Genomic DNA, 288,358 nt, shown 5'->3' on the forward strand with positions numbered 1-288,358 from the left:
CAGAGCAGGGGGGGCGCAGAACTTTGAATTTTTTTTTTTATTATTAGTAGGAAACAAAACTTCTGGATACAAATATCGTGGTTGAGGGGCTGTTTGTTACAGGATGACCAGAGTTAAAGCAAAAGACCACATTACCATCTTGTGTGAATGAAGAAGAAACTGGTACCTACAGACTGGAAAATTGCGCAGGTCGCACCAGTGTTTAAGAAGGGTAGTAGGAGTAATCCATCGAACTACAGACCTATATCATTGACGTCGGTTTGCAGCAGGGTTTTGGAGCATATACGGTATTCAAACATTATGAATCACCTTGAAGGGAACGATCTATTGATACGTAATCAGCATGGTTTCAGAAAACATCGTTATTGTGCAACGCAGCTAGCTCTTTATTCGCACGAAGTAATGGCCGCTATCGACAAGGGATTTCAGGTTGATTCCGTATTTCTGGATTTCCGGAAACCTTTTGACACCGTTCCTCACAAGCGACTTCTAATCAAGCTGCGGGCCTATGGGGTATCGTCTCAGTTGTGCGACTGGATTCGTGATTTCCTGTCAGGAAGGTCGCAGTTCGTAGTAATAGACGGCAAATCATCGAGTAAAACTGAAGTGATATCAGGTGTTCCCCAGGGAAGCGTCCAGGGACCTCTGCTGTTCCTGATCTATATAAATGACCTGGGTGACAATCTGAGCAGTTCTCTTAGGTTGTTCGCAAGTGTGAGGTGATCCACATGAGTTCCAAAAGAAATCCGTTGGAATTCGATTACTCGATAAATAGTACAATTCTCAAGGCTGTCAATTCAATTAAGTACCTGGGTGTTAAAATTACGAACAACTTCAGTTGGAAAGACCACATAGATAATATTGTGGGGAAGGCGAGCCAAAGGTTGCGTTTCATTGGCAGGACACTTAGAAGATGCAACAAGTCCACTAAAGAGACAGCTTTCACTACACTCGTTCGTCCTCTGTTTGAATATTGCTGCGCGGTGTGGGATCCTTACCAGGTGGGATTGACGGAGGACATCGAAAATGGGCAGCTCTTTTTGTATTATCACGTAATAGGGGAGAGAGTGTGGCAGATATGATACGGGAGTTGGGATGGAAGTCATTAAAGCAAAGACGTTTTTCGTCGCGGCGAGATCTATTTACGAAATTTCAGTCACCAACTTTCTTTTCCGAATGCGAAAATATTTTGTTGAGCCCAACCTACATAGGTAGGAATGATCATCAAAATAAAATAAGAGAAATCAGAGCTCGAACAGAAAGGTTTGGGTGTTCGTTTCTCCCGCGCGCTGTTCGGGAGTGGAATGGTTGAGAGATAGTATGATTGTGGTTCGATGAACCCTCTGCCAAGCACTTAAATGTGACTTGCAGAGTAGTCATGTAGATGTAGATGTAGGTATATTTCTCTCTATGGAGAACTAAGCCAAAGCAAACTGCATAGTAACGACAAAACGTCACTACCTTTGCATACGACGGGAATTCATGAGGCACGTAGAATCATCCGACAATGTCACCGTTTCAAAGAAGAGAACGTTCTACAGCCGCCCTCAGTCTGGCCCACTGCCTCAGGCGTCGCACGTTGTAGTCTAACAACTATTTATGGTACATAAATTTCAGAACTTAAATATGCATCTCCCAATGTAGTTCCATGCAGTTCTCAATAATGCTCGAGAGAATCGACTATGAAGTTTTCCGACCACTTTGAACATGCTAACCGGGGGAGTATTCTTCCGACAAGCAGCGTAGCTGTGTAGGGTTAGGTTCTTGGCAGAATCAAACTTTGAAACAAAGTTGCATGTACTATGAGCATTTACGTGAAGCGTAAAATATAAAAGATAGAAAAATTAAATTTTTTAACCAGACAATCTCGATTAATAATATTTTTATAAAAGATAGGTAATTAAGAATTTTTGTAATGAACTCTGGATTTTTATGTGCAGTATATAATAACTAATCAAAAGACGTGCATTTTGCATAAAAATAACAACTATATGTGATAATTAGCATATATCTGTTGTTGTTGTTGTTGTCTTCAGTCCTGAGACTGGTTTGATGCAGCTCTCCATGCTACTCTATCCTGCGCGAACTTCTTCATCTCCCAGTACCTACTGCAACCTACATCCTTCTGAATCTGCTTAGTGTATTCATCTCTTGGTCTCCCCCTACGATTTTTACCCTCCACGCTGCCTTCCAATATTAAATTGGTGATCCCTTGATGCCTCAGAACATGTCCTACCAACCGATCCCGTCTTCTGGTCAAGTTGTGCCATAAACTTCTCTTCTCCCCAATCCTATTCAATACTTCCTCATTAGTTATGTGATCTACCCATCTAATCTTCAGCATTCTTCTGTAGCACCACATTTCAAAAGCTTCTATTCCCTTCTTGTCCAAACTATTTACCGTCCATGTTTCACTTCCATACATGGCTACACTCCATACAAATACTTTCAGAAATGACTTCCTGACACTTAAATCAATACTCGATGTTAACAAATTTCTCTTCTTCAGAAACGCTTTCCTTGCCATTGCCAGTCTACATTTTATATCCTCTCTACTTCGACCATCATCAGTTATTTTGCTCCCCAAATAGCAAAACTCCTTTACTACTTTAAGTGTCTCATTTCCTAATCTAATACCCTCAGCATCACCCGACTTAATTCGACTACATTCCATTATCCTCGTTTTGCTTTTGTTGATGTTCATCTAATATCCTCCATTCAAGACACCATCCATTCCGTTCAACTGCTCTTCCAAGTCCTTTGCTGTCTCTGGCAGAATTACAATGTCATAGGCGAACCTCAAAGTTTTTATTTCTTCTCCATGGATTTTAATACCTACTCCAAATTTTTCTTTTGTTTCCTTTACTGCTTGCTGAATATACAGATTGAATAACATTGGGAAGAGGCTACAACCCTGTCTCACTCCCTTCCCAACCGCTGCTTCCCTCTCATGCCCCTCGACTCTTATAACTGCCATCTGGTTTCTGTACAAATTGTAAATAGACTTTCGCTCCCTGTATTTTACCCCTGCCACCTTTAGAATTTGAAAGAGAGTATTCCAGTTAACATTGTCAAAAGCTTTCTCTAAGTCTACAAATGCTAGAAACGTAGGTTTGCCTTTCCTTAATCTTTCTTCTAAGATAAGTCGTAAGGTCAGTATTGCCTCACGTGTTCCAGTATTTCTACGGAATCCAAACTGATCTTCCCCGAGGTCGGCTTCTACTAGTTTTTCCATTCGTCTGTAAAGAATTCGTGTTAGTATTTTGCAGCTGTGGCTTATTAAACTGATTGTTCGGTAATTTTCACATCTGTCAACACCTGCTTTTTTTAGGATTGGAATTATTACATTCTTCTTGAAGTCTGAGGGTATTTCGCCTGTTTCATACATCTTGCTCACCAGATGGTAGAGTTTTGTCAGGACTGGCTCTCCCAAGGCCGTCAGTAGTTCTACTGGAATGTTGTCTACTCCGGGGGCCTTGTTTCGACTCAGGTCTTTCAGTGCTCTGTCAAACTCTTCACGCAGTATTGTATCTCCCATTTCATCTTCATCTACATCCTCTTCCATTTCCATAATATTGTCCTCAAGTACATCGCCCTTGTATAGACCCTCTATATACTCCTTCCACCTTTCTGCTTTCCCTTCTTTGCTTAGAACTGGGTTTCCATCTGAGCTCTTGATGTTCATACAAGTGGTTCTCTTATCTCCAAAGGTCTTTATTATTTTATATCTGATGAATCTTATATTTAAATAAAGAAGGTATTCGATGTGATCGGGCCGCGGTGGTCTCGCGGTTCTAGACGCCCAGTCCGGAACTGCGCGACTGCTACGGTCGCAGGTTCGAATCCTGCCTCGGGCATGGATGTGTGTGATGTCCTTAGGTTAGTTAGGTTTAAGTAATTCTAAGTTCTAGGGGACTGATGACCACAGATGTTAAGTCCCATAGTGCTCAGAGCCATTTGAACCATTTTTTTGATGTGATCGGGAAAAAACTGAAAATAATAACGGCCAAAACGAGGCTTGATCTGGCGATTATCAGTCTCGTGCGCTTTATGTATTCTACGCTTCACGGGAATGCTTGCAGAACATGCCCCTCTGTTTAAAAATTTGATTCAAACTGGAATCTAACAGAGTAACTGCAGACAGTGAGCGAGATAGGTAGTCTGCCTTATTTTTGCATATTAAACATGTTTGGAAAACTTCAAAATCGATTTTCTCGAGAACTTGTAAGAGTTACATCGAACTACTTTGGGAGAGGTATATTTGAGTTTTGAACTTCACTTGTCATAAATACAAAAAGGTACAAAAATCCGATTGTTTTGTTGCCCCCTTGAAAGTAATAACGATGCGCCCGCAGTCGTCATGCGTAAGTCGTCCCTAGTTTGCTGCTGAGCCAGAGGAACTGTAAGTACAAGAAGTGTTTGAAGTGCCTGCTTCCTGCGTTACAAAACGGCTCTTCCCTGAGCGTTGTTGGTAGAACCCTTACTGCAATCTATTTGGCACAGTGCGGATATCAGCATGTGCTGTACTGAGCAGTCGCCTGAAACAACTGAACTAACGTCAGTCACGATGTGTCGGTGTTTCCAGGGAAAGAGGTGCAACTGTTTTAAGACCAGTCACTGACCCCGTATTTTAGATCCACTATAGCGGCTTCCTATAAAGTTTCCAGATATGGGTTCACGTTTCGTACTTAACAACTTATATTCAAGTCCTACGTCTGCATAAAGATGGTAAACAGGAACATTGTGCGAATATATTTTTATTATAATTCAAATGTTTCTTGGAAGAAACAGACCAAGTTGTTAAACGGTGGGTGTGAAGACTCTAACAACGACATTCTTCCCTTTATTCCTCCATACTTTCAGGAACAATACTGTAACAATGATGATAACAACTAAAATTCGTTAATTCTGTGTGATTGTCTAGTAATTTTCTTGCAAACAATATGCTTAAACCAGATTTACTCTCCTAAACTTAGTACGTGCCAAAGAAGACATAGTGAATTCAGAAAAACCATATATTTGCAGTACTTCCAAATAGGGAAGACTATTCAGTTTCAGGATTGCTTAGGCTTCTATTTCTTATTTTATTGCAATGTCTTACACTTATTTCTTTGCCTCAACAGAAAATTCCATTACTTTCTTCGTACATTTTGTAGTGAATTTTCCGCTAAAATGAAACCAGAAATGGCTTTAAGAGACTTTAATCGTCGACTAAAATGATGATAATGATATGTGTTTAAATTCTGAAATTCTTTGACTATGTCGCAAATAGCGAGATGTCAGTTAACGATACGAAGGAAACGTCTCGGTTACGATGGACAACGTACGTGCTCGTAAACCTTGGCATTCATCCTAGCAATGGCAGTGCCATCACAAAAAGCCCTTTATCGGACATTTGCAGGGCAATTTCAACCGATTCTTCTATCAGCTGATGTACAATGAATGCACAAACAATGTTGCCGTCCCATTAGAGACCAGTTGTGGTGTAGTTCAAGCTGGCCGTGTACATCCAAGATGAAAGCTGCATTATTGGAATTTCCTTCCATGGTCTGTTGTCGCAGAAATTAAAATTAAATCCCGGTAACTGATATGTTGTATTCTACACAGGAACAGGAATTATGGAAAAAACAATTTGTGTAACAATACTTCTGAAATGTTCTCTTTCAAGTCTGTAAATACCTTTCGACCAACAATTTACATCACTGGAGTGCCGTTCGACAAAACAAAATATCTGAAAAGTAATATTAGTCGAATAGAATTTGATTCATGGAATAATGTGTTGTAAAGGGCAAATGCAACTAGAGGAAAAAAATCATATTCCATATAATCTCTCCTTGGTAACTATAAAGGTCCTTTTGCAGAAGCTTAGATGTGGTAGGCACTAGATGGCATATTCCTTTTAACATCAGATTCTGCTAATGAATTAACAGCTTAATCTCAGAGGATCCTAACTTACGTTGATTTTGTAATGAAGTAAATGGAAAGTTTGTTCCTTGCATTCATGCAGCAGGTGCATATTAAATATCCAACGACTAGTAGAGTCAAGGATAACAGCACAGGTCTTTAAAAAATTGGTTTTTCTATATTGCTCCTGAGAAATGTTTTATGCTTCAGTCAGATACTTCAGTGGGCTAGTAATTATCTAATTTAGACAGAGTTTCCGCTTTCGATCGTTCTCTGACCGCGTCCGGTCTGTCACAGAAGCTGTAATAAGTGTTACGTATACGGCAGCTGACCGAGGTTAGCCAGTAGACGTCAAAACAATGGTGGATTCCCAGGGGAAGCCGGTAAACAGCTGGCGACTAGCCCTATATAAGGGCTCCAGCTGCCGGGAAGGACCACAGTCGATCCTCAGCTCGCTGAAGAACCGCCACAGAAAAGACATGAAGGCTGCAGTGGTGAGTATGGAGGCCCTGTCTTGTTTCTTTTCGATTTGTCAAGGTGTCTCTCCTTTCTGTTATTTTAACTTCGGTAGTGCCTTTGTAGATGTTCTTGTGTTCTCTGCTGTGAATATCGGTAATATATTTATTTAGAAATTTTAAATTTGTTCGCTGTGTAAGTCTGAGCCGTCACCAAATGGTAAAACTGTCTACATATCTGCAGTTTCATTACTGTAGGTAGCTGCATTAGTATAGCCGTATAAAAGGTATTTAGAATCTGTACCATATGACGAGGCCAGTCTCGAACAATAGTTAAAACTAGCAGCGGCCGGTAAACGCTGACGGTTCCTAGTACTCTCAGCCAGCATGATTTTTCTTTAGTCGTCACATACCAGCGGTAGTAGCACAACTTCCATAATGTAACTCTTATTTAAAAATAAAATTTAACATCTATTTCAATTTAAAACTAGCATCCTGACTCTATCCCTATAGATTCTAAGTTTATTTTCAGTGCCAAAAGTTTATAGCAATCTACTCATTCTGCTTTCTAATTTTGCGACAGCCATGTGTCTACAGGCACTGTTTAAACACGTTTGCCTAGTAATTTTCAGGAGCCATTATACACTACCATTTGTTGCAAATCCTGACCTATAAGACTCACTATTTACTTCAAGCAAAGGGCGCCCATGCCCGGAGGAAGGGGGACTTCCTCTCTGGCCCACAGGCAAGGGAAAAAATGTAATGTAGCCAGGTGTTTTTCTTTCAAGAAAATGATTTGAAAGTCGGTATTAGGCAGGTTCTTAACTGGGCCTTTTACAAGTTGCCATTCGTCTTTCAAAATTCACTCTGAGAAAAAGAGAGAAAAACCGACGCACCACGAAACAATTGTTCAAATGGGACGGAAATCGGTAGATGTGATGTAAATGTACAGATAAATAAATGATTACAGTTTCAAAAAAATTTGATGATTTATTCAAGGGGAAGAGCTTCACAAACTGAGCAAGTCACGGCCGGGGTGGCCGAGCGGTTCTAGGCGCTACAGTCTGGAACCGCGCGACCGCTACGGTCGCAGGTTCGAATCAAATCCTGCCACGGGCATGGACGTGTGTGATGTCCTTAGGTTAGTTAGGTTTAAGTAGTTCTAAGTTCTAGAGGACTGATGACCTCAGAAGTTAAGTCCCTTAGTGCTCAGTGCCATTTGAATTTGAGCAAGTCAATAACGCTTTGGTCTACCTCTGACCATTATGCAAGCTGTTACTCGGCTTAGCATTGATTGATCGAGTTGTTGGCGGTTCCCCTTAGGGATATCGTGCCAAATTCTGTCCAATTGGCTCGTTAGATCGTCAAAATCCCGAGCTGGTTGGAGGGCCCTGCCCATAATGCTCCACGCTTTCTAAGCTGGGGAGAGATCCGGCGACCTTGCTGGCCAGGGTAGGGTTTTGCAAGCACGTAAACAAGCAGTAGCATCTCTCGCTGTATGCCCAGGATGGCTTGTTATGAAGAGCAACAAAACTTTACCGTAATGTTTCCGCAGATGACAACCAAAGTGGTCCAGATATGAAATGACACCCCAGGCAATCGCTGGTGGTTGTCTGGTCGTATGGTGCGATACAGAGAGGCTAGTATCCCACCGCTGTCTGGGGAATCTCCATATTCGTCTTCGCTGATCATCGCTGGTCAGTCAGAAGAGGGATCATCACTGAAAACAATTCTACTGCAGTCAATGACATTCCAGGCCGAAAACGTGTCTGGAGACGCCCCGTACAGTGGCAGGATACTAGCCGCACTGTCACCCGCCTTATGACTCGACAGCTGGGAGTGATGGTGCCATATCTTTTTACAGCAGGATCCTTCTGGTTGTCATTCGCGGCACCCTTGCAGTACGGTACGGTTCTACACCCCGTTTCATTGCCCTTCACGGCAGACTATCCTTGACTTACGTTTCAGCAAGATAATGGCCGCCCGCAAACAGCAAGAGTTTCTATTGCTTGTCTTTGTGCTTCCCAAACCTTACATTGGCCAACAAGGTCACCAGATCGCTAGCCAGTTGAGATTGTTTGGAGCATTATGGGCAGGGACATTCAACTAGCTCGGGATATACATTCAACTAGCTCGGGATATTAACGATGCATCGTGCCAGTTGCGCATAATTTGGCATGATATCCTCCAGGAGGACATCCAACCGTCCTATCAATAAATGCCAAGCAGAATAACTGTTTGCATAAGGGACAGAGACAAAACAAAGCGTCATTGAATTGCTCAATTTGTGAAGCTATTTCTCTCGAATAAATCGTCCAATTTTTGTGGAATTGTAATCATTTGTACATCACGTACCAATTTCCGTCCAGTTCGGATAATTCCTTCGTGATGTGTCTTCTTTTTTGGCTTAGCTTGTTTTAAAAACACTCTATACCTCTAGCCCAGTCCCCTGTATAGACTACTGTAAGGGCGCCCTTCGTTCAAGTGTTGACTACTAATTATACAAGTGGAGTCAACAAAAGTATCACAATGCAACACTTATTCCGTTAATGTGATGACATAGAATGTATGTGTAAATGTTCCCCACGGAAATTAATGTAGACAACTCTCGGATCTACTAACAAGATGGTGACCTCGACTTTAATTCGCCACTGTTCGCACTGGTACAGGAAACTTCATGAACGTGTCTTTGTCATATGATCTTCAAAATGTTCAAATGTGTGTGAAATCTTATGGGACTTAGCTGCTAAGGTCATCAGTCCCTAAGGTTACACACTTCTTAACCTAAATTACCCTAAGGACAAACACACACACCCATTCCCGAGGGAGGACTCGAACCTCCGCCGGGACTAGCCGCACAGTCCATGACTGCTGCGCCTAGGCCTCTCGGCTAGTCCCGCGCGGCTGTCTTATGATAATGTGTATTAGGAAGTGCACAAAATTTAATCTGAAAATATTCTTGACTGTTTAAAACTGACGCGTTGCATGTTGAAGCCAGTCTAAAGACCTTCGACCGACGCTCGTTTAGTGGTCTAACGTTTCGCCAGCACGAGTGACAAGCATTGTCAAAGTGGACCCGCCATCAGAAATGCTAGCCTCTCAAGCAGACGAAACGTCAGAAAAACCATAAATCGATAATCAGTTGAAGATCCCGAGATGAGTGTCAACAGCGACACACCAAGAAGCGACTGCGAAAGCTTCAGTAATTTTATAGTTTAAAATTGTTGACTTTTCCGTGGCTCGACCTGGTGCCACGTCTTTCATGGGCAATCCTCATAATTACTGAGGCACTCAGTCACACCTCACAGTTCAGCCTACCAGTACTTCTCTCTCCTTTTTTCATAGCCCTCAGATCATCTCCTGCATATTTAGCTCGTATATTAATTGCGGTCTAGAACGAAAAATGAGCCATATGAAGACAAATCAGAAGTGATCTGGCGCGACTTTCAACCGACGTATGCTTTTCGTGCGCTTTCTCCCTCATATTTACGTCGGTTCTGTGCTTTGTTTTTTATTCCTTTTTCACTTTGGATACACATTCCGTCAACTACAAATATTGGAAAAAACATACAGAACATTGATCCGCAAACACAAATTTGGCACACTTGCATTTCTATCTCCTCTTAAGCGTAGGTATTTTGTTCTAGAATTGCTATTCCCAAATTTAAACATCTATTCTTCTCATAAGCTGGTAGTATGTAGAGAAAGAACTCCCTAGTTGCTAGTGCAGTTTGTATGAATACACATTCCACGTGGAAGAAGACTGTGCGTTACGTGTGTAAACTCCGACTAACAGATTAAGCATGCCGATGTTGGCCATCCTGTTGCAGGCTCTCCTTGTGCTGGTCGCCGCCGTGATGGTGTCCTGTGACGTCATCCCCATAGTTTCGCGCATCGAAGAACGCGATGCCGCCGGGCAGTACTCCCTGTCGTAAGTACCGCACCCATCACACGCAGAGCGTGAGGGCTGCCTGCGCGTAAGGCGTATCCTCAGACAGTCGCTATGTATTCACGAAAGTTAGCAGATGTAATTATTAGTTCTACAGACATGAGCTGAAGGCGGCGATGGTGTTATTTAAACAGCCTATCTACCAACTGGTCATTCAAAACTGATCACAGAAATTAATATATATATATATATATACAGAAGCTCTAATTTTGTTAATGAGTCCATAATGGTTTCATGTTGGACACTGGGACAGTGAAAGGATATGTTTTATGAATTCCGTCGATTTCGGTATTTCGTCTTTTAGGTTTTTATTTCCAAAACTTATTTCGGACCAAAGACTCCATCGTCAGAGTTTCGAAGACATGTCGCAAGTGACTCCTGAAAGCATATCAGGAGTAAAAACCTACGAAAATTATAAAAGCAGATAGTCGCCCAACTTTTTCATAAGATATTTATAGATAGAGTCTTCACATGGAAACATTTTGTCTTTTTACATCCGACACAAATGTACAAAGTTGTCGTCTCCAAGACAAAACTCTGTTTCTTCTTACATTATGGATCACTGTTCCTATGTAAATGTTTTAGTAATGCTAATGACATGTTTCCAGTGGCCCTTCCTTAACACCCTTCTCGAAAAAACAAAATCTGAGACAGCCGTTGTATGTATCCATTTACGCAGCAGAGGTACTTTTGACGCACACGAGAACAAGGACACGGAACTTACAGAGTAGTCAGTCACATTCCTATTGCGTACATCCAATAGTAGGAGACTGTAAATGTACAGAAGTTGTACTACACTGTTCCCCACAAATGTGAGGTACACGAACAGTCAAACGGCCATTACTACATATAGTTCAATCGTGAAGTTTAAAATCATACTGTGCCACAAAAGTAAATTGTCCAACAAAATAGTAACTAATTTATAGCGTAAGTACATGCCGAGGAACTGAAGCTCTCATTTCCCATGGACAAAGGCGAAATGGTGCGTAACACACTTTGAGATATTCCTAAATGCGATATATTGCTGTAGAAACAGTGGGTAGACGTGGTGTCATCCGAAGTCTAATGGTTTGTTCGGCTGTAGTTCTCGGTAGTGTTGACGTGGAGGTGTTTGGTTTCCATAGGAACGTTGATTCTCATTTGGACATCATTCTCTTGCATCCCGTCTCGTTGTTTACTGATCAATACACTTCGTTTTGGATATAGTCTCTTAATGCCTTTCAGTGGGCTGGCATTACGATATTTTATAGGGGATTGCACACCGCAACTCAAGTAACAATGAGGTGCGTGGATTACACGTCAATACAGCGAATTGTCTGAGACTTTAATTTCGTCAGATATAAACTTGTCGCTTTATGATGGCAAAACTCTTTCTTTTGACTACAGTTATGGCATAAGCGGTGCTCTTCAGTACGCAGCTGCTATAATTTCTTAGAGACAAAAGCGACGGAAGTTATTCGTAAAAAGATATAACAAGAAGTATCTGCTGTAGTGCAAATCAGATAAGAGAAACTTCTACGTCTTGGTACAAGTGACCACGCGACTGAGAATTTTTATTCAGTTCGATGATGGTGCTTAAAGAGAGGATAGCTTTCTCACTTCCTTCGCGTGTATGTAACAATTTAATACCTTGACAACGGAATCACACATAAAATTGAGGGCGTAAACATTAAAGCTGAAAGGTTAACGTAGAAAAAGCTAGAAAGTTAATACATGCAAATTAAAGTTGGAGTGTACATTGCCCTCGATAATTTTCATTTAGAGGATCAAGACCCCTTAAGCAACGAGGTTATTGTAAAGAAAATAGAGTATTAGCTGGTTAGGGATGGAAAGAGGTGCCAGTTGTTATCCTGTTCAATAAACCATGACTGAGCATGCGAAATGAGTACAGACACCGACACGTTCCCAGTACTGACCCTTGTCTCAGCAACTGTGGTATCTCGAATTTATATGTCACTGAATTCACCCTCTCGAAGTCGCAACAAGAGACTGAAATGACAAATTAAGAATAAGACAAAACAACAGACAAACAAAACGTCAATTGCGATTATTATTGCGTTACATTACATTATCTGATTGCATGGATCTTATGGAGAGGGGAATCTAGGACGTGGGGAGAGATCAAAATGTACATTGTACTTCACTACAATATAATGAAATGACTTAATATTTTGAAATTTTATTGTAATACGCTGCTAATGTTAATTATAAAATAGCCTCAAGAGTTAACTTTAAGACTTTGCGTACAGCTTCTCCTCTATGAAGTAGATGTAGTTGCGTAAGTTCATTTACTCAGTTTTAAATTCTACCTCATTACGTACAAGATAATTAATGTGCAATGGCAGGTTGATGAATACCTGCGCACCCATACATCCTGGCGTTTTATTCATGCTTTTCACTACTTTGCGAGCAAAGAGAAATTTCGTGTAGTGTCATAGACATATTTTCCAGGATATGGTCGCCGGCCGAAGTGGCCGTGCGGTTAAAGGCGCTGCAGTCTGGAACCGCGCGACCGCTACGGTCGCAGGTTCGAATCCTGCCTCGGGCATGGATGTTTGTGATGTCCTTAGGTTAGTTAGGTTTAACTAGTTCTAAGTTCTAGGGGACTAATGACCTCAGCAGTTGAGTCCCATAGTGCTCAGAGCCATTTTTGAACCAGGATATGGTCGAGAGCAAAGGTTTGTTTACCTAGAATATCATTTTTTTTTAAATGTTCAAATGTGTGTGAAATCTTATGGGACTTAATTGCTAAGGTCATCAGTCCCTAAGCTTACACACTATTTAGCATAAATTATCCTAAGGACAAACACACACACCAATGCCCGAGGGAGGACTCGAACCTCCGCCGGGACCAGCCGCGCAGTCCAGGACTGCAGCGCTTAAGGCCGCTCGGCTAATCCCGCGCGGCAACATTTCAATCATAAGAAAAATAGCCGTTCAAGAGAATAACGATAACAAATTGTGAAGAGAGTTGACTATCCGGAAATCTAAAACAAACCTACAGTGCAGGCCAAAGCTTAATTTTCTTGACGGACAGTAACGAAAAAGTGATACATTAACATATTGCTGCGATTAACAAGGTAAATGACTATTATACGTTTGCCTTTCTTCACCATTTGGCGTCGTATGGATGTTACTCAAAGAAGAATGAGACTATTACTGTTCACAACATGTATACGATTGACATAGTGAGTGCTGTTGGAAGCACCATGAGGCTTTTCGCTGAGTATGCTGCTGTATAAAGAGAACCTTAACGCTAAAAGCTGCAGCTAAATGCAGGAAGGTCCGCAGAGGATCGACGCATGATGCAGGGACTGGTGAAAACATCCAGTGTATGATTGTAGGATTGTCGAACAATCAGTGGAGCCAGTCGTATCCATTAAAAGTCTGCGTGGCGAGCGATTTAAAATGTAGCGACCACATAAATTGGTAATCATAGAAAAAGCATATTCAATGGCAGGATCTCCAACAAGTATAGTCCACCCGCGAAGGAGACGGCTTACAAAATCTTCGTTCTGTCGGTGCATTATTACTGATTGTCACTCTGGGACTCTTTACGGGGTGGGAAATAGGGAAGATCCAAAGAAAGGTAGCTCATTTCATCAAAGAAGGGTAGCACATTTCTCGATAGATTCATGTAGTAATCGCGAATGTGCAACGGAAACCGTCATCCATTTCCAGAGGCCCAAGCTAAAAGATAGGTTTACTGTTTGAATTTCAACAGTATACTTTCCTAGAAGAGTCAACCATTATATTGTTTCCTCTCGCGTATGTCTTGCGAAAAGGCCGTGAAGGAAACATTACACAGAGGCACACTATCAGTCGATCTTCCCGAACTCCATTCGTGACTGGAACAGGTTAAGTGGGAAGAAACAATGGCCCACAAAATACCATCCACCAAGAACCATTCGAAGACATGCAGAGTGGGTGTAGGTATAGATGTAGAGAAAAAAGAAAAAAAAAAACAATATAGCGTCGTATTCCGGAGCCCAGTAGTTTTTGCTGTCGTTACATGTGATACATTGGTGTTAAAAGGTTATAGTACTGAATAGATATTCTCATCACGACACTGCTATTGCAGAGGATCTCCCTTGTGGACACTGAGATGATGGTGCTAGTAGTAGAGACACTGGCAACTCACACAACCGCCTTCTTCTCCTCGCAGGTACCAGACAGGCAACGGCATCACGGTGGTGGAGCACGGCGAGCTGAAACCCACCCCTGACGGCAAGGACCACGTTCTGATCAAGAGCGGAGGATACCAGTACACCAGCCCCGAAGGCAAGCCTGTCGACATCAGGTACAAGGCTGACGAGTTCGGCTACGTCGCCACCGGAGACGCCATCCCAGTTGCACCTGTCGCCTAAGAACACAGAACTGGATGTGTTGCTGCTGATTGCTCTCCTCTGTACAAAAAAAAAAAAAAAAAAAATATCATGACGTGAACGAATAAAATCGTTTTACTACACGTGAGCTGTTCTTCTTAAACATTACCACACATCTGCAGCATTGAAGTTCACTTATATTGTTCCTGGTAATCTAAAATGGATCTTATACTTTCAATGTCCCATTGAAGACTTGAGACATAACTTATTGTGTAACTTCACACATAAATAATTTTCGTTCAAAATGGTTCAAATGGCTCAGAGCACTATGGGACTTAACTTCTAAGGTCATCAGTCCCCTAGAACTTAGAACTACTTAAACCTAACTAACCAAGGACATCACACACATCCATGCCCGAGGCCGATTCGAACCTGCGACCGTAGCGGTCGCGCGGTTCCAGACTGTAGCGCCTAGAACCGCTCGGCCACCCCGACCGGCCATAAATAATTTTCAAATGCATAAAGAAAGAAACCCAAAAACCTCACCTAATATCTAGCAACAATGAAAAATTAAAGGAAAGAAAAACATGAGCAGTAAACTGTAACAAACTAACACGAAGAGTGTTAAAAAATGTTTAGTGCGAGCGTGTATAGGCTTGGACTAAAGGGAAAAGAGAATGAAAGGATAAACTTCATGACTCTAAAACAAAAATTTTACTGCAAAATAAAAACTAAAAACTCACTAAAGCCAGCCTGTTCCAATACGCATATCTCTGCACATCCCTGAAATCAACGTCTGTTATTGGGGTAACATTTACACCGTTTTGCTTCATCCTGTTCATGAAGTAGTACTCCTAACGTGCTTGTATCCGCAAAGTAGTCGACGCCTTGAGATTCAGGCCATCCCACTCGTCGACGGCTGTCCTCCTAAGAAGATTCAATTCCTGCCAGAAAGAGCTGAACACGTCGCTCTTGACGAAATAAAATCGATGGATGTAAAGGTAACTTCCAGAGTATCCCAAGGAAGTGTGTGATATGACCGTCACTCTTTACAGTGTACGCTGCTGGAAAAAGATTTGTGCACCATTTTAGAGGTTTGCAAATCACTCAAGATTTATCGTTGCAACAGTGCATATGCAGTACATGAAATAATTACATTTACAGATCAATAGCACAAGCGGTTCTGAGCTACCAGATATCAACCCACGCCGAAACAACTATATTAGTAGACGGTGTAGTCTCCAGGGGTGGCAATGCAGGCGTTATCTCTGGCGTCCAGTTAATGGTGCAGATGGGGAAGACTGTCCTGGGATACCTTAGGTCACATCCGCTCTATCAGTTTACTCAGTTCTCTAATAGTTGTTGGTTGACGAGTAGCACCATTCACTTCTCGTCCTATCAAGTGCCACAGGTGCTCGAGTGGGGACAAGTCCACAGATAGTGACGGCCAGGGAAGTTGCTGCACGTCTTGGTAAGTACGTTGAGTTTCATTGGTACTGTGTGGGTGAGCATTATCCTGTTGGAACAATACAGCACCATTCTGCTGCAATAACTGCAAAAGGACTCGTCTAACAACATTCTGCAGGCACCGAACGTGGTTAGGGTCTCTTCTCGAAACATTAAAGATGAACGAGAGCTGTAACTTAACGCATCGCAGACCATAAGCATGGAGTGGGGCCAGTGTGTCCCGGATGAATGCACTCTATGAGACAGCGCTCACCAGGTCTACTGTGCAAATTTTTTTTAGTGTTAATAAAAATACCTAAATAAGGAAGTTAATTTTTTTGTAATCAGAAGTCAATTATTTTGTTTTACAATTAATGGCTAAATTCTGTAACTTTATATCTTCTCTCCTTTGAGTCCGCATTAAGTTGAACTTACTTCCATGTTGTCGAGATCTACACACTTCTGTTAGGCGCCTCTTCTTCCGACGCGGCAAGACTTTTCATTCTTGACCGTATAGGTAATGTAATTTTCGTTTATCGGACGTCTTCCTCATATACAGGCAGCAGGTGTGACATGACCTTTTCGTGGTGCGCGGAATAAAATAAAAAGGTTTCATATTTTTGCACTGAGAGAAATTATTATCCAGATACCGTGAAAGCTACTACACGCATCTCATATCTAAACGTGTCCTCTCTCCACGAGAAGTCAAGACATAAGGTGACAAAAATTGAATGACGTCTTTATCATTTGTTCTAGCCTTCCGGCGTAGCAAAATACATCTTTTGCGGGCGCTTACAGCTGTTATCCTCGGCTTTTCCTACCAATACGCTAGTAGTACGCACGAATGACCATCACTTGCTTGCAGGCAGAATCTGCTTCCATCGCTGAAGACCACGGCATGCCATTCCATCTTCCATGTGATCCTCTGACGGCAACAGTCGAGCCGTGCACGTCGATGTTGTGGCGTGAGTGGAAGACGGGCTAGGCCCTAGGGGGTGTGTGTGCCCGCAGTCCCACTGCTAATAGCTGCTTCTCAGGAGTTCGTGTTGACATTTGTGGGCTCACGAGCCCTGTTATCTGTGCTGCGGTACCTGTACGATCTGCCACAACTGGCCTTACAATAAGACCCACCCTGAGGAGCGTCTGTGCTGCCAGGACGTCCAGAACCTCGTATACGGGCGTGAGAACGTTCACATGACCACTGACACCAGCATCTCTTGCACAACTGACGCAGCATGTTCAACTTGTGGGGCAGTTCTCCGAAACGGTCATCCTGCCACAGTTTGACCTCTTTCAAACTTGCACAGTTGGCTAAAGGAAGTACGAGTGCATCTTCGTGGCGTGGTTGCCCGCTTGCTTCACACGTTCGCACCACGCTGAGCCTTCTGGCTGTGTGCATTCCCTATCTGGAAGCTATACCGCTACGCTATCTGTTGGCGGACAGCGTTAAAACCATTAAACCATTATCAGCACATCTACTATCCGTACAGGTGGCACATTCCGTCATCGGGTCGAAATCGACATTCTCTTTCCATATGCAGTAATTTTTTCCGGCAGTGTACGTAAATGATCTAGTAGAAAGTGTCGGAAGCTCTTTAGGACTGTTCGTAGGAGCAGCGCCAGAAGACAGTGTCGATTTGCAGAATGACCTACAGAGGATTGATGGATGGCGCAGAATCTGGCAGCTGACCCTGAAAGTAAATCAATGTAGCTCTTTGCGCATGCATAGGAAGAGAAAGCCAACTACACTATTGATGAAAAAGTGCTGGAAACAGTATCTACCGTCATATATCTAGGAGCAACTGTCCAGACCGACCTTGAGTGGAATGACCACATAGAACAAATAGTAGGAAAAGTAGATACCAAACTGAGAATCATAGGAAGCACGAAAGAGATGGCTTACAAGGCGCTTGTTCGACCAGTTCTTGAATATTGCTCATCAATCTGGGATCCTTACCAGGTAGGACTGATAGAAGTGAGAGAGAGAGAGAGAGAGAGAGAGAGAGAGAGAGAGAGAGAGAGAGAGAGGATTCAACAAAGAGCGGCGCGTTTCGTCACGGGATCGTTTAGTCGCCGCGAAAGCGTTACAGAGCAGGTCAACAAACTCCAGTGGCAGACACTATAAAAGAGGCGCTGTGCATCAAGGTAAGGTTCACTTACGAAATTTTGAGAGAGTATTTTCCGGGAGTATTCGGAATCTTTCTTCCCACGCGCCATTCGCGAGTGGAACAGGGAAAGGAGGGCATCAGTTAGTGGTACCAGAGGTGCCCTCTGTCACATACCGGCAGGTGGCTTGCGCAATATTGATGCAGATGTAGCTGTAAGAGCATTTAGTGTGAGAAAATGTCTCCTGTAGACAACGCAAGCCGTTTTATTCGCACTATTCCTACCTTCTGGAGGAGGATGAACCTCTTTTTCAAAATTTCAAATTCTTGATATTAACATTTGAGAACCTATAAAATGATTCCTATCCCTTATTCCTTATTTATAATTAACTGCTGAACCATTCAACGTTAGGCTTGCCTATGCTATAGCGTTCCACTACCACCTTCTAGGGAGTCTCTTCTTTCACCGTGTTAAATGGATTTGGTATCGAATGGCGAGACAGCTCTGACAATCGTAACAAGGTATCTGACTTCTCCCTGTTCTCACTGAAGTGTAAACGTCACCCATTGTATGTGAAAAGGTCGTATTGAATTGTTGTAAAATAAAACATTAAGTTCTAGTATATTTGATCTTCATGACAAATACGTGCGACGGAAACGCATGTGGTCTAGAAAGACCATATGGCGTCGAACGATTCTATTGGGATTCATTTCACGTATCTGATTTCATGTGTCTCTCAGCGGGTTTTACAATGGGAGTGTCTCTGAGGGGGTGACTCAAACTAATTATTAATTCCCAAAGAAATCAGTTATATATTACAAAAAATTTCAGCTCAGCATAAAAGAACGATCTGAACATCAGGGATAAACCTTACATTACAATGGTCCCTTGTGCACACGAAAAGATACTGTCTAAATTAGCTAAATGGATCAACAGGAACACCTCTCGAAATGAAGTGGGATAGGATGCCTTCCACTGCGGGGATAGAAAGCCCAAAGGCAAGCATGCTGGTTAAGAATTTAAGCATTCCGATCACACCTGTTCAGGGAAAGTATCACCATGCATGTGAGGGGTCATTTTACTCAGGGCAACTAGTGTCATGCGGTTAAGTTAGAGGCTACAAATGGATAAAGGAAACAGGACCAACTTGTTAATTAAACCCAGTAAAACTCACTAAAAGAGTGTAATATTTTTGATATGGTTACTCATTATGCACAGAGTATCGAGTCTCTTTGGTAATAGGGACCATTTATCGTAAAATACAGGTTTGTTGCCAAGTGGTTGTACGCAGAGTTTTGTTTCGAGAAAGAAATTAACAGTCTGCGAAGACGATGTGAAGAAGAAATAATAAACGAACTCAAGATTACAAAGAAACACACTGGGGCCACCATTAATGAAAGACACCTAGTCCACTCAACTACTAGAATTTCGTCACCGTTTAAAATGGCACTCACTTCACACTCCGCCAAACTTACAGTATTGGATGAAAAGGAGGCAAACGCGGAACTGGATACTTATGAACAGACAGCGCGAAACGACCACACTGATAGATACTATGGAAGAACAAATCGTGAACACAATATCTTAAGCTGCACGCGAATCTATTGGTATCCACATGCGAATTTGGTTGAAAAGGATTGATCAGTAACGGAACGTGAAAGTGCTGATACATTCAAATCAATACCGCCTTAACTCACACAACGCAACTCGGCTTACTGTATACTAAAACCCTGTTCCAAATGAACAACCTTCCTCACACAACGGACTCTGCAGGAAAAATGTCCCCAAAATACCAGCCTCTGCTCATTCGTTAAGGACAGCACCTCATTTTTTTCTTTCTCTCTCTCTCTCTTAATAAGAGGAGGGGTGACATTTCTCGGCTAGCGAATTGAGTAAAACAGAAAAAAAGGCAAAGCTCACAGTTAGCGGCATGCTGTTTTAATGGGCAATAAGAACGACTGGAAAGGCACAGGATTTGCTATATGCTATTTTAGTGGGCATCTCCTGGAGCTGAAACTAAGATGAAAGGGGCATAAATTGGAAGGATGGTATGGCTACTTCTGAGGGAAATAAACTCTTCTGATCTACTCTGAACATTCGAAAATAGTCATCCATGATTCTATATGATGCAGACAAAGAAAACAGAACCTGGTAATGGAAAAGGCACAGACTGCTGGTCTAGACTGTGTTTAAGATACGATATTTATTTATTTATGCTTCATAATTACAGACGATTATCCGGAAAACTAAAATAGGCCATACAAATCGCATTTCATTGGATAGTTATAAGTTATGTATTAATTATTACTCCAAACCGACTACACTAGTGCCGCATTGCAACTCCCTGAGTGGCAGGTCCGGACTGCGCAGCAGACATGTTCCAACTGACTGGCAGACCCGAACTCGCGACCCGAACTGGCTTACGACAAACAACGACCGGGAAGTAACAGCAGTCGAGAAAAGATTCTACGAGAGGGGATATATCGATACGCGCTGCTAGCGCCGGTTATGGTCAGGCAAAGCAGCAACTCAGTGACAGTAGTAATTTAAATAACCTAGTGCGGTTACTGGAACACGTGAGGCAATACTGACCTTACGACTTATCTTAGAAGAAAGATTAAGGAAAGGCAAACCTACGGTTCTAGCATTTGTAGACTTAGAGAAAGCTTTTGACAATGTTGACTGGAATACTCTCTTTCAAATTCTAAAGGTGGCAGGGGTAAAATACAGGGAGCGAAAGGCTATTTACAATTTGAACAGAAACCAGATGGCAGTTATAAGAGTCGAGGGACACGAAAGGGAAGCAGTGGTTGGGAAGGGAGTAAGACAGGGTTGTAGCCTGTCCCCGATGTTATTCAATCTGTATATTGAGCAAGCAGTAAAGGAAACAAAAGAAAAATTCGGAGTAGGTATTAAAATCCATGGAGAAGAAATAAAAACTTTGAGGTTCACCGATGACATTGTAATTCTGTCAGAGACAGCAAAGGACTTGGAAGAGCATTTGAACGGAATGGATGGTGTCTTGAAGGGAGAATATAAGATGAACATCAACAAAAGCAAAACGAGGATAATGGAATGTAGTCGAATTAAGTCGGGTGATGTTGAGGGTATTAGATTAGGAAATGAGACACTTAAAGTAGTAAAGGAGTTTTGCTATTTGGGGAGCAAAATAACTAATGATGGACGAAGCAGAGAGGATATAAAATGTAGACTGGCAATGGCAAGGAAAGCGTTTCTGAAGAAGAGAAATTTTTTAACATCGACTATAGATTTAAGTGTCAGGAAGTCATTTCTGAAAGTATTTGTATGGAGTGTAGCCATGTATGGAAGTGAAACATGGACGGTAAATAGTTTGGACAGGAAGAGAATAGAAGCTTTCGAAATGTGGTGCTACAGAAGAATGCTGAAGATTAGATGGGTAAATCACATAACTAATGAAGAAGTATTGAATAGGATTGGGGAGAAGAGAAGTTTGTGGCACAACTTGACCAGAAGAAGGGATCGGTTGGTAGGACATGTTCTGAGGCATCAAGGGATCACCAATTTAGTATTGGAGGGCAGCGTGGAGGGTAAAAATCGTAGAGGGAGACCAAGAGATGAATACACTAAGCAGATTCAGAAGGATGTAGGTTGCAGTAGGTACTGGGAGATGAAGAAGCTTGCACAGGATAGAGCAGCATGGAGAGCTGCATCAAACCAGTCTCAGGACTGAAGACCACAACAACAACAACAACAGTGCGGTGGAAGTACGTTAAAAACAGGGTGTAAAATACATGATGGCGGAAACACGAGCCACGCACGGCTCACATAAAATCAGTGTTCTTTCTTTCTTTGCGGTAGCTGGAGAGTTTATAAGATGTTTGTACCTATTCTAGTTCTCTCTCTCTCTCTCTCTCTCTCTCTCTCTCTCTCTCTCTCTCTACAGCTACTCCTTTACAATACTATGCTGTGGAACGATTGTAAGGAGCAGTGAAGGCTTTGCCAAAACGTGGTCCGATCCGACAAGCCTCACTCACTAGAATGAGACTTGTGGCTGCATGGGCCACTGCCTCAGCCGCCTCTGCCACTCTCATCCCCACTGCCCTACCCTCACCCCCACTACGGTATCTGTCTGGAGGGTGAGGGCTGGGAGCTGCTAGTGCTCCTGTCTGGGAGCCATGACCACAGTCAGGCTGCTCCCACTGACCGGGTTCAGCTCATCCTGCCGCCACCACCTGAGACATCCACGGAAAAACAGTGCAATTTGTTGGTTGTCGCCTCCCTCCTTGCCACAGTCAGCATCACTGACAAGCTGGATGCAGTTTAGTCATAGTGATAGTTTTAGTGATCCTGTGACTGACAGTGTTTTTCTCTCCCATCCTCCCAGCAGGAGAGCAGAGAGACCCATTCGGATTTCTGAAAGAGTGTCTTCCTACCCTAGAGAGAGAGTTACTCAAGGTTGTCAGTGATCCACAGTAACCCGCCATAAAGTGCTGCTTGGTGCTGTGTTGTGATCTCATGCATCCCCCCAAACAAGACCCCAATGTTGAGGAGATGAGTATAGTCTATATTTGGGGGAAAATGGCGTGATATCACAGAGCACCACAGTCGCTAACGTTGTCCAGGGTATGAAATATATGGGACTGGTATCTTGACACTGATAGTTTAGCTGAAATTTTGTTTGGAGCCCTCCGAACATTCCAAAAGTGTTAACTTATTTCTTGGATTGAACTCTTTTTGACAAAAATTGTTTTGTATCACGTGCAGATTTACAAAAAAAAAAAATGGCTCTGAGCACTATGGGACTTAACATCTGTGGTCATCAGTCCCCTAGAACTTAGAACTACTTTAACCTAACTAACCTAAGGACATCACACACATCCATGCCCGAGGCAGGATTCGAACCTGCGACCGTAGCAGTCGCGCAGTTCCGGACTGAGCGCCTAGAACCGCTAGACCACCGCGGCCGGCGCAGATTTACAACTTCAGAAGTTTTGCACTGTAGGCTACTCTCTGCAATTTCATATAGTACTTAAGGTTTCTGAACCCTCAGCCTAAGTGATGTAAGTTGCAGGCGTTTCTTCTTCGCAACTCTCATTTTCGGTGCCTCCTGAGGGTTAAAAACACTTTTAATATTAATTCGACAGTCAGCTTTTCTTCGATAGTATGCAAGATTATTGGATCTGCTTGATTGTCAAGTGCCAGATTATTGTGGTCGTAATGTTCATACAACCAGATATGTTTCTGCATATGGTATGCGGTTTTCTGTAAAGGTACTGTGAGAGATACTTTCTGTGAGTTAGTATGGGCAGGGGTCATTGTTGGCAACCGGAATAAAATAATAATAGGATCCTTCTACCGACCTCCTAATTCAGATGATACAGTTGCTGAAAGGTTCAAAGAAAACCTGAGTTTGATTTCAAACACGTACCCGACTCATACGATAATAGTTGGTGGTGACTTTAATTTACCCTCGATATGTTGGCGAAAATACATGTTTAATTCCGGAGGTACGCATAAAATATCATCCGAAATTGTGCTAAACGCATTCTCTGAAAATTATTTCGAGCAGTTAGTTCATGAGCCCACGTGAATAGTAAACGGTTGTGAAAACACAGTTGACCTCTTAGCAACAAATAATCCTGAGTTAATAACGAGCATCAAAATCGATACAGGGATCAGTGAACACAGAGTTGTCGTAGCGAGATTGAATATTGTAATCCCCAAACCCTCCAAAAATAAGCGAAAAATATACCTATTCAAAAAAACAGATAAAAATTCACTTAATTTCTTCCTGAGAGACAATATCCACTCATTCCAAATTAATAACATAAGTGTAGACCAGATGTGGCTTGAATTCAAAGAAATAGTATCGGCAGCAATTGAGAGATTTATACAAAATAAATTAACAAACGACGGAGCTGATCCTCCTTGGTACACAAAACGGGTTAGAACACTGTTGCAGAAACAACGAAACAAACATGCCAAATTTAAACAGACGCAAAATCCGCAAGATTGCCAATCATTTACAGAAGCTCGAAATTTAGCGCAGACTTGAATGCGAGATGCTTATAACAGTTTCCACAACGAAACTTTGTCTCGAAACCTGGCAGAAAATCCAATGAGATTCTGGTTGTATGTGAAGTATGTTAGCGGCAAGAAACAATCAATGCCTTCTCTGCGCGATAGCAATGGAGATACTATCGAAGACAGTGCTGCCAACGCAGAGATACTAAGCAAGCCTTCCGAAATGCCTTCACAAAAGAAGTAAATATTTCAGAATTCGCATCGAGAACAGCTGTCAACATGAGTAACGTAGAAGTGAATATCCTCGGAGTACTGAAGCAGCTTAAATCACTTCATAAAGGCAAGTCTTCTGGTCCAGACTGTATACTAGTTAGGTTCCTTTCAGAGTATACTGATGCATTAGCTCCGTACTTAACAATCATATACAACCGTTCGCTTGACAAAAGATCCATACCCAAAGACTGGAAAGTTGCACAGGTCACACCAATATTCGAGAAAGGTAGTAGGAGTAATCCAGTAAATTAAATCCCCATATGGTTAACGTCGATATGCGGCAGGATTTAGAAACATATATTGTGTTCTAACATTATGAATTACCTCGAAGAAAACTGTCTATTGACACACAGTCTACATATACATCTACATCTATATCCATACTCCGCAAGCCACCTGACGGTGTGTGGCGGAGGGTACCCTGAGCACCTCTATCGGTTCTCCCTTCTATTCTAGTCTCGTATTGTTTGTGGAAAGAAGGATTGTCGGTATGCTTCTGTGTGGGCTCTAATCTCTCTGATTTTATCCTCATGGTCTCTTCGTGAGATATACGTAGGAGGGAGCAATATACTGCTTGACTCTTCGGTGAAGGTATGCTCTCTAAACTTTAACAAAAGCCCTTACCGAGCTACTGAGCGTCTCTCCTGCAGAGTCTTCCACTGGAGTTTATCTATCATCTCCGTAACGCTTTCGCGATTACTAAATGATCCTGTAACGAAGCGCGCTGCTCTCCGTTGGATCTTCTCTATCTCTTCTATCAACCCTATCTGGTACGGGTCCCACACTATTGAGCAGTATTCAAGCAGTGGGCGAACAAGCGTACTGTAACCTACTTCCTTTGTTTTCGTATTGCATTTCCTTATGATTCTTCCAATGAATCTCAGTCTGGCATCTGCTTTACTGACGATCAACTTTATATGATCATTCCATTTTAAATCACTCCTAATGCGTATTCCCAGATAATTTATGGAATTAACTGCTTCCAGTTGCTGACCTGCTATTTTGTAGTTAAATGATAAGGGAACTATCTTTCTATGTATTCGCAGCACATTACACTTGTCTACATTGAGATTCAATTGCCATTCCCTGCACCATGCGTCAGTTCGCTGCAGATCCTCCTGCATTTCAGTACAATTTTCCATTGTTACAACCTCTCGATATACCACAGCATCATCTTCAAAAAGCCTCAGTGAACTTCCAATGTCATCCACCAGGTCATTTACGTATATTGTGAATACCAACGGTCCTATGACACTCCCCTGCGGCACACCTGAAATCACTCTTACTTTGGAAGACTTCTCTCCATTGAGAATGACATGCTGCGTTCTGTTATCCAGGAACTCTTCAATCCAATCACACAATTGGTCTGATAGTCCATATGCTCTTACTTTGTTCATTAAACGACTGTGGGGAACTGTATCGAATGCCTTGCGGAAGTCAAGAGACACGGCATCTACCTGGGAACCCGTGTCTATGGCCCTCTGAGTCTCGTGGACGAATAGCGCGAGCTGGGTTTCACACGACCGTCTTTTTGGAAACCCATGCTGATTCCTACAGAGTAGATTTCTAGTCTCCAGAAAAGTCATTATACTCGAACACAATACGTGTTCCAAAATTCTAAAACTGATCGATGTTAGAGATATAGGTCTATAGTTCTGCACATCTGTTCGACGTGCCTTCTTGAAAACGGGGATGACCTGTGCCCTTTTCCAATCCTTTGGAACGCTACGCTCCTCTAGAGACCTACGGTACACCGCTGCAAGAAGAGGGGCAAGTTCCTTCGCGTACTCTGTGTAAAATCGAACTGGTATCCCATCAGGTCCAGCGGCCTTTCCTCTTTTGAGCGATTTTAATTGTTTCTCTATCCCTCTGTCGTCTATTTCGATATCTACCATTTTTTCATCTGTGCGACAATCTAGAGAAGGAACTACAGTGCAATCTTCCTCTGTGAAACAACTTTGGAAAAAGACATTTAGTATTTCGGCCTTTAGTCTGTCATCCTCTGTTTCAGTACCATTTTGGTCACAGAGTGTCTGGACATTTTGTTTTGAGCCACCTACCGCTTTGACATAAGACCAAAATTTCTTAGGATTTTCTGCCAATTCAGTACATAGAACTTTACTTTCGAATTCATTGAACGCCTCTCACGTAGCCCTTCTCACACTACATTTTGCTTCGCGTAATTTTTGTTTGTCTGCAAGACTTTGGCTATGTTTATGTTTGCTGTGAAGTTCCCTTTGCTTCCGCAGCAGTCCTCTAACTCGGTTGTTGTACCACGGTGGCTCTTTTCCATCTCTTACGATCTTGCTTGGCACATACTCATCTAACGCATATTGTACGATGGTTTTGAACTTTGTCCACTGATCCTTAACACTATCTGTACTTGAGACAAAACTTCTGTGTTGAGCCGTCAGGTACTCTGTAATCTGCCTTTTGTCACTTTTGCTAAACAGAAAAATCTTCCTACCTTTATTAATATTTCTATTTACGGATAAAATCATCGATGCAGTAACCACTTTATGAACGCTGATTCCCTATTCTGCGTTAACTGTTTCAAATAGTTCGGGTCTGTTTGTCACCAGAAGGTCTAATATGTTATCGCCACGAGTCGGTTCTCTGTTTAACTCCTCAAGGTAGTTTTCAGATAAAGCACTTAAAAAAATTTCACTGGGTTCTTTGTCCCTGCCACCCGTTATGAACGTTTGAGTCTCCCAGTCTATATCTGGCAAATTAAAATCTCCACCCAGAACTATAACATGGTGGGGGAATCTACTCGAAATATTATCCAAATTATCCTTCAGGTGCTCAGCCACAACAGCTGCTGAGCCAGGGGGCCTATAGAGACATCCAATTACCATGTCTGAGCCTGCTTTAACCGTGACCTTCACCCAAATTATTTCACATTTCGGATCTCCGTCAATTTCCTTCGATACTATTGCACTTCTCATCGCTATAAACACGCCTCCCCCTTCACTGTCCAGCCTGTCTCTGCGGTATACATTCTAATCTGAGTTTAGCATTTCATTACTGTTTACGTCTGGTTTCAGCCAACTTTCTGTCCCTAGTACTATATGGGCGTTGTGACCGTTTAGTAATGAGATCAGTTCTGGAGACCTTTCTATAGACGCTCCTGCAGTTTACTATTTGCACATTAATATAGTTATTCCCTGTTGCATTTTGCCTACTCCTACCTTGTCGCGCCTCAGGAGGCGTCTTGTCGGGCCTAGGGAGGGAATTCTCTAACCTAATAAACCCCCATGTGCACTCCACACGTACTCCGCTACCCTTGTAGCCACTTCCGGCGTGTAGTGCACGCCTGACCTATTCAGGGGGACCCTACATTTCTTCACCCGATAGCGGAGGTCGAGAAATTTGATCCCCGCAGAATCGTCTGCGCCTCTGGTTTAAGCCTTCCACTCGGCTCCAAACCAGAGGACCGCGATCGGTTCTGCGAACGATACTACAAATAGTTAGCTCTGATTCCACCCCGCGAGCGAGGCTTTCCGCCCTCACCAATTCCGCCAACCGCCTGTACGAACTGAGGATGACCTCTGAACCCAGACGGCAGGAGTCATTGGTGCCGACATGAGCAACAATTTGCAGTCGGGTGCACCCAGTGCTCTCTATCGTCGCCGGCAGGGCCTCCTCCACATCTCGGATGAGACCCCCCCGGCAAGCAGACAGAGTGAACACTGGCCTTTTTCCCCGACCTTTCCGCTATTTCACTAAGGGGCTCCATCACCTGCCTAACGTTGGAGCTCCCAATAACTATTAAACCCCTCCCCCCGTGTGCCTGCTCGGACCTTGCTGAAGGAGCGGCCACATGTCCACTCACCGGCAGAGAGGGCGATGCCACACGGCCAGCCTCCACATTGACCCTCCGCCTCGTGCGCCGTGAACGCCGCTGAACCCGCCACTCCCTTTGGGGAGAGGGTGGCCCAACCGCACCCGGTACCTGCGAAGATGTCTCGACAGCAGGGACAGTGGGTGAAGCATGTAACACCTGGGGTGTACCATGCGACGCACCAGATTCCCCACTGCCGCTACACTCCGAGGCAGCAGCCTGAAGACGGCTGACCGCGGCCGTCAACACGTTCAGCTGTTCGCGAACAGTGGTCAGCTCCTCCTGCGTCCGTACACAGCAGTCACACATTCTATCCATCCTAAGGAATCAATTTACTGTAGAGAGTTAATCAACTTTTAACTAGACTGCTAATTCACTAAAGGCGGCTGACTAAACTGACTAAACTGTGGTTGCTAGCCACTTCTTGTAGAAAACAATGAAAATAGCACTACATGTCTCTGGACTGTATTGAAAACAAACACTAGCACTACTGTCACTATGGTTGACTAAAGGGACTCTCTCTGACTGTATTCAAAACAAACACGAAATCTATGAACACTTATACTAGCACTCGACAATTAAAGCTTCCTAAAAGCAAAAACACACGGAAGAAGAAGTGTCAAGTAAGAAAAATGCAGTTAATACTTAAATTAAGGTAGCTCGCTGCACAGCAGACGTGAAGCGGACGGCAGTTACGGGTTATGGGTTTAGAAAACATCGTTCATGTGAAACACAACTAGCTCTTTATTCACATGAAGTTTGAGTGCTATTGACAAGGGATTTCAGATCAATTCCGTATTTATGGATTTCCTGGAGGCTTTTGACACTGTACCACACAAGCGGCTTGTAGTGAAATTGCGTTCTTATGGAATATCGTCTCAGTTATGTGAGTGGGTTTGTGATTTTCTGTCAGAGAGGTCACAGTTCATAATGACTGACGGAAAGTCATCGAGTAAAACAGAAGTGATTTCTGGCGTTCCCCAAGGTAGTGTTATAGGCCCTTTGCTGTTTCTTATCTATATAAACGATATGGGGGACAATCTGAGCAGCCGTCTCAGGTTGTTTGCAGATGACGCAATCGTTTATCTACTAATAAATTCATCAGAAGATCAAAACAAATTGCAAAACGATTTAGAACAGATGTCTGAATGGTGCGGAAATTGGCAGTTGACCCTAAATAACGAAAAGTGTGAGGTCATCCACATGAGTGCTAAAAGGAACTCGTTAAACTTCGGTTACACGATAAATCAGTCTACTTTAAAAGCCTTAAATTCAACTAAATGGCCGGCCGTGGTGGCCGTGCGGTTCTAGGCGCTACAGTCTGGAACCTCAGGACCGCTACGGTCGCAGGTTAGAATCCTGTCTCGGGCATGGATGTGTGCGATGTCCTTAGGTTAGTTAGGTTTAAGTAGTTCTAAGTTCTAGGGGACTGATGACCTTAGAAGTTAAGTCCCATAGTGCTCAGAGCCATTTGAACCATTTTTCAACTAAATACCTCGGTATTACAATTACGAAAAACTTAAATTGGAAGGAACACACAGAGGGGAGGGCTAACCGAAGACTGCGTTTTGTTGGCACGACACTTAGAAACTACTAAGGAGACTGCCAACACTACGCTAATCCGTCCTCTTTTAGACTACTGCTGCGCAGTGTGGGATCCTTACCAGATAGGACTGACGGAGTACATCGAAAAAGTTCAAATAAGAACAGCACGTTTTGTATTATTGCGAAATAGGCGAGAGAGTTTCACTGAAATGATACAGGATTTGGGCTGGACATCATTAAGAGAAAGGCGTTTTTCGTTGCGAAGGAATCTTCCCACGAAATTCCAATCTCAACTTTCTCCTCCGAATGCGAAAATATTTTGTTGACACCGACCTACATAGGGAGAAACGATCACCACGATAAAATAAGGGAAATCAGAGTTCATACGGAAAGATATAGGTGTTCGTCCTTTCCGCGCTCAATACGAGATTGGACAAAAAAAATTGTGAAGGTGGTTTGATGACTCCTCTGCCAGGCACTTAAATGTGATTTGCAGGGTATCCATGTAGATGTAGATGAGGCTGTAGGGTCTCCTTCACAGGGTATCACAGGGGTGAAGGGGCACTCAGAGTCATCACACACTGCAAAAGGGCATTACTCGTGATGGTAGGCATTCTTAAACTTTAAGATTTCGTTTTCCTCAGTGGACTTTACAACATGTACCAGTTTGTTGGTAGAGCAATCCACAATAAACTTTGCTAATAACTCGCTTGTGGAAAGGGAACTGTGGCACCTGGAAGATCAGCAGGGTCTGACAACTTTGTCTGTAACTGTACCATCTTTATCTTGCTTCTTCTCATCCAGGCCATAATCATGCTGCTATATCGGTAGTATGACCCTCAAATTTAGGAATATCGTGGAGTTTGAAGGGGATCTTGATACCATCAAAGTTATAAAATCCACAAACATCAACATCTCTGCTATATTGAGATTGGCAATGTGGACGATCATTATAACTGTAATTTCTTCCCCAAGCGAGGATTAACGACACAAAAAATCCATATTTTTTGTTTTGGACATCAATACATATTTACTTAGCTGCTATATCATTAGGAAGCTCGATATAGCTGGAACACCAGTTTACTGGACCATAGACATATGCAGAAATGTCGAGGTATAATACTCAGCTGAGTGTTTTTCTCGAGCCCTTAATTTTCAGCTCAAGAAACTTAGCCTGCATAGCACTCAACATGGAATGGTGAAACCACTTAGTGATTGTGGTGCTCTGTGATATCACGCCATTTTCCCCCAAATATAGATTTTATTCATCTCCTCAACACTGGGATCTTGTTTGGGGGGATGCATGAGTTCACAACACAGCACTAAGCAGCATTTTATGGCGAGTTACTGTGGATCACTAACAACCTTGAGGAGCTCTCTCTCCAGGGTAGGAAGACACTATTTCAGAAATCCGAATGGGTCTCTCTGCTCTCCTGCTGGGAGGATGGGAGAGAAAAACATTGTCAGTCACAGGATCACTGAAACTATCACTATGACTAAACTGCATCCAGCTTGTCAGTTATGTTGACTGTGGCAAGAAGGGAGGTGACACTCAACAACGTGCACTGTTTTTACATGGATGTCTCAGGTGGTGGCGGCAGGATGACGCTGGACCCAGCCAGTGGGAGCAGCCTGACTGTGGTCATGGCTCCCAGACAGGAGCACTAGCAGCTCCCAGCCCTCACCCTCCAGACAGATACCGCAGTGGGGGTGAGGGTAGGGCAGTGTGGATGAGAGTGGCAGAGTCGGCTGAGGCAGTGGCCCATGCAGCCACAAGCCTCATTCTAGTGAGTGGGGCTTGTCGGATGGGACCACGTTTTGGCAAAGCCTTCACTGCTCCTTACAATCTTTCCACAGCACAGAGTTGTAAAGGAGTAGCTGTAGAGAGAGAGAGAGAGAGAGAGAGAGAGAGAGAGAGAGAACTAGAATAGGTACAAACATCTTATAAACTCTCCCGCTACAGCAAAGAAAGAAGGAACACTGATTTTATGTGAGCCGTGCGTGGCTCGTTTTCCCGCCATCATGTATTTTACACCCTGTTTTTAACATACTTCCACCTCACTACGTTATTTAAATTACTACTGTCACTGAGTTGCTGCTCTGCCTGACCGTAACCGGCGCTAGCAGCGCGTATCGATATATCCTCTCTCGTAGTATCTTTTCTCGGCTGCTGTTACTTCCCGGTCGTTGTCTGTCGCAAGCCAGTTCGGGTCGAAAGTTCGGGTCTGCCAGTCAGTCGGAACGCGTCTGGAGCACAGTCCGGACCTGCCATTCGGGGAGTTGCAATGCGGCACTAGTGCAGTCGGGTTGGAGCAGTGAGGTCTGTGTCGACATGGCTCGCCTGACCATTGCCGCCACGCATCACTTGAGCTTGGCCACGGTGGATCGTGGGTCGGTCGTCCTACCGGACGACGCGTTTTGCCTCGCCGATCGTCCTTTAGTTTGCTGTGTGAGTGTGCATCGACTCCTGATTTGTCTTGGTGTGTGCTTAATTACTGTTGGGTATCGTTCAGGCCTTCGTGCAGTGTTTGTCAGGTTGTGTGTGTAGTTGGTGTTCTTTTCACTGACGCCTATTTTAGATGTTGTCGGCATTCTGAGGGTAGTCGGTCGGTTGCTGCGGAACAAGGAAGTTATCTCCGCACGCTGCAGTCGGCTGGGTCTGCTGGCGGCCCTTGCACAGTGTTGGAGCATGTATGGAGCTGTCCGATCGCTATGAGCTTCGTGGTTCACCGATCCAGGACGTAAAGGTTGAATAATGGTTTCAACTACCCAAGCCACGCCCATTCATATTGTGTGGTTCGTTTTGGTGGATCGCTGTTGGGGAGGTTTTCCTGTGAGCAACATCGAGTGTTTCTATTGCTGAAATTTAGCCGCCGTGTGGTGCAATTAACTATGTTGGTTGACTACAATTCTAGTGCACCAGCGGAATTTCCTGCCTTGTGGCCGTTAGTGTTTTGGTTACCTGCTCTGGCCACTGACGTAAATTCAGGCAGCATCCTTTCCTCACCTGTTGTCATTGTCCAACATGGTGTGTAGTTTTGACAACTAATACATATTTCGTTGTGGATAATCACGTTAGTAATTTGTGTTTGAGTTCTCATGTACCGATTGGTGGCAAGCAAGTCGTTTTTTCGGTCGGTCCGTGGCTGTCCCCTGGTTGGGTTCCGGCGTATCAAGTGTAGCTGGGCTCACTACCTGTCTCACCTAAGTGAACGAGGGCAGACCGACCTCTCTGGAGACTTCTGAGTGTCGTTTTCCTTATTGTCCTGCTCACCGGTGTTTGATTGTTTATACTCTATCGTAGCCAATGATTTAAAAAATGCTTGCTTTTATTGGATTTTATGTATTTTTGAATTTTGGAAAATGAATTGCGAGCCTTCAGCCACTTAAATTCGTATTCTAAAAAAAAGAACAAAAAAACATTGCGGCCTTCTGCCTTTGAAAGGTTATGGTAATTTAACTTAAAATCTTGAAAATTTTGCTGTGGGCCTTCAGCCGTTGGTATTGCATCTTGTTTTCTTGTTTATGTTTGTCTATTCACCCTTGCCTTGATGCTCTCAGCCTCGCTGTATATGTATATGTTAATTATTTTATTTGCAATTTTAACTGCATGTTTCTACCACTTGAGATTTATCTTGTTGTTTTAAGATTTCTTGTTTGGAGGCCTTCAGCCGTGAAATAATTGCCATTTGAAACTCGTAGTTCTAAAGGTTCAGCTATGTGCTGTTTTGGTTTAAAGGTGTTATTAAATTACAATAAATTTCAATTTTGAAGTGAAACTGACCCCAACCTTATTTGGCCCTTTCCACAATCCTAATCACCTGTTCTGCCCAGCGGGTTTAGCGGGCGTTTCAATGTGAATTACAAAATAACAATAAAGGTGGGTGTCTGAATTACTGAAATCTTCCTGCCTCCACAACGATTTCTTTTCTAAAGCTCTGCATCGGCAACCACCTTCAACCATTCAGGCACTGGTGATTCACTATCACATGACTGCAACTCCCGCTCCATCTCTTCCACCCATTTCGGCAAAACAGTGTCGGAGTTGGCATAGATCCAATTTTCAAGCTGTTCACAGTCATCTATTAATGCAGAAACTACAGACTGACTTAGAAAAAAGTCTATACAACAGAGGGAAACACATACAAATTGCAAAGAAAAAAATTTAAACAAGAAAATGTAGTTACATGACTCCAGCTGCGCTGGCTTAACCTGCTGCTGCTGCTCTCTCTCAGCCTCCAGTTGCTGGTCGAGCTCAGCCATCATATGGAGTATGTATGCTACAGCAAGAAGAAGAAGAAGAGTTGCCTCCTGCTGCAAAATCTGGACAAAACTGCGAAAATATACGACAAAATCTGAACACAAACTACAATAATATATTACTAAATCTGATTACAAACACAAATTACGAGAAGATAATATCAAAACTGATCACACACATATACATACAGAGTATGAAAGGATAGAGAAGCCGACTACCACTAGAGTGTAGGAAGAATCGCCTCCTATCGATCTACAAGTGAATAGATGCTGAGGAAAGGTATGAAAGGATAGGACAGCGAACTATCACTGAATTGTAGAAAGAGTTGCCTTATACCAGGCTACAAGTGAAATACACTGAAGAGCCAAAGAAACTGGTGCACCTGCTAATATCGTGTGGGGCCCCCACGAGCACGCGGAGCTGCGGCAACATGACGTGGTATGGACTCGACTAATGTCTGAAGTACTGCTGGGAAGAACTGACACCATGAAACCTGCAGGGCTGTCCATAAATCTCTAAATGTACAACGGGGTGGATATCTCTTCTGAGCAGCACGTTGCAAGGCATCCCAGATATGCTCAATATTGTTCATGTTTTGGGATTTTAGTGGCCAGGGAAAGTATTTAAACTCAGAAGAGTGTTCCTGGAGCCACTCTTTAGTAATTCTGGACTTGTGGGGTGTCGCATTGTCCAACTTGGATTGCCCAAGTCCGTCAGAATGCACAATGCACGTTAATGGATGCAGATGATCAGACAGTATGCTTATGTAGGTGTCATCTGTCAGAGTCATATCTAGACGTATCAGGGGTCCCGTGTCACTCCAACTGCACACACCCCACACCATTACAGAGCCTCCACCAGTTTGAACAGTCCCCTGCAGACAGGCAGGGTCCACGGATTCATGAGCTTGTCTCCATACCCGTAATTATATATGCGTTGCCGACCGTAGCGCCGTCTTCTGTCTGTTTACATATCTCTGTATTTGAATACGCATCTCTATACCAGTTTCTTTGACGCTTCAGTGTATTTCAAAGTGTACTACTTATATGAATATTGGCCCAGTCTGGCAGTGGAAGTTGCACACACACACACACACACACACACACACACACACACACACGCTTATACACACATACACACACACACCATTCAGGACACATGGTATGAAAATTTGTACGCTATGTGATCAAAAGGATCCAGACGCCTGGCTGAAAATGACTTACAAGCGAGGTGTCGTATGGCTTTTACCAGTGTGATGCGTGGCTTACGAGCAGACGCTTGACCATGAAATCGAAGTTTTTTAATCTCCCGCCAAACTTTCATAGTACTTGCAGTGGCTCCTGATGCACTTTGGAATTCCTTTGTGATAGTCTGGGTAGGTGTCTGCCTATTACACATTACGACCCTCTTCAGCTGTCGGCGGTCTCTGTCAATCAACAAACGAGGTCGTGTCCCTTTGCATTTCCACTTCACTGACACATCGGAAACAGTGGACCTAGGGATGTTTAGGAGTGTGAAAATCTCACATACAGACTTATGACAGAAGTGACACCGAATCACCTGACCACACTGGAAATCCGGGAGTTCCATGGAGCGTCCCATTCTGCTCTCTCACGATGTCTAAAGACTACTGAGGTCGCTGATATGGAGTACCTGGCAGTAGGTGGCAGCACAATGCAGCTAATATGAAAAAAAAAACGTATGTTTTTGGAGTGTCTGGATACTTTTGATCACATAGTGTGCCTACATAACAACCTCCAAGTACTGCTTCGGAGCCGGCCGTAGTGGCCGTGCGGTTCTAGGCGCTACAGTCTGGAACCGCCTGACTGCTATGGTCGCAGGTTCGAATCCTGCCTCGGGCATGGATGTGTGTGATGTCCTTAGGTTGGTTAGGTTTAAGTAGTTCTAGGGGACTGATGACCACAGCAGTTAAGTCCCATAATGCTCAGAGCCATTTGAATCATTTTTACTGCTTCGTATGTTTGTCACTGCCACTGGTGCTGCTGTTACTACTGCTCTTTGCTTCTAGCTTCATTGTACTGGATAAGATCACTAACAATGATGGGGACACAACCACAGGGAAAATCCAGGTCTGACTGCTACGGTCGCAGGTTCGAATCCTGCCTCGGGCATGGGCGTGTGTGATGTCCTTAGGTTAGTTAGGTTTAAGTAGTTCTAAGTTCTAGGGGACTTATGACCTAAGATGTTGAGTCCCATAGTGCTCAGAGCCATTTGAACCATTTTTTGAATCCAGGTCTGCATTTGGAGGGGTGGGGAGAGTTAAGGGGTGGGGAGAGGTGGGGGATTTTTCTAGAGGGGAGGGATGGGAATTTCTTCAGTGAGGACACCCTCTGATAGCTATATTGAGAACTAGTTTCTCACCAATACCCAAATGGGGGAAAATCCATGACATCACAGTTTCTACCTCCCTTTGGTTACAGTTTTGTGAACTAGTCTCCTACCAATTTCCAGGTGAGGGAAAATCCTGGTCAGCAAGTTCAGACATGTCCGCCATTTTTCACATCCTTTAGGGCCACTCACGTACAGAATATACGTGGAAAGACAAGGAATGCCTTTGTCTGTCTGCCCAGAAAAAACTGGTTGTTGAGTGTTTGAGAGAGCAGAAGCATTCCTGCTTTGTCGGTAGCATTTAAGAATAACCAGGCTGTTGAAGTGGTTCTGCAGTGGGTTGTTTATGTGGGTAGCCGCAGGCAGTGAGTGAAGACAATAACAGTGCTAGGAAGTGGCTGCAACCACCGCTAGGAGAAAGGCAAAGCCGCACACTAGTGTTTACACACTCCATAGCGTGTCTCGTTAGCAGACGCCAGCGGCAGTGGCTCTGGGCGACCGCGTTGTATCTTAAAAGCCATCAGGTGCGCTCACGTGCAGTCTGCTGCCGACCGCCACACCAGTCAGACGCACCGGCTCAGTAGGTTTGCGTGTTGTCATTGAGCATATTACATACACTGTAATGCTCCATTGGAGCTGAAGGCCAGTGCTCGAAGTCTTTTGCGCAAATCTACACAAACTTTTGTCGTCTGTACTGCAGGAAGACAATATCTAGCAGACTATCAATCACATGAGAGGGTTCCTGTATTGTTCCTTCATAAGCAGCGTAAAAAAGATCTCTCTTCCCCTTACGACTATCGCAGTTTTCCACATCAAATCCATACCTTCTCTTATGACAGGACATAGTTATTTTCTTTGCACATGTCGCAACACACACATACTTTATAAGCCTGCTGCTCAAGGCGAATCTATCACGCATCCCCTACTACTAAGTATAATACTTGACTAATAACTGAATGCTGGCGATTGGAAACAACACTGAGCGAATATCAGTGATGGGTAGACATGTCTCATATGTTTCTTTCTTGCGCATGGTGTCTTAGAAAGAGAGGCGTAATCGTCTTACAAGCAGTCAGATGTTAAAAACACGATTGCAACGGCTATCTTACTGTCACAAATGGTCTTGTTTCTACATGTGTTCATATGTATCGCTAACGATATCCATGTTAAAAACTATATGTGGCTTATGAATCGAGGTATGGCATTATTTCTGAATGAAGCGGTTTTTCCATGCCAGATTACCTCTCCCTCTCACGTTCGGAAGATTCCTCAAATTCATTATCTTTGTGAACTAAAATTCCCTATAAAACATCCGTTATAATAATCTCCAATCTTAAAAGTTACACGCCAAAGCATGTCACACGTATACTCACTCATTCTCATTTACTGTCAACTTACGATCTATCTGCTTATCTATTTCTATATCAACTAAATTTCAAACAAACAGTTGATCTGAAATAGACATGCTACTGTTCTATTAATCGTTGTCTAAACTATCGCATAGACACAAATTAGGGTGAGGGTGTATGGTCTATGCACGAATGTTCCTCCTGAACCTTTCGGATAGAAATAACGCAACATGAATATCACCACAATATATAACCGATAATTAATTACATCAGACTTGGCCCAGTAGCCAGATTTACACCCGATAAATAATTACAAACACTAAACTTGTCTGGCCATCTTGTTGTCTTAAGGTGTATGGACGTGTTCCAACAATCTCAGGTACACTCTGTATCACTGGCTTATTTCTATTTTTCTTCCCTTTGGCAGAAGCTGCCCTCAATTGAAGCAGTGCTTCTGGTTCACCTTGAAGCGTGCAGATTCTACTCATATGGCCAACTGTGGTTATGGTGGGGAGTTGTGTTTTAGCATAACTAGAAATGTCGTTTAGGTTACCTAATAGAGTCCTTTGTACTGCGGAATGAACATGTTTGTCTCCCCCTTTGGAATGTGAGAGTTAGATCACATAACCCACTGCCTGACGTGATGCTTGTAAATTCGCTTTTTATTGCGAGTGTTTTCCTATTTTTCTAGAGCCTTTGTATTCATTTTTTTTTCAGCTGATACCATATCCCTTTTAGCCTTTCAGTGAAGTCCCAAACGGAGGACACTCCCTCCACTGAAGTAGACTGACATAATTCAAAAGGTGAGGGCATTTTTCTATCAAAAACACTCTCATAGGATGAAAGACTGTGTTTTCACGGATTTTTGAATTGTATGCCCTCACGACATATTTAACAGCGTGTCCCAATTACTATGACTGCTATTCGCATAACTTAGCATTTTTCTCAATATCCTATGCACTCTCTCTGTTCTACCGTTTGATTGTGGCTGAAGGACACTAATTTGTAATTTCTTCACACGCAGTAGTCGACATAGCTGTTTAAACAATTGAGACATAAAGTTCATGCTTTAATCTGTTATTATTGCTTCTGGAGTGCCGAATTTCAACAGCCAACGGTTAACAAAAGTATGAGTCACTGTGTTTGCTTGTTTGTTTGTAATGGCGATCATGGCCAAGTAGTGCGAAAAATGATCAGTCATGGTTAGTACATGTCGGGTTCCTGCTGGGGTTTGTGCAGAAAGATCAAGGACGTTGAGGTCAATTTATTAGAAAGGTTCTCTGCCTCAGGCAGTCCTTGCAGTGATATTCGCTGACGACTCAACTTGGCTCTTTGAGCAGAAAGGATGCAGTTCCTTACGTAGGGCTCAACATATTGTTGCCTTTGACGCCACCATTCCGTAGTACAGTGGTCCATGGCTCGTCATCTGTTGTGCTCAGCTAAGATGGAGTCATGGACTTGCTTCAACATTTCGTCCCATAAACAGTTTGGCACAAAGATACGTCGGCGTTATCGTGTTTCCTTGAAAAACACTTCGTCGTCAGAGCGGAACTGGGAATGTTATGCTTATTACTGACAATCAGGGTCAGTGGCCTGAGCTCTTCACCATACTTCTGTGCTTCTAGCGGATTCTATGGCATGTACTTTTGATGCAGCCAAGGGACGGTATGTACCCCATCCTGGCCAATAATGTGAACTAGATAGCGAACCTCCTGTAATACAAAATGACACTTTTCTAAGCTGAGGGTCAGCGGTGCTGCACACAACCGTTCAAATACTTCCTGCAAATGCGCCATATGCTAGTGGATGTCCTTGGAGTGCACTATTTTGTCATCTAGATATACTAGGCTTTGTTTTGGTTTCAGGCCTCATAGAACTCCGTATAATAACTGTTGGAAAGTCTACGGCGCGTTTTTCAGATTGAAAATCATCCGACAATACTGGAAGTTTCCAAATGGAACTGAAAATGCTGTCTTAGGCCGATCCTCTGGTGCAACTTCTAATTAGTGATAGCGACTATGTAAATCTAAGCTGGTGAAGTAATGGCATTGCTCCAGACTGTCTAATCTCTCTATAAATAGGCATGAGGTATGTATCAGTGACCATTAGCTGATTTAGAAGTCTGTAACTGCAGTAGAACCTATAAGGGTTTTTGTTATCTGATGACTTCTTGGGCACAGTTACTACTGGCGTTGACCAGGGGCTACTACTCTCTTCTATGATTCCATCCTGAAGCTGTTGGTCTGTAAAATCCTCCATTACTGGTTGCAAGTAGTGGAGGACAAAGTATTGTTTCTTATATATTGGGGGCTTGTTTCCTGTGGGAATTCTGTGTTGTACCAGAAGTGTAACTGGTAGTGGTTAAACAGTACTGCATATTCTTTTAATAGCTTCTCCATGTTTACTCTCTCACATCCTTTCAGATGCAATAACTATTCCTCTCAGTGCAGTTATATAGACAGACTGTCCAGACTTTCGATAGTCAGCATTGAAATCCCTTCCAAATTCATCCCCTAAAGGAGCTCCTCAAATTCTGTTACTTGCATGTGTAATTTCTCTTTTTGTATTTATGGAGGAATGTCTTTAAGGAAGTCAACCATGATCTAAAGTATTTGCAGATCCTTCAAGCTGTTTTGGGATGTGTATAATGAAGATGTTCAGTTTAAAACTCTTTTTGAAAGAAAAGAGAAATGATCTTGTCCATGAAGAATTTAAATTTGCAAAGGAAGAGATGGACATTTTTGTGGAAAACGTAGAACTACCAGGAAGAAGAAAATGTTGCCTAGAGAGAAGGCTGCAAATGAGGTGCTGCGTTCATATCAAGAACTAAGAATGTCGATGTTGGAGGGCATCAGTAAGTTTCTACAAGAAACTGAGACATGTCGCAAAACCAAAAAATATGTATCAAATTGTTTTGCTTTCTAGAGCGCAGTAATCCAACCAAAACATCAGAAACGGAACTTCCCACGATTGTAAAAATTTTGGTTGACAATTACGAGATTTCTGAAGAAGGTACTCTACCGCGCCTAAGAAGATTTCTACAATCTGCCGAGCTCTAAATGAATTGTCTCTTTGTTGGACATATGTACCATTCCTACAGTTCGTGGATGAATATAAATTTTCCAAATCTGTTCCCAACTTCATTATGGCGTTATTTTTTTAAAAAATTTTGTGTGTTTCGATAGCATCATATGAAAGATGTATGTCAGCACTCGCGCTAATAAAGAATTATTTATGAGTCAAGCATGACTCTCCAGTTTTTCAATTTTGTTGGTGGAAATTAATGTAGCTAATGATATATTGATGTCACAATTACAAAATTTTCAGCAGAAAAAGTTGGAAAGAAGATATCCTATGCTACATGTTAAAGTCACCTATCAGTAAGAAGACTTTCGGTTCTTTGTATTGCTTTATTAATAATTAATTATAGTATATTATTTAGAAAAATATGTCACACTTATTTTGTTTCGAATTATGTAAACAGTTCAGAATATAGTAACGTTATACTTTACTTATTTAACCATTTGCAACAAAAATTTCTTCCCTGAAACAAAAATTAACATTTTTGTTGGGTTGGTGAGCTCGGGACAACGAGTTAAAACTCCACTTCAGGTCCATAGTACCTAGCTACATCACAACACGCTACTCAGGATAGGTTGGTGTTATTTCAGGGACATGTCAGGCAGCTCGTCAGAGACAGATAACATGAAATGGCTGCACATTTGTACTCATAAAACGTAACATAAGACCTACATTTGGTTGGTCTGAAACAAAATTCTAATCATTTCATACACAACTTCATGTAAGACATAAACAAATTGTTAGTTACTTTAATACATTAAATAGATCCATGATTTTTATTAGGGACCCGATTTTCTTTTCAGTTTGCAAGTCTGTTAAATGTTCATAGAACTGTATAATTTGTATATTGGTTCATTTACTGTCTATTATTCATAAGTCTCTGTGTTTACTGCACCTACATCAAAATATGGGAAGTAGATTCCAATAAACAGGAAAAGAAAAAGAAACCCAGAGTTCAGGAATAAGAATTTCCTAGCTACTAAATAGTGTCAGTATCACAGTATATTGTTGAAAGCCCCTACAGTTATAATACTACTGTGTTATGGTTCATGGACATCTATGCATATAAACTTGAAAATTGTTCTTACATTACAGCATTAAGTTACTATACACATTACATGTAATACACAACCATGAAGAGTCTTGAAGTAGGTGGTTATCCTACATTACTTTTCTTTATATTTTCTTTCATATCAGTTATGATACTAAAAGGTATCAGATAGATTATATAATGGTAAGACAGAGATTTAGGAACCAGGTTTTATATTGTAAGACATTTCCAGGGGCAGATGTGGACTCTGACCACAATCTATTGCTTATGACCTGTAGATTAAAACTGAAGAAACTGCAAAAAGGTGGGAATTTAAGGAGATGGGACCTGGATAAACTGAAAGAACCAGAGGTTGTACAGAGTTTCAGGGAGAGCATAAGGGAACAATTGACAGGAATGGGGGAAAGAAATACAGTAGAAGAAGAATGGGTAGCTTTGAGGGATGAAGTAGTGAAGGCAGCAGAGGATCAAGTAGGTAAAAAGACCAGGGCTCTTAGAAATCCTTGGGTAACAGAAGAAATATTGAATTTAATTGATGAAAGGAGAAAATATAAAAATGCAGTAAATGAAGCAGGCAAAAAGGAATACAAACGTCTCAAAAATGAGATCGACAGGAAGTGCAAAATGGCTAAGGAGGGATGGCTAGAGGACAAATGTAAGGATGTAGAGGCTTATCTCACTAGGGGTAAGATAGATACTGCCTACAGGAAAATTAAAGAGACCTTTGGAGATAAGAGAACCACTTGTATGAACATCAAGAGCTCAGATGGAAACCCAGTTCTAAACAAAGAAGGGAAAGCAGAAAGGTGGAAGGAGTATATAGAGGGTCTATACAAGGGCGATGTACTTGAGGACAATATTATGGAAATGGAAGAGGATGTAGATGAAGACGAATTGGGAGATACGATACTGCGTGAAGAGTTTGACAGAGCACTGAAAGACCTGAGTCGAAACAAGGCCCCCAGAGTAGACAACATTCCATTGGAACTACTGACGGCCTTGGGAGAGCCAGTCCTGACAAAACTCTACCATCTGGTGAGCAAGATGTATGAAACAGGCGAAATACCCTCAGACTTCAAGAAGAATATAATAATTGCAATCCCAAAGAAAGTAGGTGTTGACAGATGTGAAAATTACCGAACAATCAGTTTAATAAGCCACAGCTGCAAAATACTAACACGAATTCTTTACAGACGAATGGAAAAACTAGTAGAAGCCGACCTCGGGGAAGATCAGTTTGGATTCCGTAGAAATACTGGAACACGTGAGGCAATACTGACCTTACGACTTATCTTAGAAGAAAGATTAAGGAAAGGCAAACATACGTTTCTAGCATTTGTAGACTTAGAGAAAGCTTTTGACAATGTTGACTGGAATACTCTCTTTCAAATTCTAAAGGTGGCAGGGGTAAAATACAGGGAGCGAAAGGCTATTTACAATTTGTACAGAAACCAGATGGCAGTTATAAGAGTCGAGGGACATGAAAGGGAAGCAGTGGTTGGGAAGGGAGTGAGACAGGGTTGTAGCCTCTCCCCGATGTTATTCAATCTGTATATTGAGCAAGCAGTAAAGGAAACAAAAGAAAAATTCGGAGTAGGTATTAAAATCCATGGAGAAGAAATAAAAACCTTGAGGTTTGTCGATGACATTGTAATTCTGTCAGAGACAGCAAAGGACCTGGAAGAGCAGTTGAACGGAATGGACAGTGTCTTGAAAGGAGGATATAAGATGAACATCAACAAAAGCAAAACGAGGATAATGGAATGTAGTCGAATTAAGTCGGGTGATGCTGAGGGAATTAGATTAGGAAATGAGACATTTAAAGTAGTAAAGGAGTTTTGCTATTTGGGGAGCAAAATAACTGATGATGGTCGAAGTAGAGAGGATATAAAATGTAGACTGGCAATGGCAAGGAAAGCGTTTCTGAAGAAGAGAAATTTGTTAACATCGAGTATAGATTTAAGTGTCAGGAAGTCATTTCTGAAAGTATTTGTATGGAGTGTAGCCATGTATGGAAGTGAAACATGGACGGTAAATAGTTTGGACAAGAAGAGAATAGAAGCTTTCGAAATGTGGTACTACAGAAGAATGCTGAAGAGTAGATGGGTAGATCACATAACTATTGAGGAAGTATTGAATAGGATTGGGGAGAAGAGAAGTTTGTGGCACAACTTGACCAGAAGAAGGGATCGGTTGGTAGGACATGTTCTGAGGCATCAAGGGATCACCAATTTAATATTGGAGGGCAGTGTGGAGGGTAAAAATCGTAGGGGGAGACCAAGAGATGAATACACGAAGCAGATTCAGAAGGATGTAGGTTGCAGTAGGTACTGGGAGATGAAGAAGCTTGCACAGGATAGAGTAGCATGGAGAGCTGCATCGAACCAGTCTCAGGACTGAAGACCACAACAACATGTCTATGATGACAATAGAAATATTTTTTTACTGGGTGCTAATGGTTATTCGCAAAGCACAACTATTATACTATATTCACTATAACTAACCACTCTCTTGTTTTTATTACATTGACATATGAGTTAGTGCTACCACTATCTTGGTAAAAATATGTATGTTTCTAAAAGCCTTATGAAAATTTATGTAGTGAAACATAGTGAACTTTGTCTCAGCATTTATTTGTGCTTTTCCTACAGTGGGTACACGTTATAAAATTGTTGAGGTATCTAGCTATCCATATGACCTCCTACTAAACCACTCTCCTGCTCACTGTGAATGACAGCCTCCAAGAGGTTGCCTAAAAAAGAGAAGTCTTTTTCCTATGACATTTACTCCAAAATGATGGGTTGGAGGTTATAACTGGGACAAAGGAAAAACTGGACTTGCCTGAACAAGGCAGGATAAAATAACTTGTACGTGCTAGTAGATCTAGCAATGTTTCTTCTTGGTCCTGGCTCTTTGGAACATATCTATGATACATTGCCAATCCCGGGGCGTGAAGTTCGGATGAGAATTAATCAGAGATAGGTCTTTTTTAGAGATGGACGGTAAAGGTATGGATATGTACCATCTCGCAGCGACTCTGCTAGCATGTCCATTACCAGCTTAGCCACTCGCGGGTTGTGTGGCAGCGGCAGGTGGTCATGTTTGCCGTATCTGGCAGCCTGCTTTTGCGCCTCTTCTTTGCGAGTCGCAAAGGTCGAGGCCTCCATCAGTTGCCACACGTGACGGCGCGCCTCTTCCAATTCCGCCCTCAGGCCCGCCCTTTCCTCCGCCATGGCGGATTTGAGCGCGGCAACTACTTCGTCTGTGGCTTTCTGTAGCAATTTGCGGAAACTATCGTCGTCGTCTTCTTTGCGGCGGCGAGGCCAGCTTCCCCTTCTTGCGGAGCGGCCGCCTTGTCTTGTTGGACCACTTCTCCAGGTTTAGCGGCCACGGTCTTCTTATTCAGCTTCTGCTTGCTCCAGTTATTTATGTAGGTGCAACGACGATGGTTTGCAGCGTGTGCGCCGCCACAGTTAACGCACTTCGGAGCAGCATCTCGCGGCTTATTACGGTCATGTGTATCATGTGCCTTTGCACGCTTCTTTCACGCAACCATATTGCTGCAGGACTTTGCTACATGGCAGAGCTGTTGGCATTTGTAGCATTGCTGCATCTTCATCTTCTTCTCGCTCTTCTTTCCGCTTCGCACTTCATCGGCCAGGTGGTCCAGTAGGACGGCGAGAAGGCGAGATCTTGACTTCCCCTTGGTTTCGCTTCCCTTGCCATGTCCAGCCATGTCTTCGACGTACAACAGCAACAGCGACAGTGACGACGTTAACTGCAGCGAGTCCAGCAGTGGGAGATTAAACCAACTTGAGCTGAATATTATAGGTCATTGTGGTAACAACGTTTGATACCACACTTGCTAGCGGTTGCACATATCGACCACGGTCCGTAATTTGTATCGCTGGACCCACGAGTCGCGACTAGCGCCGTTAGCGCCGCTCCGCGGCTTGTGACAAGTATGTAGCGAGCTCTCGTCCACTCTTGCTCAGGGCGTCACCTAGAAATGCAGCATAGCCTTCAGCTGATAGGAAGCAACCTCTAACAAGGCGCTTAGTCAAGTATGGCATAAGTAATGCCTCTCTAGATATGTTTGTAATTATATGTATGCAGCATATGAAGAAACCTGTAACACAAGTCAAGTATAATGTATATTATTTTTTACCAACGACTACTAATTATTTCAGTCGTTGCAGATACAGACTATGCAGCCAGCTCCTTATCGACTTCACTGCCAAACCTGCAATATATGTTTCTATTTAGCATTGGCCACCTGTCATCATAACAACTGACAACAAGAATCATAAGTCATAATGGCAATCTCGTCTATTTTCATGGTAAGGACATTGTAGTAAGACTACACTTGAAGCAACATACAAAAACGATGCACACATATGTCACAAGAAGCAAAACATGATAATACATGAGAATTACGACTTTCTTAAATTGATAGGACTGAAACCTTGTGACCACATCACTCGATGTATCAGCTCCAGTTGAAATATGGTGATTGGGTCATTGATCAACAACATTTCTCCATTTAATAATAATGGTTAACCCTTCTAATACCGAGTATTTTTTGTTACACTGAGTACCATTAGGGTCTTTAGTGACCCCAACGGAATTTATTTTTTACTAAGGATAGTTTTAATAATGTTAGAATAAAATCACAGTCCTTATTTTTTCCACAATCTAAAACATGATGTCAGTGATATTACATTAAATTAAAATGCATATTTTTTAAATTCTTTATTTCCATAAAATCTACAAACGATTCTCATGAAACTACAAACATTTTAATTAAATTCCGAATTGACATTTATGACGCATTACACTTACAGCAATAAATTGCAGAGTGGTTTTTACACACAGAACATCCACATTTTGAACATTTATCAGTGAATTTTCTATCCTCAGACCTTTTACAAAACGGACACCTTCCCTTTTTTTTGTCTGTACTGTTGATGGAAGTACTGGGGAAATAATTTTGTCTGGCTTTCTTCTGACGAGCTGCTTTCCTAATTCTATAAGAAATGCCCGTCTATTGTAGTTGGTCCTTTCTGCCCAGTCTGGTGTAAGATGTAGCCGTATGATAAATGCATTCAGTCACTGATATCGATCATGTTGTAAAATAATACCATTGGTCACCTTCTGCTCATCTTCTTTGTAGTGTACTTTCTAACCAGCTTGTCCATGGTATCTACTCCTGATTTTGTTTTATTATAATGCAGAATCATTACTGGCTTGCATTCTTCACGATCCTCCATTTCCTTCCTTGAATGCATTGTACTGGGAAAAGTTACAACTTTTCCCTTTTTCGGACAATATGAAACATTTGGAATCCAAAAACAGATTAATATTAGACTCGACCTTTGGTCTGAGTGAAGGCATGTGGTAGTTCTCCTTTATTTTTTCTCATTGTTCCTAAGAGTGTGAGATTGATAGAGGTTCTCTCGCCAAACTACGGCTAGTGAAAAAATTGTCAGTTGTTACATTTCTGCCACTGTTGTCTAAGCCTTTCACCATATCTAAAGCAATTCTCTTGCCTTGACCAACTTCACGAGATTCGTTTTCTTGTTGACCAGTGTAAACTTGGACATTGAGAACGTAAGACGTTGCACTATCACATACAGCCCATAATATCAACCCATATTTTCCTGGTTTTGAAGGAATATATTGCCGAAATGGACATCTACCATGAAATGCCACAAGTCAGAAATATGTTACTTCCTGTTCAGGCTGGACAACTGCGCTGTCCAAAGCTTCTTCTGAACTTCCGTCTGATTGAGGAATATTCTCTTCTAAGACGACAATTTCTCCATCGCTGCATGAGACATCAGAAACTATATCGCTGATATCACTATTTCATTCTCCATTCTTCGTCTTCGGATAGGTGACGAGACATTTTCCACTAAATGCAACACACACAATAGTAGTATCCACTTGTATGGAACAAATAACTGTCGGCTTATAAAGTATTGGCAACAATCACACGTTACAACAAAATTTACAAGAATAAAACAAAGAAATACAGCAACACTTACGGGTTCAATGCAGCATTATTGGGTAATAATACAGCAAGAGAGCATTGGGGTCGTATTTGACCCCAATGGTATTCAGTGGTTCTTTCTTGACTTTCTGCAATACTAAATATTTTCAAAAAGTTATATTAATATATTATGAACCCATTAATTAATTCAGGAAAAGTTCGAATTTTTCATATTTTTTAGGAATAGGAAAAAAGGTATATTTTACAGAAAATTATGGCCTGGGGTCATTACAGACCCCACGGTATTAGAAGGGTTAAATACCATATGCATTCAACATCAAGGTTACTTAATACTTCTCAGCAATGGATTCCTATATTTGGAAGGAAAATTAGTGACCAGGAAGAACAGGAGCTCTCCAACAACGTCATGACTTACATGCTTTCTGTTTTCTGTTTCAGAAAATGAGATACAAAGTCAGTGGTACTGAGCTCGACTGTACAAGGAATGTTGGAAACACATCGACCCTCAAAACACACATCTCAGCATCAACTTTGAACCTGAATGCATTGCAAATTGAAGGAGAGTTTGTAGATGGATTGCTAAGTGATCACTTTAGTGTGTATCCTATCCTTCCAGAGACATCCAACAAATGTGGATGATTAAGACATTAGGTCAACTAGAAATGCCTCAATTTAGTATTCTGGAACTGCAAACAGACAAGAAGGGAAATCTAAAAAAGGAGTCAAGTGTATTTGACAGCTGTAAACTAATCATTGCTAGAGTGTACTTAAATTTGGAGCTTTTCCCCTTACAATAACTTACAGCTTGACCGGAGCAAAAACAACATCAATCTGGCATATACTGTATACACAAGGTTTCAGTCTTCTTGTTATGAAGGTGATGACTTTGGGTGCATGTGCAGTCCACATACGTTTAATGAATTAGCACTAACAGTGGTAACAGACCGTTCAAAATAAAATGAGGAAGTGAAAACTGGGACTGCACACATTTGTACTGAATTCGAATCATCATAAAACTTCCCTCCAAGTACCATAGCATATTCGTTACTGCTACATGAGTATCTCATAAACTACACCCCCCCCCCCCCACAAGAATTGTACAACGTTTAGTATAAATATAGAGGTATTGCACCACATTGCGGTATTTCACTATAATGCCTCACAGTGTAAACATTATTGTGGATATATAGGAGTTTTATGACAATTTGTGTTTAAGGATGTTGCATTCATTGCGATCTCTAATTGAGTATTAACAAAGTACTCATCAATCGTTGCTTCACCCAAATGCTTTAGTACGACATAGTATGCAAAGACTTCATGAATTGCAGCATGGTTGACTTGCTGGGATGCTGAGGGAATTTTGCATGAAAATATGGTGGCATCACTCCAGAAGACCATGAAAAGGTGTTGTGGCTGTGTGACATCTTCCCAAGAGCGCATCATTTAGAAATTTCAAAGAGTAAAACTGCCCACCAAATCAAAGACTCGAACAAACGTATGGTAAAGACAACAGCAGTTATATAGGTGCTTCAGATAATGTAAAATACTCTTCAGTTCGATTATCAATAAATTATACTATCTTTTAAAACTTTGTATTTATTTATTCATCTCATCTTATACCAATATTTATCATCAAACATTGTTTATGCAAATCATGAAGAACACTATTTATAATTTTAGATACGTTGTCTATATGATACTGAAGTGGCAGCTGTCAGGAACCACCTGTAGCCAAGGTCCCATGCACACCTCTCTGTATACAGAAAAATTCCAGTTATTAAAATGTGGTCTGATGTGGATTCCTCATTTCGAAAATGAACTTTCTTCTTCTCCTCCATGTCCTGTTTTAACGTTACCAATAAATAATATCATGTGTGTAATTCTCTCCTCCTGCTGTACATCATTCTATGGCAATGAATTGATACTAGGCTGTGCAGTAACCCTGCATCATAATTGTTGAAATTTGACAGTACGCTTTTTTCTGCTTTACTTGAATGCCTTACTATGTACAAACTTCGAGCCTATAACCTGTAGCTCATTGAGGTATCTGTGTAAGGAATTTAATTGACTGAGCATTTAAAGAGTTAAACGAAACAATGTTTGTTCGAAACAGAACGTTAGGTGAATAACAGCGTTCACGGTAAGGTATTTGCAATAATGTAAAGATAGTTTAGTTTGTGTACATAGATAGGCTTAGGTAAATAAATTGTGAAAATCTAAAGAATGAGATTGAATGTCTGTGACTACGTCTGGTGTAATTTTAACTGTGAAGACTATAATAACGAGAATAGTGCAGCGAAATCATCACAGCTTATCCTACTAATCGTTGTAGTTTCATAGAGAAGTGATTTGTTTGGTTCGTTCACTTTGGACAAATGACTACTCTACCATCCATAGCCCACTTGACTCCGCTGTTGTTTTAATAACTTTGTACGCAAGTGCAAGTTTAGTTTTATCTCTTTGCTTCTGTCGATCTTTGCGTTTGTTAAATGTTAACTGCAGTGATTACTTGAAAGTTGAATATCTTTGATACTGTGGTGTTTGAGAGTCAGGAGACGGAACAGTAGCCGAAGTTGACGTTTGGAAGATAAGGGAGGGAGTACGCGCAGTGTAAGAACCGCATGGGTTTGGCGCGTGGCAGAGGTAGAGGAAAAGGCAGAGGCGGTGTTGTGAAACCGAAAAGTCGTGGGATTGCTGTGAAACCACCACCGTTGCTTGGGCGTCCTGCTCCTCCCCCGCCGATGGCTTTGCGTCCGCGAGGTTTGCCGGTTCCACCGTTGCTCCCACGAATGAGACCTCCCCCTCCCGGATTGAGGCCTTCCCGGGGTATGCCAACTGCACCACTACCAATGTTAGGTCCTGGGAGACCAATCCATCCCCCCTTCCATCCAATACCTCCGCCCCATGTTTCACCGCTCATGCCATTACGGCCTCCCATGCCACCACCATCGCTTATAAGATCAAGAGGACCCTTACCTATGCATAGTGGTACTTATCCTGCACCAATGTCATCACGTGGGAAATTCGGCGGACAAAGAGGAGGAGTACGAGTAAATATTCCAAAAGGAGGCAAACTTAAAGGAAAAGGCAAGAAGAACGAGTTTGAGGTTTGTGCAAGATGTTATTTACTATTTGTTCATCATTTGCCTGGAGCTACAATATTTAACAAATAAAATATATAAAGTTTTGATAGCGTAATGCAGTTCTTTTTTTATTTGTGTTTATCAAATGTAAAAGCCTTGTGTTGCTACACAGCGCTCTACGGACGACTAGTACCTTCAGGAGACGTTTGTAAGACGTTGTTGTAGCTTAGGGTTTTTTTATTCTTAAAACAGAATATCATCTGTAGCATTGCACTTTTATAATATACTTATTGTTGTACTTTCGCGTGGCTTCTTTGAAATTAGCTTGATACTCAAATTTCGTTGTGGAATAAGTGCAATTTATTCAAGTCGCCTTATTTGTATATAATATTTCCAAATATGTAATGAATTATGTTCTCAAGATTACACAGTTACGTTGCATAAGGCTACAGTATTCCCTCATATTAATCCTCATAATTGACGCCATGTCTTGGGAGCCTTAATCTCCCTGTGATGATAAACAAGCACCATCTGAATCATAACTTGTTATTAGCGACTGGCAGTTTCAATCAGCGCCCCAGTAGTGGTGTGAAACTAACAGTACCTAAGATCATCTGCGGCTCATATTGAAGCTGGTAGTTGGTAGTAAAAAGATGAAACAGGCACTGTTATTTTTCAGCTACCGATACCACAGTATATTATGAATTCACTTTCTTTGGCTCTGTTGCTATGACTCCTGATCTTCACTGCAGCATCTAATAGTTATTTTGCATATTTTTTTCTTCATTTCCTTGAGTGCTGTCCTACTCCTGTACTAGTAATTTACTGGTGCCGAGCACCCAGTTGTCTTTCTGAATCAATGGAAATTGAAAGATAAAATAACAGATCCACTGATTGCAGTATCTCTGTCACAGTCTTTGGATACTGAATTGACCTGTCTTTCTTTGCTGTGAAATGAGTGATGATAAAGTTCCAGGTGAAATCACAGGTGCTGACCACTACTACTGTACTTTTTCATAAAAGAAATGTTACTCTCATTACTTTTGTGGATAATTACTTCATTAGATAGTAGATGTGAACACCACTCGGACTTCTGTCAACTCTAAAGTGAACTCATAGTCAAAGTTTTCCATTTGTTCGTGTATCTTATATTTGGTTTCTTTCCAATACATTCTGATTTTGCTGTCTGTTGCACTTAGCTAACTTTAAGATGTTTCAATACTTTGCATTACTTGGCTAATAGTTGTACTTGGAAAAGTCTAGATCACACAAATCAAATTTATTGGTGACTGGTTTCAGTCCAAAGGTGGACTATCTTCAGATCATACTCGAAAGTTTGTGTGCGGAGATGGATCCGTGTGTCATGAACTGCAGAAGCCTCCAGATGCTGTCAACTGGCCAATACCAATAAATGTGATCTGTATGATCTAGACCAGGGCTTCCCAATGTGTGGTCCACGGACCCCTTAGGGGTCCGCCGGCCCTTTCTACTTCAGGTCGTATTCCCAAGCAGCCTTTGTGGTTCATAAGTGAGAACGCATACACAGTTTAGTGCCAGAGAATGTGGCTTCTCTTATCGACTGTTTCGCAACAATACGGGGGTCGTTTGTGCGCTGGCTCACGGCGGGAGATGCACTGAAACCTTTTACGCATGTGTGGAGCGAGCTTTGTCGACCAATCACAGCACTCGCTGGCACGTATGCGGCCCCAGGCATCATTAAATCTTAAACTTGCTTTGTCAGTGCACTACCTATTTCATAAATCGATTTTTGACCTCCAAGTTGTTTTCATTCATCTCTAAACCAAAGACTATTGATACTTCGGGGGAGGGGGGTCACTGGGAACAGACTAGGGGTCCGCCATGTATTTTCGGCTGAAGAAGGGGTCCACCAGCTGAAAAGGTTGGGAAGCCCTGATCTAGACTTTTCGCTAATTACAAATCTGTTGCTGTTTATTCCCAAAATGTTTTGAAAAATATGATTTGGCCATCAGCTCATATAATGCCAATCAACATACTATCATAAAATAGCTGTTAATCATTTGTTAAATGTAGAAATCAATAATTTGTGAAACTGAGTCCATAAGGCTGTTGGCCGTTTGGAATTGCTTACGCACAGTTGTGCTGGAGGTTTTCTTAGGTAACTGCCAAGTGTCATCAGTTCACTAATAAATCAATAAGATACCAAATGCAGCTTTCAGACCTGAAGTATCATAATTATTGCTACACTAATAGTTGGTGGAATGTGCATTTGATTCCTTCATTTATTTAAAAGTAACATTTCCCAGTTTGACATATATCCTTTTTGTTGCCATAGTAGTTTACTATTTGGCCCCGCACTATTGTCCACAGAACATGACTAAAATTAAGGAAATAACTCATAGATATGAGAGTGTTTTATAAGTAAATAGAGACAATAGAAAACCAAGCACATTTGAGTGGAGACTGCTGTGCAATGCTTATGTATGTTCACTAAGTTCTTTTATATAAAAGCATTTTATTTCCCCCATGTTCCTCATTTTAGGTTTGTCTTCAGTGGTTGGCTCATTTACCAGGGATGTTGGTTTACTCATACCCAAATTACATTGTGATTGAAGAAATATGTGTATCAAAAACTTACATAAAGATCATTTATGACTCCAAATTAGTTGAATAGTTACACATGTAAACGTAAAGTAAATACATATCTATGTGTATATACTGCAAACCACCGTGAGGTGCATGGCAGAGGGTGCGTCCCATTGTACCAGTTATTGGGGTCTCTTCTCACTCAATTCACAAATGGAAGAATGATTCTTTGAATACCTCTGTGCATTCAGTAATTATTCTGATCTTATCCTCACAGGCGCTATGTGAGTGATACTTAGTGGGTTTTAGTATATTTCTAGGACAAACATTTAAAGCTGGTTCTTGAAACTTGGTCCCGAGTTTCTCGGGGTAGTTTTTCAATTTTCAAAAGTCCTCCAGTTCAGTATCTCTGTGATGCTCTCCCACAGATTAAACAAGCCTGTGACCGTTTGTACTGCCCTTCTCTGTATACATTCAGTACCCATTTTTAGTCCTATTTTATGCGGGTCTCATACGCTTGAGCAGGGTCGACCGAAGCATCCGATCCCACCCGTCAGCTTTGACCCGTGACGTAATGCTTTTGTGGTGTGTGACGTCACGATGGTGCGGAATTTACTTTGTGAGAGTGACGTGTTTGTAGGTGTCGTTTTGATGCGATCGGTGGTGCTCTCTGGTGGTGTGTTTATGGGTAGCGTGTTACGTGGTGTATGGGGTTCATTTGCGCGATAGCATTGCACGTGTGTGGTATCGGGATTGTGCCTTCAGCGGAATATTTTTCAGTGAGTTAACAATTTTAGTTTTGTTATTTTGACATTTTTGTAGTTTTTTTCTGTTCGTCGTGTGTGAATTTTGGTAAATTGCTTTTTTTATGTCTTTGGTAGGTATGGATATGACTGAAAAGGTCAACAGTTTTCAGTTGTCGGCGATGATGGGGGACAGTGTGTTGCCTCTAATAAAATTTCTTCAACTATTCAGATTTTTCGATGAAGTCGTGAAGTGTTCAGTATGTCGTGAAGAAATGAGGCTCATTAAAGTTCCGGTGTCTCGGACCAGGGACGGCTGTATGTGGAGATGTCGTAAGGATAAAAGGTCAACGGAAGTGTTTGATTCCAATTATGTTGGTTTGTTGTGTTTTTTGAGTTAGTGATGATTGTGGACATGGTTGTAGTTTTGGGTTTTATGATTTGGTATCGGTAGTTTCTGTTGACCTATATAGGTCTAGAGAAGTGTTCGAATCCTATGTGTGGTTGTTCCAGTATCGGGAGCTGCTGTTGACCTATATAGGTCAAGGGAAGTGTTAGATTCCAGTTTGTGGGATCAGGAGCTGCTATTGAGCTATATAGGTCAAGGGAAGTGTCCAATTCCAGAGGATAATGTGTTTAGTGGAATTTGGGGAGTTTTGTGATGTTGGTTTTTTTTTTTTCGGTGTTTTGTGTGGTTTGGCATGATGGTGTGTGTCTAAATTTGTTTATATTTACTTTGTTCCCACCCAAAAACCCCCAATTTCCCACACTTGTCTCGTTAGTTTCATTAGGTTTTTTGTGGAACATGTGTGTGTTGGTTTTTCAGTGTATTTTCGTGTTTGTGGTTATGTTTATGTAATGACGCCGTAGGCACCATATTGGAGTCGTGGTGTATGGTCGTTTCCGCCATATTTGTGACATCATGGGTGAAAGCAGACGGGTGGAATCGGATGCTTCGGTATTTCTTGGCTGGGAGGATGCAGCATGTTATCTTGGATGGCGAGTCATCATCAGATATGCTTACAGAAGCAGTCGCATAAGTCATATGTAAGCAACCTCATTTGTAGAACTGATTGCACTTCCACAGTACTCTACCATTAAACAAAGGTCTACCACTTGCTTTACTCATGACTGAACCTATATGATCACTCCATTTCATGTGCCTACTAAGTGTTACGCCCAGATATTTGTACCAGTTGGCAGACTGCAGCTGTGATTCATTATAGTCATAGGAAAATGTTTTGTTTTGTGAAGTGCATAATTTTACTTTTGTGAACATTTAAAGCAAATTGTATGCCTCTGCACCATTTTGAAATCTTATCAAGATCTGACTAAATATTTATGCAGCTTCGTTCAGTTAGAAAAATGCATCATCTGCAAAAAGCCTGATTTTATTATTAATATTGTTCTGGAGGTCATTTACAACATGAACAGCAAGGGTCGCAACACACTTCACTGGGGCACAACCCAAGTTACTTAACTACATCTGACGATGACTTGCCAGCCAAGAAGTCCTCAACCCAGTCACAAATTTCACTTTATGCCGCATATGATTGCGCTTTTGACAATAAGCGTAGGTGTGGTACTAAGTCAAATGCCCTTTGGAAATCAAGAAATACAGCACAATTCATACTTGTCTAGAGATGAGTTTATATGCTAATTTAAATTTCACAAGAATGATGAAGTGACCTTTAGTTTAACAGTAATGGAAAATTTGAGAGTTTGTTAAAATGTTACTTCAACTGCTGAGGACAATACTTCTTCACAAAGGTATGGTAGAATGTATCATAGCAGAAGAGAATACTAAATTGTATTTGTTCCTTGTAGGTTTCTGTTTCCTTTTGGATATTGTACCACTCACAACATTCAGTTAGCATACAAGTGTGCAGTAACATTTTTTGATTCTTCAGAATGGTTATATAATTCTTGATGGCCGAAACTAACTGTATTTCTTGTATTCCTGAGCTAAAGAATATTAAAAGTGTAATGCTTCTTAAATGCAACATTTTTTAGGAAGGACTGACCACGAGTTTTTGCGAGCACTTAAGTATTTCTTGAGGGAAGTCATTTTCCTGTTTTGGCTGCTTTTTGAAATACACTTTATTTCATGCATTAGCCATTAGCTAATTTCATCCCCTTGAGAATATTCAAGCTATCTCTGTGTCATTCCATGTCAAGTCAACTAGAGGTCCATAATGAACCATCTCCAGTTTTGTTAAAACTTTTACCACAGCTGCAGGCATATCTCAAAGGAAGTTCTGTAAAATTTTAGCTCAGCGTGTGTGGCACTTTGGACTCCAGAGCCATCAGCTCGGAAGTCATCCAGTCAGTCTGTATATCATCACAAATAAATCATGATGTTTCACAGCACTGTATAAGCTGACTGTATTCAAGGATAATTCTGCAAATTGATATTTAGTTTCACCTTTTGACACTACATTCAAATACAACATGGACAAGGTCAACACAGTAGCTCATTTACTAAAAGTGTGTGTGTGTGGGGGGGGGGGGGGGGGGTTCGACTTACTACACGTGTGCCACCTGTTTCAAACCATTTGTGTCTTAAGCATAAAACATTTTTTTTCATAAATTATGGCGCTGAAATAAAACCATGTGATAAAAATTTAGAAAAATGGGTAAACATTTTTAAAAGTATTGTTAACCCCATTGCCAGGGGGCAACATAGTTTGGAAATACGGAAGCGTCCGATGCCGTCCATCTGCATTGACCCATGACGTCACAGATATGGTGGAAACGACCATAAACCACTATTCATATATGGCGCATATAAAGTCGTTACGTACACATTATGGGGACGAAAATAGGGGGTTTTTGGGTGGGGACAAACTAAATATAAACAAATTTAGACACCCACCCTCATACAAAACCATGCAAAACAACGAAAAAAAACAGACATCACAAAACTCCTCAAATACCACTAAACACATCATCTGGAATCGGACACTTCCCTTGACCTATATACCTCAACAGCAGCTCCCGATCTCATAAATTGGGATCGAACACTTCCTTTGACCTATTTAGCTCAAAACCATCTCCCGATACTAATACCAACATTCACTGCCACACATTGGGATCGAACACTTCCCTTGACCTGTTATCCTTAATACATCTACACGTACAGCCGTCCCTGGTTTGAGGCGCCGGAACTTGAAGTAAGCTTCATTTCTTCACGACATACTGAACACTTCAAGACTTCATCCAAAAATCCAAATAGTTGAAGAAAATTAATGAGAGACAATGCACTGTCCCCCATCATAGCTGACAACCGAAAACTGTTGACCCTGTCAGTCGTATCCATACCTACCAGAGACATAGAAAAAGCAATTTACCAAAATTCACACATGACGCCACACTCGCAAACTAAACCAAAAACATCACCTAACACACCACCAGAGAGCGCCATCGATTTGAATCAAAACGACACCTACAAACACGCCACTCTCACAAACTAAATTCCGCGCTGTCGTGACGTCACACACAACAACAGCCTTATGTCATGGGTCAAAGCCGATGGGTGGGATCGGACGCTTCGGTCGACCCCATAGTTCATATTCCCAGAAAGTTGGAAAAAGAATATGAAATTCTTGCACTGTTTGGAAGGGAGCAAGGAAACAAGATTTTGGACCAACTAAAATCAAAAGTTTGACAATTTTATGAAGATGATGACTATAGCACGCTGTGTCATGGAGTTAGATTGTGTTTCTGTTAGAACTGAAGTGTGTTTCTGTTAGAGCTGAAGGACAGAAGAGAAAGGAGCAGGAATAACTCATTTTGCTTCCTGAAAGACCTATTTATAATCTATCGAGCTCACAATGGAGCTAAATTGAATTATCTAAATTCTGTGAATTATGTCCAAATTGTGTGTCTGTCATGTCTTCTGGAACTCATTAAATGTGTGTATGTACAATACAACATAATGTTAAGCTAATGATAGAAGTCCAGAACATGAATATTAATTGCCATGCTTTAAAAACTGTGTCTAGCTTAGAATCAAGAGTCTGCATGCTCCATCATTGTGAAAAATGCCCTGGGGAAGAAGTATTAGAACTATTTTTTGACAGATTCTTTCAAAGATAGTGATGCTGAAGGTACTGAATGCAAGCAGTGGGTCCACACTGACAAAGAAACATTGCACACAAAGCAGCTGACAACTGAAGATTTTATTTCTGAATCGACAGAAAAAATACTGAACCTTTCATGCTACCACTACACTGTGAAGCATCAGCACCACCATTGGAAGATGATAAAAAAAAAATTTGAAAATGGGACAAATTGTTTTTTCAATGGATCTTCCAGAAAGCTATTCATTTGTGGTGCAAGATGCTGTGCAATCCTTCCACCGGTAAAATAGCCAGGCCACTTTACATCCATTCATAGTTCATTACACAGGTGCTGAGGACATATAAAATTTTAACATTTGTATAATTGGTGATTCCCTCAGGCGTGACACTGTTGCTGTGCATGTTTCTTTGACAAGGCTGATTGAGCACCTAAAGAATAAAACAATGAAAATCAACTACATCTATTACTTCAATGATTGTTTTGGTGCTCAATACAAAAATTTCAAGAACTTCATAGACTTACGTATTTATGAACATGATTTTGGAAGCAAGACTGATTGGAACTTCTTTGGGACAAGCCATGGCAAATCACCATGTAAATGGTGGAAATAATTTTTGTGATGAGATGAGAATGTGAATGGTGGAATTAACTTCTTTTTCATTGGAAGGTTGAAGCTGAAATTGTAAGATTGCCTCAAGAAAAAAGATTTGAAAATGCTAAAACCAGGTCTGGGACAAGAGGCAGTCACCAATTTGTGTCGTGTGAAGAAAAAGGAATTCATATTAGCAAAGTTTCAAATGATACAGCATCTTTTATGATTAACATTGGCCAGTCTGTCACAAGCTGCTTCGGGGAAAAGGTTTTGAATCTCCAACCTGGACAATAGAGTATAGCCTGTATTTGTGACAGTAAATGGTGGATCGGAAATATCAGTGACATATCACTTGAACAAGATGTGTTAATAGACTTCGTGCATTATGAAGGTCCTGCACATTTGTTCTATTGGCCAGATAGAAAAGACTATTGCTAAGTTCCAGAGCAGCATATTGTAACCAACATTTCTGCCCCATCTGCAGCACTGATGGGATGGCAGTACAAGCTTCCTGGCTGAAATTTATTCAATACTGAAGAAAAATATATGTCTAGGCTATGGTAAGGAGCAACTCAATCTTGGGAACCTGATTAAGAACCCTGTAACATACTTGGGAATATGGCAGAGCAACCAGATTCAGGCTTGGCAACCTGTATGAGGAGACCCACCTGTTGCTGTTCTTGTGTGGCTATCAGATATGGCCCCATGGTGACTCTCGCTGATTTCATTAAACTGCTAATAGCAGAGCTGCTACCATTTTTGTTTTGTTTTTTTGTTTCTTCCTAAATTGATTACTTGACTACCACCATGGACCAGTGAAAGTACACATTTATATGGTCTTAAAAATGATTTCTCATGCATCCATTTACATCAAATACATGTTTACCACTCGAAAGTTGTTTACGTGTTATTCCTCATACAAAATATACATACTGGTACCTGATAGATAAAAATTTGCTCTTTCTAATTGAACTAGTCAGAAAAAATTGACTGACTGCCATTTTGAGGTACTTGACCCAGAACATTGGTCAAAGTTGATGGCAATATTTAAAACACCCGGTCTGGGTCCATATGTCTCATATACTAAACAAACTTTAAAGTTAATATTTATCATGTTATCTTATGTCAGCTGTCTTAATAAAAAGGAACAAATATGGTGAAATATAAATGATTTAAGCTGGAGATATCAATGGTTGAAACTGGGGTGGCAAGCTTACGATAATTTTCTTGCCCACTTTGCCACTTTGAGCAGCAGCTCTAGAAAATTTACTACCTCACTGACGTTGTCCATATTATATTTGAACTTGACACCAAAAGGCAAGTAGAAATACCAATTTTCAGATTTCTCACTACAATTGTCAGCTTATAAAGTGTTATTAAACAAGATTACTTATTCGTGATAATATGAACATTGACTGAGGGACCTCCAAATTCAGCACATGTTTATCTAAAACTTTACAGAACTTCCTTTGAGCTGAGCTGTGCCTGCAACAATGGTAAGAGTTTGAACAAAATTGGAGATAGTCAGGTGGGAATAATTTTTAAAATTGGCTGATTTGACATGCCTGTGTTACTTATATCACCATGGAACGCTGTAACTGTACATCATCTTATATTCCACATATCTGAGTGAAGTAAGCAACGTATCATGGCATCCGTAATAAAGATGTATCACAGTTGTAGTAGTTATAGCCCCAACTGTATTTTGTCATGTCTCTCATGCGTGTGAGCTGTGATGTTTGTACAGGTTGTGCCCATAATGATCACAATTGTAAGATATCTTTATTGACGATGCTGTCAGATGTTGCTTTCTCCACACAGATGCATGGAATATAAAATGTCATACAATTACAGTTTTTTTTTCATTGTGACACAAGCAACAGAGGCAGCTTGAAAACATGCGAAGGAATGATAGTAGCTAACAGCTAAAGCATGAAATAAAGTGATTATTAAAAACGATAAAAATAAAGAAAAGCAGCTTATGCAGGAAACTGACTTCCTCAACAAATTAACAGTGGCTGTGGACCCACCTATACAAAAGACTATTGATGCACTTTAAAAAGGTCCTAATCCAACTTTAATATAGAATTTCTTACAAAATTAAATGTTTACATAATTATCTCACACATGTTCTCTAGGCCTACTTTAAATGCTTCAGACAGGAAAAAACATGCTTGGGTGCAGATGAATATGGATCACTGAAGCAAGGAGTGTGGAAAGATGGAGTAATTGCTTGTATAAAAGTGAGAGCAGTTCCCACATCACTTAAACTCATCAGGTTCAGGGAACACACAATGCTAAGAAGTCAATTTATCAAAATATTGTTCCATAAACACAACACTCTGGCATGTACCCACGAGAGCATGAGGGGCCTTTATATCAACACTGGTAAAATGTAAGACCTAACATTCTTTTGCAAAATAATTGGGATATTTGGGCATCCTTACCATTTCATTTTTCTGTGTCAGACAAGCTGTTATCATACTCACTCTGCGCTTTTAGGCAGACTTCAGATAGTTCCCTTAGTCACATGACATCGCAGTTTATGTTGTATAAATGTTTGATAAATAACTGCTTAAACATGCACTCTCCTGTTTCCTGGGGCCTAATATTTGAGTGAAGCATTCAACATGCACTATCCATGACTGAACTTGTGTGACACTACTTATCTTAGTGATTTCTTTGTCGTGCACTGAAAAACTGCTGTAATTTGTGAAGTGAACAGATTTACTGGAGTAAATCCAAAATTACACTTTTGTCTGGGTGTTGCTTTCACTCGTGGATAACATCAAAATTTTCTTAAAAAGTGGGAAGCAATGCAGTTTAAATACATCTACCCTTACTGTTAGACTAATCTTGTCTTTGTGGACCTCACAAGAGTGGTAAATAGGGGCTGTAAAATATTCCTAGTTTTCTCACTTAAGATGAGTGTCTGCCAATTCAGTATTTTCATTACTTCCTTGATGCTCTCTCATGATTGAAATAAATGTGTGACTGTATGGGCTGCCATTCTTTGTGCATCTTAAATATCCCCTATCAGTCCTATTTGTTATGGGTTCTACAGTCTTCAGCTGTATTCAACAATGGATTGTGAGAGTGTTTCGAAAGCAATCTCTTTTGTAGACTGACTGTAGTATCCTACCAGTGAACAGAAGTGTACCACCTTCTTTACTTACGATTTAACTGGACTGATGTCACCATTCAATTTTATGTCCTCACAAATTGTTACATGCATGCATTTGTAGAAGTTGACTAATTGCTGTAGTGACTCATTGATATGGTACTATGGTTTCACATTTTCTCAGGTGCACTATTTTACATTTCTAAACATTTAAAACAAGTTACTCATCTTTGCATCACTTTGAAAAGTTATTAAGATCTGATAGGTTGGTGTGCAGGATTTTTCTCCCCCAGAAAATATTTAATTATAAGTAACTGAATCATTTACAGAGTGTTTGGACTTAACTGCAATTTCACACTTGTTAATAATCTCATTTCTGTAGTAAATCTGATTATACACAGTATTGCCATAAAGAAATTGACTGATGTGACAAGTATGTTGTTTTGGTAAGTGAATGGTTATCAGAAACTAAGGTGAATTATAGATATGACTCATGAAAGTTCCAATGTTATATCAGTTGGTTTGCTGGTTGCTGTGTTCACTATTTACAATTATCATTGTTGTATAACTGAAATGAAGTACCAGATGATACTGACAAAATTGGCATCTTGCATTAAATGTAGGTAAATGCAAGGTATGCTCGCTCATGTGATTCTTCTAAAGGAAGAGATTGGTCAAATGGAGAAACCTGTGTGTAAATTTCATTTTCAGTCAGTATTTTGCTATGGTGATTCGGTAACTTACATGGAAAACTTAAGGAAGAAAAAATAAAAATTAAGAAAATGAAAATTTGTAATGGACTTCCGAAACCTTCATCCTATATTTTGGTGTAGGGACCTGAAGAGCTGGATAGAAATTGCAGGGGAGCAACATACGACTGATGTGGAAGCATTTTTAGTCTTTAGGGGGAATTTTGAGATAATATGTATGAAGATAGACATTTCTATCATAGTATGCATGATGAATTTCATGGATGATATATAATTTGAGCTAGATTTCTGCTGGGCAAGGTAAGAAACTCCTTTCACTCCATTTCAGTTGTCTACTGGGATAAATTGTTGAATTGAAGATGATTGTGAGACACAGGGTGAAGATCAGTTTACAATAAGACTGAAACTCAAATGATGTTAAAATGATAGTCACTGGCTGAGATTACATTTAAATACTTTAAGGCAGGGATTCCAGCTGAAGGGGCAGAAACTGTATTGTCAATGTTGGCATATAAAGTTATATACATGAATATACATTAACAAAGTGAGTATAAAGGTTCAAATATTTGTTGGAGGCTTGTCTGTTGTATAATGTAGGCATTTTGAATTCACCTTGCAGTTTTTTATAACAAAAAGTTTGTTTTGTTATGAAAAGTTGTTAAATATGTCGACAATGTAGACATCAGGCTACGTGACAGGTCATTATATTACCACAGCCTTTATTTCCCATTCGCGTTCACGTTGTTTGGCTTTACCAACCAATAAGTAATCAGGTTTCAACCTAACCTAGACATTAGGCTACAGTACAGGTCAGTCTGTCACCACCACAAGATAGTGTGTGTGTGTGTGGGGGGGGGGGGGGGGGCTGTCAGCTATCATACTTCAGCCCTTACTCTTAATGTTCAGTCAGAAAGAGCCTACTGGGAGGATGGGGGGTTAGTATGAGTGTGACTATTACTTACGCAAAGTGTCCTCTGCTCAAAAGCATGTGGAGTCTGTGAACTTCCACAAATCCCATCATGTTATATGGAGCCAGTCAAATTATACATCAGTTAGCAGAAGCACCCAATTCAGGCCACATTTGTAAAGTATTAAAAAACTAAACTCCTCCCAAACAGGCGCTGAAGGCCCAATGGCACTGACCTGCTGCTGTGTCATCCTCAGCTCATAGGTGTCACTGGATGTGGATATGGAGGGACATGTGTTCAGTACACAATTCCTGTGGCCGTATGTCAGTTTCCAAGACCGGAACCGCTAATTCTCAATCAAGTAGCTCCTCAGCTTGCCTCACAAGGACTGATTGCACCTTGCTTGCCGACAGCGCTTGGCAGACCGTACGGTCACCCATCCCAGTGTTAGGCCAGCCCGACAGCTTTTAACTTAGATGATGTGATGGGAACTGCTGTTACCACGATGGCAAGGCTGTTGGCCTCAGTAAAGTATTACTACCAAAAAAGTGTGACTGATGCTAACATACCGACATGGATATTTATTGGAATTGCTTTGGCATTAGTTTATTGTTTACTAGCAATCTACTCCAGATTCGCACAAGTATCACTAAGTGTCAAGGCTAAATGACTTGTATGGTGTAATGGTTTCCTTGTGAATCAGTCTGTTAAAGAAAACTATGGATCATTCCATATCAAATCAACAAATGAAAATATGATTTTCAGCCTGATCGCATTAGATTTATTTTAAATTAAGTATGCATGCAATATTCATAAATAGTAACACAAAACAATTTTTTTCCTTTTTCTGATGAAAGTTTACTGAGTAATGTGATGATGAACAACAACAACAACAACAATAATAATAATAATAATAATAATAATAATAATAAATTTTTTACTTGTGCAACAACACTGATTTGCTCACAACTTATGTTCTAATGAGTTCATTTGAAAGCTCTTTTATAATTACCTGAAAACATGTATTCATTTTGTATTAAAACATCATTATCAAATTTATTGGATTTGGGAAAACTGCTTTTTAAAATTGTAAGAAAAAGAACAAAAGATAGTTTTTCTTTATATGTTTTGGAAGTTTCAAGTTGGGATGAGTGTGGGATAACTATCAAATGTAATTTTATGTTTAACATGTTGCTCCAAAACACCTTCAAAATTAATATATCTTAATTGTTAGGACTACTTCCCATTAGCTGTATGTTATTGCATAGTTAAATGTGGGCATCAAAATAAAGTAGAAATTATAGTAAAAGAAACCCCCATCAGTGTCAAATTAAAAAGTACTAGTCACAAACCATCACAAAATCAATGCAGCTGAATACCAGTGTTATGCCTAAAATTAGTCATTTATTAGATCTTATTATTTATTGAGATATGTTCACCCTGTGGCAGTTTGAGGGTTAAAAATTACCTTTAGTATCCTGCTACTAATGAAAAGAATGTCTTTGAGTGGGCAATGTGAAAGATTTGGATAGTCCATGTGGATGTATGGAGCTATCTGTAATTTAATCATTTTCCTGATTTTTTCCCAATTTCACAGGCTAACCACCATTGTTAATTATATTCACAAACAGTGACCTTTGAAATCATCAAATGGTACTTGATCACCATCAACAACTGTCACCAATTCAATTTTGCTTTCAGTAGAATCCAGATACTTTTGTTGTTGCTTCGTTCTTGCTTAAGTGAATAAAGGCATGGAGTTATTGTGTCCCTACAGTTGCGAACATTTCTCAAATATATCCATAAGTTTCATTCTTCATTTCCGTGATCTTCCATAATAGCATACTTGAAACTGACCTCTTCCTCACTATTGTTAGCAAATGCATAAAGTTGCTTAGGTATTAGGATTTGATCTGTGTATGGGTGCTGCAGACTTTCTTGGTTAGTCAGTTACGTGACTGTTCCACCAACACTATCGCTAGCTTTTGTACCATGAGAAGAGCAGGCTGAAAAATATCACTGGGTTTCGATATAGAAATGTATTTCATGATTGCACAAGTTGATGAAGTGATTTTTACATTTGTACTGGGCTATACTGTACTGGGCATCAGAGACATAATATAATTTTATTGGCTTTTTTATTAAATTTTTGGCCAGAAAGTCAATAAAGTAGGATTGGAACAGATACACAGCAACAGAGTAGTGTGTGAGGCACTCAAATATAATGACAAGACTTGTGTGCTCAAGTTTGTCATATCCTCTTAATGAGCTATAAAGGGATGAACTTTTGCTTGTATGGTGGTCCAGTGGTGACCTTGAACTTCATCCTATACAGCAAAGTTACAGTTCTCAGTAAAATCACCAAAAACTTGCCTTCTTTAAGCTCGGTTTTCAGTCTTTTTTGGAATGCCAATTGCTGACTTGTCCTCAAAGAAATGTCAAGTAAATCATTTTAATTTGTCAGAAAAGAATCAATAAATTCATTGGAGGATTTTGTGACAGTTTATAGAGGTGTTGCTTGTGAATATAATGGACACTAGTGGTGGTCAGCATGTGTAGTTGGAAAAAAATTAGGAAAAGGATGAAATAGCAGTTAGTGTCTTACAGCCATGTGGACCATTCACATCTTTCACATTCTTCAGCCATTCACACTCCTTCCATAAGCAACAGCAATCTAAAGACAATCTTGAACCTTCAAACTGCTATAGGGCAAACATATACATTATTCTGTGTAGAAATAGTTGCAACAAACCTATTGACAAGAAGCATGATGAGTTGGACTGATGTGGCTCATCTCAATAGGTAACAAGAACTAATAACAGATTTTAGGTCTATCTATGATATTAAGGTAGGTTTGCAGCTTATTTTTCTTAATTCAACACTGATGAGACAAATATTTTTTCCGGCTACCTGTTCTAAGCTATTGTATCTTAATGTCAGCATTTATTACACAATAACACACAGTTAATGAGAAGTAGGCCTAATATTTAAAATAAATTAGTTTTTGAAGGCGTTCCCCGGCACCATCTTAAATGTACAATTACTTTTGATAGTTTTGGATGCTCATCCCCTTCCAGAATATGTAGAAGAAAATAGTATTTTTCGCACTTTTTTTTTTTTTTTTTTTTTTTTTTTTTTTTTTTTTTTTGAGAATTTTAAAAATAAAGTATTTCAGAGCTCAGTGAATTCAATAATCATGATTTTATAAGAAATAAATATATATTTTCAGCTAATTATGTTTTGTCATATTAAAGCCCTGTAAGGTAGCTTTCAAGTGAGCTCAAATAGAACACAAGTTGTGAACAAATCAATATTGTTTTGCAAGTAAAAAATTTGATATTTTTTTCACATGTTTGAGCACTTATTACCCGATAGCCATTTATCAGAAAAATGTGAAATTATTTTGTGTTACTATTTATGTATACTATGTGCATACTTAACTTCAAATGAATCAAAGAGGGTCAAGTTGTAGCACTTACAGATTTGACACGGAATAACACCAGTATCAAAATCACTGCAAGAGCTTCAGAGAGAAAGAAGAATGCAAGAGAGGACTTTAATTTATTAATACATATAAATTCAGAGGTATTACGTATTTTTTAGTAGAAATCTACAGTGTTTAAGAAGCTTTTCAGTACCACTGTTATCACTGATTACATAATTTACCACAGCAGTGGTACACTAATTGACTGGGTGTGGGAGAAGATGACACACTTACTTTCATTTTGAAGGAATATTTGGAAGTAGTTTATTTTTATTCATCCAAGGATAATATCACAATGATATAGAGATTATAATGGCAACACAATAAAATCAGCAGCTTGGAATAAGCACACATGCATGTGTGCCGTGCGCTCCCCACCCCTCCACACACACACACACACACACACACACACACACACACACACACACACACACACACACATGCAGAGAGAGAGAGAGAGAGAGAGAGAGAGAGAGAGAGAGAGAGAGAGAGAATAGATAAGTATGGTCTATAAGGATAGGTCAAGTGGTGGATTGTGACCTGGATGAAGGAACTGTACCCACAGTTACCTGAAGTGATTAAGGAAAACCTAGATCAGGATGGCCAGACAGAGTGAACCCCATTGTCCCAAATATGAGATCAGTATCTTAGCAACAGCATTACCCAGTGTTCCCACCTGTCCAGTTTTCATCTGGATTGTCCTGGAATTCACACTTCCACATACTGGGTAATGGGACTCGGGAGACACTTTTATCTCGCCTTCTGCTGAATTTGAGGAATCGTGCAAGTGAAGGCAGGAATTAAGTATGAATTTTCTCCACCAATCACTGTTCACAATTCAAAATACACATTTGTCCATTAAATTAGGTATTACTGGGTATTTAGGTTGCCAGCATGTTTCACATACAGTTTGAGCATTTTAAAATTGGGAAGGTTCAGCATTCAGAAAAGGTGTTTCATTCTTCCTCCAATGATGCCTATTTGTCAAATTCATGTGTTCTAAACAAGAAAGTTAAAGTATACTGCTTTCGACAAAGACTGATGAGAAAACCAAGCTTTTTTTTCACCTGGCTGATTAAAGAAAAAACTTCACAGCAAAGTTTGTTACTCCCCTTGCCATGTTTTTTGATAAAATTTGAAGAAAGAAAAGCTGTAGGCCTAGTGTCTCTGTCTCTCTCTCTCTCTCTCTCTCTCTCTCTCTCTCTCTCTCTCTCTCTTTCTCTCTTTGCCACAACACTAGCACTACAAAAATAAAACAATTTCAACTTCATTTGTAAAGAAACATATATCTGAAGAATGTGCATCTCTTTATTACAGTGTAAAACATGGCCATGACAAAAAGTCATTGGATTGTCAAATGAAATTGCATCATTCCTTGTTTCCAGACATTAGTATTGCATTGAAGATTTTGTGTGGAAGAACTAAGGCAATGACTATCTTGGAAACTATTCTTGACACATAGTGTAAAGATGTAGTCATAAGTTAGCTTCATAAACATTTTTATTTTCCTGTGGCCTTGGATACTTCAAACTGACAAAATATGAAAACTTTTCCCGGTGTAGGTAAGTACTTTGATGTTAACCATGGGGTACATCAGAGAGGGCTAGATTTTTATGAAGACTCCGAAGAAATAGACATTTTCTGTGTAATAAAGAACATTACAGAATCTGAATCAAGTAACTGCATACAGTGCTGATAATGCTCCGGTCAGCTATTGCAAAAAAAGTCAGTTTTTATTTAACAGAAAAACAAGAATCTGTCAATTTGGAGAGCTAACTGCAACTGCCATGTCATAAGTAATACTGTAAAACATGTTGTTAAAACAATTTCTTCATGGTGTAGAGGCCTCAAACTCTACGCTGGATTTAGTTTCTCTGCATGAAATGTTTATTCACTAAGGGAATTTTCAGAGTTTGTGGAGACAGTTTCAAAAAATATTATGACATGTCTGTACAAGATGGCTCTCACTACTTCCTGCAGTTGACATAATTGTAAACTGCTGGCCTGCCATAAAGTTGGATTTTATTTCAGAGGGCAAGGAAGATCATTAAAGATTGATTTTGCAGTTTGTGACTTCAAATTATGCTGAAGAAACTGAATGTTCAGTCCTGAATACTATCCATTGGTATATTTTCTCTAGTTTATTTTTCCCTGCTTGAAACTGCTTGCTAGAAAACACTTCAGTTATCTTCTGTTGAGTTGGACAGAATAATAAGTGACCTTAAGAGCAAGCTAGGGAGCAGCAAACAAGATAAATTCTTAGGACAGGAAGTTCATGAAATACCAAAATCACAGAGATTGTGTTTTGAAAATGACAATCTTTGTCACATTGCATTGACTTTTTGGCCCAAAACTGAATTTTTCTGAAAACAGCACGTCTAATCTGCAAAAAAGTTTTTTGCTTAAACAACAAAATGATTTCTTTTTACAATGGCAGTATGTTAGGTTACTAACAAAATGAATCTCGACCTGGATGAAGATGAGTTATACAATGAAATATGTGATTTCTGTAATGTGTATGCAAGACATTGATAAAAGTAAAGCAGAAGACCAAATTTTGGTAGGTTGCTTAAAATAGCAGACCACAGTTGACATCTGGTATTTCTAGCATCTGAGTTTAAGGTCATACATATTTTCAGTTCCTACCAGCAACTCATTTGCCGAAAAAATCTGTAGTATGCTGAAGAAAGAAATAGAATTTCCATGATCTTAGTGAAAAGAAAACTTCAAAAAAAGTGAAAATATGTAAAAGTTGGTCAAATTATTGAATTGTCTGAAAGAGGTGGACAGTGGAGGACTACAGAAAGCAGCAAACAGCAACGCAAAATATGCATTCAGAAATTTGACACAGCCATCATGTTACTGTTGGATATTGTCTTCAAGATTTTTCACTATTTTTTATCTGAACTTCAAATGGAACATTTATATTGCCTGTAAATGTTCATTTGAAAGTTCATTGTACATTTAAGTTGCAAACATATACAGCAGGAAAGCACTTCATTTTTTATTTTTGTGTGAACGTAATATTAAAAATAATGCTGATGTATTTAGAAATTATAGGTGCAACAAATTGGTTATAAAACTTATGATATTTGTAGAAACTGTTGGAATGTTCTTCATACTTATGACTGAGATGTTGTACGACCCAAGAATTCTTAAAAGGTAGCGTCTCCAAGCACCTCCTCATTTGGTTGGTCCCTATTATATAATTTGCTTCTGGTAACTTATAATATAAAACATAGTTCTGCTCTTTATTGCCGTACACACACTGAGTATACCGACTGATGACTTCTGGGCCAAGTCTCTTTGGAAAACTGATTCCATGGTCATCAACATTTAATTACACAGTGGGATGTTGAAGTCGGGAGAAGGGCAAGACATTACCATCCAGCTCTTTAGATCCTGATACATGGTTTTCTTGTAAAAGCAGTACTGTGATCAGTTATTTAAATGTGACAAAGAGTTAATCCCTTTCGTTATTACCCAGTACTTTGAGTTCTTCTTTAATTGTGTTGTGTGCATTACTTATAAAGAATGTTTTTGGCTCCATTTTGAACAGATGTATTTGAGTAATCTTTTATCCTTGGGGAAATTTATTATACAGTTTTGTTCCCTTATAGAAGTCTGCCTCCACAACTGAGTGGTCAGTGTGGACGACTGCCATGTGGGGAGGCTCAGGTTCATTTCCCAGCCAGGTGGAGATTTTATCTGCTTTTTTGGCAACTAAGTATTGTGTTTTTCTAATCATCTTTTCATCATCCCCCCCCCCCCCCCCCCCCCTCAAGGGGCTTGCCACTCTTCAGTGGGTTCGTGCTTGGCTACCAGGGGGCCCCGGCCTTTGCAGCATTTTTTCCCTTCCGTGCTGCATGTCTATCCTCTTGATACTCTTTTTTCCCCTCCCTTGGGGAGCATGTCTGGGGTATTATTGGGAATGTTGTGCATTCTGTCACTGACGTGCGAACTGTCTCACCTGTTTTTGTCACTCCCTTTTCCTTTCTTTGTTTCCCTTCTCCTCTCGTTCCTCTGCTTCACTGTTAAATCATCCTCTTTCTCCATCTTCCTCCCTGTGTACTACTGAAGACTGGCCCACACATCTGATGCGGAACAGGTGACTGGGTAACACGTAATTACCAGCCCCGGGTCTACAGGTAGGGTTTGCACGTAACCCCTGATACAGGCCAGGCCCAGAGTGGGGCGATTGCCTGAGCTATAACTTTCCCAAATTGCCGATTGGTCCCTCCATCAGTTGTTCAGGAGGTGTGAATGATCACCTAAGGTGAGTGTGCCCCCTTGTGCAAGGGGGCCACCAGTTGGAAGGAGCGCGCCATCGAAGACGCTGACAATCATGGGGGTCAGTCCTTCACCACAGTAAATCCGTTTATTATTCAGAAATATGTAGATGCAATTGCTGGCCCTGTGACATCCTGCTCTCATTTAAGGAATTGCACTTTGCTTTTGGAGACCACTTCTGATTCTCAAGCACAACTACTGCTTGCTGCCTTGCTTCTCCGCAGCTACCCTATTCGTGTAGAGGCCCATAGAACTTCGAAGTGTTCCCATGGTGTAATTTGCATCATGCTGCTCGACGGTCTAACAGAGGCCGAAATACAATCTTACCTCTCTGATCAGGGTGTCATTACCATTCATCATGTAATGAAAAAGGTAGATTCCTCCTTAGTGCCCTCAAAGGTAGATTCCTCCTTAGTGCCCTCCTGCACTCTTTCTCACCTATGATAGAGTGGTGCTTTCGTCCATGATCAAAGCAGGCTATGAAATTATCGCCATCCGGCCATACATTCCAAACCCGATGTGCTGCAACCAGTGTCATCGTTTTAACCACACTAGAACGTCTTGTCGACACCTAGCCAAATATGTCACCTGTGGTAGGGATGCACATGAGGGCAATTGTCCACCTCCTTCTCCCTACTGTATCGACTGCAATGGTGGCCATGCTGCCTCCTCTCAGGAGTGTCCCACGTAGCTTGATGAGCAGGCTGTTAAAGATATCCGCGTAAAGAAAATGGTGCCTTATCCAATTGCTCGCAAGTTACTGGCTAGTCGCAAACCCTGTGTTCTTCCGACTGGTACCTATAGTTCTGTTCTTGTTACCCCTCGCTCCATGAAGGACATGGCCACGTAGACATGCTGACCTCCAATTCAGCTCTGAGGTTATGAAATCGCCCAGTGTCAAGGTAGCATCACCATGTCGCCATCCAGTTTTGCAACAAGCCATCAAACTCTCTTCTCAAGGGGTGAAACCACCAGCTACACAACTGGTCAGCCAGAAGGGACAGAAGGAGTAGTCCTGTGAAGACTTCCTTTGTCCCTCTAGCCAAACACCCGGGTCTTCACCTAACTGGAAAGGCTTGAAGTCCATCAAAGCTATACGATCTTCTCCTCTGCCACCTCGAAGATCCTCTTCAATGGTGTCCGCACATGATACCATAGCCCGCCCAGCTTCCATGTCGCCAGTGTGCGCCACCAACCATTTTTTGGCATGGGACTCCACAGACTGACCGTATAAGCAAACTGATGCTTCTGTGGACCCCATGGAGCAGGATCCTCCTGCTTCTGTGGCGTCATGCTGATCATACGGGATGACGTTCATAGTCAACCCATCTCCCTGACTACCAATCTTCAACCTGTTGCAGTTTGCCTTTTCCTTCCCCACCTGACTTTTTCCCTCCATACTGTGTGTCCCTCCATCATTTGCTGTCACCAGTTCTGTGTATGTCCCTCCATCATTCGCTGTCACCAGTTTAGACTTCCCTCAACTTATCGGGCAGCTACCTCGCCCATTTTTGCTACTCGGTGACTTTACTTTAATGCACACCATCCTCTCTGAGGTTCTCCCAGGACCTGTCAGAGAGGTGGCCTTTTCACTGACCTTCTTAACCAAGTTAACCTCTTCTGCCTTAACACCAGAGCACGTACTTTCCTTTCCGATTCCTCGCACGCCTATTCCCATTTGGACCTATCCTTCTGCACTGCCCAGCTTGCCTATCATCTTCAGTGGTTCGTTCTGTCACCTACTTGAGCGACCATTTCCTGCATGCTATCCATTTGCTGACTCCTACCCCATCTGCTTGCATGCCTAAATGGCAGCCTCCTATGGCTGACAGGCAGCTTTACTCCTCCCTGACGACCTTCAAAGAACACGATTTCCTCAGTTGTGATGAAATGGTCATCTGACAAATGTTATACTTACTGCTGCAGAATGTTCCATCCCCCTCACTTGTAGGACACCTTTATCCAGGAAAATGGTGTGCCTCTGTGTTCCATTCTGAGTGTCGTCCTCTTTGCTGTCGTCCTCTTTGCTGTCGTCCTCTTTGCTGTCGTCCTCTTTGCTGTCGTCCTCTTTGCTGTCGTCCTCTTTGCTGTCGTCCTCTTTGCTGTCGTCCTCTTTGCTGTCGTCCTCTTTGCTGTCGTCCTCTTTGCTGTCGCCATTACCCTATAATGGCCTGTCTCTTGCCGGGCTTCTTCAGCTCTTTTTTTTGTCGACGATTTTGCCATCTATTGCAGTTCTCCATGGACCTGTCTAATGGAGCGGTGTCTTCAGTGGTGTCTTGATCGCCTTTATTCCTGGAGCATCGTCAATGGCTTCAGATTTTCCCCTGACAAAACCGTCTGTATGAATTTCTGGCGTCACAAATGGTTTCTCCCACCACCTCTACATCTTGAGCCTGTTGCCCTTCCATTCATTGAAACTGAGATTTCTGGGGCCCATGCTTGATAGGAAGCTCTGTTGGTCCTCCCACGTGTCTTACATGGCAGCCTGCTGTACGCGGTTCCTCAATCTCCTACGTGTCCTCAATGGTACTTCCTGGGGTGCCAATCGATCCACCCTCCTCCCTTTGTATCGGTCCCTTGTCCATTTGAAACTCAACTATGGATGCTTTGTTTGTGAATCTACATGCCCATCTCTCCCATCCGTCTCGACACTATCCACCATCATGGCATCCGTTCGGCCATGGGTGCCTTTTTGATAGTCTGCATGCTGAAGCTGCTTAATTACCACTGTCCTACCACCTTGAATTTCTCGTCAGCAGGTATGCATACCATTTGTCTGCCATGTGTGGCCACCCCTCTTATGACTCCTTTGATGATTCTTTTGATTGTCAGTATGGGGCTTGCTCCACTTCTGTGTTACCTCCTGGAGTCCGCTTTCACCACTTGCTACAGCAGCTTAACATCACACTACCTGCAACTTTCCCAGTTGGTGTGTACCCTTCACCACCTTGGCTTCGTGAAGTGCACCATGTTAACCTTGGCCTTAATTCACTTCCTAAGGACACTACTCCAACCTCGGTCTGTCGCCTCCATTTCACAACCTATGCATGGACCTTCACAATAGTACCTTTGTATACGCTGATGGCTCTCGGACTGACCATGGTGTCGGGTGTGCCTTTGTCATCGGTGCCCGTGTCTTTCAGTATTGGCTTCCAGCACACTCCTCAGTATTTACAGCTGAGCTCTTCGCCTTGTATCAGGCCATGGAGTACATCTGGTGACACAGCCTTTCCAATTGTGTCCTCTGCTGAGACTCACTCAATGCCCTCCAAATTCTACGTGGGCTGTACACTGCCTATCCCTTAGTGCAACAGGTCAAGGAAACCTGTCACTTGCTCACTCTTGGTGGAGCCAGTGTCATGTTTCTGTGGGTCCCTGGTCACATCGGTCTGCCAGGAAACGAGGTTGCTGACACTGCTGCCAAGGCTGCAGTCCTCGTACCTCAGCCTGTGAGTACTTATATTCCCTCTGATGATCTCTGCATTGGCATCTGTCGGGAGGTAGTGTCACTTTGGCATCACCAATGGTCCTCCCTTCACAGGAATAAGCTTCCGCTTATTAAGCCTCTCCCAGCACCTTGGACAACCTCCTGTCGGCTCTCCCGCCGGAAGGAGATTATTTTATCTTGGCTGTGTATTGGTCACTGTGTTTTTAGCCATCATCATTTGCTAAGTGGTGCTACCCCATCACTTTCTACACATTGCGTCTAGATTTTAACTGTCCACCACTTCTTGCTGGAATGACCTTTTTTAACCATTTATGTTCCAGCTTGGGTTTGTCTTCTGATTTATCAGCCGTTTTATCGAACGACGTGCGGGCTGTCGACCACGTTTTATCTTTTATCCACCGAAGCAATGTGGCGAAGGCCATTTAATTTTTAGTTCTGGACCTCCATTGCTGTACGTTGTTTTTTAGCCCTTTTCCCACATGCCTGTTTTTAGCTGTCTTCTATTCTGTCCATTGAGACTGACGTATAGTTGTTTAACTCCTCTCTGTGTTCGTGTTCTATAGTTTTGACTTGGGTGTGTATGACCCCAGTTGTTTTTTGTGCTCTAAAACAAAGCAAAACAAAACAATCCTCATCATCGATGTGCAAGTCTCTGAAGTGGCATCAAATAAAGACTTGCACTAGGCAGCTGAACAATCCCAGGTAGGGTCTCCTTGCCAAAATGTACCATACAGTCCATTTTTTTCCCCAAATAGAAAATGCTATTTTGGTTTGTTTCTTTAGCACTTCAAATTTTGATTTACTGTTTTCAGTTTCTGTCTTTGTGGCATTGAGTGTCCCAACGTTAATTTGTGAACTGTTGATGGATATAACATAGAGCAGATTTTCCTAAGGTTTTGGGATAAGTAGCTGCAGTATGACTATTGTACTGTAGTTTTTGTCCTCCTGTAAATGAAATTGTAAATTTTGCGGTTAAAGTAAAAATTATCCTCCCACTATTAATTAGGACTACAATATATTAGGAAACTTATCTATCCTCTGGATAGGTAATTAATTGCAGTATTAGCCAGCACAGGTGTTTTCCAGCCATGCATGTAACTTGTTACAAGAGGTACAGCATCACTCAAGACCCTACCCCCACCTCCACCTCCACCCCCAAAGTTCCAGGGAGCAGAATACTGAGACAACGAAACATGATGTCTCTACAACAGTGAAATATCATCGCACCAATAAGTGTTACAAAATTTAATATGGCTAACTTGTGGAACACGCATTCTTAGTAATTTATAAAACTTTTTATTATAACACACAGATTGGTACACTTTTTGTATGTAAGCAACCAGTTTCAGCTACACATTGTCATCCTCTTCAGTTCTAATGATAAACAGAGTAATAATAAGTAAAGGTAACTGGATTAAAATACTATATAGAATAAAATAAACTCATCATATCATACAGTCATTACAGCAATTCACTAAATTGCAACTTTCCATATTGAATGCTGACTGAACCTCACACATTATTGTAGGACTGTGCTTCCACGTGATGGTGTGCAGGTTTGAGCAGCTTACAACCACAGTCTGAAAAGGTTTGTACAACATTCAGTGTGCAAATTGTGATGTAATGGATTGAGAAGAAACTATGGTAATGAATATATCATGTGATACGTGAAAAATATTGTATTTTATGTATTATTTTAACCCGCTGGGCTTTCACAATTTTGTTTTTATTGTTATGCCTGAAGATGACCTCAAATTACAGTTGAAACTGGTTGCTGTGTATAAAGTAAGTGTAGTGATGTAGAGATTATAAAAAAGTGTTCTACCTGTGCACTGTCAGCAAAAGGAATAGAGATGGGTTTAATGTTAATTGGACTATCTGTGCTGGAGGGTCTGTAATGAATGATGGCGTGTGGACAGATGTCAAAAGAAATGTAGCTTAATGTTGTATTCACTTTTGGTTGCGGTCACATGAAAAAATGCTTATAACTGAAAGTTTTAATTTGCACTTGAGATACAAACTTGGCTGTGCATTTGTCAGCAGATTAAATATCTATTGAGTGATTGTGAGCATTTTGTCCACTGCAGATATGCCATCTCCAATTTTAATTACCCAGTTGTTCTGGTATGATTTTATGTTGAAGAACAAGTTCTGTTCCAAGTATTGTATGCTAATCATTTTTCACGAGTTTTCGTAAAAGCAGGATTTTGTTAAACTAATGTTTACTAGTTAATAGTGGATATGTTAATTATAGTGGTACTTCTATAGGTCTGATAAGTGTTTTGATGCATTGTGTTTAGTTCACATGTGGTCATGTAGAAGGTGTACAGTCATATCCTTGATCTTATGGTGGTATGCGAGCTGCCACAACTTTGGTTATCACTCTATAGCCAATGTGTCTGAACCTGAGCCTCCTCACTGCTTGAAACCAAAGACACGGATAGTTCTAACAGCGTGGAAACACTTTTTCTCTGAAATGCCGTATATAAGGCTTGTAATGTTCATCTTCTGAACCACTTACTACAAATACTAATGTGGATGTAACCCTTAACCAACTTTGAAGGTGTTGGGTCTTCAGCATCCTAAATGAGAACCTCAGCTGGGTATCCCAAGCACACATTTCTATTAGCTGTATTATGTAGCTGGTGAAATGATTCTCTACGAAAGTTTTATTTTTGAGTTTGATACGATTTAAAATAATTCATAATGGTAACATAATGACTGCTAATTCAATGCATGGAATTCCTCTAGGTCTGCATGTGCTCCATCTTATGGAAAAACTTTATCCTTTCTGCCGCTGTTTGATTCTATGCGAAGCACTTTTTTTTTTTTTTTAATTAAAGAAAATTTGCAACTTGCTGTTCTTTTTTAAACTGTGTGATGCCCTTCATAAAACTCCACTGTGAGCTCTAGACCTACATATGCCCTTGCTGAACCTCTGGTGACCGACAATAGTGTATTTTGCACTTACCTGAACTTCGTAATTTGGTCTTGCCGTGTTTGATGAGGAACGAGCAACCTTTCTTTAGAGAACTGGTGACTCCTCCTTGTCATTAAACTGATATATTGCCTGTTAAATAAGTCTGGAATATGGTTGGTTACAAACTCTTTCATCATGATCCTCAAACAACCACTTCTGTTGTTGTGTACATTTGCGTACAGGCTGTATGGCAGGAGACCTCTCAGGAACATAGTCATATTCTCAGTAACAATGATTAGGGGCTGTGATTGCAGCACATGGAGGCTTTCACCATAATGAATTTTCAGTCAAGAGATTAGTAATATTTGTATACTGTGCTGTATCTAATTGAAGGTATAAATTCCATTTTGCTCACATGTATACTCCTTGGAGTTGCACTTTTTCACACATATAATGACTGCCACATTTAGGCTGACTATCATACTTAATCTCAACTGGTATGCTAGGTAATCAATTTTGACTATATACACTAGAACTCTTCATTCTTATATAACTGTAGCTTTGTAGCTGAGGGGAAGTAAACTAACTTAACAAAGTGTTTATCAGCAAAAATGCAAAAATGTCCATTAGCATACTGAGACTAAGCATTGTCAGATATGTGCACAATAATTTAGGGGCTCATTAGTATAATGTACTACATCAGTTGCCTGTAAACTTATTTTCAGAGGTAAAGTTACAGGATAATTTCAAGCTGTGTAAAATAAAGATGCATTGGATTATCAGCATTTATCTATGCATCATAGTTCGTAGTAATCAAAGATATGTTAATGGTGGTGTGTTGTTTTTCCAATCATTACTGCATGTGAATAACCCAGAGATATTTGCAGCACAGAGGAAAAGGCACAACTCTGAAATTAATTAGTAGATACTGTACCTCCCTTCTTGCACAACAATATTTATCATTTTAGACCAACAGTTTTTGAATCGAAAGATAATTAAAATAATGCTTATTACTATTTTGAAATTGTGATGAGAGAACTACATAAATTGTGTGGCCCAGTATAGTAAATTAATTATAATGCCTTTACTTTTGCTTGCATAAGTACTCTTGTACTGTTGACAGAACTGTATAAACTAGAATTTTGCAGTGAGACTAGTACTCCTTCGAGCTACACATTTGTTGCAACAGCCGAGAAGTCATACTTTATCAGAACTTGTGAGAAATAAATAACATTATGGATTGTACCCATAAAGAGTAAATTTCATACCTCTAGAGTTCTTTCTTATTTAGGATTCTGAAATCAACAAACCTTGGGTAACAGAAGCTATGAAAGCTGAAATACAGAAGAAACACACATTATTTCAGAAGGCAAAAAAAAGTAATGCCCAGAATGACTGGGATGAATTCAAAGAACAAAGAAACCGTGTAACAACAATGATCAGGGAGGCAAAACTTGAATACATTGGCAGTCACCCTGAGGAGGTATGACAAAAGCTTACTCTAGACTATCAAAATGCATCCCATAGTAACTTTGTGATTTATTTTGAAACAAAGCAAAGTCTACTTTTGGAATATAATTAAATGTCAATTATTTCTAAATAGATCTGCAAGTCCTCAAGTATTTCATGCCATGTCATTCTTTCTTCAAAGTATTGGATATCCATTAAGTATGAGATTGACACTGTTCCATTTGATTCATATTTTTTAAAGATTGTTTTAGATACAACACCCTTCACAGAAATTAGTTTGCATACTCTAAATTGTCACATTTCACCAAACATATTGTCTGTAGCTTTCACAAAACAGCAATAAAACAGTTCTCTTGTTGAAATAAATGGATTTGAGGGTGACAACTGATTTCACAGTGCAAATTATCTCTGTAAGGTTTGCTAGCTAATTGAGAAGTGGCATTACAGAATAAGCTTCAATTTCCAATAGGATATGGCACTAACTTTAAAATGCTAAGGGTGTCAGTTTATTTTCATGGTGGAAAGAATAGTTAGCTCACTACTTTTACGTCTGTGTTATAATCATATTGAAAGGGAGAGAAATTGATCTTCATCCTGCCCTCCCCTTAGTTAATTCAGTTTTGTTTGCATTTTTGTATGACTGATCATTACTGTGTCGCATGAAGTTTGACTTGTACCATGCTACCATGTAAAGGAGCTCTTTATAGTTCTTGTGATTTTGACACATTGTTGCAAATGCAGAAGTAATATATTTTCTTGAAGTGCATTAATTTTGGTGACATTGTTTGTGAATGGTATAAAAAGTATTGTTTTGCATGCTAATGTAGTAGTTGCTTATTTATAATTTATACGCCAATAAAGGGATTCTGTAAAACCATCGCACTTTTCACAATAAGATATCTCGTAAATGACTCTCACTAGACTCCTGCAACAAACACCTCTGACATTCTAATTTACTGTACATTAGTTTGTTAATAGACATTGTTCCACTTAAAAAGATGTATGTTTGCACAAAAACCACACCTAAGGATCATTACAATCTGTTGATTGGCTAAGAGTACGAGCCCCTGACTACCAACCCGTTCTGTGAAAACTATGCATCAATAGCACTTCCCATTTTTGCAATATTTGTGGTGCAAGTTGTAGGTGATTAACCCTTTGGTGGGTTCGTGCTTGGCTACCACGGAGCCCCAGCCTTCACATCACCTTTCCCCCTTTCCATGCTGCAAGTCTGTCCTTCTGGTATTCTTTTTCCCCTCCCTTGGGGAAAATGTCTGGATGTTTTTGGTAATATTTCGCATTTTCTGTAGCTGACTTGAACAGTTTTGCCATTGATTTTTGTTTATTTTTTTACTTCCTTCATTCACCTTTTCCTACCCTTCCTCCACTTCAATGTTTGAGGCTCCTCTTTTTCTTCTTCCTCCCTGTGTGCTCCTGAATGCTGGTCTGTGCATGTGACGCGTATCACGTTTCTCTTGTGGGCAAGCACTTTCTGCTTCGTACATACCACCATATCTGGGCAGAGGGCACGTTTTCCTGATGTTGACGTGAAGCCACTCTCACTGTACCTAAGCCTGGTAAGGACAAATACCTTCATTCTAGCAACCACCCCATTTCTCTCACGAGCTGTGTTTGCAAGGTGGTGGAATGTTTGATTCAGTGTACACTGTTCAGTATTTACAGCAGAGATCTTCGCCCTGTATCAGGCCATGCAGTACATCCGGCAACAAGTGTCATCTGCTCACTCTCTTTCAGTGCCTTTCAAAGCATCTGTGTGCTGTACACTGTCCAACCCATAGTGCAACAGGTTCAGGAAAGCTGTCTCTTGCTCACTCTTGATGGAGCCACTGTGATGTTTATGTGGGTTTCTGGTCATGTCGATCTGACAGGAAATGAGGCCACTGACGCTGCTGCAAAGGCTGCAGTCCTCTTACCTCAGCCTGCTAGTTCTTAAATTTCCTTTGATCTCTGTGTTGCTGTCTGTCAGCTGGTGGTGTCACTTTGGTATGGGAGCAAGCTCTTGATTATAAGCGGCTTGGATGACCTCCTCTCAGCCCTCTCACTGTGAGGAGATCATTCTAACTTGGTTGTGTATTGGGCACTGTCTTTTCAGCCATTGCATTTGTTAAGTGATGCTCCTCCACCACTTTGTGCAAATTGCGCACAACTTTTGACCGTTTGCCATTTCCTGACAGAATACCCGTTTTTAACCACTTACACTCCTGTTTCTGTTTGCCGTCTGAGTTACCCACCATTTTAGCAAACTACACACAGACTGTCGACTGCATTTTACTTTTTATCTGTCGTAGCAGTATGGCCATTTAATTTTTAGTTGTGGACCTGTGTTTCTCCATGGCATATTTTACAGGTCTTTCTCCATGTCCATGTTTTAAGCCATCTTCTCTTCTGTCGATTGGGATTGACATGTAGTTGTTTTTAACTCCTCTTTGTCTTCGTGTTCTACGGTTTTGATATGGGCACATATAACCCTACTTGTTTCTGCGCCTTAAAACAAAACAAAACAAAACAACCTTCCATTGTTTGGGATTAAGGTGTAATCATTTTTAACTCCTCTTTGTTTTCGTGTTCTACGGTTCTGACATGTACACATATGACTCTACTTGTTTTTGTGTCCTAAAAAAAATGAAACAAAACAAACCCTGTCCAGTTTCTTTTGTATTGAGTATTAAAATAAGTTTCCCCATTGAGATAAGGGATAAAAAAGTCCATAAAGTATAGGTAGGGTCATTTGAGAGCAATATAAAATAAACAGAACCAAACGACAGTTGATTTAAAATTACTGCACAATGTAAAAGAGAATACAATCCACAGTACATGGATTATTGACAGAGAATTCTTCGGGATGTAGCAATAAAATATGTGTAGACAACACTGAGAGATAAGACATAAAAAAAACCACTCACAGAGGAACAAAGAGGGAATAAAGAATTTAGTAAAGAACTTACTGTAACTGAAAAATTGTAACATTTAATACATGTTACAATGTGAAGTGACCAGCACACATTATGTATGTTCCTAAGTTGCCATGTAAATAAAGTGTGAGGGAAGGTAACATAAGAGAAATCTTAACATTATTGGGGTAGTTCGTGATGTATGATTTCACTTATACATACATACAACTGACCCATTAAAAAAATCCTGTCAATTATGCAGTGCCTCCTGACACAGTTAGTTTAAAAGGTGATAAAAGTTAGATATGCCAAGAGAACAGTTGCCTGAAAGGACTCATGATTCACCAGTATTCCACTTAATTTTGTCTGCTGTCTTATATTACCAAATGGTGTAAAAGGATAAATGACTAGTCATTTCTGCTTTGTGTATGTAAAACACGTGAAAGGCAAAATTCAGTACTTATGTGACTATCATTCTTTCTCAAAGTAACATCTTTGATGTGCATCAGAAGTGACTACTGACAGTTTGTGGGAGTACCAAAACTTAAATGTGACTTTTGTGAACCTTAGGTTATTTATTTTTTTGTACTTTGATTTTTTGAAAATTTTTATTTTCTTCTGCTTGTATAAACATTATACTGTTCTTCTCATTGTTATGTACTCCAGTTTTTGTTGTTTATTAAGTTCATAGGTCTATTCCTGGTTTGAAAATAGCAATGACTTCAACATGGTCTGCATCTAAAACAGGACATAATATAAATTAGTTGACACCAGTGTCTGCCAAACTGCTTAATTTGGTAATAATAGCAGTTTTTTGAAACTGCCTGCAGTGTAGTTAGTAGATTGTGGCATGTACTAATCTTGTATAAGTTTACCCATCATTGTAACTGTTTGTAATTACCCTACATCCCATAAAGTAATTTTCCTTACATTGAAATTGTTAATTTGAAATAAAATATGGTGAGCCCTGAAACTGTTTTTGTTGTGGATACCTGAAATGATCCAGTGGAAGTAAGTCATTTGCGAACGATAGGTAGTGTAACTTCCCATAACTGTGGTCCAGTTTCCATTTCGTCTGGAGAGCATGTATATGACAGTCAAATTACTCTATTAATGGAACTAACTATTATTCTATTTTTTCATTTCAAGTATTAACAAAGAAGTTATTAATAATTAAAAGTTGGACCATAGTTAGAGGCTGATTTCCTAACTGTGGTGTACTTAACATAAGTCAAAGGAAATTAATTTTTGAAAGTATACTGTAATAGATAAAAAGAAGCCACCAAGTGGTGACAAACACACATATAAAAGTATTTAAATTTGCAAACTTCTGGAGCCAGTGGCTCCTCCTTTTGGCAGAACAGTTGAAGTGGAAGGAAGAGGGGTGAAGAAAAAGGACTGGTGGTGTAGGAAATGGTGATAGTTTAAAAAGGTTGCTCAGAAACCTGTGTCAGGGAAGACTTAGCAGATGGGATGAGATAGAAAAACTTGACTGTTGGGGATAGCACCAGACGAGATTTGAAAACCTGAGAGTAACATCTGTATTTGTATTAGAGGGTTAGAGCCCTTAGTTTGATTGCAGGTATTAAAGTACTATACCAGTAATGTAAAATAATTTAACATGAACTCCATGTAGATAGAAATTTTAGTCTCAGATGTAAGTTTTATGTAAAATAACATGCAATGGAAATTTGTTAAAAATATCCATGACAGAGCATTGCTAAATAATGAGAAGTAAGAATATTATACAGCATTATTTAAAATTAGTTACCTTTGTCTAGCCACACACAAAAGTTTGGAACAAAATCAAAATTACACTCCCTTCTCTAGAAAGCAGTTGATACTGATGCTTTCCAGATCTGCTGATATAATAGTTTGGTGGTTTCACTGAGAACATCACCTATCGAACTTCCAAATGCGGTGGAAAAGAAAGGCAGACAGCAATCGTGTGTGTTGACACAATAATATGAGTCGAGACTGGAAGCATTGACCAGTCACATATCGAACCATAGTTATGGGAAATTATGGTAATAAAGATATAGTTTAAAAACAAATTTACAAAAAAAGTAATGTGACATGTAATGATGTTAATGATGGATCAGTAATTCCCATGTTAAAGACAGTCCTTTCCTTAAAGGGGCTGCCGGTGTGCATGTGTGTGCTTCTGCCCCCCCCCCCCTTCCCCAAACCAAACCCTTGCGTGTGCACATGCACGCATGAATTCCACAAATTTGTGGTCTAGTTTCACCTTGACCACAGACAGGCAGCAGTCATTCATCTGGATTTCTAGTTTATTTTTGATTGTATTTATGTAAATCTGTGTGAATAGGTGTTGAAACTGGCAAATGATACAGCAGCTTTTATATGTAGCCCTCATCTGATGTAGGAAATACCAGGATCTCCATCAGGGATAGTTTCTTAGTAACGTTTGCTGCTACACTCATTTAGATAGTGTGCATGAAGAATGGAAATGTGCTAGATGTTTTTGTTTGCCCTTATCAGATCTCTTTACTGAAATTGCATGTTTGTCAGATGTGTGTTAAGCCCAGTTATGTTTTGATTAAAACCTCCATTGTACTTTGCTCAGTTTGTGATTTGTTGCTATTTGATTTCAATGTGGTAATTATTTGTCTGACACTAAGGAAACACCTGTCTAACATGTTCAGTTGTGATTAATATGAAGGTGAATTTTCTTTTTCTTTTCCTCCTGATCAAAATGATGGCTTGCTTAGTAGTGAAGTAGCAGCTCATATGTCATATTCAAACAAGTGTAAAATTGTGTCCGATGTATGAAGTGAAAGAAGGCACTCTCTAATTACCGCTGTTAAGTTGGTATCTGTTTCAGTTATGGTGATATGTTAATGATAACCAGTTATATATATGTACTAAATATATTTGTTTGAGAGACTGTAGAGGCATTAAGCACAACTCAGCTATTGTATCAGCCATATACATTTTAAAAATCTTATATTAGAACATATTGGATTAGATGAATTCTTCAATCCATGGATCTGTAGTGAATTTTTCATGGATGTGGAACATGTGTTCATAAAGTAAAGTCATCAACACAGGGTTAGAGTTGACAACCACAAGGTGATACTAGAATGACAGTGACATCTATGCAAGTTATTGATCTGAAGTACGGTAACTCAGAGATATATTTTACATGACCATTCTGCATTTCTTTTATGTTTAAATGTTGACTTTATTATCCCAGCTAGTGAAAGTGGCATTTGGCAAAATGCTTGAGGACTGCAGTTATGATGTCTGTGGCTCTTTTGTATAGAAAATCAAAACAATTACTTTCAGTTAATCCAAAGAGACATTCTAATGCTTAGGAATCATATTTGTCAAAACTCTGTAATAATCAGTAACCCAGATTAAAAGCAAAAAAATAAAATATATATGCCCCATTGTTTCATTGCTAATTGTAGAGTTCATCATAACATTTTCTTGATTAATACTGCATAGTCAAATTAATTTGTCACTCCCATACATTTTTTCCGTTTACCCAGTGATAATGACTGAAAAAAAACAGACTTTTTCAATTATCAATTTCATAATATTAGAGAGAAATGATTGATAACATTATTCCTGGGATTTAATTACAGGATGTTGATAAAATCATGGCTGAGGTCAACAGTAAAGAAAAGAAGTGAGAGGGCAGCTGATGTAATTTCTCCTGAGTCCGGCAATACACCCTCTTTGATATTCATCTATCGTATTTCAGTGGTTAACTGTGATTTTGTATGTGAATGTCTGTGATTTTGCAGAATAATTGGTGTGCATTGTATACTAGTTCAGATCCCACTGATTTATTTAACTGTGCCACTAAATAATAGTTTGTAAAGTAGGCAGACATTACCTGAAATACTTAGAAAGTATTTAGACATCATCCATGTATTTATTTACTTATAAATGTATAGAGAGAGCTCTTTTGTACGTATTCAGAGATCAGTTCTCTTGCTTATTAGTTGTCTGATGTTGTTAATGTTTGAATGAAACGCTATTGTATCAAAGGTGTAGTGAAACTGTTAACACATAGGGTCAAGTAATTCATATAAAGGTAATACCTGTCAGTATTTGTAGTACATAAGCTCTTTTGCTTGATGATTATTTCATTAAGAAATCACAAAGAAAAATTAATTTTAGTTTGTGTGGATTTTGGTCAAACCAAAAATCACTCCAATGAAACTTTCCCATTTATCTGTAGTTCCAGATTTTTCATTGTGTTGTAGAGATATTGGTTTCAGTACCGGTATTTTGTATTTAATCAACAATTCATCTTTTTGCTTTTGATATATGATGTTGGCTAAAAGTGAGTAAGATTGTTGGTTTCTAAGAGTGAGGATGTATTCATTGACTGAGTTGAGTAAGATTAAATATGTTTGAAGGAAAAGATGTCCTGATCATATACAAATAAGGTGAATTTAAATTCCTCCATCTACTTTGTGTTCTTACTAAATTTGTTGTGAAGCAGCACACAAGGTTTTATGGAAAAGTCAGCCATCTAATGGCAGTTCCATAATTTTGTACTGGTTACAAAATTTGTGATTGTGAAAGGGGAAGAAAGTACATACAATTAAACAGATGGAGCCCATGTACAGATTCAATAACTGTGCAAAAATTTTTGCGTCATTCACTATGCAAGCAAAATTCTTTTTAAAAGATGAAATTGTCATTGCTAAGTGCAACATACCATACCAGATATGATAAAAGTTATATGCTCAAGAATATACATTTTCTGGTACCTGTGCCTAAATTCAGAACTATTTTTATGTTACACCCAGACCTAAGAGGAAATTTTGTTTCCTAAAGACAAGAAATTAAAATATTGGTGAATAGCTTTTTCTTTACAGTGTCTCAGTTAAAACAGCCAGTTGTATGATGAAGCTGCAACTCCATTTGTGCTTATGTTATGAAAAGTCCCACATAACTGAATGTAAGCAGTTAACTCTCAGCTTTCCTGCAGGTTATGCAAATTTGACATAAATTTTCAGCGTATTTATATTGAAATAACTTTAGTACAACATCTTTGTATTGATTGAGTTTTATATTCACTTATGAAACTACAAAAATTTTCAGCTGGAAAGCACTTACAGACATAATTTAAAGTCATTTCCTTTGCTGAGATACAGAATTTACAATTCTTAATAAATAATCTCAACCAGTTACATAAAAATTTGTGTTTGGTTGCTGTGTTGCATACCTTACAATGAGAGTGCATACTCGATCATGTTTGTAAATATTTTTAGTTTTTCTGGCAGCTGAGAAATGGAAAATTTTTAAAGAAGTACCTGAAAAAGTAGTCAATTACATTACTATGTATGTATTTTAGTAAATAAATTTATTAATGTTTTCTAAATTAATCTGTAAAATGATTTTATGCTTGTCATTTTTAAAAACTGCAATTATGTCAATAAATAAAACAGATAGTGAAACTTTTTCTTCCTTGTTTGACTCACCCTAGTTTGGTTTCCAGCTGATTCTAATTAATGTGCTTCATAATTTTTGTTTCTTTTTCTAATTAATGTTATGCATTTGTGCAAAAAAACTATATAGAATTGGCTAATTGTTACTATTGAAGAAGGGCTACTTTAACCATTAATTACTGTAAAAACGATATGAAGTAAATAGCTGCATGAAATGCATAGCTGGATGTTATATCTCCATTGTTCATTTCTGATTATTGCTTAGGGAAAGCTGATATTTTGCCAAAGTTGGCATTTGTGGGAACAAGTTTTGTTGCAGCACAAACGATTAAATTAGGTCTGTGTGTGAACAAGTCCCCAACTACTATTGATAAAAAAAGTTTTAACTTGTTGGTTGTTTGAATGTGCACTCTCATTTATTCCAAGATTCTTCCACCATAGTTCATGTACAAGTAAAGTGCAAAAATTAGCTCACAGAAATGGTGGCCTTAATTTAATGCAACACATCAGTTTTTCAGTCCATGTCACAAATAAGAAAATATTTCTGAACAGTCGAATCAGTATCAAGGCCCAGTCCAAGAAGAGACAATCTTCTCTATGAATATAATATGCTGCTATTCTCAAAATACACTGCATAGTAACTGAGTAGGGGCGCACACACAATACTCTACTCTTATTGAATTGTCAACAACAAAATTTTATGCAGAGAGTATCTAAAATACAACACCAGATAGTTTATATATTTGTTTATTTATATACTAATTTTTTGGGCTTAACAAGTATGTATCTAGGATGTATCTGTGACACATGAAATAAATATCTAGAGTGTGATAATATGCAGTTAATTTTCTACAGTAGAAGTGATAGCCATAAAACGTAAGACATTTTCAGTGGCAGGTATGATTAAATATGCAACTTGAAATTCAATAGCAGCAACTTCTGAGTTAGTATAAGCACAATAGCTTGACCTGGGTAAGAAATATTATTAATAATATCTTAATGAAAAGATGTCATCTTTAAAAGAATTTGATGATTATCAAATGCTGAAAAATCAATATATACAATTATAGCAGGATGGACACAATAATTTTGAAACTGATTAGAGCTTTTTGAAGCTATTTTGACTATTTTTCGACTGAGACTATCTCAAGAAATATGTAAAGGTTTTTTTTTAAGTTACCGCTACCAGTCACAAACTTTGTCAACTATTGTATTACTTATTTATTTAGCAACATGTTTAGAGGGTTAAACCTAATCTTCAGGTTAAATGGCATTACAAAAACAACTTTACAATAAGGGCATACTGATATTACGTAGTCTTTTCATAAATGCTGTGGTCATCTTTGTTCTTTTGGTGTGGCACTCTCATTGTGATGTGTTGCGGTGTAACCATTTCCATGGCTCTCTTAGCAGTAACTGCTATGTTAGTGACGATTTGTGAACAGTGACTAAGAGAGCCATGGACATGGTTACACTGCAACACATCACAATGAGACTGCCACACCAGAAGAACAAAGATGACCACAGCATTTATGAAAAGACTATGTAATATCAGTATGACCTTATTCTAAAGTTGTTTTTGTAATGCCATTTAATCTGAAGATGAGGTTTAACCCTCAAAACATGTTGCTAAATAAATAATACAATAGTTGACAAAGTTTGTGACTGGTAGCCTTAATTTAAAAAAAAAAAAATCTTTAAAGTATGATTTTAGCCGTTGTAGCTGTATCAGAGAAAGGGAGAGGAGGTGGTCTTACAAAAAGCTGTTTTTCAATGAGATTTCAACAGATTCACAGTAACTCTTGCCAGAGGATGACATGGTATTGCAAAGCTATTGGAAAAGCTTCATCCTGTCACATTCTCGCACAGCATGAGCTTTCAGGAGCTCAACAGTTTAGGTAACTTAAGATGACAAGGGAACACCATAGTTAACTTAGCTAGATAACTCTGTGTGACACTTTAAGTAGGCAGTTGCAGTTACTTAACATTTTTGATGTTCTGAAGTCTCTTTAACTACAGTTAGAGCAGAATGAATGCATCATATAGTTGGTATGTCTCTTGGGCTAAACATCTAATGTTCTTGGGCTCTCTCTGTTCGTGGGTCTTGAGAGAAATGGTGGTGCCAATGTCGAATTTAATGAGGACTGTAATATCAGGGTAATGTAATACGTAGTTTTGTTAGTTTTATTTTTATTTTTTAAGTCTAGCTAAGAGGTTAAACTGAAGCTGTGATTAATATTCTGATTCATTGATGGTGTTCTATATATAAAAAATTAACAGGTCCTATGCACAGTACCATGCAGTTAATCCAGTTTGCTCTTAGTGTAGCTTGTATGAGAACTATTCAGTTGATAAGTAGGTAAGTAGGGTACAGAGAGTGAATCTGTCTCTTAATGAGTGTCGGCAGTGTTAATAAAACTCCAGTCTTTTACAACATACTGAATATACAGTTTTATGAGCCAGGAGCATGTCATATTGCATGACACATTAAACTACAAAGTTGTGAGTGTACATTAGGCACATAGTACAGGAAGACACTCAGTGCAGTGACTGATTGAAGTAGAATTGTCAAGTTGCTAGATGATGAGGGACTTGAGATAAATATTCACTTGTTGTGGGACACTGCCTTGCTTACCCAGCATACAATGAAGTGTACACTGGCGTTATTGTTACCATTCAGTGTTGTCTTCACTGTACTGTTTTCTTCCATGTACTGTTAACAAAGCTTTCATTACAAAAGCAGATGACTTGTAACCTCAGTACTGGTTTCTAACAGTGTAATGCAAGGTTAGCAATTAAGGAAAGGTGCCAGTGCCTGTATAGTACATGCAGTTTGTAACCATTCAGCTGAGTCCTATCAGCCACTGTTATGTTTTACTCTGCAGCAGGGAGAGATGTATTAAATGCTCATTGGAAAACATATTTACTTACAAATGGCTTTAAAGGTTGATAGTTTATAGATTCTTTTTCTGTATTTTGTTGGAGTCTGTTCTTACTTTCTGTGATAGTTTCTCATTTCTTCTCAAAATGATGACATTTCATCTTCAGATATTTGAGTTACATTGTAACACAGGTTTTAATTGTTGCAGCAGGACTGTGAACAGGGGCATAGTTTATGGGTTCTAGTAGACTATGAAAAGACCACCAACTATTTTTCCTTTTACATACTGAATCTGCTCCAATGTCCCTCTGTTACATAAACATGCCATTCAATACTGTTAATTCTTCTTCTTCTTCTTCTTCTTCTACTACTACTTCTTCTTCTTCTTCTTCTACTACTGCTACTACTTCTTCCTTTTTTAAGGCAATGCTTTAATGCATTTATCAACTCAAAAGTAATTTTTGAAGTATTTTCTTAACATAATGTGCAGGGGACAAAAAATAATTGAAAAGCACATTATTTTTATTTGCCATTGAAACATGTGTTTTCTTACTTTTTTAAAAACAACAAAAAATCTTTATTAGTCAGAAATGTGACACTGTGAAGTTGGTTATAGGTGCAATGTCTTAAAAAGGACATCCAGATGTTAAGCTGAAAATGGGTAGTAGTAAATCCCAAATTTCCACTGTAACAGACAGAAGACAGGTGCTGTACAAAAAAAGTTGACAAGGCATAGAGCTATCATGAAGCAGCAGTTAAGTACCTATCAGAAGGTAAAGTGGCGTTTGGGGAAAATATATACACTTTGATAAGAGCAAATCTTATTTTGTTGCTCATAGCCAACCCACCCACCTCTAAGATGGTTGAAGATATTAAATAATAAATGCATAAAAATGAATAAATGACGCATTCCTTTCCCACAATGTTGTTTAATTATTTGTCCAAAGATTATGAATGTCAATCAGTCTACATGGTAATTGATTAATAACATGTGCCCATTTATTTTCTATTTGGTTGGGTTTTGGTGATTTTGTCACAAAAGAAGTATGTTAGTCGGCCCTAGAGTTATTTCCGGGTAGCTTTTCTCTGATGTACAGTGCTAGGGGCCTGTAAATACATTAAACCGTTTTTGATGGAAATAATTTATATTTCCTATCTCTGTGTTCACCCTCATCATTACACTGTAGTCAAAGCTTCATTAAATGACCAAATTAGAAAGGTTGCTACTCAGTTCAGTGCTTCATTGATAGACAACCTAAAAGTGTGCTTTGTCAGACAGAAGTGAGTATAAACCATCTGGAATGGAATAGAGATGGATTTCACCTTTCTTCCCTCCAAAGGTGGACTTGAAACATACTCCCTGTAGGTGATATACCTAGTAACTCTGAAACCATTTACTCAATAATAGAGTTGCTTACAATTTCAGTAGTTCCATTTATAAAACAATGGAAGGTTGGATGATGATGATGATGATGATGATGATGATGATGATACAATAAGAAAAATATTTAACTACTTGTAAATGGTATTTTGTCCCTCCCTTCCCTTCCCTCCCATTCAGTCCTGCAGAGTATTAATTAGAAAAAGGCGATATTTAATTTGTTTGTCTAAATGGAAGAGATACTAACCAAATCAAATGCATTTGTGAACAATAGAACAAGAAACAACTGCTGTGCTGGTGAGATCACTCTTGTTGCTGTGACCATTGCAATAGAAATATAATTTGAGATCTTACCTTAGTGAGAAGTCACCAGAACTTTTACTACCCATTAGTATAAAGACATACAATCATTGGGATATCATAATGCCACTGTGCCAAAGGTGTATGTGAATTGTTATATTCAGGAAGACAGCCACTACTAGATTCAAATGCTATGAGTAACAATTTGTTAATGATAAATCATCATAGACTGTCTCAGATTGTAACAGTGGATAGGTGAGCCACAGTACAGCATATAACTCAACAATTAAATACTAAACTAAAAGAACCAGTGAGTAGACCCATCAACAGAACCAACATGTAGCAGCAGGTTACTAAAGGCACGTCCTCTAAAGCGTATTTCTTATTACTGCCCATTACATGGTGCAGAGATCAGTGTGGAAAGAGGAACATCACCATTGAATACTTGTACCATGCAAAAGTGGCCTTTACTTATGAGCTGCAGTAAACACAGTTAAACACAAATGCGAGGGTATAAGGTCATCTAATTTTATTAGTCACATCTGCAACTCAGTTGAGCAATTTTATGCCAAGGCCACAAGACTTAATTGTTGTCATCAGGGTGAAGAGTGGTGCTACACATTGCTAGATATGTGCCTCTGTTCAGCTGCTAATAAGACAGATCCATGGGATTCATCATCTGATAGGCATCCAAATGCTACTTTATGGAAGCTTGCCAACTCAAGCCTTTAAACTCTATTTGCATCTCACAGTTGCTGTGGTAAGCAAGAAATTTGCGTATGATTTTTGTGCAACCAGCTGTTATAATGGGAGTCCCCTGTAAAGAGGACATTTGTATTTTGTAGACACCTGATTAGCAGTTTTCCTCACTTAATAAAAGGTATATGATACACATTGGTGACACATTCTTGGGTACAATACATGTTTGGGGCTTTTGAGGCAGTATAACAATTTCAATTAAAAAAAACCTGCACCATTGGCATTTTTGGGTTCTGAGTTGGCATAACACGAACAAGAAAAAAGGTTCCAGTGGGTTCAACCTTAAGTGATATCTCCTTTGCAGTTTTCATAAATGGAATTGGCACCATTCTGGGTGCTAAATGTATTGTAGGCCATGTATGTTGACAATGTCAGTCTGCAGTATAGTTCTACATCACTATTCTTGAGAACGTTGTATTCAAATGGCCATTGCAAAGACCCAGAGATGGGCTCAGAGTTATGGGTACAGTTTCTTGCCTATCAAATCATGGGTCATATACTTCTACAGGTTTCTATTTGTCTCCCCACACTCTGAATTATCTGGATAGCCATCTACTGGAAGTGTTTGACGACATTCACTTTTTAGGTCTGCTGCTGTTTGGCCACAAAGTGACATGCTTAATGCACACAAAGCAGCTGGAGGCAACTTGTATGTGGAAATTAAATAACCTACCCTTCATGGGGAGATGATTTACAGGATCTAGAAAAAAATTCATTAGTCACTTATTTTAACTTTGTGAGACTCTGGTGTGTAACGTAAAGCCTAGTGAAACCTATGCACCTCAGTGGAATCCACCTTGCATCTAGAGCTTCCTGCATGAACTCTGTCAATGGTTTCCATGTGGAACCAGGTATTCAATCTCTGAACACACACCACTAATAACTCATAATTATGCCTGAACGTCCATTTTGCAAGTTACTTTTAAAGGAATCCATCAGTCTCCTTGTGAATCGCTTGAAACAAGGAGAACAATGTTTAGACTAAGACATGCTTTAAGTGCTCTTTATCCTCAAGACAGCTTGCCTTTCTACCCCACAGAGTAATTTACTCTGCAGTGTACGCTCTGATCTGCTGTAGGAACAGAGCTCTAGTGTGGCTTTAATGATCATACAGACCCTGATATTGGGTTATTCCATGTGAAGTGTCCTATGGCTCCCAGCTCAATCACCTTCAATTTTGATGAATTTTGTACAATATGTACCTGAGGGCCCTACAGGAACTTACGCAAAGTTTCAGGCTCACCTGTAACTCAGTTGAGGTGCTAGAGCTACTTTTGTGAAGACCACTTTTACTGAGACCAAAAAGTTGCAAGGAAATCTTCAAATTTGCCATTCCACTGTCCCTAATTTAAAAGAGCTAGACTCTTGCGTTTGGGAATAGTGGTACAACTTTTTGTGCTCAACACACAAATGATTGAAGTAGAGTTCAGAAAGCAATGCATTTGGCATGATCTTAGCTCAAAGTGGGCAACGAATCATGTCGCGAGAAATTTGTCCCCTGCTTTATCAAGGCAAAAGTAATGGAGAAATTGGACTATGGACTTGGTCTTTTGGCAAACTACTGTCTGCCTGGATGTTTAGTATGTCACAAATGTGGGCCTGGCTTGTGTGTTTAATTACTGTGATACTATCCTGCAAATTTGCTAAAAAATGTGAATGTATCAAAATACACCCATATTCAGTCACATGTCTCAAAATGGACACTTACCACATTACATTCATTAACACCATTCAACAGATTACATATCATTCTATTAGAAAAAGCTTATTTTCATTTTGGTGTATGTTGGGTAAGGTACAAAGATTGTGCTTAAACTATTGAATTTTTTTGTAATTAGAGAAAAATCCATGCATTGGTCCATGGTGACTATGCCACTACCAATCTCAGTGACTGGTAGCCCCATTGCCAATGGGCCACACCTGATAGCCATGCAAGGTCAGCCATGGGTGGGTTTCTTTACTGCAGGTTCCCAAGCCAGAATGTGGGTATCTAGCAGGTTCCCAAGCCAGAATGTGGGTATCTAGCAGGTTCCCAAGCCAGAATGTGGGTATCTAGCAGGTTCCCAAGCCAGAATGTGGGTCTCTTTGTGGTTCCCAAGCCATGTTTGGGTCTCTTTGTGGTTCCCAAGCCATGTTTGGGTCTCTTTGTGGTTCCCAAGCCATAATGCAGAATTCTTCAGTTGTTAAATGCTTTAAATTTGTTGCTGAGATCCAAAACTATTGCTTCTGGGAAACTGTATTGCCATCCCATCATTGAAGCAGCTGGAACTGGTATGACTGCAATTATCCATTGTTCTGGAAGCCAGCATATGTCTCTTCTAGCTGGCCAGTGAAATGATTGAGCAGCTCCATGAGGATGCATGAAAGTTCACAGATATTTCCTATCCACCATTTTCCATCATAAATGCAAGTGACATACGGGCCAGGATGTAGTTTAGTGATGGCGAAATGTATAGTAGCAACTGTAGCATATCTGTTAACATTTGCTATAAAGGACGAAGTATCACTTGATACTCGATGAATGTAAAGTTGCTTTTCACCAATTGGCACAAAATGGTGATGCTCTCTTGTACCAGACACTGTACATCCATCCTCAAAACATTTTTATTGATCAATTTTTGCACCTTCAATAATTTCTTTTTTAATGTAGATAAAATCAATGCCATGCACATTTTTATGGCAATATTCAAAAATATCCGTTGACATTAAGATTTGGTTGGCAATTTGGTGCTGAAAGCTGCTAAAAGCTTAACTGTGCCCCCAATTCTGTCACATGGTGATTTCCCATGGTTTGTTCTGAAAAAAATTCCATTCTGTGGTAATGCCAAAATATTTGATGGCAAAGATTTAGGAAGCTCTTAAAATTTGTGTACTATGCAACAGAACCATCACTGAAATAATGAATATGCTTAATTTATTTAAAAATGCACTTCAGGGATTTGATCAAGTACGTTAAAAACACATGCACTGCAACTGTGTCACTTCAGAGGCAATCACTGTTTATGCAGTAGCTGATGCTTTTTAGGTCTTCATTATCTTTGTACTAAATGACAAATGGATGTATTGTAGAATGACTATTTTCCCAATGGAATCCTTGAACTGTGTATTGGACAGTAAAGGAGTAATTTTCAACAAAATCCATTAACATAATCAATTCTCGTGGTTTGAGACCTTCTTTAGTGAACTGCAAATGCTTGCTCTGGTGTTTTGCAATGTAGTGGTGAGTAGAAAGTGCCAAAAGTTTTGTAACTAATAGTTCAATGAATTCAACTGTCATTTCTCTGGTTTTGAGTGTATCTCTGCCAATGTGAGTCCATTGTTTGAACTGTATTGTATCCTCAGGATCAATATCTACAAAAACGCTTTCCAAATGTTCCTTTGGAGCTTCTGTTCCTGGGCATACTTCACTGTGATGAAGCTTGCAATTCTTTGTTTCCAAATTACAATTTTGCTCAGTAATATTTTGCGATCTTCTTTTATTGGGCTACGTGCCAACATTAGTTTCACTTTCTGATGTATTGTGCAGAGACACAAACTGAATGTTAACCAGCTGTGTCTACAGTCACACTTTGGCCTTAATTCACAAAATTTGGAAAATCCAATTTCCAATCCATTTTTATTGCGGTACACAACAAACATTTCTTGTAAGTTGCTCGGTAATAAGTATTTTTGTTTTTGAACATTTTCTCCATTGATCCAAACAGTAAGACAGTCCTTTTTTTCCCAGACAAATCCAACTAAACTCGTCATCATAAAAATGTTCTATGACTCTTGCCTTCACAGCCTCAGAAAGCTTTTCCCCACATTTACCTTCAGGCTGTACCAATATTCCCTGTTCAGCTTTCAGCTGATGCCTTCATTATCATTTTTTCTGAAACACACAATTGTTCTATAAACTTTTTTATAGACCATCTTTGGGGAACTAAGGTCAAAATTTGAATTTTCTCATTATGATTTGATATATGTAATTTGTCTTTCAATTCTTGGATCAGCTTACTGTAATTTGAACAAGCCAAGCATTGCTTGCTCTTTTGGATGGTTGCTCCAGTTCACTGGAATCAACTCCTCCCACTTCTGCAATTTTCTTAATAATTGCACCTTCCACTTAGATGTATTATGCACTTTGCATATCATTTTGTATCCCGTGCACCAATTTGTTGAATTTTTAATGGTGATATTCCAACAGCTGTTAAGCTTGTATTCAAATTGTGAGCAACATTGGTCTCATCATCTTCATCTGACTGAGATGAAACTTCCATTTGTGAATATTTCACTGTATCAAATTCTTTCCTACAGGAAGGGCACATTTTTTGGCCTGGTTTGATATCAGACAAGGTTATCCTTTTTAGTAGGTTAGCTGTTTATGTTGATTGAGTGCAAACTTTTTCATGCAGTATGATTTTTCTTGAAAGTCTCTTCGGGTTTGCTGCCGGATCCTAAAATCAACTTGACTCGATAGTTCGGCGATCCGACTGGTCGCCATCTTCAGTTCTCAGCGCGACTCATCAGCAGAAGCAGCATTTTCCTGAAGATAGCAACCAGTTGGATCACCAAAATATCAAGTCAAGTTGGTTTTAGGATCCGGCAGCAAACCCGAAGAGACTTTCATGACTTATTAGGCCGGGAAAGCCTATGTAATCACATGATTTTTCTTACCAAATGGGTTGCAGCATGTTCTTTGGAAAAATTCAAATCTTTGTAGAAGTAAAGCTTAATGGTGGAAGCATAGTTGAGCATTTTCAGTAGAGTGTAAACCACTCCGTCTAGTAAGTAATACAGTTGTTTTATCCTGGACAAGTTCCTTTACAGCTTTTAGTCCTTTTAAAGCACTGTATGTCATTAAATGGTAAGGGGAATCAGTATTTCCAAAAATGCATACATGAACTTGATCTTGCTTTTCCATGTTAGAAACAACTTGATATGCTTCAGGCACCAAAGTGAAATTGTAAAGTTGAAAATAAAGAAAAGAAGCAAAATTAATAAGCATCCAACTTCACAAAAATTATGTAGCGGTCTATAGCACAGTTAAATGGTTAAATTTAGCAATGAACCTGTCACAAACAGGTTTAAAATCACCAAATAAACAGCAAAATGAATATTTAAACACTGCAGACATAATCAACAAAATTTCAAATTTAAGGCACAATTTTTGCACCTTATCGAAAGACACACCAAAATGAAAATAAGTTTTTCTAATAGAAAGAAATGTGCTCTGTTGAACGGTGTTAATGACTGCAATGTGGTAGGTGTCCATTTTGAGACACATGACATTGAACAGGGGTATATTTTAATACATTCATATTTTTTATCAAATTTACAGAATGGTACCACAGTAACTAAACACACAAGCCAGGCCCAAATTTTTGATACACTAAAAACCCAGACAGATATAGTTTGACAAAAGACCAGGTCCATTGCGCACTTTCCTCACTACTTATGCCTCGTTAAAGTATGGAACAAATTTCTCGTGGCATGATTTGTTGCCCACTTTGAACTGAGATTATGCCAAAAGCATTGCTTTCTGAACTCTACTCCCATCATTTGTGTGTACAGCACAAAAAGTTGTACCACTATACCCAGAAGCAAGGGTCTAGCTCTTACATTAGCAACAGTGGAATGCCAAATTTGAAGATTTCCTTGCAACTTTTATGTTATGTTCTCCATGGCTGTACAATCTTTGTTTTGATCTATACTTTATGGCAAAAAGGATGATGAGAGAGTTCTTTGTGCATTTACGAATAAAAAATTTTATGAACACCAGTCAATCACAGTGAGTGCAGAGTAAGTACACAGAACTCTCACAAACTTATAACACCCCCACCCCCCCCACAAAAAAAAATCATTTGCAGTGATTTCCTCAATAGTTAAAAGGTGATTGACAATTACTCTGACTCATCCATTAGTTTCCTCATTATGAACTTTTATACAACTTCCATAATACAGCAGCTTTAATGATATTCCTCTGGATGCTGAGTTACATAGGCATTACAGGCAATGATGATGCTGAACATTAGCTAAAGTAGTCTCAACAATTGAACTGTTGGCAATAAAAATCCCAGAAACTGTCTTACGGGCACATCTCAGATACCATATCTTACAAGAGTGGCAAGAAGAGGAAATGAAAAAGTCCAACTCAGTGAACTCTCAATGATAAAAGCCCCCAGTGAATTGTGGGGAATATCGCATTGCCCCTCTTGAAGAGAAGGTGTAGTGTCACATCCGTATTGGTCTATCAACCTTACCCATGACACCAAAATAAGACAAGACAAACCTTCACAATGTATCATTGCAGTTCTTACCAGCGATCTTAGTTGATGATGCAATGAAAGCAGCCCATGTTTTAATCTTCCAGTGGGAATTTGATATTACCACCTGATTTAAAACATTCATTTTAGTAATTTACTTAAGACATGGGACAGGCACACAAATTCTGTGCAAGAGGGTTCCTCACATGGTTCCACCCCTGCTCAGTCATAATTGCCAGATTTTCCCTCCCTAAACTTCAAATCCATCATTACATTATTTATCTTCAGCCCCCATAATATAGTCAATGACTTATTCTTTTTTATGGTATCCTCTTCTGGTGTTGGTGCATGTACATCATTCTTTACCAGTATCAACAGTTCACTGTACTATGCAAGTCATTTTCTCTGATAGAATCACAGGTCTTGATCCAAACTGGTCTTTTACTGTGTGAATATATTTTTAACTGATTATGAGGATTAAGGGACTAATCATGATGTCGAGTAATGTAGAAACCCAATCATCATTCCTCCTGAGTACAGCAGAAAAAAATTGATGTGTATGCTGTTATTTATTATACTTAACACATGGGGTCAGTCACTGTCTCTTCCCTACATGTTAAGGCTACTTTCCGAATAATCAGTACACTAGTGTCTAGTCAACATCGTTGGCATCTTTCACTTCTCTCTGGTTTTAAGCAAACAGTATCTTGTATCTTGGAAAGAAGAATGGGAATAATTCATCGTGGACAGTAGTAATTACATGAAGCACATGCTGAGACTTAATAAGGTCACAAAGTGAACATGGGTGTTGCCTTTACAAAGAATCCCATTCTTGATCAGTGAGAACACACTATTATTTTTTGCTGATTCCACTGTAACTGTATTAAAATTGTTGCCTTGTAATGTAACGTGTCATTTGTATAGGCCATTACAAAATGATTACATTTACAGATAAATAGCACAAGTGATTTTGAGGTACTAGGTATCAACCTATGCTGAAACACCCATGTTAGGATGGAGTGTAGTCTCCACGAGTGGCAATGCAGTCACTGACTCTGGCATCAAGTTGATTGCACAGATGGAAAATACTGTCCTGGTATGCTATGCCACACCTATCCAACCTGTCCACATCGTTCTGTAAGAAGTTTTGGTTGAGGAGTCTCACAAGTCACTTCTCATCCCATCATGTCCCATATGTGCTCATTTGGAGACAAGTCCGATGATCATGCTGGCCGGGCAAGTTGCTGCATGTCTTGCAACACATGTTGAGTTTCATGGACAGTGTGTGGCTGAGCATTATCCTTTTGCAACAACACATCACCTTCCTGTTGCAAGAATGGCCAAATAACTGGTCTAACAGTGAGTGCAGGTTAGCATCCCCTCCAAAAACAGCAAAGGTAGCTTATCGCATCCCAGACCCTAAGGCCTGGGATGGGAACAGTGCGTCTCGGATGAATGCATGCTACGAGACAGTGCTCACTACATCTACATTGTACATGCAAATCTCTTGCATGCAGGTAGAATCTACTTTCATCACGGAAGACCACACTTTACCATTCCATCATCTAAGTGATCCTCTGAGAGCTTGAGCTGAACGATACACATTGATGCTGTGGTGTGAGTGGAAGATGGGATTGAGGTGTTCATTTTCATAGTCCCACTGCCAGTAATTGGTTTACAACAGTTTATGTTGACACGTCTGGGTTATAAGCTCTCTTGCCTGTGCTATGGTAGCTGTACGATATGCCATTGCTGTTCTTACAATACTGTTGGGGACCTGTGCTGAGTCTCGATGGCATCATTGCCTGTTTGCTTCACACATTTTTGCCCCACAGAGACTTCTGGCTGTGAGCATTTGCTATTGAAGGATAGACACAAATGGTGTTCTGGTAGCTATGGCCCTCCCCTACCTGTTGGTGGAGGACACTGAAATGATTATCAGTATATCTACTATATCCTGGTGGTGTATGTTGTCATTCTATCAAAATCGACTTCTTTCCAGGTGTACTAATTTTTTTTCTGCCTGGCAGTGTAGAATGTACTTAAAAATCTCCATGCCTTTTAAAAGATACTTTAATTTTGTGTTTAAAATTATGTGGATTCTCGTATTAAAAGGAAGGATCAAGATACGAAGCTGAAGAAAGTGGAGAGGGGTGCTTTGAATAATTGCATGAAGTCCCCCGAATGAGATTTTCACTCTGCAGCGGAGTGTGCGCTGATATGAAACTTCCTGGCAGATTAAAACTGTGTGCCCGACCGAGACTCGAACTCAGGACCTTCGCAGGAGAGCTTCTGTAAAGTTTGGAAGGTAGGAGACGAGATACTGGCAGAAGTAAAGCTGTGAGTACCGGGCGTGAGTCGTGCTTCGGTAGCTCAGATGGTAGAGCACTTGCCCGCGAGAGGCAAAGGTCCCAAGTTCGAGTCTCGGTCAGGCACACAGTTTTAATCTGCCAGGAAGTTTCATTGCATGAAGTGTTTTAATCAGGCTAGAAATTCTCAAATTATTCACACACCCCTATCTCATGCCTATTACTTTAACAGAATATTTTATGTTTTTGTTGAGCAGTACAGTGAAATATCCTTTATAGAAACACTAAATAATACTCCTGGAATTTGTTCTAATGAGAGGAAAGAGAAATGATAGGAAAGGGGCAGTTCACCTGGGCCCTGCCTACATGCTTGCAAACTTTCCCTCTTCACATTAAAATCCCACATATTTTCCCCTCCTAGCTTGAAAGGAGGTATTATTCTTTCACAGTAACAAGGGTTGGTCCTTCTCAACCTAACAGTGTACACCCCCTTAACTCCCTTCCAACCAAATTGCTCTTGACTCCCTGAAGAATGAAGCAGCAGCACATAGATTAAAAAAGGTAGGAGTAACTTGTTTCTTCTTTTTGTTGGCAATGCTGGGAACTACATATTCTGAAGGTAACTGGTGTCCAGCACCCCCCCCCCCCTCTCCCCCCCAGGCAGTTTCCACTCAACAAGAAACATAATGATTAGAGCGGAAACCCACCATGGTGCTTTTATGTAGGCTTATTAAGGAATGCCAGGATATTAGGTGCATCATAAGTTGTCATTACCTTTGCAGATCTCAGAAATCTTATCTAAAAAAAGTGTCATAAACTTGACACAAATTAAACTTTGTTTTTTTCTGTAGGTTACAACAGATGTTATGTTATGTTTTATGTTGTGAACTTCTTGCCTTTACTGTAACTCTCACTACTGTTGTGGTAAAACATTAGACTCTTTCAGTAAAAGCTGCTCTTTTTAAAATATTTGTGAGGTAAGATACATTTCAATCACTCCCTTCAATTCATAGCCATAACAAAATATAAATTCCTGTATTCACTGCTACAGACAGCTACAAATGCGTGCTTGACTAATTGTGATTGGTTTACTTTTGCATTTAGTATTTTAAGACCATGGTTGATGCCTTTGTAATGAGCTATGCAAACAATAAAATTCATCTCTCTCCCACTAGCTTTTGGTTATTAAAGGTTTATCAACTCAGAGTTTCTCTTGTGACCTTCAATTTTGAATATGATTTAAAAGCCTCCTGGTAGCATCACTGCTTTAGGTATGTCCAGCTACTTCACTAAACAGTCCCAAATGGTTAGGATCTGGTCATCATTTAGAAGAATAGTTTTGCATTTTAGACATCCAGTATGTGGTGGCTCTATTCTGACATGTTACGTGTGACATTTGTCTGCAAGTGTATTGTTTGTCCTATGGTAACCAATGACAACATAAAACTAAATACCACACACTTGCACCTCTATGCTTGGAATCTAGTCACCTTTTCCTGGGCCATAACTATTTGTCATAAAGCCATTTGTGATTACATATCAAATGAATTTGCAGTTGCAAACAGGGACTACCATCATCTGTAGAATTTGATATGTTTTGTTATGGCTGTGGTCGCTGTAGTGCCCAGGAACTGCGCATTGTCATCAGATTAACATAGGCATTGAAATATTGTATTTGTGATGACAGTGTAGCTCATGTGATTGAAGGGAACTTTTTGCCATTAGTGGCCTGAGTGTGATATATTCCTGAGAGGCCTGTGTGATGGTGGATAAAACAGTATCAGGAAATTAGATAATACAGTGGTTGTATGTAAGGTAAAGAATTTCATGTTATAACAGTAGCTCAAGATACTAGTAATCGGTAGAAAAATCTAGTTTAAAATGCAATGCAATGAGAGACAGTACAAAATTTCTCAGATCAGCAGACAAAGTGTGGCACTGTCTTCGGGAGACAAGATAAGGAATGTAATGAGAATTCAATTATAGGCTTCATGATTGACATTTGCTAGCATTTGTGTATGAAAATGTCACTTGCAAATGGTGAAATGCTGTATTTTCTTGCAAAATGAAACTTCTGTCAGTGGAATATGTTCAGACATGGGTTTATTGGCTATAAGGTATCTGTTCCAGAACAAATATTCCACCATTGCATTGACACTGTATTTATGGCAATATAAGGCTGGATCTTTCTCCATGGACTGGCAAACTTCACAGGTAGATAATCAGCTTGATGGAGCTACCCAGTATGTCCATGTTACGAGTAATACCATGATATAGGCTGTATGACTACTGTATCTTGAGGGTGTAATGTTTCCAACACGAATATGCTGGAACAGTTTGCTGGACAGAACTAGATTGCTATTCTTAATAGATATCCTTCAGCAGACCTCAACTTCATTGACACCTTTTGGTCTGACCCTTCCATAAGATACAGAGATAAGGTTTGGATTGTTAATCTTTATGTCTTCACTAATATAGGCCTACTGCCCCAGGAGATGACAGCAAGCAGTTCACCTTATTCTGTGAGTTAGTATGTTTGTCATATATGTCATGACACAAAGATAGATTCCTCAACCATATTTTACAGTGTGATCTTTGGCAGCACTTGCCATTCAGATGTCATACACCTAAGAACTTAGTTCATTTTGTTGTCTGAAAAAGTGCTGAAGCTGATACTTAGATGCGATCAGCAATAACAGTTAACTGCGTCTTCATTTTATATGAAATGCAATGAAAAATGTCTGGTGCACTTGAGGGCAATTGCATGTGACTGTGAGTACATTATTATTAGGGTGATGAAGTATCTTTCCAAATCGGACTGAATCAGACAAGTTGGAATAAGGGAATAAGACATTTAACTGTGTGGAGAAACCAGGCAAAAATCAGATTAGTTGCCCAACTCATAGACTGCCTTTCTCATGGCATGTATACGTTCATTGAAATCGCAGACCTTTTATCGAGAGATTAAGTTTTTAAGAAACCATATGCTGTGCCATTTTAAGGATTGGAAATATCTTAGGAATGGCAATCTCTGCTTTACAAACTTTGTGTTGTCTGTCTGCAACACAAATAACAGTAGCACAAAAAAATTAAACTGAAGTAGTATTTGAACCAAATGGAAACATATTCCCATTTTACAGCCTTTAGATGTGACCACTAAACTACCTGGACATTATACTGGTAGCCCCAGTATGCCTTACCTGTATTGTGCTCTGGACCTGATGACAATAAGTGCCTATTACAGGTGTGAAATCTTTGTAATCAGACAGCATAAGTGTTCTTGTGTGATTTGAGTGAATTCATCCTTACTCTGCAATTTAAGATATGTCACCATCATCAATTCTTACAATTATTATTAGAATGAGCAGAACTGTGTGTGCTGTAATTGGCTTAGCTTTTATGTAAAATAGAATGCAGCTCAAATTCAGGCTGCAGCCATCTTTTGTGCTTTTTATGAAGTCAAAATTGTGGCTTGTTCACATAGAGGGTTGTTTGTATAAAAAAAAACCTTAAAGCAATATTTCTTGTTATAAAATTTCTGAGGTTCACTAATGAGGTAATTTTATTGGTGTTAGAATTACATGAAACACATTGAAATAGCGATAAAAACCATAAACTTATCTAGAAAAGTTGCCAATATGTGTACTCACACATTGCCCCACTTAAAATATTTGCTTTATGACAGCTGTATTTTCATTTCTTTTGTACTGGTAACTCTTGATTAAAATACATTTTGTAATTCAGAGCCCTTATATTAGATTGGTGTATAAGTTCATAGCATTTTTGTTTTGCTTCTTGGTATTATGGTTGGTATGGGTTTATTTATCGATAATCATTTTTTAATTGTGGTACACTGTTGGTATTTGAATTTAAATATGGTCATTTTGTCATTCAGGGATAGTGAGTGGAGCTGTGGGTGCTAGAAATTGGGGTATCAAGTGGAAAAATCATAACATTTTCAACATATTCTTCTGTTTGAGTTCAATAGAGGGATGACAGCAGTGGTGACAGCCAGAAACATTTGCAGCGTGTATGGGGATAATGCCATTGGACAGTGCACAGAAGAAAATGATTTTCTTGTTTTGAGGAGGATCATTTTGACATTAGGAACTCTCCACATTCAAGAAGACCTTCGGCATTTTATGAAGGTCATTTGAACACATTAGTCCACAGTGATCCTTGTCACTGTATTTGAGAACTGGCAAATGTTATGAACTGTGATCATTCCACCATCATGCGACATTTGCATGCAATGGGGAAGATTCAAAAATCAGGCATGTGGGTACCACATGCTCTGAGCCAAAATAACAGAAATCAGTGAGTGGCCATATGTGCATCTCTGTTTGCTCGCTATCAGTTGACTTAAAAGCAACACCAACCGTTCCTATCCTGTATCATTACTGGTGATGAGAAATGGTGTCTTCAAGCTAACAGAAGGAAAAGAAAGGAATGGTTGAGCTGAAACAAAGCAGCAACTCGCTGTATGAAGACCTGCTTGTACCCACAAAAGATAATGTTAGGCATTTGGTGGAACAGTTACAGTGTGGTATACTGTGATTTACCTCCCTGAGATGTAAATATCAATGCTGACATTTATTGTCAACAGCTGAGACTTCTTGTAGACGCAGTCCAGGCATGATGGCCAGAAAGACTGCATGACAATGCTACTCTATAATAATGCCTACTTGCATTCTGCTGGACTCACAAAACAATATACAGTAGTTTGGTTGGGAAGTCATTCCATATCCACCATATTCACGTGATATTGCGCCCTCAGATTTCCACCTTTCCCTGTCGAATAACCTTCTGAAAACTTCCTTTCCAGATGAAAATGCGGTTTGAACATGACTTGATGAGTTCTTTGTCTCAAAACCACATGATTTCTACAGTTTTGGAATTGAAAAGTTTTGCCAGAACTGGCAGACTGTTGTAAATAGTGAAGGAGAATATACCGGGTGATCAAAAAGTCAGTATAAATTTGAAAACTTAATAAACCACGGGATAATGTAGATAGAGAGGTAAAATTGACACACATGCTTGGAATGACATGGGGTTTTATTAGAACCACCCCATATTGCTAGACACGTGAAAGATCTCTTGCGCGTGTCGTTTGGTGATGATCGTGTGCTCAACCGCCACTTTCGTCATGCTTGGCCTCCCAGGTCCCCAGACCTCAGTCCGTGCGATTATTGGCTTTGGGTTTACCTGAAGTCGCAAATGTATCGTGATCCACCGACATCTCTAGGGATGCTGAAAGACAACATCCGACGCCAATGCCTCACCATAACTCCGGACATGCTTTACAGTGCTGTTCACAACATTATTCCTTGACTACAGCTATTGTTGAGGAATGATGGTGGACATATTGAGCATTTCCTGTAAAGAACATCATCTTTGCTTTGTCTTACTTTGTTATACTAATTATTGCTATTCTGATCAGATGAAGCGCCATCTGTCGCACATTTTTTGAATGTTTGTATTTTTTTGGTTCTAATAAAAGCCCCATGTCATTCCAAGCATGTGTGTCAATTTGTACCCCTCTATCTACATTTTTCCGTGATTTATTCAGTTTTCAAATTTATACTGACTTTTTGATCACCCTGTATTATTGATGACTAAAGGCTCTGTTATGTGTATCTGTTGTGTTTATTAAATGATTGGAAAAAGACTAAGAATTTACGCACTGACTCAATAAACAAAATACCAGTTGCTGGAATAAAGGTAATGTGTATTCATTTCACTCTCCAAACTCTTTTCGCTAAATACATTTTTGTGTGGGAATAATCACCTGATTTGGAGTAGACAATGTTTTAATTTACAAAGGTATAGAGTTGAAACAAAATTTCACCTAGCTCAATTATGTTTGTTACTTCCAGAAAGCAGACACCTCATATGTATTTCTGTTTATTGCCTTGTCTTTTAAAGCAACGTTATGTGAAATACCAGTCACTAGAACATGTGGTTTTTGTAATCATGGACTGCATATTGTATACAGAAGAAATTCTTCTGGAGTTATTTGGGTTTAGAGAAATTTTTAAAATATGTTCTCTTTGTAAGTTTGACACTATTGTTTGTTTAGGTGTTGTATATGAGCCTCTGTGCCCTCACTGAACCTGACAGTCCTTTGTCTAGGTGCTCCTATCTGACAAACTACTAAGACACCAGAGTTTAGTTAGGTTTGAAGGAATGACATTGTTTCCTCTTTCACTCTTAAGGGCTTGCAAGTTTCTGGGCTTACAGAAATTTAGAAAAAAATAAATAACGATTAATGAAAAGTACTGAAGGAAACACATGAGCTGGTTTGCATGATACTTGTTCCTAAAGACTAACTATTACAAGAAAGCACAATGAATTTGCATTTTTGGAGTTAAGAGGAGCACTCACTCGAGGCAGAGTCTTTTAAACAAGACATAGCAATTCACAGGTTACAGTATTAGACACAGCAACATCTGGTGACTTGAACAAACAAACATGGAAGGGGAGACATTACTGCAATGTACCACTGAAATAATATTCACACACATGAAATACACTATGTGATCAAAGGTATCCGGATGTCCCCAAAAACAAATGTTTTTCATATTAAGTGCATTGCGCTGCCACCTACCGCCAGGTACTCCATATCAGTGCCCTCAGCAGTTATTAAACATTGTTAGATAGCAGAATGGGGCACTCCATGGAACTCATGGACTTTGAATGTAGTCAGGTGATTGGGTGTCACTTGGGTCATATGTCTGTACACGAGATTTCCACACTTCTAAACATCCGTAGGTCAACTGTTTCCAATGTGATAGTGAAGTGGAAATGTGAAGGGACACTTACAGCACAAAAGCATACAGGCCAACCTCATCTGTTGACTGACAGAGACCACTGACAGTTGAAGAGGTTCGTAATGTGTAATAGGCAGATATCTATCCAGACCATCACACAGGAATGCCAAACTGCATCAGGATCCACTGCAAGTACTATGACAGTTAGGTGGGAGGTGAGAAACCTTGGATTTCATGGTTGAGTGGCTGCTCATAAACCACACATCACGCCGGTAAATGCCAAATGACACAGTGCTTGGTGTAAGGAGCATTAACATTGGATGATTGAACAGTGGAAAAAAATTGTGTGGAGTGACGAATCACAGTACACAATGTGGCAATCCGCCAGTAGGGTGTGGGTATGAAGAATGGCCTGTGATCATCATTTGCCAACATGTGTAGTGCCAACAGTAAAATTTGGAGGCGGTGGTGTTATGGTGTGGTTGAGTTTTCATGGAGGGGGCTTGCACCCTCTTGTTGTTTTGCATGGGCCTACATTGATGTTTTAAGCACCTTCTTGCTTCCCACTGGTGAAGAGCAATTTGGGGATAGCATTTGCATTTTTCAACATGATGGAGCACCTGTTCATAATGCACGGCCTGTGGCAGAGTGGTTACATGACAATAACGTCCCTGTAATGGACTGGCCTGCACAGAGTCCAGACCTGAAACCAATAGAACACCTTTGGGATGTTTTGGAATGCCGACTTCATGTCAGGCCTCACTGACCGACGTCAGTACCTCTCCTCATTGCAGCACTCCATGAAGAATGGGTTACCATTCCCCAAGAAACCTTCCAGCATCTGATTGAATGTATGCCTGCGTGAGTGGAAGCTATCATTAAGGTTAAGGGTGGGCCAACACCATATTGATTTCCAGCATTACTGATGGAGGGTGCCACGGACTAGCAAGTCCTTTTCAGCCAGGTGTCCGTGTACTTTTGATCACATAGTGTATGTATACACAAAAAAGGGGGGGGGGGGGAGGAGTGGTGGATTAGGAGAAAGGTGGCCTCACTTGGTGGTGAAGGAAGCCAGCGTGGTTGGACAAAAGAAACTTGTTTCTGGGTGCACTTGACAGTAAAGAGATACCAGAGCAGCTGGGGATGAAATGGTAATGTAAGTCACCTGGTACTTCGGCATTCACTGCACTGAACCCACTTCACTGCGCTTAGTAATCTAGGTGAGTGGACTGGGTGTCTGGCATCAGACTTTCCAGAACTGTGACACAACTCCATTAAGGAAATGCAGCTTCAGGATGGGGTGCAGGAGATGGAGTGGAACCTCTCATGTTTACCAAACTATGAAGAAATATAGAATTTGAATACTGGCATGAAACCCTTGCTGTTAGTGTGAACTCTGATGAAGTGTAGTGCATAATGACAAAAACCACATGGAGTTACGCAAGGCATACCCAGGAGATGTTACCTCGTTGAAACATGAATGGGACTGGGCAAGTGCCAATGGGGGCACTTGTCTCCTGGAATGTGAGGTGGTCAAAGATCTACCTGCGATGGAAGTGACCAACGTGGTTGTTGGAGAAATGGTCATGTGGTTGTTGGAGAAATGCGGTGATGTATTTGCCGGCAGGTGATTCGCTGATTGATTGCTTTTGGCCAGTGTGGCATGTCGTCTATTGCTATCAGTGGAGGTGAATAAAGGGAGTCATCATAGGTTAAAATGCCTATCTGGCCACCCTGATTAAGGATTGTAACTGTTTCCTTTAGTGAGTTAATTGGTTTTGTACGCCATGGTTGAACAACTGAGCCTGTTCTGCCTCTGATAATGTCAGTGCCGGTGGAATGTTAAACCTCTTTAACATTTATTTGAGCACCCTCCTTGTTGCCACATCACCAATTTAACCTAAGATGGGGGAGGGACATTTATCCTTTTGGCTCTGTCCTTATTCTTCTTATATTATAACTGCATGTGCATTGTGCATCAGATAGGAAGGGGAACGGAAATATATTTACTGACTCTGTTTTATTGTGTGGTTGACAATACAAAATGCCTTGTTGTATTAGCTTTGTTTTAAAGCTGATTATGGAGTGAAAAGAAGTGTATAGAAGTGATTGCTGAGTGTAATATAAGCTCATCTGTTGGATGGAATTCGTATCAACACTGTTGATACATTGGAACAGCTTCGTCAGTCTGATGCTCTGATCTTCCATGGTCTGTGACTGCTTGTGATGTCTCCAAGAAGTTCCAACGCAGAATAACATTATGGCTACATTCTGTTCAAATGACAATTTCAAAGAGCCATGTTCTGTGAGTAATAGCTATTCTTGCAGTCCCTGTTCCTGTCAGCTGGTGTTGATAAGCATTCTACATTATAAAAAAAAAAGACCATCAACTTGGCTAGTGCCCTGACTGGTTGGACATCAATGACAATGTCAGTGAGATTTCCTGTCCTGTTTGTAGCTTTCATCTAAGAAGGATTTTGATCTGTGGCTGCCTCTCATCCATAGGTGTTAGCTTACCTTAGGTTTCTCGAATTTGACAGCTAAGCGAGCAGTTGGGACCTCTGTACGGTGATGGTAGATAACATCATCATGTTGGTGTGTGACTTCATCCTGAGTATAGTGATGAGCTTCAGCTCACAGATTGACTATAATCATCTACAGATAACTTGCATGAATGGGACTGTTGTGATGGCTGATGTATTGTGGGTAATAGTTGTTGAACATTAGTGTTTTCTTCAGTAGTGCACAATGTGTCCAAGATGTCCACAGTGAAAACAGAGTGGCATATTGTCTTCTGTCCTCGAAATGTCTGTTCTTCTGCAGGATATTTTACTTGGTTAAAGAGTAGGTTCTACCTGTATTAGTTGGATTTTGGATTGTCGTTTGATAGTGGTAGCAAAACGGATTGGCAGAGATCTTTCTTGATGGGGCGTCAAGCAGTAGTGGTGATTGGTGCTAGAGACCAATACATCTCGTCCTCGACACACTCTATCACCTGCTGACATATCAGCTTAACATTCAAGGCCAATATCTCTTGTATAATTGGTTTGACATTTCTGGCTGTCATGTATTGCTTCTCAAACTATCCGGTGTATAAGAGAGGTGAGCTCACAGTGGTCTTTCATAACTGCTACATAGACCATAATTGGCTGTTGGGCAATTCATCCAATTCTCTTCTGTTGTACTTCCTTGATTCATTAGTGCCACTTGATGAATTTCCCTGTTTTTGTGACACCATTTACTAGAAGATCAAGGTACATGTCTTCTGGGACTCCTTTCATCAAGTGTGAGAGTAAGTCAGCTTCTGTCATATTCAGTTTCACTATGTTTTACTGAGCCAAAACATTCAGTATGTATGAAAGTGCTGCTTCTTGCCAAACATTTTCTGTAATTTGGCCTGAAATTTGACTGAGCTATGTTGTTCTTGTATCGCTGCTGGGCTTTACCATCCAAGTAAAAGTAAACATTTGCCAACAAATCATGTCATCCCACCTGTTGTATATGGCGACTCGGTTGAATCCTTTCAGCAATTTCTTTGAGTTTTGAGCAGCATCTCTAGAGAACACTGATCAGTGCAAGATGTGCAGCTGACTTACTGCTGGCTTTGAATCCATTGGTCTCCTCAATATTTATACTGTAGGAATGATGTACTGCTTGTATTTTGGTTCCTGTCCTTGTAGGCGATGGGTTTTACATTGCCTAATTGGATGTTTCAAAGTAGCCAGTATCTCTACCAAACAATGTCACATCATAGCCACACTCAAGTCCAAATCCAAAAACTGGTTCGTCAGTGCAATAGAATACTTATCAATGAAAGCACCTTCATTAAGAATGCTAACATGCAGTTATTTATACAAACATTGAATATTCCTGGTATACAAACTTTACAAACATAAGATATTTCAAGAACCTTACCAGAAATGATAAATGCAAAATAGCAAATAATTGCTGGTTGTCAGGTTTGAACTGCTGACCTGCAGCAATGCCAACCAGCAACACTAACTATTGTATGACACTGATGGCACCAGAGCTAATGTCAATGTAATTGTCATTCTCATTGTAAATGAAATGTTTGAAATGTAATTTATGTGCCTAATTGATAGGGGAACTGAAATTATTGCAGTGTGATATTCAGTTGAGTTTCTTCATGATGACAGTGAAATATTTTGATTTTTTCAGCAGGAATTGAGCACAGATACTCTGCAGTGTTGTGTGTGTTAAAGTTGTTTGAAATTGCATTCATTCAGTATTTATGTTTACACCAAATATTTAACATTTTTTGCATGTGGATAATAATTCTCTATATGATTCTTAAAATACATTTTCCTAAAACATTAACGATAAAGAGGAAGCCGCCTGGTAGAATTTTGCACAGAGCACAACTTAATCATAGCTAACACTTGGTTCAAGAATCATAAAAGAAGGTTGTATACATGGAAGAATCCTGGAGATACTAGAAGGTATCAGATAGATTATATAATGGTAAGACAGAGATTTAGGAACCAGGTTTTAAATTGTAAGACATTTCCAGGGGCAGATGTGGACTCTGACCATAATCTATTGGTTATGAACTGTAGATTAAAACTGAAGAAACTGCAAAAAGGTGGGAATTTAAGGAGATGGGACCTGGATAAACTGACTAAACCAGAGGTTATACAGAGTTTCAGGGAGAGCGTAAGGGAACAAATGGCAGGAATGGGGGAAAGAAATACAGTAGAAGAAGAATGGGCAGCTTTGAGGGATGAAGTAGTGAAGGTAGCAGAGGATCAAGTAGGTAAAAAGATGAGGGCTAGTAGAAATCATTGGGTAACAGAAGAAATATTGAATTTAATTGATGAAAGGAGAAAATATAAAAATGCAGTAAATGAAGCAGGCAAAAAGGAATACAAACGTCTCAAAAATGAGATCGACAGGAAGTGCAAAATGACTAAGCAGGGATTGCTAGAGGACAAAAGTAAGGATGTAGAGGCTTATCTCACTAGGGGCAAGATAGATACTGCCTACAGGAAAATTAAAGAGACCTTTGGAGAAAAGAGAGCCACTTGCATGAATATCAAGAGCTCAGATGGAAACCCAGTTCTAAGCAAAGAAGGGAATGCAGAAAGGTGGAAGGAGTATATAGAGGGCCTATACGAGGGCGATGTACTTGAGGACAATATTATAGAAATGGAAGAGGATGAAGATGAAATGGGAGATGTGATAGTGCGTGAAGAGTTTGACAGAGCACTGGAAGACCTGAGTCGAAACAAGGCCCCGGGAGTAGACAACATTCCATTAGAACTACTGACGGCCTTGGGAGAGCCAGTCCTAACAAAAATCTACCATCTGGTGAGGAAGATGTATGAGACAAGCGAAATACCCTCAGACTTCAAGAAGAATATAATAATTCCAATCCCAAAGAAAGCAGGTGTTGACACATGTGAAAATTACCAAACTATCAGTTTAATAAGTCACGGCTGCAAAACACTAACGCGAATTCTTTACAGACGAATGGAAAAACTAGTAGAAGCTAACCTTGGGGAAGATCAGTTTGGATTCCGTAGAAATATTCGAACATGTGAGGCAATACTGACCCTACGGCTTATCTTAGAAGCTAGATTAAGGAAAGGCAAACCTACAATTCTAGCATTTGTAGACTTAGAGAAAGCTATTGACAATGTTGACTGGAATACTCTGTTTCAAATTCTGAAGGTGGCAGGGGTAAAATATAGGGAGCGAAAGGCTATTTACATTTTGTATAGAAACCAAATGGCAGTTATAAGAGTTGAGGGGTATGAAAGGGAAGTAGTGGTTGGGAAGGGAGTGAGACAGGGTTGTAGCCTCTCCCTGATGTTATTCAATCTGTATATTGAGCAAGCAATAAAGGAAACAAAAGAAAAATTCAGAGTATGTATTAAAGTCCATGGAGAAGAAATAAAAACTTTAAGGTTCACCGATGACATTGTAATTCTGTCATAGACAGCAAAGGACTTGGAAGAGCAGTTGAACGGAATGGATTGTGTCTTGAAGGGAGGATATAAGATGAACATCAACAAAAGCAAAACAACGATAATGGAATGTAGTCGAATTAAATCAGGTGATGCTGAGGGAATTAGATTAGGAAATGAGGCACTTAAAGTAGTAAAGGAGTTTTGCTATTTGGGGAGCAAAATAACTGATGATGGTCGAAGTAGAGAGGCAATGGGAAGGAAAGCATTTCTGAAGAAGAGAAATTTGTTAACATCGAGTATAGATTTAAGTATCAGGAAGTCGTTTCTGAAAGTATTTGTATGGAGTGTAGCCACGTATGGAAGTGAAACATGGACGATAAATAGTTTAGACAAGAAGAGAATAGAAGCTTTCGAAATGTGGTACTACAGAAGAATGCTGAAGATTAGATGGGTAGATCACATAACTAATGAGGAGGTACTGAATAGGATTGGGGAGAAGAGAAGTTTGTGGCACAACTTGACTGGAAGAAGGGATCGGTTGGTAGGACATGTTCTGAGGCATCAAGGGATCATCAATTTAGTATTGGAGGGCAGTGTGGAGGGTAAAAATCGTAGAGGGAGACCAAGAGATGAATACACCAAGCAGATTCAGAAGGATGTAGGTTGCAGTAGGTACCCGGAGATGAAGCAGCTTGCACAGGATAGAGTAGCATGGAGTGCTGCATCAAACCAGTCTCAGGACTGAAGACCACAACAACAACAACAACAACAACAACAACAACAATTATTCAAGTATGTGTATTCCAGTAGGTTATTTGAACCTTTTTCTAGGTAACATCTCTGAGGGCACACACATCAGAACGGAAAGTTTAGTAAGTAGTTTAAGAGCATGTGTTTGTTAAAGGACATTTTTCTCAAAGATTATCAGAAATTTAGCTGGATTTCCTTGATACATAGAAAGTACATAGAAAGAAGTTAGCATGTAGAAATAAGTTACTTCTTTGTGAAATACCTACAGGTAAAAGAGTTACCGGTACATATGCATTTAAGAAGGATAGAATGGTGAAAATGGATGTATTGTGTGCATCTTGTTGAATAATGTAAATGAAGAGGATAAGAAGAAATGGTCTCTATTAAATAACTGATAATGTCCCTTATTATCCCTACAGGGTACCTGTTCTAAAGATGGCAGCCATTACTGTGAGACATGTGATCGAAGTTTTCGCTCTGAAGAAACTCTGACAGAACATCTGTCACAGCATCAGACTTGTGGTTTGGAAGGCTGTCAGTTCACCGCACATGCAGCTGTCGTCATGCGTCATGTTGAGATGCAGCATGCAACAGGACTGTACAGTAAGATCAGTGCCATCACAGACAAACCTGAAGACATAGCAAAATGGATTTCTGAACGCAAAAAGTAAGTTACGTTTTATACGGTCCACCATAAAGTCAATGAATTTCTTATTTGCTGGTGTTGAATTAAAACAGCAGATATGTCAATGAGAATTGATCATCACAAATAAAATAACTGTAGGGAATTGTATGTTCGAATTTGCTTTATCATGGCACAAAGTTATTCATATCAGCATGTTTTGTTTGTGTATTTAATAAGAAAATATAATGCATTACTGGTCTTAGAGCCCAGGTTTAGCTTTCGAGATTTTCATGTATTCAGTTAATTATGCTTTTTGTGGCAAAAGAGTTAATTCATTTCCATTGTGCATCTTTGGATGTAATAAACACAAATAATTATTTTTGTGTGTTTTAACATACCTGTAACAAATTTTCTTGTGCATCTTCAAGAATTACACCTTGAATTTTAATAATATAAGGATAATTTTTAAATGCAACTGTTACTGTGCCAATGTGCTACCTCACTTGGTTCAGTGTCCGTTAGAATTCTCTCTCTCCCTCCTCCTAATTTTTGAGCTTGACCTACCATACATTAACAGTAATGTGTGGTGAGCTGCATTTAAAATACTTGATTTACTTCAGTTCGTGTATGCATTCATATGCTGGAAACCTTGGTGAAATAGGTAACCAGGGTGGAAGGTGAAGGAAGATTTCCCATTGTACCTCATATTAGAGTTTCTTTTTACTTCATTACTGGGCTTATTCTCAGAATAACAATGCACTGTATTTTTGTTGTTAACTACACTAACATAATGCCCCTGTGTGGGCTGTAGTTAATGTTGTCTTTATGGTCTCTCAGGGCAGGAATGCATATGGTTATTGTAGTATATTCCTATATTCCTCACTTCATACTGGTTCTTGAGACTTTTTAATTAGGCTTTCATGGGCTACTTGGTGCCTATCTTAAAGCATCCAAGAGTTCTAATTTTTCATTATATCCATGATGCTCTCCCATTTTTCAAACAAATCTATGACCATATGTGTTGCCCTTCTTCATCTTTCAAAATCTTCTATTAGTTCTGTTTTGTATGGACTCCATGCACCTGAGCATGGGATGGTATGTAAGAGTGTTCTGTAGATAACCATATTTTCCCTGTATTGAACTGAAATCTGCCACCTGTTTCACCTACATATGATAAGTCGCAAACTTTACCATGGCACCAGATATCTTTTAGACATGTATTATGTATTGAATCATCTGTAATATTCAGTGTTAGAATTGTGGTATAGTTTCCATCATTATTTGAAGTTAAGGGACTCAGAACACGATTCACTAAGGAAAGAATGCCATCGAAAATGTTCCAATGTTAGTACGCGTGACCAAAGTGAAACACCACATCACATTAGTACTAAAACTAACCCGTGTGCCAAATGAGGTAACTGCTATTACTGAATGTTGTTTCCCTATCAAATACACGTATCCTCATATGGTACAAACATGTTCTTGCTTAAGGTAATTTCACACAAACACAGGAACTTAATGGTGATTGTAAGATGACATATATGTATCATTGCTTTCATTAGTTCAATCTGCCAATGATAATCATTTTAAGGTGTTACCAAATTCATTGTTATGAGACTGGAGTAAGCACAACTAAGAAACTGACTTTCAGATTGAAGTAATCGTAGGAGGTGGGTAGTCTTTAACAGGTACAAAAATACTAGGGAAATATGAAGCAATTTATAAACTGACCATCACCTGAACTGACAACATTAACACTGATGTGAATAAATGTACATAAGAGTGTCCTAGAAACATTACTACTTTTTAATGTATTTTTCTTGAACAGACACCAGTTTTTTGTTCATTAGAAAGATGTAAGTACCAGTATTTAACACTAAATTGAGAGTATAATTCTCGGGAAATCTGAGGTATTAACTTACTTAACTCAGGACATAATATTTATGTAAACCCTTTAGCAAGCAGACTAAATGTTATGAGGCCACACGATATATGAGCATTATTGTTTCCAGAAAAAAGTATTGCACAATCTACGTTTTTTGTTTGTGAGATAGACATGGTGATGCACAAAACTAGTCTATAAGGTATGTTTCAGTAAAAGTTATATTATTTTAATATGACTGTATTTATTACTTCTAATATTTGTTACAAACTACAACAAGAAATTATTCTTGCTCTTTTACCTGATGGCGCCAACAGTTCAATTTCCAACCTACAGGGAACAGTGTATTTCTCTCTCTCTCTCTCTCTCTCTCTCTCTCTCTCTCTCTCTGATATATGAAGGAACATACTTTTCCAAGTAGTCAACAAAATGTTGAACTCAGTAGCTGATTTGATTTGGGAAAACCTGATAGTGGATGTGAAACAGTGTGTGCTAGAACTATCCAACCTCCTATGTTGTACTCCTATTAATAATTAATTTTTTCTCATTTTCCATTTTCTCTAGTTATCCATATCATGAAGTAGGTATATTCAGAAGTATTGGGACTTTTGTGTTTTCATGAGGTTTTTGTGAGATGTACGTGATTTTTCGTTGTATTGGTAAACTTCGGTGAAATGTATGTGTACACTGGTAGCCATATTGTATGTTCAGTTACTTGTCAAGAAAGTTACATATATTTTCTTACAAGTGGTGATTATTAACATGGTTTAAAAATAGATCAAAGAATTTTTGTATAGAAATGAAATAAAATTTAACTATTTTGAATATTGCTACTGGTGGTGCATACTGGGTAAAATGAGGGTTTACGAGTGATATAAACATTTCCAAAATGGCTGTGAAGATGTTGAAGATAAAGAGTGTTCTGTATGCTCTGGAACATTAACTACTGATGAAAACGTGGAAAAGTGAAAGAAATGATTATGAATGATAACAGAATCAGTCAGAGAAGTTGCTGATGACATTGGTGTATCAATTGGCTCATGCCATGAAATTGTTTGGGATGTTTTGGCAATGAAATGTGTGACAGCGAATTTGTGCCAAATGCCTCTGTTGCTTGTTTGTGAATTTTTACTGAGAAACAACACTGTAATGATGCCCCAGCCTCCATGTTCGGCACATATGGCCCTGTGACTTTTTTCTGCATATTAGAGAGACCTTTGGAGGCCCATCATTTTACAAGCATAGATGAGATTAAAAGATAAAGAGTTTCGGGGATTGGAAGAAGTGCTGGCATAAGTGTATATAGTATCTATTGGTGACTGCTTTGAAGTAGATAACATTAATGTAGATGAATAAATGAAATTATTTCCAAAAAAATGTATGTAATGTATGCCCACATGGGTCAAAGTGTTATTCACACCATATTCCATGCAAATTCATTATTCAGATGATAACTTTCAGTATGCTGATTTGTGATGTGTTTAGTTTTACTGGAAATCATATTGATTAAAAGAAATGAATAACTGAAATGATCATAATGACATCAAATCTCAAACTTTGACTGAACTGATCAGTGGTTTCAACACATACCACTAGAAAAACTTTACAGTAACCTATTTTAATTCTCCGGAAACTAATTAACTTAACAGATAATTCATATTGAAGTCTAGACGCAACCAAAATTACCTTTGGCTTTGTGCCAGTATGCCTTTCTAATTTCCACATTTCTGGACCAAATGTCGCCCATATTTAATCAATAAAGCCAATAATTAGGAATTTGCAGAAAATATCATGATTTCTAATATGAAAACTGTACTTGTAAATATGTAATTCCAGTGGATACACTAAATAGTTCTGCAACCTTTTGTAATTTGTTAACTAACTACTTATTACATAAACCAGATTATTGCTTGAAGCTGTAGCTCATCTACTCTAGTAAATGTCAACCATACAGTTTCATAAACAAATGTGTGTTTTCAAAGTATCTAAATATTCCACCCCACCAAAAATCTTCCATCCATGGCTAACCATTATCATGTTAACTTCTGTGCAGCGAGTGCACGTGCTGCAGTCTTCATATGAACTACTCTCTATCTGTATCCACAATTATGCAGTGAAGTTGGTACCTAGAAAGTACTCTGTTAACATGTGAACTCAAGTTTGTCCTCATCTGGATCAAGTGCTGCAACGTAGTGTATAAATTCTGTGAACAATCATATCTCCAAGAATTCACTTGTTCCTGTCATTTCTCTTGTTAACAGTAGGCACTGTGAAATATCTCCATTAATTTCTTTGGTTGTTGTGGGTAAAAACTGTGTTTACCGCACTGCAGGTCTGTCACTGCTTAATACTGTTCAGTACTCAAAAAAGATTTTCAGTTAAGAGACAACAAACTGTGAATAAGTAAAGTATCATGTCATATTAGTTTTATCTTTTAATAAGGGTGTATATTGTCTACCTTTATCATAAATTAATGCTTAACCTGAAAAACACTTCACAGAAGTAGTGAAACTTGTACCAAGTTTACTGTTGTTTTAATAGATATCTATTTTTTTACCATAAATTAATAAATTGTACAAGACTACTGAGAACATCTGTCACATATCAAACTCATAAATTAAAAGATTGGGACCAACTGAATATTGTGGTACACATTGAAACAAACAATGCCTTTTATCTGAGATCCAAGGTCGTACTTGTATCTTTCCAGTGACTAGAGAGAGGGTTGAGAGTACCAACCTTCCTCATACAATTTCAACAAAGCTCACAATCTGCAGCATTGTCCCCAGAACAGATTGTGGCTCCCATGTGCTGAACTGAGTGGAAGGCTCTATCCAAAGACTCTGAGGGTTCTGTGACAAACTAGGCTGAGACTTCCTAGATTTGCACCATATGGTTGAGAGTTAGATGCCTGCCCTAAACAGGTCAAGTGTGCACTGTACATCAGAGGCTAGCTGACAGTGTGTGGGATGCAAACAATGGTTTATTTAGATTACACAACTCTCCATCCAATCCAGTTAACAGTAGCTGTTACCAGCGTAAGATCTGAAGAATTGCCTCCAGCAGATGAGTGTGTCAAAATCCTAGTGATCAATTGTCAAAGCATTTGCAACAAAGTGCCAGAATTTGAAGTGCTTCTGAAAAGCTCTGAAGCTCACATAATATAAACACAGAAAGCAGGTTAAAACTTGAGGTTTATAGTAGTGAGATAATTGGGGGAAAATTGATAGGGAAACTGGAAATGGATGTGGTGTATTTGTCGTAGTAGACTAGGAATTTAAATCCAGCAAGATAGAAATTGAACAGATTGTTTTGGCAACACTCAGTATCAAGGGCATGCATAAAATTATAATAGGATCGTTCTATCAATAACCGGATTCTCCTCCTAAAGTAACCAAACACTTTAGAGGAAACTTCATTTCACTTGTACAAGAGTTTTCTTATCATACCGTAATCATTAAGGAGACTTTAATCATCCAACAATTGATTGAGGTAATTGTAGTTTTGTTAGTGGTGAGGGTAACAAGACATCATGTGAAAAAATTCTAAATGCCCTCTCTGGAAACTACCTAGAACAGGTAGTTCAGAACTCAACTTGTAATGGAAATATATTAGGTCTAATGACAACACACAGAACTGCCCTCTTTGAGGAACACCACATCGGAGGTGGTATTGGTGACCATGAGGCAGTTACAGCAACAATGAATACCAAAACACAAAGGACATCTAAAACAAGCAGAAAGATCTATATGTTCAGCAAACTAGACAGAGAAATGATAGTGTCATGCCTCAAAGAGGAACTTGAAACTTTTAGCTCAAGACATGAGCATGTAGAGGAACTATGGCTCAAGTTAGAAAGAATAGTTGCCCATACACTGAATAGATATATACCCAGTAGAACAGTTTATAATGGGAGAGATCCTCCATGGTGTACGGTCACTGTAAAAAAACTTCTAAAGAAACATAGACTACTATATAGACTACTATATAAGACGTATAAAACAAAGCACAGGGCTATAGATACAGAGATGCTGAATGAAACGTGTTTGTCAGTGAAAAGAGCAATCCATGAAGTCTTCAGTGACTACTGTTGCAGAATATTGTCAAATGATCTTTCACAAAACCCATAGAAATTCAGGTCATGTATAAATTCTGTTAGAGGCACCAATGTTAGTGTCCAGGCTATCATGGATGAGACAGGAACTGAAACTGAGGGTAGCAAAGCAAAAGTTGAAATGCTTAACTCTTGTTTTCAAATGTTCCTTTACAAAGGGAAACCCAGAAGTAGTCCCCAAATTTAATTTTGTACCACAAAAAAGATGAGTGATATAACTATTAGTGTCAGTGGCATTGAGAAACAGCTGAAATCGCTAAAACTGAACAAAGCTCCAGGGCCCAGTGGAGTCCCTATCAGATTCTATACTCAATTCATGGCTGAGTTAGCCCCTCTGTTAACAATAATCTATCGTAAATCTCTCCAACAAAAAACTGTGTCCAGTAGCTGGAAGAAAGTACAGGTTTGACATCTATTTGTTGTAGAGTGTTAGATGACCTTAGCTCAAACATTATGAGGTATCTTGAACAGAATGACCTCATCCTTGCCAGCCAGTGTGAATTTCGAAAACATAGATCGTGTGAAAACCAAACTGCACTTTTCTCACACAACATCCTGAAAGCCATGGATCAAGACAGCTGGGTAGCTGCAGTATTTCTTGATTTCCAGAAAGCATTTGACTTGGTACCACATGTACACTTATTATCAAAAGTACAGTCGAATTGGGTAATATGTGGCTGGATTGAGGATTTCTTGGTAGGGAGGATGTAGCATATTATCTTGAAAGTAGAGTCATCAACAGATATAGAGGTAACTTTAGGTGTTGTAAATGCTTTGTACTTCAGTGCTCGGAAATTATCAACTCTTCAAAAACATTTTTTAGTGTTTTATTTATTTATTTTCGAGAATAACATTATAGTGCTAGCAGTTAACATAGTCTGTAAGGTCTCCTTGTCAGTCATTTTACCAGCTTATTTCGTCAACATTTGCCTTTCAAGCCAGCTTACTGCATACAGCACTAAGCTGTATGTCATCCTGAAGGCTTTGTTGCAGATGAAGAATGGTAGCATGGATAAAGGACTGTTTCATGTGCTTCTTTTTCCTCAGTGCTCTCCTAGCAAATTAATGGTCATAATTACCCAGAACACTGTTCTAGAACATTAGCTTCTGATTTTCATGTTTATGTGTAAGAGATGTCTATAAATATAAACCGGGTAACAGGCCACCATTGTTGGATCCTTGTAGAAGTTTTTCTAGGCAACATTTTCATGTTGTGTTATTAGCTAATAAATCAGTTTAATTGAAAAAATGGTCATTGTAAGGGTACCCGACTTGTAAGTAACCTTTAAGAAGAGATATTTTGATGCAAAATATAGTGCCAAATTCATACAAATATAGATGTCATTTTGGAAAGTTATCTCCTGCTAGATTAAGTTTAATAATGATATAATTATCTCATTTCATGATCATTATTCTTACAGACGTTATCCAACTAAAGAAAACATTGAGAAACAGAAGAAGGAACGTGAGGAGAAAATGAAACGAGGTGAAAGGTTAGAGGATCAGAAAACTAGGTTTAACCCTGATTTTTCAGTAAGAAGAGGAAGACGTAATGAATCGAGAGGTAGTTACATGTACAGAGCTTTTCTTCTTGTTAGTGCAGACATTCAAATTCAGAGCACTGAATCACAATTTCCATATAATTAAATAAAAGATAGACCTCTGTCTTGCCAAAATTAATGTGACGATAAATGAAAAAATGTTACAGGAGTGGTTCAGATGTGGAGTAAAAATGATATTACAATAATATCCACTGTTTTATTTCATAGAACAATATATTTTCTTCATACACAAAATCTAGTCATTTGGTTGATGTGAATGTTACATTGTAAACAAAAACAGAAAATTTGAAAATGCTTAATACTTATAACTCTGACATTGTATATGTTCTTTTGCAGTCATGACATCTTAGTACTAAGTTATTTTTTAGTGATTACTGAGTGTATTATCTTTCATTACGTTCATTGAAGTCAGTGAATTGAATCTGGTTTTGAGAATTTGGATACACTTTAAATTGAAGGTCTTCTGTGACTGAGGATGGTTTGTTTGCAGTACTCTAAATTTCTATTTCCCCTGAATGTGTAACATGTTTGTGGTATCTCCTGTTGTTTTAAATGTCTAGAAATGTTTACTTTCAATGTTGACGGCTTATTGTATGTGGAGTATTAGACATGGGACAATAGACATGTGATAATATCACCATAACTTACACATTAATTTTTTGTGTTACTGCTGCACTGACCAGAAGTAAAGGGTCGACAAAAAGTAGTTAAAATTGCATACAGAGTTTTTGAGTGAAAGAAAAAGTTTAAATCCTCAAAACTGTCCATTCTAATAACATGTCTTGGATTTTATGCAGTAAATCAATTATATTCTGTCCACACACTGGTTATTTTTTTATTTATATGTTTTCCAGTTTTCCCATTTCTTATATTACAAACCATTTACCCTGCCCCCACCCAATCATATTGCCTCTCCACAGCTTACACTCTGCCATGTGGTCCTTCCACTTTTGCTCCCTGTGATGGTGCCTCACTACATAATGTGCCACTGCTCTCTCCTCTTCCCTGCCTCCCTTGGATCTCCACCCCTCGTCACGTTCTTACCGTCTTGTCTCTCTGCCTCCCCAACTGTCTCTTGCCTCTCCATGTTTTAGCCACCTTCCCCCTGAATACCTTCTCAGATATCCTCCCCCTTGCCCTGTTGTCACACATCCTCTTTTCAATTACCTTTGTATGTTTCTCACTCCCATCTCTCTCCCCTCTCTGTAACCTCCCCTCCCTCCCCACTCCCTCTCTAATCCTATTACCACAACCTTTTCCAACCATCTTTTCTTCTCTTTGTTCTCACCTTCTTCACATCTTTTCAAAGATGATCAATGGAAAAAATTGCACTGTACAGCATTGACTTCATAATCAGCCCACAATGTTTCCTTTATTTTGCAAATATCGTCCTTTATTATTATTGTTGTTGTTGTTGTTGTTGTTGTCATAGTTATCATTATTATCCATTTCCTTCTTTATGTTAACTTTTTCACTGCAGTTGACATGTATAGGTGCTCCACTTGCATTTTCGTACAGTGCTATTAATGTATGTATACACCCTTAACTGTTGACCTCTTAGTGTTGCAGACAAGTTACGTACATATCTCGGTTAATAACAAAAATGAGAATTTACCAACAACATATGTGCCTTCTATCATTTGCAAAAACCATGTTTTACTATCTTGAACTGTATATCAAATATGATGATTGTTATGACCCCATAATACCCTATTCAAAGGTTGGAAAAGGGTGCTTTGTTCCCAACCGTCCATTGGATATAAACATCAGTAACTTAAGTTTAAATAAATAGTTTAAATAAAAAAGTTTAAATAAAATTTCAGTATCTTATTACATTTCATATACTGCAATGTATGAGCTAAAATCAGTCATACACAAAGTTTACGCAATGCTTTTTTACATCTGCAGCCTCTTTAAAATTTTGTGCAACATTTTACTTCATTTGATGCAGTGCAGTAAATATGATATACAGTAAAAGAAGTTCAGTTCTTTATCGAGTGAAGGTGAAAAGTGTAAATGATCAGTAATTATGCTGCCAGTTTTGATATGTTTCATATTATTGTTACATATTTTTACATGTTTCACAAGAATTACATAATTATGTATTTACACATTATACCTCATAAAATTGCATATTATTGCTTTTTTACCATTCTTATTTACCCACACTCCTAGTAGACTGGCCCTTTGAAAAATATCCAAATCTAATGTACCATAACAGCTAAAGACAGGAAGTAAATTGCCTATAAAAATAATGAGTTCATGACTGTGTGTGTGTGTGTGTGTGTGTGTGTGTGTGTGTGTGTGTGTGTTCAACAGTAGCTCGTTTTGTGAATGGGCAGTCTCAATTCCGGGGTCTGAGGATTTCAAAAAGAAGAAGAAGAAGAAGAAGAAGAAGAAGAAAGTTGTTATCTATTCAGATGCTGCAACCGCCTTGTCAAAGGTGGCAAGTACCCTACGTGTATTCTGTCCATATTTAATCCAGTTCATCGTCTGGCCTATGTAGTGAAACAGATCATTGAAGAAGTGTGAGGCACCTACCCAGAAGTAAATAAGATAATTTCATGCACAGAGAAAGTCTTTCTCAAAGCCCTGATTTGTGTGTGTCTCTTTCAAAAATTGCTCCCAAACCTAGCTTTGTTGCCCTACTCTATGGTAATGTGGTGGGGTGCGTGGATCGAAACTGTTGGCTCTTTTAATGAACATTTTTATGCTGTCATATCTATGATTGATTCATTTCCAAGAGAATCATCAGTTTCCTCATGAGAGCCAGAAAATGCTTTCACCGAACCTAAAATCAGAAATCTGGCATACATCCATATGAAATTTGTCTTCCTTGCCACAGACATTAAAGAATTAGAATCCATCAGGTTGCCTTTACAGATGTTGTTGAGGATGTCAAATGCAAACTAACTGACATTAAAGACGACGTTCAGCAGATAGCAGTGAATAGGTTTGACACTATGTTTTACTACTATCTGCAATATCCTCAGTGGGGGACAAGATGCTCCAGCTGTCGTTCCCTAAAAGTTTCACTATTAATATCCTGTGACATGGAGAGATCATTTTTCTTCACAAAAACATTATTTTTGATTAGTGACATTCTGCAGAGAATTTGGAGAAGTATCTGATCATTCATTGCCCATTAGAATGAAAGGTAACTGCAGTGAAGATGAACATTTTAGTAAACAGATGTGACTGAAACTAACTTCCTTTAATTTGAGCAAGATAGACTTCAAAAATTATAATGCACCTTCTTAATGTACATTTTATGTTTCTGGCATGTTAAAATGTGCATTAAGATAAAACAGTAGGATGTACTGTTTTTCAAAAGTTGATTTCGCTTGAAATTATTGCTTTATGTAAAATATTTATGAAATATGTTCATGATAGCATATTAAATGATGATGGCGTCCTCTTGGGTAAAATATTCCGGAGGTAAAATAGTCCCCTATTCGGATCTCCGGGCGGGGACTACTCAAGAGGATGTCGTTATCAGGAGAAAGAAAACTGGTGTTCTACGGATCGGAGCGTGGAATGTCAGATCCCTTAATCGGGCAGGTAGGTTAGAAAATTTAAAAAGGGAAATGGATAGGTTAAAGTTAGATATAGTGGGAATTAGTGAAGTTCGGTGGCAGGAGGAACAAGACTTCTGGTCAGGTGACTACAGGGTTATAAACACAAAGTCAAATAGGGGTAATGCTGGAGTAGGTTTAATAATGAACAGGAAAATAGGAGTGCGGGGAAGCTACTACAAACAGCATAGTGAACGCATTATTGTGGCCAAGATAGATATGAAGCCCACACCTACTACAGTAGTACAAGTTTATATGCCAACTAGCTCTGCAGATGACGAAGAAATTGAAGAAATGTATGATGAAATAAAAGAAATTATTCAGATTGTGAAGGGAGATGAAAATTTAATAGTCATGGGTGACTGGAATTCGAGTGTAGGAAAAGGGAGAGAAGGAAACGTAGTAGGTGAATATGGATTGGGGATAAGAAATGAAAGAGGGAGCCGCCTGGTAGAATTTTGCACAGAGCACAACTTAATCATAGCTAACATTTGGTTTAAGAATCATGATAGAAGGTTGTATACGTGGAAGAATCCTGGAGATACTAGAAGGTATCAGATAGATTATATAATGGTAAGACAGAGATTTAGGAACCAAGTTTTAAATTGTAAGACATTTCCAGGGGCAGATGTGGACTCTCACCACAATCTATTGGTTATGACCTGTAGATTAAAACTGAAGAAACTGCAAAAAAATGGGAATTTAAGGAGATGGGACCTGGATAAACTGAAAGAACCAGAAGTTGTACAGAGTTTCAGGGAGAGCATAAGGGAACAATTGACAGGAATGGGGGAAAGAAATACAGTAGAAGAAGAATGGGTAGCTTTGAGGGATGAAGTAGTGAAGGCAGCAGAGAATCAAGTAGGTAAAAAGATGAGGGCTAGTAGAAATCCTTGGGTAACAGAAGAAATATTGAATTTAATTGATGAAAGGAGAAAATATAAAAATGTAGCAAGTGAAGCAGGCAAAAAGGAATACAAACGTCTCAAAAATGAGATCGACAGGAAGTGCAAAATGGCTAAGCAGGGATGGCTAGAGGACAAATGTAAGGATGTAGAGGCTTATCTCACTAGGGGTAAGATAGATACTGCCTACAGGAAAATTAAAGAGACCTTTGGAGATAAGAGAACCACTTGTATGAACATCAAGAGCTCAGATGGAAACCCAGTTCTAAGCAAAGAAGGGAAAGCAGAAAGGTGGAAGGAGTATATTGAGGATCTATACAAGGGCGATGAACTTGAGGACAATATTATGGAAATGGAAGAGGATGTAGATGAAGACGAAATGGGAGATACAATACTGCGTGAAGAGTTTGACAGAGCACTGAAAGACCTGAGTCGAAACAAGGCCCCCGGAGTAGACAACATTCCATTGGAACTACTGACGGCCTTGGGAGAGCCAGTCCTGACAAAACTCTACCATCTGGTGAGCAAGATGTATGAAACAGGCGAAATACCCTCAGATTTCAAGAAGAATATAATAATTCCAATTCCAAAGAAAGCAGGTGTTGACAGATGTGAAAATTACCGAACAATCAGTTTAATAAGCCACAGCTGCAAAATACTAACACGAATTCTTTACAGACGAATGGAAAAACTGGTAGAAGCCGACCTCGGGGAAGATCAGTTTGGATTCCGTAGAAATGTTGGAACACGTGAGGCAATACTGACATTACCACTTATCTTAGAAGAAAGATTAAGGAAAGGAAAACCTACGTTTCTAGCATTTGTAGACTTAGAGAAAGCTTTTGACAATGTTGACTGGAATACTCTCTTTCAAATTCTAAAGGTGGCAGGGGTAAAATACAGGGAGCGAAAGGCTATTTACAATTTGTACAGAAACCAGATGGCAGTTATAAGAGTCGAGGGACATGAAAGGGAAGCAGTGGTTAAGAAGGGAGTAAGACAGGGTTGTAGCCTCTCCCCGATGTTATTCAATCTGTATATTGAGCAAGCAGTAAAGGAAACAAAAGAAAAATTCGGAGTAGGTATTAAAATCCATGGAGAAGAAATAAAAACGTTGAGGTACGCCGATGACATTGTAATTCTGTCAGAGACAGCAAAGGACTTGGAAGAGCAGTTGAATGGAATGGATGGTGTCTTGAAGGGAGGATATAAGATGAACATCAATAAAAGCAAAACGAGGATAATGGAATGTAGTCGAATTAAGTCGGGTGATGTTGAGGGTATTAGATTAGGAAATGAGACACTTAAAATAGTAAAGGAGTTTTGCTATTTGGGGAGCAAAATAACTGATGATGGTCGAAGTAGAGAGGATATAAAATGTAGACTGGCAATGGCAAGGAAAGCGTTTCTGAAGAAGAGAAATTTGTTAACATCGAGTATAGATTTAAGTGTCAGGAAGTCATTTCTGAAAGTATTTGTATGGAGTGTAGCCATGTATGGAAGTGAAACATGGACGGTAAATAGTTTGGACAAGAAGAGAATAGAAAGTTTCGAAATGTGGTGCTACAGAAGAATGCTGAAGATTAGATGGGTAGATCACATAACTAATGAGGAAGTATTGAATAGGATTGGGGAGAAGAGAAGTTTGTGGTACAACTTGACCAGAAGAAGGGATCAGTTGGTAGGACATGTTCTGAGGCATCAAGGGATCACCAATTTAGTATTGGAGGGCAGCGTGGAGGGTAAAAATCGTAGGGGGAGACCAAGAGATGAATACACTAAGCAGATTCAGAGGGATGTAGGTTGCAGTAGGTACTGGGAGATGAAGAAGCTTGCACAGGATAGAGTAGCATGGAGAGCTGCATCAAACCAGTCTCAGGACTGAAGACCATAACAACAACAACAGCAATATTACCTGACATATGTTATCCATTATCATTACAAAAATATGAACGTATTTTGTGTGTTGATATTACATAAAAATCTGGGCTCGAGGTATGTCGTACCTTCCTTTTAAAGATTTTTAATTTTTGCTTTCTGTGTGGATTATTTCAGTCTGGGTATGTCTGAGGGATTCATGATATGTGAACTTAGAATGGCACCATTGCAGAACAAATAACATTAAACACATTATTTTAACATCAGTTGTTCCTGAACTGTTTTAATTAATTAATTCTTTCTTTTCAATGTAAAAAAAGGTTCACTACATATGAGAGGAAAAAGATCAGCAAGCAGAGCTGATAATACTATCAATACAAAACCAGCAAAAATAAACAGAGCCCCTCGAAAGACACGACAGCAGATCTCGATGACATATCATTCAGATGAAGAAGAGAATAGAAACTGCAGAGGCAAACTACCTGCATTTCTTGGCACAGGTACAGTCTTATTTTAATTTTATTATTATTATTATTATTATTATTATTATTATTATTAAAGTTCTCATTGGTAGTAGCTTTTAAACACTTAAAAATGAAGACAATGATTCACTGATTTGCATGATGTTTCATTTTCAATATTTTTGGATGTTTAGTGAATGTGAATCTTCATATCATCACAAGAGCACATGACTCATTTGTATTAGTGTTTTTTTTCTCAAAGAACACTGGTATCAAACTTCCTGGAAGATCACAACTGTGTGCTGGACTGAGACTCAAACTCGGGACCTTTGCCTTTTGCGGGCTAGTGCTCCACCAGCTGAGCTACCCAAGCATCACTCACGACCCATCCTCACAGCTTTACTTCCACAGGTACCTTTTCTCCTACCTTCCAAACCTCACAGAAGCTCGTGAGTCATGCTTGGGTAGCTCGTTTGGTAGAGCACTTGCACGCAAAAGGCAAAGGTCCCCCAAGTTTGAGTCTCAATCCGGCACACAGTTTTAATCTCCCAGGAAGTTTCATATCAGCACACACTTTGCTGCAGAGTGAAAAATCAACCTGACAACCATTCAGCCCTCTTCAGGTGAGGTGATTGACTGGTCGTCACTGAAATGTGGTTAGATGTCATTGTCATCAAACTGCGATCTCAAAACAGCGTGGGAAAAAAACAAAAGACAATCGCATCCTTGCTATCAAAACAAACATAAGGTGAATTTTACAATTATATATTCTGTGTCAGGGATGTGTGATGTGATATAATCAGGTGCCTGCATTATGAATGAAGTAGAAGCAAAAAAAGAAAAAAAAATGCAGTGTTACTTTTTGCCAAGTGTTTCGTTTTGTTACTTTTTGCCAAGTGTTTCGTTTTGTTACCTTTTGCCAAGTGTTTCGTTTTGTTACTTTTGCCAAGTGTTTTGTTTTGTTTTGTTACTTTCGCCAAGTGTTTTGTTTCGTTACTTTTTGCCAAATGCTATTTTTTATTAGATTCATTGTTATTTTATGTCAAATTAGTTGTATTACTGCTAAAATAATTGCGTTTTTGTCACATTTGGTATTTTTTTTTTTTTTGCCAACGTCAGTGGTTTCTCCAAAATTCAGTATAATTTATTTTAGCAACTTCCATGTCATTTTTGCCAAATTCAGCACTTTTTTCCAAATTTGGTTTGTTCTTTTTTTTCCAAATTGGCATTGGTTTCTGCCAGAATGGGTGTTGGTTTCTGCCAGAATGGTTTGTATTTTTTGCCAATGTCAGTGCTATTTTTGTCCTCAAAGCCAAGTTCATTACACATCAAATGAACAACCATTTTTAAGGTTACACATGAAACTTAGCCTTGAGGAGATGAGGATGCTAAATGCAGTTTTAACATTTAAGGACTAACAGTTACAAATGTTAAAAAAACTCCCATCCTCAGATTTCTAATATTTTCGTATGAGAAAATTATTAAATCTTCAGTATCTCATAAAAACCACCATTTTCATATTATTGAGCTAAAAACTGCTAATTTTGCATTATTTACCATGTTATCGCTTAAGTCAAGTTTTCCCACCCATACTAATGTTTTGATCATTCCCATATGTGTACCAGCGGTTATCCATGGCTGTTCTCGCATATCAGCAATTTTGTTATGATGAATGATAGTGAGTATGTAAGCTGCTGTACATGCAATAAGATCAGTTGCCAGTAAGCAATAAACTTTTTCCATTTCATCAGTATGTGGGGGGTGTCAGTGAGTAAAACTTTTGTAAAGTTTTTTGTGCAAAGTTCATTGCAATTCACTAAGTGCTCTCGTTCTCAAATGCTGAATGAAGAAAACGTGGGTATTCACTTGTTGTGACTTGCACTATTTCTTCACCCCCACCACTTTGATAGATAGGTTGTTCTTACTCCCACAGTAATTATTTCCAGATAGAAAGTGATGTGTGTATCAGGTGAAATTGGTCCAGTGCATTTGGAGGAGATTTGAAACATACATATATACATACATTTCCATAATATGTATGGAAACCTTTTTTACCATGGTTCGATTTTGATAAAATAAAGCCTATACGGTGCCTCAAACTATTCTTAAGTTACCTGCAAAAACACAACGAAAATTCATCTATTAGTTTTGGAGATTAGCATGTTCAAAGGCAGGCAGACAGACATGATTATTTTACAGATTTATTATTAGCTACAGCAAATAATTTTTTCAATGAAAGTAATGTGCTTTGTGAGATAAACCGCATGGTCACAATGAAACTGTTGTTAACAGGTTACAAGCGGCTTGAATACAGTGTATGACAGTTAGAGGAGAATGAGATTTCTGGATCTATCAATGGTCAGTGGAAAAATGGATTGCCCTTCATTCAAAGATTGCTTCAGATTCTTGAGTCACATTTCACTTAGAACCATTCCATAATAACTGAACAGTCTCAGATTGGATGCTCAAAATCCTCCTTGGATTCTACTGAATCCCAACTACTACTTTGCGGGCCATCGGGTTATTTAGAGCAATGTGATTTGGATCAAAAGTAGTGGCCTGTGGTAATGTTCTAGAATTGATTGTTCATAATTGTTAAAATTGCAATGATGCAAATGTTTTTCTTGGTAAATCAAATATTTCTTTACCATCTGCAGAGAGTGTCATGCTTAAATTTACTACATACAGTGGCTTGATGCTGACTGAGGTGAAATCGTGTGATGAGCTACACTTGCAGCAAGAGTGGGGTAAATCACATTAAAAAAAAAAAAATTTCAAACATGGCTGACCATTTTTGATTCATGGATACACTGCCTAATACCATCCCATAGTTGAAGACTGGTGAACTTCCTCTTCAGTACAGAAGCCAGATACAATTGAGTTTAATACCTCTTCCTGGTAGGAACTAAGTTGATGATGTCTACTGCCTCACTCTACATCCTATCATAGTTCCCACCAGTGTATACTAAAACCTGTGTCCTATCAACTTGAATCTCATGGTTTTATGGCTACAAAGCATGTTCTGTAGCATTGATCTTACCATTTATCCACTTTGACAGCTGCCTTTCCACTGCTCTATTCATTTCTCCACTTGTCTTTTCTTATGAGGGTTGAGTCAAAAGTAATGTTCCATAGGACAATGTCTACAAGTAATTAGTAAAGATAGTGATAATGCAAAGAGTGAAATGGATGCTATAAATATGCTTTAATCGTATGCACAAAAAGTTGTATCATTCGTCAGTGATGACCTGAAACTTAGTAGGCCTAGTTCAATGGAATTGCCATCCTCAGTGAGTTGTTTCCACGTACCTCTAATACAGAAGGTGTTCAGCCTGACTGTCATCCTGCTCCAGCAATGGACACTGCTGGACACTGGCTGTAACGTCACTGTTGGTATTTCTGTACAGGCTTTAGTGATATTCTTCTGCAGGTCAGTTAATGTTCTTGGTGTGTTGGTGTACACTGTAGACTTGAGGTGCACCGAAGGAAACAGTCCAGTGGTGTCAGGTCTGGCGACTTAGGTGGACATTCCACCAGAACCCGTCTACCTGTCCAACACCCAAAGAGAACCTTATTTAGGGTCCAGCAAACATTTTGTTTGAAGTGTATAGGTGCACCATCATGCTGAAAGACTGTATGCCACACCACACATTTATCCTAGAATTAGTCGGACCATATGCCTCAACAGTGAGATGCGGATTGTTGTTCGTCCAGTGAATGGTGTTATGTCGATTCTCCCTCCTGTTTAAATGGAAACAAACTTAATCACTGAAGAAGATGTCGGCTCCAAGTTTCTGCTGGTGTGTGCATCTTCAGAGTGGCAATTCTTCTGGAAAACATGGAATTCTCAGAGAATTATGTTTTACCTCGAAAAATCAGGGAAGTCTCAGCAAATTTCAGAAATTTCATAAAAACTCGGGATTCTGTGGTTTTTTTTTTTTTTTTTCTTTTTTTTTTTTTTTTTTTTTTTTTTACTTAGCATTGTAATTTAATTTTATTTAGCTATATAAATCATAAATTTCAAAGTATCTAAAACACTGAGGAGCCAAAAATACTGGTACACCTGCTTAATGTCTTGTAGGGCCCCCACGAACACACAGAAGTGCCGCAACACAACAGGGCATAAACTCGACTAATGTCTGAAGTAGTGCTTGAGGGAACTGACACCACAAATCCTGCAGGGCTGTTCATAAATCCATAAGAGTACAAGGGGGTTGAGATGTTTTCTGAACAGCACATCGTAAGGCATCCCAGATATGTGCAATAATGTTCATGTCTGGGGAGTTTGGTGGCCAGCACAAGTATTTAAACTCAAGAGAGTGTTCCTGGAGCCACTCTGTAGCAATACTGGATGAGGCGGGTGTCGCATTGTCCTGCTGCAATTGCCCAAGTCTGCTGGAATGCACAATGGACATGAATGGATGCAGGTGATTAGACAGGACACATATGTACTTGTCACCTGTCAGAGTCATATCTAGATGTGTCGCGGGTCCCATATCAATCCAACTGCACATACCCCACACCATTACAGAGCCTCCGCCAGATTGAACAGTTCCCTGCTGGCATGCTGATTCCTGAGGTTGTCTCCATACCCTTACATGTCCGTGCGCTTGATACAATTTGAAACAAGACTCGCCTGATCAGGCAACATGTTTCCAGTCATCAACAGTCCAATGTCAGTGTTGAAGGGCTCAGGTGAGGTGTAAAGCTTTGTGTCGTGCAGTTGTCAAGGGTACACGAGTGGACCTTCATCTCCAAAAGCCCATATCGATGATGTTTCCTTGAATTATGTGCACACTGACACTTGTTGATGGCACAGCATTGAAATTTGCAGCAATTTGCGGAAGGGTTGCACTAATGTCACCTTGAATGATTCTCTTCAGTTATTGCTGGTCCCATTCATGCAGGATGTTTTTCCAACTGCAGCGATGTCAGAGATTTGATGTGAACCGTGAGTTTACTTTCAAAACTTTTTCTTAAGAATTTACTTTATTTACTAGTGATTCATCAAGAACATTAACACATTTAATCACACTATGTGAGCGTGGAAGTAGTTGCCAGGGAGTAAACGATTAAATCAAAATGAAATTGCTTTTAACAAATGGGAATTTTATTCCTAAAAGCTTTTTTTCTTAAAAAACAGATTTAAAATTATAAGCAGAAAGCACCCTCTAAATATCAAGTTACAATTTATTCAGAGCAGAAAAAAACAAATTTTTGAGTGTATGAGCTTTCGGGTTGAGAACCTTGCCGCTCTCTTTTGACATGGCCATAGTCACGACCGCTCACAACAACCTCTGAAAGATTACACAGGTGCAAATCTGCAACACACCAGATTACCTTAAAGTAAAAGTTTTAACAATTTGCACAAGCGCACAAACTATGCACCCCGTAGGAGGGATGGAAATGGTACAAAACACTAAAATTAAAAGATTAACGTGCCACCGAAGGTGCAACTTGATTTTAACTTCTAAGAAAAGTCTTACGGTGGAAGGGTGGCAACTTTATATACTAAAATGACCATTTAAATAAAAGCCCATGAAATGCAATCTTAGATTAAATTATACAAGGTTGGCCAAACATGCCCTATAGTACACATATACTGCCTCTCAAGATGATAGGCAAGATAAAAACATATTTCAGGAATTAGGCCGTTACACTTCAAGCAATAAATTCATTAACACACTGAATCCGACAAACATGACAGAGGCAGCTATTAACGTACGGCAGATTGATAGGGAGATTACCGAACAACTCGAACTGCAGGTTGCTCTAACCCGCCTCTACTCCACAAGGGAAAAACGGACCACCCAATTCATAAATAACCACCTTCCCGCGGGTGGGCAAACGAAGAAGAATGGTGGGACGACCCCAAAACAAAGCGGCTGGTGACCTCACTAAGAAAACAAGTAGAATTTAACAAGTAAATGAAATAACATATCACCAGTCACTTAACTTCTAATAAACTGTGATTTCTGGCAAAGAACCCCCAAAACGCTCTCCTGAACCGTCCGCTGCCAGCCGCTTCAATGGACGCAGGAAGGCGCACCGATCTCCCGTCTCACGGCGTCGTAGCTCGCACCGGCCAGACCGATGTCGTGAGTTGACTCCTGTTGCTCTCATGTCGGCTGTGAAGCCACTATCCCTTGCTATACAGTGCAGCCCACTGGACTCATGTGGCGACCTCACATGCGCCGACGCTCAAGGCGGACAAGTCATCTTGTGTCTCAGTGCGTGATCGACCAACCAATCGATCCAACCGCCAATGACCGTTGCCTGATCAACTCGAGCAGACAGGCAGCCTAACGCACAGGCTCAGATGCAGGAACTAAGCCCCCGACTGGGCGACCACTTGTTGAGTTCTCTCACTGTGCCACAAATTCGGACGCGAGACAGACTAGCAAGCTGGGGACGAGAGACTGACCTCAGACTGACTCCAGACTCACCCAGACTGACCCACTGGCAAGCTCATAGCACCCCGTAAATACATGTGAACAGGCAACCTTTTCCCTTTCCCACCAGAGGGAGACACCAAAGCTGTGATTGCCACAGCAGCACCACCACCAGATACGGAGGGCGAGTGCTTCATACTACGCGCTGCAGCACGCTCTTCAAAACAGCAATTTTTTTACCAAGGCTCATGATGTTTTATCGGTTTCCTGATACTCACAGAACACACAAGAAATGGTTGTATGGGAAAATTCCTACTTCATCGCTATCTCGGAGATGCTGTGTCCCATCGCTCATGAGCCGACTATAACACCACGTTCCAACTCACTTAAATCTTGATAACCAGCCAATGCAGCAGCAGTAACCGATCTAACAAATGCGCCAGACACTTGTCATCTTATATAGGTGTTGCTGACTACAGCACTGTAATCTGCCTGTTTACATATCTCTGTACTTGGATACGCACGCCTATACCAGTTTCTTTGGCACTTCAGTGTATTTCAAAGAGTACTACTTATGTGAATATTGGTCCAGTCTTGGTACAACTCAGTTTCTTGTTGGTATTTTAAGCAAACATCAGTGGGCATTGTAGCCAGTATTGATAAGGTGACCACATGTTGTTCCCAAAGTAGTTGTGGTTCTCGTTTCAGAAACCTAGATTGGCGATATGTTGCTTGTACTTCAAGGTAGGATTCTTCAAATTACTGTCTCAGGATTAGTGGAGTTCTTGAGTTTATGGAACTTTAGCAGGAAGAAATGCGTATGATTTTATGCCTTATTTAAAACTTACTGATTTCAAAATATTTGCAGTCTTACAGCCCACCAACTCCTTTTGTTATGCAATGACAAAATATAATTATTCATGCTCAGAATCACAAATGCCCACCTACGATCCATGTGTCACATATGCTTACATTTGCTGTAAATGAGTTAAACTGAAAGTTGTCTCGAATGTGTGGCATCGTATTTTGTTACACACATGAAAAAAGTATTAGCATCACCTCAGTTCTGGAACATGTACAGAAAATTGGAATAGAGAGCAACATAAACATCATTTCTGCCCATTTTATTGCTCATGAAAACCACACATTGCATGTTGTACCACCATGCAGTGAGACCTTCAGACGTGATGGTTCAGACTGCTGTACACACTGGTACCTCTAATACCCAGTTGCACTTCCTCTTGCATTGATGCATGCTTGTATTTGTTGTGGCACACTATTCCCAAGTTCATCAAGGCACTGTTAGTCCTCAACGACGATTCGGCGTAGATCCCTCAGAGTGGTTGGTGGGTCACGTTGTCCATAAACAACCCTTTTCAATCTATCCCAGGCATGTTCTCCATGTCTGGAGAACATGCTGGCAACCCTAGTAGACGGATGTCATTATTCTGAAGGAAGACGTGCATGATGGGAACGCGAATAGTTGTCCATGAAGACGAATGCCTCGCCAGTATGCTGCCGATACTGTTGGACTATCGGTTGGAGCATGGAATTCATATATCGTACAGCCGCTACTGTGCCTTCCATGACCACCAGTGGCATACGTCAGCCCCACGTAATGTCACCCGAAAACAGCAGGGAACCTCCACCTTGCTGCACCCGCTGGACAGTGTGTCTAAGGCGTTCAACCTGACCAGGTTGCTGCCAAACACATCTCTGACGATTGTCTGGTTGAAGGCGTATGTGACACTCATCAGTGAAGAGAATGTAATGCCAATTCTGAGCAGTCCATTCGGCATTTTGTTGGACCTATCTGTACCGCTCTGCATGGTATCATGGTTGCAAAGATGGACCTCACCATGGACATCGTGAGTGAAGTTGCACATCATGCAGCCTATTGCGCACAGTTTGAGTTGTAACACAATGTCCTGTGGCTGTACAAAAAGCATTATTCAACATGGTGGTGTTGCTGTCATGGTTCCTCCAAACAATAACCTATAGGTAGTAGTCATCCACTGCAGTAGTAGCCCTTGAGCGGCCTGAGCGAGACATGTCATCGACAGTTCCTGTCTCTCTGTATCTCCTCCATGTCCAAACAACATCACTTTGGTTCACTCCGAGATGCCTGGACACTTCCTTTGTTGAGAGCCCTTCCTGGCACAAAGTAACAATGCGAACATGGTCAAACCGTGGTATTGACCATCTAGGCATGGTTGAAGTACAGACAACATGAGCCATGTACCTCCTTCCTGGTGAATTGACTGGAACCGATCAGCTGTCTGACCCCCTCCATCTAATAGGCACTGCTCATGCATGGTTGTTTACATCTTTTGGTGGGTTTAGTAAATCTCTGAACAGTTGAAGGGAGTGTGTCTGTGACATAATATCCACAGTCAACCTCTGTCTTTAGGAGTTCTCTGAATTGGGTGATGCAAAACTTTTTTTGATGTGTGTATATTGACCTGTATTGGCTGCAGTGTGCATTCAAGGGGAACAGAGACTTGCGTTGCAGCATTGTTTGATGGGTAACAAGTGTACTGTTAAATAATGGTTTTCTTAAAGGTAACATGCTTCAGTGATTAAATTTTGTCACATTTAAATTGTTACAAGAAAAGTGAGGTAAAAATATTGTTTTCAGTATAACATTTATTACATGGTTACAAGGTGTTTTCACAACCAACTTTAGCAAATATGCATTTTCAAAATATGATATGAAGTCAACAAAATACATTATGCATCTCATGTACTAACTAAAACTGATAAAGCAGGTTATTGCATATAAACATGAAACTAGCTTGATCCATGTTCACATGATTTCTCAACACGCGTGTTTAAATCTCCGTCATGCTGATTGGAACTGATTTTGAATTTTTTTTTTTTTTCAGTGTTTAATTTGCTATCCTGTAGTATGTTCTCTGCTTGTGGTTTATGTTTTTGGAAAAGTTTATTTAAATTGTTGTTGTTAAAATATTGTTATTGTTCTGCATTAATGAAAGGGAGGTAGATAGGGTTCAAGGTCGTTATGAGTTGTGAAGCTACATGTACACTGAGCTTGAAACATTTTTCAAAATATATATCCAGTTGCTGCTTGTGGACACTGTTTCGAAACATATTTGTAAATACAGAAACTAATATCTGTAGCAATGTTGGTATGGATTGAAGGAAATGTAACTGTAACTGGTGATATTACTTTGTATTACAATTATTAATAAACTGTGATCCGTAGCGTCAGCCACTAACCGGACAAGGGTACATCTCAAACCGGGGGCTCAAGGATGCAACAGATTGAAAAAATTAATAAAGCATAGTGCCACACTGCCCGCTGGGCGCCTAGCCGGCTGGTTACGCAACCCGCTTGGCTCGGCGCCAATTATAGCTGGACAATTGCAGCAGGACAATGCACCAGTTCACTGCTCCATGGCACTAATGCATGTTTATACACTGAAGTGCCAAAGAAACTGGTAGAGGCATGTGTATTCAAATACAGAGATATGCAAACGGGCAGAATGGGACTTTATGGTTGGAAATGCCTATATAAGACAAGTGTCTGGCGCAGCTGTAAGATCGGTTAGTGCTGCTACAATGGCTGGTTATCAAGGTTTAAATGAGTTTGAACAAGGTGTTATAGTCGGTGCACGAGCAATAGGACACAGCGTCTCCTAGGTAGCAATGAAATGGGATATTCCCATCAACCATTTCACGAGTGTACCATGAATATCAGGAATCCAGTAGAATAGCAGATCTCCAAAACACTGCGGCCGGAAAAACATCCTGCATGAACTGGACCACGGATAACTGAAGAGAATTGTTCAACACGACAGAAGTGCAACCCTTCCTGGGTTTGCTGCAGATTACAATGCTGGGCCATCAGCAAGTGTCAGAGTGCAAATCATTCAATGAAATGTCATCGATATGGGCTTTTGGAGCTGAAGGCCCACTCATGTACCCTCGATGACTGCATGACACAAAGCTTTACGCCTCGCCTGGGCCTGTCAACACTGACATTGGACTGCTGATGACTGGAAACATGTTACCTGGTCAGGCGAGTCTTGTTTCAAATTGTATCAGGCAGATGGACGTGTATGGGTATGGAGACAGCCTCATGAACCTGTGGACCCTGCATGTCAACAGGGGACTGTTCAATCTGGTGGAGGCTCTGTAATGGTGTGGGGCATGTGCAGTTGGAGTGATATGGGACCCCTGATACGTCTATATATGACTCTGACAGGTGACACATACGTAAGCATCCTGTCTGATCCCCTGCATCCATTCATGTCCATTATGTGTTCCGACGGACTTGGACAATTGCAGCAGGACAATGCGACACCCACAGGTCCAGAATTGCTACAGAGTGGCTCTAGGAATGCTTTTCTGAGTTTAAACACTTCCACTGGCCACCAAACTCCCCATACATGAACATTATCGAGCATATCTGGAATGCCTTGCGATGTGCTGTTGGAAGAGCTCTCCACCCGCTCATACTCTTACAAATTTATAGACAGCCCTGTGGTATTCATGGCATTAATTCCCTCAAACACTACTTCAGACATTAGTTAAGTCCATGCCACGTCATGTTGTGGCACTTCTGCATGCTTGCAGGGGTCCTACACGATATTAGGCAGATGTACCAGTTTCTTTGGCTCTTCAGTGTATGTTGCTTTGTGTCTGGTGTACACAGTTGATCTGTGTTGTTTTTTCACTCATTGTAGTGAGTTTTTGTGAGAAAATGAAGTGGTCATTGCAGAAGGCTGTCGAGTTATTACACATTGCTGTACCACATTGAGATCTGCTTGTTATATGTGTGAACCAAGCAGTAAAAGAACAGCACAAAAAAGATACTCTTCAGAGAATTGCTGCTATGTTCGTTCTCTTGTTATATTCATAAGCAACATGGAAAGTAGCGTCACTTTTAAGAAAGTTATTGTTGATGATTTATGCGAAATCATACCAGCTGAATAAGAATTAGATAATGTTGTTGTTGTGGTCTTCAGTCCTGAGACTGGTTTGATGCAGCTCTCCATGCTACTCTATCCTGTGCATTATTATTAGATAATATGCATATTTAATGATGTTTTTCATGTAGTTACAGGTACACAAACCTTCAGGACTTCCACCAACGATCCCTCCCCTCCATAATTTCAGGTACTATTTGGTATTCAAAATCAGTAGATGACATCCAAACAAAGTTATGAAAACCAGTGGCTTCTTCCATATTCAACTCCTATAGCGAGTTATTACTGCCAGCTCTTCTCTAGCATGTGTTCGTCCCCTGGTGATGACAAGACCTTTAACTTTGTTTACAGGAACTTACTTAGAGTATTAATAGTTTAGCACCATGTATAATTACAGTTTCTTCATCAATAGACATAACGTAGCAGATAATACAAAAACTATAAGACAAACAACATTACAGACGATGGGAATACATTGCAAGAAATTATTGCCACCAGTGTGGACAGAAACCAGAAAGAAAGATGTAAACAAGTCACAAAATGCCACAGCAAACATATTTTCAATACTAATATGTTTCCTGTGAAAGTGTGTAAGCAGCTTAAACACATTAATGAAGTGTGTGTGTGTGTGTGTGTGTGTGTGTGTGTGTGTGTGTGTGTGTGTGTGTGTGTGTGTGTGTGTGCGTGTGAGAGAGAGAGAGAGAGAATGGTGTAAGTATTTTGTTCTTCTTTTACAAATTATTAGTGCTGCAGTGTCTAATTTCAAGACATTTTATCAAGATATTTCGGAAAGTCACACAAATTTAGAGGACTGGCTTGAACCTGTGCCTGGTTAACCTGCTTTAGCTTATTATAGTTACTGCTGTAGCCAAATATCTTTAAATAACATTGTACATCATGTGCTTTTTTGCCATATGAAGGGGAAAAACAATACACAACATGCTTTAAGTGAGAGAACAGGTCTCAAGTTCAAGTGTTTTTTCAGCTGAAAAAGTCAATTGTTATTCTGTCTCACCTAATAATTCTGAACTACACACTCCGGTCTCATCTTCAGAATTTTAAGTGCCTCTGTTAGTTTTAGTTGCAAATCATCCATGCAGAGTTGTGGAATTTGTATTAAAAAGATGATGTAACAATAGCAGAAATTCTCTGGTGTATTGAAATAGTTCTGACACACAAGTCACTTAGGAACACTGAAAAGGATGTTGCTGTAGTCTCAAGAATGTGTAAAGATAGTGCCGTAGGTAACAAGATGCAACTCAAGTGAGATAAGACAGGATATGTTCTTATTTTTGGAATTGTGTCTTATTTTAATCAACATTTTTATTGTACTGGTTTTTATGAGACACTGAATAAAATTGTGGGACACACACAAATGAATGTAAATACAAGGTTTTTATGAAGGTGAAAGAGAGAGAACAACAATATACCTTAATCCCTGTTTTATTGGGCGTTCGTGATCTGCTGACCTTTTATGTGACAAAAGACATACCAAAGGGAAAGATTCTCTAAATTTCAGTGTTGAGAGCCTCATATAATTTGTTCAAGACTGTTCCAGCCAGGGGAGCACTATATATTAAGTATTCAGACTCCACTGTTTTTCCAAAATACTTGTTGTATCAGGTGGCTGGAGAATTCCTCAGTTGCTCAAAGAGCAATCGATATAACACCAAAAACAAAGAAATTTCTCGAGGGTGTGAACCAAAGAGTGAAAGTTTGATGTTGGTGAGTATCAAAGAGTGAAAGTTTCATGTTGATGAGTAAGTTTACTAATGACCCATTGCTGTGAGCCAAACATGCTTTTTTCAAGTCTTTAGCCTGCTATTTTGAACCTTTCCAACCACAGTTCCAGACAAATGCTCTGTTAACTCCATTTCTACACATAGATTTGGTATCTGCTGTACAGTAAAAACAGTATTAGGACATTTTATGAAGCCAGAGATACTAGAAAAAAGCACATCAATCAGGTTAGCTGCTGCCAAGGAAAGAAAAATCCATTACCTGCAAAAAACAGAATTCTAGGTTTTGATACCAGTAAAAAAATTAAACAGTTCAGATGTTGATATTCTTAAGTTCCAACAAGAATGTAAGACAGGTCTTCAAACATTTGTCATGAAACTTAATAACAGATCACCCTCAAACTACCTGTTCACACGTGCCATTACGTGTCATGACCCAGGTTTGATTGTGTCAAACACCAGTTTGGCAGAATGACATCCTGATAAGCTGCTTTGTGATCTCATAGAAAGTAACCTCATAAGTGGAACTGCAGCAGATAATGTAATTTGTGAATTCAAGGTGCTGACTTCCCCACCACATGTAACCAATTTTGTTAAAGAATGCAGCCATTTTGAAAAAAAGAGTTGATCATTTCCAGTGGGATGTCCATAGTAATGAATACCAAAATTTGATGCTTGTTGTGAAATTAGTTTGCAATGTTTCTCATAGAAATTCTAACATTGAAATGGGCTTTTCAGTTAGTGGTGAATGCCTCTTTGAAAACATGAGTGAGACGTCAGTTGTTACACATAGGCAAATATATGACGCTGTGTCCAATATAGGAGGCATTGACAACTTTGATATTCCAAAATCCCTTGTTCTCAGCACAGGGAATCCACACTCACATTATGCAGAATATTGTGATCAACTCAAAGAACAACACTTTGCAGAAGGACAAACCATTTTAGAAAAAAAAGACTTGGAAGTGCAGGAGTCGGAAACAAAGCATTTGAAAATTTTAGAAAATGCTACAACAGAAGTATTTGCATTTGAAAGACAAATAAAGGCTTTAAAAAATTAAATAACAGCATTGTGACTGTATTTGCTTCATAAATAGTGAAATTATCTGAAAAATTCAAAATTTTGCTCCCCTACCAAATTTCTAAATAGACATTTTCTTTGTTTTGAGTTGGGGCTTGAATGTTTCATGAAATCCTTGAGACTAGCATAAATGAAACATTTAAATTATTAGTACTGTGTAAATACACATTATTTGTTATTGAAAATAGTATTTAAAGTGTGATACTTTTGCTGAAAATTGTGTTATGTTGTGTAATCCTGCTTAATTTAAAATAGATTTAATATTTTTGGTTTTGTTGTGAGTGGCCTTTTATCAGCTATTTTTAGCCACTTTATTGTAACCACCTATAATATAATCAGTTTTCCCTAAACTATAGATATACACAACACTGCAAATGTTTTTGTATGCTATAAAGTTCCGTTCCCTTGTAGGCGAGGACCATTACTTACTAATTTCTGTAGTGGTGATATATGAGAAAGAAATTTATATATTCACGTGGAAATTTGTAATACTTGGCCGGAAATACCTGGGATTCTCAGGGATTTTTTTTTCTCTCCAAGTTTTTGAGTAGCCACTCTCATCTTTCTTCAAACCATTCACAGAATTACTCCCGTCTGTCAGTATCATTGCATTTCTGTGCCAACTTCCTTGTTGACAAAGTCGGACTCACTATTGCCTTAGCTAGTATGGCTGCTGATTATTTACCTGTTGTTTGCTGTGTGTGGTAATTCAGATTGTCTCTTGTGAACCTGCCTGTAGACTTGAACTGTGCCAATAAATGGCCAATCATTCTGTGACTAGGTTTACGTCGGTTTGGATGTCACTTCTGGTATCCTGCTGCTGCTTCCCATTGACTCATGCTTGTCACATGGGTGAGAACCATTTCTGCCTTCTCCTTATGGGTGTACATGTGCACATGGCTGTATGAATCACTACACTGCAGAACAGCACCACACTGCACAGCTGTGGTAACTGGCACCCCTTTAAGACCATTCTATCAGAGTATGTTAATCGGTTGCCTCGTAGACAACCAGCCATATGGTACTACCTACTGCACGCAACTAATCATTTTGATGTTGTGGTGATTGGGGGTCACTCCTTTCATTGTAGTTTTCCCTATATCCGCTAATACCAAATGTGCCTCATGGGACTCAAAGTTTTGATCACCCTTTATAATAGTGCAAAATGTGGCTGGCTCCTGCACCTTTGCATACAATGGGATTTCCAGAATGGCTAGTTGTGGGCTCTGGTTCTCTGCTGAAAAGGATGAGGTGTGCAGCCAAAAGAAGTCTGATCAGGGTTACAATAACTTTGTTGTTGCAGCTTGTTTATAATCATTAGCATGGAACTGCAAGTAACAGTGGATGCATTGAATGCCATGGCATTTCTCAGTGTGTCGGTCCATGGGTACAGACATCACACTCCCAGTCAGGTGAGTTGCAGCTGACTGCGGCTACAGCGAAAATGGCTGTTAGCATCACACACCAGTTCCCAGAGTATAGATGTCTTTTGTTGATACCCCAGCATGGGCAGGGATGGCTGGACCCTCTTGCAGTTCTCCTGGGATGACAGCAAAGTGTGAGGCTGCCCTGGTGCCCAGATGCTGATGCAGCAGATAGTGGTTTGCATCCTGGTGGTGGTAGATGTGTCTGCATCATCAGCACAGCGCTGAATGGTACAGCACCAAGTGGCACAGGCTCCACATCATATAACTGCCTTTCTGTTAGAGTGCCGATGGGCTGGTTTGGGTGGTCTTAAATGTTGTTTGCACCACATTGACCTTGTGATAGTGGCAAGCTGGTTCCAGCATCGTCTGATTACTGTCCTGGTGCTTCATCTATGGCTCCAAGTCCTGATGGGGTTCAATTACCATCCGGGTTGGGGATTTTCTCTGCCCGAGGACTGGGTGTTTGTGTTGCCCTCATCATTTCATCATTATCATCCTACATGACAGTGGATAGATTGGACTGTGAAAGAAATTGGACTGAAAATCTTGAGACTTTGTTCGGGTGCTGATGACTGCACAGCTGAACACCCCACAAACCAATCATCATCATCATCATCCAAGTCCGGATATAACTTTTTCCCTTTACAATTCCTACCCCCTAAGGAAAAAAATCTGCTCTTGGATTTTACTGAAACATAGACATTGGTTTATTTATAACTACTTAGACTTCACACTCCCACCTTCACTCACAGTGTCACTTTATCCTTTGCACTATTTACACTTTCTGCCTGACTTCACTAGCACTTGGCTCTCCAAAGAGGTCTTTGTTCATGGTTCACTTTGACCATCATTGAACTGCTTCTTATTGATGCTGTTATGAGTTGTTTCAACACGTAGGTTGAAGATAGACAAAGATGGGATTGGGACTGATTTGTGCTTGAATTAGTAGCATACAATTTCTGTCACTGCTAAATTCATACAGGCAGCTGAGGTTGAGGGTTCTATAGTTGCTAGTTGTTGTTGATGTTCAGTATAGTACTTTCGTACGCAGTCTAAAACGTGTTCCATTGAGGTGTGCGACCATTTTTCAGAGTTAACATTAGGTCTCAGGAGGCAAGGAGAGTCAGATGTAGTATGTGATTTAGCTAATTTGGATTGTCTGTGGGTAGAGTTTCTAGGGGTAGGTCAGATACACAAATCAGCATGCGAGTTACATTTTGGTTAGTTCCTTTTATGGTGGCAAGAAATCGGAAGGTCAGTCCAGATACATCACATTAGGCACCACTGAGCAACAAGCCCTGACCTTCTGTTCACTGGGTTGCACTTTGTCAACCTTGCTTGTAACGAGTGCAAATAATGACTGACTGGTTTGCTACAGAGTATAATAGTGCAGGGCTAATCTTCAGAACAATGTTGTTTTGTCTGTAATTATTTCTTTTGGGCATTCTGTCATAGATTTTGGTGGCAATGCAAGATAAGTTCACATGACCTATGAATGGTGGCAGTTTTCAATATATCACAGCCTGTGTCCAGCCAAACTCTTTTTCTGCTTTCAGGACTAAGTATGTAGTTGTGCAAACGCTGATCACAGCAGCTGACACTCTCCATGCATATCATTGAGTCTTGTTTGGTTGTTTATCAGGCATTGTACTTTGTCAAATGTGTGTCCCAACCACTGAATTTTGTTCTCATAGGCCGAAAGATTGCAGCCTAACCTTAGGGTCCACTTATGACCTGACATTAACATGTCTGGTTGTCATATAGACAAAACACCACATGTTAGAGGATGTACCTTGAAGGCTTCTGCTCCCCTCCTACAGCATAGTAAACGTATTATGCCAAAGATTCCTGTATTCCTTTTCCTCTTTGTTCAAAGCCCAATACCTGGTGCTGAAACTGCTGCTTCTTGTTGCGAGGAAGAACCATATGCCTAAAGGAAGAGAAAATCCTGTTGTTAGTGTATTATTCCTAGTTTATTATTCCTGCTCATGACCCCTCCCCTCTTCTAAAAATGTTGCCAACAGTGAAGGCTCCCTTGTAGTGATGAATGCAACTGATGTGAATAGTTGTGGGGCAGGTTGGAAGCTGCATTTGATGTTAACTGGTGATGTAATTTCTATGGTGAGCATGATAATGTGTCACAAACTCTTAGTCTTTCCCGTGGTACACATAGGTTGGTCATCATAACCAATTGGCCTCTGTAATACTTACATAACACTTCTTTCTTATTATGGGTTCTGTCTTATCATTCTAAAGCTTTGGTTCACTGTTGCCAAATAGTTTTTATGCTTCTACAGAAATTTTTCACTGACAAAATATCATTTCCTGGGGCAAGCTTACGAAACTCAAAAGGGGAAGGTATCCTCTGGCCAAAAATCACCTCATAAAGTGATAGCCCTGTGCTTTCATGGATTTTCGAATTATACACCCCTGTGATGTACAGAAGTAGATCATCCCAGTCACTATGATGTGAGTTAACATAATAGTTTAGCATTTCTGCAGTGGTATGATGGACTCTCTCTGTTGACTGTTTAGCTGTGAGTGTGAAACACTAGTCCAAAGTGTCTTAATGTGCAATAACTGGCAGAAGTGCTTCATTAAATCGGACCTCAAATTTGTTCCTTGTTCAGTAATAACTGTTTCAGCAATCTGAATTTTAGTATCCACTGGTTCACTATCTTATGGCTACTGTCTCTGGCTGCTGGTTTGGTATAGCTGTCACAGAAACGAAATGTGAAAAATGATTGATTATTACAATACATAACAGCTTCCTGCTAGTGTTAGTGCAAGTGACATGAGGATGCCCATTCAAATTATTTGAAGTTGCTTATCTGCCTTGAGTAATCTTTGTAACATAATCCTTTTTCGACTGAGCTCCACACTTTGCTCACAAGGAGTACCTTCGACGGTTGATTGACATCTTGTCAGTGTAGTATTCACCAGTAATGTTGTGGTAATGTACATTCCATTGCCCTTTGACCAAGGTGTCTGGCTAAAATTGAATCATGGGTGTGCGTCAGTAACTCAGTTCTTAACTTCACTGGTAGTTCTATGCATAATCTTCAACCCATCTTTTTGTACAGCACTCTATCTTTGTGCTGAATTGTGGCTGTCTGGCAAACTGCTGACAATCTTTTTTTCTGTCCATTCATCCTCATTTATGCCAGTGCTTTCCACAGTGAGTATTTTACAGCTGAGAATATCTGTGGTTGCTCACGACTTCCCTGGGCATTGTATTACTTAAAAATCAAAATCGTAGTTCATCTACTAGCTGGATCTTTAAGTCTAAATAAGCACTTGAGTGATGCATGCTCTGTTATTACTTTAAAACATTATTTATATAAATAACATTGGAAATAAGTTGTTCCTTATATTAATGCAGGAATTTCTGTCTCAGTTATTGAATAATTCTACTAATTTGCCTTGTTGTGCACACTAGGAGTGTTTTCGTCCATCGAGTTCTTGTTCCTGCAACCTAAGACGAAGCTGCTAGAGTCACAATGCAGTATAAAATGTTTCTGATAGTCAGGGAAAGTGAAAACTGAGGTACTTGTTAATAGACCTTTTAGCTTCAGAAATGCTGCTCTATGATCACATGACCGATGAAACTTTGTTCCTTTTTTTCAATAGTTGGGTGAGGTATCTGGCAATTTCAGGGAATCTTGGAAACAGTTTTCACTAAAAATTTGCAAGGCCTTAGAACGACTAATTCTTTTACAGTGGTGGGTGTTGGAAATTTTTTTATGAAATCAACAAATTGTTAATAGGTATGTACACTATTTTGGTTAATTATATGTTGTAAACAATGGACTTCTTGCAAAACAGGTGGATTTTCCAGACCGTGTTAACTGTGCTGCATGTAAACCAAAACGTAAATAAAAAATCCTGGATATCTTTGGAGAACAAATCATTCAAATAGACTCTGCATTACTTTGGTTGTAGTCTTGCAATAAACCATGTAATAATCTGCTGGAAATTAGCTGGGATTTAAGAATGCTGTTTTTGAACGATCTCCAGACACTACCTCTAATTGATGGTGCACACTTCATAGGTCCATAGTTGTGAAATAACAAGTGACCCAGTTTATCTAGGATTTCTGTTATTATGATTGTATCAAAAAGAACTTTAGAAATTTGAAAACTAATGATGATTTGTTCATTTAACTTACAGATATGGTTTTGGTGTCATTTTATAGCAAAATATATGAAGTTTTTTACCTTAAATGTAAACAGCTTCAATGTGATTTGCACTGGTCATGTGGCACACATCTCATGTGAAGTCAATTTCTTGCCAAACTTGTTGCGCCATCTCAGGTGTGAGTTGTTCAATTGTGAGGTGAATTGCAGTTCAGTGTTGGAACAAACACAGCATTCTTGATAAATCCCCAAATGAAAAAAATCAAGAGGTGTGAGGTCCGGTGAACGTGGGACCCATGCAGTTATCACTCCTTCACCCATTCATTTATCATAGTGAATGGGCCAAGGTGTGATTTTTGCATTGGTAGCAGACATTTAGGAAATACCTGATGTCAGGGAGGTAGTGTGGTAGTGTGTTATCTTGCATAAACTACATTACGTACTTGATCTCAACTTCAGTCTGAATCTTTTCCAGCATGTCTTAAGTACATTATTTTATTGATAGTTTTCTCTCATAAAAAGAAAGGTCAGTAAATTTTGCTCTTGCTCAATGCAAAAAATACTTTCAATTTTGGGCTACTATGTTCATGTTCCAGGGATTTTTCTGGATTTTCACTGCCCCAAATCTTAGTTATGTTTATTAACTTTCCTCTTAAGTTGAAAGGTGATTCATCATTAAAGATAACCTCTCAAATGAAATCATCATCGTCCAACTGATGTAAGATGTCCACACAAAAATCCTTATGAACAATCGTATAAGTGTCTTTTAGTTCTAACACTATTGTAACTTCTATGGTTTGAGAGGTGGGATTTTTCTGAAAACACTCCAGTCATATGTGGGACACCCAACTCTCAAGAAGCACACTGGGTCGATGTAAGACTATTTACAAAGCTTTGTCTCACTTGTTTTATGGTACTGTCAGACACACAGGGATGACCTGAGAATTTATGTCTTACTAAACATCCAGTTTCCATAAATCACTTATGCCACCCATAAATAGTGGGTATACTGGATCTTGCCATACTCTGTACAAAAATTACATTGCACAGTTGTCATAGAACTCAATTCATTAAAACAAAACAAATGCTGAGCATGCTTGGGACCGGTAAAGGCAGCAATCCTTGCTGCAATTGCCGGTAGCAGTTGTGATGGCACAGTGGTATACTAACATACCAAGTGAGTCAAAACTTGATCTATATTCCTTCAATATGACACCAAGACTAAGTTTGTAAGGCATATGAATAAGTTTGGATGAATTTTCAAAATAGGAAAGACCTCTTTGATACACTCAGTATTCGGCATAGGCTAGGCATCTGCTGCTTTAAATAGTGGTAGTCAAAAGAGAACTTGTATGCTTTGCTGCCACCTGGTGATTGCTTTAGGACCATGACAACAGGTGCTGACTAGGGCTGTTGCTTGTTGCAGTGATTCTATCTTGAAGTCACTGTATTATAAATTATTTCATGACAGGCTATACCGTATTTACGCGAATCTAAGCCGCACTCGAATCTAAGCCGCACCTGAAAAATGAGACTCGAAATAAAGGAAAAAAATATTTCCCGAATCTAAGGCGCACCTGAAATTTGAGACTCGAAATTCAAGGGGAGAGAAAAGTTTTAGGCCGCACCTCCAAATCGAAACAAAGTTGGTCCATTGTAATACGAGACACAATTTAGGTCGAATGAATGACGATACAGCTACAGTAGTTTGGTTCGAGTCGTAAGCTTAGCAGTTAAGCTTTACCAGGTAGCCATTGTTATGCGCCAGGCGCTCCGTCCGTATTTATACGGGTACCCTTCCTTTTTCACGTGCTTCGTCTGGTTTGAATCGATTGCTTATTTTGCTTTGATCTGATAAGTGCCGTTTTCTTTGTTATAGGTGTTTACGTCACGCTAAGCTGAAAATGCATTACTGTACTGTGTCATGCATTGTTTGTCGCATTCTGATAGTGCGTGTGTACGGCCTGTCGCCGCTCGCGGCATGACTTGCTTTTGTGCGCGCTACCGCCGCTTTTTTAAAAAAAAGAGGAATCGTCTCATTAGCAAAACAATGACAAGAGACTGCAGTTTGTTGTTACTTACACTGCTGCTTTCTTTGATAATGATCAACAAGAACCAAATAATAGACTGCGTATGATAGAACATGTTCTGAACGAGAGTTAGGCGCAAATTTTTCTCCGTTTGAAAATCTTTGCGGCCGCTTCTTTAGTACATAAAATTCTGCACAGAAATAAGTCATCTTACATTTAAAATCTAGTCAGTTACTGTGCTTCATTTCTGACTATATCACTATTAGGCATAAGAATAATACGAATTTAAACATGACACGATAAGTATATTCTTCCGCGTTTGCTGTTGTTTCACTGTAGTTTCGTAGTTTATTAGGCAGACAGGATTTAAATGAGAGCAGCAAACACGAAAGAATACATGGCAAAATGTTTATTTTCGTATTATTCTTATGGTGAAGAGAATACTGCATGTGATTCACATTTCATCAGGTTCCTATTAGCAACCATCTCTTCTCACGGGTAGGAAAAAACTCGGAATGTAGAGTTGGCCATATTGACAAACATCCCTAACAGTCTTGCCAGTTGGATTTTCGTAGTACATTGAAATTCTGCTACATTCGAAGATGAACAATACGGAATTTGTATTTACTTCGTTGGATAATGTATGAAATTGCAGTGGTCGAAACTCGGGGCGGAGGGGGAAAAAAAAAAAAAAAAGGTTTTGGCGCCAGTATTTATCTTTGTGCCCACAAAGCATGCTTGTGTAGCGCTACATATATTCGATGGCAGAAGTTAGTTGTGGCGGCACCTACCAACATTTTTCAGAACTTCCGCTTGCTTTGCACTCGATTCTAAGCCGCAGGCGGTTTTTTGGATTACAAAAACCGGAAAAAAAGTGCGGCTTAGATTCGAGTAAATACGGTAGTTGCTGTGGGTCTCTATATGGTTTCTTATAGATAGACACTTCATTTCCCTTGAGGATATGATGTTGAATTAGCGACTAGGCAGACAATAGGCCAGGAGAATTAAACAATCCTATATATTCTTCTTAAAGCCTTTCCTGTCCTCATCGTCCGGTCTCTTTAGATGTGCTACTTTTCTCCTTGGTGCAGTCAAATTGACAGACTGTCTTGGTGTTACGTGATTTTACGTGGAAACATTGTCCAATTCTTCTTTGTCTAATATTTCCAAATTAGCTATCAGAGTACCACATGATAGCTGTACTTCTTTCGTGCTGAAGTTATCAGCACTGACAGGCATTATTTTGGTTCCTTCAGGTTCCTGTATTTAGGATAAACTACACTGTGCAAAACATTTCATTTTACCCACTTCTTCATTGCCAGACAAAGGTTCAACCATATGCAATGAATTCAGCAGCAGGTCAGCTCCTACTTCAGCCTAAATTAACTTCCCAGTACCTTCAGTTGTGATATCCTGCAAGTTGACTTTAAGGAATCTAGTATGGAGTTTAGGCAGTCCACCCAACATCTTGGGTATTCCTTGTGACAGTAATAGTTTTCTGACTGTGGAGCCAAGGTGAAAAAGTGCTCCATCTAATTCCACTAAATAACATTCAAGTCAACTTTGGCATGATGGGCAACCAGTAAATCTAACACCAGAATAACTTCATAGTCACTGTCGACTATGGGCAGGATCAAAGGAGGACTGTCCAGAATATATTTTGGTGTTGCGAAACAAAAAAGTAGTAGTACAGGAAAAAATTTCTGTATTCATTTGAAAGTGACACTTACATACTACCTTTCAGCATAGTCTTTACGCAAATTTATGCACTTATCGTAGCGGCAGAAGAGATTTGAAATTCTGTTGTCAAAATTCAGCCACCTGAGACTTTAACTGGGTAGTCAACCCCCCCCCCCCCCCTTTTCACTTCTGCATCTGTTGTGAGCCAAATCTTCATCATTGAAAACAGGTGGTAGTCACTGAGTGCAAGATCCGGATTATACGGGGTATGAGGAAATACCTCCCACTTGAAAGCATCGAACACTTCTCTAGAGCAATTTGCTGTATGTGGTCAAGTGTTGTCATCCAAGAACAAAATTTTGGAGTTCAACTTTCCTCTGTGTTTATTCTGAATTGCTCTTCATAGTTTTCCAAAGTTTCACAATAACTTCCAGAATTGATTGTTGTGCACACTCAAGAAAATCAACAAGAAATGCATCTTTCCTGTCCCAAAAAAAAACAATCACCATAACCATACTTGTAGATAATTTTTGCAGCATTTTCTTTGTTTTTGGAGGGAATTTGTGTGCTCCAATCCATAAACTTCAATTTGATCTTGCAGTCCACATGTTTGGCCCAAATCTCCTCTCCAGGTATGATTTGATCAAATAATAAATCACCATATTTTTCGTAAGGTATGATATCAGATTCCAGATAATTAAAATGGCTGACATGTTGTACTGCTATATTGCTCAGCACTATTTACATTCTTATGGGGTCCTATTTTATAAAAGCCATTTTAGTTCTCCCCCCCTCTCCCCACCTCTGTATTAGAGATTTCCATTTGTAACTTCCTGGCAGATTAAAACTGTGTGCGTGACCAAGACTCGAACTCGGGACCTTTGCCTTCCGTGGGCAAGTGCTCTACCAACTGAGCTACCCAAGCATGACTCACGACCTGCCCTCACAGCTTCAATTTTGTCAGTACCTTGTCTCCATCCTACTTGAGTTAGAGTCTCGGTCCGGCACACATTTTTAATCTGCACGGAAGTTTCATATCAGTGCACACTCCACTGCAGAGCGAAAATCTCATTTGGCTTTCCATTTGTATGTAACATGATTATTGTATTAGCCTTCTTAAAGTGTTTATTAAATGGAACCTTTTTTCTTCATGGTGCTTCTCAGTTCATCTGAGTTAACTTCATGAAGGATCTATTCTAAATCATCAGATGCTAAATGGGTGTCTCGATTAAATTCTGTGTGTTTCTCAGTGATCTACTTTATTATAAATACTGTATCTGTTGCCGATATTTCTATACAGATACTCTTGTACTTCACTTAATAAGCACTTTGATATTACTTTTAATCCACTATTCAGGACCCTAATGTAAACCTTGTGTGCTGCTTCTAGTAAGCTAATCCCTCTATGATTTTGGCAGTTATTTCTCTCTCCTTTTTATACATGACACAACTTTTGCTTGTTGCCTTGTTCTTGGTGTGACACTTCTTTTCCAAAATAGGTTGAATGGATTTAGCAGTCTCATGTGGAGAAAGATTCCACCATATTTTACGAATTCATTGTTCATGCTGTCTGTGCCTGTAGTTTTCCTGTTTTTCAAGGCCACCATAGCCTCCATCATCCTCTTCTGTGCATAAATCAGCCACACTTTACAAGCCTGTTTATTCCGTTTCCCCATTTCCTATCTGCCTGGCTGCATACCAAAGGTATTTGTAGTGTTTAATCCAGTGCCGTTTTTCTGTGTTACTTATTTCTATTTCTTTATCTGTCTATTTGTAAAGCATTTTCATTTTCTTGTAGGCTAGTGCTCATCTTTTGTGGATGTCATCTTTGATTGTACTTACAAACTGTCCCCATCTTTTGCTACCTTTTTAGTGGTGTTCCTCTTCTGTTTGTAAATCCAATGATTTTCTTCTCCAAAGTTGTTAAAATAATGGAGATAACTTTGTGTGAGATTTATTGGTAATTCAAGGGCTAGTGTCAAGATTTTGAGGTCCCATTTCCATCGTATAATTTTCTACTTACCCAGTGCTTCATCAGCAGCCTTCATTATTGCTTTTCTTGTATTGTTTGATTCCTGCCCAATATGTTCTACTACATTTGTCTGCTACAGATACCTGTTTGATTTTCTTTGTACAGGTCCCTGACACTGTCTTTGTTAAGCAAGTCTACTGTATGTAAACTTCGTTTGTTTTTTCTTCAGTTTTATGAACTTGTCTATTTGGGATATTACTATAAAATGATATGACCCCACATCATATCCTGTAAAAACTCTTGTGTGTCGTACTATTCCCTCAAGTTTATCATGTGTTATCACATATTCTATGATAACCTGTATCTTCTTCCTGGCCTTGTAAAATTTGTGAATGTCTTTATTCTGAAAGAATATGTTTGCTATTTTTAATCTCTGTGCTACCTCTTGTTTTTGTTTACAGTTTTCTCCTCCATTCTTCTCATTACTTGTGAGATGAAGATATCCCACAGAAGTATTGTATGGTGTTTATTGTTATATCTATGTAGCATTTCTTGGAGGATGTTATGAAAATATGTGGACTCAGCAATTTTTGACTCGTTAGGGGCATAGACTCCAGTCACTGACAGATTTCTTTTTTCCTCCAGGATGTTCAACACTATGATTGTATTACTAATGTAGTTGTCTTATTTTCTCTCCCCAGTTGTTGTGAACATAAATTGCTACACCTGTAGTGGATCTCTTATGGAGCTGTTCCACTGTAGAGCATCAGATAGTTGCCTATATATTTATTTCCTCATAATTTAAATGATTAATGGAAAATCTCATATAAAGATGTGAAACAAATACTAACAAAGAGATAGAGGGGCTGGCCAGTATTTACCTCAGCTCAGTACAGCCGATAGATAACACGAAACAGAACAGAAAATTTACATTCCTGCTTTCGGAATTTTGTTTCTTCATCAGGGAGGAGAGAGGGGAAAAAAGGGAAGAAGGGAAAGTGGATTTAGTTACTCACAACCCAGGTTATGAAGCAACAGGGAAAGGTAAACAGGGAGGGTAGCAAGGATGGAGGCATGGTTGTCAGAGGGAAGCCAAAGAATGGAATGTAAATTTTCTGTTCTGTTTTGTGTTATCTATTGGCTGTACTGAGCTGAGGTAAGTATTGGCCAGCCCCTCTCTCTCTTTGTTAGTATTTGTTTCCTCATAATTTCTTCTATGTTTCATTTATTGCTGTGATGTCTGTTCAAATATTTTTCAAGAAGTCTGTTAAGTTTTCTTCTTCTTTTGCTAATCCCCTGATATTCTAGGTCACCACTTTGTGTCACAAGAACATATAAGAAACAAAAATGTTCAGTATTATCTCTGTGTATGACACTACAGTTGAGAAACTTGTATGTTTATTTTACTGTTAGAATCTTCCTTCATTCTTAAAATGAAGTTTTGTACTGTGTTCTATCACAGAGATAAGAAATTAAGAAACTTTCGTGCCACTCCTTTTATACTGCAACTTTCTAATTTGCTTATAAGTACTGAATTTTTCAGATTCAGCTGTCTTCAATAAATCCAGAAGAGTCCCAGTGACATATTAACTATTTCAGTACCCTTTTCGGAGGGTACGATAAATCAACTTTGGTTTTTCTTCTTTGTGTTAATAGTTTTATTAATTCATTTCTGGATTCTTTAAGGAATTGGGATTATATGTCAATCCACACACTAGATGATTGTAACTTGAGCTTTGAGGCTGTTTTCAGTATATGAAATTGCTATATTCCTCAAGGAAAATTAATTACACATTTTAGCTAAATTCATTGCTTCTATTGACTCATCAGTTTCTTTACTACATGTCTTACTAAAAATGTTCTATGAAGGCCTCTGTGGTGCAGTCACCAACATTTTCTCATAGTCCTGTCTTGTTGTATCCTGAATACTCTTCAGTTTTCACATTCATTATTTTCTATATACTAGGAGATTTAAACAAGGAGATATTAGAAACTTTACTGGATTCATTTATCTGATAATTTAATAACTGGTTTCCATTTATTATGACCATCTTCATATCGCTACAAAATGTACAACATAATGTACTGAAGTGGGTCATCCGTCTATGTATGTAATCAAGACTGGAGTAATAGCTGCTTTGTTGTTTCATTTTTGTCATCTTAAACAGGCAATCCTTGTTGTATTGAATAAATAAAGTTTCCATATTTTGATATGATCTTTTGATGTCTTTAAGCAATATATGACATTTCCAAGTAGTTTCCTGGTATTACACAAAGTATTGACCACTTTGTGGTTTAATACATTCACAGAGCACTATTCTTAGAACTAATTATGTTCATTTTTATAGTCTTTGTTTTAAGTGCTTTAGATACTCTTGTTACTCATCAAAAAATTTTAGTTCAGTTTTTGACTCTCAGTTGAAATAAAACTTGAACAAATGGTGATTTTTTAGTTGCTTTCAGTCATGAAAATGAAGAGCCTGAAAATGAGAAAGAAGAAAAGAAGTTTAGTGATGATGAGTGGGATGCAAACCAGGAGAACAAAGCTGAAACAAAGGATTTTACAGGTCCTATTGTGACTGTGAGTACAGCTCTCAGCAATATAATGGGAATGTATGCATCTGGAGCATCTGATTCTGAAGGTATGCAGACTCCCATTTTGCCTCTCATTTACACCAGAAAAATGCTAGAATATTTTGTACATTATGTTTTGTGAACTCTCTTAAATAAGTTTATTGAAATTGAGATATTGAACCATCATAATAAGCACTTGGGGGGGGGGGGGGGGGGGGGAGGGGAGGGGGGGGGGGCAAGCTAAGGTGCACATGATGCTTGAGTAAATGTTATTAACTATGATCATTATTACCAACAAACTTTCAGGGGATCGCAGAAATTAACAGATCTCATTTATGCTGTTAAAATTTATTCCTGAAAATGTATCAAAAGATTATGAAAAAGACAAAGTGAGAAAATCAGATGTCACTGAACACTGTCTACTGCTTGGGCACACCATGAGTTACAGTAAAACAAAAATATTGGCATATATGCAGTAATTTGGAAAATGTTATCAATTTCAACTCTGTCAGCAGAGATGCTTGCTTAAGTTCAGGAAGTTGTGAAATCCTGCCTCAAAATCATTGAAAGGTTGCAAACAAACACTCTCAAGTCCAGAAACAAATAAATCTGTCCTGAACAATATGTCTTACCATCAGCTACTGTTCTTGGGATTGGAGATCATACAGAAAACTGTGGACAGTTCAGGAGAAGCATGGGGATGGATGACAAAGGAATAGGGGTAATTCACACATCACATTGCATAAATCCAATCATGTTGTGGAGATCATACAAAAGGAAACTGATCTCAATACATTAAGTATCATCTTATGAGGCCATTTCATTTTGGCCCGAGAAACAGGCAGAATTCTTAAAAAGACATCCTACATCAACAGCACAAAACAATCTTGGTTGAACTGAGACATACAGCAAAGACCAAGCCACTGCTAATATTGCCTGTTATATATTTATGAACACAAAACATAACCCAATCCATAAATAATAGTTATATGTAAAGTTCTACAGCATCTATGGAATTTCAGCTCTAATTAGTTGACTCTATGTTCAAATGAATCTTTCAGTCAATCCATCTCAGTTTGGGTCGGGTGGTCTAGCAGTAGAGTGTGAGCATGAAAACTGCTGAAAACTGAAAGGTTGCAGAATTGAATCTGGGTCCATGAATTTTTTCTTTGTGCCTTTAACTTCTCAGTGATGTGAAGATTTGGCAGGAATGACACATGGTTCAGATTCCTTATTGAACCTTTCCTTAGTGGCGTTAGTGGGATAGGTTAGGGACATTAAAGTCATTGATGTGGCATTGAAAGACTTGCACCAGGCCATTGATCCCTTGAAATTATTATTATGATCCAACTCTAATGTTAAGTGAAATTCTAATTAAAGTACCGGCATTTGTGTTTGGGTGCAGACCCAACCATCAGTTTTATTTGTTCAGAAATAATTAGAATAATCTGTACCATGCCAGAAGAAAAGTAATTGCTTACAGGAAGATAATTTTATGTATATCCAGCTGTTAATGTGTGGCATTTCCTTCTTTTATAGATAGAATTAAAAAAATAAAAATAAAAAAACCTCCTACCTCTACAAATTTTTATTTATTGTCTTTTCTTTTTTTCCTCCGAAGTTTTACCTCAAAATTATGAATTTTTTTGTAGATATGCCATTTAAAGGACCTGGTAGAGGCAAGCATAGCTGTTGAACAATAGGGACCAACAGAATGAGGCAGTGTAATTGTTAAGTCAGTGACCTGGTATGTGGGAGAGTGGAAATTTTCTCTATCCTGCGATCCTAGTTTTATTTTCTGTACTTTTCCTAAAAAAATTCAGGTAAATTCCAGGATGATGCCTCGACCAATGTCATGGCCAGCCACCTGTCCTTTCCTCTTAAAATGTTCTTATGTATTCTATGTCTGTTTTCCATCACCAGGGGATCCCTCCTTGATATGCTGGAAAGTAGGAAGATCTAATACCTCCTGCAGACCAACAGGCACAGCAGCAGCAGCAGAATCTGGTCCAAAGTGTGCAGCTGCTTACAGCATCTGCCTCCATGATAAGAACACCTGACATTGTGTGGGAATGCAATAGGATACTACCCCAACAGAATTCCTAGAGAACCACATGGATGCATTCATCTCTAGACATTTGGGAATTTTAAATAGTTCCCCAATTGGAACTCCAGGGGAACAGTTTTGAGTGGATCCACATTAAAGTGAAATACAAGGAAGAAAATCAGTGTTGGAACACAGACTACTTGAAGTGTATATGAAGCAGAAAAATAGATGTCATCCAGGAAATAACAAGGTTAAATACTGATATCCCATGTATAATAGAAATGTAGTGGTGTGACAGTGGAGTGTTTTCTACTGTTGGAGGTAATCTCTTTTATTCTGGGAATCAGGACCAAAATCAGGAATGGCTGTTATACCAAGTGTACCGGTACGAAATGAAATGAGCCTTTTTTTTTTAATGAAAATGAAACACTAATTTTTAATTGAAAAGTAAAAACATTTTATTCAAAGTACTGACCATTGCTTTCTATACATTTTCACCACCTTTCTGGCAATTTGTGGACATCACGCCAATAGAAATGTTCGTCTTTTGAAGCAAACCAATTTTCGACTTCTTCATAGGAATCGAAGTGTTCCTCAGCCAATGCATGTCCCATTGAAGAAAAGAAAGGGGCCAAGTCTGGTGAATACGGCGGGTGGGGTAGCAGCTCCCAGCCAAGTGTTTTGATTGTATCTTGAACCAGTTTTGCTTTGTGTGCAGGTGCATTGTCGTGTAAAAAACTTACTTTGCCATGTCTTCTGGCTCATTCTGGTCTTTTTTCGATCAATGCAAAGTTCAAATTGATCATTTGTTGTCTGTAGCGATTAGTATTCACAGTTTCACTGGGTTTTAGAAGCTCATGATACACCACACCTTTCTGATCCCACCAAACACAGAGCATTGTCTTCTTGCCGAATCAATCTGGTTTTGCAGTCGATGTTGATGGTTGTCCTGGATTAACCCACGATTTTTCCCATTTAGGATTCTTAAAATAAATCCATTTTTCATCACCAGTAACAAGTCAATGCAAAATTGATTTTCTTTCATGTCTTTGAAGCAAAATTTGACAAATGGTTTTTCTGTTTTCCATCCGTCTTTCATTCAATTCATGTGGCACCCATTTTCCACACTTTTGGATCTTTGCCATAGCTTTCAAATGGCCAGAAATTGTTTGTTGTGCAACATTTAGCATTGCTGCTGTTTGCTTCAGACTCAAAGTATCATCTTCATCCAATATTGCTTGCAATTTGGCGTCTTTGAACTTTTTTTGTGATCCACGTTCTTCATTTCTTACATCAAAATCATTATTTCTGAACTGTTGAAACCATCTTTTGCATGTTGCTTCTGATAGAGCATGATCACCATATGCCTCGACAAGCATTCAATGCGACTCTGCAGCACTTTTTTTCAAATGAAAACAAAAAATTAATGCTTTCCACAAATCATCACTTTCTGGTACAAAATTCGACATTGTTAACACGATGAAAACATATGATGTTTGTTCCATGACTTGATGTATACTAAATATCTTTGACAGGTGTCATACCAACCAAACAAACAAAAAATTAAGGTCATTCACAACAAATGTTCTCTATTGACACATTTGTATCTTAACGCTCATCTCATACTGGCACACCTGGTAGTCTGAGAGTGCATTTCTGAGAGTGTTACACATTTTGCCCTGCTGTCCTAGATTTGTATTGTTAAAAACTTAGTGCCAAGCCAGTGAAACTGAACATTATTAAAGTGTATGCCCCAACAGCAGACACAAATGAGCAAGAAGTGGACACTTTCTATGACCACATGAAGGAAGTACTTATTCTGATGAAACATGACAAATTTAATATAATAATAGGAGACAGGGAAATGGCAGATATGGAGATCTGGCATGGCCTTTTGGCTTAGGTGCATTAAATTCTGCCAAGAAGAAAAAATGAAATGCATTAGTATTAAGTTCAAATTACCACCTCACTGACTGTATACATGGAATTCCCAACATACGACCAAGAAAACATAGTTCATAACCAGATAGGCTACACTGCCTGGGGATGCTGCCTTAGCATAGGCACCTTTAGTGCTGGATGAGAGGGTTTGTGTGCCACAGTGACACTGAGAGCTACGCATGCAGTAGCTTAGCTACTGGCAGGGCCACCCAAGCCGGATGGGCTTCAATGAAGAAGCCTGAAGCAGAGTGTCCTAAACTTAGGGAAGGAGGGCTGTTGTTTTCCCAAGGAACTCTGCCAGCAGCACTTGGCTATGGGCCCAGTGACTCCAGACTTCTGAGCTTTGAACTGGTCAGCACTGCCAGACTTCTTCTACCATAAACTTTGTGTGTACTTCAGGCAATGGAATGTTGCTTGTTTCATAGAACAGAGACCTTGGCTTTGCTGCCTAGACCACAAGGAAGGTACACACCTCTTTAAAAAACCACTCAACCTCGAGGTGTGCTGTGTGCTGAGGGAGGTGAATGGCTGTTGAGTAAGGCAGTCTCTAGTTGGCAACCTCTAGTCGGCAACCTGCTGCCTCCGTATTGTATAAGGCATGCTCAGCAATGTGAGGCTCTGCCTAAGTCAAAATTTGTTTTCCTAGTGACTCCTGGGATTCGTATAGAGCAACTTAAACTCAAATCTACTCCTGTTGGGATGGATGTGCAGTCATGCACCTATTCCGAACCAACAAAGAGAGCTTGGATGGGCAGTCCACCTAAGTAGTAGTCTCGGAATTACTGATCTGCCATAATACTTTCATTATAATCAACAGATTAGAGGAAACATTTGAAATGATCTCCCCTTTCTGTATTCACATGGGATTGAAGGGTTAATTGGGTCTTTAAAAAGTGTTAAATTACTTTGTAATGTGAGACCTGAGTTTCTCCTGGCATATACAACTTTCAAATAACCTCTGGGAATTCAGCAACTGCCGATATTTCGGTGTGAGAATTTGCATGTACATCAGCTGTTTGTTGCAGTTTGCCCTGAAATTGGCGGGGTGTTCTCCTGCTGAAATATTGGCTGTCACTGAAAGTGTTACATGGCTGAATTCATGGAAGTTATTTGAAAATAATTTGTAATGGTACACCTCTAGTTGAAACTGTCACAGCACACCAGATACCTGAACTTCTGAGGTGTAAGATTTTTAACTAATGATCCTGTAGTGACTGAATTGCATAACACCTGTAACTTCTGTAAAGGCTTTGTTAACTGCTCCAATATAATGGGGATACACCCTGAGGAATAACATATGATAGCTTATGATCCCTCGCTCCCTGTGGTTGTCTCATCAGACACATCTGATTACGGATTAACAGCTGTATTTGCGCACATTTTCGACAGACTGGAACAACCACTCACTTTTGCCTAAAAAATAATGACACTGACACAGTTCAGTTATGAACAAATAGAAAAGGAGTGTGTGGCCACATCTTTGCTTTAAAAAAAATTCCATGACTAAGTGTATGGTCGCCATTTTACCCTGTTGACAGACCACAAATCTTTTTGCTACCCTGGGAACATTCCCACAAAATTGGCTCACTGTTTCTCAACAGTTATTCCTATGATATCTAGTACCATTCTGTTCTGTGACTGACCATGACAAATCTGACTTACTCTCATGAATGCCAATAGATCATGACTCCTCCTTTTAGACTGATCTGGAAATGTGCTATTACTTGGTTGTCAGTTATGAAGTAGTCGCTGCCTCGCTCCCTATAGATGCCAAACTAGTGGTCCAGCATTTGGCAGAAGACCTGATTCTTTGCGAGCTGCTGCTCTTGGTCCTGTAGAGATAGCCATTGGATCACCAGATGGTGCTCAACCCAGAAGTTCAAAGTTATTGGCATTGTATGCACCAATTATCTGCCAGCAATGGTGTTCTGCTGCTCCAGACCATAAAAGGCCGAACTAGGGTGGTCATTCCTCCTCCATTGCCCATGACTATGGTGAAGCAGGTGAATGCTTCACCGTGGTCGTTGGAGCGTCACGCTAACGAAATGCTTTGCATGTCAGCATTTGTGTTGGAAAGGGATGGATGTTGACATTGCTGCCATGGTGGCAGCCTGCAAATCCTACAAAAGCAATCAAGTGGTTCTAGTGGCGTATGGCAGGAGGCATTGACACTGGTTGCAGCTTCATCTGAATTTTATGGGCCCTTTCTTGGGCCATTCACCGTTTGTCATGGTCAATGCTGGGTGTGGTGTTTCTTATGTCTCCTGGATGTTCTCTCTGTCCTCTACATGTGTGATCCAAGCCTTGACATGAATCTTTGTTATTGAAAGTTGTGGCGTTTGCTGGGTTATTCAGTGGTTTGGTATTTAACTAATTTGTAAATGGAAATGATAATCTTATTTTATTACATTGAGTAATTACTAAATAATTTTTCTCCCGGCTAAATATTTGATCAAGTTGCTAAAGAACTCCAAGTTAACGTCGTGTTAAAGTGTTGTCTGTAAGTTGTGTAAGTGTCACTAAATCACAGTTCATACAACAGATTCTATACAATTATGGATTATGATGGAAACAGTTATCTTCAGCAAAATGATCATTGAAATCACCGAATATCAGCCGCGCACAACACTGACGTATGCTACCTGAAACAATACTTTTCGCAACTCGTGTGTAATTAATTTTGGCTCCATACATCAGCTAGAAAAGTTTGTTATAACGTTCGTGCTATGAGCGCTGTTTTTTAAGAACCAATCTGATTCGAATTATTTTCATTAAAATGAGTTCGGGACCACCGGTGCACATTTATTTTTACGCATTTGTATCACCTTCGGCATTTATTCTGCAGAGTTGCGTAATTTAAATTTGAATTTGCCGCTGAGATAATTGTTAAGATGGCGGCAGACAATTGATAGAGACTTTCTGTTGTCAGAGCAAATAAGCAAATATTTAAAATGGTTATTAGAAGCTATAAAATCTACTTTCGTATTGTGCACTATTGAGACTTCATCAAGCAAACATTTGATTTGTTTCTAAGGAAAACACAGACAAACACGTGATACAAATCGCTATCATCAATGGCTGCGCTCGTTGCAGCGGAAAGAAATAATTAACACAGATAATGCTTACTGAGAGAGGAATTAGAGCTACAAATAATTAATCACTCATATTTATAATAATAATGAACTCTATTTTCAAGTAATAATTAACAAATAATTACAATTTCTTAACAGACCTCAGTTTGATATGTGTCCGCAACTTACAAAAGCCAACCAACAAAAGGTAAAAACAAAGGAAGACAAACGCAGATCATAAAAGGAAATTACAATTATCATTGTCTTTGTATGATACACATCGATATGTCCAATTACATCGTAAAATATTATATACATAATTAATATTTATAAGTTTTCACTGTTTTTTCATACGTCAAATAGATAATGTTTATAACTGTTAGAGCCATAATTTCCTCTCGTCGCACTGTAGCCAAAAATTTATCACGTGGATGTTACAAGGTCTTCCCAAAATAATTGTCATGGATAACGGGCCTCGATTTTATCCACCAAGTTACATCTTTCTGTGCTTACAATGAAATTGCTCACATCACTCAACACCTATCCACCTTGCATCCAATAGTCTGACAGAGCATTTCATCCAAATGTTTAAGGATCAATAGTTGAAGCTCCACAGTCACTCTCCATCGTTTTGGCCTCTTATTGGACAACCCTGCATGAGGGGACATGTCCAGCTGAATGATTCAATGGGTGGCCACAGCTATCACAATTCTCCCATCTACATGCATAACAGCCAACGGTGCCACCATCATGGGGTTGTTTGCACTGTTTTTCCTTCTGCGATGACATCTGGGTCCTGATGTTCTCGCAACGCAGTCACTATTGGACTCTGGCAGTAACAATGTGATTCTTCGGACAGGCAATGGTAGAGGTCCATCTCTCGAATGGTTCCTGCAACTGAAAATGTCTGAACCAAGTCCGTCACTGGAATGGACAATTGTATCCCAATGCAGGCTCGGCACCTGTCTTTTGTACCAGATTGGTCTAGTCAATAGCCAGAAGCTTCACCCAAGTGCCTCCTATGGCAGCCCCTCTGCCGTTAACAGCACACAGGGGCCATCCAGCACACACCCCCTAGTCAACCCTGATGGATGTAGGTCAGAGTGCCCTGGACCATCACATGCCAGGGGAACCTGCCAACACTAGGGAGGACAACCCAGAGTTCGAGACTGATTTCTCTCTCTCTCTCTCTCTCTCTCTCTCTCTCTCTCTCTCTCTCTCTCTCTCTCTCTCTCTCTCTTCCTCTTCCTCTCCCCCTCCCCCTCCCCCTCCCCCTCCCCGTCCCTCCCTCTATCTTCCTGCAGAGATGTCATATATCAGCAGTACGTCTGAAGGATGGGCAACCTTTTGAGTGGAGAAGCATCCCATATTTACATATGTAACTCCAGGGTGTCACCTCCCAGGACTTTGGTCACCAGCGACAGTCATATTGAAACTAGTAGACAGCAGGCCTAGTGTCACTGGAGGTCCTTCTCACCGGGGATACTTCCCTCCACTGAGTCACGCATGCGGAAAGAGATTTGTAGGTGTACCTCTGTACATTGGCTATTTATAGTGGTACAATTTCAATCATCTGCAGTTCTCTGCTGATGCTCTGGACCACTCATGTGCCAGCTAATCCTAGCCCCTCAATTGGAGGCCAGTAGGAGCCACCGCAGTGGGACTTCGGAACTCTTCCCTGAAAGTATCTGGCCAGCTTCTGCCTAGTACACTCTACTTCATTCTGATGGGAAACTTCATTGGATTAGTCTTTAAGTCCCTGCATCTTAATTCACTTTGCTGTTTTCCTGATGCACACCTAATAGAAGACCGAGAGGGCTTTGCATTAATTTATGTGGAAAGAAGTTTTTGTTTCGTCAGTACCCTGTTGTTTTGTGAATAAACCTTTCTGTTGTTGGTCTGGAGTGTGTTGTCTCTCAGGCATCTTATGATGTAAGATATAGTACATACCCAATGGCAGAGCTACTAAAGCTTTCAAAGCTACACAACCTCCATTGTTAACTGCTCCTTGTGCATCTGCCCTTAAGAAGCCAGTTGTGAAGTGTGATACCTCAACACGAACACAGACCACAGATTAAAGTAAGAGTATATGCATTTGTCCATACCAGCTAACTCTACCATTTTTGGTGGGAGACTCCCAATTTTCCACTTTTTCTTCCGCCTCTCTATTGTTCCATTATCTTCCGAATTTTTAGTTATTGTCGTCTAAATGAAGACACTTGTTTTGAAAACCCACCATTTCGGTTTGCTCAGTAATAGGTTCTAATCAACATAAGTATCAATGTTTATAAAAATCAGGAAGTCATGTGTGCTGTATCGATTGTTATTTTTCCTCTTTCCTGCACATTTTCTAGAATACATAGGCCCTACTTGTATTGCTCAGTATTGTTGTCTGTCTGGATTTGTTTTTGTGTATTATTCAACATTTTTGTAATCAGCATAAATTTTTAGAGTGGGTGGTTATGAGTGTTATTTTGTTAGCTGAGTCCCTGAAAGACTTTATTTTTGTGTGTGTTGTTATTTCACATGCAGCTAATTTTCATATTCATAATATTTTGATTTAGGTTTTAGTTTTTCATTATGGCAAAAAACTGGAATGGGGACTGGCAGTTGACAAGAAGGCAGCTAGGAGGAGGAGGTATTCAGACAGTTATACTTTACATATATGCAATAGATTTGACCAACTGTCAGAATTGAGTGGAGAGGACCCTATTGTAGCTGTAGATGTTGGGAACATGCAGCAGTCCTCAGCAGTTAGGAGGCCTAGGTTTGCAATGTCTAACCGAAAGGAGGAGGTTCTGCTGCTAGGTAGTTCGCATGGTAGAGGTGTGGGCCAGCAGTTGCAGGAAGTGCTAGAGAGTGAGTAGCAGTTCACCAGCATTATGAAGCCTAGTGCTGGGTTGGCTCAGGTGAGTGACAGCATAGGGGAGTTATGGAGGAATTTTACGGAGGAGTATCAGGTAGTGATAGTGGGTGGAGCAGGGAGCAGTCTTGATAGGGATGGGGAGTATGGTGTAGGTGGTGATCTGGTAAAGATAGCTACTCAAACTGGTGGCACTAATGTGCATTTCGTGCAGCTGTTTCAACATCATGATTGGCCTCATCTTAACACGGCTGTTAGGCGAATTAATATGAGGCTGGAGGGGGCACTGATGGCAGAGGGCATGGGTCACATTTCAGTGGTGCCAGTTGAGTCTATCAGTAGATAGAGTTTCTCTAGGCATGACCTGCACCTCTATAGATACGGGAAGGGGAGGCTGGCAAAGCTTATAGGTGACAGTGTAGTGGGTGGTGGTGGGAAAACTCATGGAAAAACTCCTGTAGTAGTTGGTGTTAGAGCTGCACCTGTTTTAGATTGAAGTCAGCTGATAGGTATGACTGCTTAAAGGAAGTCCCTCTAACTAAGGGCTTACCTTCAGAGGACATCATGTTTCCAAGTAGAGAAGGAATTAGCATATTTCATCAAAATGTAAGAGGCATTAGGGATAAAGTTAGTGAACTGCTTACAGATGTTGACTCTGAAATTATTGGTATATCGGACCACCACTTAAATAATTTGACAATTCACAGGCTCTCTTTATCAGGATACAGATTAGCTGGCTGTTTTTCAAGGAGTTCCTTGTGGAATGGGGAAGTGGCTATGAATGTAAAAAGAACAGTATTCCATTTGAGTCCATAGACATATCACGGCACTGCACTGAGCAGATATTTGAATCTTGTGCAGGGGCAGTTGAATTTAGTGAAACTAAACTTCTAATTGTTGTTGTTTATAGGTCTCCAAACTCTGACTTCAGAGCATTTCTGCTCAAGCTAGGGAGGATTCTTGATTCCTTTATAGGAGGTACCAGAAATTAGTTATATGTGGTGACTTCAATATAAATTTTGTATATGATGGTGCAAGAAAAAGAATGTTGGTAGATCTCCTAAATTCATATGATCTGATGCAAACTGTTTTTTTCCAACTAGGGTGCAGGGGAACAGTAGCACAGCCATAGACAATAATTTTTTTCGTTCTTCATTACTAGATGGGCTTCTGTTAGTAAAAGGGTGAATGGCCTTTCAGATCATGATGAACAAATTTTAACACTGAAAGGCTCTTGTACTCAAACAAATGTCACATATTATTACAAACTATGTAGGAAAGTTAATCCAACAGCAATAGAGCGTTTTTTTTTAAACCTTGTCAAGGAACAAGAGTGGCAGGATGTTTATAGTGCCGATAACATAGATGATAAGTATAATGCTTTCCTTAACACATTTCTCATGTTATTTGAGAATTGCTTTCTATTAGGACGCTCTAAACGGGGTACTATTGGTAATACGCAGCCCGGGTGGCTGACTAGTGGGATAAGGATATCATGTAGAACAAAGTGGGAATTATATAAAAATGTTAGAAGTAGTCACAATCAAGCTACAGTAGCTCATTACAAACAGTATTGTAAGGTACTTAAAAAATTATCAAATAAGCAGCAACCAGTCGCAAGATCATGTTTTCTTTATTTACTTTTGCAAATCGATTTCAACTGATTAACAGCCATCATCGGTGCTTTCAACGTGTATGTTCCCTGAGGAATAACACTGTCTTAAACTGTTTAAGACAGTGTTATTACTCAGGGAACATACACGTTGAAAGCACTGATGATGGCTGTTAATCTATATTGTAGGGAAATCTTCTGGTGTGGAACCTGTTGACTTGGTTGTTACAGTCAGCAGGCCATCTTCAAACAGGAATATGGACTGGAGATGGGGACCATATCATCTGTGTGATCCACCAAACTGCCACGGATCCCATTCCTCACATTTGGTAATGGCCAATGAAATGAAGAATGCCACTCAGCAATCACACTCATGTGTGCAGCTTTGTGCAAGTTCAAACACCATCCAACTACAGATAATGCCATTTCCTTCATGTCAGTGAGAGCACAAATGAGGTGACTGATAAGGGAATGGAAGAGGAACTCCTGGAAGGTGTGAGAATTCTCTCCTCCTTGATGCGATCTCACTCGTTTCAGAGGTGCCCGCCTTCCACCAGACTTTTCCTGTGAAATGACTACTATTATTTAGTAACAAGCACTGGTTGGTACACAAGCAAGGTTTATTAGCCCAATTACAGATTGGTTTAACTTCCAATCAACAATAATTTCTTACAAGCAATAATAAGAATAGACTCTCAGTACAGTTCTGAGTCAAGTTCAGTTCTGTGTTATACATAGATTCCCATAGTTTCTAAGTTCCATGATACAGAACTTTTTTACATCTACATCCACATCTACATCCATACTCCGCAAGCCGCCTGACGGTGTGTGGCGGAGGGTACCTTCAGTACCTCTATCGGTTCTCCCTTCTATTCCAGTCTCGTATTGTTCGTGGAAAGGAGGATTGTCGGTATGCCTCTGTGTGGGCTCTAATCTCTCCGATTTTATCCTCATGGTCTCTTCGCGAGATATACGTAGGAGGGAGCAATATACTGCTTGACTCTTCGGTGAAGGTATGTTCTCAAAACTTCAACAAAAGCCCGTACCGAACTACTGAGCGTCTCTCCTGCAGAGTCTTCCACTGGAGTTTATCTATCATCTCTGTAACACTTTCGCGATTACTAAATGATCCTGTAACGAAGCGCGCTGCTCTCCATTGGATCTTCTCTATCTCTTCTATCAACTCTATCTGGTAAGGATCCCACACTGCTGAGCAGTATTCAAGCAGTGGGCGAACAAGCGTACTGTAACCTACTTCCTTTGTTTTCGGATTGCATTTCCTTAGGATTCTTCCAATGAATCTGTCTGGCATCTGCTTTACCGACGATCAACTTTATATGATCATTCCATTTTAAATCACTCCTAATGCGTACTCCCAGATAATTTATGGCATTAACAGTTGCTGACCTGCTATATTGTAGCTAAATGATAAGGGATCTTTCTTTCTATGTATTCGCAGCACATTACACTTGTCTACATTGAGATTCAATTGCCATTCCCTGCACCATGCGTCAATTCGCTGCAGATCCTCCTGCATTTCAGTACAATTATCCATTGTTACAACCTCTTGATATACCACAGCATCATCCGCAAAAAGCCTCAGTGAACTTCCGATGTCATCCACAAGGTCATTTATGTATATTGTGAATAGCAACGGCCCTACGACACTCCCCTGCGGTACACCTGAAATCACTCTTACTTTGGAAGATTTCTCTCCATTGAGAATGACATACTGCATTCTGTTATCTAGGAATGCTTCAATCCAATCACACAATTGGCCCTATAGTCCATATGCTCTTACTTTGTTCATTAAACAACTGTGGGGAACTGTATCGAATGCCTTGCGGAAGTCAAGAAACACGGCGTCTACCTGTGAACCCGTGTATATGGCCCTCTGAGTCTCGTGGACGAATAGCGCGAGCTGGGTTTCACACGACCGTATTTTTCGAAACCCATGCTGATTTCTACAGAGTAGATTTCTAGTCTCCAGAAAAGTCATTATACCCTAACACAATACGTGTTCCAAAATTCTACAACTGATCGATGTTAGAGATATAGGTCTATAGTTCTGCACATCTGTTCGACGTCCCTTCTTGAAAACGGGGATGACCTGTGCCCTTTTCCAATCCTTTGGAATGCTACGCTCTTCTAGAGTCCTACGGTACACCGCTGCAAGAAGGGGGGCAAGTTCCTTCGTGTACTCTGTGTAAAATTGAACTGGTATCCCATCAGGTCCAGCGGCCTTTCCTCTTTTGAGCGATTTTTAATTGTTTCTCTATCCCACTGTCGTCTATTTCGATATCTACCATTTTGTCATCTGTGCGACAATCTAGAGAAGGAACTACAGTGCAATCTTCCTCTGTGAAACAGCTTTGGAAAAAAAAACATTTAGTATTTCGGCCTTTAGTCTGTCATCCTCTGTTTCAGTACCATTTTGGTTACAGAGTGTCTGGACATTTTGTTTTGATCCACCTACCGCTTTGACATAAGACCAAAATTTCTTAGGATTTTCTGCCAAGTCAGTACATAGAACTTTACTTTCGAATTCATTGAACGCCTCTCGCATAGCCCTCCTCACACTACATTTCGCTTCGCTTAATTTTTGTTTCTCTGCAAGGGTTTGGCTATGTTTGTTTGCTGTGAAGTTCCCTTTGCTTCCACAGGAGTCTTCTAACTTGATTGTTGTACCATGGTGGTTCTTTTCCATCTCTTACGATCTTGCTTGGCACATACTCATCTAACGCATATTGTACGATGGTTTTGAACTTTGTCCACTGATCCTCAACACTATCTGTACTTGAGACAAAACTTTTGTGTTGAGCTGTCAGGTACTCTGAAATCTGCTTTTTGTCACTTTTGCTAAACAGGAAAATCTTCCTACCTTTTTTAATATTTCTATTTATGGCTGAAATCATTGATGCAGTAACCACTTTATGATTGCTGATTCCCTGTTCTGCATTAACTGTTTCAAATAGTTCAGGTCTGTTTGTCACCAGAAGGTCTAATATGTTATCGCCACGAGTCGGTTCTCTGTTTAACTGCTCAAGGTAGTTTTCAGATAAAGCACTTAAAAAAATTTCCCGGAATTCTTTGGCCCTGCCACCCGTTATGAATGTTTGAGTCTCCCAGTATGTATCCGGCAAATTAAAATCTCCACCCAGAACTATAACATGATGGGGAAATCTACTCGAAATATTTTCCAAATTATCCTTCAGGTGCTCAGGCACAACAGCTGCTGAGCCAGGGGGCCTATAGAGACATCCAATTACCATGTCTGAGCCTGCTTTAACCGTGACCTTCACCCGAATTATTTCACATTTCAGATCTCCGTCAATTTCCTTCGATACTATTGCACTTCTTATCGCTATAAACATGCCTCCCCCGTCACTGTCAAGCCTGTCTCTGCGGTATACATTCCAATTTGAGTTTAGGATTCCATTACTGTTTACGTCTGGTTTCAGCCAACTTTCTGTCCCTAGTACTATGTGGGCATTGTAACCGTTTATTAATGAGAGCAGTTCTGGGACCTTTCTATAGACACTACTGCAGTTTACTATTAGCACATTAATATTGTTATTCCCTGTTGCATTTTGCCTACTCCTACCTTGCCGTGTCTCAGGAGGCGTCTTGTCGGGCCTAGGGAGGGAATCCTCTAACCTAAAAAACCCATGGATGGAGTGCCATGGCACACCACACTGCTCTGCAAATCTGAGCCCCTGCTTTCTCTGACATCATGAGCAGCCATCTGGTGTCCCTGGAAGATCTCCAACATAAATCACCACACCAATATAAACAGAATCTAATTTCCTTTTACCTGTAAACTATTATTATTTAAACCTAGTCTTTAGCAATTCAGTTCTCAGCCTTATATGTATTTCTATATAAACACGCACACGCACACGCACACGCGCACACACACACACACACACACACACACACACACACACACACACACACACACACGCGCGCACGCGCGCGCGATCTCAAATCAGCACTAAGGGTGCATATCGCGAACTCCCACTGACCACCAGGCGCATCCATAGGGCACAGCCATCCTTCCTACCAACAACAGCTTTTCTGAATTGCGCAGGTGGGAACTTTCCCTGCAATACATCCTACGTTCCCGTAACCCTCCTGCCCTCAACCTTCGTTAGTAACTGTCCTCACCCATCCAGCCCCTCCCTGTTCCCATTCCAGCACTACACAGCCGTCATTTCACCGCCGCAGCCAGTCTTTTAATTTCTTTTATTTCTCTCCTTTCCGCTACTTACCCCCTCCCCCCTCTGCACGTTCTCTCCTGCGCTTCGTCTAAACTGCAACACTTGACTGTCCGCCACTCCCACCATACTATCCCTCCCTCTCACTGCCCCAGCCTCCTCCTTACTCCCACTCAGTCACCACGCCCATCATGCACTTGTGCCGCTGTTCGCAGTGTGGTCTCAGCTCTCTGAGACTGCAGGTGTGTGTGTGTGTGTGTGTGTGCGTGTCTACTGCTGACAAAGGCCTTTATGGCCGAAAGCTTTAATTGTGTGAACCTTTTTAGTATAAGTGTTAAAATGTAATAGAAGTATTAGAATAGCCCATTCTGGGAAGGATAGGGATGTTTAAATCAGATACAAGGAACATCAGGTAAATGAACTTATAAGTGCCAATAGAAAAATTAATTAATATTCCTGCCTGTTCTGATTTACTGCTTTTCCTGTAGTTCCCACCAACATCACTCTAGTGGCCATCAGCACCAGGAATATACACATCAGATTATAAATCATTAAAAAATTCTGGACCACAAGACAAATTACAATGCCCAAATGAATTATTATAGCTACTGGTACCTCTCCTATTGTGCCACATAACTTTGATAAGATGTAATTTTCAGGTATACATTTGTTGACATGTAGTAAATCATCCATCATATCACCTTTGTCATACCTAATCATTTCGGTTTCCTGTGAGACTGGCTCAGTTGAAACAGCTTCAGAAGATCAAGCCTCTCTTCCGAAACTTCATTTTCCCTTTGCATGTTATTATGAAATTTTCAAATGTCTTGACCTCTGCCGGGTGTATGTCACTTACCATCTCTCCATCTACATCTCAATCTATTGTTATGTTGTTTTTCATATTCATTTCTCTGTTCTCTTTGTCCCATAAACTGCCTGTTAGTTTGGACTTGTCTACTGTCCCTAACTGTGTTTGTACAATTATTGTCCTAATGTTCCAATTGGCTTTTTATTGTAGCTGGCTGTTCCAAATATTCTAAAAGGCTGCAGCTTTTCCCCAGCCCTTCCGTAATAACTCATACATACACTCCATGGCATGCAACTGATCATAACTTCTAATAAGTGCTCCACACGAATTCGATCATCTTTGGTTTTATTTAGTTGAATTCAACAGAATCTCTGTATCCTGTCCATTCATCACTGTTATATGGTTTCAGCCCCAATAATTTCAAGTGCTGTTCTTTTGTGCTCCCTCACTCCAGTGTGTAGCTTTGAATTTTGTTTCAAAATCAATAAAAGACTTGAGATTGTCTAGCCTTAACATATGCCATTGTGCAGCATTTCATGATGAATGGCTTACGGCGAATCTGATTTTGCTGTGGTTCGACCAGGTACTGGGTAACATACCTTGAAATGCCTTGAGAAATAGCACAGGATGTATATGTCCACCTAGTGTAAATTGAGGAAATTTACTGTTGATTGCTTTACTAAGTGTTGACATAAACCATTACATACACTACTGTGTTGATTGCTCTTAATTGATTTCTCATCCCTACTCTTTCTTTCTGGTTTTGGGCAGTATTGAGTGGATGTATTGTCTCTATTGGACAATAATTGCAGGAGCCCATTGTTATTGTTACTAGGCATTGACCTAATGTTTGCTGGTCTTTCTACAATATCTGAATAGGGGGCATCTTTTGTGTTGTAGGTATTATTCAACTTTGAATGTAATGTAGTTTCTTTGTGTTCATTATGGCATTCCAGCATTTGTAAACAAACTTCAGTTTCATCAGTTATGAATGATATTGTTTCTGTATCTCTGTTTGTCAATTTTTGCACACTCATTTTAGCCTCTAGTAACACATAGATGAAGTTAAGGAATTCTGCTACCTAGGCAGTAAAATAACCTATGACGGACGGAGCAAGAAGGACATCAAAAGCAGACTAGCAATGGCAAAAAGGACATTCCTGGCCAAGAGAAGTCTACTAATATCAAATATCAGCCTTAATTTGAGGAAGAAATTTCTGAGAATGTACATCTGGAGTACAGCATTGTATGGTAGTGGAACATGGACTGTGGGAAAACCGGAACAGAAGAGAATTGAAGCATTTGAGATGGGGTGCTACAGAAAAATGTTGAAAGTTAGGTGGACTGATAAGGTAAGGAATGAAGAGGTTCTGCACATAAATGGAGAGGAAAGGAACATGTGGAAAACACTGATAAGGAGAAGGGACAGGTTGATAGGGCATCTGTTAAGACATCAGGGACTGACTTCCATGGTTCTAGAGGGAGCTGTAGATGGCAAAATCTGTAGAGGAAGACAGAGATTGGAATACATCCAGCAAATAATTGAGGACGTAGGTTGCAAGTGCTAGTCTAGGATGGAGAAGTTAGCACAGGAGAGGAATTCATATCGGGCCACATCAAACCAGTCAGAAGACTCATGACGAAAGAAAGAAAAAGAAAAAGCTGTGGTTTCTACTGTTCGGAGCCATTTCATAATGTCTTGGGTTGTCTTAATGGACTGTATGTATTGTAACTGATCCTCTACCTTGTCATCTAGTAATTCCAACTGTATATCTATTTCTGCTCCATGTTTGAACCCTGTTTCAAGTCTGCTTCCCAGTCTACCCTTCTGTCAGTGGAAAGGTGCAGGGAGCTGACAGGCCCACATCCTGCAGTGTTAGAGGATGTTTGTCGAAGCATGATTAAATTGTGGCTGCATGATTCATAGATCAGTATATCCATCCTACCTCGAATTGTTTGATGCTGTCCACCATGAGGGCATTCGTATATCAAGGGAGAACCGATAGAGGTACTCAACGTACCCTCCGCCACACACCATCAGGTGGCTTGCGGAGTATGGATGTAGATGTAGAACTGGATACTATTAGACTGGCCCAGTTCAGAGTACATGTACAGGGGGTGGTGAACCATTACTCCAGACTCGACAGTGCACCCTTCTGTCCCAGCAAGCCCTGAAAATCCTAGCATTGCCTCAGTCATTGGCATTTAATGCAGTGGCCCACCCCAACTGTGAATGGTTATTCAGGAATTGGCCCTATGCGACAGAGTCATTTGGGATACGTGCTACCAACTGTCTCGTGGATCGGGATATGTCAGATCTTTGAATATGCAGCCAGGTATGGAACCCTGGTATCTTTAGAGCCACAAAGTGATTTTATGCTTGACACAGGACACGAAAACACCAGTTCATGGTTTTATACATTACTTCAATTTTATCATTATGTATGTGGATGGCTCCCAGCAAGGGAATGCACTAGGTTTTTCAGCTGTTTTCCATGATAGTATTTTCCAAGTATGGCTTCCAGAATATGATGTTAGTACTGAAGTTGTAACCTCCCCGCAAAAATATTAAATGACAATGATAATGAAAACGTGTGCCAAATGTCATCTTCCCTCAAAACTGAATAATAAAAATGAGCCAAGCGTAACCTCCTTGCAAAATTAAAGAATAATAATGGCCCAAATGTAAACTCCCCACAAAATTAACGTTAAGAAATGAAGATTGCTCATTAAACCCACAATAATGTTAATTAAATTATGAAGCATGAACTGAATGTAACATCTGAACAGCAATAATTAAACCTGATAAATCTTATAGGCACAGCAGCGTGCAATGCTGGCGTATATTTAATTCTGATTCTTGGAGGAAATGCATAGTTAATATTCTTTGAATTGAAATGAATCTTTTTCTTTAAAAGGGTTACTTTATAGAAAAATTATTATTGGGGCATTTCTTGAACAACTTAATTACAATTACCGTACATTATTAGCTGAGCGCAATGCTGCTTCATTACCTTCTAAAACAATATACCTAGTCCTGAATCGTGACCAGAGATGGAAGGAGAGCACGCCGCCGACGCATGCCGACGCCCGCTCAGTACAACCGTCCACTCGCTACAACTACTGCCGACAGAGTGCAACTCGCAACTGTTCCTGCGGACTCGCTACGTGCTACTGAACTCTCGCGCGGTCAAGCGCAGACTAGCAACGACAAATAACTCTCTGGTCAGAGATTCTGTCATGCCTCGCCATCACTGGTAATGAATACATATGAAACGTACGCATTTCATAACCCTCCACTGGGGGGGCAAAAATTTGGCAGCGATGGTGATTCATTTGGACTTGCCATGAGCAACAAATTTTTTCATAATTAATTAACTTTACAATTAAAACATGAAGTAAATATAGTGCACATGCACCAAGTACAGAACATATCAGGTAATGACAATATATATACAATGAGTACAAAACATATTAACAAATAACATAAGCGCACACGCACTGAAAAACTCTTTAGCATTTTCACAACAAATAAACATAATGAGTACAAATCATATTGACAAATGACATAAGTGCACACGCACTGAAGTAGTGAACATATCAGGAAATCACAATAAAAGTATATGCAATGAGTAGAAATCATGTTTACAAATGACAAGAGTGCACATGCACTGTAGTTCAGAACATATCAGCAAATTAACAAAAAATGTATTGGTCATGAATACAAATCATGTTAGCAAAAAATGATTTTCACTATGTTACAAGAATTAGGATAGGAAAGGGAAGGATTGCATCATGGTTGTAGCACTTTAGGTTGCACGCACCTGCACTGAAAGTCCATATCTTTCTACAGAAGCACAACACCAAGTGAGACAATCTGAAGTTCTTTTCCTTGAAGCATTAATCAGTGTATCCAAGACACTGAACTGTCGTAGTAATATTCATGTTGTCATTTTGGTAGTACATTAGGTACACCAAACAGTGGGACCATTATAACATCTCCATCGCTCAAGGTGGTGGACAGCATGTCGTGTTAACACCACATTCTTGTAAAGTACACCAACGTAGAAATAGTGCAAAAACCAAATATAGTGCTCTATGAGCAAGAGGATATACATGATATACGGATATTGCAGTAATTCCAGGTAATTAGGTCAGAAGGTGAAGGACACTAAGTCACATACTAGTCTTCATTGAGAATTACACTAGTAGTTGGTGGCACTCATTGCCTAGTTATTGAACATTTCTGTACCATGTATGTAGTATTACAGAATAATGTTCATGCGTCGTTTTACAGAGAATATTGGCACTCATGGCCTAATTGCAAACCATCACAAGTCATTTACAGAGAACATTGGCATTCATTGCCTAATTACAAACCATTTACAGAGAACATTGGCACTCATTGCCTAATTATCATCAGAAGTCATTTACAGAGAACATTGGCATTCATTGCTTAATTACAAATCATTTACAGAGAACATTGGCACTCATTGCCTAATTACCATCAGAAGTCATTTTAGTATTACAAAATTCATTTGGTCATACTAATCATTGGCACTCATCGGCCATCTTATTACAATAATCAATTACAATAATCAGTGGCATTCATTGGCCAGTTACAAAGCTTTTTTCAGAAGTCATTATTGAAGTGACATACTATTCAGAGCTGATCAGTATTATTCAGAACTCTCTTAAACTAGTAGCATTATTTGGGACTGGTAATTACTTTGTTTGCTTTTGAGTTATTGCTGCAAATGAAGATGTGTAACGTCATTCGTCATGAGTCAGCTGTAGCAAGGTTATGAAACAAATAGAGTATATGTGATCACATTCATAAATGATAGGCACAACTGGGTAAAAAAAATTGCAAGTACTAGAACACGTTTAATAAGTAACAGGTTTAGTAAGTATCATGAAAAGCTTCTCCTGGAAAAAATACAAAATGGATTATTGAGCTGAAAGAAGAAACGCATATTATGCTGAAAAGTAGTGAACTTCGAATTAACAGGTAGTGAAATGTGTATAAAATGTGTTCCCTAGCTGTCCTTTCCAAAACCTTCAGTCATCCTACTATGCAATATAACACATACTGTCAAAACGAACTGCAACAAATACTTAAATAACTACATAGCATAAGTACATAAACTTCAACATCATCCTCATCTGTAAAGAAAAAATTCATTATCCATCACTTCATTATCTATATTATCGTAACTCCATTATCATCACCTGTAAAGAAAAACTTCATTATCCATAGTAGCATATTCTTCATCATTATTCATCAGCATTCATTATCATCTGCAAAAATAATCACTTCATTACTCATTATGCAACTATTCCTTATCTCTAGCATATTTCATCACTAAAACTAAGATGTGAAGTTTTGTCTGACAGCCTGCATCAATCGCTTCGTATTCTGAAAGAAAAAATTAATTAAGACTGCTATTCTACGATGTGTATAGTATATTCTTGTTAATGCTTGTTAATTCTGATCCATTTACTCTTCCTCATAAGGTTTTTGCATCTTCTTTCGTTTATTCCGTAGGTGAAATTCCCATTTCTGTTTAATTTATTTCCTTTATACGTTATTTCTTTCTGAAAATGATGAACAAAGATTAATGTCTTGCATTTAAATCATATACTCACTAAATAATGACTGGTTTATGGTAACATAATTAAGCATACAGCATAACATGACAGAAAACTTAATATGTCAAAAACATAGTGTTCAGAGGCAAAAATGTACACAGTGTATCACAATGTAGCAGCAAAAAAATGTAAAATAGTCACGATGTTGAGATAGCATAGGGCAAAAATGTTAAAGTCAACTGGTGTTTGTTATATCTTAAATATTTCATAGTGCATACAAACAAAACAGGAAAACAATCATACATACATAAAAAAATGATGACAAGAAATGTGACCTCCTTTGTGTTCAGCTTGTATGTTGTGTAGTTAATAGAGGCGAGAATTGAAGACTTTAATGGAGAGAGAATTTAATAAAATTAATATGTCACTAGATAAAATTGCATAATCATTCATAAGATACGTAAGTTTATCTGGAAAAATATGCCCGGTCTGACGTGTAACGACAAGAAAAGCGACCTGCTAACCTTACCTTGCCGGGCACTTGCCAAGAAAAAATACGATAATCATCAGTAAGTAGTCATGTGAATATAATTGCATAAGTGATCATAAAATTAGCAAATGGCATTATAGCATGTTAAATCATAAAGTATCTTCATTCAATAAAAGGTTTGACGTTTGACCAGTGGTGGTTTCCTTTCGATTTTCTGGTTCTCAAAGTTTCGACGTGTACAACATTGGGGTGAGGAATGCTGCGAATCCGATATGGACCTGTGTATAGAAGCTCAAACTTACTGCATCTACTCTTTCCTCTGTTGGATAAATAGTGTGTACGTACTAATATCTTCTGTCCAATGTGAAAGTCTCGGCGTGTACAAACCTGTTTTTGTTGTCTTCTCCGACGCCCTGCGGCACGTTTGATGTTGTTCAGCGCAATGTCAATTATTTCATGGTGTCGTAGTCGACGAGATGTAGGAAAGTTTACTAATTCTTTAATTTTGTTAGGTGGTTCAACATTTTCAGTATAACAGACGGAGATAGCATAGTGGATTCATTTGGCATGGAATTAATTACATCCTGGAATGAGAATATGTGTGTGTCCCAATCAATATGTTTTTTATGGTAGTAAATTCTACACAGTTTACCAATTTCTTTCATTAATTGTTCACAAGGGTTCGAAGAAGCATGGTACCTGGATATATATATCGGAGAAATGTTTCTAGCTCGTAACATACGTGTCCATATAGCAGATCGAAACTGTGGTCCATTGTCGGAAATTACTTTCAACACATGCCCTACATGAAATAAAAAATGTTTTACGAATGCTTTCGAAACAGTTTTAGCAGTAGCTTTGCGTAACGGAGTGAAGGTAACAAATTTTGAAGTGAGTTCAACAGCAACAAAGATGTAGCAAAAACCTCTATTAGTTCTGGGAATCGGACCAAAAATGTCTACAGCGGCCATATGTCTCAATTTAACAGGAACAATGGGATATAATGGAGGAATATGTGAAGTTGTGTCTGACTTAGCTTTCTGGCAGATTTTACATGACGCTAAAACTCGTCGTATACGTTTCTCCATGTTGGCAAAATGACAGTTCTGTCTCAGTACAAGAAAACATTTTCTTGCTCCGTAATGTGCATAACTTAAATGAGTATACCAGATTAATTTGTTAACCAGTTCGTCAGGAATGCATAATAACCAATTGTTGCTGTCAGGATGAGAGCGGCGAAACAGAATGTCATTGCATACAGTGTAATGGTTTCTAATCGTAACATTATTCCTATCTTGCCAGAGGTGTTTAATATCTTTCCACATGTTGTCTTTATTTTGCTCTTGTGCTATGTCCTGTAATGACGATGAAATGAAATTTTCAAATGCAACTTGTTGAATGTACATGACGCTGAAATTTGCTTTGCAGAAGTTGGTTGCGATGTCTTGCTGATTGTTGCCGAGAGAACGAGATAGTGCGTCTGCTACAATATTTTGAGTGCCGGGAATATGAACAATTGTAAAATTAAATTCCTGTAATTAAAGTTCCCATCTACTTAATCTGTCGTGTGTAAATTTAGCTGAAAGTAAAAATTGTATTGCTCTATGGTCTGTGTAAACGGTGGTATGTCTTCCATAAAGAAAATGCCTAAATCTTGTAAAAGCCCATACAACACATAATGTTTCCAGTTCTGTGACAGAATAATTACGTTCAGCAGGTGATAGAATGCGACTTGCAAATGCGATGTTTTTAATTACTGTACAACCATCTTCTTCAATTTCCTGAAAAATATGTACGCCTAAAGCGGTGTTAGAACTGTCGGTGGCTATGAAAAAATTTTTGGTAAGATCTGGGTGCGATAAAAGTGGTGCATTCAACAAAGCTTCTTTCAGGTTCACAAATTCAGAATGTGCTTGCTTATCCCAAGACCAAATAGTGTTTTTACCTGTCAATTGACATAATCTGGGGGTGTCTAAAGCAGAGTAATGAATAAATTTACGAAAAAAGTTAATTAAGCCCAAAAAGCTGCATAGTTGTCTTTTCGTCGTAGGAACAGTAATGTCATGTAAAGCTTGAAGTTTCTCCGGGTCAGGGGTAATGCCTTCTGCTGAAATTACATGTCCAAGAAATTTAATAGAAGTTTTGCCAAAGTGCGATTTACTGAGATTAACTGTGAGTCCTTGTGCACGAAAAGTTTCCAACAGTCGTTCAAGAATTAGATTGTGTTCAGACCAGTTAGCTTCTGCAATGAGAATGTCTTCTACGTACGTTGTGATTCTGTCTTTAAGTTCTGTTGGAAGTATTGTGTTCAAACTGCGAATAAAAGCTGCAGAAGAAATTGTTACGCCGAACGGTAATTTACAAAATTGATAACAGTCACCAAAACAGAGAAATGCTGTGTACTTTCTGCAGTTCGGATGGAGCTGAATTTGCCAAAATCCCGATTTCAGATCTAATGTAGAATAAATAGCAGTACTGTGAAATTTCTGTAGTAGTTCCTCCAGTATCTGTGGGCGATCTGTTTCATTAATAATAATGTCATTGATGTGACGCGAACCAAGCACGAGGCGAAGTGAACCATCTTTTTTCTTAACAATATGGAGCGGGTTTATGTACGGACTAACTGCCGGTTCAATAATTCCTTGGTCGAGCATATCTTGGAATTCTTTCTTAACTTGTTCTTTATGGATATATGGAATGGGATAATGCTTGGCTTTAAATGTGTCGTGCTGTTTCACTTGAAATTCATACATAAAACCGGACATCGTACCAGGAATGTTGTCGAAAACTGGAGCTTGCTGTAAAAGAATTTTGTGTAGTTGCATGCGTTCGTCGTCTGTACTTGCACTGCTTTGTTTAACTTTATCTGAAATCGTCTGTATTACGTCATAGTCGGCTTCGTCTGGAGTATTATAGTTGTGTACGTACGTATCTGTGAACAACGTGGAATTACAGTCTATGCTACATGGTACAGAAATGACCTCTGTACGGTTAATTGTTTGTTCTTCCGCAGATAATGAGTGCTGAAATTCTAAAGCTAATTGTACATTTTCATCCTTCAACATTAAATAGTAATTTTGAAAGTCAATAATGGCGTCGTGTTGTACCAGAAAATTAGTACCTAAAATAACGTCTGTTGTCAATAAAGGAACAATCCAAAAATTTGAGTGAAATGTGTGACCTGCAATACAAAATGATAAATGTGTCTGTAATTTAACGTCTACTCCTTTACTCGATACTGCTCCTTTCACTTTCGTTTTGCCTAATGGTAACGTAGGATAGGTATTCTCTTTGTTACACTCGTTGAAAGTTTCTTCATTTATTACTGACGTAGGTGATCTGGAATCAATTACAGATGAAAATTTCGATGAACCAATTTTAATTTCGATGACAGGATGTGAAATGGTTTTCTGAACAATTGGTCTTACCTGCAAAAGAGTGTCTCTGATATCGTCAAAAGTAATAACATTTTCGTGAACAACATTATGCGTGTCTAAAGCAATGCTTGTGTTACTGGAAGATGCAACCTGTACTGTATCTAGTCAAATTATATCCGGCGTGTTATTATTTTCAGGAGGATTCTGTGGCATTTCGACTAGTTGAACTGTTCTGTTATTTCTTCCAGACGTATTACGCTCTGGATGATACCTACTGTCAGGTTCATTCATGAGAATATGTTGTTGCTGATCATTTTGCTGCTGGCAAGACCGACTGTTATTAAACGTTTGTTGATAATTGTGCTCATTGTTCTTACGTCTGTCGTGATAGTCATTCCTATACGGTGCATTGCGATAGGAATTGAAGTACTGTGTTTTCTGCACGTAGTTATTTCCTTGCTGCCATCCGTTACTATTTGTTGGGGCTGAGACTATACGTACACGTGACGAAACATTAAAGTTTGGTTGACCTTGTAGACTGCATTGTTGGTTAGGTATGCTAACCGGCTGAATTTCATGCTGTTGTGGTGAAAAACGTCTATTGTTACCAAAATGTGGTTCCTGTTCCTGATAGTTTTGACAATATTGATAATTAAAATTTTGTCTGTTATTAAAGTTCTGGTGGTTGTCGTTCCTAAAGCGTCTGTTACCTTTGCTATTGAAATTACGTGGCTGATCGTAATTGCTGTACGTTTGTTGACCTTGGTTATTATAAGAAAAATTTTTGTTTATAAAGGAATAATCCGATTGCTGTACTTCCAAAAGCTGTAACAGATCCCTGAATGCCGAGATATTTTCTTTTTGCTGACCCGTTAAAAGTGACACTCTTAATGATCGTGGCAATTTAGAAATACATAATTGAATAAGTGCAGATTCACTATATGGTTCACTTAAGTACTGGTTTTGTTGAACCATGCGTTCAAAAAATTGCGTGACAGTGGAAAAATTCGAGTTCTCATAATTTGGTAAACTAATTAGTTGATCTTTAATTCCGCGCTGTGTCGTCTTCGACCAATACGCTGACAGAAAAGCATTCTGAAACACTTCTACCGAATAGCATTGTCTCGCGATCGGTCTCATACGAGTTGCCGGATCGCCTTCCAAAAAACTGCAAATAAATTCAAGTTTGTGTGTTACCGGCCAAGTCGGTGGAAAATCAAAGCTAAATTATTGTATCCAATCCAGTGGGTGAATCTGTGTTCTGTCATTTTTAAATACTTTAAATTTTCTCACAGATAGAAAATGTTTGTAATCAAAATTATCGTCTATGTATGTCGGAACCGGTTCAGGATTAAATGAAAATCTATTTGACTGGGACTGTTCGGAATCCAATTCATGTACTCTCTGTAGATTACCTAAATTATACTGGCTGTGTGATTCTGAGAAATGTTCGCAATTCGCCGTATGCTGTGATGTGTTATTAACTGAAATATTTTTTATCTCTGTTACCTCTTGCTGTAAACTTGACAATTTTCTATGTAATGTATTATTAGACGAATCTATCTCATTGATTGTCTGCTGTAGATTTTGGAATTCAGGTGTTTGGTTAAACGAAATCGGTGCTGTATCGTCTGATTTGCTGTCATTATTACTTTCAATAACGTCAATACGACTGGCCAATTCATCATATTTTTCAGTCAGTATTTTTACCTGATCATCGTTCTTAGTGTCAGAAGCATTAATCTGTTTTTGTAATTTACATGTGGTTTCGTTCAATTTTTTAACGTCAGCTTTGACGACATTGGAATCCTGTGTTAGTTCTAATTGTTCAAGTCTGTCGGTCACTGTTTGAATATCTACTGTGTGTGTATCTGTTTTCGATTTAAGATCCGAAATTTCATCACGTAATTCTGTGTTCAACTGTTTGATGGTATTAATTTCGTCTGATACTGTAGCAATATTGTTGTCTACGTATGTTTTTGCTTTCGCAAACAATTTACGTTTGTCTTCTTGTCTCTGTGCAGTAATTGTTTCCATGACTTGTCGTTTTACTTTATTCTGATCCTGTATAAATTTACGGAAATGCATATCACTGTTCTGTAGGTGAAGATTAAAACGTTCATCAATTTGAGTGTTCTGTTGGTCGAATTTCGCATCTATCTTTGCATCCATTGTGCGCGAAAGTTCTGCTGTCATTAACTTAAACTCATCGCGTAATTGTGTTGCCTTCTCAGAGCATTGTTTACCGACTGCACTAATTTCGTCTCTAAGTGATTCTGTTGCAGCGGTTTGCATATCCCTTAATTCTTGAGCAACAGATTTAATTTCCTCACTACTTTTCCTAGCACAAGTCTCAATTTCCTCACGTAATTGTTCCTTAGTATCATGACACTGCGCGGCAACAGCTCTAATCTGTTCACTAAGCTGTCTGGAACTGTTGTCTAATTTTTCATTAAGTTGTTTGTTCTGTTCGCTAAGTTGTTTGTGATTGTTGTCTAATTTTTCATTCTGTTTGGAATTTTCATTAAGTTGTTGTTTGAAATCTTCTTTAAGGTTGTCTTGTTTTTCATTAATTTCGTTAACTCGTTGTAGCAATAGTGCCATAATTTGATCCAACCCCATATTACCTTCTCTATTTTCTGTGCTGTTTGATGTAGAGATGGGCAAACTGAAACACGTAAATGTTTCGAAAAAAATGAAACAGTACAATGTAATGTTTTGATACGGTGTTTCAAAACAGTGAAACAGTTTGTTTTGTAATCTAATAAACCTACACATTTTATCATCTTGAATGTCTACTGTATAAGTATGTCCGTATAAACACAAATGAGGTGCGAGAGCGCTAATCATATCGCAGAAAGTATGAAACTATCACTTAGGCATCTTGGCAGTTTCGTATTTCCTGCAGCAAATGCGCTGCTTTTGTGTCATGTGACTTTCATACTTTTCAATTGGCTGAGGAAAGCCTTAGCTGAAGACAGAAGAACCACCACGAATGGAACTGGAGGTGGGAGCAAACTGCAGAAACAACAGATATGCTACTGGGATTCCCACATTCCATTAGTATGGCTAATATACCCATCCTGAAAATTTCCATGCACACAAAGGGAATCATTGTGGATAATAGACATAGTGACTATAGACTCACAAATAACGCCAAATAATTCGAATAAATAACAAAATATAACAGAAAAAAATTGTGTTTAAAGGTGTTTCGAACCATTACTATGAATTTACGATGCTTCCCGTTCACCATTACACTATCAGTGATATGTCAAACAGATTGCTTGCAATTATACCTACATCAAATTTATATACATGTCTAATAACTGTCACTCTACGCCTTTTTTTGTTTAAAATGTTGTAGTCTTATTTGCGTTTCTTAATATGATTACTGTACATGAACAGAGAAGCGTATGTTATAAAAAAAGTGTAATTTAACTGAATGATTTTCACATATTTATTATTTTGAATGCGAATAGTATGTGTTGTTTTATTGTTTGGTTAGTGTTTATAAAGCAGATGTTACGCCATTTCGGAATAGGACAGTCAGCTAGAAACGAATCTTTATTTTCGGATATCTTGAGCTTCATGCTATTGCTTGTCAAAAGATTTCGACACTCTTGAAAGTGTTTCATGAAGTGGTATGTTGTGTTTCAGTACCTGTGCCGAGCCCGAATCTCGTCCGACACAGAGCAGAATGAAACATCACTGTTTCGATACAATTAGTCCGTTCCAGGCGCAGGTGGACTGAAACAGTCTTATTTTGAAACAACAATACAGTTTCTGTGTCTGGCTCGAGATCCGAGACAAGGGCGGAATGAAACACCACTTTTTCGAAACAGTGAACCATAGCCGTTCCGAAACACTGAAACAGTTCCAGGTATCGATACACTGTATCGAAACATAGAAACAGTGGCCAAGTCTAGTTTGATGGCGTATCTGCAATTGTCACGTTTTGTGTATCCATTTGGATATTCTGTGATTCTAAAAAAGGTTTGCTAATCGGATGTGCATTGTTAGTCCCTGCCTCAGAATCAAATAAATCTGCCGTACCTTGAGTATACTGTTCATTTTCATTAGAAAAATTTGTTTGTTTGTCACGTAAAACCTGCAAACCGGGTGTGTCAAGCTGGGCAGCGCTCATTGCAACAGAACGCCCCGCGTCATCAATTGTCGTAAAATTAACAGAGGATACAATTAAATTCGTCTGTTCATCACTAGGATCAAAATTAACATTAGTGCTCGGTACACACTGATTGTCTGTAAATGGAGGATTGTCATCATTACACTGCGTGTCGCAAGTACTATCGCTCAAATTATTAGATTTGGTTATTTCACTCATTATACCTCGCGATGTACTATTAACAGTTTTTCGCGGCATTTTTCTCAAAACAAATTAATCACAAATGAAATAAGCACAATGCAAAAAGCAACAAACAAAAATACAACAAAGAGCAACGAATTGCCGATGATCTGTGAAAGAGAGTCACAAAATTAGTAAAAGCGTTGCGCCAAATGCTAATTATATTAAGTAAATAAGAGCAGATATCTGACTACTTATCAGAAGATTCTCAAAGAAATACGATCCTGGTTCGGATGTCGCCAAGTGTAACCTCCCCGCAAAAATATTAAATGACAATGATAATGAAAACGTGTGCCAAATGTCGTCTTCCCACAAAACTGAATAATTAAAATGAGTCAAGCGTAACCTCCTTGCAAAATTAAAGAATAACAATGGCCCAAATGTAAACTCCCCACAAAATAAAATTTAAGAAATGAAGATTGCTCATTAAACCCACAATAATGTTAATTAAATTATGAAGCATGAACTGAATGTAACATCTGAACAGCAATAATTAAACCTGATAAATCTTATAGGCACAGCAGCGTGCAATGCTGGCGTATATTTAATTCTGATTCTTGGAGGAAATGCATAGTTAATATTCTTTGAATTGAAATGAATCTTTTCCTTTAAAAGGGTTACTTTATAGAAAAATTATTATTGGGGCATTTCTTGAACAAATTAATTACAATTACCATACATTATTACCTGAGCACAATGCTGCTTCATTACCTTCTAAAACAATATACCTAGTCCTGAATCGTGACCAGAGATGGAAGGAGAGCACGCCGCCGACGCATGCCGACGCCCGCTCAGTACAACCGTCCACTCGCTACAACTACTGCCGACAGAGTGCAACTCGCAACTGTTCCTGTGGACTCGCTACGTGCTACTGAACTCTTGCGCGGTCAAGCGCAGACTAGCAACGACAAATAACTCTCTGGTCAGAGATTCTGTCATGCCTCGCCATCGCTGGTAATGAATACATATGAAACGTACGCGTTTCAAAGTGAATTCAAAGATATCACAGTATGAAGTTTCTCAACTACTCTTGACTGACTCAGTGCACTACAAGTGGTCCACCACATGTATCAAACTGGCCAGTTGACTCGTATCATCCATGACACCTTACAGATCTGACACCAAGACAATGAGGTGGTATTATGCTGGATACCTAGGCGTGTTGGGGTATAGGCAAATGCCAAAGCTGACAAAGCAGCCAAAGAAGGATATAAGAATGGTGGTGTGGATTTATATGCTGTTCCCTGGAATGCTGTTATTGTCTGACAGAATAATCCTGTATCAGTGGCAAATAAAATGATTGGAAGTGGCAAACAATAAACTGTGGTCACTCAAATCAACCACGCAGGCATGGTGGGCTTAATATCAACCACACTGATGGAATAAAGAGCTGCTCATGAGACTGCACATAGGGTGTTGCCCACTAAAGCACAGTTTCCTCCTGTGTTGGGAGGATTCCCCATTCTGTGAAGCTTGTGATATGTCACATTCAATTCATCATGTTTTGGCTAAGTGTGTTCTATTTTCCGACATTTAGGGCAGCCATTAGTTTGACAAGAGATCTGTCACATTCTCATTGATACTGACACCAGTGTAACACGAGTTTTGAAGTGTTGTGTGGCCTTGTGCCTAAAGTTCTGGGGAAGGGAGATCAGTATGTTCTGATGGATAGCTTACCCAGGCAGTTTCACATTTTTATTAATTGTTTTTTGATGTCATAGTCTAGTGTGCCATGGTAGTGTTTTTTTTTATAATTGCTAGGCAGACTTTCAAGCATTATAACCAGCTCCATGATCATCATCATCATCATCATCATCATCATCATCATCATCAGATAGGGTGTATTGTGATATTGTGATTGTGTTTTTAAACTCAAATCACAAGAGCATCCACTTATCGTAGAGCAGATATACCGTTTGACTGCACCTGACACATACCTACTTGCAGCTCTCTAGAAACAAAACAAGTAAAACACAGGAAATGAACTCAGCAAAAGAATATGGCTTATGAAAAAACAAACAGCCTGAATTGAGAAGCGAAGTGGGCATGGATATCAACTGTAAGGTGGTAATAACAATGACATCTCTGGTCAAGAAAACTGTACTGAAGTATGGGAAGTGATGAAAAACATTGTGATAACCACTGCTCAAGATAAGCTTGGATATAAAACAAAATCTTGTCTGGGGGGTAGAAGGATGGGGGTGGGGGGGAGGAGAGAGAGAGAGATATGGTTGAATAATGAAATTATTTCATTGATTGATGAACACCAAAAGCATAGATCCCGGACAGATTTAACTCAGTTTTTCACATTCGATTTTATGTTACCATTTATTATTGCTGCTATGGCTGCAATCCACTAATTTTTCTTACATTTCAGTAATGTGGTTATCAGAAACACATGAAGTCAAAGGATAGAGCAACAAAAAATAAATGCTTGAAACATTAATGTGAAGAAATTGAAAGCTTGCAAGCTTAACATCATAATGATAACTTACATAAAATCCTAAAAGAAACCACAGAGTTATATAGAAGAAAATATGTCTCTTTGATAGTCAACAAAGTTAATGAAATAGCTCTTAATGCTATGGAAAAGATAGAGACATGGGAAGACTGTACTAAGAATGTGTTTTTGGATGGTAAACTAAATGTTGAGATTTATGGGAACAAAAATCTAACAGGACCTGGAATTATGGAAAAAGAAATTGAGAAAGCTATACAATACCCAAAAGACAATGAAGCAATCACACTTAATGGGATTCCAGTGGAGTTCATTCAACTTCTTGGCGAAGAAGGTATCTAGAGTCTTACACAGATTTATGATACAGAGCATTATCCTGCCCAATGGCTATTATCATTCATTCCCTTTCGAAAAAAGAAGCATACAAGAAAATCTGGAGGTCATGGACTCATTAGTCTTATAACCCATGCCTTGAAAATATTTCTGGAAGTCATCCACCAAAGGTCATATGAAAAATTTGAAAAAATGATGAGAGACAGAATTTGGGTTTGGGAAATCTTTAGATAAAAGACATGCAATAGTGGCATTAAAAGTTCTACTGCAAAACTGCTGTACCAGGATAAAAATATTGGCTTTTGTTTTATTGATCATGGAAAAGCCTTCAATAGAGTGTAATGTCATAAAAATGATGGAAATCCTCAAAAGAATGCACATAGATCATAAATGCATCAGCTGTATAGAGAATTTGTATTGAAATTGGACAGCATAGGTTAAGTTTGATAATGAGGTCACCAACTTGGTTAACACCTGTAAAGGAGTCCAACAAGGATGTGTTCTTTCAATCCTGTTATTGAATCTGTACTCGGACTATTTTTCAAGAAGCACTTGGTGATATAGAAAAAGGCATAAAGGTTAATGTAGTCTTTATCAGCATCATTTTGCTGTAGTGATGATACAATATTGATTGCTGATAACTCACTGATAACTCAGGTGATCTTCAACAACTCGTTGAAATAGTAGGAGATTGAAGCAGTAATCTAGGTCTCAATATTAATATCAAAAAGACACATGGCAGCCCAACTCCTTTACAAATGCAGATCTATGATTCAGTGGCTTCTTAATACAAAGAGTTGATAAGTTTAAGTACCTTGGAACAAGGCTCTGGAAAGACTGGAGATCAGATACAGAGATAAAATGTCACATAGAGAATGCCCATGCTGCTTTCATAAAATTTGAGAAAATTCTCAGAAATACAGACCTAGATCTAAAGTTCAATTTGTCAGGTCCTATATTTGGTCTGTACTTCTATTTAATTTCGAAGGATGGGTGCTACATTTAAAAGTAGCAAGGAAGATCGATTTGTTTGAAATGTGAATTTGCCACAGAGTGCTTAAAATACTTTGGATGGCAAAAGTATCCCGCACCAAAGTATTGCGAAGAATATTTAAACAGAGAAATGTTAGTAACTTTTAAAAAGAGGATATATCTTATGGAATGCCAAATATACACACATGAAAAAAAGTTTTGCATCAGCCCAGTTCCCAGAACTCCTGAAGATAGATGTTGATTGTGGATATTGTATCACAGACACAGTCCCTTTGATTGTTCAGAGATGTTACTAAACCCACCCAAGGATGTAAAGAACTATACATGAACAGTGCATATGAGACGCAGGGATCCGTCAGCCGATCAGTTCCAGTCATTTCACCAGGAAGGAGGTACACAACTCGTGTTGTCTGTACTTCAACCATACCTAGACGGTCAATACTGTGGTTCGACCGTGTCCACATTGTTATTTTGTGCCAGGAAGGGCTCTCAACAAGGGAAGTTTCCAGGCATCTTGGAGTGAACCAAAGCAATGTTGTTTGGACATGGAGGAGATACAGAGACACAGGGACTGTCGATGACATACCTCACGCAGGCTGCCCATGGGTTACTACTGCAGTAGATAACCACTATCTGTGGATTATTGCTCGTAGGAACCATGACCGCAATGCCACCATGTTGAATAACACTTTTCGTGCAGCCACAGGATGTCATGTTACGACTCAAACTGTGTGCCATAGGCTGCATGATGCACCCTTCACTCCCGTCGTCCATACCGAGGTCCATTTTTGCAACCACAAGACCATGCAGCGCGGTACTGATGGGCCCAACAACATGCCGAATGGATCGCTCAGGATTGTCATTATGTTCTCTTCACTGATAAGTGTCGCATATGTCTTCTACCAATCAATCATCGGAGATTTGTTTGGAGGCAACTCGGTGAGGCTGAACGCCTTAGAGACACTTTCCAGTGAGTGCGCAGCAAGGTGGAGGTTCCCCGCTGTCTTCGGGTGATTATGTGGGGCTGACGTACGCCGCTGGTGGTCATGGAAGGTGCAGTAACAGCTATATGATATGTGAATGCCATCATTCGACCAGTTAGTCCAACCATATCGGCAGCATATTGGCGAGGCATTCGTCTTCATAGTCGACAGTTCGCGCCCCCATTGTACATCTTGTGAATGACTTTCTTCAGGATAATGACATTGCTTGACTAGGTGGCCAGCATGTTCTCCAGACATGAACCCTATCAAACATGCCTGGGGTAGATCGAAAAGGGCTGTGTATGGATGACTTGACCTACCAACCACTCTGAATTGCCATTGAGGAGTTGGACAATCTGGACTAACAGTGCCTTGATGAACTTGTGGATAGTATGCCATGACGAATACAGGCATGCATCAATGCAAGAGGACATGCTACTGGGTATTAGAGGTACCAGTGTGTACAGCGATCTGGACCACCACCTTGGAAGGTCTCGCTGTATGGTTGTACAACATGCAATGTGTGGTTTTCATGATCAGTAAAAAAGGGCAGAAATGATGTTTATGTTGATCTCTATTCCAATTTTCTGTACAGGTTCCAGAACTCTCAAAACTGAGATAATGCAAAACTTTTTTGATATGTGTATATTTCTACTGTTGTTAAAAGAAGAAAAGGTTGAGGGTGAAAGAAGAATAAAAAAGGGCAAAGGAAGGTATGTTGGTTACATAACATAAATCAGTGAACAAGATTGCTAAGTGCAGTTCAACTACTACATACTGTGGTTCATAGAATAACAATGTATTGTATGGTCACAAATATGTGTTAATGGATAGGCGACTGATATAAGATTATACATGTTTTGAGCTATCTATTTTCATTATATTATGATGACTAATCCTGTATTATCTTAAGGTGTTCCTGGGATGAATTGAGAAATAAAGTATTGTACAATAGAATCTTGAGTAATTTTTGCTGCCACAAGTGTTCATACAAAGCACAACTAACTTATGTAAAAAAGTGGCTGATCAAAAAGATAAATACATCTTGCATTTGTCATTTATTTTTCAGGAAGACATCTAATTGTTTGGCCAAAATGAAATTTTCATTAGAAATATGTGAAATTCATTTGGAAAATAAATGTTTTAGCAGTTATATTGTGACATTTAGAGCTCCCTAGTATGGTTTATGCAGTGAGCATAGTTACAAAAGCAGAAAAAGTTATGACAGTCAGATATGCTATTGAAGTTCCATTCAAGTGTGAAATGTAAGGCACTGTTCATTTTTTACAGGCATTGAGTACTACACCTAGTAATATTCACCATGGTAATCAAGTATGGCAATGTTATGAATGTGTCCAGAACTTAGAAATCATGCTTAATATTGAATAATGGGCATAAAGATTGTGACAATGCTGAGAAATGGTGACAATGAACTTCTCATGACAATGCTCAGATAGAAATGCGAAAATCTGGTTCTTGATCTCATAAACCACTTCAAAGCAGCAGGATAGTTTTACCTGTAATTGCTGTTGTGAGTGTAAATTTTTCATTTCATTTTATTTATTTCGTGAATTAACTGGGAAAATTTACTGCCAACTACAAATGTCTGACCACATTCATTACTGATGGTTTGCCCATCTATTTGTAAGTGTGAGTGATACAGCTGATATATCGTTATCATGTCCCATCCAATTATAACTATAAACCATATACAATTTTCACACTGTTACAGTTAATTCGTACGTTCACCATTCAGCCTCCATTAACACTTTGGAGACCAGCCACTTAGAAGAATTTTGGGCCTCGGAAACAGGCCATTTGTGTTGTTAGTTAAAGTCTTACTGGTACTTATGTATATTGATATATCACCAAGAATAATACACACCAAAAATGCCCAAGCACCAAGATTTTTTTTTATTTACTTTAGTTCATTAATAAATTATGAATTTTAAAGTAGTTACTGCTCAAGAAAAAATTGGATGGTGAATTTATTTGCTCCTCTCAAGATCTCAAAATTTTTTGCTCACTCAACAGATGTGACATATTTGTAGCAGAATTACAGCCAACTGCAAAACTTAACGAGTACATCACAAAATTATGTCACTGCAATCATACTGCCTGAGCCATTCATGACAGCAGCTATCACGTTCCCTAGTGGTTTTTAATAATTCTGGAAGTTGACAACAGAAGCAGCACCAGTCAATGGGCAGGTCACAAGATGACCATACATTGTTCTCATATGGAAGGAGTCCAATTTTTGAGTGATAGATGGCTCACAGTTGAGATCATCATGGCCCAACCTGTACTCAGGTGCAGTCTTTTTAACACTGAGTTGTGGCCCAAGCTATGCTCAGGCTTGTCTCCAAATTGTTATAGAGTAGCTTTTTCTCCCACTCCTGCACATCTTGCTTCTGAAAGTAGTTACTGAACATCAGCCAACCTCCTTGTGCATATCTTTTGCTAATGTCTCCCTTCGTCCATCTGGTCCAAGTTACCCTATGTTTTTTAGCATCGGATAATGTTAGCACTGTTTCCTGACACTCATAATACAACTTGTTTCACTATTTCTGAAAAATTTCAGTTACCCTGTGGTTAAATGTAACTGCTCTGCATTATAGAGATATTACTTGGAAATCTGATGTGGAAAATAATCGTGCATTAAAATATTTAAACTCTGAATGTAATAATTTTATGAACAGATGATCAGTTGTAGACCTGCATATTTCCACTAGCAGTTATAATGTTATCTTCTTCTTCTTCTTCTTCTTCTTCTTCTTCTTCTCTTTTTAAATAAGCTCACCCTTTTTCCCCCCTCTGAAGCATATTTTTTTTTTATTGCAACATAGCCATGAGCAGTGATTTGCATGAAACAAAGAAAATTTACCTCGGATTATCAAAGCAATCATCATCATCATTGTCATCATCGTCATAGTTTAATGAAATGCCTTGTCCAAAAATTTGGGTCTTTGTTCATGGAAAATGATCATGAGTGGCATATTCCATCAGCCTGTATTTCTTATATAGTGCTTCATTTTAAATCCATGCTCAGAAAGCTTGGTAGAAATTATTTAAGTGTGATCAATTCTATATTAATTAAATTATAGCTCACCTTCATTCATATATTTGTAGTTGCAGTTTTATAACCATTGAGTGGACAAAAGTAGGTTTATTAAAAGATGACTTCTAATCTGGGAAGCTACTATTATGCATCCAACCAACTGATTCACGTGTAAAGCTTTGTGTAAAAATGATATTTTTAGCAATATGTAAATGTGAAGTGCTCCACCAAGTTCCATGCCAAACAAAAGTAGCTCTAAATGTCTAAATTATACCTACTGCCTTTGAAGGTTTATTAAATGACATTAAACTAAAGACATCCGTTCTTATCAGTGTCAGTGTAACATTGCAAATCCCATAGTCATCTATTTTATATAAACATTTTTCATAATTGTATGGTAAAAAGCCTTTTGCATTTCTGTTAAACATTTGATATTTATGACATATGCAGACAAATAACTCTCGATTGCATCAGTTTTGAACAACAGGTTTGAACAAATCTGTTATGGAAAATGTTGTTTGATTTGTTGTTGTTGTTTTTTGTTCCAGGAGAAGAATCCCACAGCAATGTTAAAGGAGTTGAAAACAATGCAAAGAAAACAAATACAAAAACAGCTGTAGCTATATCTCCTGAAAGTAAAAGTAAATCCCCTGCCAGTAATAAAGTTTGCAAGCCATCAGTTTCAAATGACAGTGAAGGCAGTGGACCAGAAGAAGTTCCTGTAGTGAAGGCTCTGGAAACTACTCAGCCCACAGAAAACCAGTCTGAAAGTGAAGAACAGCAGCAACCACCTGTACGGTCAACTGGACGAAAAAGAAAACGTTTTCACAGGCAGCGGGTTAGCAAACGTAAGTTTGAAGGAAAAGGAGAAAATGGTCAGAGTGCAGAGAAAACTGGACAGCCTCAAGCTCCTCAACGGAAGATACATTTACACCGAAGACGACTAACACTTCTTGAAAAGGTAATGATCTTCTTTCCCATTCGATCTTTATGTATAAAAAGTTTTAACTGTGAAATGCTATATCTCTTGAAGCATTTAGTCGCTCAGGACACTACAGAATGAGAGGAACAGCTTGGTAACACAGCAGGGAAAAATTTGCAATGAATTTTGAAATAAACAGACACATGAAGGATATAGCTGTGAAAACCAGAACCAATCCCTCTTAAGCATTTCTTTCAGTGCATTGCATGGAGAGTGCTTCTTTGGCATCCATGGATGATAATCTTTGTCAGCTTTCTGATGCTTTGACATTCTCATACATACTGAGAGGAAATTGCTGAAATTCCTAGTACAACTGTGTTAATTCATCTATGAATCTCATACCACATTCCTCATTGTTGATTCTGTCTAATTTATGGTAAATTCATTATTTCATTGCAAATTATATGGAGCAATAAAAAATAATATTTGTTCTCTACCTTTTTTGTATAGGCAGTAGTTCCTTTCATAGGGTATTGACATTCTTTTTAAATGTCTGTCAGTCCAATACTTGACTACATGAACATGATGTCGCCATTTGCTAAACAACATCTAAACATCATGAGCAGCACTTACAACATTTATTAGCTAAACTGGTATTCATCTGTATAACTCATCGTCAATGGCAGGAATGGTTTCAATTGAAAATCACAAAGAATTTATAATTGACACTCATGTCATTGATAAAGAGATAGATAATATGTCATAGTGATGGGCTGTATACCTGAATACTGATTTGACTAATAAGTGTTTCAAGTGAAGTTCATGATATTTAGAAGACATCCTTTAAGAAATATTTAAAAGTTGTGGAACACCAAGAATTTTCAAGATTTTTGCATTCAAGATTTTTATAGTGTCACCACTTCTCACAGTAATGCACCAGCTTCATTCACAGGCGCACTAGCAAATATCTGTGTCGGGCCTATTATTTCTGAGGTGGTCTCTCAATGAGAGTCGTGCCTTAGCATTCATGCCATATGGTTATTGCTATGACTGCAGACATTGTCAAAATTGTCCTACCACCATATATTCTAGTCCCACCACTGCTCAGTCTCTTGACTTCATAAAGAGGAAAGCATTCTATGGGACAAGCTGAGGTACAGACATTGTCCACATTTTTATGACAGTGTGATGCCTCCCTGTTGTGGAGGCTTGCCATTCTTTTAATGTGTTTGTTCAGTGATTTGCCACATGTACCCAAATTCAATGCACCACTTTGTCTTTCTGTCCCTTTAGTGAGGAAAGTGTGCTTATGACAGGCTGCATTGTTAACACACATTATGCTGTCACAGAGCCTGTAATATAGTGACAGTTACGTTGGTCCCTGCTTCATCTTGCAGGCATTTTAAGTTTTTTTTTCCCAGCATTGATATTTGAGAACTACGAAAATTGGAACATGTTCTAAAGTATGTATCTGGTTGTTGTCATCCACTATAGTAGAACTTTGATTTTACGTTCTCCAATTTTACATTTTTTGCAGAATCGAGGCGAATCTAGGAAGAAATGTAAAATCGGGGAACTTTTAGCATTGATCTTATGGGTTCATCACAGGGTCTATGAATTTATGGTGTGCTATAAATTCATAGCCCCTATGATGAAGTCATGGGATCAATGCTAAAAGTTCCATGATTTTTACATTTCTTCATAGATTTGCCTCGTTTCTAAGTTCTTACTCGATGTCTCCCTATTGAAATTTGATGTGACTGAATGAGTTATGTTGTTGTTGTTGTTGTGGTTTTCAGTCCAAGGACTGGTTTGATGCAGCTTTCCGTACTACTCCATCCTGTGCAGGCCTCTTCATCTCTGAGTAATTACTGCAACCTCCATCCCTCTCTGAATCTGCTCTAATCACTTGGTTCCCTGTATGATTATCTTTACCCCCCCCCCCCCCTCTCACACACACACACACACACACACACACACTCTCTCTCTCTCTCTCTCTCTCTCTCTCTCTCTCTCTCTCTCTTCCCTCCAGTACTAAATTGGTGATTCCTTGATGCCTCAGAAGTGTCCTATCAGCTGATCCCTTCTTGTAGTCAGGTTGTACCACAAATTTCTCTTCTCCCCAATTCTGTTCAGTACCTCCTCATTAGTTACGTGATCTACCCATCTAATCTTCAGCATCCTTCTGTAGCACCACATTTCAACTTCTTCTATTCTTATCTTGTCTAAATTGTTTATTATCCATGTTTCACTTTCATACATGGCTACTCTCCATACAAATACTTCCTGACACTTAAATCTATACTCTGTCAACAAATTTCTCTTCTTCAGAAATGCACCAAGCGAGGTGGCACAGTGGTTAGCACACTGGACTCGCATTCGGGAGGATGACAGTTCAATCCCGCATCCGGCCATCCTGATTTAGGTTTTCCGTGATTTCCCTAAATCGCTCCAGGCAAATGCCGGGATGGTTCCTCTGAAAGGGCACGGCCAACTTCCTTCCCTGATCCGACGAGACCGATGACCTCGCAGTTTGGTCTCTTCCCACAAACAACCCAACCCAACCCTCTTCAGAAATGCTTTTCTTCCCATTGCCAGTCTACATTTTATATCCTCTTTACTTCATCCATCATCAGTTTTTTGCTTCTAAAATAGCCAAACTCATTTAGTACTTTAAGTGTCTCATTTCCTACTCTAATTCGCTTAGCATTGCCTGATTTAATTTGACTACATTCCATTATTCTTGTTTTGCTTTTGTTGATCATCATCTTATATCCTCCTTTCAAGATACTGTCCATTACGTTCAACTGCTCTTCCAAGTTCTCCGCTGTCTCTGACAGAATTACAATGTCATCAGCAGACCTCAAAGTTTTTATTTTTTCTCCCTGGACTTTAATTCCTACTCCAAATTCTTCTTTTGTTTCCTTTACTGCTTGCTACATCTACAACTACATCTGCATGGACACTGTGCAAATCACATTTAAGCGCCTGGCAGAGATTTAATCAAACCACCTTCACAATGACACACTATTATTCCCATCTCGTACAGCACACAGAAAAAACAAACACCTATTTCTTTCCGTGCCGGCCCTGATTTCCCATATTTTATTGTGATGATCATTCCCCCCCTCTTACATCCTCTCGTTCTTTCAGTTTATCCGGGTCCCATCTCCTTAAATTCCTGCTTTTTTGCAGTTTTTTCAGTTTTAATCTGCTGTTCATAACCAATAAATTGTGGTCAGAGTTCACATCTGCCCATGGCAATGTTTTACAATTAAAAATCTGGTTCCTAAATCTCTGTCTAACCATTATATAATCAATCTGAAACCTTCCAGTGTCTGCAGGTCTCTTCCACATATTCTTAAACAAAGTGTTAGGTATGATTAAATTATTCTCTGTGCAGAATTCTATCAGGCAGCTTCCTCTTTCATTCCTTTCCTCCAATCCATATTCACCTGCTGCTTTTCCTTCTCTTCCTTTTCCGACTATCAAATTCCAGTCCCCCATGACTATTACATTTTCGGGACCCTTAATTATCTGAATAATGTCTTTTATCTCATCATACATTTCTTCAATCTCCTCCTCATCTGCAAAACTGGTTGGAATATGGACTTGTACTAGTGTGGTGGATGTGGGCTTCGTGTATATCTTGGCTACAATAATGCATTCACTATGCTGTTCGTAGTCACTTATCTGCACTGCTATTTTTTTACTCCTTATTAAACCTATTCCTGTGTTACCCCTATTTGATTTTGTATTTATAACCCTGTATTCAACTGACCAGAAGTCCTGTTCCTCCTGACACCAAACTTCACTAATTTCCACTTTATCTAACTTTAACCTATTCAAATCCTTTTTTAAATTTTCTAACCTACCTGCCTGATTAAGGAATCTGACATTCCATGCTCTGATCCATAGAGTGCCAGATTTGTTACTCCTGGTAACAACGTCCTAGTGAGTAGTCCCCTCCCGGAGATCCAAATGGGGACTATTTTAACTCGGGAATATTTTACCCAAGAGGATGCCATCATCATTAAACCGTACAGTAGAGCTGCATGCCCTTGGGAAAAATTACAGCTGTAGTGTCCCCTATCTTTCAGCTGTTCACAGTACCAGCACAGCAAGGCTGTTTTGGTTGAAGTTACAAAGCCAGATCAGTCAATCATCCAGACTGTTGGCCTTGCAACTACTGAAAAGGCTGCTGCTCCTCTTCAGGAAACACATGTTTGTATAGCCTCTCAACAGATACCTCTCTGTTCTGGTTCCACCTATGATATGGCTATCTGTATCGCTGAAGCACGCAAGCGTCCCCCCCCCCCCCCCCCACCAACGGCAAGGTTCATGGTCCGGGGGGGGGGGGGGGGGGGAGGAGGAGGAGGGGAGTTATAAGTGGCACAAAAGACAAATGGTTCACATCTCATGTGGTGGTGGAGTCAAGGGAATATTTTAGGCTGTTGTGGAGAGGGGAGACATGAGAGAGAAAGTGCTAATGTAATCCACAATTGGTGTTGCCAACACAGCCCTCAATATTTAGCTCCACTGCTCAGTTGTCATACAACTTCTGCTAGGCTGCAGTGGTAATAGAAAACCGAGACAGTCAGCGCAAATTGTTCTGGACTGAACCAGTACATGACAAAGGGGCACCCACCACTGTTTCTTGTACACTCACAACTAAGTCTCATCTTTTTGCATGTGTTTCTGATTTAGTGTATCCAGCATCAATATCAGTCATCAATCTTTTAAGTTCAAACACTGAGTCTTGAAGAATATGCTCAGTCATAATTGAGGAAGCGTCACACACACACACACACACACACACACACACACACACACACACACGGAATGAGCTCACCTACTGAATGTCTGGAGAGGGCAAGTGGCCCTTCATCTACAGGAGTGCAGGTAAGGGTGAAACCATTTTGTGAAGTGCTGAAAATACACTTTTCATGCTGATGATGTTTTATGACATAGATGTCACGTGGGAATAGAAGAAAGGTTTTGTGATAGCACATTTTAAAGACTTTTGTGTTCAAATCTGACATGATACAGTTACAAGAACTACATACATTGCTCACATATATACTTTGTACCCCACACACCACAAACTATAGATCTTAAAGAGTGACAGTAGTGATAGAGGGCATGAAACGGAACTGTAGCACCTGAGCTTTTCTTTTAATTTACGTTTTACACAGTGCACAGAAATTAACTGAGCTGACTTTTAATAAGTTGTAATGTCAATTAGGGAAGTAAACCCATTTTTTTGACATCTCTGTTTCTCATTAAGCCCAAAATAATGCTTTAATGGTGGTGAGCTTTCGAAGTGCGGCTCATAAGAAAAACATTAAACAAAAACAGCAGTGGTGACAAAAATTGTCATTAAACAGATGTTTGCATTTATGTTTATTGTTTAACCGCATAACTGCTGTGATGTTTTTGGTTTAATTCAACATGTTCATTTATTTATATTTTTTCTGAGTCAGCACAAAGGATGATCTCTCAAAAATGCATGTTTTGAACATATAATTTCTGGTCGTAGCATGTTGAAAAACAGCCCAATTACCTTGTACCCAATTTTTTTTAATAACTGTAAACACTGTATTGTATATTTCATTTCCTTCACTTAGACAGATTTTATACAAAGTATTGGACAGGATTGTGATTTTTAATCATATATGCCAATTACGTGTTTTTTGCTTGTGTTTGGGTGGCTTTAACATTTTTCCAATGTACATTTTCCTCCATTTTGCGTTTTTTTAAAGTCTGGACTGCACGAAAAAGTAAAACAGGTGTTTCATTGTATTCAGCATGAATATGCATGAACCATTTTTTTTATTTATTTATTTATTTATTTTTTTTTTTTTTCAATTCTTCATTCTACTCCTGTTCACAAACTGCACAGCAACCATTACGAATTTTTGTGCATATAGATTCCCACAAGTATATTTGCTCTATTATTAGTTCAATCCTATAAAAGAGAGCATGTTCAAATGCTTATTGTCATGATATCAGCACACTGAATGTTTAAAGCTCTGTTCACCATAGTCATTAACATACGCTGCTTTGTGTTGACGATGATACTGAACAGAACATTGAAACTTCACCATGTTTCCATTAGCACAACAAGCAACTGAAGATGCTCTTGTTTGCAGAGTGAAACAATTTAAAAAACTTCTGCACACCACATTGAAGTGCATGGCAGAAGTTAAAATATACATCGTGAAATAATGTGGCCTTTGATGATGTATCTATGCATTAACTTTTTCTATTCATCAGTGTCATAATTTTACTTTATTTTTCATTTCCATCTCTTTGTCTGCATTTTCCTGCCTTTCCTGTCCTTGGACACTTTCTCTTCACTATTTTCTGTTACAACTGGTATTTCCTTCCAATTTCGTCTGGTGTCCTTCCATGTTTTTGCTCTTGTTAATTCTTCTGAGACTTGTAACTTCCTGTATTTTCAAATTGTTTCTTTTGCTAACATTTTGTTTTTCATGTACCTCTTGTTCTGTTTGTGATTGGGTTCGGCAGATGTATCAAAGTTAATTCTCATCACTCATTTCTATTTGTTTGCCCTTTCTTTTATCAAATCACTTCGTTTTCTGCCTATTTTTGCTGCTAGGTAACTAGAAATACCTTTTTTTTTTTAATTTTTTGTGTACTGTTTGTTGCTCATTTTCTGTGCTCTCTTTCTCTTTCCATTTTTTAGTTATATTCTTATATCTTTATTTTTCACATTATAGATTACATTTCTGGATACCTTATACAAATATAGAGAAGAGCTTCATTTGTTCACATTAGCATGTACTGGCCCATTTCTCTTATAGCCAACATGAGAAAATTCATCATTATTGGTATGGAGTTGTTGCACTGACCTCATTTTCAGCCTCTACAGAAAGAATTTCAATGAGAGGCTCATTTTTTCAAGTTACTGGTTAGAGAATACTAAGCCATCACTTCATTCCTAAGATAAAAGTAATGAATATCATATTGTGGAGGCATGCCATGCCATGCCATGCCATGCCATGCCATGCCATGCCATGTGCTGTGAGCTTCAAAACACATCTTTCCCCAGGGAGAAACATTGAAACCTTTTTCTATGACTGCAAAGGCATCATTCCCACAAAATTCCTTCACAAATTGTCGACCTAGGATGCTGCACACTATTTCTGGCTATTGTGGAAACTGAGTGTGGCTTACAAGAACAATGGGGACTGTTAATACTACCACCACCACCACCACCACCACCACCACCACCACCACCACCACCTTTATCTTTATTTTTCACACCATAGATTACATTTCTGGATACAGTCAGGTCTATTTCAGGTTATATCCATCTACCGCACGAGTACAACTGGTGACTTAAACAGTTTTACAATACTTTGTGCAAGATATGGGTGATTCCAAACAGCACTATACCTTGTATTTCACTGTGTTTACATATCCTAAGATTCTAGACAGAGCATCTTCAGGTTTTGTGATATAGATCCCATGGCACCCGTGACAGTGGTGATGACATTAGTTCCTTCACTCTACGTTTGACTGTCCCTGATGCTCAGTTCCTTCTGCACCACTTGATCGTTAATATTCTCTTCATACAGTGCTGATAAATCAATTAGGAGGCATGCTCTTGGGTGTGGCTGACGCTCAACAATGTCAAGCTAGTTAGCTGCAACTAGTAAGTCAAAATGTGTGCATTGGTCATACGGGATAGTGCTACATCCAGCTGTCGTGACTGCTTTTGCTGTGTGCTTGTACCATTTTTTTGAAAAGATCTAATGTTGCTAGAGCTCCTCATATTTGCCAGTGAAGGTATGTGCACACTTCATTCTGTATCTCGAGATATTCATGTTTCATAAATATAGGACAGCCTAACAGTATGTGGTTTTTGCCTTGGAGAGTACCCCATAAAGTTGACTACCATCATCTTGAGCAGTTTTGTTATAACTTTTTTTTTAGTTCTTTATCCTTGAGGCCTTGATCTGTGCCAACATTGAAGTTGCCCAGGTGGTTTGGGTATTGACCATTAAGTGATTTCCATATACAGGCTTGTTTTAGCTTATTTTGAGTTTCCATTTTGATGTTTCTTTAATAAGTGAGTCTAATTAATAATTCTGCATATTTTTCTGGTACTCAGCAGGGTGACACCATTCAGAGGGTTTGATATTTTGGCAAGCCATCTTCAGGCTTTCCTGTTGATTGATTGTCATATTAACAAACACCCAACAGTGATGCTAAGCCCCTTTGTGGGCAAATGCCAGTACCACATACAAAATTTGATGCATTTCATCCAGCAGGATCTTAACTTCCAACTGGGCCAAGATGACCTTGTGGTGAGCTTCAATGTGGCGTCTCTCTTCACAATGATACCTTTTAAGAGACTTCCTAAACCTCGTAGGAGAAAAGTTTGGGCCACTGATGACAAAACTGCTTGATTTTCTGCTTACATCAGCTTAATTTCTTTTCAACCTGCAATTATCATGAACAAATAGATGAGGCAGCAATGGGCGGCCCATTGTGGCCAATATGTTTATGGAGGCATTTGTTGAAGAAATCCTGGAGTCAGTAGTCTGCATGCCCTTGTGCTTTATTTACATGTGGATGATACATCTGGCCACGCATATGACATCACTTCAGACTTCCTACAACATCTGAATTTGCTGCACCAAAACATCATTTAATGATGGAGATGGAAGAAAATAATCATTTCTTGATGTGCATGTCAAGGCCATATGGCACACTTGGACACTGCATTTACCTTAAATTGGTGCATCCGGATTTGTACTTGCATGGCTCCAGCCATTATGACACTTCACAATGAGGAGGACACTTGTGCACAGAGCATATGAAATCTCAGACCAAGACAGTCTAGCAGCCGAATTGCTGCAACTGAAGGCTGTGTTGCTTATGAACAGTTATGGCAACCACCAGATAAAATGTGCCATAAGACCGAAGAAGCCTAGGCTGCAGCCTGCCAAAGATGAGAAACCTACTGTGACAGCAATTACCCTGTATGTTCCCAACATACAGGATAATTGCTGCCACAATAGGTTTCTCTTCATCTTTGGTAGGCTGTGGGATCACATCTGTAAAAGTCAGAAGATTACGGCAGAAACATAACACAGTGCAGGTTCCACCCACCAGCTATGATAAAAGCCTTGTTGAGGTCGGTCAGGGATGACGCAGGTCTCTGTAAACTGGGAATCTGTCTCATAATTTGCCAGTGTGGGAAAATGCGTGTAGGCAGGCCAGACTACCTGGATGGTATAGAAGAGATGCACTGACCATAAATTCTGTACACAAAACGAACAACTGACGAAGTCCATTGTGGCAGAGCATTTAAGTGAGGCATGCATCCCAAGCTTGAGTATGGTCAAAACACAGTGGCAGTCTGTGTGGAAATCTATTTCTGTCATGGTAGCTGTGGAGGATGAGAATGTATCATCACTGCTTTCTCCACCACTGCACCAGGCCCATCCCCGCAGATGGCCAGGCAGAGGAGGTGGAGGGGGGGGGGGGCAATAAAGTCCAAGACAATATTAGGAAAATGAGCCCACTCAAATCATCCCACCCAAACCACAAATAAACAGTGTCAAAACAAAATAAATAGAAGAAGAAAGGCCGCAAGAGCTTGAGAGGTATCAACCATCCCGCCCATCCACCTCAAGGATGGATGGGTGGGTGGGGGTTGGGGGAGTGCCTGAAGATGGCAAGAAATCAATTTGTCGAAGTATCACACCTTCTTGATTACATTACCTAGCTGAATACCCTAGAAAGATACAAAATCTTCTTACACCAGGAATATTTCAAATCACAAAGTAATGATAATAAAATAATAGAAACAAGGTTCACTGCTGATTTCACAGTGCTGTGCTAGGTGTTCTATCTTGGCATTTAATTTCCCAGTTCCTCATGTGTATGACTTTCATATCTTCTCTGATGTTGTCAAAGGTCTGCCAAGAGGATTTTGTTCTCAAAAGTGCTCTAGATTAGATTAGATTAGATTAGATTAGATTAGATTAATACTAGTTCCATGGATCATGAATACGATATTTCGTAATGATGTGGAACGAGTCAAATTTTCCAATACATGACATAATTAAGTTAATTTAACAACATACTTAAGTTAATATAACAACTTTTTCATTTTTTTGTGTTTTTTATTTTTTTTATTTTTATTTTTTTTAATATTTTTTTTAATTTATATCTAAAAATTCCTCTATGGAGTAGAAGGAGTTGTCATTCAGAAATTCTTTTAATTTCTTCTTAAATACTTGTTGGTTATCTGTCAGACTTTTGATACTATTTGGTAAGTGACCAAAGACTTTAGTGCCAGTATAATTCACCCCTTTCTGTGCCAAAGTTAGATTTAATCTTGAATAGTGAAGATCATCCTTTCTCCTAGTATTGTAGTTATGCACACTGCTATTACTTTTGAATTGGGTTTGGTTGTTAATAACAAATTTCATAAGAGAGTATATATACTGAGAAGCTACTGTGAATATCCCTAGATCCTTAAATAAATGTCTGCAGGATGATCTTGGGTGGACTCCAGCTATTATTCTGATTACACGCTTTTGTGCAATAAATACTTTATTCCTCAGTGATGAATTACCCCAAAATATGATGCCATATGAAAGCAACGAGTGAAAATAGGTGTAGTAAGCTAATTTACTAAGATGTTTATCACCAAAATTTGCAATGACCCTTATTGCATAAGTAGCTGAACTCAAACGTTTCAGCAGATCATCAATGTGTTTCTTCCAGTTAAATCTCTCATCAATGGACACACCTAAAAATTTTGAATATTCTACCTTAGCTATATGCTTCTGATTAAGGTCTATATTTATTAATGGCGTCATACCATTCACTGTATGGAACTGTATGTACTGCGTCTTATCAAAATTCAGTGAGAGTCCATTTACAAGGAACCACTTAGTAATTTTCTGAAAGACAGTATTGACAATTTCATCAGTTAATTCTTGTTTGTCAGGTATGATTACTATACTTGTATCATCAGCAAAGAGAACTAACTTTGCCTCTTCATGAATGTAGAATGGCAAGTCATTAATATATATTAAGAACAACAAAGGACCCAAGACTGACCCTTGTGGAACCCCATTCTTGATAGTTCCCCAGTTTGAGGAATGTGCTGATCTTTGTGTATTATGAGAACTACTTATTTCAACTTTCTGCACTCTTCCAGTTAGATACGAATTAAACCATTTTTGCACTGCCCGCTCATGCCACAATACTTGAGCTTGTCTAGCAGAATTTCATGATTTACACACTTGGTGGATTTTTTCCCTTTATGCTGGAGCTCAAAGTATATACCTGATCCAGTGGATGGTCAACTGGCTTTAATTGAGGATCTGATGTCTGTCTCTTCGTATGAGTCATAAGACTTTTGATTTTGTTGGTTTTCTTTATTCTGGTCTGAATTCCTCTAACTGATTGTTCGTAAAATGTTCCTTTCAAACATTTTTAGTTTCATCACCTCCTAATTTTGTTAGTGTAATGTATGAGAAGAGTTTTATGTATGAGTATCCTTGAATTTGTTGAGAAGTCCCTCTTGCCGGAGGTTCGAGTCCTCCCTCGGGCATGGTGTTTGTGTTCTTACCATAAGTTAGTTTAAGTAGTGTGTAAGTCTAGGGACCGGTGAACTAAGCAGTTTTGTCCCTTAAGAATTCACACACATTTGAACATTTTGTTTAGAAGTTTACTATTATCATACCCAGCAGTTCAAAATAACACATTTCCTTTTTGTGCTTATTATGTATTTCTTTGTTGAGATCTATCAAAGAAAGGTGATTCTCATTATTGACAATTACTGAACTTTTAACAGTTGTTTAACTTAAATGGTTAAATCCACTGATGTGTAACAGAAGCAACTGTGTTTCCAACATTGCAGCTTCTTCTATTTAATTTGCAAGTGAGTAGCTGTTTTGGCAGTACCTGTAGCTGATCTACAGATATTGCATTAGAAAACATTTTCCTATCAAATGCTGATTTTAAACTTTAAAAACCTTTAATGTTACACAAAACCTTCACAAGATATACTGAGCACTTTGATAATAATTGGTGCAAGGAACAGCTCAGATGATACATGTAGACAGAGGCATGAGGCATTACGCACACTGCTGTGTGAACTCTCTGGTCTCCTGAGTTACTTCACAAACACTACACATCATGATCAACATTTTCCTACATCCAAATCTTATCATGTTGCTTGAAGAATGGCTCAGTCATCACACTAGTAGAGTATTCCTAGTGATTTCTTTTTTCTATATTGATAGATTGTTGTATTATTTTGCAAACTTTTTTTTAACTCACAAGGGAATTTCACCTACCTGTCATCATTAATTTTGTCCAAATGAAAGTGACAGAAGTGTGTGCCCCAGATCTCCAAGGGTTCTGAAAAATATAGCATTTTTGGCATGATTCGAGCAAGGGAGGAGCCAGTTATGTTAAGGCAGTTTCTAGGCAGTGGTTGGTGCAGTGGAAAGATTACAGATCAGTGATCTGAAGGGCATGGGGTCGAGTCCCCGAGTGGAAATTATTTTTTATCTTCAATTTTTATGTTACTTACAGTGGAAATAAATTGAAATAATGCTCAATATATTGTATTTATTAATACTTTCATAACAAGCATGAAAAACAGAGGCAAAGGAAAATTTGGGATTGCAAATAGATTTCCAAGAAGGGATTGCCCTTACACCACCCATAAGTAATCTGCAAATAGCATTTAAAGAAGGGAGTGCAATTAAAAGGTTCAGGAAATCGTATTTCATTAGTTTCACTTTGACCTTGGAGGAAACTGCATCAAAATACATTACATTGTACATCACCAGCTATGATCGCCAACATTTGGCAAAAGTTTGTCTTGTACATGGTTTACTGCCAAACTGTGGGATAAAAGTGTGCCATTCATAATGTGTACAAAAGTGCTTCCTATGTTTTTACGGTGAATATCATTGTACCACGTGTAAATCATCAACTGTAGAATAACAAAATTAACATATTTTATGTGCAAAGTTCTCATGTGCATCTTACAGTTACTTCTTGGAAATTTATTTGGAATCAAAAAGATTTCTTTGGGTTTCCTTTTCATAGGACGTGACCCCTGACCCTAGATTACCCTTCTGTATTGTTTCCTCTCCAACAACTGCTGCATGGAAACAACACTAACATTAATGGCTCATGCCTTGCCAACCTGCACCAAAAATGCAATTTTTTTTTTTTTTTTTTTCAAAACAGTTACCCATCTGGAGCTTCCACTACTGTCTCATTCATTTTTGAATCCACCTTAACTTTGGTCTAAATTGGTGATGTCGAGTAGTTGTAGTCCCCTAGTTAGATCGTTTACTAAAAGCAAGTAAAAAGCACTACACCTTATTGTCATAGTTTTCTAAGAAAATATGTCTCATTTTTCAGCTCCTTAACAGTGAAATTCGCCATGAAAGGAATGTTATCTTGCAGTGCGTCAGGTATGTGGTGAATGAAAATTTCTTTGATGTACCAGCTGAGTACACACAGGATGAAGAAAAACAGATGATTTATGACAGAATACTTGGCAAATTAGAAACTGTAAGGCAATGTAATCATTATGTGGTGAAAAAAAACTTTTTTGGTGTTCCATGCAGTGAAGGCATTAAATGTGATGAAGATAAAGATGATTGAAGTCATTTGTTACACTAAATGTACTATAAAAATAAATGTTGTGTTAGTTTTGTGTTATTTTGCCTGTTATTGATTTTTACATGGTGATTCAGTGTTATTTTTTGTGCTAGTAACAGCTGAAAATTGTTTGCTTGAAAACTTGCAGATATCTATCATTGTTTTCCTGTAACGATGTGCTAAGTCACTGTGTGTTATTGTGATATATTTATATACATATTTGCAAAATGAAGTAGCAGTAGAAACTGAATGTTGATGTGAATGAGTAAATTATCTACATGAGTGCTATATTGTCAATACAGATTTTATACTTTCCATCATGTGAACTTCGTTATTTGTGCTACGTACCTGTTGATCTTGATTGTATAACGCTTTATTGACATGTAATTCCTTGTTATGAATCCTTGTGATGCCAAAGTGAAAATTTAAGGCTGCATCTTGCACAAAGTTTGCTAAAATGACAAATGTTGTTATTTTCATTTTCATTTTTAATAGAACATTCTGTTGAGTTCAAATGTGATTGCCAGATTTTGTTCCTAGATATAATAATATTCTCATTTTTAGTTTTACTTCTGTTCAAAATGTAGTAGATCAAAAGATTATTTAAACTAGCTATATAATCAAACACACTGCACTGAAAAATCATCCAGCTAAATAACCATTATGATTTTCGAATGGCTTTGTTAGTGGTCATAAAGGAATAATTGTTGGTTGATTTTTAAAAAAGATCAATGAACATAACTATGATATATCAAATTGGCAGTTTGGTCACTTAATCTCTTATGTGTTAGACCTGTCCCTTTTCCTATTCCCCACCCTCCATTTTGGTTGTGAAATATACTTAAAGAATGGATGTTTCCTATTAAGTATAGGAATAAGTTTTTATTGACACTTTCTCCGTATGACAATAGAATCCATCACACATTCTTATTTAATCAAATGTCATCAGATTGCCTCGTTTCATCAAAGGTTCTTCTGGCTATAATATATCTGCTGACACTTCTACCACAAGAAAAATAAAATATTAGTTGTGGATAATTCATTTATGATATTTTGATGACCTAACTATTCATATAAAAATCCAAAATCTGAGATGGTTCAAGCATCTGCATCATATTTTGTAAGCAAGGTGTTTCAAAATGATTCATCATATTTCAGAAGACTACATCTTTTGTATGAATGAAGATAGAAACTTGGAGTAGATTTTAACTTGCCCATTGAAATCGAAAGTTTATCTTTGCATGAGTTGGAATTCAGACACAGTTGTGCACGTGAGAGATGTACTGTTGTAAAATTGAATGGGTCTTTTGAAAGTAATGTCATTTTAGTCCTGTGTGTAAGTTAAAATCTCAAAGTTTCTGTCTTCATTCATTTAGAAGAGGTAGTGTTGTAAAATCTGGTTAGTCTTTTGAAACAACATGCATTTTTTTTCCTTTCCGACAGTATAAGCCATAAAGATACCATAGTTGCAGTTGTCAAACATAATACTATAATTTATATTTAAAAAGAAAGATGATGAGACTTACCAAACAAAAGCGCTGGCAGGTCGATAGACACACAAACAAACACAAACATACACACAAAATTCTAGCTTTCGCAACCAACGGTTGCCTCGTCAGGAAAGAGGGAAGGAGAAGGAAAGTCAAAAGGATATGGGTTTTAAGGGAGAGGGTAAGGAGTCATTCCAATCCCGGTAGCGGAAAGACTTACCTTAGGGGGAAAAAAGGACAGGTATACACTCGCACACACACACACACACACATATCCATCCGCATATACACAGACACAAGCAGACATTTGTAAAGGCAAAGAGTTTGGGCAGAGATGTCAGTCGGGACGGAAGTACAGAGGCAAAGATGATGTTGAAAGACAGGTGAGGTATGAGCGGCGGCAGATTGAAATTAGAAATTAGCGGAGATTGAGGCCTGGCGGATAGCGAGAAGAGAGGATATGCTGAAGGGCAAGTTCCCATCTCCGGAGTTCTGACAGGTTGGTGTTAGTGGGAAGTATCCAGATAACCCGGATGGTGTAACACTGTGCCAAGATGTGCTGGCCGTGCACCAAGGCATGTTTAGCCACAGGGTGATCCTCATTACCACCAAACACTGTCTGCCTGTGTCCATTCATGCGAATGGACAGTTTGTTGCTGGTCATTCCCACATAGAACGCTTCACAGTGTAGGCAGGTCAGTTGGTAAATCACGTGGGTGCTTTCACACGTGGCTCTGCCTTTGATCGTGTACACCTTCCGGGTTACAGGACTGGAGTAGGTGGTGGTGGGAGGGTGCATGGGACAGGTTTTACACCAGGGGCGGTTACAGGGGTAGGAGCCAGAGGGTAGGGAAGGTGGTTTGGGGATTTCATAGGGATGAACTAAGAGGTTACGAAGGTTAGGTGGACGGCGGAAAGACACTCTTGGTGGAGTGGGGAGGATTTCATGAAGGATGGATCTCATTTCAGGGCAGGATTTGAGGAAGTCGTATCCCTGCTGGAGAGTCACATTCAGAATCTGATCCAGTCCCGGAAAGTATCCTGTCACAAGTGGGGCACTTTTGGGGTTCTTCTGTGGAAAGTTCTGGGTTTGAGGAGATGAGGAAGTGGCTCTGGTTATTTGCTTCTGTACCAGGTCGGGAGGGTAGTTACGGGATGCAAAAGCTGTTTTCAGGGTGTTGGTGTAATGGTTCAAGGATTCTGGACTGGAGCAGATTCGTTTGCCACGAAGACCTAGGCTGTAGGGAAGGGACCGTTTGATGTGGAATGGGTGGCAGCTGTCATAATGGAGGTACTGTTGCTTGTTGGTGGGTTTGATGTGGACGGACGTGTGAAGCTGGCCATTGGACAGGTGGAGGTCAACGTCAAGGAAAGTGGCATGGGATTTAGAGTAGGACCAGGTGATCTGATGGAACCAAAGGAGTTGAGGTTGGAGAGGAAATTCTGGAGTTCTTCTTCACTGTGAGTCCAGATCATGAAAATGTCATCAATAAATCTGTACCAAACTGTGGGTTGGCAGGCCTGGGTAACCAAGAAGGCTTCCTCTAAGCGACCCATGAATAGGTTGGCGTACGAGGGGGCCGTCCTGGTACCCATGGCTGTTCCCTTTAATTGTTGGTATGTCTGGCCTTCAAAAGTGAAGAAGTTGTGGGTCAGGATGAAGCTGGCTAAGGTAATGAGGAAAGAGGTTTTAGGTAGGGCGGCAGGTGATCGGCGTGAAAGGAAGTGCTCCATCGCAGCGAGGCCCTGGACATGCGGAATATTTGTGTATAAGGAAGTGGCATCAATGGTTACAAGGATGGTTTCCGGGGGTAACAGACTGGGTAGGGATTCTTTGATATAACTGAAAACTAAACAATTTAAATTCTCAGAAAATGATGCAGGTGCCATCTTATAGAGAGAACCGATAGTTATAATATGCTGTAGTGTCATGATCATTGGTTTTTCATCTCATTTGCCAAGGTATAGAGTAAACATTACCAAGCAAAATGAAAATGGAAGTATCTAAACTAACCTAACAATTGAGCTGCAAAACACTGGACAAATTTAAAATGGTGATGAGAGTTTATAAAAAAATCTGTTTATTAATGAATGACATGATTATGAATTTTGGATACATGTAATGCAATATAATCATGGAGAGTAAGTAAAGAAACTTTTATGAGTAATGATCTGTAGATTAGCTAAATCATTTTTTTTTTAAATTTGTTATAAGATGTAATAATGGTTCACTTCGCCTGTAAACAAATTGATCAGTGTCAAGTACATAAGTAAATATAAATTTGCTCACTAGCCATGGAAATATAACATGATACCAGTTAAGTGAAGTCATTTGCTATATTAAAATCAAAGATGATCCAGGAAATCTTTCCAAGGCAAGTAAAGTCAAACATCAGTCTGCATTAGGCCTCAAACATCAGCTCATTAAATGTTTAGAATGAAAGGGGCTGGATCTGACCGAATTCCATGACCAAAGCTATCTTGGAACATCCATCATCAGTGATGTATAAAACAGAATAAAGAAATAAGAGGCTAGTGCATAATTTTGTCCATTGTAAAAGTCACAATTTAGTCTTTCAAGGTCACTGCAGAGAGTAATCAAGAGACAGCCCAGTTTTTTGAAACAGTTAAGAACATTTATACAGTATGCTATGGTACCAGGATTGAAACATTGTTCCAGTAATGAAGGTAAGAATAAGGTCACTAAAATTCAATGTGTTGGGCTAGGAGGTATAACTCAGTTTTAAAGAGAATTGCACTGAAGTTGTTAAGCCTCTATATAATTCACGAGTGATGAAGAATGTCATTAGGTCTATAGATTCATTAGCTTCTAATAAATCAGTGCAGAGTACTAGGAAAAAATTGATGATAATAATCTAAGGCCTTACAGTCTGAGAGTATGGGCATTGCAGGTGCATGTGATCTCTGAGGAACAGCACTTTCAGAATTTTCCCTTGCCAACCGCTTCCTATCAGAGTAGTACTTCCAACCTACGTCCTCAGTTATCTGCTGGATGTATTCCAATCTCTGTCTTCCTCTTCAGTTTTTGCCCTCTGCAGCTCCCTCCAGTACCACGGAAGTTATTCTGTGATGTCTCAAGAGGTGTGCTACCACCCTGTCCCTTCTTCTTGTCAGTGTTTTCCATATATTCCTTTCCTCACAGATTTTGCAGAGAACCTCCTCGTGGCATACATTATCAGTCCATTTGTTCAGAATGGCTAGCATCAAAGGATCATTTGTCAAAATGCTTGATGAAGTATTTGTTTTGGGCAACAATTAACAGCAGTTTGTCCTTTGCCATTGAATGGGAACATCATCTCATTGCAAAGCTTTGTTATTCTATTGTGCATAATAATTACGGTTGTAATAAGGATGGTATTTTCATGTTGCATGATGTATAACACGTGTAGGTTTTATTGTTTTTATTTCTTCCTGGATGATGATAAAGGACCAAAACCACTTGGAATAGATACCAATTTATAATACAGCCCTGTCAAGCATTTCCTACAAAACATTCAGTGAACCTTTCAGCCTCTATACAAATGGAACATTGAGTGTAATTTACCTGACATACAAACAAAAACAGCATAGATGTGCTTCACCACAAACCGTGATAAAAAAAAGTGATTCTTTTTTTCGGAGTGATTAAAACAATTTGTTTTCTGCTTCATAGGCAGTTTCAAGAAATCAAACAAATTAGTATACACATACTGAGCAATATCACATTTGTTCATGTCTATCACCTGTGATGATTTTGAAAATGACATTTTGTATTTGTTTCTTCTCTATTTCTAAACACCTAATGTTCAATGTAAGAACTGTCTGGTGTATAAGACATTGCATAGCAATTTTTAGTAAAACATGGCTCACTGATGTTCAATTACCCTGACATTTGCGTAGCAGTCCTGATATGCCTAACAGTTCCTGTGTCTGATGCAAAAACTGAACATTTTTAAGGTAAAAATAATAATGAAAAATCAATTTGCTTTCTATAGTAAATCAGGAATGATTATCTGATGTGACAATAGAAATGAAAGAGTTAAAAAAAAATTGATTTTTCTAAAACAGTTGATCACTTTACAGGTACAAAACCAAAGAATTAACCACATACATTTCATTATCAATTTTTATTTTAACATGGATTTTCATATAAACTTCTTTCAAATTAACTTTTTTGTTTGTTTAGAGTTATAGTACTGTCTTGTATGTTATTAAACTTGTTTTTGATGACGGTGTGTGTTGCCAGTAATTAATTTCAGTGTTCTCATTCTGAGTGTAAGAAGTTTACCTTATTTGTTAAATACAGAGTTCATAAAAGTGTTTATGTAGTTCATTAAAATTTGCCTTGAGCAGTAAGGAAGGAAAAGAACATAAGGGCTTCATTGCCTTTTGATGACAAAGTGGAGACAGAGCAAAAGCTTGCATAGAGGAAGAATGGGGAAGGAGTTGGATCATCAGGGCTGCCACAGGTTCTGGAAATCGGGGAATATCAGAGAATTTCAAACACGTCAGGGAAATTTGAAAAAGAAAAAACAATGGAAAAATCTTGTTTTCGTCTCAGTAGATGAAATGGTTTGTTTACTAGGGTGTCATGCAGTGTCACTGGCTGGGTGCAGCTGAATACGTTCACCTCTTCCCTACTCCCTCAACTCTGCTGCTTAGCTCCTTCCTACCACTCCTTCAGCTTGCAGTCAGTGCTGCCACCACTTTCTGCTTCTAGCCTGGCAACTGCCGATGAGAGACAGGGAAGTGTGAGAAGTGGTTTGTTTGGATCTGATTCTCAGAGACCATAGATGTAGCAACCAGAGATGGAGGTCGTGTGTATGAGTTGTGTCTGAGTGATTGTGTGAATGTGTCTGTGCTCTCATTTTCTGACGAAAGCTTTGGCTGGAAATTTAGTTGTGAAAGTGTGATTGTCTTTTCTACATGCCTGAATGCAGCTCAGCAATCATCTTTACGGTGTGTTGCTACCTATTCTCATTGACGTTGTTGTTGTTGTTGTTGTTGTTGTGGTTGTGGTCTTCAGTCCTGAGACTGGTTTGATGCAGCTCTCCATGCTACTTTATCCTGTGCAAGCTTCTTCATCTCTCAGTACTTACTGCAACCTACATCCTTCTGAATCTGCATAGTGTATTCATCTCTTGGTCTCCCTGTACGATTTTTACCCTCCACGCTGCCTTCCAATGCTAAATTTGTGATCCCCTGATGCCTCATAACATGTCCTACCAACCGGTCCCTTCTTGTCAACTTGTGCCACAAACTCCTCTTCTCCCCAATCCTATTCAGTACCTCCTCATTAGTTATGTGATCTACCCATCTAATCTTCAGCATTCTTCTGTAGCACCACATTTCGAAAGCTTCTACTCTCTTCTTGTCCAAACTATTTATCGTCCATGTTTCACTTCCATACATGGCTTCACTCCATACAAATACTTTCAGAAACGACTTCCTGACACTTAAATCTATACATGATGTTAACAAATTTCTCTTCTTAGGAAACGCTTTCCTTGCCATTGCCAGTCTACATTTTATATCCTCTCTACTTCGACCATCATCAGTTAATTTTGCTCCCCAAATAGCAAAACTCCTTTACTACTTTAAGTGTCTCATTTCCTAATCTAATTCCCTCAGCATCACCCGACTTAATCGACTACATTCCATTATCCTCGTTTTGCTTTTGTTGATGTTCATCTTATATCCTCCTTTCAAGTCACTGTCCATTCCGTTCAACTGCTCTTCCAACTCCTTTGCTGTCTCTGACAGGATTACAATGTCATCGGCAGACCTCAAAGTTTTTATTTCTTCTCCATGTATTTTAATACCTACTCCGAATTTTTCTTTCCTTTACTGTTTGCTCAATATACAGATTGAATAACATCGGGGATAGGCTACAACCCTGTCTCACTCCCTTCCCAACCACTGCTTCCCTTTTGTGCACTTCGACTCTTATAACTGCCATTGGTTTCTGTATAAATTGTAAATTGCCTTTCGCTCCCTGTATTTTACCCCTGCCAACTTCAGAGTTTGAAAGAGAGTATTCCAGTCAACATTGTCAAAAGCTTTCTCTAAGTCTACAAATGATAGGAAAGCAGGTTTGCCTTTGCTTAATCTTTCTTCTAAGATAAGTCGTAGGGTCAGTATTGCCTCACGTGTTCCGATATTTCTATGGAATCCAAACTGATCTTCCCCGAGATTGGCTTCTACTAGTTTTTCCATTCGTCTGTAAAGAATTCGTGTTAGTATTTTGCAGCTGTGACTTATTAAACTGATAGTTCGGTAATTTTCACGTCTGTCAACACCTGCTTTCTTTGGGATTGGAATTATTATATTCTTCTTGAAGTCTGGGGGTATTTCGCCTGTCTCATACATCTTGCTCACCAGATGGTAGAATTTTGTCAGGTCCGGCTCTCCCAAGGCCGTCAGTAGTTCTAATGGAATGTTATCTACTCCCGGGGCCTTGTTTCAACTCCGCTCTTTCAGTGCTCTGTCAAACTCTTAACACAGTATCGTATCTCCCGTTTCATCTTCCATTTCCATAATATTGCCCTCAAGTACATACCCTTGTATAGACCCGCCATATACTGCTTCCACCTTTCTGCTTTCCCTTCTTTGCTTAGAACTGGGTTTCCATCTGAGCTCTTGATATTCATACAAGTTGCCCTCTTTTCTCCAAAGGTCTCTTTAATTTTCCTGTAGGCAGTATCTATCTTGCCTCTACATCCTTACATTTGTCCTCTAGCCATCCATGCTTAGCCATTTTGCACTTCCTGTCGATCTCATTTTTGAGACATTTGTATTCCTTTTTGCCTGCTTCATTTACTGCAGTTTTATATTTTCTCCTTTCATCAATTAAATTCAGTATTTCTTCTGTTCCCCAAGGATTGCTACTAGCCCTCGTCTTTTTACCTACTTGGTCCTCTGCTGCCTTCACTATTTCATCCCTCAGAGCTACCCATTCTTCTTCTACTGTATTTCTTTCCCCCCATTCCTGTCAATTGTTCCCTTATGCTCTCCCTGAAACCCTGTACAACCTCTGGTTTAGTCAGTTTATCAAGGTCCCATCTCCTTAAATTCCCACCTTTTTGCAGTTTCTTCAGTTTTAATCTACAGTTCATAGCCAATGATTGTGGTCAGAGTCCACATCTGCCCTTGGAAATGTCTTACAGTTTAAAACCTGGTTCCTAAATCTCTGTCTTACCATTATGTAATCTATCTGATACCTTCTAGTATCTCCAGGATTCTTCCATGTATACAACGTTCTTTCATGATTCTTGAAACAAGTGTTAGCTATGATTAAGTCATGCTCTGTGCAAAATTCTACCAGACGGCTTCCTCTTTCATTTGTTACCCCCAATCCATATTCACTTACCATGTTTCCTTCTCTCCCTTTTCCTACTCTCGAATTCCAGTCACCCATGAGTATTAAATTTTTGTCTCCCTTCCCTACCTGAATAATTTCTTTTATCTCATCATACATGTCATCAATTTCTTCATCATCTGCAGAGCTAGTTGGCATATAAACCTGTACTACTGTAGTAGCCATGGGCTTCGTGTCTATTTGGCCACAATAATGCGGTCGCTATGCTGTTTGTAGTAGCTTACCTGCACTCCTATTTTTTTATTCATTATTATATTTGTAACCCTGTATTCACCTGACCAAAAGTCTTGTTCCTCCTGCCACTGAACTTCACTAATTCCCACTATATCTAACTTTACCCTATCCATTTCCCTTTTTAAATTTACTGACCTACCTGCCTGATTAAGGGATCTGACATTCCACGCTCTTATCCGTAGAATGCCAGTTTTCTTTCTCCTGATAACGACGTCCTCTTGAGTAATCCCCACCCGGAGATCCAAATGGGGGACTATTCTCATTGTTATTGATTCTCAAAGTATTTGAACAAGTTTTCTGTTGCATAGATTGATCACCATGGCCTCATTTCATCAACATGCTGTCTGTGGCTTGTGAATTCCTGGCCACATGAGCAGATTTCCATGATGAGCCAAAACCACAGGCCGTTACTGCAGGTATCTGTAATGGATAGGGCCTGCCGATCTGAAGCTATTCGGTTCCCACTAATGCACAGACCTTGCCCGTCATATATAATCTTACCAGTCTGCCCACAGGCCAAGTCTGTTTGTGGTGTGGTATAATGCAATGGATTTTCATGTTTTATCCATGTCTCCAGGACTGCAGTGCTCCTTAGCAGGCCAGAGGCTATGGATGATGGATTTCAGGAATTGCGACTGTCTCACCGCAAGTACATTGTACAGGGTGGCGTTTTATAAACATTTTATATGTACTAGTACGTTTTGGCACTTCAAAAGCAGGTTATGTGTTAGGGAGTATGGACAATAAGAAGAAGAAAATTGTGTCAGTCACTGGCGGTTTGTACACTATGCTCTCATATATTTATCAGAAGAAAAATCACTCAATACCTGTAAAATAATAGATATAACATAGTGGGCAATAACTGACAATAACGAACATAGGAGAACCAACATTTTATTGCCAGTCGCCTACAGTGTTGGTTTACACAATTTTTCCCCGCCTTATACACTTCTTTCAAGAGGCCTACTTTTTTCCGAGGTTATTTCTGAAATCAGTGAGGGTATTTTAAATCTGTCTTGCAATTCCAAGGAAATGTGTATTTTTGTCACCAAATGTGTTTTGTTTTATTGAAATAAAATAACATAAGTGGTCTTCATGAAACACACATACCATTTGGCATGCTTTCTCCATCTAAAGCAGTTCATTACAAAAGACGTTGATGTTAGTATTTAAGATTTTTGCTCACATCAGGAAACTCCATCTTCATGCAAGTTTTTTTAGATATTGCCTCATTTGCCTTATTCTGCCTTGTACCATAGCTACAAAGACAGATTGTAAAATTACATCGTAACTTACCCTTGAGATCTCAAAATTTGTCAGGGGAAAATGCTAAAACTTGCCTGGAAATCAAGGAAATATCAGGGAATTTCACTTGGGGAAACTTGTGGCAACCATGATCATGTTGTCATTTGCATTACTCAATTTAGGGAAACTATGGAAGCCAAAATCTGGATGGCCAGATGGATCAGAATTGCTATCTTCCTGAATGCGAACATAGTGTCTTAACACATGCTCCTCCTTGCTCAGTTAACTTGGGTTGTATACAGTATTCTTTATTTAGAGATAAATAGCTAATTTAAGTATTTGTATGCCAAGTAATGGTCAGGCTGTGAGATACAATGTGTGTGTGTGTGTGTGTGTGTGTGTGTGTTTTGATGAGTAGTCTGGCAGGTGGGAGGTATAAGGTGTGGAGGAAGAGAAGGTGGCTTCACTCAGCATGCTAGCCTGGCAGCCATGATGACCATAGTTATACCTCCAAATATGAGACAAAACTCTTCTGCAGATAATGATCCTGATTATTTGCCATGGCAGTCAGCTGATATCAATGAAATGCTTTCAGTGCCAGAGGAGTGCAAATTTAGATCAGTTCATTTTATTTCCACAGAGAAAGTGAACCCCAAATACAGGCCATTAATGATTTTGTGATAAATTTTTAAATATCCTTGAAGCATTATGAAGATAACTGTGGTCTGTTGTGTTGTATTGTTAAAGGCCAAAAAGAGCAGACAAAGTGCTTTACCGTGTGAATTATGTTTCTAGTGGTTGTTGAAATAAATATAAACTTAAATGCCATTTTTCTACTTAGTTCCTTAATTTTTAATGATTTGACTTAGTTTTGGGCAATAAATGCTTTAAATGCATTTTAATACTACTATGTTAAATATAAGAACTGTTTTGGTCAGTTTAACATGGACCTAGCTTGCTGTAAGCAGATTGAACATTATTATTATTATTATTATTATTATTATTACAAGACTAATTAATACAGACTAATTACACTCTTGTGAAGGAATTATCCAAATGGTACAGAATGTGATGAACATGTTTAGGCAAACAAATGTTTACAGTTTCAGAAAAATTCGATCATATATTCAAGAGAAAGAGCTTCACAAATTGAGCAAGTCAATAATGCGTTGATGTGCCTCTGGCCCATATGCTACCAGTTATTCAGCCTGGAATCTCATTGATTGGAGTAGAATTGTATTCAGTGAGAGTCCTGTTTTGAACTGAGCCTAGCAAAGATGTGCCTGGAGGCACCCTGGACAGCATTGGGATGCCAACCTGACTGTCTGGTGCCATTTCAGGTCATCTGTGGCACCCTTACGGCACAATATGTCGATGATATTCAGTGTCCTGTTTTGTTGCTCTTCATGGCTAGCTGTCCTGGGCTTGCATTTCAGCAAGATAATGCCCAGCCCTGTATGGCGAGAGCATCTACTGCCTGTCTTTGTGCTTGCGTAACAACATTAGCAAGGTTGCCAAATCTTTCGTAATTGGAACTTTCAAACATTATGGGGAGGGCCCTGCAGTCAACTTGGGATTTTGATGATCTAATTTGCCAATTGGACAGAATTCGGCACAATATTCTTGAGTACATCCAACAACTTAGTCAATCAATTCCAAGCTGAATAACTGCTGGCATAAGGGCCAGAGGTGGACAACACATTATTGACTTGCTCTATTTGTGAAGCACTTTCTCTTAAATAGATCATCCAATTTTTTTTTCCTAAATTGCGATCATTTGTTTGTCTGTGCATGTACATCATATCTACCAAATTCTGTCCCATTCAGATAATTCCTTCATGCTGCATTGTTTTTTGTCTTGGAGTGCAATAACATTTTGCTGTATTCCGTTTCTCTTCTGCCAAGACACTCTATTCAGGACATCCTCCTTGTGTACGTCACAATGGTCTATTATTTCACTGATGTAGACATTCCAGGAATCTCAGTCTCACATGTTTACGTCTGCCAGATGGTTTTTGTTAAAAAAATTTCTTTTGCCACTGATTATTTGACATTCCCAACAAATGACCAAACCATTTTAATGATTTTCTTCCAATCCTGTGTATCACTGTTTTGTTTCCCTTAGCTCTTACTTTACCATGAGTTTGTTTTCCTCTCTCATTCATGATATTCTCATGCTTCTTCGTAAATAATCTTTTGAGGCAGCAATTAAAATCCATAGTTCTGATCCAGAACATAGGATAGATCCTATCATTACCTTTCCCACTCTTTTTCTTATTGGTGTTGGAAATGCTCTTGTCCTACCAAAAATAATTCATATGCCCTATTACTTTTTTTTATTACTACCATATCCACTTCTGTAAGTATATATCCCTAGATATTTAAGTTTTTCTGCCTGCCTTATAGTGTCACTATTCGCTATCAGATATTTGACCTTTGTTAGACTCATCTGTAGCCCCATTTGTCATATTCCTGATACAAATGTCATATCACTGAACACACAGGACAAATCCACCCCAAGGAAAGGTAACATCTGCTCAATTAAAAAAATATTGCAAACAACTTCTAAAATATAACACTACTATGGTACAGAAAGTTCTGATTTAGAAACAAGTCACCAAAGCGTGCGCACATGCACACGCACTCTCTCTCTCTCTCTCTCTCTCTCTCTCTCTCTCTCTCTCCCCCTCCCTGAAATCCCACAGACTTACATCCCCAAAACCCACAGACCCATTGATCCAAGAATACTATGCACTCACCCAAAGAATCTGCACTCCTATCACCGAGTGAGGTGGTACAGTGGTTAGCACACTCAGCTCGCATTAGGAAGGATGATGGTTTAAATCCATGTCTGGCCATTGTGATTTAGGTTTTCCATGATTTCACTAACTTGCTCCAAGCGAATACCACTATGGTTCCTTGGAAAAGTCCAATTTCCTTTCTCATCCTTGAAACAATCTGAGCTTGAGCTCCATCTGTAATGATATCAGTTCAACAGAATGTTAAACCATAATCTTCCTTCCATCCTTCCTTCCCTCCTTCCATCCACTCTTGTCGACCAACACTTCCAATCAATGGACTGCAGCCTACCTCCCATATTACAGATATGAACTACTATTTTCACTAACTTGCAGTCACCTCCACACCAGTACAACCTGGATCCCTATTCACCACTGTTTACAGTACTTCCCTGCATATCAGCAACCTCCTTGTTCATTCTTAAGGCCTTCAGTCTATTGAACACACCTCCCACAACACCCTTCTGATTCCAAACACACCACCTCATTCCTTATATATCTGACTATCTACATCCTCAGACGTAACTACCTCTTCTTTGAGAAGAAAATATACAAACAAATTTGCATACAGCCATGGGCACCTGCATGGGATCTATGCCACCTCATTTGTGTGCCATCTGGGGGGGGGGGGGGGGGGGCAACTCATCCTATCCTGATTACTCCACAACCTCAGTATCTTCTCTCCAGTTTACTTCACCTGGTCCTCCTCAACCCAATGTTGATCTCCACCTCCTGATGGCCCCATCCATATTTCTGTTGATATTGAGATCACTAAGCCTAAAGAGTACTGGCATTTTGACAGGTGTCATCCCTTCCACAACAAAAAATCACTCCCATCTAGTGTGGCCACCTGGGGATGGCACATCTGCATTGACTATAATTCCCTAGTCCAATATGCTGAAGGTCTCACTACAGCCTTCACACACAAGTACTATCCTCTAAGTATAGTCCACAGACAGATTCCCTGCACCCAATTGTGTTACACCTAATCTTTCCACCACCCCCAAGAACGAGCAGCAATGGGGCACATCTTGCATCACTCTGTGATCCATGACTGGCACAGCTGAACCATAACCTTGATCAGGGCTTTGATTATTTATAATCATGCCCAGAAATGAGGAACACCCTAACCACAATCCTTCCCATCCATGGTACTGAGTGAGGTGGCGCAGTATTCAGCAGGATGACCTTTCAATTCTGCATCCAGCCAGCATTAGGTTTTCTGTGATTTCCCAAAATTGGTCCAGGAAAATGCCTTGTGACTAGCACTTAACAGGTTACCATCTACATCTACATCTACATCCATACTCCGCAAGCCACCTGACGGTGTGTGGCGGAGGGTACCTTCAGTACCTCTATCGGTTCTCCCTTCTATTCCAGTCTCGTATTGTTCGTGGAAAGAAGGATTGTCGGTATGCCTCTGTGTGGGCTCTAATCTCTCTGATTTTATCCTCATGGTCTCTTCACGAGATATACGTAGGAGGGAGCAATATACTGCTTGACTCTTCGGTGAAGGTATGTTCTCGAAACTTTGACAAAAGCCTGTACCGAGCTACTGAGCTACTCTCCTGCAGAGTCTTCCACTGGAGTTTATCTATCATCTCCATAACGCTTTCGCGATTACTAAATGATCCTGTAACGAAGCGCGCTGCTCTCCGTTGGATCTTCTCTATGTCTTGTATCAACCCTATCTGGTACGGATCCCACACTGCTGAGCAGTATTCAAGCAGTGGGCGAACAAGCGTACTGTAATCTACTTCCTTTGTTTTCGGATTGCATTTCCTTAGGATTCTTCCAATGAATCTCAGTCTGGCATCTGCTTTATCGACAATCAACATTATATGATCATTCCATTTTAAATCACTCCTAATGCGTACTCCCAGATAATTTATGGTATTAACTGCATCCAGTTGCTGACCTGCTATTTTGTTGCTAAATGATAAAGGATCTATCTTTCTGTGTATTCGCAGCACATTACATTGTCTACATTGAGATTCAATTGCCATTCCCTGCACCATGCGTCAATTCGCTGCAGATCCTCCTGGATTTCAGTACAATTTTCCATTGTTACAACCTCTCGATACACCACAGCATCATCTGCAAAAAGCCTCAGTGAACTTCCGATGTCATCCACCAGGTCATTTATGTATATTGTGAATAGCAACAGTCCTATGACACTCCCCTGTGGCACACCTGAAATCACTCTTACTTCAGAAGACTTCTCTCCATTGAGAATGACATGCTGCGTCCTGTTATCTAGGAACTCCTCAATCCAATCACACAATTGGTCTGATAGTCCATATGCTCTTACTTTGTTCATTAAACGACTGTGGGGAACTGTATCGAACGCCTTGCGGAAGTCAAGAAACACGGCATCTACCTGTGAACCCGTGTATATGGCCCTCTGAGTCTCGTGGACGAATAGCGCGAGCTGGGTTTCACATGACCGTATTTTTCGAAACCCATGCTGATTCCTACAGAGTAGATTTCTAGTCTCCAGAAAAGTCATTATACTCTAACACAATACGTGCTCCAAAACTCTACAACTGATCAACGTTAGAGATATAGGTCTATAGTTCAGCACATCTGTTCGACGTCCCTTCTTGAAAACGGGGATGACCTGTGCCCTTTTCCAATCCTTTGGAACGCTACGCTCTTCTAGAGACCTACGGTACACCACTGCAAGAAGGGGGGCAAGTTCCTTCGTGTACTCTGTGTAAAATTGAACGGGTATCCCATCAGGTCCAGAGGCCTTTCCTCTTTTGAGCGATTTTAATTGTTTCTCTATCCCTCTGTCGTCTATTTCGATATCTACCATTTTGTCATCTGTGCGACAATCTAGAGAAGGAACTACAGTGCAATCTTCCTCTGTGAAACAACTTTGGAAAAAGACATTTAGTATTTCGGACTTTAGTCTGTCATCCTCTGTTTCAGTACCATTTTGGTCACAGAGTGTCTGGACATTTTGTTTTGATCCACCTACCGTTTTGACATAAGACCAAAATTTCTTAGGATTTTCTGCCAAGTCAGTACCATCCTGTTCTGCAGAGCCCCTGTACATTCCAACAGGCAGCACTACACCATTTCCCCCCACTTCTATATTGCTATCCTCCTCCTGGCCCAGCCCATGCCTCTTCTTTACCCCCAGTATTCACCCCAGCCAAGATTTCTGCTCACCACAATTGGGCATTGGTGCCTGTATTATATTCTGAGGAAGTACTCAGTCAGATAGCTTGTAATAGCTATCAGTCTTCTTTCAGTTTGCCTGTCTGCTGCTCAGAACCACCTCTATGTGATGGGTAGTTGTGTATCATGTTGTGTATTGTTAATATTTGTGTTATTTGGGTACTGACTGTACCAGTATATAGACAGCTGATAGTGGCCGGTGTGAAGTTGCTTTGTATGAAATGTTACATTAAAACAACAGCTGAGTAATGTATAAGCAAGTGCAGTGGCTTTTCTCAAAGTAGCTGTTTTCCTCCTAACAGACATGTACAGGATGTATGTCTACATACATACTCTACAAGCCAGAATATGGTGCACAGTGGAGGGTACCTCATACCACTACTAGTCATTTCCTTTTCTGTTCTATTAGCAAAAAGAGCGAAGGAAAAATGACTGTCTGTATACCTCTATGTAAGACCTCATTTTTATTAACTTTTGTGCTCCTTTCACGAATTGTGCATTGGAACAGTTAAATCGTCCTGCAGTCAGCTTTAAACACTGGTTCTCTATATTTTATCAATGGTACTTTGCAAAAAGAATATTGTCTTCCCTCCAGGACTTCCCATTTGAGTTAATGAAGCATCCCTATCACAATCGCATGCTGATCGAACATACTGGTAACAAATCTAGCAATGTGCCTCTGAATTGCTTCAGTGTCTTCCTTTAATCCATCCTTGTAGGGATCCCAAACACTCAAGCAGTACTCACGAATGGGTTTCATTTGTGTTCTGTTTGTGGTGCTTTACAGATTAGCCACACTTTCCCAAAATTCTCCCAACAAACCAATGTTGAGCATTCATCTTTCATATCACCATCCGTACATGCTCATTCCATTTCATATCACTTTGCAACATTGTGCCTAGATATTTAATTAATGTGACTGTGTCAAGCAGCACACTACTAATGCTGTATTTGAACATTACAAGATTGGTATACCAGCTCATCCACATTAAGTTTCATTTTTCTAGATTTGGAGCAAGCTGCCCTTCATAACACAAACTAGAAATTCTCTTGAAGACACCTTGTATCCTCCTTCAGTCACTCGATGACAAGACTTTCTCATAAACCACACCGTCACCAGCATCAGCAAACAGCCACAGATTGCTGCTCACCATGTCCATCAGATCATTTATGTATATTGAGAATAAGAGCAACCCTTATCACACTTCGCTGTGGCATTCCTGATGATACCCTTGTCTGTCATCGACACTCACTGTTGAGGACAACATATTGGATTCTATTACTAAGAAGTCTTCAAGCCCTTCATATATCTGGGAACCTAATCTGTGTGCTCGGAACTTTGTTAACAGTTTGCCGTGGGGCACCGGGTCAAATGCCTTACGAAAATCTAGGAATATGAAATCTGCCTATTGCCCTTTATCCATGGTTTGCAGGATCATGTGAGATACAGACAAGCTGAATTTTGTATGAGTGATGCTTTCTAAATCTGTGCTGATTTGTGGACAGCAGCTTTTCTATCTCAAGGAAATTTATTGTATTTGAACTCAGAATATGTTCAAGAATCCTGCAGCAAACCAATGATAAGGACATTGGTCTGTAATTTTGCAATGTGTTCTCTTACCCTTCTGATAGACTGGAGTGACCTGCACGAAAACCATGTTAATCATACCGAATCTTGTTTCTTGTATTAGTTCAATCAGTTGCCACCACCGTGTCACTCGGTACATTATTTCATCTACAAGGTGTATAACTTTGTTTCCGCCATTTGCCAATAGGTGGCGACAACGGCAGGTAGCAGTTGAAAGAAACAGATCGCAGACGCAATCATTAGTCAATTTGTATCTGCATCATAAAGTTGTTCTTGATTGAAAATGTCAGTTTACAAGTGTAATTCTCGTAATTTGCAGGAGGTGTTACTGTTTTGTTTCATTATGAGGAAAACAGTGGCTGAGTCTCATAAAATGCTCTCAAGTACATATGATAAGGATGGTATTAGTGAAATGACATGTCGTAAGTAGTTTCAATGCGTCAAGAACTGTGATTTTAACGCCGTAGACCAGCATAGTGGTGGAAGAGAGAATGTTTTCGAAGATGCAAAATTGGAGACATTGCTGAGAGAAGACTCACATCAAACTGAAGAAGAATTGGCTTCAAAATGTCTCAAGGCTATGGGCATGATTCAGAAAGAAGGAACTTGGGGTTTCGTGTGAGCTGAAACCAAAAGACGTTGAACGGCATTTGTGTGTTTGTGAACAGTTGCTTCAGAGGCAAAACTGGAAGGGATTTCTGCATCGCATTGTGACCAGGAACGAAAAATGGATTCATTATGATAACCCTAAATGTAAAAAATCATGGGGATATCCCGGCCATGCTTCCACATTGACGGCCAAATCAAATATTCACGGTTCCAAGATCGTGCTATGCATTTGGTGGGACCAGCTCGGTGTTGTGCATTATGAGGTGTTAAGAGCCAAGTGAAACAATCACAGGTGCTCATTATCAATTGCAATTAATGTGTTTGAGCAGAGCGTTAAAAGACAAAGGCCACAATACAGTGAGAGGCACGAGAAAGTGATTTTGCAGCATGACACTGCTCAATCCCAAGTTGTAAAAGAGGTCAAAACGCAATTGGAAGCATTAAAATGAGAAGTCCTACCCCACCTGCTGTATTCTCCAGACATTGCTCCCCCTGACTATCACCTGTTTAGATCAATGGCACATGACCTGGCTGACCAACACTTCCGATCTCATGAGGTCACAAATTGGATCGATTCGTGGTTTGCTTCCAAAGCTGAAAAATTTTTTTGATACGGGATTCATACACTGCCCGAAAGATGGGAAAAAGTAGTGGCCAGCGATGGAAAATACACTCAATGATACATGTGTAACCAATTTTTTCTTTCATTAAAGCCTCAAATTTTGGGGAAAAAATGGTGGAAGCAAAGTTGTACACCTTGTATCTTTGTGAATTATTTTTTTGGTACGTATTGGGAGAAATCTGACTGTTTCATCCCATTACTGTGCACTACCAACTATTGCGATGTAATGGGTGTAGACAGAACACTGTTAAATATTGTGTGTGTGCTGTCAGCAATGAGCATTCACATATGCTGATGCCATTTTGTGGGAACTTTTTCACAATTCACCATGACAAAGTGAATGTTATCTTAAAGTTCGTGTTTGGTCATCAGGGAGATTTTGTAACTAAGATCTTTAAATGTGATCTTGTATCAAGAAAATAATACATAGGGCAATGACACCACACATAATGAGTTGTGTCTAAAAAAATACAAAATCTATCATTTTTGTTGTGATGGAACATGAATTTTTCAGAACAGAAAGAAATGGCACAAGTATTTGTTTATTATGTTACATTTTGAAACTGTGCACTGAAGTGTGAATGCAGAGTTTCCTTCATACAGTGAAATGAGGAAAGAAAAATAAAAATCAATTAAGTTTTGAGCAAAATCTGTTTGCAAAATCGGTTGACAAAAGTGTTCTTTCCACTCTTGCTTCTTATGTTTTGAATGTTTTGGAAAAAAGGAAGAAACCATTTGAAGGTGATAAATTTGTAAAAAGAAGCATTTCCAGAAGCTGCTGATGGTTGTTTCAGAATTTCAAAAGCAAATCTGAAATGGTGGCAAATCAAACACCACTGACATAAATTTTGGTATTCCACAGGGGTCAATATTAGGACCACTTCTTTTTATTATTTATGTTAATGATATTCAGTCCATAACAAACCATGCAACAGCTATCTTATATGCAAATGATACCACGTTAATATGCTGCAATCCAAGCTATTCGCAGCTTGAAGTGGAATCCAATACTGCAGCAGGCTTAATTCTGCAGTATTTTAATGAAAACAAACTAAAATTAAACACAAACATATCTGTCTATATTGAATTTGATCCTGGGAGTCAAAAAACTCATGAAAACCAAATCTTAATGGGTGACGAATACATTAAAAAACAATACTTGACCAAATTTCTTGGCCTGACACTTGATGCAGAGTTAAACTGGTCTGATCATGTGAATGATTTTTGCAAAAAGCTAAGTACTACCATATATGTCCTAAGAAAATTAAAACTTTTTTGTAACATCACCACTCTGAGGCAAATATATTTTGCACTATTTGAATCCCATCTAAGCTATGGGATAAAGGTATGGGGATCCAGCAGTAAAAGTAATATGAAAAATGTACTTATCTTACAAAAGAAAGCACTTAGAATTACGGGAAAGAAATGTGCCAGGGAGTCCTGCAGAAATTTGTTTAAATAATTTAAAATACTAACTGTTCATAACCCATATGTGCTGAAGATAATCATTATGGCAGTAAACAGTAACAAAACACTTAATAAAGAAATACACGATCACAACACTAGAGGTAGAGAGAGACCCCACCTCATCTCTCATAGAACAACATTCTATGAGAAAAACCCTCACTATGCAGGCATAAAACCACTGAATTGCTTCCATCCTAATATCTCCAAATTGCCCATTACAAAACTAAAAACAAAATTAAAATTATGGCTCCTAAACAATCCTGTATATTCAATAGATAAGTTTCTAGATTTAGTAAACTTGTATGATGGAAGACCATCTATCTAAAAATATATGTACTCTCAGATCTTAGACTGTGTCACAAACTGTAAATATTTGAATGTCAGATATGAATACTATGTCACAAACTGTAGATTCCTTAATCTAAGTATGGCAATAACAATTTTTTATGTATAGTCCATATATGTAACTCTGTTCACTCAACTAAATTTAGAAAAAGTTGTGTACATAAAAGTGCCAGCCAATAATATGTAACCCTAGTAAGTAAGGCTCTGACTTATCCAGAAGACTGGAACAAAAAAACCTTTTTTGTAATCAGTTGATGTTGGATCAAAATAAATAAATAAATTTCCTTGCAGATAAAATACAGAATGAACAAAATCAGTAGATGTAAACGTAATTTTGGGATTATATGAATGGGTATTGTAGGGACATTACTGTTTACATTTTATGTTAATGATCTAGTGGATAATGCCGGGGGCTCTGTGAGGCTATTATTAGACAATGCTGTTGCCTGTAGGAATGTTGCAAGGCCAGAAGACTAGCAAAAAGCAGGAAGACTTGCAAAAGATCAACAGTTGGTGCAGGGCCTGGCAGTTGAGCTGGAATGTAAATAAATATAATCTGTTGATCATAAATAGCTAAAGATATCCACTGTTCTTTTACACTATTGGCAAGAAAACACTGGAAACAGTAACTACCTTAAATACGTTGGAGTAACCATCTGGAACGACCTAAAGTAGAATGAATACGTAAAAGAAGTAGGAAAAGAAAGATACCAGGCTGAGGTTCATTGGGAGGCTATTAAGGCAATGTAATTCATTCATGAAAGAAGTCATCAGTATGGAACACTTACCTAATTTGATTAATCAAGAGTGAGAGAAGGCCCATTGTAGAGTGGTGTACTTAATCACTGGCTAGTTCATTAAGTGTGAGAGATGTGTGGAGGTGTACAACAAATTCCCTTTGCAAAAACTACAAGTGACACTTTTCTTCATGGAGAAGTTTATTGTTGATATTTCAAGAGTGTACATTTCAAGAAGACAGGGAACTTTCAACTACCTCCACATACATCTAATAAAATTTTAATAAAACAGCCCCTTGGGAATCCTTTGCCACCCTCTGAAGAGGCTACATATTTTTCGACACCGAATATCTTGCACGCGAATAAAGCAATTTTGTGGAAAATCTGCACCTCTAATTTATTTTGTACGTTACACGATTAGTTTTGCATGTACAGCGGCACAGCAGAAGAGCTAAGGAGTATTTGCAGTGAGGCTACACCTCGAGAATGAAGATCTACAAGTTATGTAAATTTCACGAACATTTTTGGTAACAATGTGTCATCTCTAAATTAATGAACAGTTCTGCATTTTTTCAGTTGAGTCAATTTGTAGAAATAGTTTCATCTCAAATGGTGGAGGGCCATATTTGAATTCTTGTTGTTCATGTTGTTATTGTGGCCACAAAACGTGATGTAACTTTTGGCATAAAGTTTCAACTTTTATAAGTCTGCAAATAGTGAATTTATCAGCAATCCATGTTATACACATCCCACATCACACTAACTTCTTTGCTATCAGCAGTTCTGTTGTAAAAAAAATACAACAAGAAAATCAGAAAAAATTACAGCTGATATGGAGATTTATCAACAGTTGATAATAGTACTAGTATTTTTATTCACACCTATTGGACAGATATGCAGCCTGAATCTTGTATCTTTCTTGTGCCTGTTTGATGTTGGTGAAATGTGATTTAATCAAACTATGGAAACTCCAGGTGGCATTTTGGCCCAAGAGATGCTGGAGTTGATGGTCGTGTGCGCATGAGATGTGCTTGCTTGCATGCGCATTTGTGTGTGTGTGTGTGTGTGTGTGTGTGTGTGTGTGTGTGTGTTACTGATGAAGGCTGTGGTGTCTTTTTTTACAGTACATAGCAATCGTTCTTTTTCCACATTATTGAAATGTGATTTTAATAAGTTTTGAGTAGAAGAGAGCATAAGCAGAAGTGTTGAGTTATGCTTTGTGCCAGCTGGATACACAATGGTGGGAGTGCATTTCAGCTGGTCAGCTAGGAGTGAGGCAGTCAAGAGGGGTTTGGAGTGGGTCACTATCGGCTTGGGGTGCTGCTGGCAGGGATTATGGGAGAGAGGGGTGGCAGATGCACAGACCAGGCGTATGATACACAGATGTCAGAGCCCATGGAGAGTAGAACATGATGGTGACATGGAGATGTGAGCTGGGATGAGGTGATAGGACAGAGAAAGGGGGAAGTGTTGGGTGGAGGGTGTGGTCTTCTTTACTCCTAAATTATATACATTCTGCTAGAATCTTCATACTGAATTGTGATTTACTCATTTCATCACATACAATTTTCAAATCATTTGATTTGTTGTACAGAAGATATGTAAAGATTTACAATGAAAATTTTTGTTAGTTTAACATTATTTTACATAAATTTCAGCTGTGCAGAACTTACTTTAGGTGTCACAGTCTTCAAAAAAATATACAGTGTCTTTCAAAAATATTCATCTGACTTGACAAGATAATGTACCTTCTATATTATGATATGAACCTGGAGTAAACTGAAACTTATCCCTAGATATATAAGGTTTCCATTTCCAAAAGAGCCATCCAGTATAGGAGTTATCAGGAAAAAGAAAACTGGCATTCTTCGGATCGGAGCGTGGAATGTCAGATCCCTCAATTGGGCAGGTAGGTTAGAAAATTTAAAAAGGGAAATGGATAGGTTAAAGTTAGATATAGTGGGAATTAGTGCAGTTCGGTGGCAGGAGGAACAAGACTTTTGGTCAGGTGAATACAGTGTTATAAATACAAAATCAAATAGGGGTAATGCAGGAGTAGGTTTAATAATGAATAAAGAAATAGGAGTGTGGGTAAGCTACTACAAACAGCATAGTGAATGCATCACAAGGGTGATGTACTTGAGGACAATATTATGGAAATGGAAAAGGATGTAGATGAAGATGAAATGGGAGGTATGGTACTGCATGAAGAGTTTGACAGAGCACTGAAAGACCTGAGTCGAAACAAGGCTCCGGGAGTAGACAACATTCCATTAGAACTACTGACGGCCTTGGGAGAGCCAGTCCTGACAAAACTCTACCACCTGGTGAGCAAGCTGTATGAGACAGGCGAAATACCCTCAGACTTCAAGAAGAATATAATAATTCCAATCCCAAAGAAAGCAGGTGTTGACAGACGTGAAAATTACTGAACTATCAGTTTACTAAGTCACAGCTGCAAAATACTAACTTGAATTCTTTACAGATGAATGGAAAAACTGGTAGAAGCCAACCTCAGCGAAGATCAGTTTGGATTCTGTAGAAATATTGGAACACGTGATTCAATACTGACCCTATGACTTATCTTAGAAGAAAGATTAAGCAAAGGCAAACCTGCTTTCCTAGCATTTGTAGACTTAGAGAAAGCCTTTGACAATGTTGACTGGAATACTCTCTTTCAAACTCTGAAGTTGGCAGGGGTAAAATACAGGGAGCGAAAGGCAATTTACAATTTATACAGAAACCAGATGGCAGTTATAAGAGTCGAAGTGCACGAAAGGGAAGCAGTGGTTGGGAAGGGAGTGAGACAGGGTTGTAGCCTATCCCCGATGTTATTCAATCTGTATATTGAGCAAGCAGTAAAGGAAACAAAAGAAAAATTTGAAGTAGGTATTAGAATACATGGAGAAGAAATAAAAACTTTGAGGTCTGCCAATGACGTAATTCTGTCAGAGACAGCAAAGGAGTTGGAAGAGCAGTTGAATGGAATGGACAGTGTCTTGAAAGGAGGATGTAAGATGAACAACAACAAAAGCAAAACAAGGATAATGGAATGTAGTCGAATTAAATCAGGTGATGCTGAGGGAATTAGATTAGGAAATGAGACACTTAAAGTAGTAAAGGAGTTTTGCTATTTGGGGAGCAAAATAATTGATGGTGGTCGAAGTAGAGAGGATATAAAATGTAGACTGCCAATGGCAAGGAAAGCATTTCTGAAGGAGAGAAATTTGTTAACATTGAGTATAGATTTAAGTGTCAGGAAGTCGTTTCTGAAAGTATTTGTATGGAGTGTAGCCATGTATGGAAGTGAAACATGGACAATAAATAGCATGGACAAGAAGAGAATAGAAGCTTTCAAAATGTGGTGCTACAGAAGAATGCTGAAGATTAGATGAGTAGATCACATAACTAATGAGGAGGAATTGAATAGAATTGGGGAGAAGAGGAGTTTGTGGCACAAGTTGACAAGAAGAGTGGATCGGTTGGTAGGACATGTTCTGAGGCATCAAGGGATCACCAATTTAGTATTGGAGGGCAGCATGGATGGTAAAAATAGAAGAGGAAGACCAAGAGATGAACACACTAAACAGATTCAGAAGGATGTAGGTTGCATTAGTTACTCAGAGATGAAGAAGCTTGCACTGGATAAAGTAGCATGGAGAGCTGCATCAAACCAGTCTCAGGACTGAAGACCACAACAACAACAGCTATATTTTAAGATTTTTAAAAAAATTACATATAGGAAACATATGCTGAGGTGACAAGTCATGGGATAGTGAAATGCACATATACAGATGGCGGTAGTATCACATACACAAATACAAAAGGACAGTGCACGGGCAGAGCTGTCATTTGTACTTGGGTGATTCATATGAAAAAGTTTCCGATGTGATTATGACTGAATGACAGGAATTAACAGACTTTGAAAGCAGAATGCTAGTTGGAACCAGATGCATGCGACATAACATTTCACAAATCATTAGGGCATTCAGTATTCCAATATCCACAGTTCACGAGTGTGCCAATAATACCAAATTTCAGCCATTAATTCTCACCATGGACAATGCAGTGGCTAATGGCCTTCACTTAATGACCGAGAGCAGTCACTACTAACAGAGAGTTGTCATTGCTAACAGACAAGCAACACTGTGTGAAATAACAATGGAAATCAGTGTGTATGTATGAATGTATCCGTTAGAACACTGTGATGAAATTAGAATGGCAGCAGACTACTGACGCAGGTACCTTTGCTAACAATGGGACATCACCTACAGTGCCTCTCCTGGGCTTGAGACCATATTATTTGGAACCTAGGTGACTGGAAAACCAAGACCTGATCAGACAAGCTCCTATTTTGGGTGATATGAGCTGATAGTGTTAGTGTTTGGAGCACAACCCATGAAGCCATGGACCCAAGTTATCAAAAAGGCACTGAGCAATCTGATGCTAGCTCCATCATGATGTGGGCTATGTTTACATGGACTGGACTGGGTCCTCTGGTTCAACTGAACTGATCATCAATCGGAAATGGTTATGTTTGGCTGCTTAGAGACCATTTGCAGCCATTCATGGACTTCATGTTCCCAAACAACAATGAAATTTTTATCAAAGACAGTGCACTGGGTCACAGTTTCTGAAGAACATTCTGCACAATTCAAGCAAATGATTTGGCCACACAGATTGCTTGACATGAATCCCATCAGATATTAATGGGACATAATCGAGAGATCATTTCACACACAAAATCCTGCACCGACAACACTTTCTCGATTATGGATGGCTATAGAGGCACTATGGCTCAATATTTCTGCAGGGGACTTCCAGTGACTTGTTGAGTCCATACCACATTGAGTTGCTGCACTACACCGGGCAAGAGGTGGTCTGACACGACATTAGGAGGTATCCCATGTTGTTTGTCACTTCAGTGTAAGTGGACATAGAGTATGCTGCTATCTGCTCCAGTTTGCCTATGGCCTCAGTTTTCTTCCCTTTTCTCTCATTTGCCGTAATACTATTTTCCATAATCCCTATATAAGTAGCACATGAGGGGACTGATGACCTCAGATGCTAAGTCCCATAGTGCTTAGAGGCATTTAAATAGCACATGACAATATTTTAATTTTTGTCTCTCTTAATTTTTGATGATATGGTTTGTAACTCATTGACATATTTTATAAGACTTCATGCTGTTCAGAATGCTTAATTTGAATTGCTGTATGCCTTAATGAAACTGTTAGCACATTAGTAGTATCTGAATCAGGAAATCAAGTGCTGGAACCAGTTACGTAAACATTGTATTTTTTATGCCATCTTGGACATAATAAATTACCATATAGAATTTTGTGAGTTTTTCAAACACTTTTGAAACAGTGTAAGAAGAGAGAGATGGTGGTAATTTCCTATAATTTCTGTCAGTCATACACAGTGTGTGTGTTGGGGGGGGGGGGGGGGGGGGGAAGGGGGGGGAATACAGTGGCATTCTGTTGTTGAGTTTGTTGTTCTTGTTTTAATAATCACTGATAAAAGGGAAGGGAGAGTGTGAAACCCAGTTCTGGCATATAGTCTACTGGTCTGAAACAGTACAAAGTAGACCACAGAACTTAACAACCCCATCCAGCAGGTAAATCACTGTCAACACCGTTCTGTGTCCTCAATTCATGAGATGCTGTGGATATGTTTGAAATTTAGACCAGGATATTGGCATAGAGTGCAGAAATTATAGACATTATTACATTACCTCTTCTCCTCTTTGGCCAAGTGCTGATGGTAAGAATTTATTTGACCACCAGAATTTGAAGATGTAACTCTTAAGCTGTCACTGCACATGTGTGTTAGTAGCCTTGGCTGTAGAGGCAGTTGCTGAACTAATCGATGTAAACTAGAGGATGGTTCATTTTGGATTCACTGTCACTGGAATTGTCTAAACAGAAACTATGCCCGAGGTATTCATAAACATTGACTTGTTTGTCTCCAGTTATGAGTTTTGTTCTTTTCAACTTTTTTCCCAGTGAATACTTGTATTGTATTTTTATGTGTAGCTATTACAGTAATGTATGTTTTTGTTATTGAATGCAGTTTTTGAACTGACTTTGGTAAAACATCTTCTGATTATGTTATTATTACATGGTCTTCTGTAAAGAAGTGGTGCACGATACCAGTTTCCCTAACTTAATGAGGCCCACAAAATAATTGGCTATATCTTCCAAGATGAAAATTCTGGCATCCATCAGTCTGAAGCTATGATTACTTGGCATGAGAAGTATCCCAACACACACTCATAACTGATCTACTAGGTCTCTAGTTTATATCTCAGTGATAATTTCTGAACCTAGCTCAACTGACACACTGAATTTGAGCTACAGTATCTACCATGATCAGGGATAATGTCTTTGACTATTAGTCCAAAGGTGCTGTGTTCAGTCCCAGTCATATCACAGATTTTAAATGAAAAATCATGACAAAGCAACCAAAAACTTCAAGTATACAGGTCACACTAATTCTGCCAACACCTTTGTCAATAGGGATTGGAGAAGCAGATAGAGGTTCAGAAAGGATTGAAAACTGCCCCTAAAAATTGAAAAATCAGTAATGATCAGTGGCATGAATGTGCAAAGGACAGTGGAAACACTGCATTAAGAAAACATAATGTCTGTCCACAGGCAATGTGCCTGCAATTTAAAAAGTGTTATCGTGATCTTCCCATTGGCAAAGGTTCCTCTCTGGTTCCCCATTTGGGTCTGTGGGAGAGAACTGTCAAAGGGAAGGTGATTATGGCAAAAAAGTTAAAAAACCAATAAAAAGGAAAATCCTGTGGGTGAGATTGTGAAATGTCAGACATCTGAATGTAGTAGGAGAGCCAGAAAATTGGAAAAGGGAAGTATAGAGGCTAAATATAGATGAAGTAAGGGTCAGTGAAGTGAAACATAAAGAAGATAAAGATACCCAATCTGTCAAAAATAGGCTGATATTAAAAGAATCAGAAAGTAGCTTAACAAACAGGATTTGTTATGAACAGGAAGGTTGGGCATAGCATGAATTACACAGAATAATTCAGTGACATGATTAAACAATGGAAGCTCCAGGTTGGAATATCAACAAAATAAAGAAAAAAATAGAGTGCTACTCACTGTAAAGAAGACACATTGAGTTCCAGACAGGTGCAATCAAAAGACTATTACAGTTTAGCTTTCTGTCAATTCCATCCTCAGAAAAGAAAACATACACACACTTAGTCACACAAGCAAGCCCACCCCATGTACACATGACCTCCATCTTCGGCAGCTCAGACCGAAATGCATTTTCATCTGAGCTGTCAGAGATGGCCGTCATGTGTGAGTGAGATGTGTTTTATTGCGTAAATGAATGTGTGTGTGTTTTATTTTCTGAAAAATGCTGTGGCCAAAAGCTAAATCATAACAGTCTTTTCATTGTGCCTGCCTGCAACTCAAAGTGTCACCTTTATGATGAGTAGCAATCTTTCCTATTCCTTATATTGTCATCAGTGACATGATTACTCATATCAGAATTGAAAAGAAATCAAAGCCAACACCTAGAGTTGAAGTATATATGCCATTGTCATAGGCTGCAGACGATGAATATCTGAGTGAATGAAAGGGGGACTCAGTTTGTAAAGGGAGATGAAAATCATAGTAATCATGGGATACTGAAATATTGTAGTAGGGGAAGGAATAGAAGGCACAGTTTCGAGAGAATGTGAGCTCAGTAGTATAAACGAGTGAGGAGGGAGTCTCCTTTACTTCTGCAATAAATTTCAGATAGTTATAAAAAACATACTGCTCCAAAGTCACAAGAGGAGAAGTTACACCTGGCAAAAGCCTGGGAACAAGGGAAGACACCAACCTTCAGATTCAGAAGTGTTGACAAAACACCAAATTTCATTTTGAAAAGAAACATTTATTTGAAAAACTGTAGAAGCACGTCAGCTTATGGCCTATGGCCTATGGCCATTCCACCATCAACATAAAACAGCAGTATCAGATTTTCACCATAGAACATATATGGATCTGAACAACTCTCCCTTAAATTACATTCATTAAGAAATTTGACAAGACATTCATACCAGCATTTTGAGATTTGCTTTAAACCATACAGATTCTTCAGTTACTTAAGAGTACATCCATGTCCTCATGCAGATACATGTATATTTTCTTCTACAGAATACCATTGAGAAATGCTGTCCTTCCATTAAATTGCCTTATACACCAATCATTCTGAATTCCAACACTCAACATGGCTCTCATCATCTCAAATTTGGCAAGAGAGTTAAACGTGTCAACATAATCTTTTCCAAAATATTGAGTGTATCCTTTTGCCATCAATGTAGCATTATATCAAACTACTTCATTATTTGCATTTAATTTTTTAGCAAAGACCATCAATTTTCAATTGTCTTGTTCATTTTAGTTTTGTGAACTAGTCCCATGTTTTATTTCCTTTTAGAGCACTCATTTTTTCCTCCATTCTTCAGAATTTTCTGACTGTACTGCTTCATTATAGTTTCATGGTGTCTCACAAAGATGTATTTGTCTTGGTTTGTGGGCTGAATCTTCATAGCAACATGATGATTTCTTCAAATTTCACCATTCATGTAAATTGTAGCTTCCTATGTCTTCATTTCTTGCTTACAAGTTGCACTCAGCTTGTCTTTCAATGTCATTGGATGAGTAGTAACTCTTTCATCACTTATTGCTACTTCTTGGTTCATACAAACCCTTCTTCTTAAAAATCAACATTTTCATCTTTATTTTCTGTAACATTTTCATTTTCATCTCCATCTGATATACCAACAATCCTTTTAGTCTCTTGAGTAAATGGCTTCTGTAATTGTTTGCAGTTGAATTTTACATCTCTGCATATGTATGCACACCTTTCCAGGAAAATAAACACAGCATTCACAATCATCATAACCAGCCACATGTCCTATTAAAGATTTAGCATCAAAATTCTTCCATTTTTGTGTAGGAATCCAAGCATAGCATTCCATTCCAATTATCACAAAATTATCCAACAACTTTCTTTCTTCAAAAATATTTCAGTTGCACCAGATTGATTCAAAGAGTACATTGCAGCCATAACAGCCTCACCCCCCAAATACTTTTTGTAGGTATTCAGCAGAGCAAAGCCAAGAACACCCCATCTCACAAAGTATTCTATTTTTCCTGCTCAGGAACTCCATTCTGCTGAGTATATGGTGCATTAATTGAATGTTTCACTCCAGTTGAGTCAGAAAACTTACGTACATCTTTATTATGGAACTCCTTGCCACCACCTGTGCATAATTCTTTCACAGTACCATCAGCTTGAATCTTAACATTTCAATGAACAGTGGTAATTTTTCTATAATTTCATCTTTGTGTCACAAAAGTATGTTACACTGAAACTGGAAAAATAATCCTTAAAAAACAGCAAAGTATCAATGACCCTGCAAATCATTTTCTTCCATTGGTCCACAAACATCTAGATAAAGTAATTCCCCAGGTTTAGTAGGTTTCTGCACTCTTTCATGTTTTCCATGGACTCATCCCTCACAAAAGCTTCTGTCAGTCTTTGTTTCTATACCACAATCTTTCAAATACTGATGCACAAAGCATTTATTTTGATGACCTATTTTTTCATACCATTTGTGCAAAGTGTCATCAGTTTCACCAACACAAGACTTTTCTTGATGAACAAGCTTCACAGCTAAAAAATAAAGCTCATTTCTCATTTTCACCAGCAACAGCATTTGGAGCATTGTTTTTGAAAAATAATCAGGGCTGGCCTCATTTTCAATTTTTTGATTTATTATTGTCTGTGGAGGTTTTTTTCTTTTTCAAAAAAAAAAAAAAAAAGAAGAAGAAGAAGCAGAAAATAGGTTATGGGATACATCAGAACAAAACCAAACATCTTCAAAATATCGTTCTGTCCATGTTTCTCCATTTAATACCTGTACATCAATTCAACCTGTACCATGTGCAGCCAGCCGCAGTGGCCGAGCAGTTCTAGGTGCTTCAGTCTGGAAATGATGACCTCAGATGTTAAGTCCCATAGTGCTTAGAGCCATTTGAACCATTTTTGTACCATGTGCTTCATTTTGCACGTCATTTGTGGCACTATTACCTTACTCAGAGTTTCAAATGGTTCATATAAAGTGTACCAGTCATGTAGGCTTCTTATGTGATGTGTCACACCACTGTCAATGTACCACTCATCACAGTCTAGTGAATTTACATCTATAGAAAAATTGTTGCGTCCCGCCATTATAACTTTTTTTTCAGTTTTTAATGTAGGCCTATCAGTGCAACTACAACTTCCTGAATGTCCCACTGTTGCTACTCCTTTGACAATATAGCAGTCTTCTCTGTTGTCTGTGGTAGTACATGCATTTGACTGATGGCCCTTTATCTTACATTTGAAACAAATCAACCATGTTTTACATTTTTTTTTTTTTTGATAAGTGGTTTGATTTACTACATGAAAAGCAGTTTCTGTTTTTATTCCTTTTATAATGAGACATTTTTTAATGTATCAGCTTCAGATAAAGATTGTTTGTATCTTGGTTGCTGTTTGTTAATCTTCATTGTCGACATCGCTAATGTAGCAACATCTTTGTTTTCATGATCTGTTATTCTCAGTTCATAATTTAAACACTGTTTTTGTAATTTATTTCACATCTTCTCTTCAGCAGGTAAACTGTGCCATGTAATATAAATGTAATAGAACCCTTTGGGCAAAGTTTTCAAAAATCATGCAGAGAGGTCACCATTTTCAATCGGTCGTCTAACAATGAAAGTTGAGTTTGTACTTCATCAAATTTGGCTAAATGGCATTGTATTCCACCAGATGCTTCCCAACAATGTTATGAAATTTGTGTCAAAGCAGATCACTGTTTTCAGCTGAGTGAACATCATAAATTTTATGTAACTTATCACGATTCTCTTTACCAGTCTTGCATTCCCCAATACGAAGTAAAGACTTGGAGTCAAGCAATAGAATTAGTCATGCCCTTGCTTTTGCATTAGCATTTTGCAAGATCAGTTTCATAATTTTGTCCACTTTCTTCTAGCTTAAGGCCAACTCACACTTTCCATCACAGCACCATCACATCAAGGCACTGTCTCGTCAAGGTGTATTCACATTGGCCATCACGTCATGCATGTCAAGTCAGTTCAAATCTCATGATCTCAAAAGGCATTGCTGTCCTCAACTAATCTTTTTGGAGGAATTGCTATCTTTTCAATATTATTTTCAACTATTTTTGTGCGTAAAGTGCACATACACAGTGTGGTAGCTTGTATGCATGGATGCTGGAGTCCACATTTGTATGAAAATGACATTTATTGGAGCCAAATGGTTTGCAGCTTGTGGGATAGCTTGTGTGTTAGAGAAGGGAGGCAGAAGTGTAAAACAGCACAAAGAAAGTGTGTAGGTCCAGAAAAATGCCATTACATGGCACAAAAGGGGAATTTCACACATTGTACAAGGAGCATGAGGAAGAGGAATCTGCATTTCATATTTTTGGTCTTTTAATTTGTTATGTCAAATTGCACTGAGAATTACTAAAAGGAACACAGTGTTATGTGCTGCCATCACATCCAGTGAAAATTTGGTTTAAGGTAGGTGCTAGTCCAGTGCAGATTTTTGTGTATTGCTCGTATCTCCCTCAATACCTTTCCCTTCAAGATATATAGGTTTTCTTTGCATACTGTTTTTGGCTTTTAGTAATTCAAATGCCTTATTTGTACTGGGGTCAGCTAGTGGAAGTACGTAAATATTGACAACTGATGCTTGCTGAACTGTTCCATAGACAATTCAGAGAGCTGCTTAACAATAAATAGGCCTGCCACCATTACATATTCAAACAAACAACTTATATAGTGCGTGAAGATTTCAATGCATTTCTTTATGTAATACTAAAAATGCCTGACAAGAGACAAATAAATTCCACCTACTAATCAATCTGATTCTACCCACAGTACTTTTTCATTCCAAGCTGCTGCCATGTTGCGATCTATTTCATTGTAAAATATGAAATACGACAACAGCACTTTATAAATGTAGTAGAGGGCAAGTAATTTAGTATGTTCATGTCATACCGTTCAGGCTGCTGTCTCACAGCTTCAATTAATCTGTTGTCATTTATTATAAATATTAAGAAATGAAATAATGAAATGAAACAACAGATACCAACCACAAAAACCATCCTGAAACGAAATGTGGAGATATGCCCATTACTGTGTATCAGGAGGGAATGAGCTTTTGGGTTCTGTGATCAGAAATAGACAGATGATGTCAGCTGTCAACTCTTTCCTCCAGAGAAATGTTGATGGTGTCATGACGTGACATGACAGCCAGTGTGAATTGGCTTTTGAGCAGCTCACCACTTACGACATCAAAGATTTTGTCACATTTTAAGGTAGCTCTTATTATGATCCTCCAAGCCCCCAATTTGCTGTCTTTTGTTGGCTACTGTCTCATCTTTTACACTGCTACAACATCAAGTTATTGAGGAAATCAGCTACAACTGTAGCAATTTGTCAAAACTATATCAACCACACACATCTGCTACCATGTTGACAAAAATCCAAATGCCATTTTGAAATGAAATATTTATTTGAGAAACTGAAGAGTATTGGAAATCCCTAGAAAGAGCAATCAAGGAAGTCAAACAGACAATTGTGTGCCTAAGAAAAGTAACTGTGAAGAAACCTTGGCTAACAGAAGAAATACTTCAGTCGATCATGAAAATATAAAAATGTTCAGGAAAAGAAATAAATAAAGCAATGTAAATCTCTTAGAAATGTAATAAAACTAAAATACAAGGAAGCTTAAGCAGTTTGAGAAAACAAAGGAAGAGAATGAAAAGTACATAATCTTTGGAAGGACAGATCCAGTATGCAGAAAACTCAAAATAAGTTTCCATGAATATAAAAGAATAAGCATCCACATTGTGGGTGGAAAGGGGATTTCACTGTTAAATACAAAGGAGACAGTGGATGGGTGAAAACAGTACATTGTATGTAGCTACAAGTGAGAACAACATTCTGCTTAGGAGATGGAGGAGGAGGAGGAGGAGGAAGAAGAGAAAGAAGAAGAAAACATTTCTATGGAATTTCTAAAATATTGTAGAAAATAACAGTCAAAGCATTATTACAGTTAGTGTGTAGAATGTATGAGGTTGGGGAGATACTATTATACTTTTGGAAAAATATCAGCCACACAATCCCAAAATAGAAAGTGCAGGTAAATCCAAAAATTAATACACACTCAGTGTGACAACTCGTACATCAAGATTACTGACAAGAAAAATATACAGGAGAATGGGAAAGGAAATTGAGAAACTGTAAAATTATTATCAGTGTAGTGCTGGAAAGGCAGTTATGATGCCCACGTTAATGGAAGTAAGGCTTAAGACTCTTTTATAGTATGTTTCGAAGTAGAAAAAAATGTTCTTTTATGTGAAATGGTGCAAAATGATTGGAATCATCAGAAAGATAGATATATACTCTAGGGAAAGATGGCTAACATACAGTATATATAAGAAACAAGAGAGGAACAATAAGAATAGAAAACCAGACAGAAGTTCTTAGATTAAAAAGGCAGAAAATCAGTCTTTCTCCTCTACAACCCAACTTGATCATCAAAGAAGCAGTGATAGAAATAAAAGGATGGCTCAGGCGTGGGATGGAAATTCAAGGTGATGAAATATCAATGATAATATTCACTGAAGACATTGTTATTCCAAGTAAAACTGGAAAAGAACTGTAGGACCTGTTGAATGAAATGTACACTCTACTGGGTGCACAATATGGATTAAGATATACTAAAAAGGAGGTAGAAATAATTCAGAATAGGAGCAGTGAGATTAACTATAACTTTAATATCAGGACTGGGAACCATGTAATGGTCAATGTGTAGGAAAACTGCTTCATTGGAAGCAAAATAATGAATCACGGAAAAAGTAAGGTGATAGAAGAAGCATCCTAACATGGATTCCTTGTTAAGAGAAGTCTGCTAGAATCACAAATGTGCCTGGAGCATATCGTTGTAAGTGAATTACAAACTCTGAGGCAAGAAGAGAATCAAAATGTTTGAGACGTTTTGTTTCAGAAGAGTGCTGAAAGTTAAGCCAACTAATAAATGAGAAATGTGGAGGTCCTGGAACCATCCAGTCAATTTGTTCCCTTGTTGTTAAAAGACAGTTTGTAGACATTGTGTTCCCTTGTTGCTAAAAGGTTAAACACACACACACACACACACACACACACAGTCTCTTGGTATGCAACCTGACTGGAACAACATTATGTGGAGTGATTGAAAGGAGGAACAAGGGGGAGAGAAATGTAAGCAAAACTGATGACTGTGAAGGAGATGAGGAATGAGTTGGAGGTGAGGAAGCAAATAGAACAGAAGAAGACACTAAGTTATCATTGTATTGTTTAACACTATTTGTGCTGATACCAGCTAAATGTAACCTAGTAAGATAACAGGAAATGTTGTATCTGCTACTTTGGAAAAAAAAAAAAAAGAAAAAAGAAAAAAGAAAACTGCCACTTCCTCTCTTGCAAGTGTTGTTTACTCATAGTCATTAGCTTAATATTTACTTGATTATACTAATATTTTTGTAGCAAATTAGTTAAATACTCTGTAATAATAGAGGCCAATTTACAATATACATCAAAGTATCGCACAGTTTTACAGTGAACCCTGCTACTTGCCATGTAACTAACAGCAGTTTTCAAATGAATGTGTAATGAGAAATGTTTTTATTTGTTTATTTTAACTGGAAGAAATTTCATAATTTATGTTAGTTGGGAGCTTGTTCAATACATTTTATGCATTGAAACACAGCCCCACTCTGAATCCTAGAGAAGGAGGCAATATCTACACTGTTTTTTTGCATATGTGTGGTTATTTACTTGATGAAACATTCTTATTGCTGACTTCTGGTGAATAAATACATTACATACTTTAGGCTGCAACCTTAGAAAATAATTCCTTAAGACAACAGAGAGCGGTAATGTTCAAAAGCAAAAACACTGAACCAAGCCTCCTGATTCATTCACTTGTGTGACGACTCTACTTTAACTTGTTAAACAGAGTTTTACACACAGTAGTTTGTTTGTTGTTTCATGATAATCCAAACAGAATTTTATTTTCTTGGAGTGTTTTATATTCTGTGCATAGTTCATGTCTTACTTCTTTAAATAACTGATTGGAGAATAAAAAACTGGAGGATTTTATAGTATTACAAGTAGTACTTTTTATTTAATTTTACCCTTCCTTACCTTAGGGGGAAACAAGACTCAGGGTATTATACACATATGTTCAAAGAGTTACATTTTCTATCTACCCTGTCTAGTTCAGAAATTTCTTCCCAGTGTTCCTCCTAAGAGTTTATTTTCTAAATGCCATGACTATGTTTTTGTTAATGACTCTCTGATACAACACTTTTTTCAGTGATTTGTGCCTAATGAGTCAGCATATTTATTGTTTTCATTTGACCATTTCATTTGGCTATTTCTTCTACATGTAAACCTTGGGAGATAGTTGAGACAAACAATAAATGATCATAGGCTGTTGTACTGCATCCTTCCACTCTAGATGAGAACCTTTATGTGATGAATAAAAGTAGATACCAGCAACTGTAGTTGTTGACTGGTCCTGTCTGTTAAAAAATCAACACTAAGTCTCCACAAACAATGGTTTCCCATTAAGCCATCATAAACTAATCAGAACTGTCTCTATGTACTTTAAGAAGCTTAAAAATAATTGCTCCAAGTGGTCTGTGCTTAACTGTTGAGGCACAGTATTTACAGACTTTTTCATCACAAGATTCATAAACCTGAATGTTGTGGGAGCTCAGCTCCACTTTTTTTGCATAAATAGACACTTCCCCTTTTCTGTTAGTGGTTCTAGATTAGTACGATATTAGCTTGTACCTATTAAGATGTATCTGTTTAATACAGTGATTTCTATGTGCTGTTCTGATAAGCACAGAATGTCTTGTGATATTCCACCTACTTTCATTCTGCCATGAAAATATGGGAAGTTCATCCTTTTTATTAAAGAGACTTCTCATGTCTTGATGACAGACACCAAATTAGTGTTCTTCAAAATCATGGTTTTCTCAGAGTTACAGTGTTTAGTTTTGCTAGCTGCTGTTTCAACGTAACTATAGTAATTCCACAGTTTTGTCTTTTTTCCAAATTTTTATTTAAAGAAGCCCCAGTGAAAAATTTGAAATTCAGTGGGGTAGGGTGGATACCGCCCTGATCAAGTTGGATACTTCTGGTAATTATCTGTTCAAATGACCTCTTATCAGAAGCATTTAAATGCAAACCATGCTACGTATGATGCAACCAAGTGCTTGAGATGCATCAATTCCACCAATGTGGGAACACTCCTCTCTCCAGAGTTTTCTCCAAGTAAGGATTATGAGCATGTGTTTGATGTGTTTGATTTCAAGCCCAACTGTGTAATTGAGATTGTGGTTCAACCTGTTGTCTGTACTCCATATTGTTATACATTGCCCAAATAAATACATACATAAATAAACTTAAAAAGTAGAACAAATGCAACACCCTCAAATACTGTTCAATGGCACCAGAGTATAATACATGCATGCTGACAGGTTGTGTGTTAGTGATTCATTTTTGACAGTCTTTGGTAGTCAGATGGCATTCAGGAGACCTGTCTGTACACTCTGTGTTCTAACTCTGCTGGTAGTAATTGTACCGAGTTCAGAACTGAACACTGCAAAATTCATTCTAGTATACACCATGCCTCACAGCAGATTATGTACTCCTGCTGAACAACTGCAACCATTTGAATTAGATCACATTGTGGGTGTGCCAGAAGCTGAATGGATGTATCAATGGATTGCTACACTTATTGGGTACAATGTATTGGTAGTGTGTTGCTGCTTTCAACAGTGGTATGTGGAACGTTCCCACACCAGTAGACCAGGTACTGGACATCTATGTAGTAGCATGCTTGTCAGAATTGACACATTGTGCAAGCAGAGGTGGCCAACCAAATGTCAAACAGGGAGGAAATCTGAGCACATGTTGTGCCTGCTGTTTCATAAGGGACCATTGGGAGCCCACAGCTTGCAGCAGCAGTAAGATAATGTCGGCCTCTGGTCAGGCTGCCACTGACACCATGGCATCACCAAGATTGCCTACTCTGGTGTTGGGTAAGAGCTGACTGGAGAGCAGAATAGTGATCTGTTATTTTCAGTTACGAGAGTAGGTTCTGTTTATTTATGGATACAAATGCTTATGATGTAGGTATGGTGAGCTGCCTATTGTTAAGTGCATTTGCCCACAACACTTTGGTTCCATAGCAGGCTTCATGGTATGGGAGGCCATCAGCTACAACTCACTATCACATTTGGTGTTTCTGCAGGCTAAAGTAAACTGTGACTGCTACATTGCACAGGCTGTTATCCCCGTGTTACTGCCATTTCATCAATAGGAAGGTGACGTGCTTTTTCAGCAGGACAATGCACATTACATAGGGCTCTTCAACACAGCATGCCTTCACTGTGTACACTGCTAGGATAGCAAGATCATAAGGTCTCACACCAGTTGAACATGTAAGAGACATGATTAAGTGGAAACTTACTTGTTCTCCAGGGCTTGCAAGAACCACTGCTGAATTGCAACAAAAGGCAGAAGAGGCCTGGAACAATCTATTGTAGGTTGCCATTGATCAGCTTTATGTTCATTTGTATGTGAGAATACATGCCTGCTTTGCTGCCAGAGAAGGGAGCACACTGTGTATTGATGTAACTGTTTCAGCGCCTGTTACCATGACGTGTGTTTCAGGTTGTCTTGATTTGTTAGAACACTGCTCAACGAGCAGAAAAAAGGTCAAAAATTGTTATTTAGTGCAAAGAATTTTCCAAATAAGATACTGCTGTTGAAATTTGTGGAATGCGTAATTGTTAACATGCTATCATGACCATCTTTGTGTCAGGTGTGTGTATACATTAAAATTAGAGGAATGAGTGCCTAATGCAGATACTACTGCCAAAATTAATAAAGACAACTGCAGATGACAGCTGATGATATAGTACAAAATATATTTTTTTTTTTTTTTGCAGTACTCAGTGTTCAAAAATACATTAATCAAAACACATGCATGAGTTCTGCTGTGACTAAAAGCAGTTTTAAATGTAGTTTAAGCTGTTAGTGTCTAGATTTTAAAACAAGTTTATCTGACACACATAAACTTACAATACACAGTAGTTGTACTGGAAACCAGCTTGTATCTGAAAATAAAAAGGCAAAATGAACAAATTTTGCACTTAGGTGGTTTCATGCCTAAGATGGACACTGTAGAATCAGTTTATCACACTAAAAGCAGTGATAATCATTAAATATTAAAAAAAAATTCTTCTACATTAGGGAGCTAATAATGCAACAGAATATAAGAACAATATGCATGAGCATTGCTGAAGACTGAAATGCATGGAAAAGTATGAAAGAATATTTTTAAATGCTAGACAGGTTTAATTCAGGAACCTCATGGCAGATTAAAATTCTGTATCACACTAGAATTGGACCAGGATTCTGACTGATTTTAAACCTATATATACTATCTTTTCAGAGAATGTATCAACCTGATAAACAAGTGGGCAATTTCTGTTCATGCTACTGGTTTTTAACTTGTAAATATTATCTTTCAAGCAAATGTGTGAGACTAAAAAACAAGTGACCAGTTTTTCTTCCTCCTCTGAAAGATTGAAGAATGATAAGTTATCTTAATGTATACAACCTAATTACTCACACAACAGCTACAGAAGATACTGCTCTGAATTATCTTGCAGAAGATTTTTGATGATGATAAATAAGTGGCTATCATTTTTTCTATCAGAACAGGCATGCCTGTGATAATGGACACTAAATAGGTATGTTATCTCAGAATAATGCAATAATTACATTTATATATGAGTGCTACTGTGTTGAGATAAACATTTCTGGGTTTAGCAGTTTGAAGCATTGCCAATGATGATTCTTTTCAACATTTTTTGTCTAACTTATGCTGTATTAAGTTGCACTACTTTGGAGCAAGTTCAGGTATAAAACTACTGGATTTCATCTGTCACACAGTTTAGCTTCTTTTCATATTCTTGTAGACTAAAAATGTTAATGAGCTGCAACTCAATGGTATTTCAGTTTCTGTAATTTTTCATCCAATTCCAATTTTTCTGTTACATTTTAACATCTTCCACAGGCACTTCTCTTTTCTTATATATTTATTAGTTTTGTGAAGAATACTATTACTGCTAATATTTTGGTCACATATACACACCATTTTTTTAAAATATTGTAACACTGATCTCATGTACAGGGTGCAGAAAGGATATTCAAAACAGTTGACACACCTCTAGGTCCTATTAGAGGTCGGCAGTTTAACACTACATCTGGTAATCCTGTGTTTATTTTTAGAGGTGTTCCATATGCTCAACCTCCAGTTGGATCTCTTCGTTTTAAGGTGAGTAAAGCATTTAAATAGACAGTAAAACAGAGCAGTGTTCCTTGTAATAGTTTCCAATCAAGTGTTGACATAGATTACCCTTAATTCAAGATCAGCCACATAGATTTAGTTTGTCATAAAACTTAATTTCAGAACATTCTCCATTTAACAGTGAATTTTTCATGAAGGTAATGAAATGTATACCATGTAATGAATTTTTGTTTTTATGTGTTTGGACTGGAAAAGGGTGAGAGGAAGGGGGGGATATATAGTCTAATCTAAAGAGCCGGATATATAAGGGGGAAAAAAATCAGTAAACAATGAAAATGTAATTTCTCTCATGTAGCACACAAAACTTGCTGAAATAATATCTCGTGAGGTGAATGAGTCACAGGTGCTTTGTAACAAAACTGGAAGAAGAAAAAGAAGTATGTCGCCTTAATGTGGAGAGTAACCTTAGATGTGCTTTAACTACTTTGAAGCCATATATTGAGGAGCTGCTTAAAGAAAAACAATTTTAACCATCTCATCTATTATATGATTTTTTCTTGTGACTTTCAACACACAAAAAGATATTATATGTGAAAAGTATTGTCCAAGTAAAAATAGTATCACTAGGTATTTAAATAAGACTTAAAGATATTTCTATTCAGGCTACTGAGGCCTTTCATAACTCTTTTTTACTAAAGTGTGGATTGCAGATTATTGACAAATAAAGTTTGTCAAAAGAAGCAAAAAATTAGCAAACAAAAACATGAGATATTCTGTGGTTGCAAAGAGATTTGACAGAGGTGGGGAGGGGTGGGGAGGGGGGTGAGAACCACTGGTGTATAGAAACAGACATGGCAAAATGAGTGGTGAAAAATATATTGCCTTATCTGAGAGCTCTCTTTTTAGAGCAAAATTGTATAACTACTTCGGCAAAGAAACTGGAAGTTTATCGCCAAAACGTTAGAGGCCTTTGCAATAATGTCAATGAGCTTATAGTAAATGTCCATGGATTGGGATATATAGTTTGTGGTCATGTTCTGTGTTTTGGTGAGGACAATGTTATTTCTGCTATAAGTAACTGTAACTTAGCAAAGTCATTCTGGGATAATATAAAGAAGAGGTGGTGTAGCCATCTATGTTAAGAGCATTGTCACATGCAGTGCAGTTGATGCGCAAAGTTTTTATCCAGAGCAACTTTTGGAAGTGTGTGCCATAGAACTGCCTTTAAGTAATTCTTATTCATCAATAGTAACAGTATTTTAATCTCTTTTTGAGGCAGTGAGACTCTCTCCTAATGTAAGTCTTTAAACACAAAAAGTTTGATAGTGCTTTAGAACTTCAGTGTAAATTTTCTAATGAACTCCAGGAACAGATCAGATCTGGAAAATTAGATGTCCACATATATCTTACTTCTGTAGTCAGTTTTCATACTAGAATAACCTCATCTACAAGCACAGTAATTGACAATCAATTTTTAGACTAGATCAAAATAGACGAGACAACTATTAGGCAAGTCCTAAGCAGTGTCTCTGACCATGTTAGACAATGACTCAATACTAAAAGTTCAAGTGTTTATAAGAATGAAAGTGGGCCTTCTGGTACTCTGGGCCAATGACTTTGTAAAACCTGCAGAGCACATGGAATTGAAACTTGGCCACTAGGCAGAGCTGTTAAAAACACGAGTGCTAGCATCATCTTGCCATGACATTACACACCATACTGTTGCTCAGTCAAAGGTCTTGGATAAGTTCTGCAAGGCAGTGACAGGGCACTCAGAGCTGTATTTGCTTCACTATTGTCTCATTTTCGTAATGCATTGGTTCTTGGTATTTGCTTCTGATTGTCTTATGTTCTCTCTCTCTCTCTCTCTCGCCAGATTACTTGTTGGTCTCCATTTGTCTGTTTCCTTATCATTACCTTTCTGTTCCCACTTGGTGATCTGATGTTTACAGCTCCAGACCAGTTGATCCAGCCTCATTGGGTTTCTCTCAAGTCATTGCTGACATTCAGTTGAATCTCCATCATAATAACTGGCAACAAGGTAAAAAGTTAACAGAATACCATGGAGCAAAGCTTCTGAACCTCTTGGAAAAGCAACAGCTGCAACTGCAGCATAAATTGCAGTAGCAGTTTCAACAACAGCAACAACAACAAATAAGTTGCTCTATCAAGAAATTCAGCTTCTGAAGGATCAACTGCAGTTACTGGGTACCCAGCCAAACCTCACAATTGCAAACAAAGATATCTGTTCCCAGTTGGACACAGAGGGTACAGTTTCCTTGGTAAAAATCAAAATTAATAATTGTCTAGGTTCTCCTGTCTTTGCCCCACCCTCTCACGTGTGGGTAGTGTATGGTGACAGTTCAAGTCCCATCTGGGCTTGATTCGCAATCATTGCAGCCTACAAAAAGATCACTTTTCAGTCTGGATGCCTTCTCATTGTTTTGGATGCTCCATCAGTGACAGGTTTCAGGTCATCTCTGACACAGTTCCCATCCAGGAACATTACTCAATCGAGCCCAAAAGGTTGGAGTAATTGACACATTTAAGACAAGTTTTTTGGCTACACCCCTGGTGATGGTATATAAACCCAATGGTGCCTTCCAGTTATGGATAGATTTTAAATCAACAGTCACTTCCCAGCCTCAAGTAAAAATCTATCCATACCGCACCCAGAATACCTCCTCATAAATCTTGGCAGAGAAGAATATTTTTCTATGATTGATCTTACTGATGTATATTTGCGAACACTACTGAATGAGGATATGTAAAACATAATAGTTATCAACACTCCTATCAGCTTGTACAAATACAGGCATTTGCCTTTCATGATTTCTTATGTTGCTGCAGTCGTCCAGAGATAGCTGGAACAGTTAACCATGTTTGCCCACACATGAATTAACTGTGTAGACAACTTAATTGTAATGGGAACTTTCTCAAATTAAAATGGAAGCCTGTGGTCTGAACACATTTGAATACAGGTGTCAGGCAGATTAGATGTTTTCAAACACTGACAGTATCATCCAGATAGCATAGATGTGAGGTGTTGAAACAGATTGTCTGTCATATGTATGAAGGTGACTGGAATGATACACTGTCCAAACAGCATAAATTTAACCTCAGGGAGCCACAACGAGTTATGACAGCAGTCTTTTTCCCTGTCAGCTTCATCAACCTTGAATCCCATAACCTGTCTGCATGTCCATAGCCAAAAAACATTATGCTCCACTCGAGCAATCTAGGGTGTCATCAATGCACAGCAGTGGATAGGCACCTTTATTCATGATTTTGTTCAGTAATTAGCAGTTGATACAGAAAGAGCATATGCCACCTTTCTTCTTTGTGAGGACCACTGGAGAGGAGCAAAGACTCTTGGAACATTCAATGTCTATCTTGCAGCATCTTCTCTGTTTCTCCCTGGATTATCCATTGTTCAACTGGTGATACCCTATACAAGTGTTGGATAATTGGTCTATGAGGTTCAGAGTTGATGTAGTGTTTTACCATTGGCCAATTGGTCTGTCTTTTCTCCTCTCCAGATTTGAAAGCATCTGAAAATTGATGCACAAGGGCTATCGCTTGCTGATGTTGTGCCTCAATCAAGCCAAATCCTATTGGTAGTTCAATGGTATTGGCAGTTCAATAGCTGCTTCCTCTGCTGCATTATTTATAGTGGTAGCAGAGCACAATTCTTTGTCAATGAGACTAAGCCAACATTCCTGGACTGGTTTGGCTGTCCTTGTGGACATACCTTTAGGGATAAGTTGTATCTGCTCACGGCTATTAGTGATCCAAAGTTCTCCATGACCACCTACAATACTTATGATGATTGCTGGCATGCAGACAGCCTATGTGAGCCTCAACAGCTATTTGAATCTGAAAAAAACCTTCATAGTTTTACTGAGGCTCTTGACCAGTGACTGGAACTAGTCTTGTTGATGAGGTTGGGATAATGAGGTCTTCAATGGCAAGTAACTGCCGAGAGCAATCTTTGTTGTTTTCTTGTTGGAATAGCTTCATCAGTCTGGAGCTATGATCTTCCACAGTCTGTGACCACTTGTGATTCCTGCAAGAAGTCCCATCCTAGTATAACATTATGACTACATTATGTTAAAACACAAATTCAAAGGGCTGTGTTCAGTTACTGACAGTCATTTTTGCAATATACTGTTGGCTGACTGTATTTCCCATTTATGTTCTTCAGCAAAATTGTCTTTGCATCACAGAACATAATAATCTTTTGCTAATGACAATAATCATCTTACATTATAGGAAAGGAAACCCCTGAGTCAAATAACACCTGGACAGATTGGCCATCGGTTATGACACCAGTAAAATTTCCTGACATCTTGGCGATGGTCATCTATGGAAGATTTTCACCTGTGGTGGCCTCATATTCATAGATGGTCACCTTGCTTAATTTTTCAGAAGTTGGCAGCTATGAAAGCCGCTGCTATCTCTATACTGTGATGGGAAATGCCTATGCCATGTTGGGGAGCAAACTTGTCCAAGGTATGGCAACAGGCTTTGTTCTATAGATTGACTATAATGATCTGTAGTTGAGTGGAATGAACAAAACTGTTATGATTGGTGACATATGGTGGCACAGTGGTTGTTGAAAACTCACCTTTTCCCCCTCCTACAGCATACAACATGTCCAAGATGTCCACAGCGGAAAAATTCTGGCATGTGGTTCTCTATCCTCCAATTGTCTGTTCTTCACATAGGACATTATACTTGGTGGAAGAGTTGATTTCACTTACATTGGTTAGAGGCTGAGTTATTGTTTGATGATTGCAACATAAGTCTGAGTTGACAGAAACATTTCTTCATGGTGCATTTGACTAATGGTGGAGATTAATGCAAGATTGCTACACCTTTTCTTTGACTTTCTGTATTACCTCCTGGTGTATAGGGACTACATTTATGGCTGCTATCTGTTGTGTACATGGTCCAATATTTGTGGTCACCATACACTGCTGTGTCTCTTCTCTTACAAACTGTTGAATCATATTCATTTCGACCACAGGGATTACATTTAGCAGTTGGTCACATTTCTTTCAGCTGACTGTTTCCTGTTGTATTTCTTTGATGTACTGGCACCATGTGATGAGTTCTTCAGTTGTTGTGACATCCTTTATAAGGAGAGTTTGGTAGATGTCTTTCGTTACTCCTTTCATCAAGTGAGAGATTTTGTCAGCTTCTGTCATTTCACAATGTGGCAAGTGCCAAAACATAATGTGTGTAGGACTGTGTCATTTTGCCATGATGGTAGGACCTGTTCTTCAGTTATTTGTCTGTTATTGGACTTGCTGTTGATTTGTAACTAGACATTTTCTTCAGTTCAGCCTGGAATTTGTCTCAGGTATTGAGTTTTACTTGGTTGTTTCTGAACCACCACTGTGCTGTGCCATCCAAGTAAAAGTACACATTTGCCAAACACATCATGTCATCTCATCTATTGTAACTGGTGACTCAGTTGAATACCTTCAGCCACTTTCTTGGGTCCTGACAAGCATCATCAGAAAACACTGATGGATGTGCAGGTGACTTACTGCTGTTTTGTAATCCATCTGTCACCTGAATATACAGATTTTAGGAACAATTTACTTCTTCTAATCTGGTTCCTGTCCACCTGTACCATGGCTTTTATGTTCCATAATTGGAGCCACAATGTTGTAGATGTTTTGAAGCACCTGTCACCATCACCAAAAAATGTCCCATCAAAACTACAATCAAGTCCAACTCAAAAGACAGGGTCATCAGTGAAGTACAACAGTTAGATCTGAAAGCACATTTATTACTGACACCAGTGTACAGCCAGAACAGAAGTGACCTCCTAGGCAGAGTACACAGCTACTTGTACAAGCATCAAATATACTAGAATATGCAAACATGACAATCATAAGATATTTCAAAGACCTTCCCAAAATGATGCATACAGAATAACAAATAATTGCTGGTGGATGGGTGTAAACTTGCATCCTGCAGCACACCAGCCAGTGATGTTAATCACTAAGCCACACTGTATGCACCACAGCTCCTGGCAGTATTTCTCAGAACCTATTTCACATTAGTTTTAAGGATAACTATAGATACCATTGCAACTATCACTATAAAGTAACCTTGGGCAACGGTGATAAGAAATTTTGAATTTTCCATCAAACTGTAAGGAATCTGTTAAATATGAAAGATGAGCTTCTTCTATCACTACAGGAAATTGAAAAACCTACAGGTATTTATGTAGAAGTGCTAACAGATCATCATTTCAAAGCCACCAAAATGTAATATATGTTCCATGATAGATACAAAATAATATCCAGTTACGGTAAGCATAATATAAGAAAGGAGTGAATGACTATATACACAAAAGTGGAATAAAGTCTTAAATGTGTACTATACTTAACAGCTTTTTGACTGCTGGATTTTAGTTATAGACTTGGAAACATACAAAACGGTAATTCTCACAGTGTATGGGCCACTATGAACCTATTTTCCCTACACAATGTGTTAGGGACAGTTACCAGAGAAGGCAAGAGAAAGGATGGCTAAAATCTGGTATCAATATATCTTGTGCCAGAAAGATAGAGCTTTATCTAATGAAGGGGAGTAGTGCTAATGAAGACTTGGAGGTGCATTACAAGCAGTATTTACAAATTCTTCAGTGTTTCATTGAAGATACTAAAATCATGTGCTGTATTCAAAATTTTCAGAATTCTTAGAATAAAGTACAGGCAGTTTGGAACATTATTGTGTATGAGACAAATAAACTCAGCAAGTAAAGTGATGTTCAACTCCTGGTGATACTAGCAGTGAGATGAATATTGCTAGGCTCAAAGCACTGTCTACTAAATTCAATTATTTTTTCTGTCAGTTGATGGCAATACAGTGACAAAAAGTGGGACTGTCAAAAGTAGATCTGGCAGACACACTGACATGCACTGCACACTTTATCTCCACACATAATTTTTGCTAAACCTAGTTGTTAAAGAGATCACAAAAATTCATAGGTCACTGGAAAGCAATAAATCTTCTGGTTATTATAATATTTCAACCAAATTACTAAAATCTTGGGCTGAGTTGGTAATGTCCTTGAGTTAGATTTTTAATGACTGTATAAGTCAAGGTGTATTTCTTGAAAACTGAAGTATGCAGCTGAAACAACTATTTGCAAAAGTGGAGATATAAATCTGATTTCTAATTTTAGACCAATCTCCCTCCTTACTGTGGTCTCAAAAGCTTTTTAGAAGGTTACTAATACCAACATATTGAATCACCCATATTATAATAACATTTCAGCTACTCATTTTGGCTTCCATAATGGTTTCTCTACATGGAAAGCACTATATGGTCTCACAAACTTAGTTCTAGTATAAATATACAATTAAAATTACATTTTTCACATTTTGTATGATATTGTCAAGGCCTTTAATTGTGTAGATCGTGAAATTCTACTAGGGGTAGTATAATAGGATGGTGCTAAAGGCATTTGTGTTTTATGTGTGAAGTCATACCTTAACAACAGAAAACAGAGGTTCATATTGTCACATCGTAATCATAATCAAATCAAAATCTGAAAGCAGAGTGGTCAATGAAGTACCCCACTTAATACTGAAAATTTCTCATTATTGACACCAATGTACAGACAGAACAGAAGAGAGCAGAACAGAACAGAACTACTTCCTGGATAGAGAGTGCTGCTGTTTGTACAGACAGTGAATATTTCAGAATATGCAGACATTACAAGCATCAGAAATTTGAAGAACCTTTTAGAAATGATAAATTTTAAATAATAAAAGTTTACTGGTGATCAGATTTGAGCTGGAAACCCACAGCATACCAATAAGCAATGCTAAACACTGTGCCACACTGCATACAACACAACTCATGGCACTGCTCCCTCTCATGGAGAAACAGTGGCCCCTCTGTTTCATGAGATATCATTGTAGATGACTACAGTGTCTTAGATTCATATCTTGTCATTTGTCCTATATATGGCAGCATTGGATGATCATAGCATTTAGGTCATGTTGTAATAGCCTCTGTATTTTGGTTTGTGATTATCAAGTGCCTTCAGATACCTTGAATGGGAAGTCCCCATATTTGATCTGTTCCTCAGGACTGTAGTAGGGGTTCATATGGAAGACCTGGAGGATGTGTCTGCAATTCAGTCTTCTTAATGAAGGGTCACGATTCTTGACAATGCATGTGACTAAGCTGTGAAGGACAAAATATGGTACAAAGTAGCATTTTAGTTTGTTTTCTAATAGACCTACTTTCTGCACAGTCATAAAAATCCATACAAATTCTCCCAGGGGGCCATGTCTTGCTGGTGGTTCTTGGCATTATAGTGCTCTCAGTCCTTCACCTGGGAGTCCAAGATCCGTGTGCAAACAAGTTGTTCTGTCGATGAAGTGTTACACATAGTCAACCTGAATACCATCTGGATAAAATAGGAACAGCATATCCATTGTTGTTTTGGCCTCACAATATTGGAGCAGAAAGAATGGTGTGAAGCCTCTAATGCTTTGCTTCCCTGTCTTGTATGCAAATTAATTGTACCCAATCTCTCTGGTAGATATCAGTGTACTTTGGTGCATATATGACAATGTTATCCGTCTCCCGTGAGACCATTTGCCTCTGGTTGGTAAGCAGTTGTCATCCTATTAGTGATGTTGCAATGTGAAATTATCTCTGGTACTAGTCTGGACTGGAAAAATTTCTCACAATCAGACATAATCACATGGGGTCTGCACGTCAAAGTGATGTCTCCAGTAAGGAACTTTGAAATTTCCAGAACTTTGGCAGTTGGTATGGCTTTGGTGACAGCATAGCAAGTGAGGTAGTCAGTGCAAACTATTGTCCATTGATTGCCATTTGTTGCATTTAGGTATGTACCAAGAGGTCAATTCCAGTTTGGTGGTATGGCACTGCTGCAAGTAGGATTGCTGCTGCATTGCTTCTGTCATTAGCATTCCTTATACTGTCTCACATTGCATCTAATGGATCAGTGAATATCTGGGTTGTGCTAACTTCATCTGACTCTGACTAGAATCTTCACAAATCCCAGGTGAAATGTTGGAGCTTTTCAGAAATATTTCAAGATAGCTGGTCGTAGATGAGCTAGTTTCGTGAGCAGCCATTTGTGCCCCGTTGTATCATAATTCATCTTATACAGTAGTCTGTTTATTAATTGCAAATTCTCCTTTGGTTGATTTCCACTTTGCAAAGGCTTCTGGGGTTATCGGGATGCTGAATCTTCCCTCTGTTCAGCAGCAGTGCCATGTAATGAGGCGAAGACTGAGATTTTGTTCATGCTTTTATGTTCTGTCAAAGGCTTGCTTGAAAGGCAGAATGGTTTGCTTGTGAAATGTAAACTTTCATGGATAGAAATGCCACAATTAATCAAATGTTCTTGGGTATTATACCACGGTCAAATGCATTTCACCTTAAAATGCAATGTTTTATCCCAATCTGTGGAGGACATTTTCAATTGTGATCATAGCTTCTTTTGAATGTCCAGTTCACACCCTGGCTCACTACTTACTAAGCAAAATTCTTCTTATGCATGCTTCCATGCAGTGGCATGACATCAAATGTTTTGAATACGTGAGCACAATTGGCCGTTATTGACTGCTGTCATCTGCTGTTAGTATCACCCCAAGGTGGAAGACTGGTACACATCTTCTTCAGCACCGGAATCCAGATGTTATTCAATTTCACACCCTCTTCCTGCCTACTGAAATTCCTGGGGAATTTTACAATCTTTATGGCCTTTCTGCATAGCCTTTCATGGTATTCACTTTTGGCTGCCATTACTTTAGTCCTATCAAAATTAATGTGGTGATTTCCTGGCTTCAAAGCATGTTCTGCAACAGCTGATTTGCCAGTCTCCCCTCTTCTGCAGTTACCCTTGTGCTCTTCTAGTAATTATTTGACTGTTCATTTTGTAGTACCCACGTAGTTCCCTCCCCACAACTGTGCTAAACCCTATAAATTCCTGCTTTTCCCAGTGGTTGGCAAGCATCCTTGGCTTATTTTAAGTGATGTTATATCTTCCAGGTAGGTTTTAGAATACCATGATGCTCTGCTTTTCAAGATTATCCCTATATTGTCAGTAACATCCTTAATGAAAGAAAGGAAAACTTTTCATTTCACTGCTGCTTGAGCATTGCTATGATTTCTACATGATGGTCTTAACACTCTTTTCACCTCAGCGAATGAATAACCATTCTTGGGCAGTGCATTGGTGAGATATTTTAATTCTGTATCAAGCACCTCTGGTTCTCAGATTTTCCTTGCTCTATCTGCCAACATTTTATGATGCCTCACAGTCGTTCTGGATGGTGGTTCGAATCCTGGTGTAAGTAATGGCCTGTATGTATGGAGTTTTGGTAAATCATGTGGCCCAAGCTACCATATTCTTCATTAAAACCAACACATCAAGAATATTTAATCTTCTGGCTGCCTCCTCCTCCATGGTAAACAATCTTTGGGCTGATCCCATTGAGATGTTTGTGAAAACAACCCAGTTCCTCCCCACCATGCTGCCACAAAAAAAATGTATTGTCTATGTATGTAACCAAATACTTGGTTTCTTGTTCAGTTTCCAATGCCTGTCCTTAAATTTTTCCATAAAGAAGGTCGCTGTAACTGGGCTTAAGGGGCTCCACATACTAACACCATTTGCCTGTTCATAGAATAATCCTTTCATTTAAAATATGGAATTGTGAGGCAATATTTAAACAGTCATGCAACATCAGGAGGAAAAATCAAATTCAGCAGTTGTAACACTTTATTGATTGGAACCATTGTGAAAGCAATACCACATCAACTAACTAATGTGTCCTCCAAGTGTACCACTATGCTGATTAATTTACTGATAAAATGGACCAAATTCTTGATACACGAATCTGATTGGCCCACATACTGCTGTAACAATGTTGTCAAGAACTTTGGGATTACTGGAGACTCTGATACAACCCATCAGCTTTGACTAGTTACATCAGAAGTTACCAGAGATGATGTATTGCACAGATTTAAGAGCAAAGATGAATGTTGAGAAACAAAGGAATGCAAGACAGAGAAAACATGTAGGCCTATGTCATGTGCATTCATATTTAAAAAACATATGTTAAAAATATCACTTCATTGAGTCATAGTATCCTGTTCTCCAGTTGACTTATATAGCTCAACTGAAGAATGGGATAATAGTGCAAAAAAGAAAAAAAAGTGACAGAAGTAATGTTAGCATGGAACACCTCATCTAACATATATGAGGTGTATCCCAAACTTCAGCTGATATGTGTAGAATAGCTGCAGTATGGGATACAAATTTAACTTACATCAACTTTTTCTCCTTCGCTGGCACTAGTATCCTATTCTTCAGTTGATCTATGTAGGTCAACTGAAGAACGGGATACAAATTTTAGAGGTGTTAATTTTCACCTCTGCTACTACTAGCATCATATTCTTCAGTTGATACTAATAGTAGTGAAGGTGAAAAGACTGACATACATAAAATTTGTGTCCCATACTAAATTTGACCTGTGTAGGTTGACTAAAATATGGGATACAAATCTTTTTTAGCCTTAGGTACTAACCATATCAACTGAAAATTATCATAGTAATACTGGCAACAGTGAAAACGCCTGCAACAGTCAAATTTGTAACCCATATTTCAGCTGGCCTATGAATGTCAACTGAAGAATAGGATACTACTGTTAGCAAAGAAGAAAAACTCGACATACATAAAATTTGTATCCTGTACTTCAGTCAACACATATCGGTCAAGTGAAGAATAGGACACTGGTGCTGGTGAAGGTGAAAAAATGTGACAATTGTAAAATTTGTATTACATACTGCAGTTGACGAACCCTGCTTCAAGTCTTCCACATTCACAGGAATAGATAAATCCATACCTACAAACGAAAATGAAAAAGTTAAAATAGTCCAGAATGAAAAACAATTCTTCCAAAATATCTCAAACTCACTAAGAATGAAAATAAGTACTGAATGAATTGGAACAAACAAACAACTTAAATTAATACCAGTGACAAATATCGTACACGATGTCTAGTCTTGTCTTCTAAAAAAACATTCATTTTTTAAAATTTACAATGATGATGTCTTACCACAGAAGATAACCAATTTATTATCTATGGCTCAAAAATAAAGACATTAATACGTCTGAGTAAACCACGACATCATTGGTCAAAGTCCAGGGGTTGTATCCCATTCTTCAATTGACCTGGAACTTACCAACAGCACCCTATATGAGTACAGGTTAGTTGGTCAAGTGTCAATAAAGTACTTTACAATGGCTGTTTTCTCTATCTTTTCCCCAATTTGGATTCAAAAGCATGTGAAAATTAGTACAGAACAGTTTACACTCACCAACATTATTCCTTGGTCAGACTTGATACTATTGGCAGTCGGATAGTATCTTTCTCCACTGCATTGTCTGTAATGATAGCAGAGCACAGTTCTTCATTGATGGCTCGAGCTGCCCATCCTAGACTGGTCCAGGTATTCCTATGCACATACCTTCAGGGATGAGTAATGCATGGTTGCTCCTGATAATTAGTGATCCAAAGTTCTCCTGGACCACCTGCAATGCTTATGATCATTGCTAGTACCATATGTACATTTCTTTTGTGGGCCTGAGCACTTTCTACAGCTGACAAATGTTAAAAATGTAAGTGAGCATCTTGGTTTACGACTGGAACTCATCTCATTGATGATGGCGGGATAACAAAGTCTTCAGCAAAAAACAACTATTCAGTGCAATTTTTGTTAAGTGTGCTTGTTGGAGTAGCTACATCAGTCTGGGGCTCTGATCTTTCCCAGTCTGTGAGTGCTTGTGATGCCTGCAAGAAGCCCCATTCCAGAATGACATTATAATTACATTTTGTTAAAATGACAAATTTCAAGGGTTGTTCTTTTTACAATATATGTTCCTGTGTGTATTTCCATTTGCAACATTCAGCATAATTGCTTTCATATTGTGGAACATAGTGTGGACTCTTAGTCTAGAAACATCATGAGAAAGCCAAGCCACTGCATCTAGCATTGCTTGATCTTGAAAAGGCCTTTGATTGGGTGCCACACAGTCTCATCTGGCTAGCACTTCGACAGCATGATGTGTCAGAGCAGCTTATTAACTGGGTGCAGTTACTTTATTCACAGCCAAGAAGTCCATACAACCTCAGGACTATCCAAGGACTTCCCCAACATAGTCGGCATCCATCAAGGTTCTGCATTATCATCAATTATGTTAATTCTCATAATGGACACTGTGACAGGTGACTGCACTGGCCATTACCATGGACCCTACTTTATGCTGACGATCTGATGCCGGCAGCAGAAAACAAACTTGATCTGCAGAGCCAAACTAAAAAATGGAGTGACTGGTTGGCGCAAAAGGGTTTGCACATTAATATGAAGAAAACTGAGTATGTGACATCAGACAAACATGAAATGGGAACCATCACAATTAATGGTGAAGATCTGACTCATGTGAGTAAGTTTAAGTACTTTGGTTCCACGATCACTGTTGACGGCTGACTCACTGAAGAGCATCAGAACTCAGGCAGCCTGAATGAAGTGGCAAACAACAACCAGAGTCACTTGTGACCGCAGGATGAAAGATAATTTAAAATTAAAAATCTATTGCACTATAATCCGACCAGTCACCTTGTATGGTTGTGAGTGCTGGCCGACTGCACTTGAGACAGAATGCTGTCTAATTGTAATGGAAATGGAAATGAAGATGCTAAGGTGGGCAGCAGGCCTCACTAATTAAATCAAGTTTCCAATGACAGCATTAGGAAACAGTTTGGTGTTGCACTGGTCTAAGACAAGATGCATGAGAGTCGTCTTCGATGGTTTGCACATGTTTCACGGGCCCATGATGACTCTATTGCCAAGGCAGGTTACACACTTGGAGTCATCGGCAGAAGGCCCAAAGGGTGACCTAAGCAACTTTGGGCTGAAAAGATTCATAAAGACATTAAGTGTGTGAACATCCACCCAGATGCAGCCCTTGATAGAGTGAAATGCGGACAAAGGACCCATGTAGCAGACCCTGCAGTCATGTGGGACAAATGCCTGAAGGGAAAGAAGAAGAAGATATTGTGTAATATAGTATTTTTTAGCTGCTGACAAAAAACATTCGACATTACCGAGTAAAAGCCCCTGAATTGACTAGAGCCAAGTCATGTTGCTCATTGATGATGTTTTCAGTGAGATTTCCAGAGAGTTTGGTAACAGTCATCCACAGAGGCTTTCATCTGTGGTGGCCCCACCTTAGAGATGATCACCTCACTTAGTTTTCCTGAATTTGGTGGATAGGTGAGTGGCTGGTACATCCATATGGTGATGGGGAATGGCTACAGCAGGACATATATAACAGATAAACATTATTTTGTCCAGTCACTTTGTTCATTGTTGAAAAATTTTCCAGTAGAGAAGAATGAATGCTGTGACTTCGTAGACTTTCCTGGCGTAAGTTCTCAGCAGGACTCATCAGCAGAAGCAGCATTCTCCTGAAAATGGCAACCAGTTGGATTGCCAAAATATTGAGTCAAGTTGATTTTAGGATCCAGCAGCAAACCCGAAGAGACTTTCAAGAATGAATGCTGTTTCAAGTTTTGTGCAACTGCTCTTCTAAATAATGCTAGTGACAGACATTTCACTTCTCAGGACAGTGTGTTGAACATTTTTCTAGGAAGTATTGGGAAACTATCTTGTGTTCCAGACAGCTGACAGCTTGTTATTTCAGTATTCCTCTTGTTGTGAGTGTCAAAATTATGTAATTCTTGCCTCATGCTGAAAGATCCTAGGTTTTCCATTATACTGATGAGGCACAAAAACACATATCATTTTCCTACAGGGTGAATGTAGACTTGCTGTGCTTCAGTGTCCCCATAACAGCAGTGCATAATTAATGTGGCTATGAAAATAGAGTGTAACACACTATTATAAGGTACTGGTCAGTTAATGTACCTTTTAGTCTCATCAGAAGGTATATTATGTGAGAGAACTTGGAGCATTGGAAGATTAAATATTATCTTGTTTCATCCCCCTCATTATTATGAGGCCTTCTATTAGTTCTTTATTAGACACAGTTTCTTCAGGAATTAATGACCTAAATATTCTGTATCTTTTGTTCTCCAGTGCCTTGCATTGGAAGATTACATATAATCTGGTTTCATCCCCCTCACCACATAGTCTGCATACAGGTACTTATTTCTCTATACTCATGACATGCAGGAAGTTCCCATAGCCAGTCATAAGTTCTGCCATGAGTTCCTTCACTGCCACTGATTTCTGAGCGTCAAGAGACCCCCAGCAAGCTTACCCCCATTGCTTTTCTCTAGCCCCAAAAGGGTTTCATAGCATTTTACAATGATTTTTGATCTCATTGCTGGGGCTTGTAATCTATCCCTCCCTCACATCATTTGATGATTGTCACTGACTTCATAATTAACTCGACAATAAACTTTACAATAAAACTTTTTACTTATCCTCTTTTCTCATAATTGGCTCCCATTCTTCATGTCTAGGAGCTGATTCTTGAAGCTGAAATTTTTGATATTATAGGTTCTCATGGTTACAATTGATGTAATAACTTCTGAAAGAATTGCCTGAGCAGTTAATTTTATTCTCTCACGTTTTTCTATATCACACTATCTTTACAATTTCCACTTCAAAACCAAAAATTACATTGTTGTTGCCAAAAATAAAAACAAGTCTGTTCACATCAGAGGTATGCCCACTACTAATCCGTTCTGTGGCACTAACAATATTCCAAAGTGTTTACAAATTTTCTTGACAAATGAATCTCCACCAACTTATATCATTATTTTATAAATTAATCCAGAAGTAAACATAATAAACATCCTCAGATCATGTAATCAATAATAGAAGTTTTAAGTGTGCCAGATATTTCTTAATTTCAAATATTTCTAAAAAAAAGTAATTTTAACTGTACATACAGAGCTAGTACATATTGATTGTTACAACAAAAATAAAGTCATTTCTTTTTATGGATTATAGCCTGAAATATACCACATTGTGTGCAAAATCATAGGCAATTCCTTTTGAGAAACAGTTGAGATAATATTAGCCTGTTTAAAAATTTGTAATTATTTTCGGTATCGTCTACTTCTAGTCTGGAAAAATAATGCTAGAGGAGGGTGTCCCTTTACAATATCCCCCTCACAGAATTTGGAAACAATGTGTTTACAATATTTTGTGACAGACTAGAAGCTTTGCCAAACAGCGTAGAAAATGGTGCCAAAAGATAGAATACAACTGTATACAAGTATCTGATACATAACATATTACAGTAAACATAAAAAAACATCTACTATACAAGTCAAAATTTTTACATATTTCATGACATGGCATTCATATTTTCAGGTCTGTGGAAAATACTGTCACAAGACAAATAATACAAAGTCAAAACTACAACATTAACACACTAAACTACAGAAATATGCACAGAGACAATGTAAATTTCTAGAATTACAAATTGTCGGTTTACATCCACAAAACCACACCTTCAAAATTTTCAAAAGAGAAGAGAAAAATATATTCAGAGCCTAAGTGTGTGATGAATGAGCTGACTTGGTAAACTCACAATGGCAGGTACAGACCAGTAAAATATACTCGATCATGAGTCGGAATATAGTAAAAAATCAGTCACCCACATAACCCAGAGTATTTCAGGATATGTTGACTCATGGAAGGACAATATAACAAAAATATATTCTGATGTGGGGACCGACCCATGGATCCAGACCACACTGGGTACAAGCCGGCAAAAAATGTTTTGATGCAACAAAATGAATAAAGTTCATAAACATATCAATAGGTTCAATCATATGTAAAGAGTAATTATAAGAAGCATCTAGATTCAGTCAACAGTTGCATGCTCTCCTTGAGTACACACACACACACACACACACACACACACACACACACACACACACACACACACACAAACACACACACACACACAGCCACAATGACCAGTGATAACCGAAACAGTTAAGCATGAGCTTGCCCACAATTCAAGTTCCAGTGAGATACAATATTGCAGTACTCAGAATAATACAGGAAAACAGAGTCATTAGCTTTGAATGATGACATAATCGAGTAGCTTTGAGGACCCAAATCAGTGTAAGATAGCAGACATGTATACATCTTGATATATTGTCTATACTAGTAAATGTCTTCCACTCTATTTGATAATGTTCATACAAACTAACCTATGAACATAGCAGCCTAGAAAATTCATTTATAATTTATAAAAAAGATACACACTGATTTTAAGTTACATAATGTACTGTGTAATGCACCTCTTTCTCTGGGGGACAAATATTAATTATAATCAGTTGTAGTATATTAAGCTACAAATTATCATTTTAAACCTGTGTGGTCTCCCTGGTGTGCCTAGTCGACCACAAGTCCCCATCATGCTGTCACTCTAACAACAGAGTACATACAGGGTTGAAGACATGGAGAAAGAAAGGTATCATCACAATTTGAATTTGGAGTAATATAACTTTCTTACCTTTATTGGTCGTTGTTGCACACTCGTGGTCCAGTGACGAATCTTGCCATCTACTCTTTGTTAAATCAATTTGAGGTCCAGGGTGTGTATTCTGCTGCATAAGAACTGACACATATTTAAACTTCCAACTTTTATTTTATAAATGCTGATCGTGAGGATATTCAATAATTTTCAAAGTAACAGCTTTTCCAATACATCACTTCATTCCCTCTATCCTTGACCTTCTCAAAGCAAGCGTATTACAAGATGTCTCAACACCAACTGCCCATTGTCTTTACACCTGACAACAACTGGCTCCTGTTCACAAAGCTTATAAACTGTGCAGTACTGCCAACCTTGGTTGTATATCGATATTTTACACGTATACATATATGAAAAACATAGTATGAAAAATGAAAAGTGTTTATAATATAGTTCTGTGGCAATATACCTCATGATTGTCCTCATATTAACAGTTTTGTAACAAAATAATAATATTTCAGATTATGTTTACATTGTTAAAGTTCACTTGCTCCTTCAAGTTGATTGATGGCACCGCACACCTCGCCAGCTGGTGGTATCTGTAGTTTCAGTAGTCCGTTACATTACAGCTGGGAAGTTAATCCCCCTTCTCAAAACAATGTACTTTTATGTGGAGTAACAATGTCTTTGACAGTCTTGGCTAACAATTTACAAATCTCACTCACAACACTGATGCAGTTGACAGATGCTTGAGTACATTACCCAGTTACTAAAATGTAGACTTCTAGAAACGAAAATGGTAGTTTGTGCCACTCAGTATACCGCAAACCCATGCACACGGACTGTTATTTGCACCGGGATTCGAACCACCACACACAACAGATGCGGGGTATTATCAAGACGTTAGCGGACAGAGCTAGAAATATTTGTGAACCTGAGTTGCTCGATGCTGAGATGGAATATCTCCACAATGCACTAATGAAGAACAGATATTCGTCCACCGAAATAAAACGTGTGTTGAGGCAGCCATGCAGAAATCATACTGACGTACAGGCTACTGCAAAATCTAAGGTTTTCCTGCCGTTTGTTAAAAATGTAACGGAAAGAATAGGGAGGATCTTGACGAAGCGGAATATTACCGTAATTTACAAGCCCACCAGGAAGATACAGGAATACCTTAAGCCTGCCAAGGACGCTCGCAAACTTTTGGAAAAAGCTGGAGTGTATAGGATCCCATGCAGCTGTGGTGATGTTTATGTGGGTACAACTAAAAGAACTGTTACCTAATTTACCACATTCCCTATATTGGTGTGGGATTCTGGATTACCAAAAGGTTAGCAGTTCTTTCCATTTTTGACCCATATGCCTCTGCTGCTGCATCCATTGTAACCAAAGGTGTAATTGGGGCAGATCCAGCTTGGTCTCCATCCTAGCAGTGAGAGTGCTGCTAATGCTGCCTGTTATGTCTAAGCAGGCCAAAGTCTGCACCTTGTCAAGTTCCTTGGTAGCCACCTTTAATTGCACTTTATTCCACCATACTGTAGTCCCATATATTGTCATATGTCTCATTACTGTGGTGTATATCCAGTACAAGTCCTGGGGCTTAGACTGTTTTTACCACAGGCCCTTATAATGCACACAAGAGCACCTTTCACCTGGGAACATATATCTTTTATGTGTGTTGGATCTAAGACAATTTTGCATGCAGAACTACCCTTAGGTATTTCACAGCCCTCTCTACTGGTAGAGTTTTATTGAAGAGCTTGAGATTTCAGTATGTGTCCTTGACATGCTTCTTTATGAATGGTACTACAATACTTTTCTTGGGACTGACCCTTAGATCCCATTTCCTGCACCAGCTTTGCACAATGGTACTAGCATATTTGCCAAGTATTACTATGACTAAATCATTTGCAGATCCTTGGCAAAAGTAATCTCTAATATTTGTCTCTTCAATGTGTTCATTTACCACTAGGATCACAGCAGTGGTGATGGAACCCCTCCTTGCAGACGGCCTCTGGTGGTGTTGATCCCCATTTTCTCATTCATCATGGTGGCTGTTACATACATTCATTAATCCTTGTTCCATAGATCATGAATACAACATTTCTACCGAAGCACGACTCACGCCCGGTGCTCACAGCTTTACTTCTGCCAGTATCTCATCTCCTACCTTCCAAACTTTACAGAAGCTCTCCTGCAAACCATGCAGAACTAGCATTCCTGAAAGAAAGGATATTGCGGAGACATGGCTTAGCCACAGCCTGGGGGATGTTTCCAGAATGAAATTTTCACTCTGCAGTGGAGTGTGCGTTGATATGAAACTTCCTGGCAGATTAAAACTGTGTGCCCGACTGAGACTCGAACTCAGGACCTTTGCCTTTCACGGGCAAGTGCTCTACCAACTGAGCTACTGAAGCACGACTCACGCCCGGTGCTCACAGCTTTACTTCTGCCAGTATCTCATCTCCTACCTTCCAAACTTTACAGAAGCTCTCCTGCAAACCATGCAGAACTAGCAATCCTGGAAGAAAGGATATTGCAGAGACATGGCTTAGCCACAGCCTGGAGGATGTTTCCAGAATGAAATTTTCACTCGTGCTTCGGTAGCTCAGTTGGTAGAGCACTTGCCCGTGAAAGGCAAAGGTCCCGAGTTTGAGTCTCAGTCGGGCACACAGTTTTAATCTGCCAGGAAGTTTCATATCAGCGCACACTCCACTGCAGAGTGAAAATTTCATTCTGGAATAATTTGCTTTCCTCTGACAGATAGCACAACAAAGACTCCAAGTTTTTAAAAAATGCTGAAAATTTCCCAATGGGGACCTATACACGGCTACAATTATAAATGTGCCATTATTTAGTTTAAGCTCACATGCACATGCTTCTATATGTTGTTCTACACAAAATTTTTTAGTTTCCAAATTTTTCACAGATTTTAGCATATATGTCAACTCCTCCTCTCTCCATAGTGTCTCTACTTACATGTGCTGAAAGCTTATACCCACCTACATTTACCATTTCCATACCTATGACTATATGATGTTCAGACAGGCATAATAAATCTATTCCACCCTCAGTTTCTAAATCATCTGAACAAACAAGAAGCTCATCTACTTTGTTTTTTAACCCCCCGGGCATTTTGATGCAATATATTAACATTATTTTTCACTGTATTGTTATGAGAATCTTGTGATATTTTCACATGTCTAGTACCTGCCTGTCTGAACTTCTCATTAAGCTTAATTTCAATCAATGTAGGGTGATTGGACACTGATCTTAGCCTAAAAAAGTACTCCAATGAGTTTCAGTCCTCCCCCCCCCCCCCCCCCCCCCCTTCTTAATGATTTTGCTATCATCCCAGTCAGTTTAGCCTTCCCTTTATTACTGAGATGCGGGCCATGTCTTGTGAAGTCCCACCTACCAATACCGTCAACAGAAACCAAACCTATGCCTGAAAAAGTAGATGCTTGAAGCACCTGACCTAGCTCCTTATTGACCCTCCTGACAGAGCTGTTCAATTGGGGCTGATCATACCACATTAAAGCAGGAACCAAGCCAAAATTTGTATGGTCCATTGCAGATGCTATTTTTACCAGGTCACACTCAATATTGTTGCTCTGATCCCTATCAATACTGTTTACTGCTCCACCCACTACCACAACATGATCCTGCTTTGTAAAACCCTTGCACCCTTGCACAATGATCCTACATCCTCTATCACCTGGCTATGACATGCACTGGGCTTGAAAATACTTGTGACCTGGTACCTGTCACCCAATTTCTCCTGCAAGATCTGGCCCACACCTCTTCCATGGCTACTGCTTAACAACAGAACTTTCCTCCTACTTCCTACTTTTTTTGCAACAGTTGGTTTCCTAGTGAAAGTTTGTTGAGTGCCGAATACACTTACATCTACTTGAGCATCTTCCTTAGTTGACTGAGGTAGCAAGGCAAATCTATTGTTTGTGCCAATGATGAAACTGTCAGATACAGTTCTCTTTCTGTGGCCCCCATTCCTTGCTACCACTTCCCACCTGCCTTCACCCTTCTCCCCCTTAATCTCATCTGTTCCTCCTAGCACTATCCAGTTCAGCCTGAAGAACTCTAATCTTCACTTCCTGTTCCTCTATTTTCCTATTCCTTGAACATACTCTGCAATACCATGGAAGAGACCCATTTACTTCCACCAATTCCCATGCCACTACATTCACCCCAATGTAACCATCTCCCACAACAGCTGCACAGAACCCCAGAACTGACTTTCCTACGGCACCTCAAACACTCCTCGCTCTTGTTTGCTTACAATATTTTTACAAAATATATCTGGCAATAACAGTAATATTCTATTAACTACAGATCACAAGAGTCACTAAAGTTATGTGGAACACTAATATATGTGTATACTATTAATACAGTAATGTAATGCAGTTAAACTAACGTTAAAAATCAAAACCTGTATACCTGAAAAATTAGGCCTATGATTGTATATGTGTGATACGTACTTTACACGTTTTGAAAGGAAATAAAAGATAGAGCTTAAAACCTTTAATTCCCTGAGTAGGTATGGTACTACTAAATATATGTGTAATGGAAACAACCTAAATTCTTCACTTAATACTTAAAGAAATGTCTTAAATTTTTATCTAAACCTATGTCTAAAGTACAAGGAAACCAGCCCTTAGGGTCCCCCCCCCCCCCTCCCCCTCCTCGAGAAATACTTTGAAACGAGCAAAACTTTCAGTAGATAATATAAAACAGACTCTGATTAACTTCATTACAGTATAATATTAATGTATTTGACAGATATTATAGAATTAATTACACGAGCTTAATATTCAAGCGTGTGTCATCCATGCCAGGGCTTTCATGTACTCAGCATGGTCTTAATCCACCTATGTATCATGGTCTCTGTACCACACTCTTCTGTAGCTCTAATCATGGGGTTGTAGGCTGTATTGCTTAGAGCCCCTTTGATGTCTGGAAAGATGTAGAGAGCACTTTTCTGAAAGTGTATTGCTTTTTCCATCTTCCCTACAAGTTGGTGAATTGCTGTTACACGTGATTTTCCTGGTTGATGTGTGTGTTGTTTTACATGTAGAGGAACCTTAATTAACCTCCCTTCCCTAATACCCACACTAACCAGTTTTTCTAATGTCTGTAGTTGAAAGAATGACAGAGTGATCAATTTTATATCCTTAGCCTTGATATGATTAATTCTCTTTGGATTCAAAATGAAAACACTCTTCACTGTCCTCCAAGCATTAGGAATGGTTCCTGCTGCCATGCTCTGCATAGGAATCCAATTACTCCCTCTCCTTCTTGTCGCAGTAGAGCAGGAGATCTTCCTTCATGACTTGGTGTCATGAACAGTTGAAATGTTCTAGCTGCCTGTTGAATCTTTTTGAAATCAACACATTTTCTGGCAAATTCTCACTTCACCCTTTGGTTCCCTATGAACCGGTACCTCCCAGAAACTGAATCTTGGTCTGTATTATCTACCAGTGTGTGCTGAGGGAAGTGAGTCTTGAGGAGCACATCTGGCATCTCAAGCACTGCCCTTCTATACTCACTGTCCTCCTTCCTTAGAGTGCCTCCTGGATTAGTTCATATTCTATTGTGGATTTTATGAAGTCTAGTGCATGTAGCAGTACCTTCCAGTTCCTCACAGACAGCCTTCCAGAATGATAGTATTGCTTGCTTAGATGCAAGGTTGTATTTGGCAAGGGCCTCCCCATGTTTTGCCCATTGTCCTTTCCTTCTTACAATGTTGAAGTCTTCTTATGTGGTTCCTTTGCAATTCCAGGTTAATAGTTCCATCAGGGTGCATTCTTGTTTGTGCACTCTTTGGTGATAGGACAGTTTTCTAAGTATGAAGACATAATGGCAGACGACACTTTGTCCACCATTTCTTTAAGACATATAGGATTTCTTACTGAAGTTTTCATTTTAGATACACATAAGATTTGTGTGACTTTAGGTCTTTCCTAAAGTTTACTTTCATAGAATTTCTGTAAGCTATTTCAGACTCAAACTTGATATATTTGTGGTCAAATAAGGCTACCTCCAATGCCACATGACCTTGTTTCCCAAAATTACTTCTCCCCTTCATATGTTCTTGAAGGTCTCTATTCAGGATCTTCAAGTTACTCTTGAGTAAATATTCAAGGAAGTACTCACCTCTACTGTTGGTGTTACTGCTTCCCCATGTCAGGCTGTCAGGCTGTCAGGCTGTGCGTATTGGCATCACAACCAACCAACCGTTGTTCATTCAGCTGTGAACAGCTGTCTACCAGTCTCCTTACTTCCTGGGAAGGAGGAGCACTGTCATTTTCAGGAAGGCAAGCTGAGTCCAGTACAATTTCACTTGTGCTACCTTCCTAATGCTGCTTCATCCTGATGCTCACCAAGTACCTGGAACAAAAGTCTGCCATCAGCATGGATGAAATTCCATTTCTGAGGTAAATGCATAATCTAGAGTTCTTTAGATTTCTAGCATAAACCAACTTACTTCCAGTTCCTCTGAGGCTCAAAATATGCACCCTTTATATAAACAGGATTCCTGGATCAGGACCACAAACATTACCTGTCTTCCCAGAAGATGACTCAGGGTGGCAGTTCCCCATTTACTCTCTTGCAGGTTTATCTTTAATGACTGTAGGCACTAACTTGGAACTATGATCACTTCTAATGTCTTTGATTATCCTGATGGTAAACCATGAGAACCATAAGTAAAATTTCAGGTCCCATTCTCATATTGCCTTCAGGGATTCTCCACTGACTTCCACCGCAAGGGTTTCGCTATCTGGTGAAATCTTTTGGTTGATTACCCCTCCAGTTCTTTGTTGAGACCTCCTGGTTCTGCACCTGTACTTTCCTGAATGGAGTCTCTGGAGGAGTATCCTTATGAAGTTTCAGTATGCAAGTTGATATTTTTGCAGGCCTGAAGAGCTCATCCACTGTCTGGAGGTATCTTGGACTTTTCCTTAAGCTGATTTACCATTTCCATACCTTTATCCCTGTTGGATAGCCACTGTCCTGAAAACTGAAACTGCAGTACTATAGATCTGTTTTCCCATTTCATGCCTCAGCTTTTTCTGCATCTGATTATCTTGATAAGTCGGAGTATTAGACTCAACCCTTGTTCTCTTGTTCCCTCTCTTGTAGGTAGAAGGGGTCTGTTTGCCCCCTTCACTCTGAAGCAGTCTTTTTTTTTTCAAGTATCTAGTTCAAGACTTGCTAATAATCACCATTTATGTTTAGGAAGCCATTCTTTGCCTTCCATTTTTTTATCCTTTGAGACTTTTTTTTCCTGAACCCCAAACAAGGTTTAGATCTTGACCTGGTCCAACTTTTCAGGGATGATTTACACTTCTTGGATTGGTCTATCACCCTGTCCCACTGCAGAAATACACTCCTGGAAATTGAAATAAGAACACCGTGAATTCATTGTCCCAGGAAGGGGAAACTTTATTGACACATTCCTGGGGTCAGATACATCACATGATCACACTGACAGAACCACAGGCACATAGACACAGGCAACAGAGCATGCACAATGTCGGCACTAGTACAGTGTATATCCACCTTTCGCAGCAATGCAGGCTGCTATTCTCCCATGGAGACGATCGTAGAGATGCTGGATGTAGTCCTGTGGAACGGCTTGCCATGCCATTTCCACCTGGCGCCTCAGTTGGACCAGCGTTCATGCTGGACGTGCAGACCGCGTGAGACGACGCTTCATCCAGTCCCAAACATGCTCAATGGGGGACAGATCCGGAGATCTTGCTGGCCAGGGTAGTTGACTTACACCTTCTAGAGCACGTTGGGTGGCACGGGATACATGCGGACGTGCATTGTCCTGTTGGAACAGCAAGTTCCCTTGCCGGTCTAGGAATGGTAGAACGATGGGTTCGATGACGGTTTGGATGTACCGTGCACTATTCAGTGTCCCCTCGACGATCACCAGTGGTGTACGGCCAGTGTAGGAGATCGCTCCCCACACCATGATTCCGGGTGTTGGCCCTGTGTGCCTCGGTCGTATGCAGTCCTGATTGTGGCGCTCACCTGCACGGCGCCAAACACGCATACGACCATCATTGGCACCAAGGCAGAAGCGACTCTCATCGCTGAAGACGACACGTCTCCATTCGTCCCTCCATTCACGTCTGTCGCGACACCACTGGAGGCGGGCTGCACGATGTTGGGGCGTGAGCGGAAGACGGCCTAACGGTGTGCGGGACCGTAGCCCAGCTTCATGGAGACGGTTGCGAATGGTCCTCGCCGATACCCCAGGAGCAACAGTGTCCCTAATTTGCTGGGAAGTGGCGGTGCGGTCCCCTACGGCACTGCGTAGGATCCTACGGTCTTGGCGTGCATCCGTGCGTCGCTGCAGTCCGGTCCCAGGTCGACGGGCACGTGCACCTTCCGCCGACCACTGGCGACAACATCGATGTACTGTGGAGACCTCAAGCCCCACGTGTTGAGCAATTCGGCGGTACGTCCACCTGGCCTCCCGCATGCCCACTATACGCCCTTGCTCAAAGTCCGTCAACTGCACATATGGTTCACGTCCACGCTGTCGCGGCATGCTACCAGTGTTAAAGACTGCGATGGAGCTCCATATGCCATGGCAAACTGGCTGACACTGACGGCGGCGGTGCGCAAATGCTGCGCAGCTAGTGCCATTCGACGGCCAACACCGCGGTTCCTGGTGTGTCCGCTGTGCCGTGGGTGTGATCATTGCTTGTACAGCCCTCTCGCAGTGTCCGAGCAAGTATGGTGGGTCTGACACACCGGTGTCAATGTGTTCTTTTTTCCATTTCCAGGAGTGTAGTTTCCATCAGTTCCAACCCTGATGGTTTGGTGTTTTAGATCTTGTCAATCCTCTCAGTTTTTGCTTTGTTTTGTTCTGTGTTCTCCATTTTTGTCCCATGTGAATTGGGGATTTGTTAGGTTGACACCACAGAGCTCCAGGTGGTATGAAGGCTAACTATTGAGGTAGGTCATCCAGTATTCCTGAGCCTCTGTTCATGACACATCTTCCCATGTACCATGCACACCTCAGCGTGGTTTTCATCACAACTTGGATTGAACAACTGGGGAATTGTGGAGGACAATGCAAATGTATGTTGGAGATTCTAATGCTCCAGTGGTTTGACATATTCTGAGACAGTTCCACCCTCTATGGCTCACATTACATGATATGTGATAATGACGTGGAAAATCCAGTTTATAGAATGTTTACATAATTAGTACTTAAGTGTGGGTGAATGCTTGCCTTTACAAACAAGTTCACTTAAGATAAATGTAAGATCCAAAGGAATGCCTCTGCAGGTGAGAGTATTAAAATCCTAGTAGTTAACTGCCAAAGCATTCCCTACAAAATGCTGGAGCTTGAAGCTCTTCTGAAAAGCAATGAAGGTCATACAATATTAGTTACAAAAGCTGGTTAAAAACTGAAGTTGATAGCAGTGAGGTTCTTGGAGAAAATTTAAGTGTGTATCAAAATGACAGGTAATTGGGATATGGAGGCAGTGTATTTGTTGCAGGACACAAGAAACCCAAATTCATTGAGATGGAAATTAAAGCTGCATGCAAGGCTGTTTGGATAAGACTCAGTATCTATGGGGGCATAAAATTGTAATTCTATTGACCACCAGGCTCACATTTTGGTGTAAGCAAAAACTTTAAAGAAAACCTCAGTTCCCTTGTACATAATAATAATAATGGCGTGTGACGAGGGCTTCCCGTCGTGTAGACCGCTCGCCTGGTGCAAGTCTTTTGATTTGACGCCACTTCGGCGACTTGCACGTCAATGGGGTTGAAATGATGATGACTAGGACAACACAACACCCAGTCCCTGAGTGGAGAAAATCTCCGACCCAGCCGGGAATCGAACCCGGGCCCTTAGGATTGACAGCCTGTCGCGCTGACCACTCAGCTACCGGGGGCGGACCCTTGTACATAAGTTCCCCAGTCATACTGTAATCATCACTGGTGACTTTAATCATCCAGAAATGAATTGGGAACATTAGAGTTTTGTTAATGGGGGGGGGGGGGGGGGGTGACAAGAGATCCTGAAGAACATTACTAAATGCCTTCTCTGAAAACTGCTTTGAACAGATAGTTTGGAACCAAACTCTTGATAGAAATATATTATATCTAACAGCAACAAATAGATCTGACCTCTCTGAAGATGTCCACATCAATCAGTGACCATGAGGCAGTTGTGGCAACAGTGATTACCAAAGTACAAATGGCAACTAAAACAAGTAGAAAGCTATACATGTTCAACAAACTAGATGAAAAAGCAGTAGAGTCTTAGCTCAGTGATGAAGCTGAAACTTTTAGCTCAGAATAGGTGCATATAGAGGAACTATGGATTAAATTTAAATGAATAGCTCGTGATGCACTGGATAGATATGTGAGCAGTAGAACAGTTCATAATGGAAGGGATCCTTCATAGTATAGAATCACTGTGAAGAAACTTCTAAAGAGACAGAGAATACTGCATGATAGTTGTAAACAAAGCATAGGACTATAGAGAGAGACATATTTGCATGTCAAGACAGCAATATGTGAAGCCTTCAGTGACTACCATAGCTGGATATTGTCAAATGATTTTTCACAAAACCAAAAGACATTCTATATGATGATGGTATCTGTTCTTTTGGACATGTCTGGAAGAGCAGATACATCGGTGGCCATGCAGCTCTCTAGAATGAGATACCATATTCGTATAGTTAAGGCACATGCATTGCCCAAACTCTTACGGTAATTGGCAAGATTGTCTGCCAGAAGTAATGAGTGTAATGGGCAGGGACACTACAAATGTAGTGTGTGGACATTAAGTTGGGAATGTGAGTCTCACAGGGAGTGTGCAAGGGATAAATCCCTGCAGTCGCACTATCCTCTGTGCCCTCGGTGGCTCAGATAAATAGAGCATCAGCCATGTAAGCAGGAGATCCCGGGTTTGAGTCCCGGTTGGAGCACACATTTTCAACTGTCCCCATTGATGTATATCAACACCTATCGACAGCTTAGGGTTTTCATGTAATTATCAGTCCCCATTGATGTATATGAACACCTGTCGACAGCTTAGGGTCTTAATTTAATTATCAGTTCAAAAGACATTCTGGCCATATGTTAAGGCTGTTAGTGGCACTAAAGTTAGTGCCCAGTCACTAATGGATGAGAGAGGAACCGAAATCAAGGATTGCAGAGCAAAAGCAGAGATGCTTAACTCCATTTTAAAATATTTTTTTACAAAGGAAAATCAAGGAGAGTTGTCCCAATTTAATCATCAGACTACAGACAGATGACTGAAATAAGTGTTAGTGCCAGTGGTGCTTAGAAACAGCTGAGAAACAACTGAAATAATTAAAATCAAACAAAGTTCCAGGGCTCAATTGAATCCTTATCAGATTCTATATTGTATTTTTGACTGAGTTAGCCCCTCCTTTAACTATACCTCAAACAAAAAACTGCGCCCAGTTGTCAGAAGAAAGTACAAGTCAAATCCATTTACAAGATTGGTAGTAGAAGTGATGCACAGAACTGCCATCCAATATTCTTGACAATGATTTCTTGTGGAGCCTTAGAACATATTCCATGCTCAAATATAATAAAGTATCTTGAACAGAATGACCTCCTGCATGCCAACCATCAAGGATTCTGAAAACATCGATCATGTGAAACCCAACTCACACTTTTTTCAAATGACAAACTGAAAGCTTGGGATCAAGGCAGTCAAGTAGATGCAGTATTTCTTGATTTCTAAAGAGCATTCCACTCTGTACCACATCAGGTAGGGAGAATGCAGCAAGTTATCTGGGACGGAGAGTATCAACACATGTAGAAGTAACTTAGGGTGTGCCCGAGTAAGTGCGTTGGGAGCCTTTGCTTAATAACCTTGCAGACAATATTAATAGTAACCTCAAACTTTTTGTGGATGATGCAGCTGTCTATTATGAAGTACTGTCTGTAAGAAGCTGCATAAAAATTCAGTCAGATCTTGATAAGATTTCAAAGTGGTGCAAAGCTGGGCAACTTGCTTTAAATGCTCGGAAATGCAAAATTGTACAATTCACAAAATGAAAAAAACTGACTATCCTATGACTGCAATATTAATGAGTCTAGTTGGAATCAGTTAGCTCATACTAACACCTGGGTATACCACTTTTTAGGAATATGACATGGAATAACCAGATAGGCTTGGGTAAAGCAGGTGGCAGACCTCGATTTATTGGTCAGATATTGGGGAAATTAAATCAGTCTCATACCAAATAGGACTAAACAGAGAAGGGTGACACAGAGGGTCACAGGTTTGTTTGATCTGTGAGAGAGTGCCACAGAGATGCTAAAGAAACTGTACTGGCAGACTCTTGATGATAGATGTAAACTAGCCTGAGAAAGCCTACTTACAAAGTTTCAAGAACCAGTTTTAAATGGTGACTCTAGGAATATACTGCAACCCCCTACCTATCATTCCCATTGAGACTGTGGAGGCTTGATTAGATTAATTACAGCACCTATGGAGGCACTGAAACAATGAGTCTTCTCATGCTCCATGTGTGAATGGAACAGGAAAAACCCTAATAACTGGTACTATGGGCTGTACCCTCTGCCACATAATTCACAATGATTTGTAGACTATAGATGTAGAAAATAGAAAAAAAATTTTATTGATGAAAGACATTTGCAATTGTAACCATAACATTGGTTCAACAATTTACTATATGGTGTAGTTTTCAACCCAGATGCATTTTATTAAAAAAATTATTATAGTAAATGGAGTAATTAAATTATTATAAAGAAAAAAGAACACAGCTCTTGTGTCCTGTATGAAACTCAGTTGTTTTTCTTCTTTGTGTTGAAAAATTAGATTTTGCTGAAGTATTATTATGTACTCATTGGCTGGCAGTTAATCCTTGAAAGCTTTCATGATTCATCATTGTGTCTAATTTTTGTTTTGTTTGTTAGAATACCTGATACCGATACAGTTTCATACAACCAATAATTTGAATTCATGATTGTGATCTATGTTTATTGCAAATACAGCCCCCAGTGCCTCTAACCCCATGGACTGAAAGGAAGGACGCTCTGCAGACACCTGAAAGATGCATACAGTTGGTCTCTACAGACAATATAATGGGATCTGAAGACTGCCTGTATCTGAATATTTTCAGCCCAGAGGTATTTATCTTAGATTCAGTCTCATTATTTCCCATTACAATCAAACTGAAAAGAAGATTACTATGATGAGGATCATGAGCAAAAAGAGTGAAGTTAAACAAAATTAAAATGAGACACAGTATTAGTTTTACAAGCAATATGGTGCATAATTTAATAAAAGAGAAAATTGAAATATAACATCAAATTATTGGAGTGTAAATAAGCAAGTCATTCACATAATCAATTTAAAGGCAAGCAATATTGTTCTCAGTTTACCTTAATAGGAAATCTGTGTAACTGCCACACTTAACACCATCTTGTTTCCTCTTTCTAGATGATGAAATATCTTATCTGTTTGAAGAAACAAGTATTATTTGCAACAGTATGATCTTTTTTCTGTATTATGTTAGCTATATATTCTTTTATTCTTACTCAATCACTGTTTTTTAATAGACCCATGGATTTATATATCACTTTAAAACCTGCAACAACAAATATATACACTAGGTCTAATGGGATCCCTATCAGATTTTCCTTTAACTAAACTATACCATAAATCCCTCAAACAAAAAAGCTCTGCTCAGTAATACAGTAGGAAGAAAATGCATGTTCCATCCATCCTCAAGAAGGGTAGCAGAAGTGATCACAAAACTACCGCCCAGTATCTTTGGCATTCATTAGTTGTAGAATCTTAGAACATATTCTGAGCTCAAGTATAAGGAGATATCTCAGCCAGAATGACCTCTGTAGCATCTGCCACACATTCCAAAAATGTCACTCATGCTAACCCCCACTTTTACTTTTCTCATATGACATTCCAAAAGAAGGGCAACAGGAATAATCAAAAATTTGTTTTGGAGAGCATCATTGAGATGATGAATTAAACTGAACTGCCTGGCACTACAAAATATACATAAACTATCCCACAAAAGCCTGCCTACAGAGTTTGAAGGACCAGCCTTAAATGAGAAAGCTAGGATTATACTACGACCACCTGTGTATCATTCCCATAAAGATAATGAAGACATTATGAAGAACACAGAGGTGTTTGAGCAGTTATTACTCCCATGCTTGATTCAAGAATGGAATGGAAGACCCCCTAATAACTAGCACAATGAGACATATCTTCTGTTATGCACATCATGTAGATGTAAATTAACATTGGCATCTAGTTTCCTTATATTAAGTTTAACAACAATATGGAGAGAGCAGATTGCTATTTACGATATAGAAGATAGAGTGCTGCAATGCTCCATGTTTGACCAGTCACGGCTCGCCTGTTGACGGGGGGACCGAGCCACTCGTGTCTGGCCCCACACGACTCGGCTCGGTCACGTACTCGCGTCATGTCTGTTGTCCGGATTCCGGACACGCGGATAACCGAGCATGACCGGTCACCGCTGACGTCTCACCTTGCCTCGCCACGGCTCGCTGCTCTGTACTGTACAAATCCAACGCCTCTCTCTCTCTCTCTCTCTTGCTCTATCTATTTCTGTCTCTCTCTCTCTCTCTCTCTCTCTTTCTTTTAATACAAAAGTAACGTTTCCAAGAACGGGTACATTACACAGCTAAATTCATAGAGCACTTTCTTTTATAATATTTACTCCCATCTTCCTAATGTCCGGGAATTTTGTTGTAAATAAAACATTGATCAGAAGAGACCAATCTGTGTTAATGTAATGAGATGTAAGCGTCAAATAGTGCATCTGATTATGTGAATCAGTCCACAAATCAACTATCGCAGCACATGTTTTATTAATAACTTCCGCAATAACAGAAGGCATTATACTGTTTCGTATTGCATCAGCTTGTTCTTTGACATGTCTGCTCATAGTAGAGGGATGTGGCATGACATCTGCCACGTTAACTTTTCCATAATGCACACCTAGATGTATTAATTCTTGGCCTAGTTCTCTGAAACCTTCACCGCAAACAGCATTAAAAGGTCTCATATCTTTAGCACACATTGTGACACACTTTGCTGTAATACTATTTTTTATTACTGCCGGTATTCCTGAAGGAGCTGTATCTTTGTGAGGTTTCTTGCAACTGTGTTTCTTTAAAAGAGTGGTTCCCGATTGGAAACACAATAATGTGGAGCAGTTTATGCATGATACGTATCCAGTAGACGCACTGTTTTCATCTACAACCACCAAAAATATGCTCCGTACTTGGCTTTTTAGACCTTCCCGTCTCTTCAATGTGTAAACATTGATTTCAATCTTACATCTTACTGCACTGGTTTCCTCGCACTGCATGATTGCAGAGAGAGAGAGAGAGAGAGAGACACACCACAAATTAGAAGCCCGTACTGGCTGCAGTCTCACACAGATAATGACACGTGTAATGTGTTTGAAGTTGCGTGCTACATATTCGGTCATGGCTTCTATGCTCGGTCACTAGAACTAGTGCGGGCAGCCTATCCAGTTAGGGTGTGCTTGCCCCATCTCGTATTTTGTGCTCGCTTGCTCGGTCATGCAGGACTCTAATAGAAGAGGCCTTGGGCCACTGACAGACACAATGAAAAAGACTGCTAAAATATTAAATCTTTTGTGCTAAGTCCTTATTCTCCAATGGAATACACAGATACACTTTCACACAAGCACAAATCACACACTTGTAGCAACTGTCTCAAGAGCTAGAGCCTGACTACAACTGCATCTGACAGAGCATAAATTTGCTAGGATGAGTGGTGGGGTAGGAAGGAGGCATGTGATGGGTTGGGGGAGGGATGGCGAGATACGGACAGGTGAAAATAATAGTGCCACCTTGTGCAGCATGCAAGGAATTGCTCAAGACATACTAGGGCTGTTGGTGAAGCATTGAGAGGCTGTCATGGGTGGGGTGGGTAGGAGAGGAAAAATGTGAATTAGAAAACGACTTGTAGCTTGTATGTACATTGGTGGGGTAAAAAAAGTGTGTAGTGGAGTGGAGGCAGGAAGGAGGAGAGGTATGTTGGAGACAGGGGGTAACAAACATTTAGGCAAAGGGGATGGAGGGGGGGGAGTGGGGGTGCAGTTGTTGAAATGAAGGATAAGTTGTAGGGAGAGTTCCCACCAGTGCAGTCCAGAAAAACTGGAGTTGATAGGAAGAATCCAGATGATATGGGCTGTGAAGCACCCATTAAAGTGGAGCATGTTATGTTTGACAGCATGTTCAACAACTGAGTGGCTCCAGCTATCCCTCTCCACTGTTTGATGGCGGCCATTCATGCAGAAAGGCAGCTCGTTAGCTGTTATGCTCATGTAGAAAGCAGCACAGTGGTTGCAGCTTAGTTTGTAGATCATATGGCTGCTTTCACAGCTGGCCCTGCCTCTGATGGGGTAGGAGATGCCTGCAACAAGACTGGAGTAGGTAGTAGTGGGAGGATGTATGGGACAGGTGCTGCATCTAGGTATATTGCAGGTATATGAGCTATAAGGCATGGAGTTGAGAGCAGGTGTGCAGTAGGTACAGGCAAGAATACTGTGCAGGTTTGGTGGGTGGCAGAATACCACTGTGGGAAGGGTGGAGAAGATAGTGGGTAGGACATTTGTCATTTCAGGGCATGGTGATAAGTAGTTGAAACCCTGGCATAGACTGTCAGTCTGTTCCAGTCCTTGGCGGTACTGAGTCATGAGAGGAGTGCTGCTTTGTGGCTGGATAGTGGGTATTTTGGGAGGTGGTCAGTGACTGGAGAGACAAGGCACAGGAAATCTGTTTCTGGACAAGGGTCGGAGGGTAAATTCAGTCTGTGAAGGCCTCTGTGAGACCATTGGTATATTCAGAGAGGGATTGTTAATCACTATAGATGTGACAGCCACAGATGGCTAGGGTATATGGAAGAGACTTCTTGTTATGGATTGGATGACAGCTGCTGAAGCAGAGGTAGTGTTAATGGTAGGTAGGTTTGATGTGGATGGAAATACTGATGTAGTCAATCTTGAGGCGGAGGTTAACAATGAGGAAGTTGGCTTATTGGGTTGAGGAGAACCAGATGAAGTGAAAGGGGGAGAAGATATATAGGTTCCATAGGAATGTGGATAAGGTGCACTTACCTTTAATCCCAATCACAAAGTTGCCATCAATGAATCTGAAACAGGTGAAGGTTTAGGGATTCTGGGTGGTTAGGAAGGGTTCCACTATGTTGTTGTTGTTGTGGTCTTCAGTCCTGAGACTGGTTTGATGCAGCTCTCCATGCTACTCTATCCTGTGCAAGCTTCTTCATCTCCCAGTACCTACTGCAACCTACATCCTTCAGAATCTGCTTAGTGTATTCATCTCTTGGTCTCCCCCTACGATTTTTACCCTCCACGCTGCCCTCCAATACTAAATTGGTGATCCCTTGATGCCTCAGAACATGTCCTACCAACCGATCCCTTCTTCTGGTCAAGTTGTGCCACAAACTTCTCTTCTCCCCAATCCTATTCAATACTTCCTCATTAGTTATGTGATCTACCCATCTAATCTTCAGCATTCTTCTGTAGCACCACATTTCGAAAGCTTCTATTCTCTTCTTGTCCAAACTATTTACCGTCCACGTTTCACTTCCATACATGGCTACACTCCATACAAATACTTTCAGAAATGACTTCCTGACACTTAAATCTATACATGATGTTAACAAATTTCTCTTCTTAGGAAACGCTTTCCTTGCCATTGCCAGTCTACATTTTATATCCTCTCTACTTCGACCATCATCAGTTATTTTGCTCCCCAAATAGCAAAACTCCTTTACTACTTTAAGTGTCTCATTTCCTAATCTAATTCCCTCAGAATCACCCGACTTAATTCCACTACATTCCATTATCCTCGTTTTGCTTTTGTTGATGTTCATCTTATATCCTCCCTTCAAGATACCATCCATTCCGTTCAACTGCTCTTCCAAGTCCTTTGCTGTCTCTGACAGAATTACAATGTCATCGGCAAACCTCAAAGTTTTTATTTCTTCTCCATGGATTTTAATACCTACTCTGAAATTTTCTTTTGTTTCCTTTACTGCTTGCTCAATATACAGATTGAATAACATCGGGGCGAGGCTACAACCCTGTCTTACTCCCTTCCCCACCGCTGCTTCCCTTTCATGTCCCTCGACTCTTATAACAGCCATCTGGTTTCTGTACAAATTGTAAATAGCCTTTCGCTCCCTGTATTTTACCCCTTCCACCTTTAGAATTTGAAAGAGAGTATTCCAGTCAACATTGTCAAAAGCTTTCTCTAAGTCTACAAATGCTAGAAATGTAGGTTTGCCTTTCCTTAATCTTTCTTCTAAGATAAGTCGTAAGGTCAGTATTGCCTCACGTGTTCCAGTATTTCTACGGAATCCAAACTGATCTTCCCCGAGATTGGCTTCTACTAGTTTTTCCATTCGTCTGTAAAGAATTCGTGTTAGTATTTTGCAGCTGTGGCTTATTAAACTGATTGTTCGGTAATTTTCACATCTGTCAACACCTGCTTTCTTTGGGATTGGAATTATTATATTCTTCTTGAAGTCTGAGGGTATTTCACCTGTCTCATACATCTTGCTCACCAGATGGTAGAGTTTTGTCAGGACTGGCTCTCCCAAGGCCGTCAGTAGTTCCAATGGTATGTTGTCTACTCCGGGGGCCTTGTTTCGACTCAGGTCTTTCAGTGCTCTGTCAAACTCTTC

The 288,358-nt window shown here is 39.2% G+C and overlaps 3 protein-coding genes across 3 annotated transcripts in view; all 3 read left to right on the forward strand.

Annotated features, from left to right (window-relative positions):
* The first annotated feature begins 10,162 nt into the window (after nucleotides 1–10,162).
* On the forward strand, nucleotides 10,163–14,675 carry LOC126155529 (endocuticle structural glycoprotein SgAbd-2-like). The gene is made up of 2 exons (XM_049916234.1): nucleotides 10,163–10,290; nucleotides 14,474–14,675. The coding sequence occupies exons 1-2, from the start codon at nucleotides 10,163–10,165 to the stop codon at nucleotides 14,673–14,675; spliced, it is 330 nt and encodes a 109-aa protein (XP_049772191.1).
* A 35,801-nt stretch (nucleotides 14,676–50,476) lies between these two features.
* Nucleotides 50,477–211,595, forward strand: LOC126162007 (nuclear fragile X mental retardation-interacting protein 1). Its single transcript, XM_049918229.1, has 7 exons — nucleotides 50,477–51,064; nucleotides 115,463–115,710; nucleotides 123,086–123,228; nucleotides 129,905–130,084; nucleotides 157,908–158,096; nucleotides 196,786–197,198; nucleotides 210,597–211,595. The coding sequence occupies exons 1-7, from the start codon at nucleotides 50,579–50,581 to the stop codon at nucleotides 210,840–210,842; spliced, it is 1,905 nt and encodes a 634-aa protein (XP_049774186.1). The 5' UTR covers nucleotides 50,477–50,578; the 3' UTR covers nucleotides 210,843–211,595.
* Nucleotides 211,596–251,537: 39,942 nt separating this feature from the next.
* Nucleotides 251,538–288,358, forward strand: part of LOC126146300 (esterase FE4-like) — a 123,398-nt gene continuing 86,577 nt past the window's right edge. The window contains exons 1-3 of the mRNA XM_049915611.1: nucleotides 251,538–251,623; nucleotides 251,898–252,041; nucleotides 282,616–282,750. Coding sequence (XP_049771568.1) covers nucleotides 251,552–251,623; nucleotides 251,898–252,041; nucleotides 282,616–282,750 — 351 coding nt within the window. The 5' untranslated portion in view covers nucleotides 251,538–251,551. The remainder of the gene's footprint in view (nucleotides 251,624–251,897; nucleotides 252,042–282,615; nucleotides 282,751–288,358) is intronic.

This window comes from Schistocerca cancellata, chromosome 2, assembly GCF_023864275.1.
Source record: "Schistocerca cancellata isolate TAMUIC-IGC-003103 chromosome 2, iqSchCanc2.1, whole genome shotgun sequence".
NCBI classification, from domain to species: domain Eukaryota; kingdom Metazoa; phylum Arthropoda; class Insecta; order Orthoptera; family Acrididae; genus Schistocerca; species Schistocerca cancellata.

Excerpts from the sequence above, each read along its gene's own strand:
- LOC126155529 (XM_049916234.1), top strand. The coding sequence starts at position 10,163 with ATGCCGATGTTGGCCATCCTGTTGCAGGCTCTCCTTGTGCTGGTCGCC. Across the intron at positions 10,291-14,473 it reads GCCGGGCAGTACTCCCTGTC|GTACCAGACAGGCAACGGCA; the intron begins GTAAGTACCGCA and ends TTCTCCTCGCAG.
- LOC126162007 (XM_049918229.1), top strand. The coding sequence starts at position 50,579 with ATGGGTTTGGCGCGTGGCAGAGGTAGAGGAAAAGGCAGAGGCGGTGTT. Across the intron at positions 51,065-115,462 it reads GCAAGAAGAACGAGTTTGAG|GGTACCTGTTCTAAAGATGG; the intron begins GTTTGTGCAAGA and ends TTATCCCTACAG. Across the intron at positions 123,229-129,904 it reads AAGACGTAATGAATCGAGAG|GTTCACTACATATGAGAGGA; the intron begins GTAGTTACATGT and ends ATGTAAAAAAAG.